Genomic DNA, 275821 nt, shown 5'->3' on the forward strand with positions numbered 1-275821 from the left:
TCGACTCGGCAGATAGTGAGATGTTTCCTGATGGGCTTCCCGCTGACATTGGTCTGTTTCAGAAGGCTTCCTCTTGGGACTTTCTCCATTGCCACTGATTCTTCTTCAGTCGCTGGTGTAATGGTACCAATGTTGTGGCTAAATTCAAATGAAGCTTTCATAATAATCGCCATTGAGGTGGGATTCAAGCTCGCTGACATGTTTGAACAAACAAACAAAGAACAAAGAAATGTACAGCACAGGAACAGGCCCTTCGGCCCTCCAAGCCCGTGCCGACCATACTGCCCGACTAAACTACAATCTTCTACACTTCCTGGGTCCGTATCCTTCTATTCCCATCCTATTCATATATTTGTCAAGATGCCCCTTAAATGTCCCTATCGTCCCTGCTTCCACTACCTCCTCCGGTAGCGAGTTCCAGGTACCCACTACCCTCTGCGTAAAAAAACTTGCCTCGTACATCTACTCTAAACCTTGCCCCTCTCACCTTAAACCTATGCCCCCTAGTAATTGACCCCTCTACCCTGGGGAAAAGCCTCTGACTATCCACTCTGTCTATGCCCCTCATAATTTTGTATACCTCTATCAGGTCGCCCCTCAACCTCCTTCGTTCCAGTGAGAACAAACCGAGTTTATTCAACCGCTCCTCATAGCTTATGCCCTCCATACCAGGCAACATTCTGGTAAATCTCTTCTGCACCCTCTCTAAAGCCTCCACATCCTTCTGGTAGTGTGGCGACCAGAATTGAACACTATACTCCAAGTGTGGCCTAACTAAGGTTCTATACAGCTGCAACATGACTTGCCAATTCTTATACTCAATGCCCCGGCCAATGAAGGCAAGCATGCCGTATGCCTTCTTGACTACCTTCTCCACCTGTGTTGCCCCTTTCAATGACCTGTGGACCTGTACTCCTAGATCTCTTTGACTTTCAATACTCTTGAGGGTTCTACCATTCACTGTATATTCCCTACCTGCATTAGACCTTCCAAAATGCATTACCTCACATTTGTCCGGATTAAACTCCATCTGCCATCTCTCCGCCCAAGTCTCCAGACAATCTAAATCCTGCTGTATCCTCAGACAGTCCTCATCGCTATCCGCAATTCCACCAACCTTTGTGTCGTCTGCAAACTTACTAATCAGACCAGTTACATTTTCCTCCAAATCATTTATATATACTACAAAGAGCAAAGGTCCCAGCACTGATCCCTGTGGAACACCACTGGTCACAGCCCTCCAATTAGAAAAGCATCCCTCCATTGCTACCCTCTGCCTTCTATGGCCTAGCCAGTTCTGTATCCACCTTGCCAGTTCACCCCTGATCCCGTGTGACTTCACCTTTTGTACTAGTCTACCATGAGGGACCTTGTCAAAGGCCTTACTGAAGTCCATATAGACAACATCTACTGCCCTACCTGCATCAATCATCTTAGTGACCTCCTCGAAAAACTCTATCAAGTTAGTGAGACACGACCTCCCCTTCACAAAACCGTGCTGCCTCTCACTAATACGTCCATTTGCTTCCAAATGGGAGTAGATCCTGTCTCTAAGAATTCTCTCCAGTAATTTCCCTACCACTGACGTAAGGCTCACCGGCCTGTAGTTCCCGGGATTATCCTTGCTACCCTTCTTAAACAGAGGAACAACATTGGCTATTCTCCAGTCCTCCGGGACATCCCCTGAAGACAGCGAGGATCCAAAGATTTCTGTCAAGGCCTCAGCAATTTCCTCTCCAGCCTCCTTCAGTATTCTGGGGTAGATCCCATCAGGCCCTGGGGACTTATCTACCTTAATATTTTTTAAGACACCCAACACCTCGTCTTTTTGGATCACAATGTGACCCAGGCTACCTACACCCCCTTCTCCAGACTCAACATCTACCAATTCCTTCTCTTTGGTGAATACTGATGCAAAGTATTCATTTAGTACCTCGCCCATTTCCTCTGGCTCCACACATAGATTCCCTTGCCTATCCTTCAATGGGCCAACCCTTTCCCTGGCTACCCTCTTGCTTTTTATGTACGTGTAAAAAGCCTTGGGATTTTCCTTAACCCTATTTGCTAATGACTTTTTGTGACCCCTTCTAGCCCTCCTGACTCCTTGCTTAAGTTCCTTCCTACTTTCCTTATATGCCACACAGGCTTCGTCTGTTCCCAGCCTTTTAGCCCTGACAAATGCCTCCTTTTTCTTTTTGACGAGGCCTACAATATCACTCGTCATCCAAGGTTCCCGAAAATTGCCGTATTTATCTTTCTTCCTCACAGGAACATGCCGGGCCTGTATTCCTTTCAACTGACACTTGAAAGCCTCCCACATGTCAGATGTTGATTTGCCCTCAAACATCCGCCCCCAATCTATGTTCTTCAGTTCCCGCCTAATATTGTTATAATTAGCCTTCCCCCAATTTAGCACATTCATCCTCGGACCACTCTTATCCTTGTCCACCAGTACTTTAAAACTTACTGAATTGTGGTCACTGTTACCGAAATGCTCCCCTACTGAAACATCTACCACCTGGCCGGGCTCATTCCCCAATACCAGGTCCAGTACCGCCCCTTCCCTAGTTGGACTGTTTACATATTGTTTTAAGAAGCCCTCCTGGATGCTCCTTACAAACTCCGCCCCGTCTAAGCCCCTGGCACTAAGTGAGTCCCAGTCAATATTGGGCGCAGGGACAACCCGTATCGCCTCGATCTGTTCTTCCAGGGTATTCAAATCTGTTACATCAACGTTAAATACAAGCTATGTCACTTGAGGCCTGGAAAGTACACTTTTCCTGTTTGAGACAGACCCCCACATCCCAAAATCGCTTTAATACTTCCTCTAGGCTGGTCCCGAGTTCTCCTGGAGTGGTGCTGGTGACTAACACGTCATCAAAGTAGACCACCATCGTGGAAATTCCTGGGAGGTTTTCCATCATGTGGTAGGCTTGTATACTGAAAGATGCCCTTGTGGATTTTTATTGTGGCAAACTTCGGAGACTCTTCATCCAAATATAATTACAAGGTAGGTGTGACTAAGATTCAATTTTGAGTAGTTGAGGTTCCCGGCAGTGTATGTCCTCGATTCGTGGAATCAGATTCCAATCAGCTTGGACAGTCTGATTTATGTTCAGTTTATAGTCCCCACAAATCCTTAGCGAACAAATCAGGCTTAAGGACAGGGTGCCGCCCACTCCTAAAACTGAATGGGTTTGATTACACCCAGCTCTTCCAATCTCTTTAGCTCGGCTTCACCCTTCTGATGCAGAGCGCATGCCATTGATCTGAAGAACTTGTAGTAGTTGTTGAAGTTAACCGAAGGTTTAAGACATGGCAGGAGATCTCAGACCCGTGTCACGCTCCTCGTGTGCGATGTGGGAGCTCAGGGACACGTCCACTGTCCCTGGCTCCTTCACATGCAAGAAGTGTGTCCAGTTGCAGCTCCTGTTAGACCGCTTGACGGCTCTGGAGCTGCTGATGGACTCACTTTGGAGCGTCCGCGATGCTGAGGACGTCGTGGATAACACGTTTAGCGAGTTGGTCACACCGCAGGTGAAAGGTACGGAGGGAGATAGAAAATGGGTGACCAAAAGACAGAGCAAGAGTAGGAAGGTGGTGCAGGTGTCCTCTGCGGTCATCTCCCTGCAAAACAGATATACCGCTTCGGATACTGTTGGGGGAGATGGCTCACCAGGGGAAGGCAGCAGCAGCCAGGTTCATGGCACCGTGGCTGGCTCTGCTGCGCAGCTGGGCAGGAAGAAGAATGGCAGGGCTATAGTGATAGGGGACTCAATCATAAGGGGAATAGACAGGCAGTTCTGCAGACGCAATCGAGACTCCAGGATGGTATATTGCCTCCCTGGTGCAAGGGTCAAGGATTTGTCGGAGCGGCTGCAGGACATTCTGGGGGGGGGGGGGGGGGGGGGCGGTGAACAGCCAGCTGTCGTGGTGCACATAGGCACCAACAATATAGGTTAAAAATGGGACGAGGTCCTACAAGCTGAATTCAGGGATTAAGTCAGAGTAGAGGATAGATAGGATGAATGTGTGGCTCGAGAGATGGTGCAAGAGGGAGGGATTCAAATTCCTGGGGCATTGGAACCGGTTCTGGGGGAGGTGGAACCAGCACAAACCGGACGGTCAGCACCTGGGCAGGACTGGAACCGATGTCCTGGGGGGGGGGGGGGGGGGTGTTTGCTATAGCTGTTGGGGAGAGTTTAAACTAATGTGGCAGGGGGATGGGAACCGATGCAGGAAGTTGGAAGGTAGTAAAACATGGACAGAAACAAAAGGCAGTAAGGGGGAAAGTGTAAGGCAGAGAAGCCATAGTCAAAAATCAAAAAGGGTGACAGTACAAGGTACAGTGACTGAGGGGAGCTCAGTGAATAGGACCAGGAATACTAAAAGGAATAAAACGGGAAGTAAAAACATTAATGGTAAGCGACGCGGCAGGTTGTTACATGAAGATATCGTTTCAACAAGGAAAATTAGGAGAAAAGTTAAGAGGAAATATAACTTAGGAGAGGTTACTGATCGAGGTGTTAAGATTCAGAACTGAGGTAAAAAAACCAACATAAGTGTACTTTACCTGAATGCTCGTAGTATTCGGAATAAGGTAAATGAGTTGATGGCGCAAATCATCGTGAATGACTATGATTTAGTGGCCATTACTGAAACATGGTTAAAGGATGGTCACGACTGGAAGTTAAATATCCGAGGGTATCAAACTATTCGGAAGGACGGAGTGGATGGTAAGAGAGGTGGTGTAGCTCTGTTATTTAAGGATGACATCCGGGCAACAGTAAGGGATGACATCGGTGCTATGAAGGATAAGGTTGAATCGATTTGGGTGGAAATCAGGAATAGTAAGGCGAAAAAGTCACTGATAGGAGTAATCTATAGGCCACCAAATAGTAACATTATGGTGAGGCAGGCAATAAACAAAGAAATAACGGATGCATGTAGAAATGGTACAGCAGTTATCATGGGGGATTTTAATCTACATTTCGATTGGTTTAACCAGGTCGGTCAAGGCAGCCTTGAGGAGGAGTCTATAGAATGTATCCGCGATAGTTTCCTAGAACAGTATGTAATGGAACCTACGAGGGAACAAGCGGTCCTAGATCTGGTCCTGTGTAATGAGACAGGATTGATTCAGGATCTCATAGTTAGGGATCCTCTCGGAAGGAGCGATCACAATATGGTGGAATTTAAAATACAGATGGAGGGTGAGAAGGTAAAATCAAACACTAGTGTTTAGTGCTTAAACAAAGGAGATTACAATGGGATGAGAGAAGAACTAGCTAAGGTAGACAGGGAGCAAAGACTTTATGGTGAAACAGTTGAGGAACAGTGGAAAACCTTCCAAGCGATTTTTCACACTGCTCAGCAAAGGTTTATACCAACAAAAAGGACGGTAGAAGGAGGATAAATCGACCGTGGATATCTAAGGAAATAAGGGAGAGTATCAAATTGAAGGAAAAAGCCTACAAAGTAGCAAAGATTAGTGGGAGACTAGAGGACTGGGAAATCTTTAGGGGGCAACAGAAAGCTACTAAAAAAGCTATAAAGAAGAGTAAGATAGATTATGAGAGTAAACTAAGATGAGTGGTAAAGCAAAAAGTGCAGAGGATACTGGAAGTCTGCAGAGGGATGATTTGGATAGGCTAAGTGAATGGGCTAGGGTCTGGCAGATGGAATACAATGTTGACAAATAACAGCAAAAGGGATTATTATTTAAATGATAACATATTAAAACATGCTGCTGTGCAGAGAGACCTGGGTGTGCTAGTGCATGAGTCGCAAAAAGTTGGTTTACAGGTGCAACAGGTGATTAAGAAGGCAAATGGAATTTTGTCCTTCATTGCTAGAGGGATGGAGTTTAAGACTAGGGAGGTTATGCTGCAATTGCATAAGGTGTTAGTGAGGCCACACCTGGAGTAGTGTGTTCAGTTTTGGTCTCCTTACTTGAGAAAGGACGTACTGGCACTGGAGGGTGTGCAGAGGAGATTCACTAGGTTAATCCCAGAGCTGAAGGGGTTGGATTACGAGGAGCGGTTGAGCAGACTGGGACTGTACTTGTTGGAATTTAGAAGGATGAGGGGGGATCTTATAGAAACATATAAGATTATGAAGGGAATAGATAGGATAGATGCGGGCAGGTTGTTTCCACTGGCGGGTGAAAGCAGAGCTAGGGGGCATAGCCTCAAAATAAGGGGAAGTAGATTTAGGACTGAGTTTAGGAGGAACTTCTTCACCCAAAGGGTTGTGAATCTATGGAATTCCTTGCCCAGTGAAGCAGTAGAGGCTCCTTCATTAAATGTTTTTAAGATCAAGATAGATAGTTTTTTGAAGAATAAAGGGATTAAGGGTTATGGTGTTCGGGCCGGAAAGTGGAGCTGAGTCCACAAAAGATCAGCCATGATCTCATTGAATGGCGGAGCAGGCTCGAGGGGACAGATGGCCGACTCCTGCTCCTAGTTCTTATGTTCTTATCAAATCTGGATTGACAGATTTGGGCTTTTTCTCCTTTCCAGCCCAGTTCCTTGTGAAAGACATCTTCATTCCTCTTCAGGATATCCTGGGGGATGCCACTGCATATTTTGAAGATTTCTAGCCAATTGAGCCTAGTCTTCTGTCACCGTTCTCTTCCCATCAGACTGGGTCCTTCCACAACAACCAAAGGCCGATGGGCTTCAAACCCTTTGTAGGTCTCTTGTGGTTCCAATGATCTTCACAATTTCCAGGTGCACTGGAAAACGCGGCTATCGTACTCTTCAAGCTTAAAGACTGAGTTCCTGCTCAATAATAGTGAAAAGTCTCCTCCCCCACGATGGTCACTGAAGTGCCGGTGTCAACTCCATTTTAATGGGTTTGCCATTCACCTGGAAAATTTTAATCCGAGCCTTCTTATTCAATTGGACTGCATTCAGCCGATACATTGCATGCTCTACTTCAGAGCTCTTCCCCACTATGTCCAATGGCATGTTGGTCTGCTGCTGTTGTTGTTTTTCTTTGCATTGGCGCACTTTGCCTTGCACAGCAACCTGTTTGAATGTGTCGCCTTCAGTTGCATCAGAAGGAAACAAACTCCTGAACACGATAGGTCTCCTGGGGGTGGTCTGGTCTCCGGAGAGTGGTCTCCTGGGGGTGGTCACCCCGTAACGATAGCAGTCCACCTCTGCGCAACAGATCACCAAGTGTGCTCCCAAACTCTCAATGCTCAGCAAGCTGGTTCCAGGGCTGAGGTCCTTCTTTGCAAAGTAAAACTTATAGCGCTGGAGGATAATCGAAGGCCTTGGGTTAAAATGTTCTTTGACCAATTTCACTATCTGTTCAAAGGTCTTTGAGTCAGGTGCCTCTGTGGATGTGAGGTTCCGAATCAAATTATCTATCTGGGGCCCGCAAACAGTCAGGAGTGTCACCTCCAGCTCATCCTCACCCGTGATCGCGTTTACAGTAAAACATAGCGGAGCAATTCGATGTACTGACTCCAATACTCAGCGCCCTTGGTCAAATGGGTCTAGCTTCCCAATGATCGGCATTTCCAATCACGGCTTCAACAATTCCCACACTTGCTGGAGCTTCTCTACTTTCTCCCCCCTCAATTCACAACATCCGTCAAGTTTCCATCAAATTATTTTTCCTCGTCGCCAATGCAGTGGTTCGAGACAAGACACCGGAGGCTTCCAGTAGTTACAAGGAGTTTGCTGATGAAAGGTGAAGGCAGTTAGATAACAGGCAGCGGACACAATATAACACGTCTTTACCACTTTGGCTCCGGGGTCCGCACTGCCCCGGGGTCCTGTTCCCAGGTCTTCCCCCCCCCAAACTCCCTATTGCCCAGGGTTTCTGCTCTCCTGCGTGATTGGCCCCAAGCTGGTCATGTGGTCCGTGGAGCCCATCCCCTTAAAGTGCCACCACAGTGTGCAGCCGAGGTGGGGACAGCAGATTTCCTTCCTTAAAAGAGAATTAGTGAACTAGATAAGACTTTTACTGAACAGAAAGCTTTAATTCCAGATTTTAAAAAATGAACTTAGATTTTCAAACAGTGGAATTTGAACTCTTATTCTCTGGATTTCCAATAAATACTAGTCAATAAATAACCCAGTAAATTAACCACAACTTTAGCATAGTCCAAATAAATACTCTATATCAACAAAATCCAACCTCATCAGACCTCGCCCAGACCTCCAGCTTGTCTTTTTCTAACAGGCGAGGTTATAACACCAGGTTACTGCAGTGTGCAGCTATGTAGATAAATTGATGTCACATGAATAGTATTAGTTTAGTGCAATAAACAGTCAAGATACTATATGATTCTGATTAAACTTAGTGAATTTTAGTTTCCGCACCATGTGACTCTTGACAGGACATTGCATTTTAGGATTTGACAGAATAAATCTAACTATGGGCGAGCTCATCATAGACAAAATGGCTGAAGAAGTCCCTGTTGTAAATTACTGCAGGTGTTTGGAGCCTTAAAGGTTGAACGGGAAGCTCACATCTGTTATCAGTAAAAAGACTAGTAGGAACTCACAGGTGCAAGGGAGGGGAGTATAACAGATGTTTCCTACATTCGTTTAGCTCATCGGCTTTAAGAAGAAGCTTTTACCTTGAACTTTGTACAGAGTTGGACTTTGTGACAGTATGTGATTAGTTGTATTGGTGTAATTCTTCAGATTATTAAAGTCAACACTATATTAACTAATGCATAAGGAGACTTTTTAAACAATCACATTTTAAACAGTGTCTTTCGCTATGCACTTATATTCTATAGTTACTCTGCATACAACTGCAACTTGCATTGTAACTTAAAATAAAAGCAAATTACTGCGGATGCTGGAATCTGAAACAAAAACAGAAATACTGGACAATCTCAGCAAGTCTGACAGCATCTGTGGAAAGCGAAGGAGCTAACGGTTCGAGTTTGGATGTCCAGCAGGTCTGACAGCGTCTGTGGAGAGCGAAGGGAGCTAACGGTTCCAGTTTGGATGTGCAGCAGGTCTGACAGCGTCTGTGGAGAGCGAAGGGAGCTAACGGTTCGAGTCTGGATGACTCTTTGTCAAAACTAGAGAACACTTTCCTATTTCCACTTCTCTCTAATTTTGACAGTCACCCAGACTCGAAACGTTCGCTCCCTTCTCTCTCCACAGACGCTGTCAGACCTGCTGAGATGGTCCAGTATTTTCTGTTTTTGCTGCTTTGTAACTTTCTGCATTAGATACACAAGTTGTCAGCAACTTTACCACTTCATTCTTTGTTCTAACATTGAAGGGAGGGCAGCACGGTGGTTAGCACTGCTGCCTCACGCCACCGAGGTCCCGGGTTCGATCCTGGCCCCGGGTCACTGTCCGTGTGAAGTTTGCACATTCTCCCCGCGTCTGCGTGGGCCTCACCCCCACAACCCAAAAAGATGTGCAGGGTAGGTGGACTGGCCATATCTTTTTATTAAAACAGTAAAAAATATATACAAGGCCAAACGGTACAAACACTAATTTTGTGTTGGAGAAACAGGGTACCCCCTCCCCTCAGCACCAATGTACGGGAAGGGGTTTAGGATACTGATTATAGGGCAGCACGGTGGCGCAGTGGGTTAGCCCTGCTGCCTCACGGCGCCGAGGTCCCAGGTTCTTTCCGGGTCACTGTCTGTGTGGAGTTTGCACATTCTCCCCGTGTCTGCGTGGGTTTCGCCCCCACAATCCAAAGATGTGCAGGATAGGTGGATTGAACACGCTAAATTGTCCCTTAATTGGAGAAAAATGTATTGGGTAATCTAAATTTATTTTAAAAAAAGGATACTCTGATTATTAAAACAGTTCACAACACAGTTGTACAAAACAAGAACGGTCCAAGCACCAAACTTTGCCAAGGGGAAAACTCATTGACGTGACTCTAGTCGAAGCCCCAAGACCTACAGAGTAAAAGGCAGTGACTCTAAAACCGTCATTGGTAAGGATTTGATTTAATGAGGAGCTTGCACTAATTAAGCAAATCCCAAGACACTGAAGGTGACATCCATAAGGATCAGACTTCCTCCCCATCTTAAACAAATAGGCAAGGAAGATGCCATAAAACTTCCTCTGATCTTAGCCAGAGGTTACAGAACAAACGGGGAATTGGGTCGCACAAGTAACTGACAACTTGAGGGTCAGTCAGGCGACTGGGAAATTATATCAACAGATAACCACACCCCCCCCCCCCCCCCCCGACAAACCAATTAGAAACTGATCGCGCCCTGTGCCCGCCTAGACCATTCACAGATTGATCACGCACCCCTTATGCCAAGAATTAGCCTCACCTCATTCAGGCCAATCAGAAAAAATAAGATTATTGATAATGCTGTGGGTTGTGGCTTGAAGGGGTTCAGGAATTTTCAGTGAGAAAGGCACACACCATGTTAGAAAGTGAAGTTTACAGATACTGCTATCCACACTGAAACAGAAGACCATCGGCATTACGGAGAGAATGGAGGACGAGTGTCACCCTGTGTCGAACTGGAAAGGAGCAGCTGTAGTACCCCCGTCAATGTGCTGCCCTGTTTTATTAAGTATTCATTCAGATCGTAAAATAAAGTTTCCAGTTACTCCCCCGCATTGTCTCCCATTGCCTGTTCTGGTTTTAATCTCAAGTGAACGAAATTGAGTTTGAATTCAAATAATAAAGACCAATTTAAATTGGCCACATGGTATTCTTTAAAAGGAGGCACTAGAGTCAGAATTGTACAGCTCAGGAGGCCATTCAGCCCATCACGTCGGTAATGGTCCTTGGAATAAATGATCAAATTCAACCCACTCTTCCCCCATAGTCCCACAAAAATGCTTCCTTTTTTAGTGTTTATTCCCTTTAAAATGGCGCAATCGAATCGGTCGCCATCACCTTTCAGGGAGCATGTTCGAGATCAGGACAGCTCACTGTGACAATCAAACTCTGCATCTCCGCTCTGCTTCATTACTAGTACCTTCAATTGTTCTCCTCTGGTCACGGACTACCAGCTGAAACTATTTCTCCCTATTTCTCTTCCCGATCAACAGCCCTCACCGAATAAAAGAACAGAACCACATATTTCCATTTTGTTTTGATGATTTTATCAAATTAAATAATATTCTTTCTGTGTGTCCACAAAAACAATGTACATTTATATGGTGTCTCGAATGCAATAGGAGGCTGGACACAGCCAGAGTGACCTAGCCCACCCACCCTCAGTCACTAGCCTTCCAGCAGGTCCGGCAACTCCCCAACTCCAGGGCAGCACGGTGGCGTAGTGGTTAGCATTGCTGCCTCGCGGCGCTGAGGTCCCAGGTTCGATCCCGGCTCTGAGTCACTGTCACGTGTGGAGTTTGCACATTCTCCCCGTGTTTGCGTGGGTTTCGCCCCCACAACCCAAAGATGTGCAGGGGAGGTGGATTGGCCACGCTGAATTGCCCCTTAATTGGAAAAAATGAATTGGGTACTCTAAATTTATGTGAAAAAAAACTCCCCAACTCCTCCTGGAATCAAATAATAACTTCCAAGACATTTCTGGAAGCAAAACAGGAGAAAATCACGGAGTGGAATTTCAAGCAACTGTTTTCTTCATTTTTAATACTGCTATTTATTATGTTCCATACATATTACACAGATCAGGCCATTCGGCCCAACCAGTTCATGCTCGTGTTTTTGGTCTACCCGAGCCTCTTTTCTTCACTCGTTTAAATCATTGGAACCCTGAATTCTCTTCTTGCATTGGGGTCCCTTTAAATATATCTGGGCTATTCGCATTGTGAATTCCACATTCTCACCCACTCTCGGCTGAAGTGGTTTCTTCTGGATTCCTGATGTGAATTCTTGGGTGATTATCTTGTAGCAACTCCCTCCAGTTAGCTCTTCCCACAAGAGGAAACATTCTCTCTGTATCCACTCTTATCAAAACCTTTCAGAATGTGAAATAACTATCCCATCTCAGCCTTCTGGTTTTTAAAAAAAAAAAGACATCCAACTGTCATTCCGTCTCTGCGTGGGTTTCCTCCGGGTGCATCAGTTTCCTCCCACAGTCAAAAGATAGCAGCACAGTAGCACAGTGGTTATCACAGTTGCTTCACAGCTCCAGGGTCCCAGGTTCGATTCCTGGTTTGGGTCACTGTCTGTGCGGAGTCTGCACGTTTTCCCTGTGTCTGCGTGGGTTTCTTCCGGGTGCTCCGGTTTCCTCACATGGTCCAAGGGGCTGGTTTAGCACAGGGCTAAATCACTGGCTTTGAAAGCAGACCAAGGCAGGCCAGCAGCACGGTTCAATTCCCATACCAGCCTCCTCGAACAGGCGCCGGAATGTGGCGACTAGGGGCTTTTCACAGTAACTTCATTGAAGCCTACTTGTGGCAATAAGCGATTTTCATTCATTCAAACAGTGCAGGTTAGGTGGGTTGGCCATGATAAATTACCCTTAGTATCCAAAAAGGTTAGGTGAGGTTACGGGGATAAGTTGGAAGTGTGGGCTTAAATGGGGTGCTCTTTCCGAGGGCCGGTGCAGACTCGATGGGTCGAATAGCCTCCTTCTGCACTGTAAATTCTTTTTTTTTTTTTAAATTTAAAATACCCAATTCATTTTTCCAATTAAGGGGCAATTTAACGAGGCCAATCCACCTACCCTGCACATTTTTGGGTTGTGGGGGCGAAACCCACGCAAACACGGGGAGAATGTGCAAACTCCACACGGACAATGACCAGAGCCGGGATCGAACCTGGGACCTCAATGCCCTGAAGCCACAGTGCTAACCACTGCACCGTAGATTCTGTGTGCAGGTTAGGTGTATTGGCTGTGCTAAATTGCCCCTTAAGTGTCCAAAAAAGGTTGGGTGGGGTTACTGGGTTACGGGGATAGGGTGGAGAGGTGTGGGCTCTTTCCAAGGGCTGGTGCAGACCTGATGGGCCGAATGGCCTCCTTCTGCTCTGCAAATTCTATGATTCTATGATATTTGTACCCACACATTTTCATAGAATTTACAGTGCAGAAGGAGGCCATTCGGCCCATCGAGTCTGCACCGGCCCCTGGAAAGAGCACCCCACCCAAGGTCAACACCTCCACCCTATGCCCATAACCCAGTAACCCCACCCAACACTAAGGGCAATTTTGGACACTAAGGGCAATTTATCATGGCCAATCCACCTAACCTGCACATCTTTGGACTGTGGGAGTAAACCGGAGCACCCGGAGGAAACCCACGCACACACGGGGAGGATGTGCAGACTCTGCACAGACAGTGACCCAAGCCGGAATCGAACCTGGGACCCTGGAGCTGTGAAGCAATTGTGCTATCCACAATGCTACCGTGCTGCCCTGGCATCACCCTTGTCAATTTTCTCAGCACCCTCCGCACTGACTCCACATCCTTATTTTTAAAGTTTAGAGTACCCAATAATTTATTTTCCAATTAAGGGGCAGTTTAGCGTGGCCAGTCCACCTAACCTGCACATCTTTGGGTTGTGGGGGCGAAACCCACGCAAACATGGGGAGAATGTGCAAACTCCACACAGACAGTGAACCAGAGCCGGGATCGAACCTGGGACCTCGGCGCCGTGAGATAGCAGTGCTAACCACTGTGCCACCGTGCCGCCCTGACTCCACATCCTTTTTGTAATAAGGTGAGGAGAACTGCAGGTCACGCTGTGTTTGGTCTAAGCCAGGAATTATTGAAAGGCTTTCAAAAATGGCCCATTGGAACAATAGGTGGGAGATTGTCTGGCACCAGGGGCGAGGGCCATCAAGCTAGCTGGGCGGGCTAGCTTACGGAAGCATAGTGGAAGGTGAGCAGATGTTAGGCTTATCAAAGGGGATGATTTATTTTGCGCTGTTACATAGGGGGGGGGGGGGAATGTTCTGCTGACGAGGGAGGGACTTTTGCTGAGGGACAGAGAGGTCGGGGCGGAGGCTGCCTGGGGGCAGGCCGGTGGAAGCGTGGGGCGCGCTGGCGAATGGCCCAAGAGAGGGGATGGCTGATCGACGAAGGGGGGGGGAGGAGCAATGGGCCCCCCAACCAGACTGATCACCTGGAATGTAAGAGGGCTCAGTGGGCCGGTCAAGAGGGCACGCGTGTTTGCGCATTTGAGGGGACTGAAGGCAGACGTGGTAATGCTGCAGGAGATGCACCTTAGAGTAGCTGACCAGGTTAGATTGCGAGGAAAGGTTGGGTCAGGCAGGTTTTTCCACTCGGGACTGGACTCGAAGACCAGAGGGGTCGCGATCCTGATCAACAAGCGAGTGGTGTTTGAGGCAGGAAGAATAGTCTTGGATGTGGGAGGCCGGTACATTACGGTCAGTGGGAAATTGGAGGTAGTGCAGGTGGTAAATGTGAATGTGCCAAATTGGGACGATGTGGAGTTTATAAAGAGAATGCTGGGGAAGATAGCGGACTTGGATTCGCATAAACGGGTCATGGGAGGGGTCTTCAACACAGTGTTTGACCCTGGTTTAGACCGGTCAAGCTCAAAAACGGGCAGGGTGCCAGTAATGGTTAAGGAGCTATAAGGGTTCATGGAGCAGGTGAGGGGGGTGGACCCATGGAGATTTGGGCAGCCGAGAGTCAAGGAGTTCTCCTTCTACTCACACGTGCATAAAGTGTACTCCCGGATCGATTTCTTTACTCTGAACAGGGCTCTGAGGGGGGTGGTGGACACGGGGTACTCAGCGATCACAATCACAGACCATGCCCCGCACTGGGTTGACTTACAGGTTAATAAAGACAGTAACCAGCACCCGCACTGGAGGTTAGACCGTGGGGCTTTGAGCGGACGAGGTGCGCGGGCGGTTGAGAAAATGTATTCAGAACCACCTGCAGGTCAACGACACGGGGGAAATTTCAGCAGCGGTGGTCTGGGAGGCATTGAAGGCGGTGGTCAGAGGGGAGCTGATCTCGATACGGGCTCACAGGGAGAAGGTAGGCAGGACAGAGACGTAGACTTGTAAAGGAGATACTACAGATCGATGAGGTATGCGGAGACCCCAGAGGCAGGGCTTTTAAGGGAACGGCTGAGGCTACAGGCGGAGTTCGGCTTGTTAACCACAGGGAGGGCGGGAGAGCAGCTGAGAAAGGCGAGGGGGCGATTTATGAGTATGGCGAGAAGGCCAGCAGAATGCTTGCACAGCAGCTTAGAAAGAGGGAGGCAGCCAGGGAGATAGGGAAAGTAAAGGATGGAGACTGGAACCTGGTGGGAGACTCAGCAGGGGCGAATAAGGCGTTTAGGGATTTTTACAGTAGGCTGCATGGGTTGGAACCCCCACCGGGGCCAGAGGGGTTGAGGCACTTCCTAGGGGGGCCGAATTTCCCGAAGGTGGATGGGGAGCTGGTAGAAGGGCTGGGGGCCCCGATCGGGATGGAGGAGATAGCGGAGGGGCTGAAGGCCATGCAGTCGGGTAAAACCCCGGGGCCGGATAGGTACCCAGTGGAGTTTTATAAAATGTTTGTTGGGATATTGGGCCGCTGTTGATGAGGACATTTAATGAGGTAAGGGAGAGAGGGGTGCTTCCCCCGACGTTGTCACAGGACACGATCTCGCTGATTCTGAAGCTGGATAAGGATCCGGAGCTGTGTGGGTCCTACAGGACGATATCGCTGTTGAATGTGGATGCCAAACTGTCGGCCAAAATTTGGTCCTCTAGGATTGAAGACTGTGTTCCGGACATGATTGGGGAGGACCAGATGGGGTTCGTTAAGGGAAGGCAGTTGGTGTCCAATGTAAGAAGGTTTCTAAATGCGATCATGATGCCCCCAGAAGGTAGGGAGGTGGAGGTAGTGGCCGCAATGGACGCATAGAAGGCTTTTGATTGAGTAGAATGGGATTATCTGTGGGAGGTACTGGGACAGTTCGGATTTGGGCGGGGCTTTATTGACTGGGTCAGGTTACTGTATCAGGCTCCCGTGGCGAGCGTACGGACGAAATCGGACTATTTTAGGTTGCATCGGGGAACGAGACAGGGATGCCCCCTCTCCCCACTGTTGTCCGCGCTGGCTATAGAGCCACTGGCAATTGCGCTGAGAGCCTCAAGGGGCTGGTCCTGGGTGGAGTGGAACACAAGAGTCTCACTTTCCGCAGACGTCCTGCTTCTGGATGTATCGGACCCAATAGAGGGGATGGGTGAAATTATGAAGATTCTGGGGGAATCTGGCCGGTTTTCGCGGTACAAACTAAATATGGGGAAAAGCGGGATGTTTGCGATCCAGGCGAGGGGACATGAGGCAACTGGGGGAACTGCCGTTCAGAGTGGTAGGGGGAAGTTTTAGGTATCTAGGCATCCAAGTGGCGCAGGAATGGGAACGGTTGCACAAGCTTAATCTGGCCTGTCTGGTGGACCAAATGAAGGACGATTTTCGGAGGTGGGACGCGCTCCCGCTGTCACTAGCTGGGAGGGTCCAGACGGTGAAGATGACGGTCCTTCCAAGATTCCTGTTTGTGTTCCAGTGTCTCCCCATCTTTATTGCGTGAACCTTTTTTAAAACAGGTTAACAAAGTTATCACGGGCTTTGTATGGGCGGACAAAACCCCGCGAGTAAAAAAGGGGATGATTGAGCGGAGCCGGGGAGAGGGCGGGCTGGCGCTGCCAAACATCAGTAACTATTACTGGCCGGCAAATATAGCCATGATCAGGAAGTGGGCGTTTTGTTGGGGGGGGGGGGGGGGGGGGGGGTCGGCATGGAGCGTATGGAGGTGGCTTCATGTAAGGGCACCAGCTTAGGGGCGTTGATAATGGCACCTCTCCCGTTCCCGCCGGCACAGTACTCCACCAGCCCCGTGGTGGGGGCGGCCCAGAGAATCTGGGGGCAATGGAGGAAACATGTGGGAGCTGAGGGAGCATCGGTCTGGTCTCCAATCTGTAACAACCATCGGTTTGCCCCGGGAAGGACGGACGGATGGGGACTTCGGAGATGGCAGAGAGTAGGAATTGAGAGGATGGGGGATATGAAATGAAAATCGCTTTTTGTCACGAGTAGGCTTCAATGAAGTTACTGTGAAAAGCCCCTAGTCGCCACATTCCGGCGCCTGTTTGGGGAGGCTGGTACGGGATATGTTTATAGAAGGGAGCTTTCCTAGCTTGAGGGAGCTGGAGGAGAAATTTGGATTGGCGAGGGGAAACAAATTTAGGTATCTGCAGGTGTGGGACTTCCTACGTAGGCAGGTCTCAACCTTCCCGCTCCTACCACCAAGGGAGATTCAGGATAGGGTAGTTTCCAGAGTGTGGGTGGGAGAAGGGAAGGTCTCCGACATCTATAAGAAGCTCATGGGGTCAGAGGACACGCAGACTGAGGAGCTGAAGCACAAGTGGGAGGAGTTGGGGGGAGAGATAGAGGATGGTCTCTGGGTGGAGGCGTTGAGTAGAGTCAACACGTCCACAACATGTGCCAGGCTCAGCCTGATACAGTTCAAGGTTGTTCACCGGGTTCACATGACAGTGGCCCGGATGAGCAGGTTCTTTGGGGTAGAAGATAGGTGCGCAAGGTGTGCGGGGGGCCAGCAAAATATGTCCATATGTTTTGGACATGCCCAAAGCTCAGGGGATTCTGGCAGGGGACGTCATGTCTACGGTATTAAAAACAAGGGTGACAATGAGTCCAGAGGTTGCGATTTTCAGGGTGTCGGAAGATCTGGGAATCCAGGAGGAGAACAAAGAACTAAGAAAATTACAGCACAGGAACAGGCCCTTCGGCCCGCCCAGCCTGCGCCGACCCAGATCCTTTATCTAAACCTGTCACCTATTTTCCAAGGATCTACTTCCCTCTGTCCCCCGCCCGTTCATATATCTGTCTAGATGCATCTTGACAGAAAGAGGCAGACGTTCTGGCCTTTGCTTCCCCGGTAGCCCGGAGATGGATACCATTAGCTTGGAGGGACTCAAAGCCCCCGAAGTCGGAGACCTGGCTATCGGACATGGCTAGCTTTCTCTGTTTGGAGAAAATCAAGTTCGCCTTGCGAGGGTCAATGTTAGGGTTCACCTGGAGGTGGCAACCGTTCGTCGACTTCTTCGCGGAAAATTAATCGTCAGCAGAAGGGGGGGGGGGGTAGTTTAGTTTAGAGTAGGGGGCTAATAAAGGTGGGACCTGTAAGGGAGGAAGCAGGCTTTTTGCACTATGTTTATAGACTTACGTACGTTGTTTATTTTGTCATTGTAAAACCAAAAATACCTCAATAAAATGTTTATTAAAAAATTTTTTTTTTTTTTTTTTTTTTAAATGGCCCATTGGGTAACAAAGAGTTTGGCACCATTTGTAACTGTGAGAAGGTGTGGGGCCCATGACAATCGGTGACCCAATGGCAGGAGATTAGGGGCAGGGCATTAGGATCCGGAGGTCATTAGTCAGAAAGACAAGTGCCCAGTCTGGAGTCAGGAGCGGTTTGCCACAGAGTATGACAGCAGCTGCCGTAGGGGAGGCCTGGCTAGCCGAAACTCGGCTGTTTTGGAAAGGTTGTTATTTCCCTCGGTAGCTCCTTCACTATCAACAGCTGCGGATTTAGTCACAACAGTGACAGCATGTACCCCAGGCACATTAACAATATCTCTCACTCTACTTTGAAGTACACAACATTGCAGCAAGCATTTAGAAAACATGGTTTGCCTCTTGTTGGGAGATTAACAGTCTCTCCTCTCTGTTCCAATCAGACACCCTGTGCAGAACAGTCTCCGATATGAAGCAATGTTACAGTAAGTGTGAGGTGAGGCAGGACAAACAAGGCGAGGGAACACGTGATAAACGGCAGGACCCTGGGAAGCAGCGAGATTCAGAGGGACCTGGGGGGCATGTACACCCGTCCCTTAAGGCAGCAGAGCCGGTGGATACAGTGGTTAAGGCAGATGATATATTTGCCTTTATTAGCAGAGACATAGAGTTTAAGAGCAGGGAGGTTATGCTGGAACAAAGAACAAAGAACAAAGAAATGTACAGCACAGGAACAGGCCCTTCGGCCCTCCAAGCCCGCGCCGACCATACTGCCCGACTAAACTACAATCTTCTACACTTCCTGGGTCCGTATCCTTCTATTCCCATCCTATTCATATATTTGTCAAGATGCCCCTTAAATGTCCCTATCGTCCCTGCTTCCACTACCTCCTCCGGTAGCGAGTTCCAGGCACCCACTACCCTCTGCGTAAAAAACTTGCCTCGTACATCTACTCTAAACCTTGCCCCTCTCACCTTAAACCTATGCCCCCTAGTAATTGACCCCTCTACCCTGGGGAAAAGCCTCTGACTATCCACTCTGTCTATGCCCCTCATAATTTTGTAGACCTCTATCAGGTCGCCCCTCAACCTCCTTCGTTCCAGAGAGAACAAACCGAGTTTATTCAATCGCTCCTCATAGCTTATGCCCTCCATACCAGGCAACATTCTGGTAAATCTCTTCTGCACCCTCTCTAAAGCCTCCACATCCTTCTGGTAGTGTGGCGACCAGAATTGAACACTATACTCCAAGTGTGGCCTAACTAAGGTTCTATACAGCTGCAACATGACTTGCCAATTCTTATACTCAATGCCCCGTCCAATGAAGGCAAATAATAATCGCTTATTGTCACAAGTAGGCTTCAATGAAGTTACTGTGAAAAGCCCCTAGTCGCCACATTCCGGCGCCTGTTCGGGAAGGCTGGTACGGGAATTGAACCCGCGCTGCTGGCCTTGTTCTGTATTACAAGCCAGCTGTTTAGCCCACTGTGCTAAACCAGCCCCTTCATAATTGTGTAAAACGTTGGTTAGGCCACAGCGAGAATATAATAATAATCATTATTATTATTAATGTCACAAGTGGCCTTAAATTCAACCACAATGAAGTTACTGTGAAAATCCCCATGTCATCGGAGGGAGAATTCAGAATTTTCAATTCACCTAATTGTGCGCAGTTCTGGAATCCACATTACAGGAGGGGTGTGATAGCCACTGGAAAGGGGGCAGAGGAGATTTACCAGGATGGTGCCTGGGCTGGAGAGTTTCAGCTATGAAGAGAGATTGGTTAGACTGGGATTGTTTTCCTTGGAGCAGAGGAGACTGAGGGGGGACAGGATTGAGATGTGTAAAATTATGAATTAAAATAGAGAGAGTAGACAGGAATAAACTGTTCTCCTTGGTGGGTGGGTCATAAATTTAAGGTGAGGGGCAGGAGGGTTAGAGGGGATGTGCGGAGAAACCTTTTCACCCAGAGGGGGGTGGGAGTCTGGAACTCGCTGCCGGAGAGGGTGGTGGAGGCAGAGAGCCTCAGAACGTTTCAGAAGTATTTAGACGGGCGCTTGCGATCCCAGGGCAGACACGGCTGTGGGCCCCAAGTGCTGGGAAATGGTTAGGTGGTCGTTTCTGACCGGCACAGACTCGATGGGCCGAAGGACCTTTTCTGTGCTGTATGATTCTCTGACTCTGGCACCTCGAAGGACAAGGGCAGCAGAACCATGGGAACACCACCGCCTGCAAGTTTCGGTCCAGGGCGGCATGGTGGCACAGTGGTTAGCACTGCTACCTCACAGCACCGAGGTCCCGGATTCGATCCCGGCCCGGGTCACTGTCCGTGTAGAGTTTGCACTTTCTCCCCGTGTCTGCGTGGGTCTCACCCCCACATGTGCAGATAGCTACGCTAAATTGCTCCTTAATTGGAAAAATTATAGCAAATTTTAAAAAAGTTTCCATCCAATCTGCTTATTTTCCAGACCCAAATTTTTTAAATGTAAATTGAGAGTGCCCAATTCATTTTGTTTTCCAATTAAGGGGCAATTTAGTGTGGCCAATCCACCTACCCTGCACTGGGTTATGGGGGTGAGACACACACAGACACGGGGAGAATGCGCAAACTCCACACGGACAGTGACCCAGAGCTGGGATTCAAACCCAGGTCCTCGGTGCTGTGAGGCAGCAGTGCTAACCATTGCGCCAGCGTGCCGCCCCTACCAGACCCGGAAATATATTGCCGTTCCTTCGCTGTCGCTGGGTCAAAATCCTGGAAATCCCTCCCTAACAGCATGTGGGTGTACCTACATGGACTGCAGCGATTCAAGAAGGCAGCTCACCATCACCTTCCCAGAGGCAGTGATTTCGGATTTTGCTGGCAACATTCACATCCTGTGAATGGAATTTTAAAAAGTTGGGTAGGTTCATGATCTAATGACTCTCCTCACCCATAATCCTGCTCATCTCCTGGTATGCATAAAGCTCAGTCTGGAGGCTGAACTGCAGAGTAAACAGGAGAGCCCATCGCTATTGTGTGGGCTGTGAGTGCCACCTACTGGACCAGAAATTAGTGCTAGTTTCTTCGAGTTCCACCCCAATAACAGAATCAAGAACAGCTTGGAATAGATTTAATAGCAGCCTCGGTCCGCTGCTGGTGCAAATTGGTGTCTGTTTGGATATTTTGTTTCCCAATTTCTCAAATGTGCAGTTAATAGCCTCTAATAACCTCCTACCCAATCCACACAGATAGATCGAATCCAGTGTTTTTCAAAATTCTTTTTTGCTGGGGACCCACTTTTATCAACCGGACATCATGAAGGACCCACGCGGGCCGACCTTCACAACCCATTTCTGCTTACCGTTAGAACATAGAACAGTACAGAACAAGCCCTTCAGCCCTCGATGTTGTGCCGAGCATTGTCCGAAACCAAGATCAAGCTATCCCACTCCCTGTCATTCTGGTGTGCTCCATGTGCCTATCCGATAACCGCTTGAAAGTTCCTAAAGTGTCCGACTCCACTATCACAGCAGGCCCATTCCACACCCTAACCACTCCCTGAGTAAAGAACCTACCTCGGACATCCCTCCTATATCACCCCGAGTCGTATAGTTATGCCCCCTTGTAACAGCTACATCCACCCGAGGAAATAATCTCTGAACGTCCATTCTATCTATCCCCCTCATCATCTTATAAACCTCTATTAAGTCGCCTCTCATCCTCCGCTCCAAAGAGAAAAGCCCCAGCTCCCTCAACCTTTCCTCATAAGACCTATCCTGCAAACCAGGCAGCATCCTGGTAAATCTCCTTTGCACCCTTTCCAATGTTTCCACATCCTTCCTATAATGAGGTGACCAGAACTGCACACAATACTCAAAATGTGGTCTCACCAAGGTCATGTACAGTTGCAGCATAACCCCGCAGCTCTTAAACTCAAGCCCCCTGTTAATAAACGCTAACACACTACAAGCCTTCTTCATGGCTCTATCCACTTGAGTGGCAACCTTCAGAGATCTGTGGACATGAGCCCCAAGATCTCTCTCTGTTCCTCCACATTCCTCAGAACCCTGCCGTTGACCCTGTAATCCGCATTCAAATTTTTTTCTACCAAAATGAATCCCCTCGCACTTATTAGGGTTAAACTCCATCTGCCATTTTTCTGCCCAGCTCTGCATCCTATTAATGTCTCTTTGCAGCCTACAACAGCTTCAACCTCATCCACTACTCCACCAATCTTGGTGTCATCAGCAAATGTACTGACCCACCCTTCAGTCCCCTCCTCCAAGTCATTGATAAAAATCACAAATAGCAGAGGACCCAGCACTGATCCCTGTGGTACACCGCTGATAACTGGTCTCCAGTCTGAAAATTTTACATCCACCACCACCCTCTGTCTTCTATGTGATAGCTAGTTACTTATCCAATTGGCCAAATTTCCCTCTATCCCACACCTCCTTACGTTTTTTATAAGCCGACCACGGGGAACCTTATCAAACGCCTTCCTAAAATTCATGTATACGACATCAACTGCTCTACACCTTCATCTACACACTTAGTTATCTCCTCAAAGAATTCAATCAAATTTGTGAGGCAAGACCTACCCTTCACAAATCAGTGTTGACTAGCCTGGATTAAGCTGCATCTTTCCAAATGGTCATAAATCCTACCCTACAGGACCTTTTCCATTAACTTACCGACCACTGAAGTAAGACTAACTTTAATGTGACAGGTGAGCCTGTTTGGTCCTCATGATCTCACTTGCTTCGACATTCAATGTTACATTTCTGCGAAGGATTTCAGCTGACTATTTAAGATCTCACTGCATCCTTTGAAAAAAATCAAAGAGGTTTGCCCACAAACGCGCCATGCTTGGTCTTCAAATTCCTTCGCAGTTTTGAGGGTTTTAATCTTTCACTTGTCAGTACTTCCCTGCCTATAATCAAAGATCCCTCCCACCCGGCTTATTCACTCTTCCAACTTCTTCCAGCGGGCAGGAGATACAGAAGTTTGAGAACACGCACGAACAGACTCAAAAACAGCTTCTTCCCCAGTCACCAGACTCCTAAATGACCCTCTTATGGACTGATTTCATTAACACTACACCCTGTATGCTTCATCCGACGCCAGTGCTTATGTAGTTACATTGTATATGTTGTGTTGCCCTATTATGTATTTTCTTTTATTCCCTTTTCTTCTCACGTACTTAATGATCTGTTGAGCTGCTCGCAGAAAAATACTTTTCACTGTACCTCGGTACACGTGACAATAAACAAATCCAATCCAATCACACATGGTCTTTGCATCGGCATAATTAATAAATCAGCAGGGTAACAGAGTGATTAGCACTGTTGCTTCACAGCTCCAGGGTCCCAGGTTCGATTCCCGGCTTGGGTCACTGTCTGTGCGGAGTCTGCGCGTTCTCCCCGTGTCTGCGTGGGTTCCCTCCGGGTGCTCCGGTTTCCTCCCACAAGCCCCGAAAGACGTGCTGTTGGGTGAATTGGACATTCTGAATTCTCCGTGTACCCGGACAGGCGCCGGAATGTGGCAGCTAGGGGCTTTTCACAGTAACTTCATTGCAGTGTTTAAAAAAAAAAATTTTTTTTAGAGTACCCAATTCATTTTTTTCCAATTAAGGGGCAATTTAGCGTGGCCAATCCACCTACCCTGCACATCTTTGGGTTGTGGGGGCGAAACCCACGCAGACACGGGGAGAATGTGCAAACTCCACACGGACAGTGACCCAGAGCCGGGTCGGCGCCGTGAGGCAGCAGTGCTTCCAATGCGCCTCCATGCTGCCCTTCATTGCACTGTTAATGTAAGTCTACTTGTGACAATAAAGATATATATTTTTTAAAGTCATAGCAGCGAAAACAGCGCGGGAGGAGAGAACCGGGAGATTTTAAAAGCGCGGGAGGAGAGAGCCCGGACAGCGAAAACAGCGCGAGCGGAGGGAGAGCCGGGACAGCGAAAACAGCGCGGGAGGAGAGAGCCGGGAGATTTAAAAAGCACGGGAGGAGTGAGCCGGGACAGCGAAAACAGCGCGGGGGGAGAGAGAGCCGGGACAGCGAAAACAGCGCGGGAGGAGAGAGCCGGGAGATTTAAAAAGCACGGGAGGAGTGAGCCCGAACAGCGAAAAATGCGTGGGAGGAGAGAGCCCGGAAAGCGAAAACAGCGCGAGCGGAGAGAGCCGGGAGATTTTAAAAGCGCGGGAGGAGAGCCCGGACAGCGAAAACAGCGCGGGAGGAGAGAGCCGGGAGATTTAAAAAGCGCGGGAGGAGAGAGCCGGGACAGCAAAAACAGCGCGGGAGGAGAGAGCCGGGAGATTTTAAAAGCGCGGGAGGAGAGAGCCGGGACACAGCTGGGAGAGGTGAGTGCACAAAAGGTGTGGCAGGAGTGCCTTTAGACACGGAGTGCTGATTGGAACAGAGTGCATCTGAGTTTAGGTGAGTGACTGAGTTTGGGTGACTGGCTGTGTTTTTGTTAGTGTTCGGGTTTATCCTTGAGGTTCTATAAAACATTTTTTAAAAATTATTTAAATTAATTAACTAGTTGAATATGGCTAGACAGGTGATGTGCTGTTGCTGTATGATGATGGAACTGGTGGATCCCATTGAGACCGTCAGTGACCACATCTGCAGCAAGTGTTGGCTGCTCGAGGAACTTCGGCTCAGAATTGATGAGCTGGAGACCGAGCTGCACATACTGCGGCACATCAGGGAGGGGGAACATTACCTGGACGCTTTGTTTCAGGAGGCAGTCACACCCGGTAGAATAAGTACTGTTAATTCGGACAGTGGTCAGGGACAGAGTGGTGTGACTGCAAGGGAGGCAGGTAGGGGGATCCTGAGTTTAGGAGTTGAGGAGCCTCAGCCCTTGACCTTGTCCAACAGGTATGAGGTACTTGCTCCCTGTGTGGATGAGGAAGAGGGCTGTAGGGAGGATGCGTTGACTGACCACTGCACCGTGGTACAGGAAGCCATTCAAGAGGGGGGAGCAAAAAGACAAGTGGTAGTTGTAGGGGATTCTATAATTAGGGGGATTGATGGCATCCTTTGTAAGCCAGATCGAGAGTCCCGCATGGTATGTTGCCTGCCTGGTGCCAGGGTGAGGGACATCTCTGATCGGCTTGAAAGGATTTGAGAGGGAGGGGGAGGATCCAGTTGTTGTGGTCCACGTTGGGACTAACAACATAGGTAAGACTAGGAAAGAGGACCTGTTTGGGGATTATCAAACACTAGGGACTAAATTAAAGAACAGGTCCTCCAGGGTTATAATCTCTGGATTACTACCCGAGCCACGTGCCAATTGGCATAGGGTTGAGAAAATTAGGGAAGTTAACACGTGGCTAAAGGAGTGGTGCGGGAAAGAGGGATTCCATTTCATGGGGCATTGGCATCAGTACTGGGGCAGGAGAGACCTGTACCGTTGGGACGGTCTTCACCTGAACCATTCTGGGACCAGTGTTCTAGCGAATAGGATAAATAGGTTGGTCACAAGGACTTTAAACTCGCAAGTTGGGGGGCAGGGAAGTGTAAAGCTATGGACAGTATAATGATTAATGGAGATCAAGGCAGCAGGTTACGTGACAGGTTATTATGTAGAGATATGGGTTCAAAGACAAGGAAAATTAGGAGAAAGGGCAAGAGGAAAAATAAATTGTGAAAAGTTACTGATCAAGGTGTTAGGATTCATAACAAAGACATAAAAAACAGTATAAGTGTACTTTACCTGAATGCTCGTAGTATACAAAATAAGGTAAATGAGTTGATGGTGCAAATCATCGTGAATGACTATGATTTAGTGGCCATTACTGAAACATGGTTAAAATATGGTCACGACTGGGAGTTAAATATCCAAGGGTATCAGACGATACAAAAGGATAGAATGGACGGTCAGGGCGGTAGTGTAGCTTTGTCGTTTAAGGATGGCATCCGGGCAATAGTAAGGGATGATATTGGTGCTATGGAGGACAAGGTTGAATCAATTTGGGTGGAAATCAGGAATAGTAAGGCGAAAAGGTCACTGATAGGAGTAGTCGAAAGGCCACCAAATAGTAACAGGATGGTAGGGCAGGCAATAAGCAAAGAAATAACGGATGCATGTAGAAATGGTACAGCGGTTATCATGGGAGATTTTAATCTGCATATCGATTGGTTTAACCAGGTTGGTAAAGGCAGCCTTGAGGAGGAGTTTATAGAATGTGCCCAGGGTAATTTCCTGGAACAGTATGTAATGGAACCTACAAGGGAACAAGCGGTCCTAGATCTGGTCCTGTGTAATGAGGCAGGATTGATTAATGATCTCATAGTTCGGGATCCTCTTGGAAGGAGCGACCACAATATGGTGGAATTTAAAATACAGTTGGGGGATGACAAGGTAAAATCAAACACTAGTGTTTTGTGCTTAAACAAAGGCGATTACAATGGGAAGAGAGAAGAACTAGCTAAGGTAGACTGGGAGCAAAGACTTCATGGTGAAGCAGTTGAGGAACAGTGGAGAACCTTCCGAGCGATCTTTCACAGTGTTCAGAAAAGGTTCATACCGACAAAAAAGAAAGACGGTAGAAAGGGGAAAAATCGACCGTGGATATCTAAGGAGGTGAGGGAGAGTATCAAATTGAAGGAAAAAACATACAAAGTGGCAAAACTTAGTGGGAGACTAGAGGACTGGGAAGTCTTTAGGGGACAACAGAAAGCTACTAAAAAAGCCATAAAGAAGAGTAAGGTAGACTATGAAAGTAAACTGGCTGAGAATATAAAAGCAGATAGTAAAAGCTTCTACAAATATATAAGACAAAAAAGAGTGGCTAAGGTAAATATTGGTCCTTTGGAAGATGAGAAGGGAGATTTAATAACAGGAGACGGGGAAATGGCTGAGGAGCTGAACAGGTTTTTTGGGTCAGTCTTCACAGTGGAGGACACAAATAACATGCCAGTGACTGATGGAAATAAAGATATGATAGGTGAGGACCTTGAGATGATTGTAATCACTAAGGAGGCAGTATTGGGCAAGCTAATGGGGCTAAAGGTAGACAAGTCTCCTGGCCCTGATGGGATGCATCCCAGAGTGTTAAAAGAGATGGCTAGGGAAATTGTAAACGCACTAGTGATAATTTATCAAAATTCACTTATCTCTGGGGTGGTCCCAGATGATTGGAAAGTAGCAAACGTGACACCACTGTTTAAAAAAGGAGGTCGGCAGAAAGCGGGTAATTATAGGCCGGTAAGCTTAACTTCGGTTGTAGGGAAAATGCTGGAATCTATCATTAAGGAGGAAATAGCGGGGCACCTGGAGGGAAATTGTCCCATTGGGCAGATGCAGCATGGGTTCACAAAGGGTAGGTTGTGTCTGACTAATTTGGTAGAATTTTTTGAGGACGTTACCAGTGCAGTAGATAACGGGGAGCCAATGGATGTGGTATATCTGGATTTCCAGAAAGCTTTGGACAAGGTGCCACACAAAAGGTTGCTGCATAAACTAAAGATGCATGCCATTGAGGGTAAAGTGGTAGCATGGGTAGAGGATTGGTTAACTAACAGAAAGCAGAGAGTGGGGATAAATGGGTGTTTCTCTGGTTGGCAACCTGTAACTAGTGGGGTCCCTCAAGGATCAGTGTTGGGCCCGCAGTTGTTCACAATTTACATAGACGATTTGGAGTTGGGGACCAAGTGCAATGTGTCAAAGTTTGCAGACGACACTAAGATGAGTGGCAAAGCAAAAAGGGCAGAGGATACCGGAAGTCTGCAGAAGGATTTGGATAGGTTAGGTGAATGGGCTAGGGTCTAGCAGATGGAACTCAATGTTGCCAAGTGTGAGGCTATCCATTTTGGGAGGAATAACAGCAGAATGGATTATTTAAACGGTAAGATGTTAAAACATGCTGCTGTGCAGAGGGACCTGGGTGTGCTGGTGCATGAGTCGCAAAAAGTTGGTGTGCAGGTGCAACAGGTGATTAAGAAGGCTAATCAAGTTTTGTCTTTCATTGCTAGAGGGATGGAGTTCAAGACTAGTGAGGTTATGCTGCAATTGTATAAGGTGTTGGTGAGGCCACATCTGGAGTATTGTGTTCAGTTTTGGTCTCCTTACCTGAGAAAGGACATATTGGCACTGGAGGGAGTGCAGAGGAGATTCACTAGGTTGATCCCAGAGTTGAGGGGATTAGATTATGACGAGAGGTTGAGTAGACTGGGACTGTACTCATTGGAGTTTCGAAGGATGAGGGGGGATCTTATTAAAACATATAAAATTATGAAGGGAATAGATAGGATAGATGCAGGCAGGTTGTTTCCACTGGTCGGGGAAAGCAGAACTAGGCGGCATAGCCTCAAAATAAGGGGAAGTAGATTTAGGACGGAGTGTAGGAGGAACTTCTTCACCCAAAGGGTTGTGGATATCTGGAATTCCTTGCCCAGTGAAGCAGTTGAGGCTCCTTCTTTAAACGTTTTAAAGAAAAAGATAGATACCTTTCTAAAGAATAAAGGGATTCGGGGATATGGTGTACAGGCCGTAGAGTGGAGATGAGTCCACAAAGATCAGCCATGACCTCATTAAATGGCGGAGCAGGCTCGAGGGGCCAGGTGGCCTACTCCTGTTCCTAGTTCTTATGTTCAACAAATCATCTTTATGCTGCTTTATTCCTGATTTCAGCTTCTTCTTAATGGGTTGTTCATCAGAGACGTCAGGAGGAGATGGTACTGGGACAGCGCCCCATCCAGAGCGCCATAGGTAGCAGTGCTAACCACTGCACTACGTGCCGGCTCCTCTCTCCGTGTCCTTCACAGGCCCCAAGCTCCAACAGTCCCACTGGCGGGAATATCGCTCCCACCTCCTCCTATTGGTCAGCGGGACAATTAGACGTTGGATGCGACGTTAGGAAAGCTAATCACCCATCGGATAATTTGAGTGCCAATCGGGTGGAGCAAGACAAAATGCTGCGGCTGCTGGCACACACGGCTGGTGGGCGCTTCCCCCGCGATCGGGAACTCCCCAACCGATCGCTCCGCGACGCTCCCGACAGGTGCCCGCAACACACTGCAGGTTGAGTACGTGAGTTTGAAATACCTGATCTAATCTTTAAGTTTCATCCCTATTATTTGGGGTTTCTGCAGCGCTTGTCAATCACCCTTATCCATGTCACCAATCACCCATTTTTCATTGAATCCTATTGTAATAACCCACACAAGGCCCGCAGGGTTAGCCAGATTAATCTCCCAGCGGGACGCATGGAATAGGAGCTACCTCACGAGTTGGCTAGGGCTCACAATCTATTGAAAGGCCGGCCCAGACTGGGACCGACATGTTGGTTGTCCCAAAGGGACTTATACGGTGTGTGTATTTACTACCTTAGGGTAGATTCTTATGAGTAAACCAGTGTTCACCCTACTGTTCAGCATCCTGGGTCTTTATACCCACTACGTTTAAAACATTTACACCGTATCATTTTATCTCAGGCTCTTCATTTCAGTGTTAATGTAAGCCTACTTGTGACAATAAAAAGATTCTTCCAGCCAGTCCAATCTCCAGTCCATGCCTCTCTCTCTGTAAAGGGGACCATATCATTTCAATTACTTTTTGGCCACTTTCTTTGATGCTCCCACAATCTTCACTGACCCCCTGATGTACTGGCTCCTGATGTTGTCCTTCTTCATCAACCCACACATCCTGCTTGGCACCCACATCTCATCAGTATGCAGTAGTTGTTCCTCACTGACTGTGACCACATTTCTCCACAGGAAAACGGCCGGACTCACCAGGGAGATTCCCTCAGGTTCAGCGATGCTTTCCCATCACACAACGCAACAGTAAATCAAATCCTCCGCCCACCAACTCCACACAGGCAAATCTAATACACCCCCCCCCCCCCACTCCACACGGGTAAATCTAATACCACCCCCCCCCCCAGTCCACACGGGCAAGTCTAATCCTCCTCCCCTCACTTTTCCCTTTTTATCTCTCCCCCTCCCAGTGACGAATAGTTCCTCAAACATTGTCATGAACACCTCCACTGGGTCGCGAAGGCCTCCGCTGACCCCCCTCAACTCAAATCTAATCTTTTGCCAATCGGAGATCGCCCAGCCCCCCCAGCCACCGGCGTATCCGACCTCCAGTTGAGCCACATCCTATGTAGGGCAGAGAAGAGAAAGTTACAACATCGGCCCCCTTCACCTCTGGCAGCTCCAGCACTTCCGATACTCTAAAGATCGCCACCATTGGGTCGTACTGACCAGCACCCCCGCTATCTTAGATAGCGTCCCAATCATCGCCTCCCAGTATCGCTGCATCTTCTCCCAGCCCCAGAACATACGCGCATGATTCGGCGATCCCGCTCATACTTCGCAATCATCGGTCACCCCCTGGAAGAACCCACTCATCCTCGCTCGGGTCATATTGTACCCTGTGCACCACCTTAAATTGGATGAAGCTCATCCCCTCACGCAGGAGGAGTTTAACTCGGGTAAATCTAATGCTCCCTATCCACTGACAGTGGAAATCCAACAGTGTCATAGGGTGATTATATTCAGCCCGGAGTCAGTGTTTATCATAGAATTTACAGTGCAGAAGGAGGCCATTCGGCCCATCGAGTCTGCACCGGCTCTTGGAAAGAGCACCCTACCCAAGGTCAACACCGCCACCCTATCCCCATAACCCAGTAACCCCACCCAACACTAAGGGCAATTTATCATGGCCAATCCACCTAACCTGCACATCTTTGGACTGTGGGAGGAAACCGGAGCACCCGGAGGAAACCCACGCAGACATGGGGAGGATGTGCAGACTCCGCACAGACAGTGACCCAAGCCGGAATCGAACCTGGGACCCTGGAGCTGTGAAGCAATTGTGCTATCCACAAGGCTACCACAAGGTTTACTCGGTGTACAGTAAGACACTCAGTCCCATTCCTCTACTCTATCCCTGGGGTTCTGCAAGTTTATTTCCTTAGTCCAATTTCCTTCAGTTTCGACGACTCAGGGGCAGAATTCAGAATGTCCAATTCACCTAACGGCTCGTCTTTTGGGACTTGTGGGAGGAAACCCACGCAGACACGGGGAGGATGTGCAGTCTCTACACAGACAGTGACCCAAGCCGGGAATCGAACCGGGGACCCTGGCGCTGTGAAGCAACAGTGCTAACCAGTGTGCTACCGTGCCGCCCCCTTTGCTCCAAGAAAAATCCCAGCTCCTCTGGCCTAATCTTGCAGCTGAAATTCCCCCATCCCGATCAATCTCCTCTGCACCCTCACATCCTTCCTAGTGGGGGAAACAATTGAAAGAAATATTATAGTTGTGACCTTGTGTGCTTCCCCAACTGTTCACATGTCAGTCACCCGTGACCTCAACCCAGTCCACAGGGGCAAATCATATGCCCCCACTTAAGCAACCAAGGCAAATCTGTTATTAAAGACCCGCTGCAGTACCACTCTTCCAACACCAGAGTGCTCCAATGAGCAATGCAAACACAAGGAACAATGGACCTTTAATTTGCACCATGATCGGTGTCTCAGAACATTTCCTGTAGGTTTGGCTCAGTACAGCTCCGTGGACTATTCTAGAGTATCCAATTACTTTTTTTCAATTAAGAGGCAATTTTAGCGTGGTCAATCCACCTACCCTGCACATGCGAGACCCACGCAGACACTGTGCCCACACAGGTCGGCACGGTAGCACAATAATTAGCACTGTTGCTTCACAGCTCCAGGGTCCCAGGTTTGATTCCGGCCTCAGGTGACTGTGCGGAGTCTGCACGTTCTCCCAGTGTCTGCGTGGGTTTCCTCCCACAGTCCAAAGATGTGCAGATTAGGTGGATTGGCCACGCTAAATTGCCCTTAGCGCCTAAAAAGGTTAGGTGGGATCAGTAGGGCTAGGGTGGAGGTATGGGTTTCAGTAGGGCTCTCTTTCCAAGGCAGGTGCAGACTCAAGACACGGGAAGAATGTGCAAACTCCACAGTGACCCGGGGGCAGGATCGCTTACAAGTTCATGTGTAACATAATTATAATACTCGTAATATAAAAGTATATTTAACCACTTCTATGAAAAGTAGATAAAGAATGCTGTGCATTTTATCATTACTTTCTCAGAGTTACAAAGCCCAGAGCTAGAGTGTGGGCAAGGGCACACCCCTAATCCAGCCCCTTGCCTGCTCCAAAAAATAATTCAAAGTTCTTATAAATGGAATATCTGGCTCTCATTACATATCTCTTTTGTAAAACAATATTGGTTTGGCCAGCCCCCACCTTCAGACAAAGGAATCCGGCCCTTTGGATCGTTAAGAGTTTCACACTCCTGCTCTAAATTAAGAGTGGAGTAAGCAAACGTGGAGATTTCAAATAAGAACTAGGAGCACGAGTCGGCCACCATTCAATGAGATCATGGCTGATCTTTTGTGGACTCAGCTCCACTTTCCCGCCCGAACACCATAACCCTTTATTGCTTTATTCTTCAAACAACTACCCATCTTTATCTTGAAAACAATGAAGGCGCCTCTACTGCTTCACTGGGCAGGGAATTCTAAAGATTCACAACCCTTTGGGTGAAGTTCCTCCTGAGCTCAGTCCTAAATCTACTTCACCTTATTTTGAGGCTATGCCCCCTAGATTTGCTTTCACCCGCCAGTGGAAACAACCTCCCACATCTATCCTATCTATTCCCTTCATAATTTTATATGTTTCTATAAGATCCCCCCTCATCCTTCTAAATTCCAATGAGTACAATCCCAGTCTACTCAACCTCTCCTCGTAATCCAACCCCTTTAGCTCTGGGATTAACCTAGTGATTCTCCTCTGCACACCCTCCAGCGCCAGTACTTCCTTTCTCAGGTAAGGAGACCAAAACTGAACACAATACTCCAGGTGTGGCCTCACTAACACCTTATACAATTGCAGCATAACCTCCCTAGTCTTAAACTCCATGCTCTAGCAATGAAGGACAAAACTCCATTCGCCTTCTTAATCACCTGTAAACCAAGTTTTTGCGACTCATGCACTAGCACACCCAGGTGTCTCTGCACAGCAGCATGTTGTAATATTTTATCATTTAGATAATAATCCCTTTGGATGTCCTAGTGATGACCTGTCAAGCTTCACATGCTAATTACTCCTTGCCCCCTGCTAGCGTTCACCGGCAATGATTTAGTGAGACCCATTGCAATAGTGACTAAAGAGTTTGGTATAGCCTTTCGAAAGGCACTGCACTGGGTCCCTTCCACCCTTTAATACACATTTCCAATTGCGACCATCTCATTCCTTTTTTACAATCACTCGTAGTTTTAATAACTCTAAACATTTCTTCAAACCCCAGCCCATGATAAATTCAGTCTATTTCCCTCCAGTAGACCACCAGCCTTTCAATATCCTCAAAATCTTGTAATTTTCAAGTTTCCACCTTTCCCTTACCCTTGTCTGTTCAAGTTACACAACTTATTTTCAAGCCTTTTTTCATAATTAGAAACTTTAATTCTTGCCTTCATCCACGCTCGTTATGTTCAGATTTGACTATTCCTTTTTTAAAATAAATTTAGAGTACCTAATTATTTTTTCCAATTAAGGGGCAATTTAGCGTGACCAATCCACCTACCCTGCACATCTTTGGGTTGTGGGGGTGAAACCCACGCAGACATGGGGAGAATATGCAAACTCCACACGGACAGTGACCCAGGGCCGGGATTCGAACTCGGGTCCGTCCTCAGCGCCATAGGCAGCAATGCTAAGCACTGTACCACCGTGCTGCCCTAGATTTGACTATTCCTACTCTCTCCAGCAGCCTCCAGAAACTTTCTCGCTGCCCATCTCAACTCGCACCTGACATCAAATCCCATTCATTTTTCAAATCCTTCACCCTCATTTTCAAATCCCTCCATAATCTTGCCCCTCCCTGCCTCTGTAACCTCCTCTCTCCCCCCCCCCCCCCCCCCCTACCCACAACCTTCCCAGATCTCTGCGCTCCTTTGATTTACGCCTCTTGCGGATTTCTGATTTCCAACATTGGCAGCCGGACCGTCAGAAGCCGCAGCCTGAAATTTCCTCCCTCGGCCGTTTCCTCCTCCTCTAAGTCTGAACCCATGGTCACCTAACCTTGCATCTAACGTGGCTCAATATCAAATTGTGTCTGCTTGCACTCCTGTGACTTATTACATTAAAGGTACCATATTATAATAATCTTTATTACCGTCACGAGTAGGCTTACATTAACACTGCAATGAAGTTACTGTGAAAAGCCCCTAGTTGCCACACTCCGGCGCCTGTTCGGGTACACAGAGGGAGAATTCAGAATGTCCAATTTACCTAACAGCACGTCTTTCGGGATTTGTGGGAGGAAACCGGAGCAACGGAGGAAACCCACGCAGACACGGGGAGAACGTGCAGACTCTGCAGGCAGTGACCCAAGCCGGGAATCGAACCCGGGTCCCTGGAGCTGTGAAGCAACAGTGATAACCACTGTGCTACCGTGTACATTAAAATAGTTCCTGCTGACAAATACATGAATAGGATGGGAATAGAGGGACACGGACCCCGGAAGTGTGGAAGATTTTGGTTTAGACGGGTAGCATGGTCGGCGCAGGCTTGGGAGGGCTGAAGGGCCTGTTCCTCTGCTGTATTTTCCTTTGTGCAGTTATACTATAATACATTGAAAGGATACATAGATAGATGTCTGGTATTTCTAATCTTAAATTTCAAACATTAGAATGGGTTTAAAGTATTTGGCTATTATTTCTTCAACTTCCAGTTAAGGTACCACGAAATAGGGGGGGCGTGGGGAAAAGCTAACTGAAACCTATTTCAGACTCTCACGATGCTCATACCTGAGGTTTTGCTCCATGGGGGTCCCTTGTTCACAATCTTCTGCCTTGCTCTCAGGAAGATTATGAAGCTCTGTGCCAGTTTTAGCCAAGTGTGATCACAACTGTTCCACTTACCCACAGCATTACCTAAAATGAAAATTCACAGAACACCTTTACCACAGACAGTATCGGCATGTTCACATTATTAGCCCAAATTCACCCTGGTCAGACTAAGGTCCCGTGATCTGGTCACAAAGCGGGGTTTATAAATTGGCTTTTGACAGCACGCACCTTGATCTCCGTATTTTCCAAATCGGATTTGGCTGAACGGAACCAGAATTTATTCTTTCATAGCCATCAGGTCCGGGAATTGAGAATTCAGAGTGTCACTAACCAGGACAACGTCTGGTAAAGTAAGAGACAAAATGACATACAAACAAATAATTCTTGCAGTTAATTTCTCACCAGTTCTATAACAGACCACGCTCTCCTCCAGCCCCTGCCGTGCTGTACAAACACCCAGCGACCCACATACAGCCAATTGCCACTTATTAACTGTGTAGCCAGGCAGAAAGCACATACATTCCCCAACCCCTTGAATCGTCTAGTGAATCAGAGTCAGTGGGTGGTTTGCACTAGGAGTGGTGCTGTGAAGAAACACCGACTATCGTCAATCTCAATTTAATCAGAGCAAAACCTCAGTCACCTTCCAGTCTGAATCAAGAGTTCCTTTTAACTGTCCTTCCTGCATTGAGATGTGGGGAACCCGGACAGTCAAAACAAATCATTGTGGTTGTTCTTGTTCAGAGACACTTTGGCTGAAGGATTGCACACACCAAAAAAACTGCAACCCTTCCTCCTTCAGCAGGCACTAAAATAAATGGTAGAACTCCAGATAGTTTCACCTACTCCACAACTTGTTAATCTCACCAGGCTTTTTTCTGATCGGTTACCAGGTGAAATGGGAAATAAGTGTCACAAATGCTGGAAACACCAGCGTCTGTGGAGAGAGACAGAGCAAACGCTGCAGGTCGATAGACTTGCGTCAACCTGCTGAGTATTTCAGCATTTTCGGTTTCTATTTCAGATTTGCAGCACTTTGCTTTTATATTCGAGTTAAAAAGTGTTACCTTGTTATCCTGTTGATTGACAAACGGAAAAATCGTTGTTACAGATTCGCAAGCAATGGGAATGCTTAACCCAAGCTGAGGATGTGTGAAGAACACTTCCAATCATACCTCCATAGGGATAGATCAATATGCATCAGGGGGACAGAGTAATAAACATTAACAGTATGCAAGTTTCAAAGGAAGCAGCACATTTAATATTGATGGTGGCTGAGTCCACAATGAAGTGATTCTGGGTGCGTGGATGGAGGTTTGACTGACATCCCATTAATCCCAATCTATTTATTCCAGTTACTTCTTAGACAGAGAGAGTCAGACAAGACTTAGGCAAATGGTTGCTGCCAAGGTTGGAAGACAAGTCAGGTCCCCAGCCAGTGCACACGCGGCACACTGGTGCACCAGGAAGGCTCCACAAGTGTGCCACAAAAACGTTAAAGTAAACAAAGTACATCCAATCTTCGTTTTCAGCTCCGCGGTCGACATCTCCAAGTCCCGGTGAACCTCGGGCCTACTCCGCATGCGCCAGCTGGGAAGGGGCCATACACGTGCAGTTCGGATTCGGAACCTGATGTATAAAAATGGACGGCAAGGTGCTGCCTCACGGTGCCGAGGACCCGGGTTCGATCCCGGCCCCGGGTCACTGTCTGTGTGGAGTTTGCACATTCTCCCAGTGTTTGCGTGGGTCTCACCCCCACAACCCAAAGATGTGCAGGGTAGGTGGATTTGCTAAATTGCCCCTTAATTGAAAAAAAAAAAAGAATTGGGTACTCTAAATTTATTTTTAAAAAGTAACCGATGTATAAAATCCGAACTGCGCACGTGTTGCCAGCGCATGCACCGTTCCCAACATAAAATATTCCAAACTGTGCACAGGCAGCCCTTCCCTGGCTGACATGCACAGGTGATCCTGGGTTCTTTGGGAATTGGAGATGGCGACCGCAGAGTTGACGGCAAAGGCCCCGTGCTCTTGCGCAAAAACACAAAAAGGGTGCAAAAACCTGGGAGACGCGACGGAGGCAGGGAGAGGTTGGAAAAGAAACAGGAGAAGACAGGGAGACGTAAAACCAAACGGAAGAAGACACCAATAGAGGGGAGAGAGGCTCCAATATTGAATTTGGCAATGATCAGGTTCTCATTGTAAACTAATGAAACCTATTACATTTTTAAAGAGATGGAAGGCTTTAGCGAGAGGGCCTTTCAGATGGAGAAACTAGGTGAGCCTATAAATATTTTATAATTAAAGGTGTGTCAGGACGTAAAAACGTTTGAGAACCACTGACTTAAGTGACGGGCTCTCGAGTCTAAACTTCTGCCGTGTGTACATAGATGATTCAGGCTCAGGAAGCACAGTCCCAACATTTGCTAACAACACAATAAAGGTAGAGAGTTTGCGGAGGAGGCTTGCACATCAGCGGCGATTCAGTGGCATGGGCAGACAGGTAAATACAGTATAACAAGACCAACAGCATTTTGGGTTTAATAAATAGGGAAACACAAGAATAAAAATATATATTTATACAAAATACAAGATTGGTCGCACTCAATCAGCAGATAGTTACAAGTTGTGTGCAGCTTTGGATAGGACAATGAAGTTATAAAGCAAATAGGTTCACCAGGATGACACAATGGCCATGGAGAGAGAAAGACACGACATTGGAGCAGAGAAATGGCAAAGTCAGAGATTCAATCAAGGTGTTTAAATTACCAAGGGCTTCGATAAAACGAGTCAGGAAAATACCATTTGCTTAATTTGAATAGAGTATGAAACCTAAACCTTTTAGGTGTAGTGTTTTATGGATCCAAAAGTATCAAAACATTTTAGCAGATGCAATGCATTACCGGGATCGAAAACACAGATGCAAAGGTCAAACTTGTGCCTATGGGGATCTAAATGCAGTGGCCACATTTGAATCTCCCTCTGGCCAATATCTTTTTTTATAAATTTAGAGTACCCAATTCATTTTTTTCCACCCAATTTATTATTTAATTTATAGAGTGCCCTCTTTTTTCCCCCCCAATTAAGGGGCAATTTAGCGTGGCCAATCCACCTACCCTGCACATCTTTGGGTTGTGAGGGTCAGACCCACGCAGACACGGAGAGAATGTGCAAACTCCACACGGACAGTGACCCCAGGCCAGGATCGAACCCAGGTCCCCAGTGCCGTGAGGCAGCAGTGCTAACCACGGCGCCACAGTGCCGCTCCTCCCTCTGGCTAATTTCTAGTTGAATGGTTTCTATATAAGAATTAAACAAAGGATCGGAGAGGAGACGTGCAGGTTTGAAAGCTTCCTACAATGTTCAATTAGATCATTGCTGCTGATCTACCTTTGCACACTATTCCTCCTCAAATCCCTTAATATCCAAAAACGTAACAATCTCTATCTTGAATATGCTCAACACCAACTCTCCAAGGTCAATGGAGACCCTGCAGATAGTTATCGTCTCCATTCCGCGTTTGGGGGGGGGGGGCTATTTATATCGCTGTCTTCATGACTCCTAATTATTATTTTTTTTAAAGTTAATTTTAGAGTACCCAATTCATTTTTTCCAATTAAGGAGCAATTTAGCGTGTCCAATCCACCTACCCTGCACATCTTTATGTTGTGGGGGCAAAACTCACACAAACACAGGGAGAACGTGCAAACTCCACACGGCCAGTGACCCAGAACCGGGATCGAACCCGGGTCCTCAGCGCCGTGAGGCAGTAGTGCTAACCCACTGCGCCACCGTGCCACCCTCATGACTCCCAATTTGAATGCAAGCTTCACTGCCAGCACATGGATGAGAGAAAGCCCAACAGTATCGAGACAGGAGACTTGGGAATGAGGTGGAGGCAAGGCTGCAAACAGGAGGGAGTTTAATTGCAGTACTGCAGCCATGGAGAAGCAGACAGCAGATGTGTTGAGATGAGAAAAAAGAACAATATACTATTGGGGCATTAGACAGACAGAAGCACCAACAACGGTCTTGTCAGATGCTTGTAAACAGGTTTAAATGGCATACTGCAAATACAAAGTTTTATTTCAAGAGTCTAAAAAGTGGACAACCTGAACAGTTAATTTAAAAAAAAGCCCCAACCCAGGCACGGAATAAACATCCACAAACATACATGAAAAATGTTTTATTTTTTCATACAAGCACTAACTGCTTTTTAAACGCAGAACTGTACAGATTCCTGACAAAGTATTTTCCAATACAATATCTTATGCACAGGTTAGAACAAAATACATGATGTACAACATTTTTGATTTCTTTCGCCTTTCTTTTTTTTCCTCAAAATTGTACAAGGTCTCTAAATGAAAGCTCTCTTCCAAGAACAATTGTGTGTTCAGACTGGTGAGCCCAACACTGGGTTACTGAAGGTCAATCAGCAGCACGGGGAAAGAGAACTCCACTCTCACACAGGATGTACACGTCCTGGTTACTGCAGGTCCCTGTCCTCCAAGTATCTGTACTCAAACGTGAAGCCTTCTTTCTTTCTCTGGCCCCATTTCTCATAGTCAAAGTAAATGTATGTTCCCTGTTGGGTCAGAAAAAAAGCCTAGTAAGATGTAAACATCTGTACAGGGAAGTTTACAGAGAAAGCAGTTTCAGATATATCTTAGTTTGTTTCAAAATCTAATTCATGGTCTCCAATGAGTGAAGAGGTTGCCTCTCTCCCATCAATGTTGTGAGAGGTTGGGTGTCCGGGGGGGGGGTTTAGCTCAGTTGGCTGGATGACTGGTTTGTGATGCAGAGCAAGGCCAGCAGTGCGGGTTCAAGTCCCCGACCGGCTGATGTTTTAATGAAGGCCTGAGGTGTGGTGATCCTGAGGTTAAATCACCACCAGTCAGCTCTCCTCCCCCACAGGAAAGCAGCCTGGGGTCATCTGGGACTGTGGCAACATCAGGGAACGGCATTCAAGCAAGTGCCCATTTCATTGAGGTCATTGGAAACAAACCGGCGACAGTACAAGGTACAGTGACTGAGGGGAGCTCAGTGAATAGGACCAGGAATACTAAAAGGAATAAAACGGGAAGTGAAAACATTAATGGTAAGCGACGCGGCAGGTTGTTACATGAAGATGTGGGTTCGACGACAAGGAAAATTAGGAGAAAGGTTAAGAGGAGATATAACTTAGGAGAGGTTACTGATCGAGGTGTTAAGATTCAAAACGGAGGTAAAAAAGCCAACACAAGTGTACTTTACCTGAACGCTCGTAGTATTCGGAATAAGGTAAATGAGTTGATGGCGCAAATCATTGTGAATGACTATGATTTAGTGGCCATTACTGAAACATGGTTAAAGGATGGTCACGACTGGGAGTTAAATATCCGAGGGTATCAAACTATTCGCAAGGACAGAGTGGATGGTAAGAGAGGTGGTGTAACTCTGTTATTTAAGGATAACATCCGGGCAATAGTAAGGGATGACATCCGTGCTATGGAGGATAAGGTTGAATCCATTTGGGTGGAAATCAGGAATAGTAAGGCAAAAAAGTCACTGATAGGAGTAGTCTATAGGCCACCAAATAGCAACATTGTGGTGAGGCAGGCAATAAACAAAGAAATAACGGATGCATGTAGAAATGGTACAGCAGTTAGCATGGGGGATTTTAATCTACATGTCGATTGGTTTAACCAGGTCGGTCAAGGCAGCCTTGAGGAGGAGTTTATAGAATGTATCCGCGATAGTTTCCTAGCACAGTATGTAATGGAACCTACGAGGGAACAAGCGGTCCTAGATCTTGTCCTGTGTAATGAGACAGGATTGATTCACAATCTCATAGTTAGGGATCCTCTTGGAAGGAGCGATCACACTATGGTGGAATTTAAAATACAGATGGAGGGTGAGGGGGTAAAATCAAGCACTAGTGTTTTGTGCTTAAACAAAGGAGATTACAATGGGATGAGAGAAGAACTAGCTAAGGTAGACTGGGATCAAAGACTTTATGGTGAAACAGTTGAGGAACAGTGGGGAACCTTCCAAGCAATTTTTCACAGTGCTCAGCAAAGGTTTATACCAACAAAAAGGAAGGACGGTAGAAGGAGGGAAAATCGACCATGGATATCTAAGGAAATAAGGCAGAGCATCAAATTGAAGGAAAAAGCACACAAAGTGGCAAAGATTAGTGGGAGACTAGAGGACTGGGAAATCTTCAGGGGGCAACAGAAAGCTACTAAAAAAGCTATAAAGAGTAAGATAGATGAGAGTAAACTTGCTCAGAATATAAAAACAGAAAGTAAAAGTTTCTACAAATATATAAAACAAAAAAGAGTCGCTAAGGTAAATATTGGTCCTTTAGAGGATGAGAAGGGAGATTTAATAATGGGAGATGAGGAAATGGCTGAGGAACTGGACAGGTTTTTTGGGTCGGTCTTCACAGTGGAAGACACAAATAACATGCCAGTGACTGATAGAAATGAGGCTATGACAGGTGAGAACCTGGAGAGGATTGTTATCACTAAGGAGGTAGTGATGGGCAAGCTAATGGGGCTAAAGGTAGACAAGTTGCCTGGCCCTGATGGAATGCATCCCAGAGTGCTAAAAGAGATGGCTAGGGAAATTGCAAATGCACTAGTGATAATTTACCAAAATTCACTAGACTCTGGGGTGGTCCCGGCGGATTGGAAATTAGCAAACGTGACACCATGGTTTTAAAAAGGAGGTAGGCAGAAAGCGGGTAATTATAGGCCAGTGAGCTTAACTTCGGTACTAGGGAAGATGCTGGAATCTATCAAGGAAGAAATAGCGAGGCATCTGGATGGAGATTGTCCCATTGGGCAGACGCAGCATGGGTTCATAAAGGGCAGGTCATGCCCAACTAATTTAGTGGAATTTTGTGAGGACATTACCAGTGCGGTAGATAACGGGGAGCCAATGGATGTGGTATATCTGGATTTCCAGCAAGCCTTTGACAAGGTGCCACACAAAAGGTTGCTGCATAAGATAAAGATGCATGGCATTAAGGAGAAAATGGTAGCATGGATAGAGGATTGGTTAATTAATAGAAAGCAAAGAGTGTGGATTAATGGGTGTTTCTCTGGTTGGCAATCAGTAGCTAGTGGTGTCCCTCAGGGATCAGTGTTGGGCCCACAATTGTTCACAATTTACATATATGATTTGGAGTTGGGGACCAACGGCAATGTGTCCAAGTTTGCAGACGACACGAAGATGAGTGGTAAAGCAAAAAGTGCAGAGGATACCGGAAGTCTGCAGAGGGATTTGGATAGGCTAAGTGAATGGGCTAGGGTCTGGCAGATGGAATACAACGTTGACAAATGTGAGGTTATCCATTTTTGGTAGGAATAACAGCAAAAGGGATTATTTAAATGATAAAATATTAAAACATGCTGCTGTGCAGAGAGACCTGGGTGTGCTAGTGTATGAGTCGCAAAAAGTTGGTTTACAGGTGCAACAGGTGATTAAGAAGGCGAATGGAATTTTGTCCTTCATTGCTAGAGGGATGGAGTTTAAGACTAGGGAGGTTATGCTGCAATTGTATAAGGTGTTAGTGAGGCCACACCTGGAGTATTGTGTTCAGTTTTGGTCTCCTTACTTGAGAAAGGACGTACTGGCACTGGAGTGTATGCAGTGGAGATTCACTAGGTTAATCCCAGAGCTGAAGGGGTTGGATTACGAGGAGAGGTTGAGTAGACTGGGACTGTACTCATTGGAATTTAGAAGGATGAGGGGGGATCTTATAGAAACATAAGATTATGAAGGGAATAGATAGAATAGATGCGGGCAGGTTGTTTCCACTGGCAGGTGAAAGCAGAACTAGGGGTCATAGTCTCAAAATAAGGGGAAGTAGATTTAGGACTGAGGTTAGGAGGAACTTCTTCACCCAAAGGGTTGTGAATCTATGGAATTCCTTGCCCAGTGAAGCAGTAGAGGCTCCTTCATTAAATGTTTTTAAGATAAAGATAGATAGTTTTTTGAAGAATAAAGGGATTAAGGGTTATGGTGTTCAGGCCGGAAAGTGGAGCTGAGTCCACAAAAGATCAGCCATGATCTCATTGAATGGCGGAGCAGGCTCGAAGGGCCAGATGGCCGACTCCTGCTCCTAGTTCTTATGTAAACCCAACACTATCATTTCACCTCACCCACGATAGAACCACAGAAGCCCCCACCCCCGCCACTTGGTCGGTGGTTTAACACATTCTTTGCATAATTAACCCACAATGTTAAGGGCTGGCAGCCTCTCATTATACTGTGAAAATGTTAACTTCAGCCCGATGAATCTAAAAAGAAGTCTCTGTAAAGTGGGAACAGGAGAGATGCAGGCGGAGGACTGGAACGGAGAGCTCAATACCAAATCATATTACGCTCAAAGGCTTTATGGTAATGAGAAATTCAAAATGTGATTATGACGTTCAGATGGGGGGAAAGAAGTTGAAGAGAAAGCACAGCAAGCTGTCACAGCTGAACCACATTCCTGTTATAGCCCCAAAGGCACACAATTTGTCTTTGTTGGTCAGATTGACTGACTACACAAAGATCCTACCCTCAAACTCTTTGTAAATTCTTTTTTTTTTTTCATTATAAATTTAGAGGACACAATTATTTTTTTTTCTCATTAAGGGGCAATTTAGTGCAGTCAATCCACCTATCCTGCACGTCTTTTGGGCTGTGGGAGTGAGACCCACGCAGACACAGGGAGAATGTGCAAACTCCACACAGACAGTGACCCAGAGACGGGATCGAACCTGGGTCCTCGGCGCCATGAAATGAAATGAAAATCGCTTATTGTCACAAGTAGGCTTCAATGAAGTTACTGTGAAAAGCCCCTAGTCGCCACATTCCAGCGCCTGTTCGGGGAGACTGGTGCGGGAATTGAACCGTGCTGCTGGCCTGCCTTGGTCTGCTTTAAAAGCCAGCGATTTAGCCCTGTGAGCTAAACCAGTGCTAACCACTGTGCCACCGTGCTGACCTTACTTAGTAAATTCTTGCTATGAGGCGCCAGTCCTCCGACTGAAGGTTTCACAAGGACCAACACCAGTAAGGGAAATAGCACAGAAGTGTAAGCCCCGAGTAGAATCATATGATGGTTCAGCACAGGAGCTGGGCATTCAGCCCATTATCCCCCTCAGTGTCTGATCCATCAGGATAAGACCCACTGACCAGCTCTTTTCCCAAAGCTCTGTAAATGTTTCAACTTCTCGTATTTATCCAATTCCCTTTGTCAAACGTAGCCCTTTAATCTGCTTCCAACAACTTATCATGGCCATATATTCCAGATCATGGCAACTCACTGCTCGAATGTGAATTTCCCTCACCTCTCCGCCCGGTTCTATTGGCGGAGATCCGCGCCCTCTGGTTACTGCCCATTCGGATTGTAGAAATATAAACTTCCTCAGTGACCCATCCAAATTGCTCGATTTTGAACCCATCTATTCCATCTCCCCATAACCTTCTTTGCTGCAAGGTGAATAACCGCAGCTACTCGAACCTCCCCATACAAGTCAATGAGCAAAAGGTGAAATATTCGGGATCATTAAAAGTACAATTTTCAGAGAGAAACCAGCCATTTCCTTTCAAAGATTTGTTTTGAGACCAAATGATTTGAAACACTTCAGTCTTTTCCCTGAGACTCTTCTCCCCCTCCTCCTCCCCCCAACCCCACAGAAAGGATCATTGGCTGCTTTTAGGAAAGAACCCAGGGCAGATCCATACCTGTTCATATTCATCGGTGATGGTTTTTGGCTCTTCATGTCTCTGAAACCACATCATGTATTTGGTGTGGAATCTCCAGGATTGTTTCTTCAAAGCTTTAGCAGCTAAATACTGGGACTTGGTCCCCTAGGTAAAAGAAATGAAAAGGTGGCTGAAAACAGGGTTGCATCAGTTCATAAAATGGTGCAGCACAGGAGGCCATTCAGCCCTTCATTGCCGTGCTACTAATCCAATCGTCCCACTTGCCCCTCACTCCACGCAGCCCTGCAATTTTCTGGTTTTACCCCCTGCACCTGGGCCCCCTGCACTTGGACACCTGTGCCCCTTGGGGCTTCATCGCCACCTATCACTGGAAATAGTTTCTCCCCACCTCAAATGCATCATCGTCATTTTAAACATGTCTATTAAGTCTCCCTTTAATGCTCCTAAGGGAACATTGCCAGCTTCTCTAGTTGTTAGCTCCCCGGGTCTACCTTTTGAAACATTTTAAAACAATTTTCCCATTTCCTGCCTCCCCTCTTATAGGTACCGATTCCGTCTGGGCAACAATGGCAGCAAACGAGCAAATGGAGGAGGATTTCAAAAGATGGGACATGTTACCGCTCTCGCTGGCGGGTAGAGTGCAGTCGGTCAAAATGGTGGTCCTTCCGAGGTTTCTGTTTGTGTTTCAGTGCCTTCCCATCGTGATCACTAAGGCCTTTTTTTAAAGAGAGTAGGCAGGAGTATTATGGGGTTTGTGTGGGCGAATAAGACCCCGAGAGTCAGGAGAGTGTTCCTGGAACGCAGTAGGGACCGAGGAGGGTTGGCGCTGCCAAACCTGGGGAGCTACTACTGGGCAGCAAATGTGGCGATGATCTGCAAGTGGGTTATGGAGGAAGAGGGGACGGCATGGAAGAGGATGGAGACGGCGTCCTGTAAAGGAACGAGCCTGGGGGCGTTGGTGACGGCACCGCTGCCGCTCTCGCCGACAAAATATACCACGAGCCCGGTGGTGGCGGCAACGCTAAGGATCTGGGGCCAGTGGAGACGGCAATGGGAGCATCGGTGTGGTTCCCGATCAGGGGTAACCACCGGTTTGTCCCGGGGAAGATGGACGGGGGGTTCCAGAGCTGGCATCGGGCGGGGATTGGAAGAATGGGGGCCTGTTCATCGACGGGACGTTTGCGAGCCTAGGGGCACTGGAGGAGAAGTTTGAGTTACCCCCGGGAAATACCTTTAGATATATGCAGGTGAGGGCTTTTGAGAGGCGACAGGTGAATTCCCGTTGCTCCCGGCACAATAAGTTCAAGATAGGGTGATCTCAGGTGTATGGGTCGGGGAGGGCAAGGTGTCGGAAATACACCAGGAGTTGAAAGAAGAGGGGGAAGCGCTGGTAGAAGAGTTGAAGGGTAAATGGGAGGAGGAGCTGGGGGAGGAGATCGAGGAAGGTCTGTGGGCTGATGCCCTAGGTAGGGTTAATTCCTCCTCCTCGTGTGCCAGGCTCAGCCTGATACAGTTTAAAGGTGGTCCACAGAGCGCACTTGCCGGGGGCGAGGTTGAGTAGGTTCTTTGGGGTAGAGGACAGATGTGGAAGGTGCTCCGGGAGCCCGGCGAACCATGTCCATATGTTTTGGTCATGCCTGGCACTGGAGGGGTTCTGGAGAGGAGTGGCGGGAGCAATATCTCAGGTGGTGAAAGTCCGGGTCAAGCCAAGCTGGGGGCTTGCAATATTTGGAGTAGTGGACGAACCGGGAGTGCAGGAGGCGAAAGAGGCCGGCATTCTGGCCTCTGCGTCCCTAGTAGCCCGGCGAAGGATATTGCTAAGGTGGAAGTAGGCGAAGCCCCCCAGCCTGGAGGCCTGGATAAATGATATGGCTAGGTTCATAAAGTTGGAGAGGATTAAGTTCGCCTTGAGAGGGTCTGCGCAGGGGTTCTACAAGCGGTGGCAACCGTTCCTAGACTATCTCGCGGAGCGTTAGAGGAAGGTCGGTAGCAGCAGCAGCAACCTTGGGGGGAGGGGGGGTGGACGTCCTGGGAGGGGGGGACTGCCTGGGAGGGTGGATGAGCAAGAGATAACATGAAGGGTTGGGGAAACTGGCACGTACGGGTGAGGGCCAGTAAAGCGGTGTAAATATATCATTTTGTTACGGGGGGGGGTTATTGTTTGTAAGGGAGAAAAATTATGTTAAAAAAACTTAATAAATATATATTTTTTAAAACAATGGCAGCACGGTAGCACAGTAGTTAGCATAGTTGCTTCACAGCGCCAGGGTCCCAGGTTTGATTCCCGGCTTGGATGACTGTGCGGAGTCTGCACGTTCTCCCCGTGTGTGCATGTGTTTCCTCCGGGTGCTCCGGTTTCCTCCCACAGTCCAAAGATGTGATTAGGTGGATTGGCCTTGATAAATTGCCCTTAGTGTCCAAAAAGGTGGGGTGTGGTGGGGTGACTGAGATACGGGGATAGGGTGGAAGTGTGGGCTTGGGTAGGGTGCTCTTTCCAAGGGACGGTGCAGACTTGATGGGCCGAATGGCCTCCTTCTTCACTGTAAATTCTATGAAAATTCCATACCTCAGCTGACTGTCCTTAGATTATTTATCCAGTAAAGGACATCGTTTTAGCAGATAGTCTTCAGCTGACCTCTACAACCTCTACTGACTATTCTCAGTGGAATTCGAAAGAGTCCCCAGCTGAAGTCCAGCTAATGCCCCTCCCAACACCTACAGTACCAACTGCAAGACATCAGCATCCGTCTTAACAGCTGAACCTGGATCATTCATGCTCGGTAAGGTACACAGTCATCAGGAAGCCCATCTTTATCCATTACAAGAACAAAAATAATTCTGGATAACATCTGAAAAATTGCTTTTCATTAAATCTTTCCTAATTGGCGACGCAAACCTGGAACACAGAAATTCTATAAAACTGACTTCCAACAATGCAGAAGGAGGCTAGCCGGCCTATCGAGTCTACACCGACCATTTAACAACATTTCCATTTCAACAATTAAAAGTTTTTTTCAGAAAAAATATTAAAAATGGATAATCTCCTTCCTCTTTATATGGAGCTTCCAAATATATTTTTTAAAATGTGCGTCGCATCTGCGTGGGTTTCCTCCCACAAGTCCTGAAAGGCGTGCTGTTAGGTGAATTGGACATTCGGAATTCTCCCTCAGTGTACCCGAACAGGCGCCGGAATGTGGCGACTAAGGGATTTTCACAGTAACTTCATTGCAGTAAGCCTACTTGTGATACTAATAGAGAGATTATTATTAGTGCAACAACTTGAGCGGTATAGCCCAGGTGCTATCCCGGTTAACTTGGCTGATTCTTGGCTTTGCAGTGGGGCTGACACACTTGGCCACAGCCACTGGATTAGTGGCTGGGGGGGGGGGGGAAATGCAGCTCCTCACTATCCACCGGAACGTGAATGCGTACAAATGCTAAGTCAGGGGAATGAACTCAGCTGTGGTGCCTCCAAGGTTGAATGGCTTGTCAATGCTCTGGTGTTTAGTGCTGAGAAGTGTATCTTTCTATATTTCTGTGTTTAGTATATATTCTGTGCATATAAGGGTAAAGCTGTGCGCACCTGTCCAGGGTTAATCAGAGAGGTTGCTGGAGTCAGATTGTGGAACCTAAGTGGTGAAAGATTAACAGTGCTATCCTTTTGCATTTTGTAATGAGATCCTTATGGTGGGTCTTAACTAACAGTAAATAAAGTAGATTTGGAGTTTGCATTTGGGGATAAGTTTTGAAACGGATGTGTTGCTGCTGCATTTCAAAGGAGTCTTACAGGTGACAAAAAGTTGTGCTTTACAGGAGATTAGTGAGCAAATAGGGCAGGTGTTTTAAGTGTTATTGATCTGAAATAAGGAGGTAAAATAGCACATGATTGATTTTTAATAGTTGGGTACCTCGGATATTTGAAGACAACACAGAGGACCAGGATGAAAGGGGTGAAAAGGGTGTTTATGAAAACAGGGTTTCAGGTGTAGGGCGTGCATGTGCGCGTGTCGGTTCCAGTGAAAGCCATTTCCTGTGTTCTGGAATGTGCTGGGAAGCCTTTTGAACAGAAGAAAGCGACTCCGTGTTGGGCCAGGAGAATATTTGCCCCGAGAAACAATGGGCTGGATTCACCGCTGTCGGGATTCTGCGCTTGGCCGGCAGACCGGGGATTTCCTGGCGGCATGGGGCTGCTCACAATGGGAAACCCCATTGGCTGGCTGGCGAGACGGAGAATCATGGGAACACGCCGCACCCCAGGTCTGGCGCGGAGGGACGGAGAATCCCGCCCAATGATTTTGAATCTCCTGGAAAAGCCACATCAGTGCAGAGATGCTTTCACGATTAGTGTACTTGGACTTCTGTTTAAAATAAAAGCAATTTCTCTGTCTTATGTAATATTTCCTGTATTTCATGGTCAAGAATCTATAAGGACTGCTGCCCAAAAAATAGTTTTGTGTTATCTTCGGCAAAGCATTTTGGGGGTGATTTTGTTAAGATTATTTTGAAGTGTGTATCTTTTATCTTGTGTTTAGGTTTTTAAAAATTTAAATTCTTCAGATTTTAACAGTTATCACTGGAGCCCTGTGCTCAGCACTTTTCCCTCTCCTTCTGACAATACAATTTTTATTTTTTTATTTTTTATTAATTTAGAGTACCTAATTATTTTTTCCAATTAAGGGGCAATTTAGCGTGGCCAATCCACCTACCCTGCACATCTTTGGGTTGTGGAGGTGAGACCCACGCAGACACGGGGAGAATGTGCAAACTCCACACGGACAGTGACCCAGGACTCGAACCCGGGTCCTCAGTGCCGTGAGGCAGCAGTGCTAACCACTGTGCCACCGTGCTGCCCCAATTTTTTATTTTTATAAAACATCTGATGAGATGGTTTTCAACCCGAGATTTGGATGGGTAAGCATTATCAGGTGCAGTTGAAGCATTATCAGGAGAGTGAAAGGGCATGGAGGGGCCTCGGGTGACTTGTGTGTGGAGTTTGCATGCTCTGTGTCAGCGTGGCTTTCCTCTGGTTTCCTTCCACAGTCCAAAGATGTGCAGGTTTGGTGGATTGGCCATACTAAATTGCCCTTTAGTGTCCAACAGGTTAGGTGGGGTTACTGGTTCACGGGGATGGGGTAGGGTGGAGGCGTGGGCTTAAGTAGGGCCTTCTATTCAAGGGCAGGTGCAGACTCGATGGGCCAAATGGCCTGCGTCTGCATTGTAGGGATTCTATGATTCTATGCGGGTGGTGTACAGGACAGTCACACCCGATATAATTATTCTCAACAAAGTGTCTTCAGGATTAAGGTTGGAGAAAGTTTTTAAAAATCAAGCTTTTAAAAGTCTTCCAATTCAAGCTCAAGCGTCACAAGCTTTTGGTGCAGAGACCTTGTACCACGGATCATGCTCTAATATCACAAAGGCATGAAAAGGTACCATCATAAAACTCTGCTTCCTGCTGTTACTGGTACGTTTGTGCAAAACAGCTTTGTGTTTACCTGCAGAACAAAGTGCACTAATTCACTGCACTGGAGTCATGGGGCTATGTAACACCAAGACTTCAGCATACGCACACCAGATGTTTGCAGCTGAAAAACATTAACCTTTAGCACCTTTTGCTAATTTACAGCGCACAGTTTAAATTAGGAGGACCACAAAGAACACTTGAGGCATTGAGATGAGGAATTCCTCCTGGCAGTTTGCCAATGTCTGGAATGCAACACATGGGAGCAGGGCAATGGGATACAGATTCTATTTTAAAAATAAATTTAGAGTGCCCAATTCATTTTTTGCAATCAAGGGACAATTTAGCGTGGCCAATCCACCTACCCTGCACATCTTTGGGTTGTGGGGGCGAAACCCACGCAAACACGGGGAGAATGTGCAAACTCCACACAGACAGTGACCCAGAGCCGGGATCGAACCTGGGACCTCGGTGCCATTGTGCTGCCGTGGGACACAGATTCAATATCAGAGTTCTCAATCTCAGAGACTAGGCCGTACCTTTATTCCTCTATAATAATTATCGTTATTGCCACAAGTAGGCTTACACTAACACTGCAATGAAGTTACTGTGAAAAACCCCTATTCCGGTGCCTGCTCGGGTACATGGAGGGAGATTTCAGAATGTCCAATTCACCTAACAGCACGCCTTGTCGGGACTTGTGGGAGGAAGCCGGAGCACCCGGAGGAAACCCACGCAGAAACAGGGAGAACATGCAGACTCCGCACAGACAGTGACCCAAGCTGGGAATTGAACCTGGGACCCTGGCGCTGTGAAGCAACAGCGCTAACCACTGTGCTACCGTGCCGCCTGATCTCGCATCTCAAAGGAGGGTCCTCGTTGTGAGATTCATGGGTTACAGGGTCCATTGAGCCCCACAAATGCCCAATCTCCATGTGTCAGACTGGGTAGAGAGTGCTGGCAGGATGGCCCTGGACTGACCAAACAAATGGACTTTAATCAGGTAGATTTAAGGACCTAGGCCAGGGAAGAGGCCAAAGGGTCAGTGTAAAAGCTCTGGCAATAATCTCCCATCCCTTTTGGAGGATATAAAAGAGATGGATGAGTTGTGGACATGTGAAATTACCAATACTTACAATCACTGCAGCGCAGGAGGCCATTCGGCCCATCGAGTCTGCACCAACCCTCTGAAAGAGCACCCTATCCCTGTAACCCCACCCAACCTTTTGAACAGTAAGGGGCAATTTATCATGGTCAATCCACCTAACCTGCACATCGTTGGACTTTGGACTGTGGGAGGAAACCGGAGCACCCGGAGGAAACCCACGCAGACACGGGAGAACGCGCACACTCCGCACAGACAGTGACCCGAGGCCAGAATCGAACCCGGGACCCTGATGCTGTGAGGCAGCAGTGCTAAACACCGTGCCACCGTAAATGGGATCTGGTTCGTCAACTTAGCCTGGAATTCCATTGAGTCAAGTCAATGGGCCCAATTACTGTTTACCCAATCACAGACTTATTGCATGGTGGAAAACCTGAACAATTGCTGTTCGATCACTTGTTACAACACAGTCAGACCAATACCCACCTCTAGGTAGTAAAAGATGAAGAAAAGGGTTTCAGTTGACAATCGCTGGTAGAACTCGAGTGTATCTGAATGGACTGGGGGGACCTGATGGTGATAAGGCGGTGTGGGACATGGATTACGTGGGAGGTAGTGTCTGTGGGGAAAAATTGAAAAATTACAATGCTTTTACTGTGGCAATTCTGGACTTGATTTATTACATTTCCACTGTTTAAAATATTGTATTGGGCAGGAAAAAAAAATCAATGCATTTCGAATAACATCATCAACCTAATAATCTAACTTAGCATGACATTGTCAGAATCCTGGGATCATGGCCAAATCTAATTAATGTTTCACAATGTGAAACACACCATGCCTTTCTGTACCCAGCTCTGGTTGTGGGTATACACAAAGACCAGCAATTGCAGCGTGAAGATACTAACTGGAACCTCAGTGTTCAGTACAGGCAAAAGCCAACTAAACCACGAGATTTCTCCACCACCTCAGAATCACACTCTCTTCCTACGTCATACTCATACCTAAACATGCACATGAACAAAATAACTTCACCACGGAAACTCGGGAGAATTACTTCCAAATCAGCATCGCCATCAATCTCGAGAGCAACTGAAATTCCACAACAAACCCAACCAACCCTACACAGACACATCTATTGCAGCACATCCTCACCCCAGCTAACCAAGGTCTCTGAAAATGGGAATCCCTTAGACGCCTGCACCAGAGACCAATTTTGCCAATGGTTTCCATTTATCTATATCAACACGGCCACACCTGGCCTGGTTAGACCAGCAGGCAAGGCTGTTCACTGGGATATTCAGTCACCTTTCCTTGTGTATTGTTCCGGTATTAATTCTATAAATCACTTGCTGAACAGAAAGGTGCTTTTCAAAAACACAAAGCTACATCATGAAAGGTTTGGATTTACAGGCTCTGCAGAACAGTCACTGGAAAAAGAATTTCAGATATCCAAAGTGTCTATTTCTCAAGTTATCTACTCCAACTTTACTATAATACCAGGAAACTATAGTAACATCCCTGCAAAACATATAAAAATGGATGTTGTTACCAGGGTCTATGGTTAAAAGTGCAGGATATTCGCCATTCAAAAAAAGTACTGCTTCAATTAACCCCGAAACCCATCACAACAGCTGACATCCGGCTGACAAACTCGTCTTACTGCTTATTCCCAGCTCAAACCACTACTGACCGTATCCTCTCAGAGTCTGATGGATGAGGCATGTGAAGCCAGGCGGATTCCACCATGTGCAGCTGGTATTCTTGGTCCTTAGAAAGATGTACTGGGCTCAGTGGGCACACGCCCAGCATCGGCTGAAGGTGAACCTCTGTTGTTTGTGGAACGTTAGACGTCATTGAGTTGCTCTGTGACGATGGGGTGCTGAAGAGATCTGGGGGGAAAACCCCACCACTTTTAACACAGATTTTATATAGAACAGATTTTAACCATTTAAAATCTGCATAGTATCTTCACCCTTCCCCTAATGGATGCACCATTGGTCAGGAATCAGTCTGATCACGAGCTATCAGATATATACAAACAACTTCAAACAAGTTGCACCATCATAAACCAACTAGTATCTTTATATAATAAAAAAACTTTAAAAGTATCAAATGCATTCGCTGATATCCAAGCGGTCAGCAAGAAAATTGTTTTTCACCTGCTCCCTACCTTGGGGGATCCCAGCTTCTAAACAAACTGCTTTTGAAATGACTGCCAGGAGATGCAAAATGTGGCCTGGACCTCCATCTATCACCTTGTGAAGTGTCAATCCTGTGGACTGTGCCGCAGGTAATGACACAGAGACTAGGAAAGCCATCGTGACTTGCCCATTGCACAATTAATACTGTGGTTATATTTTCCACCAGTGTTCAAATTATTGAAAATTTGGGGGTTCCAGGTATTACTTACAAACATTTTAATATTTGCCTTTTAGCAAAATGCATCTTTGGGGATGTTCCAATTAGAAATTGATCGCAGCAGACTTCTGACCAAGAGCAGGCCATCCTGAGCTGCAGCGCGGTTTTGTTGCCGACAAGAGTTCCATCCTTTTAATTGCAGTTCCCTGCAATCCTATCAGCTCAGATCAATACAGGCTGCCCTGGTCCACAGTGCAGCTGACAGTTAATTGCTAGGTTGCAGACTAGGGTAACCAAACACTGGTCTGAATACAGCAAGGATTTCTCAGCTATTTCTGTCCCTTATTTAGACCATGCAGGGTTATAATGGATCCTCTGGCACCTTCGCTTTGCTGCGGATTACAGACAGATGTTACTCCAGCCAATAACATTGTTACTCCAGATGATCCTGTCCAACATACAGCCAGCAACATTGTTACTCCAGACTGCTCCTGTCTAACTAGTCAGTAACATTGTTACTCCAGATGTTACACCAGGCAGCTCCTGTCTAACCTACAGCAGTAACTGCCTCTGTGGATGCTTTGCACAAACACCGCATGTTCTTTAGTTTTCTCCACTCACTCGTTCCTCTCTTTCCCCCACCCTCTCAAATATTTTGACCCTAAATGGGTATATACACAGTCTGTAGGTCCTCACCTGACACCCATGAAGGACCAGTTGACCAGATTAGGGTTAGAACGCTGGCCAATGTTTACTCCCTGCCCCATGCTTCAGCCCTCATGCCGGAGGCCAATTATTGCACCCCCCCACCCCTGGGCACAGCCAACTAACCTTTCCCATTCCCTATCCCTAGACATAGTCAACAAACCTCCCCCCATTCTCTGTCCGTGGGTACAGCCAACTAAATTCTGGATTATCTAACATATTTTAAAATTTAGAGTACCCAATTATTTTTTTCCAATTAAGGGGCAATTTAGCGTGGCCAATCCACCTACCCTGCACATCTTTGGGTTGTGGGGGTGAGACCTACACAGACATGGGGAGAATGTGCAAACTCCACACGGACAGTGACCCGGGGCCGGGATCAAATCCAGGTCCTAGTTCCCGTGAGACAGCAGTGCTAACCACTGTGCCACCTGGATTGTCTAATTTGAGATGAAAACCTTTAATAACCAGCTAAGAATGACAGATGTTTGCTACCGCCTTCAGGGAACTGCTAATAGGCAGCTACTCACCTCTCTCGTTCAAATGCAAAGACTGAACCTGTTCTTCCAATCCTGCACTCACAGCTGCGCGTTCTGCCATGCTTTTTAAGGAGCTCAGTGTTTCTGGAGCCTGCTGTATGCACAGAAATAAATGATGTTAAAGCACCAAGGACAAAAACGGCAAACTTTTCAAAATGCCTCACATAATTAATTGTGATTTTTAAAGTGAATTTCTAAATACAGTATCATCCAGCAAACAGCAATTTAAATAAACCAATCAATTGAAGGAATTATCAGCTGGTCACCTTACGCTTCAAGCAGTGTCATGGGGTCCTTTACGGCCAATGACCATTTAAACGACAGCACCTCCAACAATGCAGAACCCTCTCCGTACTGCACTGGAATGCCAGCCTAGACTTGGCACTCACCCCACCCAGTGGATCTTTTACCTACAACCTGTCCACTCTGGTGAAAATGCTACCAGCTTAGAGAAGTTAAGTTTTAGTACATCTTTAGATGCGTGCCTGACAAAAGTAGCACTGTCACAGCCAAATGCCATTGAAATTTGGCAGCCCCAGCTCATGGGGCACTTTGCTGGGAATGCTGACAGGAAAGGAGGGCAGAGAATGAAGCGAGCAAGATCAGAACGAGAACTAGGAAAGCTAAACGGGGCAGGGGTTACGGAGTGGAAAGAGGGCCAAGTTAAAATATACATTCAAACAAAACAAACGTACAATTGTGGCAGAAAAAACCCTCATGAAACAAACCATTCGGAAGAGTAAGCCTTTGGTGCAGCAGGCGCGCTGCTCGTTATTGGGAGAACACCCCCAATCGGAAATAGGTGCGAATTGGGCATGAAATGGGAGTTTACCTTCAAACTGCAACCCTCGTGGACACACAGATTGTGACCTAACACACCGTAACATTCTAATCAACAGTCCTTACCCTTTCAAACAAAAACCACTGTCAGGAATTTTTTTATTTACAGCTCTCTCCGAAACGGTCAAGTAAACATGTAAAACTACTTTGTTTGAAAGCTCGGCTGTGATAATGAGAATGGTAACTCCACCCAGCTTGAGAAGATCCTCCGTCAGAGGGTTTATACCAGCAACAAAATACAACGGTGACATGGTGCTGCACTCCTGGTCAGTGCTCAGACAGATGTGTGGCTCAACAGCTACGGAAACTAACTTTGAGAGCCCAGAAACTTTTGTTTCTCCTTTAACCTGACTAAAAGAGAAAAGAATCCAACACGCAAAAGGGAGAAACAACGCTCATTGTGCAAATTGGTATGAAAAGAAGCCCAAAAGCAGGGGTTCCTGATGTTGAATTGGAGTGATGTACTTTGATGCTGCACCACTAACTACAGCAACCATAACAATCGTCTGGCAGATTCAGGGACTACAGTTTACAGGAGAATGGGTAGAATTATGCAGAAAGTCTGCACTTCTGTAGTCAGAAATATAATTAATCTAAAGATATATTTACACTCAATTTACTGGTATACCATGAAATAATTACTGAACAAAGTGATATTTTTTTTTGCAAAACATTTTCAGTAATTCAGCACAATCATGTGGACACTGAAAATTACACAAAGTCCAGCTCATGTCACTTGTCAAACTTCAAGTGAATGCGATAAAATCCTTCCTTTTGGTTGTTCTTATATATGTAGTACTTTATTATAAGCTTTGTCACAAGTAGGCTGACATTAACACTGCAATGAAGTTACTGTGAAAAGCCCCTAGTCGCCACATTCCGGCGCCTGTCCGGGTACACAGAGGGAGAATTCAGAATATCCAAATTACCCAACAGCACGTCTTTCGGGATTTGAGAGAGGAAACCGGAGCGCCTGGAGAAAACCCACGCAGACATGGGGAGAACGTGCAGACTCTGCACAGACAGTGACCCAAGCCAGGAATCGAACCTGGAGCTGTAAAGCAACAGTGCTAACCACTGTGCTGCCCATTTCTAGAAAGCGAATCCGTGGAAAGCAATGGGTCCTGACGGGAGTCACTGGTCGTGCACGCAGATCCTGTTCTGGACCAACTGCCAGGTGTGTTCGCGGACATCTTGATCCTCTCCATACTCCGTTCCGAGGTTCCCACCTGCTTCAAGAAGACCACTATCATACTCGTATACTTGGGTATACAGATGAAATTCCTCTCTGGATACATCTGTCAATGTCTAACAGTCATCATTAATGGGTGATAGGAGGTTGTGCTGTGAATCGATCCAAGGTTCTCAACATTCAAATATTCAGTGCCAGGCTGGCTGGGTAGCTGGAGAGAGATTCTTATTGGACTGGGTTTATTTCCAGCACTTCTAAAGGTTTTAGTAATGACATTCGAGCATTCTGTGTATCAACATACACTCAGCCAGTTTAAAAACAAATCGTTCACAGAATGCAAGCATGGTTGGCACGGTGAGTGCTTTTTGCCAATCCCCAACTGCCCTGGAGAAGGCAGCAGTAACACACCTTTCAGAACCACTGCAGTTCACATGGTATTCAGGGGAATGTTCCCAGCGATGAGGAACATCAGTTACAAAGAAAGAATGACGAGGAGGCGGAGATTAGCCACAAGAGGCTACCAGACTTGCTGAGCTTTCCTGTTTTTACTCAAAATCATAAGGGAACTGGACAGAGTAGATAGAAAGAGACCGCTCTGATTGGCAAAGATCAAGAACGAAGGGGCAAAGGTTTCAGGTAATTGACAGAAGACAAAATGGTGACGTGAGGAAAATCACAGCAAGTGGTTGGGATCGGGAATGCGCTGCCTGAATGTGGGGTGGTGTCAGGGTCAACAGAGGCTATTATTTGGGAACTGGAGCATTATCTGAAAAGGTGGAAGTTTGCAGGGCTACAGGAAAAGGCAGAGAGGGGCACTACATAAATTGTTCCCTCAGAGGACCGACATGACAGGCCAAATGGCTGCCGCCTGTGCTGTAACCATTCTATGATTCTATAGTGTAGGTACATGCACAGTGATGTTAGGGAGGGAGCTCCGGGATTTTGGCCCATCAACAATGGAGAAACGGCAATATACGCAAGTCTGGATGGTGTGTGGTTTGAACAGGTAGTGGTGTTCCCATGCATCTCCTGCTCTTGGCCCTTTTAGGGTGGTACGGTAACAGGTTTGGAAGGAGTTGTCAAAGGAAACTTGGGGAGTTGCTTTTAAAAAAATAAATTTAGAGCACCCAATTAAGGAGCAATTTATCGTGGACAATCCACCTACCCTGCACATCTTTGGGTTGTCAAACCTCAAGTGAATGTGATAAAATCCTTCTTGATGGTTGTTCTTATATATGTAGTACCCACGCAGACATGGGGAGAATGTGCAAACTCCACATAGACAATGACCCAGGGCCTGGATTGAACCCGGGTCCTCGCCACTGTGGGGGCTGTAAATTGGTGGAGAAGGCGTGTAACTGAAGAGAACCATTTTGAAATCAATGCGACGTGGGCTGAAGCCAGTGTTCCACCAGCAAGTGCAGTGATCTGAAAGTGGGACTCAGTGCAGGCGGAGAAGAAAGAATGTGGGAGGTGAACAAGGAGAGCACCTGGGCCAGGTGAGCAAGGTGTGGACGAGATGAGGAAGGGAATGCAGGGAGTCAAAGGATACATTAAAATAACATTTTTCACAAAGAAAAAGACCAAATGGAATCAAATTGACCTACAATGTTAAATTGCATCCAAACAAAAATTCTCCCTTGTAGCAACAACTACAATTTTCCTTCTGTATTTGTTGGAACTGCAGACAGAATAATTCTGATGCAGGTGGCTGGAAAGTTGAATCTTCAGTTGTACCCTAAGTAGCCCAAGACAAGAGCAGCAGACCAAAGCTTCACTTCCATACCAAACACCTAGGTTTCCGGCAGTTTCCACCGGGCTTCTGCAGCAGGCCACGTGTCTGGCCAAACGGACAACTCTCTGTACCAGTGGCCACCGCACCTTCACTGGCCTGCAGGCAGCATGCACGAGCAGCAAATCAACTTCATTTTGCCCCAGGGCCACTCCAGTGACCTGAAAGTTGGGTTATGAATTTGTCACGGAACTAAGCCAAGAGCATACAAAACCATGGCACCCCAGCTCTAAAGCATCAACTCTGACATATTCTAACTTTACACATGTTTTTAGTGTTCCAACCTTAATTGAAAGTTGTTAAAAAAAACAGACCTAGGAGGGCAACACAGTAGCACAAGTGGATAGCACTTTGGCTTCAGAGTGCCAGGGTCCCAGGTCCCGCTGGGTCACTGTCTGTGTGGACTCTGCACGTTCTCCCAGTGTCTGCGTGGGTTTCCTCCGGGTGCTCCGGTTTCCTTCCACAGTCCAAAGACATGCAGGTTAGGTGGATTGGCCATTCTAATTTGCCTTTAGTATCCAAAACGGTTAGGAGCGGTTATTGGGTTACGGGGATAGGGTGGAAGTGAGGGCTTAAGTGGGTTGGTGCTGACTCGGTGGGCAGAATGCCTCCTTCTGCACTGTATGTTCTATGTATATTTTATTCATTTAGCCAAACCCGAATGAGAGTCTCTCGCCGATGGTGTGCTGTGACCTATGGCAATGGTGATTTTTCATTGGAGACCCAAATTCAAATTTCTTCCAGAGAAGATATATATTAGCCCTTTTAAATGCTCATTCCAAGTCGCGAGTGATCCATGGAACAAGCAGTCTCAAACCCACACCCCAGGTGATGAAGCTCCAATGTAATCCTGAATCAGAATTAGGCTCTCTCAGAAACAACATTTAAGAGGGCAACCCCTAAAATGGAGACATCTTGACCCACTCCAGTCTGCCCCATGTGCAAGCTTTCTTGATTTCCAAATCCAATTACACCATTAAGACAAGACTGTTCCAACGACATAGGTAGGAAAAGGGACAGGGATGTAAGGCAGGAATTCAGGGAGCTAGGGTGGAAACTTAGATCTAGGACAAACAGTTATTATCTCTGGGTTGTTACCCGTGCCACGTGATAGCGAGACGAGGAATAGGGAGAGAGAGAGAGGAGTTGAACACGTGGCTACAGGGATGGTGCAGGAGGGAGGGTTTCAGATTTCTGGATAATTGGGGCTCATTCTGGGGTCGGTGGGACCTCTACAAACGGGATGGTCTGCACCTGGACCAGAGGGGTACCAATATTCTGGGGGGGGGAAAATTTGCTAATGCTCTTCGGGAGGGTTTAAACTAGTTCAGCAGGGGCTTGGGAACCTGAATTGTAGCTCCAGTATACAGGAGGTTGAGAGTAGTGAGGTCATGAGTAGGGTTTCAAAGTTGCAGGAGTGTATCGGCAGGCAGGAAGGTGGTTTAAAGTGTGTCTTCTTCAATGCCAGGAGCATCCGGAATAAGGTGGGTGAACTTGCAGCATGGGTTGGTACCTGGGACTTCGATAGTGTGGCCATTTCGGAGACATGGATAGAGCAGGGACAGGAATGGTTGTTGCAGGTGCCAGGATTTAGATATTTCAGTAAGCTCAGGGAAGGTGGTAAAAGAGGGGGAGGGGGGGCATTGTTAGTCAAGGTTAGTATTACGGTGGCAGAAAGGACGTTTGATGAAGACTCGTCTACTGAGGTAGTATGGGCTGAGGTTAGAAACAGGAAAGGAGAGGTTACCCTGTTAAGGGTGTTCTATAGGCCTCCGAAAAGTGCCAGAGATGTAGAGGAGAGGAATGCAAAGATGATTCTGGATAGGAGCGAAAGCAACAGGGTAGTTGTTATGGGGGACTTTAACTTTCCAAATATTGACTGGAAGCGCTATAGTTAGAGTACATTAGATGGGTCCATTTTTGTCCAATGTGTGCAGGAGGGTTTCCTGACACAGTATGTAGATAGGCCAACGAGAGGAGAGGCCATATTGGATTTGGTACTGGGTAATGAACCAGGACAGGTGTTAGATTTGGAGGTAGGTGAGCACTTTGGTGATAGTGACCACAATTCGATTACGTTTACTTTAGTGATGGAAAGGGATAGGTATACACCGCAGGGCAAGAGTTATATCTGGGGGAAAGGCAATTATGATGCGACGAGGCAAGACTTAGGATACATCGGATGGAGAGGAAAACTGTAGGGGATGGGCACAATGGAAATGTGGAGCTTGTTCAAGGAACAGCTACTGTGTGTCCTTGATAAGTATGTACCTGTCAGGCAGGGAGGAAGTGGTCGAGTGAGGGAACCGTGGTTTACTAAAGCAGTCGAAACAATTGTCAAGAGGAAGGAGACTTATGTAAAGATGAGACATGAAGGTTCAGTTAGGGCGCTCGAGAGTTACAAGTTAGCTAGGAAGGACCTAAAGAGAGAGCTAAGAAGAGCCAGGAGGGGACATGAGAAGTCTTTGGCAGGTAGGATCAAGGATAACCCTAAAGCTTTCTATAGCTATGTCAGGAATAAAAGAATGACTAGGATAAGATAGGGCCAGTCAAGGACAGTAGTGGGAAGTTGTGTGTGGAGTCCGAGGAGATAGGAGAGGTGCAAAATGAATATTTTTCGTCAGTATTCACACAGGAAAAAGACAATGTTGTCGAGGTGAATACTGAGATTCAGGCTACTAGACTAGAAGGGCTTGAGGGTCACAAGGAGGTGTTAGCAATTCTGGAAAGTGTGAAAATAGATAAGTCCTTTGGGCCGGATGGGATTTATCCTAGGATTCTCTGGGAAGCTAGGGAGGAGATTGCTGAGCCTTTGGCCTTGATCTTTAAGTCATCTTTGTCTACAGGAATAGCGCCAGAAGACTGGAGGATAGCAAATGTTGTCCCCTTGTTCAAGAAGGGGAGTAGAGACAACCCCGGTAACTATAGACCAGTGAGCCTTACTTCTGTTGTGGGAAAAATCTTGGAAAGGTTTATAAGAGATAGGATGTATAATCATCTGGAAAGGAATAATTTGATTAGAGACAGTAAACACGGTTTTGTGAAGGGTAGGCCGTGTCTCACAAACCTTAGAGTTCTTTGAGAAGGTGACCAAACAGGTGGATGAGGGTAAAGCAGTTGATGTGGCGTATATGGATTTCAGTAAAGCGTTTGATAAGGTTCCCCATGGTAGGCTACTGCAGAAAATACGGAGGCATGGGATTCAGGGTGATTTAGCAGTTTGGATCAGAAATTGGCTAGCTGGAAGACGACAAAGGGTGGTGGTTGATGGGAACGGTTCAGACTGGAGTCCAGTTACTAGTGGTGTACCACAAGGATCTGTTTTGGGGCCACTGCTGTTTGTCATTTTTATAAATGACCTGGAGGAGGGCATAGAAGGATGGGTGAGTAAATTTGCAAATGACACTAAAGTCCGAGGAGTTGCGGACAGTGCGGAAGGATGTTACAAGTTAGAGTACATAGATAAGCTGCAGCACTGGGCTGAGGTGGCAAATGGAGTTTAATGCAGAAAAGTGTGAGGTGATTCATTTTGGAAGGAATAACAGGAAGACTGAGTACTGGGCTAATGGTAAGATTCTTGGCAGTGTGGATGAGCAGAGAGATCTCGGTGTCCATGTACATAGATCCCTGAAAGTTGCCACCCAGGTTGAGAGGGTTGTTAAGAAGGCATACGGTGTGTTAGCTTTTATTGGTAGAGGGATTAAGTTTAGGAGCCATGAGGTCATGTTGCAGCTATACAACACTGTGGTGCGGCCGCATTTGGAGTATTGCGTGCAATTCTGGTCGCCGCATCATAGGAAGGATGTGGAAGCATTGGAAAGGGTGCAGAGGAGATTTACCAGAATGTTGCCTGGTATGGAGGAAAGATCTTATGAGGAAAGGCTGAGGGACTTGAGGCTGTTTTTGTTAGAGAGAAGAAGGTTAAGAGGTGACTTAATTGAGGCATACAAGATGATCAGAGGATTGGATAGAGTGGACAGTGAGAACCTTTTTCCTCGGATGGTGATGTCTAGCACGAGGGGACATAGCTTTAAATTGAGGGGAGATAGATATAAGACAGATGTCAGAGGTAGGTTCTTTACTCAGAGAGTAGTAAGGGCGTGGAATGCCCTGCCTGCAACAGTAGTGGACTGCCAACACTAAGGACATTCAAATGGTCATTGGATAGACATATGGACGATAAGGGAATAGTGTAGATGGGCTTTAGAGTGGTTTCACAGGTCGGCGCAACAGAGGGCCGAAGGGCCTGTACTGCGCTGTAATGTTCTATATAATAGTGCTGGGTCAGGATGATATATTCCCTAGGTTCTGGAACAGTTCCACTGGATTGGAAAAAGGCGAATGTCACACCACAGTGCAGGTGAAGAGGAGGAAGTAGCAGGAAACTGCAGGCCAAGTTAATTCACATCTCTCATTGGAAAACTGCCAGAATCAGTTATTACAGAGGTGTTTTTAAAAATCGCAACAATCTGGTGACGTCAACATGGTTTTGTGAAAGAGAAATTGTGTTTGACAAATCTATTAGAGTTCTTGGAGGATGTAACATGCAGGTGGGTAAAAGGGAACCCGCAGATGGTCTGAGAAGTCATATAGACTCGAATGAAATGTTAACTCTCTCCACAGATGCTGCCAGATCTGAAGTTATCCAACATTTTCTGTTTTTACACCAGTAGATGTAGTGTTTTTAGATTTCCGAAAGGAATTTAAACAAGCTACATAACCCACTATATCCCTTTGCAGACTAAGTACACAAATCTCAGAAAGCTAGCATGCAGGTACAAGATAATAGCTGGGGGTGGGGGGGGAATGAATGTTTCTTCTCCTGGGGGATCTAGAACAAGGGGTTTCCCATTTTAGACAGAGATGAGGAGCAGTATCTTCACTCAGAGAGTCATTAGTCTGTGGAATTCTCTACCAAAGAGCTGCGAAGGCTAGGTCACTGAATGCGTTCAAGGCTGGCTTTCCAAACATGCGATAGGCTGAGCTAATTGATCCTACAACCAATGGATCAGATCAGTCCAACCACATCCAGTTGTGAATGATGTAGGACAGTTACGCCACTAACAGGAGATGGCAGCCCACAAATATCCTCTGATGGAGGATCCCAGTACATCAGTGCAAAAGATAAGCTGAAACACCTACAACCATTTTCAGCCACAGGTGTCAAGTTGTTGATTCATTTTTGACGCCTCCAGGAGGTCTCCAGCATCACAAGTGCCGGTCTTCAGCCAATTACATTCACGCCATCTGAAACCAAGAAATGGCTGAAGGCATCGGCTACTGCAAAGGCTTTGGACCCCGACAATATTCCAGCAATAATACTGAATACTTGTGTTTCAGAGCTAGCTGTGCCCCTAGCCAAGCTGTTCCAGTATAGCTACAGCACTGGCACCTGCTCAGCAAGGTGGGCAATTGCCCCGGTGTGTGCTGTACACAAAAAACAGGACCAATCCAACCCAGCCAATACTACCCCATCAGTCTACACTCTATTATCTCCAAAGTGATGGAAGGTGGCACCGATAGCATTCTCATGCAGCAATAACCTGCTCACTGACACAGTTTGGCTTCTGCCAGGACATCTCAACTCCCGACCTCATTGCAGCCTTGGTCCAAACATGGATGAAAGAGCCAAACTCAAATGGAGGGAGTGTGACTGCCCTGGATATCAAGGCAACATTTGACCAGGGAAACTGAAATCAACCCAAATCCCGCGTGTGTGTGTGTGTGTGTGTGTGTGTGTGTGTGTGTGTGTGTGTGTGAGTGAGTGAGTGAGAGAGAGAGGAGAGAAGAGAGACAGCCGGGCCTGCGAGGGACACCCCCATTAAGACATCCGGGCCCGAGAAAAGGGAAGAGTAGCTAACGTGAATGTTGGTCCCTCGGAAGATGAGACCAGGGAATTAATAGTGGGGAGCACCCCATGTTTGCGTGGGTTTCGCCCCCACAACCCAAAGATGTGCAGGGTAGGTGGATTGGCCACGATAAATTGCCCCTTAATTGGAAAAAATGAATCGGGTACTCTAAATTTCTATTCAAAAAAAATAGGGGGGAGCACAGACGACAGAGGCACTAAATCAATATTTTGCCTCAGTTTTCATGGAGGCGGATTGTAGTACCATTCCAATAATAACAAATAACGCAGAAGTAATAGAAAAGGAGTAACTTTGAGAACAATCAAGAGGAACTTAGAGAACAATCAAGAGGGGGATAAAGGTACTAAAACTATTGGGACTGAGGGTGGACAAGTCCCTAGGGCTTCATGGCCTACATCTCAGTCTTAAAGGAAGTGGCAACGGAGATAGTGGATCCATTGGTTATAATATTCCAAAATTCCCTGGATGTGGGAAAGGTTCCAGTGGATTGGGAAAATGTGCAACACCCTTATTCAAAAAGGGAGGGAGGCAGAAAGTGGGTCCCAGTTAGTTTAACATGTCATTGGGAATAACTGGACATTTAGAAAGCCAAAATGCAATCCATCAGAGTCAGCATGGTTTTATGAAGGGTAAATTGTACTTGACTAATTTGTTAAGAGTTCTTTGAAGATTTAACAAGCAAAGTGGATAATAGGGATCATTTGATGAAGCATATCTGGACTTCCAGAAGACATTTGATAAGGTGCCGCACAAGTTTAATACACAAGGCAAGAACACACGGGATTACGGGTAATTTATTATGTTTGATAGGAGATGGGGTAATCAACTAAAGGCACAGAGAGTCGGGATAAATGGGTCTTTTTCTGGCAAGATGTAACTAGTGGGGTGCGACAGGGTTCAGTCTTCAGGCTCCAATATTCCAATACATGTTAATGAGTTTGACATAGGAATAGAAGGTACTATAGCCAAATTTGCAGATGATACTAAAATATGTGGGATAGTAAGTTGCAATGAGGAAATAAGAAACTTACAAATGGATATAGATTAGATTAGGTGAGTAGGTCAAAATTTGGCAGGTGGAGTTTAAAGTGGTAAGTGTGGGGTTATCCATTTTGGTCAGAAAAATGGGGACAAACTTCAGAGTGCTTCAGTGCAAAGGGATTTGGGTGTCCTCTTGCATCAAATTGCAAAAAACTAGCGTGTGGGTAATAAAGGCAAATGGAATTTTGGCCTTTATAGCTAAAGGAGTAGGGAAGTGACTCTGCAATTGTACAAGGCATTGGTGAGACCGCACCTGGAGCACGTGCACAGTTTTGGTCCCCTTATTTGAGGGGGGATGTAGTGGCATTAGAGGCAGTTCACAGGTGGTTCACTAGTTTGATTCCATCGATGAAGGGTTTGTCTTGTGAAGAGAAATTGAGTAGTTTAGGCCTATACTCTCTTGAGTTAAGAAGAACGAGAGGAGATCCGTAGACGTAGAGCGGATGCTTCCTCTTGTGGGGCAATCTAGAACGAGAGGAAAGGGGTTAGGGGTGGCAGATTTAAAACAAATGGGAAATAATTTCTCTCAAAGGGTCATGTATCTGTGGAATTCACTACCGCAGAGTGGGGTGGATGCTGGGACATTGGGTAAATTTGAGGAGATGGACAAATTTTTAATTCATTGTTGGTTGAAATGTTACGGAGAACGTGCAGGAAGTGGAATGGAGGCCAAACGGGAGATCAGCCATGATCGTACTGAATGGCGGACTGGAGAGGCTGCATTGCCAATTCCTGCTTCTGGTTTTTTAATGTTATGTTCTAAAAAAGGCAGATTTTTGGTTGACAAGGAAGTCAAGAGCTTTGGAGGACAGGGAGGAAAGTGGAGTTGAGGCCACAATCAGATCAGCCTTGATGATAAGATTAGTGGAAGTTTAGTGGAGCAGACTCAATCGGCTGAATGGGCAACTCCTACTCATTACGATCTTATGAACAGTGCAAAGCCAGCGTAGGGATGGAACAGCCTCTTGTGGGGTTGGGGGGCATGGAGAGCACAATAGGAGAATAAATTCAGTGATGTTCAGGACACTGGCTGCCACTTCCACACATCATTAACTACATGGCAATGCTTTCCCTCACAATGTGGTCCCAAGTGAAGGCCTTTCTCAGTCAGCACTCTGGTAACCAGCAGGTATCTTAAACTGTGCAGCATTTCAGTGAAACAAGCCAATGTGGAATCTCTCCACCTGGTCCATCTTCTCTCACTCCGTACATACCTTTAAATCCTGAGAGACAAACGGTAAGGGTCCATTCATCATGGCTGGTGTTGGTTTAAGATCAGAGAAGTTGGAAGCTTGAGTGTTAACTTGACTGGCTGCAAGAACAGGGATGATGTTCGTTGTGCTGGCTACAGATACACTGACTGCCTCCTTCCTGCACAACAGACAGATAATGCAATCAAAAGACTTTGATAAGACACAAAAGTATTAATTGGTCTTCATCTTATTGAGCTAGATGAATCCTGGATAGTTTTACACCATTTATTTTAGCGACAGAGGCAGTCATGAATTCAACAGCAAAGCTAAAAGCAGTGACTCGTGGACAACTATGCAGGTTTTTGTAAGTTTGCTCTCGGTATGCAGTCAGTTCTACATTTACTATACCACCCTAACAACTGAGCTACTTACTAGATTAGTTTAGAAATAATCAGACAGTGCACATGGTGACCAGGAGGGGTAAGTGTGGGTTTTCTGAAGCAGTTGCGTTAACAATTTGGTAACTCAAGTTACTAGATGCATTCAGTTTGGATTTCACAACTTGGTAGGATTGAACCAGTCACCTCACAAGCCTGATCCTTTGGGCCTCAAAATTTCCAACACTTATTTTCTTTGGTCATTTTTTTTGTTGCGGGCTGGCATAATTGGACAGGGATGTGGGGAAGAGGAAGACTGAGAATAGTATCACGGTGTCACTGCCATTTTCCACAGCATCACTGCCAGATCGTACAGAGCAAGCTTGTGCTGCACTACTCACACATTATTCTGTAAGGGAGTTGTGCCAGTTGGTTGGCTGTTTGTACTGGAAGGAAGACTGTAGCTGTTCTGATGTTCCACGCTGTTCTCAGCAACCACTGCACTATAACCTGAAAAGAACAAGGTTCAATTCAACATAAAGCAAGACTCCCAGCACGTGTAACATCCCAGACAGTGTATACATTCAGAAAATGCTGGAAATACTAGATTCAGCCACATCCGTCTGAGGGAGAACTGCATTCGAAAGGTCACAGACTTAAAGATTCTCTCTCTCGCTCTCCCCACCCCCCCAAAGATTGGTCTGATCTGCTGAATATTTCCAGTATCCTATCCATAGTATTGTGCCTTTAGCATTTATTCAGGAATAGGCTCAGTATTCAGCAGCACTCCAAGACAGTAAATAGTCTTTTTTTTAAAAAAAATTTAGAGTTCCCAATTCACCTAACCTGCACATCTCTAGGTTGTGCGGGTGAGACCCAAGCAGACAGAGGGAGAATGTTCAAACTCCACACGGACAGTGACCCAGGGCCAGGATTGAACCTGGGTCCTCAGCACTATGGGCAGCCCATCAAGATACAACAGTCAGCAATAAGTGCATCATTCACATTTTTACAGCAAAATAGGACTCTGTACAGTTCAGCAGCAACTCCTGAAGCTTTAACATGAGCTGTGGGATGTGTGTTACCACAGTTACGGCGAACAACTTGCTGTTAAGAGGAGTTTGAAGTGACAAATGCTGCAGAAAGAACCGGCCTTTTTCTTATTGTGCCTTCCATGATTGTTGGAAATTCAAAGCGCTTTACAGCCAATTAAGTACTTTTGAACTGTAGTCACTTTTGTACGATATGCAGCAGCCAATATGCACACAGCAAGCCTCCACAAACAGCAAGGTAAATTATAATATAATAACTCGCTTATTGTCACAAGTAGGCTTCAATGAAGTTACTGTGAAAAGCCCCTAGTCGCCACATGCCGGTGCCTGTTCAGAGAGGCTGGTTCGGGGAGGCCGGTACGGGAATTGAACCAGTGCTGCTGGCCTTGTTCTGCAATACAAGCCAGCTGTTTAGCCCACTGAGCTAAACCAGCCCCTAACAATAATAATGTTTATTTTTGTCACAAGCAGGCTTACATTAACACTGCAATGAAGTTACTGTGAAGAGCCCCTAGTCGCCACATTCCGGCACCTGTTTGGGTACACAAGAGGGAGAATTCAGAATGTCCAATTCACCTGTGTGAGGAAACCGGAGCACCTGGAGGAAACCCACACAGGGAGAATGTGCAGACTCCGCACGGACAGTGGCCCAAGCCAGGAATCGAACCCCAGACCCTGAGGCTGTGAAGCAACAGTGCTAACCACTGTGCTACTGTGCTGTCTGTTGTAATCACTAAGTGAGCTGGTGACCGTTGCCCCAATTACGGTGGATGAGACGATTCTAAATGGATTTAATGTGGGATCCTTAAAGTTGGGACACAGAAAAATCAGACCAGGTTACATCCCAGAGGGGAACAACCCACTGCTTGGACAGTCCCAAACAATTTTACACCACAGATACTCTAGAGGTAACAGTGAAGATATATACTCATCATATTAACATCAGCAGCCAGAGTGGGCACTATTACTTACTTGCAGTTCCATTTTGCTGCTTGCTGGTGGGAATGGGCACAGCATTGGCAGGTCGCGACTGGAATGAGCTGGTGGTGTTGATTGTGGTGGTTCCTGCTGCCACAGCTGCTGCATAGGCAGAAACGGAATTTGTTCCCTGTGTCCTGGAAAATAGAAAAACAGTTTATTCCTCAAGTGGTCCCAGGGCTCTTGACTCCCATCTACCTAGCTCATTCCAATTTGTATAATCAATTCCCTGTTATCTGGCTAAAAGTGCCTTTCATCAGTTTAACTGTTGCCTCTCTGGTTCCAGGGCCTTAGTGAATAAATGCAGCCTCAATTGTTTTCTCAAAAATATTCTTGCAATATTCAGAAAAATATTCTGGCCGTAGTCGATTTTTACAAGGTCTGCTCTCAAGTCATCACCTATCATCAAAAAGGCAGTCATTCTGCTCGTCATAGCTGCTTCACGACATCATGGTTAATCTCCAGCTAATGACCCTGAATTTTAAAAAAATATATTTAACACCTTCACTCTCTCTTCCCCCCCCCCCCCCCCCCCCCCCCCACACAACATCTGACAGTTGCTAACTCCCTGAAATAGCAGGTTAAAGTCCAACAGGTTTGTTTCGATGTCACTAGCTTTCGGAGCGCTGCTCCTTCCTCAGGTGAATGAAGGGGTATGTTCCAGAAACACATATAGACAAATTCAAAGATGCCAAACAATGCTAGGAATGCGAGCATTAGCAGGTGATTAAATCTTTACAGATCCAGAGATAGGGTAACCCCAGGTTAAAGAGGTGTGAATTGTGTCAAGCCAGGACAGTTGGTAGGATTTCGCAGGCCAGATGGTGGGGGATGAATGTAATGTGACATGAATCCCAGGTCCCGGTTGAGGCCGCACTCATGTGTGCGGAACTTGGCTATAAGTTTCTGCTCGGCGATTCTGCGTTGTCGCGGGTCCTGAAGGCCGCCTTGGAGAACGCTTACCCGGAGATCAGAGGCTGAATGCCCTTGACTGCTGAAGTGTTCCCCGACTGGAAGGGAACATTCCTGCCTGGTGATTGTTGCGCGATGTCCGTTCATTCGTTGTCGCAGCGTCTGCATGGTCTCGCCAATGTACCACGCTTCGGGGCATCCTTTCCTGCAGCGTATGAGGTAGACAACGTTGGCCGAGTCGCACGAGTATGTACCGCGTACCTTGGCCAAGGTCATCCCCACACCCCACTACTTGCCTTCAAACAACCACGCAACCTCAAACGAACCATTGTTTGCAGCAAACTACCCAGTCTTCAGAACAGTGACCACGACACCACACAACCCTGTCATGGCAATCTCTGCAAGACGTGCCAGATCATCGACATGGATACCACTATTACACGTGAGAACACCACCCACCAGGTACGCGGTACATACTCGTGCGACTCGGCCAACGTTGTCTACCTCATACGCTGCAGGAAAGGATGCCCCGAAGCGTGGTACATTGGCGAGACCATGCAGACGCTGCGACAACGAATGAACGGACATCGCGCAACAATCACCAGGCAGGAATGTTCCCTTCCAGTCGGGGAACACTTCAGCAGTCAAGGGCATTCAGCCTCTGATCTCCAGGTAAGCGTTCTCCAAGGCGGCCTTCAGGACCCGCGACAACGCAGAATCGCCGAGCAGAAACTTATAGCCAAGTTCCGCACACGAGTGCGGCCTCAACCGGGACCTGGGATTCATGTCACATTACATTCATCCCCCACCATCTGGCCTGCGAAATCCTACCAACTGTCCTGGCTTGATACAATTCACACCTCTTTAACCTGGGGTTACCCCATCTCTGGATCTGTAAAGATTTAATCACCTGCTAATGCTCGCATTCCTAGCATTGTTTGGCATCTTTCAATTTGTCTATATATGTGTTTCTGGAACAGACCTCTTCATTCACCTGAGGAAGGAGCAGCGCTCCGAAAGCTAGTGACATCGAAACAAACCTGTTGGACTTTAACCTGGTGTTGTAAGACTTCGTACTGTGCTCACCCCAGTCCAACGCCGGCATCTCCACATCATCCCTGAAATAGGAAATACATGGCAGCCACCTCAGGTAGAACCCTTCTGCCGACCCTCTCATGATATACTTGACAATCACTTAGCCACGCCGTAGCACTTGGTGGCATGACTTCCATCCAAACAGAACGAGACAAAGCCAAGGGTGTCTGCCTTCGCCCGCTTCATTATAAGGTACTTCGAGAGGTTGGCCATCAGATATCAACTCCATACTGCCTCAATCCACTGCAATTCGCACACCGCCACAAACAGTCCACAGCAGACGCCATCTCCCAGGCCCCACACATCTCTTGACAACAAGGACTCCTACGTCAGACTCCTTTCCACTGACCACAGCCTGGTATGGCAACTGCTTGACCCAAGACCATAAGAAACTACGAGTCGTGAACACAGCCCAGTCCATCATGCGAACCCATCTCCCATCCACTGACTGTCTACACCTCCCGCTGCCTTGGGAAAGTGGACAGCATAATCAAAGACCCCTCGCACCCGGGTTAGTCACTCTTCCAACTTTCTTCCATCAGGCAGTAGATACACTAAACAGATTCAAAAACAGCTTCTGCCCCGCTGTTACCAAAGCCCTGAAAGGCCCGCTTAAGGGCTGAACTGATCTCTCAATGCATTTTCTCTACTGCTGTAGCACCACACTCTGTATGCTTCACCCGATGTCTGTCTGTGTATCTACCCCGTGTGTATCTACCCCGTGTGTATCTACCCCGTGTGTATCTACCCCGTGTGTATCTACCCCGTGTGTATCTACCCCGTGTGTATCTACCCCGTGTGTATCTACCCCGTGTGTATCTACCCCGTGTGTATCTACCCCGTGTGTATCTACCCCGTGTGTATCTACCCCGTGTGTATCTACCCCGTGTGTATCTACCCCGTGTGTATCTACCCCGTGTGTATCTACCCCGTGTGTATCTACCCCGTGTGTATCTACCCCGTGTGTATCTACCCCGTGTGTATCTACCCCGTGTGTATCTACCCCGTGTGTATCTACCCCGTGTGTATCTACCCCGTGTGTATCTACCCCGTGTGTATCTACCCCGTGTGTATCTACCCCGTGTGTATCTACCCCGTGTGTATCTACCCCGTGTGTATCTACCCCGTGTGTATCTACCCCGTGTGTATCTACCCCGTGTGTATCTACCCCGTGTGTATCTACCCCGTGTGTATCTACCCCGTGTGTATCTACCCCGTGTGTATCTACCCCGTGTGTATCTACCCCGTGTGTATCTACCCCGTGTGTATCTACCCCGTGTGTATCTACCCCGTGTGTATCTACCCCGTGTGTATCTACCCCGTGTGTATCTACCCCGTGTGTATCTACCCCGTGTGTATCTACCCCGTGTGTATCTACCCCGTGTGTATCTACCCCGTGTGTATCTACCCCGTGTGTATCTACCCCGTGTGTATCTACCCCGTGTGTATCTACCCCGTGTGTATCTACCCCGTGTGTATCTACCCCGTGTGTATCTACCCCGTGTGTATCTACCCCGTGTGTATCTACCCCGTGTGTATCTACCCCGTGTGTATCTACCCCGTGTGTATCTACCCCGTGTGTATCTACCCCGTGTGTATCTACCCCGTGTGTATCTACCCCGTGTGTATCTACCCCGTGTGTATCTACCCCGTGTGTATCTACCCCGTGTGTATCTACCCCGTGTGTATCTACCCCGTGTGTATCTACCCCGTGTGTATCTACCCCGTGTGTATCTACCCCGTGTGTATCTACCCCGTGTGTATCTACCCCGTGTGTATCTACCCCGTGTGTATCTACCCCGTGTGTATCTACCCCGTGTGTATCTACCCCGTGTGTATCTACCCCGTGTGTATCTACCCCGTGTGTATCTACCCCGTGTGTATCTACCCCGTGTGTATCTACCCCGTGTGTATCTACCCCGTGTGTATCTACCCCGTGTGTATCTACCCCGTGTGTATCTACCCCGTGTGTATCTACCCCGTGTGTATCTACCCCGTGTGTATCTACCCCGTGTGTATCTACCCCGTGTGTATCTACCCCGTGTGTATCTACCCCGTGTGTATCTACCCCGTGTGTATCTACCCCGTGTGTATCTACCCCGTGTGTATCTACCCCGTGTGTATCTACCCCGTGTGTATCTACCCCGTGTGTATCTACCCCGTGTGTATCGTTTTTTTTCATGTATGGGACGATCTGCCTGGACTGTACACAGAACAATACTTTTCACTGTACCTCGGTACATATGACAATAAATTTAAATTGCGAAACAGCACAGCCATGGCCTTGTTGAAAGCTGCACGCCTCCTCATCAGCCCTGCTCCAACATCTTGGTAACTTTCCATCCCATCTGCAATCACAATGATTCTTTTCCCACTATGTCCTGGAAGCAATGGAATCGGACGATAATCACACGGGGTGGCTCATCCACAGAGGGCCCAATGACCCGTGGGCTTGATCCAACTCAGGAGGGTCTACCATTCCCCCTCCCCCACCATCTTCCAAAACAACTATGACATGTCCTTTGTCTGGCTTGGGCCCTCCATGCCCACTAGCAACCCGACCATCCTAGAGTTCTGCCTCTAACCGATTTTCCAGGTCCTCCATCTTAGCCCTTAAACTTTTATTGTCGGCCGCTATCTCCACCTCAGGGAGGTGACCTGATCACTCCTTAGACAGAGCAACCGCCACCTTTCAGATCCGCATCCTGCACCTTCACCACCTCAGCCAAGAACGCTCAAATCGAGGATATCATTGTCTCAATAGCTTTCGCATGGTCTCCCGAGACCTCCTGCCATTTTTTCTTTAGTTCCCCTGCTAAGATCTGTCAGTGGAATGGCCCCTGATACCGCAGCAACCTCTGCCATTTTGTCCCCAACCAAGGCTCACGAATCTTCCATTTTCGACACTAATTCTCTCTTCTTCTGATGGCTGGTCTTTATCAATGGGTATCACCTTCGATCATAGAATTTACAGTGCAGAAAGAGGCCATTTGGCCCATCGAGTCTGCACCGGCTCATGGAAAGAGCACTCGACTTAAGCCCACGCCTCCACCCTATCCCCGTAACCCCACCTAACCTTCTTTGGACACTGAAGGCAATTCAGAATGTCCAATCCACCTAACCTGCCCATCTTTGGACTGTGGGAAGAAACCGGAGCACCCGGAGGAAACCCACGCAGACATGGGGAAAACGTGCAGACTCCGCACAGACAGTGACCAAAGCTGGGAGTCGAACCTGGGACCCTGGAGCTGTGAAGCAACTGTGCTAACCACTGTGCTACCCCCTTGATGTGTGATACTTACATAGAACATTACATAGAACATTACAGCGCAGTACAGGCCCTTCGGCCCTCGATGTTGCGCCGAACTGTGAAACCACTCTAAAGCCCATAGAGAGGATGAATACGTGGCTCGAGAGATGGTGCAAGAGGGAGGGATTTAAATTCCTGGGACATTGGAACCGGTTCTGGGGGAGGTGGGACCAGTACAAACCAGACGGTCTGCACCTGGGCAGGACTGGAACCGATGTCCTAGGGGGACTAATGTGGCAGGGGGATGGGAACCGATGCAGGAAGTTGGAAGGTAGTAAAACAGGGACAGAAACAAAAGGCAGTAAGGGGGAAAGTGTAAGGCAGAGAAGCCATAGTCAAAAATCAAAAAGGGCGACAGTACAAGGTACAGTGACTGAGGGGAGCTCAGTGAATAGGACCAGGAATACTAAAAGAAATAAAACGGGAAGTGAAAACATTAATGGTAAGCGACGCGGCAGGTTGTTACAGGAAGATATGGGTTCGACGACAAGGAAAATTATGAGAAAGGTTAAGAGGAAATATAACTTAGGAGAGGTTACTGATCGAGGTGTTAAGATTCAGAACAGGACTTCCGGGTGCGGCGATGACCAGCTGAGTCGCACGTTTCGGCAGCTCCCGGTGAAACGGACTTTTGGGCTCTTGATAGGAGCCCCAACGGCAATTTTGACAGCTAAAAACACTGTGCGGTAAACCAGAAGGGAATCCCCCCTGGATACGGATGAAAAAAGGAGAAAGTGGCCGGATTGCAGTGGATCCTTTAGAACAGCGGCAAGGAAGGCAAGCAAAAACCAAGATGGCGTCGGAAGGTGGCAGTTTAAAATGGGGCCCTGAACAACGAGAGTTCTTGAAATGCTGTGTGGAAGAGCTCAAAAAGGAAATGAAGAGCGAGCTGTTGGCCCCGATACTACAGGCGATCGAAGGGCTAAAGGAGGAACAAAAGACCCAGGAGCGGGAGCTTCGGGTCGTGAAGGCAAAGGCAGCCGAGAATGAGGACGACATACAGGGACTGGTGGTGAAGACGGAGACGCATGAGGCACATCAGAAACGATGTGTGGAAAGGTTGGAGGCACTGGAGAACAACGCAAGGAGGAACAACCTGAGGATTCTTGGTCTTCCTGAAGGTGCGGAGGGAGCGGACGTCGGGGCATATGTGAGCACGATGCTGCACTCGTTAATGGGAGCGGAGGCCCCGGCGGTCCGTTGGAGGTGGAGGGAGCATACCGAGTGATGGCGCGAGGACCGAGAGCAGGAGAAATTCCCAGAGCCATAGTGGTGAGATTCCTCCGTTTTAAGGATAGAGAAATGGTCCTTAGATGGGCAAAGAAAACTCGGAGCAGTAAATGGGAGAACGCGGTGATCCGCGTTTATCAAGACTGGAGTGTGGAGGTGGCGAGAAGGAGGGCGAGCTTTAATCGGGCCAAGGCGGTGCTTCATAAAAAGATGATAAAATTTGGAATGCTGCAACCGACAAGACTGTGGGTCACATATCGAGGGAGGCACCACTACTTTGAGACGGCGGATGAAGCGTGGACTTTTATTGTGGAAGAAAAACTGGAATGAGCGGGTTATTAAAAAGAACGTTTGAACAAAGTGGTGGGGCGAATGTGGGGGGGTTAAAAAGGGGGGAAAGAGGAGTTTTATGTACTAATCCTGCGATGTGGTAACTTTTCTCTCTTCCACAGGTGGTGATGGGGGGAGGAGGGGAGGTGGAGGAGATGGGGCGTTGGCCATTGGGGGCGGGGCCAAGGGAGAAGCGCGGGCTTGGTTCCCGCGCTATGATAATCATGGCGGGAATAGAGAAGCAGGAAGGAGGGGGCGTCGCACGGTGCGAGCCGAGGTCACGGGGGAAGCCGAGGTCGGCCAGAGTTTGCTGACTTCTGGGAGCAACATGGGGGGAGTAATTACGCTAGCGGGGGATCTAGTGGGGGGGCGTGGGAGGGGGGAATTACTGGGTTGCTGCTGCTGGGGAGAGGGGGGAGCTGGTATGGGAGGGGATGGGCGGGGGGGCACCGCCTGGGGGAGATACAGCTGCGTGGGAACCGGGTGAGGAGCTGGAAAAAGGGGATGGCTAATCGACAAGGGGGGGGGGGGGGGGGGTAGGAAGCCCCCCAACCCGGCTGATCACGTGGAACGTGAGAGTCCTGAACAGGCCGATAAAGAGGGCACGGGTACTCGCACACCTTAAGAAACTTAAGGCAGATGTGGTTATGTTACAGGAAACGCACCTGAAACTGATAGACCAGGTTAGGCTACGCAAAGGATGGGTGGGGCAGGTGTTCCATTCGGGGCTGGATGCGAAAAACAGGGGGGTGGCTATATTAGTGGGGAAGCGGGTAATGTTCGAGGCAAAGACTATAGTGGCGGATAACGGGGGCAGATACGTGATGGTGAGTGGCAAACTACAGGGGGAGACGGTGGTTTTGGTAAACGTATATGCCCCGAACTGGGATGATGCCAATTTTATGAGGCGGATGCTAGGACGCATTCCGGACCGAGAGATGGGAAAGCTGATAATGGGGGGAGATTTTAATACGGTGTTGGAACCAGGGCTGGATAGGTCGAAGTCCAGGACTGGAAGGAGGCCGGCAGCAGCCAAGGTACTTAAAGATTTTATGGAGCCGATGGGAGGTGTAGACCCGTGGAGATTTAGCAGACCTAGGAGTAAGGAGTTCTCGTTTTTCTCCTATGTCCATAAAGTCTACTCGCGAATAGACTTTTTTGTGCTGGGAAGGGCGTTGATCCCGAAGGTGAGGGGAACGGAGTATACGGCTATAGCCATTTCGGATCACGCTCCACACTGGGTAGACTTGGAGATAGGGGAGGAAATAAGAGGGCGCCCACCCTGGAGAATGGACATGGGACTAATGGCAGATGAGGGGGTGTGTCTAAGGGTGAGGGGGTGCATTGAAAAGTACTTGGAACGCAATGATAATGGGGAGGTCCAGGCGGGAGTGGTCTGGGAGGCGTTGAAGGCGGTGGTTAGAGGGGAGCTGATATCAATAAGGGCACATAAAGGGAAGCAGGAGAGTAAGGAACGGGAGCGGTTGCTGCAAGAACTTTTGAGGGTGGACAGGCAATATGCGGAAGCACCGGAGGAGGGACTGTACAAGGAAAGGCAAAGGCTACATGTAGAATTTGACTTGCTGACTACGGGCACTGCAGAGGCACAATGGAGGAAGGCACAGGGTGTACAGTACGAATATGGGGAGAAGGCGAGCAGGTTGCTGGCCCACCAATTGAGGAAGAGGGGAGCAGCGAGGGAAATAGGGGGAGTGAGGGATGAGGAAGGAGAGATGGAGCGGGGAGCGGAGAGAGTGAATGGAGTGTTCAAGACATTTTATAAAAAATTATATGAAGCTCAACTATGTCAGAAGCAACGATATTGCTTCTCTTAAAGAAGGTAGCGGGTCCTATAGACCTATTTCCCTCCTAAATGTAGATGCCAAGATCCTGGCCAAGGTAATGGCAATGAGAATAGAGGAATGTGCCCCGGGGGTGGTCCACGAGGACCAAACTGGGTTTGTGAAGGGGAGACAGCTGAACACGAATATACGGAGGCTGTTAGGGGTAATGATGATGGCCCCACCAGAGGGGGAAACGGAGATAGTAGTGGCGATGGATGCCGAGAAAGCATTTGATAGAGTGGAGTGGGATTATTTGTGGGAGGTGTTGAGGAGATTTGGTTTTGGAGAGGGGTATGTTAGATGGGTGCAGCTGTTGTATAGGGCCCCGATGGCGAGCGTGGTCACGAATGGACGGGGATCTGCATATTTTCGGCTCCATAGAGGGACAAGGCAGGGATGCCCTCTGTCCCCATTATTGTTTGCACTGGCGATTGAGCCCCTGGCGATAGCGTTGAGGGGTTCCAAGAAGTGGAAGGGAGTACTTAGAGGAGGAGAAGAACACCGGGTATCTTTGTATGCGGACGATTTGCTACTATACGTGGCAGACCCGGCGGAGGGGATGCCAGAAATAATGCGGATACTTGGGGAGTTTGGGGATTTTTCAGGGTATAAATTGAACATGGGGAAAAGTGAGTTGTTTGTGGTGCATCCAGGGGAGCAGAGTAGAGAAATAGAGGACCTACCGTTGAGGAAGGTAACAAGGGACTTTCGTTACCTGGGGATCCAGATAGCCAAGAATTGGGGCACATTGCATCGGTTAAATTTAGCGCGGTTGGTGGAACAAATGGAGGAGGATTTCAAGAGATGGGATATGGTATCCCTGTCACTGGAAGGGAGGGTGCAGGCGGTTAAGATGGTGGTCCTCCCGAGATTCCTCTTTGTGTTTCAGTGCCTCCCGGTGGTGATCACGAAGGCTTTTTTTTTTTTTTATAAAGGATTGAAAAGAGCATCATGGGTTGTGTGTGGGCCGGGAAGACCCCGAGAGTGAGGAAGGGATTCTTACAGCGTAGCAGGGATAGGGGGGGGCTGGCACTACCGAGCCTAAGTGAGTATTATTGGGCCGCTAATATTTCAATGGTGAGTAAGTGGATGGGAGGAGGAGGAGGGAGCGACGTGGAAGAGATTAGAGGGCATCCTGTAGGGGGACTAGCCTACAGGCTATGGTGACAGCCCCATTGCCGTTCTCACCGAGGAACTACACCACAAGGTGGTGGCTACACTGAACATTTGGGGACAGTGGAGACGGCATAAGGGAAAGACTGGAGCCTTGGGGGGGGTCCCCGATAAGAAACAACCATAGGTTTGCCCCGGGGGGAATGGATGGGGGATATGGAATGTGGCAAAGAGCAGGAATAACGCAACTGAAAGATCTGTTTGTGGATGGGAAGTTCGCGAGTCTGGGAGCGCTGACCGAGAAATATGGGTTGCCCCAAGGGAATGCATTCAGGTATATGCAACTGAGGGCTTTTGCGAGGCAACAGGTGAGGGAATTCCCGCAGCTCCCGACACAAGAGGTGCAGGACAGAGTGATCTCAAAGGCTTGGGTGGGGGATGGTAAGGTGTCAGATATATATAGGGAAATGAGGGACGAAGGGGAGACTATGGTAGATGAACTAAAAGGGAAATGGGAAGAAGAGCTGGGGGAGGAGATCGAGGAGGGGCTGTGGGCAGATGCCCTAAGCAGGGTAAACGCGTCATCGTGTGCCAGGCTAAGCCTGATTCAGTTTAAGGTATTACACAGGGCGCATATGACTGGAGCACGGCTCAGTAAATTTTTTGGGGTGGAGGATAGGTGTGCGAGGTGCTCGAGAAGCCCAGCGAATCATACCCATATGTTTTGGTCATGCCCGGCACTACAGGGGTTTTGGATGGGGGTGACAAAGGTGCTTTCAAAAGTAGTGGGGGTCCGGGTCGAACCAAGCTGGGGGTTGGCTATATTTGGGGTTGCACAAGAGCCGGGAGTGCAGGAGGCGAGAGAGGCCGATGTTTTGGCCTTTGCGTCCCTAGTAGCCCGGCGCAGGATATTGTTAATGTGGAAAGAAGCCAAGCCCCCGGGGGTGGAGACCTGGATAAATGACATGGCAGGGTTTATAAAGCTAGAGCGGATTAAGTTCGTTCTAAGGGGGTCGGCTCAAGGGTTCACCAGGCGGTGGCAACCGTTCGTCGAATACCTCGCAGAAAGATAGATGGAATGGAAAAAAGAAGGCAGCAGCAGCAGCCCAGGATCGGGAGAGGAGGAGGAACCAGAAGGACTCTCAGGTTTGTTAATATATACTGTATAATATGTATAGGTCGTTGCGACAGATAATTATATATTGGACTGTTAAATTATATTTTTGGAGAGTGTTACTTGTGATAAGGCAGTCGCCAATTAGGGTTAGTTTTCATTTTTGTTATTTATTATTTATTCATTTTCTGTTTATAAAATAGGTCATTGTTATTTGTGTTGTTATAATATTGTGTAAAGGATGCACAATGTACTGTGTTGGTTGACCAAAAATTTTCAATAAAATATTTATAAAAAAAAAGATTCAGAACAGAGGTAAAAAAGCCAACATAAGTGTACTTTACCTGAATGCTCGTAGTATTCGGAATAAGGTAAATGAGTTGATGGTGCAAATCATCGTGAATGACTATGATTTAGTGGCCATTACTGAAACATGGTTAAAGGATGGTCACGACTGGGAGTTAAATATCCAAGGGTATCAAACCTTTCGGAAGGACAGAGTGGATGGTAAGGGAGGTGGTGTAGCTCTGTTATTTAAGGACGACATCCGGGCAACAGTAAGGGATGACATCGGTACTATGGAGGATAAGGTTGAATCCATTTGGGTGGAAATCAGGAATAGTAAGGCGAAAAAGTCACTGATAGGAGTAATCTATAGGCCACCAAATAGTAACATTATGGTGGGGCAGGCAATAAACAAAGAAATAACAGATGCATGTAGAAATGGTACAGCAGTTATCATGGGGGATTTTAATCTACATGTCGATTGGTTTAACCAGGTTGGTCAAGGCAGCCTTGAGGAGGAGTTTATAGAATGTATCCGCGATAGTTTCATAGAACAGTATGTAATGGAACCTACGAGGGAACAAGCGGTCCTAGATCTGGTCCTGTGTAATGAGACAGGATTGATTCAGGATCTCATAGTTAGGGATCCTCTCGGAAGGAGCGATCACAATATGGTGGAATTTAAAATATAGATGGAGGGTGAGAAGGTAAAATCAAGCACTAGAGTTTTGTGCTTAAACAAAGGAGATTACAATGGGATGAGAGAAGAACTAGCTAAGGTAGACTGGGAGCAAAGACTTTATAGTGAAACAGTTGAGAAACAGTGGAGAACCTTCCAAGTGATTTTTCACAGTGCTCAGCAAAGGTTTATACCAACAAAAAGGAAGGACGGTAAAAAGAGGGAAAATCGACCGTGGCTATCTAAGGAAATAAGGGAGAGTATCAAATTGAAGGAAAAAACATACAAAGTAGCAAAGATCAGTGGGAGACTAGAGGACTGGGAAATCTTTAGGGGGCAACAGAAAGCTACTAAAAAAGCTATAAAGAAGAGTAAGATAGATTATGAGAGTAAACTTGCTCAGAATATAAAAACAGATAGTAAAAGTTTCAACAAATACATAAAACAAGAGTGGCTAAGGTAAATATTGGTCCTTTAGAGGATGAGAAGGGAGATTTAGTAATGGGAGATGAGGAAATGGCTGAGGAACTGAACAGGTTTTTTGGGGTCGGTCTTCAGTGGAAGACACAAATCACATGCCAGTGACTGATGGAAATGAGGCTATGACAGGTGAGGACCTTGAGAGGATTGTTATCACCAAGGAGGTAGTGATGGGCAAGCTAATGGGGCTAATGTAGGCAAGTCTCCTGGACCTGATGGAATGCATCCCAGAGTGCTAAAAGAGATGGCTAGGGAAATTCCAATGCACTAGTGATAATTTACCAAAATTCACTAGACTCTGGGGTGGTCCCGGCGGATTGGAAATTAGCAAACGTGACACCACTGTTTAAAAAAGGAGGTAGGCAGAAAGCGGGTAATTATAGGCCAGTGAGCTTAACTTCGGTGGTAGGGAAGATGCTGGAATCTATCAAGGAAGAAATAGCGAGGCATCTGGATGGAAATTGTCCCATTGGACAGACGCAGCATGGGTTCATAAAGGGCAGGTCGTGCCTAACTAATTTAGTGGAATTTTTTGAGGACATTAACAGTGCGGTAGATAACGGGGAGCCAATGGATGTGGTATATCTGGATTTCCAGAAAGCCTTTGACAAGGTGCCACACAAAAGATTGTTGCATAAGATAAAGATGCATGGCATTAAGGGGAAAGTAGTAGCATGGGTAGAGGATTGGTTAATTAATAGAAAGCAAAGAGTGGGGATTAATGGGTGTTTCTCTGGATGGCAATCAGTAGCTAGTGGTGTCCCTCAGGGATCAGTGTTGGGCCCACAACTGTTCACAATTTACATAGATGATTTGGAGTTGGGGGACCAAGGGCAATGTGTCCAAGTTTGCAGACGACACTAAGATAAGTGGTAAAGCACAAAGTGCAGGGGATACTGGAAGTCTGCAGAGGGATTTGGATAGGCTAAGTGAATGGGCTAGGGTCTGGCGGATGGAATACAATGTTGACAAATGTGAGGTTATCCATTTTGGTAGGAATAACAGCAAAAGGGATTATTATTCAAATGATAAAATATTAAAACATGCTGCTGTGCAGAGAGACCTGGGTGTGCTAGTGCATGAGTTGCAAAAAGTTGGTTTTCAGGTGCAACAGGTGATTAAGAAGGCAAATGGAATTTTGTCCTTCATTGCTAGAGGGATCGAGTTTAAGACTAGGGAGGTTCTGCTGCAATTGTATAAGGTGTTAGTGAGGCCACACCTGGAGTATTGTGTTCAGTTTTGGTCTCCTTACTTGAGAAAGGACGTACTGGCACTGGAGGGTGTGCAGAGGAGATTCACTAGGTTAATCCCAGAGCTGAAGGGGTTGGATTACGAGGAGAGGTTGAGTAGACTGGGACTGTACTCGTTGGAATTTAGAAGGATGAAGGGGGATCTTATAGAAACATATAAGATTATGAAGGGAATAGATAGGATAGATGCGGGCAGGTCGTTTCCACTGGCGGGTGAAAGCAGAACTAGGGGGCATAGCCTCAAAATAAGGGGAAGTAGATTTAGGACTGAGTTTAGGAGGAACTTCTTCACCCAAAGGGTTGTGAATCTATGGAATTCCTTGCCCAGTGAAGCAGTAGAGGCTCCTTCATTAAATGTTTTTAAGATAAAGATAGATAGTTTTTTGAAGAATAAAGGGATTAAGGGTTATGGTGTTCGGGCCAAAAAGTGGAGCTGAGTCCACAAAAGATCAGCCATGATCTCATTGAATGGTGGAGCAGGCTCGAGGGGCCAGATGGCCTACTCCTGCTCCTAGTTCTTATGTTCTTATCACCATCCGAGGAAAAAGGCTCTCACTGTCCACCCTATCCAATCCTCTGATCATCTTGCAATCCATCAATATCCATAAACGTCAGACCAAATCTTCTTCAAATGCCGCCACTAGAAGTCCTCGACCGTGAATTTTTAACCCTTCTTGCAACAAAAACCTTCCTTCACCAATACCAGCCCCTCTAACACACACGCCAGTTCAACATTTGGTTCAGAACTTTCCAGATTTCCATCACCTTAGGTGCAAGGTGCTTTCTGACAGAACCCAAATATCCTGGTCCTAATTTTAAGGCTGTTTGCCTCCTTATTCTGGCTGGTTTTGGTAGCCTTTGCTCCCAGCTCAGCCCACACTGCCAGAATAAAATTAATTTCAATGTTTCAACAATGATAATACAGACTCTGAAACCTCGTGGCATAAATTTTAGTACCTGGCCCTCAGGTTGCATCGTCAATCTTTCAGGAAATAAAAACGCCACCACAATATTGTTGCAATACCAAACATTTAACCCCTTCGGACCAGCTTACTTAAACACCTCCAGAAACCAACCTATATTGTCTGATTGGAATCAGAGTGTGAATTACTTTTAGTGAAAAATTAACGTAATCATCAACACCTCATACAAGGGAGGCCCACAAGCTTGGGACATTAGGGAAAAACTGTAGTTACACAAGAACACATGTGGAGCATCATTTTGGAGCAGAGTTCAAACATTCTCAAAGACAAACAATGTGAATGGGCATTCGGTCCCCCTAATCAATCCAAAGGACACCATACAGGAGATACAGAAGATACACCAGCAGGCAGGAGATACAGATGTCTGAGAACACGCACGAACAGACTCAAAAACAGCTTCTTCCCCGCTGTCACCAGACTCCTAGCTGACCTCATTAGCACTACATCCTGTATGCTTCACCCAATGCCAGTGCTTATGTAGTTACATTGTATACCCCGTGTTGCCCTATTATGTATTTTCTTTTCTTCCCATGTACTTAAATGATCTGTTGAGCTGCTCGCAGAAAAATACTTTTCACTGTGCCTCGGTACACGTGACAATAAACAAATTCAATCCAATACCAAACAGCCATCTTATTCTCATCTCTTAAGTTTCTGATCATCCCCAAGAAGGATTAGCAGCAGAAACTATTTTTACAAGTTCATTCTTTTCTCCTTCTACAAGAAGTATGCTCACATTTCATTCACCAGAGAAGAGAGCGTGGGCTGGCAGGTTTTCTGTAAACACTCCTCCATACTGGTCCAATGAAGGCAAGTGGAAAGATCATGGGGTGACCACGCCCTCTGGGACACCATGTATAAATCCAGCGTCAAGTCAAAACACTCCCCAAGTGAGCTCCCCATGAACAGACCAAGAGCTCCCTTTCAATCAACCTGACCTTCAAAATGTACTCCTAATGCACGATCGAGAATCTTCCCCATCTCAGATGCCTTATCATCGAAGTGCCAAGTTAATGCTGACCACTGGTAGGCTCTGTTCTAAAGCCCAATTATACCCAAAATGATGGCCGGGATTAGATAGTGGATTCATTTCCACCACCAGGTGCATTAAATGCTTAAGCTCATTTTACTTAAGAACAGAGACAGGAAGCGGAAATGGGTGCAATCATTAATCTGGCCTGGATTCAGAACCGGTTTTACCAGAGAATTTAAAGGTTCAAACCACACTCCAGGATCCGGCCATAATCTTGGCTGGTTGAGGGAATCCTGCATTGTCAGCATTCTTCATCCTTTAGGCCTCATCACATCTCTAAAAGAACTCTACACATTTCAAGCTCCTTTGAAGTGCAGTTCTGTAATGTTATATAGTAGATGCAGCAACTACTTTACTTGGCAAGGTCCCACAAACAGATAAGTGGCCACTTACTCTATATTTGGTTGTGTTGTATGAAGGAGGAAAGCTGACTAGAGTACCAGGAGAAAAATGCTATTGTATCTTTAATGACAACCAAGCCCCCAGACTAGCCAGGATCACGGTTAAAATTTTCACCTGAAGGATGACACCTCTGACAACACAGGGCTCCGCCACTGAATGTCAGCTTAGAACACTATCCATTGACCCAAACCGAACTAAAATCACCATGAACCCAGCCCTGTGTACACTTACAACAATGAAGCATAGATTCTCCAACGGACATAGATTAATTTTACTGATACGGTATCCTTTGTATGCTTACTAGGGTTAAAGTATGAGGCATTTTATAACACTGAAATACTAAGGATGCCAGAAACAGGGTTGAATTGATTTCTAAAGGCTGGGGCAGGATTGCCTGTACTTACAGTGAATAACTCTTGCTGGATTGTAGCAGCTTGTTTCCGCCATTGCTGGATCCATTCGAGGGCAGGGTCGGCGTTTTTGTGCTGTTCAACCCCTGCGCACTCTGGGAAATAGAAATGGATGGAGGGAGATTGTTACCATGGTGAGTCTTGCTGCCTAGAACCTTTGCAGGGGACTGAGGGTGGAAAAGAGAGAGCAGAGAAGTGGTGTGAATATGGGGCAAGTGGGAAGAGAGGACACAGAAGTCTTGTTCTCAATCCTTATTGCAGACCTTTCCCCCATTGTTCTTTCCTTTCCCATTTCCCCTAGCTCTGTACATGCTTAAAAAGGTATTAACCTCTCACCTCCCAGTTCTGCTGAAAGATCACTGACCGAAAACGTTAATTCTCTCCCATCCTGCCTAACCAGCCGAGTGGTTCCAGCATTTTCTGTTTTGATTTCAAATTCCACCATCCGCAATATTTTTAAACCAGGCTTAATTCCACCATGAGAAAACTGGGAAATAGTGACATTCACAGTGTTGTCCATTCCACGTCACAACAGTACAAACATGCCACGGTCCAACAGTCATTGCAGGCTCAGAGCAGCGGGGAATTTAAGCCCGCATCCAAGAGGGGAACGCTCAGATTTTCCAATCCAAAATTCGCCACAAATGCTGAGCATTAACCAGCCCATTGACAGCACATGAGAAGTGAATGCTTTCTCAGGGGCAGAAGGGGTATTAAAAACAAGCTGCCCCAGGATTGGTGACCTATAGCCCCAGCATATATTTAAGAAGCTGCTACAAGAAGAGGCACAGTCCCCATCCTGAACCCGCAAATGAAGTGGTTGACAAAGTTAAGACGACAACAGTTACCATCAACTCTGGCCCACTAATACCATAATTCTTTTTTGGGGGGGGGGATATGGAGTAATCATACTGTGACAAATTTAATCTACAACAAAGTTTGTTCCCCCCCAAAGTTTCAGCTTATACACATTGCACAAGATGGAACCTTTGTGTTTAACATAACACAATCTTTATAACAAACTGTGCAATCTACTCCCTTGAAAGGCAAACTGACCAAGCTCATTTCGCTGTCTGACCTACTCCGCTTCCGTTCATCTTCGTGATTTTCCTGCAAATAAAGCATTATAAAGTCAACACTGAAGGCATTGGTAAGAATTTCAACATCACAATGATTGCATGGGTTAATGTACCCCCTTTCGACAAACTAAGCTACACAGAGCAGGAAACCTCAAAATTCAATTCATATTCTCTCCTGACTTATCTCAGAAACGGTAGCGGTAGGCATTGGATAATAGACTTCATTGTCATTGGGTGGGCTGGGGCAAGCTTCCATGTTGGGAGATAAGAGCAGGTTTGTCTGCGATCGACTCTCAATGACCAAACATGCAATGACCAGATGCATGGGGTAGCAATTTAGGTGCGGCTCAGGTAGAATGTTGCCTGCAGGAGGACATCCCAATAAAGTGCCAGCTACAGAGAACTGGGGAAAACACTGCTCTAAATGTAGTATCACAATTCAAATTGAAATGAAATAATGGGGCATGCATTATTACATTGCAAAGGGCAGTTTACACATAACAATTAAGTACAAGGCCGATTACTTCACATCACCAGGTTAGCTGAAATGAAACAGAATGTAAGTGCCCCCACCACGAGTTAGTGGAGAGGTCTGATGATGCAGGTAGTGATCTGATCACTGTACCCGAGCACGGCCAGCTTGAGCATTTAGACCCATTCCCTACATGTACACAATCTCTTTCTGGTTTGGGCAGGTGTCAGTGCATTTGTTAACATGTTTTCTTTTGAAGATGTACCCCTTTTGTTTGAATGTCCAAAATATATCATAAAGCATCATTACTCACCACAGATTGGTTGGCTGGACTGAGCGGTACAGGAGAACTTGATGTCGTAGAGGTGGGAGTGCTGTTACACGGGTTAAAAAGCTCATCTTCCACATTGCTGTTACTGTTACTTGCTGGTGATGTTGCCATTATTGATGTTTGTGCTGGAAAAATGGAGTTGGGTTAAAACCAGATGGTATAATTGGTCAGGCTCATGGCCATCCACAAAGAGGCATATTAATCCTACTGAAGCACAGTACCACTAGAGACTTTATTACTGAATAAGGGGAGTTGAATGGAGTGGTTGACTGGGCATGTTAACAGCTTGGGGACATCAATCATGTTGTAGTTAACACAATTGTTCATTGGTAATATGGTCAGTAAGAAAGGGTAATCGATGAGCTCCAGGGCTCATACTCAATTAAGGAAGCTATTCTCTATAAACCCTGGCAGCTGTTTAGAACTAATTTTCACTGGGAAGTTGAAAGTTCCTATCTGCAAATGAGCACAGTTATAATAGTCTTAATAATGGGTGGAGGACTAAAGTTGAGATGTTAAAGAAGAGAGGAACTTCTAAAACTACCAAATCCTGTGATTTGGTGGATAGTTTAGCTTTTTTATGAGAAGTTATTGAATGCAGAGCTGTGACTGGCTGTCACCAGCCATTGTTACTCAGCACAGCTGAGTACTGCTTACAATCAGGACAAATAATTAGAGCAAATGGTTTGGTTTTAGAGGGTCTAAATTAATGTTGGGTTTAGAGCAAATTTCAAATAGTAATTTATCCCAGGAGCTAAGGGTGTGTGGCCACCAGCCAGCTAACAATGCTGTGTCTTCCACTCTCTTATCAAGACTAATATAACTGTGCTCATTTGTTAACAGGTACCTTCAGCTTCCCAGTGAAAATTAGTTCTAAACAGCTGCTAGGGTTTATAGAGACTAGCTTCCTTAATTGAGTATGAACCCTAGAACTCAATCGATTACCCTTTCTTCCTGACCATATTACCAATGAACAATTGTGTTAACTACAACACGATTGATGTCCCCAAGCTGTTAACATGTCCAGTCAACCGCTCCATTCAACTCCCCTCATTCAGTAATAAACTCCAGTTAATCAGAGACCATACATTTCCCAACAGCATAATCTATTTACTCTTCATCTGCCTAGTTGTTCCATCTATTAATCCATTTAATTTCTATTCCTATGCTCCCTTTTCCAACAGCTTTATTTCTTGGGGTAATGGCCAAGACCACATTCCAGCCGTACCATTTTACTTATTTTTAAGTTAACAATTATCATCCACTGCAATGTGATGGGCTGCCAGCCGATAGCTGTGTCCAGAGTCACACAATGCAGATAGAGAACAGCTTCTTTTGAGCATGAACCCTGGAACTCACCGCTTACCCTTTCTTATTCATCCTAAACTATTTGTTCCCAGCTCCGCCGACAACAAGGAATGTTTTCTGGTCATTTTACATGGTACAAAGAATATACCACAGCTCTTTTGAACAACAAAAAAAGTTTCTCTGAGGGAGGGAATTGCAGCACAGACAGTTCCAAATTGAGGAAGTGGAGTGGAAACTCCTCTGGCTCCAGATCGTCCAAGAAAGAAAATGATTTAATGCACACACACGTACTGCTGCTTTACCCAGCATAGGTTGCCTCCCATTGGTTAGTTTAAAGTAGCTTTGCCATTGGTTCTGGGCAAGCCACCTGACCCACAGCATAATGAAAATACTCTTACCTATCTCCTCAAGATCAAGATCATCGTATAAAAACTCATTTTCTTTAAAGTCTGGGTCCTGAGAGGAATCAACATAGTATTCGACATCATCTTTGATCTTCTTGATCTGGTCCACTTCTATCGTGCTGTTGTCTAACATGCGCAGCAGAGTTTCCAGCATTTTAATGTGGTACCTGTGCCTCTCGATGTGTTGCTTCAGTTCTTCTAACCGGTCTTGTTTCTGCAGAAAGATTGCCACAAGTTTGATAAAAGAGCTTAGCAGGGTTTCGCCCCCACAACCCAAAGATGTGCAGGGTAGGTGGATTGGCCACGCTAAACTGCCCCTTAATTGGAAAAAATGAATTGGGTACTCAAAATGTTTTTACATTTTTTAAAAAGAGCTAAGCAATCAGTTCAGATTCAGATCAGACTTGGAAAAGGCTTCAATTATTATTTCAAGACTACTACATGTTTACACATTTTACAGCTGTAATGAGATAGAATGCAAAATACAATTAGTTCATGGATTATGATCAATATTATGTAAACAAATTGTTACTTCACTTTCCATGTCCTTTCAGCCAATGTGATTGCTTCTGGAGTGCTGTTATTGTGGTTTTATAGGCAGATGTAGCAGCTAATTTGTACAAAGCAAGGTCCCACAAACAGAAGTGAGATGAATGATCAGTTAATCACTTTTGGGGTGTTAGTTGAAGGACGAATTCTGGAAGAAATCCCTGCTCTTCAAGAAAGGAGCTGTAGGGTATTTTATGTGAATAGGTGGTGTTCACTCAGTTCGATGTCTCATCCAGAGTGCGGCACATTTGACACTCCAGCACTCCCTGGCTACTGCCCTATAGTGTTAGCCTAGATTATGTGCTCAAGGCCCGCAGCAGGGCTTCAAACCACAACCTTCTTACTCAAAGGTTAGGCTGCACTATCTATGCCAAGCTGTCAGATCCTCAAATCCATGCCATAATTCTGCTTCACTGGGAGTTTCTGACATGGATCCCTGGGCGAGGTCCTACCCACCTCAGCAAATGATCCTCTGTTGCTTGGCTGCCAGGCAGAAAAGTCATGATACACCTTCTTAAACTGGTGTTTGACATACCAAACAGTATGTACAGCAATCACAATGCTCACCTAAAAGCCGTTTAAAACACATTCACTAAAAGTACTGAAGTAAACAAATCTTATAAAGAAAGCTTTATGGTTCTTTTAACAGTAGTCTTGGTGATTGCATTGACTAATATTATCAACAACTGCATTTATACAGAGCCTTTAGCTTGGAAAAACATCTGTGCTTTAGAGACAATAACAGATAAAAAAGGACACCAAGAAACCTGCATATGCAGCACCTTCAGAAAAACAAATAGCATAGCTACAGAGAAAGGACAGGGACTAGCTGAATTGCTTTTACAGAGAGTCAACACACACACAACAGGCTGAATGGTCTCTTTCTGTGAAGTTATGACTTTACGAAACAAAGGAGGAGATATTAGGAGGGTGACAAAATGCTTCATTAAAGAGGATGGCATTAAAGGGAGAGGGAGAGATATGGGAGGTGAAAGAGTTTCAGCAAGGATGTCCAGAACACCGGACCTAGAAGAATGATGGCATGGTCAGTAATGGACGGAAGGGAGTAACACATAAAAAGCCAAAATGAAAGAAAGAGAAAAGCTGGAGGAGGGGCAGGAGGGACATATTGTCAGGAGATAGGGGTTTGGGAATAAAGGTATTTAGACATAAGGATGAGAATTTTAAAAATGAAGCATTGGGCAGTTAGCAGGGTGCGAAGAGTGAGCAGGACTGGGTACAGGTATGGTTTGGGCAGTCAAGCTTTGGGTTATCTAGTTTACTGAGGGTGAAGAATGGGAGGCCGGTATTGGAATAACCAAGTCTGGAGATGATATGGGCCTTCAGTGGCAGATGGGCAGTGGAGGTCAGTAATCTTTATGATGGACAGTACATGAGGTCAGAAGCTCAGCTTCGAGGTGAATATATGCTGAGATTGTAAACGATCTGGTTCAGTCCAGGACAATGGTCAGAAAGAAGGGTTGAAGTCAACAGTGAAGAGGCAGAATTTGCGGCGAGGGGCCAAAGATAGTGGCTTCAGTCTCCTTGGTGCTTAACCAAAGAAATGTGAGACTATTAACAATAAATTATTGTGGCAACTGTGACTTGCTGAATAAACAGGAAATCCCCATAGTTGACAACATGACCACGGTTAACAAGGTGAAGAATACACCAGTTGAGAAATGAATATGCAGGAAGTCTGGTGTAGGTTCAACATTCTCACAAGTGGTTCTACTGCAGCAGGAACACAAGATTGTATTCACAGGGTCCTACAGTAACAGGCAGGTATGGTCAGGACTATACCTATGGGCTGAGTATTAAAGCATTAAAGCCGTGAATTCTTTGAGAAGGTGACCAAGCATGTGGATGAAGGTAAAGCAGTGGATGTAGTGTACATGGATTTTAGTAAGGCATTTGATAAAGTTCCCCATGGTAGGCTTCTGCACAAAGTAAGGAGGCATGGGATAGTGGGAAATTTGGCCAGTTGGATAACGAACTGGCTAACCGATAGAAGTCAGAGAGTGGTGGTGGATGGCAAATATTCAGCCTGGATCCCAGTTACCAGTGGTGTACCGCAGGGATCAGTTCTGGGTCCTCTGCTGTTTGTGATTTTCATTAATGACTTGGATGAGGGAGTTGAAGGGTGGGTCAGTAAATTTGCAGACGATACGAAGATTGGTGAAGTTGTGGATAGTAAGGAGGGCTGTTGTCGGCTGCAAAGAGACATAGATAGGATGCAGAGCTGGGCTGAGAAGTGGCAGATGGAGTTTAACCCTGAAAAGTGTGAGGTTGTCCATTTTGGAAGGACAAATATGAATGCGGAATACAGGGTTAACGGTAGAGTTCTTGGCATTGTGGAGGAGCAGAGAGACCTTGGGGTCTATGTTCATACATCTTTGAAAGTTGCCACTCAAGTGGATAGAGCTGTGAAGAAGGCCTATGGTGTGCTCGCGTTCATTAACAGAGGGATTGAATTTAAGAGCCGTGAGGTGATGATGCAGCTGTACAAAACTTTGGTAAGGCCACATTTGGAGTACTGTGTACAGTTCTGGTCGCCTCATTTTAGGAAGGATGTGGAAGCTCTGGAAAAGGTGCAAAGAAGATTTACCAGGATGTTGCCTGGAATGGAGAGTAGGTCTTACGAGGAAAGGTTGAGGGTGCTAGGCCTTTTCTCATTAGAGCGGAGAAGGATGAGGGGCGACTTGATAGAGGTTTATAAGATGATCAGGGGAATAGATAGAGTAGACAGTCAGAGACTTTTTCCCCAGGTGGAACACACCATTACAAGGGGACATAAATTTAAGGTGAAAGGTGGAAGATATAGGAGGGATATCAGAGGTAGGTTCTTTACCCAGAGAGTAGTGGGGGCATGGAATGCACTGCCTGTGGAACTAGTTGAGTCGGAAACATTAGGGACCTTCAAGCAGCTGTTGGATAGGTACATGGATTACGGGAAAATGATATAGTGTAGATTTATTTGTTCTTAAGGGCAGCGCGGGTAGCATTGTGGATAGCACAATTGCTTCACAGATCCATGGTCCCAGGTTCGATTCCGGCTTGGGTCATTGTCTGTGCGGAGTCTGCACGTCCTCCCCGTGTCTGCGTGGGTTTCCTCCGGGTGCTCCGGTTTCCTCCCACAGTCCAAAGATGTGCGGGTTAGGTGAATTGGCCAATGATAAATTGCCCTTAATGTCCAAATTGCCCTTGGTGTTGGGTGGAGGTGTTGAGTTTGGGTAGGGTGCTCTTTCCAAGAGTTGGTGCAGACTCAAAGGGCCGAATGGCCTCCTTCTGCACTGTAGATTCAATGATAATCTATGATTAATCTAGGACAAAGGTTCGGCACAACATCGTGGGCCGAAGGGCCTGTTCTGTGCTGTATTTTCTATGTTCTATTTTCTATTTAATTCCTACCTCTTTTTCACCTTTCTTTTTCCTCGTCACCGCTGACAAAGTTTCCATTTCACTTTCAAAAAGATCGACCTGGGAACAGCAACATGATTACCTTCACTGATCTGCATGGCATAGCACGAGACTCAAAAATAAATCAACTGCGATTACTAGGTTAAAAAAGAAATTGACAGTAAAATTAGCCAAGCTGACTCACCTGCATATTTAACGTGTCTATCGTATTCTGAAATGGAAGACAGATAATGAAAAAAGAGATTTGCACGATTAATTAGAATCCTTTTCTAAATGTCAAAATTTAACCAATTTTGCTCAAGACTGATTGTCATCAAAAAGCCCTTGTTAGAGGATGGTGAAGCATGGCAGAGGCGAGAGGGGCAGATCATGCTGTCAATTTGCCACTTGCCCATCAGTCAGTAGGGACATAACACATTCACAACAAACCACTAACCCCACATCCCAATACCCCAGCTAGTCACGGAATCAGTGAATTGCAGGCCAACAACTCTCAGGCTGCCCTCTTTAATACCAAGTTTGAGAGTTTATCTCAAGTCTGATATTTCTTTTGATATATATTGTTTTAACAATTCCAAGTTTTGGAAATTTTTATAATCACAGTAATGACACGGACAATTTAACTGAGACTGTTGTAGTGTAGATGGAGTTCCTGATAGGCCAGGTTTCGGATCCCCAAAATATTCCACAACAGTTTCAGGCAACTGAATACATCCAAAATCTCCCCCCTGGCCTCTGATTGATCAGCCAACATCACATCTTTTTCATGCATGCTCACTGCTGGTCACTGTCCTCTGCAACCCCACTTGGGGGGGGGGGGGGGGGGGGGGGGGGGGGGCCAGGTGTGGCTGATTCCGGTGAGTAAAGCCAAAAGGCTTTCTGAGTGACAGCAGCAAAGGAACTGCTCCGAGGCTGACAATGCAGCTGCAATGCCAGGGTCTGCAATGAGGCCAACCTGCACAGAAAAAAGCAACAACTTGCATTTACGCACCAGCATTAACGTGGTGAAGCGCCCCAGACAAGTGGGAGGCAACATAGTGAGGCTGAAATATCTTGCGCAGGAAAATATATTAATAAAAAAAACAAGGATAAACAAAACTGAAATGCAAAAACTAACAGTGAAAAAACAAAGGAAGCAACCTCACAAAACACAAACAAAAAATAAGTTATAAAATTGTAAAGAGAAAAAGGGGAGAGTCTTGCAGCGTTCCCGACAAGGTGGGAGTTCATGCCTTGCCGTGTACTCTCCTCTTTCCGCCTACAATGTGGCGAGTTCTGGGAGCAACAGCAGGCATTCTCGAACTGGCCTGAGTTGTGTCAGCACTGGCCCTCTGAAAAGCATTTGGACTATATTGCCATCACTCACCGTTAGCCACTGGCAAATTTCTTCCTTTTCCTTCTGTGCAGGATCCACCTTCGTCGCTGATCCCAACCCTTCTTTAGAATAGGCTTTGGTCTTTGTTTCTCTCTCCACTATCTTGAACCTTTCCATTTGCTTTATAGAAAAGATTTAAATACTTGAACCTCAAATTTAGATTTAAAAATTGCGCTATGCATTCTCTATCACTGGCCCTGCTCATTTGCCTCTTTGACCCAAAGCAACCCCAGACTCCTCTGTGGCTGCCTGACAGAGCTACAATTGTAGTGAGGTGACACGTTTTCTTTCCCTCACTTGATAATCACAAAACACAGGAAAGTTGACCAACAACTGAGGCCAGCAGATTAGAGTGTGAGGAAGACACAGCACTCAAATCTGACATCCTTGGATAACGCAGGCCATTCAGGCTGTGCCAGTACAGGACTAAAACCCTGGGCGCATATATATATATCAAGTCAAACATGTCATTTCCTTCAATAAAAAGCAAGCATTAAAATACATGCAGAAATGAAAGAATTTTCAGTGCTTTAGACCATTAAAGTTCAGCATGTGACCATGTCTATGCAGTCAGTACTCAGCACCCAAGTGTTCCTGGGTATTTTTCACACTTTATGAGACCTAAAACAGAACTACAGTCTCCCTGTTTCAGTTTCCATCTTGACTTCTGGAAATTTACATTGTCTTTTATTTATGTTTTTAAATTTAGAGTACCCAATTATTTTTTTTTCCAATTAAGGGGCAATTTAACGTGGCCAATCCACCTACCGTGCACCTCTTTTGGGTTGTGGGGGCGAAACCCACGCAAACACGGGGAGAATGTGCAAACTCTACACAGACAGTGACCCAGAGCCGGGATCGAACCTGGGACCTCGGCGCCGTGAGGCAGCAGTGCTAACCACTGCGCCACCATGCTGCCCCAACACTGTCTTTTATTAATGCATCTTTCTCTTTGTACTTTATATGGAAGTGCAGGAACAAGTCTGTGTGACTTTGCAGAGAACATAGGGAGAATGTGGGCTTTGAACAGAATGAAGTACGTTAAATAAGATAGTGGACAATATGGAAGAAATGTAGCTCTGTATTACTGATAATGAGGCAATCGCACAACATGATCCAATATCACAGAAAACAGTGGAACTAAATGGGAGGTATTCTTATGCAACAGATGAAAAGCGAGGACAGAATTTACGAAGTCCAGAGCAGAGTGGAAACAGCCAAGTTTCTGGTTGTTGCTATGCTAATTTGAATAATTAGTGCACGCATACTAACTTTAGTACCTGTGTTAAAACTGTGCAGAGAGGAACTTGGTCAAAGTCAACCTACACTTATTGTCTGATGTATTCAAGAATCAGAGAAAAGACGTGGTGGAAATGCCCTGACCACTGCAGGTGGAGTAATGACTTGCTATTGTGCAGAACACATGATGTCAGCATGGTACAGAATGGTGACAGAAGGTCACCACACATGATGTGATAAGATAAAAAAGGCATACTGTACAGTATAGCACTGGCACTGTGAGTGTGCAGGGTGATGCAAACAGCCATTGCACAGTACAACATTGGCGCTGTGAGGGTGCAGGGCAGTACAGGCATTGTACAGTATAGCACTGGCACTGTGAGAGTGCAGGGCAGTACAGACATTATACAGTACAGCACTGGCACTGTGAGTGTGCAGGGAAGTACAGGCATTGTACAGTATAGCACTGGCACTGAGAGTGTGCAAGGCAGTACAGACATTATACAGTACAGCATTGGCACTGTGAGTGTGCAGGGCAGTACAGGCATTGTACAGTACAGCACTGGCACTGAGAGTGTGCAGGGCAGTACAGACATTATACAGTACAGCACTGGCACTGTGAGTGTGCAGGGCAGTACAGGCATTGTACAGTACAGCACTGGCACTGTGAGGGTGCAGGGCAGTACAAGCATTGTACAGTATAGCACTGGCACTGTGAGAGTGCAGGGCAGTACAGGCATTGTACAGTACAGCACTGGCACTGTGAGGGTGCAGGGCAGTACAGGCATTGTACAGTATAGCACTGGCACTGTGAGGGTGCAGGGCAGTACAGACATTATACAGCACATCACTGGCACTGAGAAATTGCAGGGTGATACAAACAGACATTGTACAGTGCAGCACTGGCACTGTGAGAGTGCAGGGCAGTACAGACATTATACAGTCCAGCACTGGCACTGTGAGAGTGCAGGGTGATACAAACATTGTACAGTACAGCACTGGCACTGTGAGGGTGTAGGGCAGTACAAACATTGTACAGTACAGCACTGGCACTGAGAAATTGCAGGGTGATATAAACAGACATTGTACAGTCCAGCACTGGCACTGTGAGGATGCAGGGCAGTACAGGCATTGTACTGTACAGCACTGGCACTGTGAGGGCGCAGGTGGTACAGGCATTGTACTGTACACCACTGGCACTGTGAGGTACAGGGCAGTAAATAGGTATTATACAGTATAGTACTGGCAATGTGAGGTACAGGGCCGTAAAATAGGTATTATACAGTATAGTACTGGCACTGTGAGGTACAGGGCAGTAAATAGGTATTATACAGTACAGCACTGGCACTGTGAGGGTGCAGGGCAGTACAGGTATTATTTTTTTAGAAAATAAATTTGGAGTACCCAATTATGTTTTTTTCCAAGAAAGGAGCAATTTAGCGTGGCCAATCCACCTAACCTGCACATCTTTGGGGTGTGAGGGTGAAATCCACGCAGATATGGGGAGAATGTGCAAACTCCACACAGACAGTGACCCGGGGCCGGGATTCGAACCCGGGTCCTCAGCGCCGTGAGGCAGCAGTGCAAACCACTGCATCACCGTGCCGTCCGTACAGGTATTATACAGTACAGCATTGGCACTGAGAAATTGCAGGGTGATACAAACAGACATTATACAGAACAGCACTGGCACTGAGGGTGCAGGGCAGTACAGGTATTATACAGTATGGCACTGGCACTGTGAGAGTGCAGGGCAGTACAGACATTGTACAGACCAGCACCGGCACTGTGAGAGTGCAGGGTGATACAAACATTATACAGTACAGCACTGGCACTGAGGGTGCAGGGCAGTACAGACATTATACAGTACAGCACTGGCACTGAGCGTGCAGGGCAGTACAGGTATTATATAGTATGGCACTGGCACTGTGAGGGTGCAGGGCAGTACAAATATTATACAGTACAGCACTGGCACTGTGAGGGAGCAGGGTGATACAAACATTGTACAGTACAGCACTGGCACTGAGGGTGCAGGGCAGTACAGGTATTATATAGTATGGCACTGGCACTGTGAGGGTGCAGGGCAGTACAGACATTATACAGCACATCACTGGCGCTGTGAGAGTGCAGGGTGATACAAACAGACATTGTACAGTACAGCACTGGCACTGTGAGGGTGCAGAGCAGTACAGGTATTATACAGTATGGCACTGGCACTGTGAGGGTGCAGGGTGATACAAACAGACATTGTACAGACCAGCACTGGCACTGTGAGGGTGGAGGGCAGTACAGACATTGTACAGTACAGCACTGGCACTGAGGGTGCAGGGCAGTACAGGTATTATACAGTATGGCACTGGCACTGTGAGTGTGCAGGGTGATACAAACAGACATTGTACAGTACGGCACTGGCACTGTGAGAGTGCAGGGTGATACAAACAGACATTGTACAGTACAGCACTGGCACTGTGAGGATGCAGGGCAGTACAGACATTATACAGTACAGCACTGGCACTGTGAGTGTGCAGGGCAGTACAGACATTATACAGTACAGCACTGGCACTGTGAGTGTGCAGGGCAGTACAGACATTATACAGTACAGCACTGGCACTGTGAGGGTGCAGGGCAGTACAGGCATTGTACAGTACAGCACTGGCACTGTGAGGGTGCAGGGTGATACAAACATTGTACAGTACAGCACTGGCACTGTGAGGGTGCAGGGCAGTACAGGTATTATACAGTATGGCACTGGCACTGTGAGGGTGCAGGGTGATACAAACATTGTACAGTACAGCACTGGCACTGTGAGGGTGTAGGGCAGTACAGACATTGTACAGTATGGCACTGGCACTGAGGGTGCAGGGTGATACAAACATACATTGTACAGTACAGCACTGGCACTGTGAGGGTGCAGGGCAGTACAGACGTTATACAGTACAGCACTGGCACTGTGAGTGTGCAGGGCAGTACAGACATTATACAGTACAGCACTGGCACTGGAGTGCAGGGCAGTACAGACATTATACAGCACATCACTGGCACTGTGAGGGTGCAGGGCAGTACATGCATTATACAGCACATCACTGGCACTGTGAGGGTGCAGGGTGATACAAACATTGTACAGTACAGCACTGGCACTGTGAGAGTGCAGGGCAGTACAGACATTATACAGCACATCACTGGCACTGTGAGGGTGCAGGGCAGTACATGCATTATACAGCACATCACTGGCATTGTGAGGGTGCAGGGTGATACAAACATTGTACAGTACAGCACTGGCACTGTGAGAGTGCAGGGCCGTACAGACATTATACAGCACATCACTGGCACTGTGAGGGTACATTACCGTTTCAATGAGTTTTCGATTTTCTTGTAACTGCCTCTTGTCTTTGATTTCGTTGGAGGCCACCCATGTCTTTATTTGGTCTCGCAACCTCTGCAGACGAAACAGAACACAATACAACAAATGTAAATCATCAGCAGGAAGACAGAATGACATATAACCTGTTGTTTTTGTATTGGAACCAATACTTACAACAGATTGATCCTGGGCTTGCTCAGGAAATGGGAAGTCCATAGAGGCACCGCCTCAGAATTTTACAGAAAAATCAGATGGAACTGGTTCTATGGCTGGGGATTCCTGGGATGACACTTCTGTACTGGCATCACTTCTTAGAAGTTTCCTTATTTGTATTTTTGTTTGAATGCCAATAATTCCCTCTACATGCTATTTTTAGCAAACGTATTAACAGGTTCACAAGTATTTCTGCTACGCTGTTTCAATATTGCCAGAATCTCAATTGTTTTTAATGAAGACTCTGGAATGCAGCACAAATATACATCTCCTCTGGTAGAGTTAGACTTTACAGATAGATGTTTTAAAAGTAAGATTTAATGAATCAGAACTATTTCTGTGATGTCATATTCCTTTCCACCCTGCGTACAGCACCAACTATCAGAACCAAAGTTTCAAACGGATTCAAACTTGAAAAAAATTGTCTCCAACTTTACATTTTATTCTACTTTCGATGCAGGGGAAAGTTATACCAACAGCTGAAATTGGATTAGTGATTCTGTTTGAACTATAAATTACTTGTTCACTATGTTACCGATGAAAAGTTATCCAGTCATTATCTGACCTGTTTATTAAATCCATCTCCAAATCAATTCTAACTCCTCGGAATATTGAGACCTGTCACCCAGTTGCTTCAAGAGGGTGAGTGAGCGAGGTCTGCAAGTCTGCATGGGCAGCAAAGCACATCAGCCTCTGATACACATGACGACAATATGTCTGTGAGAGAATGACAGAACGGTAAGAGACTTCTGTTGTGTCACAATTCAGTACTTCTCTCAACCGGCAAATGATTCATACTCTCACCAGAAGCCTGAATCTTTGCTACACTCTAACCCCGGAATCCCCTTTGTGATGCTATGTCCCATTGCTGAGCCCTCCCTGCTCAACACTTACTCTGTTTTCATCATTAATGTCATGGCTGATGAGCGTAAAGGCACGTTTGAGAGAAAAACAGGATGACAACGCTACAAAATGAAATGTATTTCTCATTGAACTGCGACCATTTAACTGCGGCAGCTTGTCACTTCCATTTTTGTTGGGATCCTGATGTGTCTAAAACAGCTGCTGCACTAATCTGGACACTTTGCCGTAATTATATTATGTGAAGTGTGAAAATGATTGTGAAAGCAGCAATCTCTCAGCTGCAGCATAACTTAACATTCTCAACAGAAAGGTTGGAAGTGAAGGGGGGAGAGGTGCGAATTACTGCCCATGGCATCTAGGCAGCGAATGACTGAGTTTGGCATCAAAGAGCCCTGGCAAAATTGAAGTCAGTGGAAATCAGGGGACAAACTCTCCACTTCAGTCATACCTGACACAAAAAGAAGATCCCCATATCCTTCTGAAATCCGAGTACAGACCCAGAGTCCTCAACCGTTCCTCATACGACAAGCTCTTCATTCCAGGGATCACACAAAGTTCAATACCATGAGCAATTTCAGGTACTGAATCAGTCCGTGTCCATATGCAGCAAGGCCTGGGCATCATTCAGGCTTGGACAATAAGTGGCAAGTAACAACTGTCCAGCAATGATCATTTCCAACAAGTGAGAACCGAACCATCTCCCCATGACATTCAATTGCATTGCCATTGCTGAATCCCCCACTATCACATTCTGGGGGCTCACCATTGATCAGAAACTGAACTGCAACAGCAATATAAATACAATGACAATAAGACTAGATAAGAGAATGGGGATTCTAAGCCAAATAAATCACCCGCTGACTTTCCAAAGTTCATAAGACTCAAGTCAGGAGAATATTCTCCACTGGCCTGGATATGTGCAGCTTCGACAATACTCAAGAAGCTCAACACCATAAAGAAGAAATCAGCCTACCCGATCAGCATTTCCTCCACCATCTTTGCACAGTGGCAGCAGTGTGCACAACATAAAAGATGCACTGCAGGCCCGAGTCAGAGGTGAGGGGACTGGGCCTGTAAAAGGAGCTGCGACAGAGGAGGCAGGGCCGGGCAGGCGGAAAGCGCGGGCTTTTTCCCGCGTTGAAGGCTGGAGGGGGCGGGGCCGGGGAAGCGCAAAGTTTTTTCCACGCTTGGGATGGAACGGGGAGGCAAAGAGCCTGCTGGTGGGTAATGGAGGGGGAGGGGAAGTCCCACAATGGGAGGAGTCAAAGGAGAGGCGGGAGAGGCCGGGGTCAGCAGGAGTCAGCTGACTGCGGGAGTGCAATGGGGGAGCAATGCAGCTAGGAGGGGTCCTAGCTGGGGGGCGAGGGGGAACTGGGTTGCTGCTGGTATGGTCAAGGGGGAGCTGGAGCGAGTAGAGGGGGTTGGGACGGGGGTCTGCCGCCGTGGGGGCCGGGCGTGGGGCGTGGGCGCGTGGCTGGCCGAGGAGGGGTGGCCGATGAGGGGTTATGACTAGTCGGTGGGGGAGGGGGGCGGGTAGCCCCCTGATCCGACTGATAACCTGCAATGGAAGGGGGCTGAACGGGCGGTTAAGCGGGCGCGGGTGTTCGCACACCTGAAGGGGCTGAAGGCGGATGTGGTCATGCTCCAGGAGACACACCTGAAGGTGGCAGACCAGGTAAGATTGAGGAAGGGGTGGGTAGGCCAGGTGTTCCATTCGGGGCTGGATGCCAAAAATCGGGGGTGGCGATCTTGGTGGGAAAGAGGGTGGCTTTCGAGGCGTCGAGCATTGTGACAGACAATGGCGGCAGGTACGTATTGGTAAGTGGTAAGCTGCAAGGGGAAAGGGTGGTGCTGATCAACGTGTACGCCCCGAACTGGGACGATGCGGGTTTAATGCGGCGCATGTTGGGTCGGATCCCGGACTTGGTGGGGGGCCTGATAACGGGAGGTATGCGCAGGTGCCGGTGGAGGGACTGTTGAGGGAGAGGCGTAGCCTTCAGGCCGAATTCGACCTGTTGACCACCAGAAAGGCGGAGGTGGAGTGGAGGAAGGGCCCAGGGGGCGATTTATGAATATGGGGAAAAGGCAAGTCGGATGCTGGCACATCAGCTTCGGAAGAGGGATGCAGCTAGGGAGGTTGGGGTATTAAGGATACCGGGGTGGGGGGGGGGTTTGGCATCAATGGGGTCTTCAGGCAGTTTTGTGAGGAACTGTATCCGTCCGAGCCCCCACTGGAGGAGGGAGGGTTGGGCCGCTTTTTGGACCAATTGAAGTTCCCGAAGGTGGAGGAGGGACTGGCGGCGGGATTAGGGGCCCCGATTGGGTTGGAGGAGCTGGCCAAAGGGATAGGGAGCATGCAGGCGGGAAGGCACGGGGCCGGACGGTTTCCCGGTCGAATTTTACACAAAATATGTGGACCTGTTTGGGCCCATTGCTGGTTAGGACCTTCAATGAGGCAACGGAGGGGGGGGGGGGGCGTTGCCCCCGACGATGTCCCGGGCACTGATCTCCTTGATCCTGAAGTCGGACAAGGATCCCCTGCAGTGTGGGTCTTACAGGCCGATCTCATTGTTAAATGTAGATGCCAAGGTGCTGGCGAAGGTCTTAGCCACGAGAATTGAGGATTGTGTGCCGCAGGTCATCCACGAAGACCAGACGGGGTTTGTGAAGGGGAGGCAGTTGAACGCGAACGAGCGGAGGCTCCTGAACGTTATTATGATGCCGGCAAGGGAGGGAGAGGCGGAGATAGTGGCGGCGATGGACGCTGAGAAAGCCTTCGAAAGGGTAGAGTGGGGGTACTTGTGGGAGGTGCTGAAGAGGTTCGGGTTTGGGGAGGGGTTTGTCAGGTGGGTTAGGCTGTTGTACGAGGTCCCGATGGCGAGTGTGGCCACGAACAAGAGGAGGTCTGAGTACTTTCGGTTGCACCGAGGGACGAGGCAGGGGTGTCCCCTGTCCCCCCTGCTCTTCACGCTGGCGATTGAACCCCTGGCTATGGCACTGAGGAAGTCGAGGAACTGGAGGGGGCTGGTGCGGGGTGGGGAGGAGCATAGGGTGTAGCTTTATGCGGACGACCTGCTGCTATATGTGGCGGACCCGGTGGGGGGAATGCCGGAGGTAATGCGGATCCTCAGGGAGTTCGGGGATTTCGCAGGGTACAAGCTCAACATGGGGAAGAGCGAGTTGTTCGTGGTTCACCCAGGGGACCAGGAGAGGGGGATTGGCGAGCTCCCACTAAAAAGGACGGAGAGGAGCTTCAGGTATTTGGGGGGTCCAGGTGGCCAGGAGCTGGGGGGCCCTGCATAGGCTTAATTTCACGAGGCTGGTGGAGCAAATGGAGGAGGAGTTTAAGAGGTGGGACGCATTGCCGCTGTCCCTGGCGGGGAGGGTATAGTCAGTCAAGATGACAGTGCTCCCAAGGTTTTGTTCCTGTTCCAGTGCCTCCCCATTCTTATCCCGAAGGCCTTCTTTAGGCGGGTGAACAGGAGCATAACGGGGTTTGTGTGGGCGTGAGGGACTCCGAGGGGGAGAAGGGTGTTCCTGGAGCGGAGTAGGGATGGGGGGGGGGTGGGGGAGGGGGGGGCTGGCGCTGCCCAACCTCTGTGGGTACTACTCGGCCGCCAATGCGGCGATGGCGCGCAAGTGGATGATGGAGGGGGAGGGGGCTGCATGGAAGAGGCTGGAGACGGCGTCCTGTGTGGGTACGAGTCTGGAGGCGCTGGCAACGGCGCCGCTGCCGCTCCCTCCAAGGAGGTATACCACGAGCCCGGTGGTGGCTGCTGCCCTCAAAATATGGGGGCAATGGAGGCGGCACAGGGGGTAAGTGGGGGCCTCAGTGTGGACCCCAATACGAGGGAACCACCGGTTTGTCCCAGGGAGAATAGATGGAGGGTTTTCGGGGTGGAACAGGGCAGGGATAAGAAGGTTGGGGGACTTGTTTGTGGATGGGAAGTTCACAAGCCTGGGTGAGCTGGAGGAGAAGTACGTGCTCCCCCGGGAAACACCTTTAGGTATCGACAGGTAAGGGTGTTTGCCAGGCGGCAAGTGTTGGAATTCCCGCTGCTGCCGCCACTCACGGTACAGGACAGGGTGCTCTCGGGGGCGTGGGTTGGAGAGGGGAAGATCTTGGCAACATACCAGATGATACAGGAGGAGGAGGAGGTGCAGAAAGGTAAGTGGGAAGAGGAGTTGGGGGAGGGAGATCGAGGAGGGGATGTGGGCAGATGCCTAGGGAGGGTGAATTCTTCCTCTTCATGCGCGAGGCTCAGCCTCATACAGTTTAAGGTGCTGCACAGGGCACACATAACCGGGACAAGGATGAGCCGGTTTTTTGGGGGTGAGGAAGGTGTGTTAGGTGCTCAGGGAGCCCAGCAAACCACACCCATATGTTCTGGCATGCCCAGCGCTGGAGGAATTTTGGAAGGGCGTAGCGAGGACGGTGTCGAGGGTGGTAGGATCCGGGGTCAAACCGGGCTGGGGGCTCGCAATATTTGGGGTTGCAGAGGACCCGGGAGCGCAGGAGGCGAAAGAGGCCGGTATTCTGGCCTTTGTGTCCCTGGTAGCCCGGCGAAGGATTCTTCTTCACTGGAAGGATGTGAGGCCCCCAAGCGTGGAATCCTGGAACAATGATATGGTGGGGTTTATTAACTTGGAGAGGGTGACATTTGCCTTAAGGGATCGGTGCAAGGGTTCTTCAGGCGGTGGCAACCGTTCTTGGACTTCCTGGCTGAACGGTAGACAATGGTCAGCAGTAACAGCAACCGGGGGGGGGGGGGGGGGGGGGGGGGGGGGGGGGGGTTCTATTTTATTTTTCTATACTGTGGGATCTGAGTGGGTGTATATATTTGCTATGTGTTTCGGCGGGTGTTAATTTATTATTTATGTATAGGGGGAGGGGGGCACTGGGTTGTTTTGTTTTGTGTTTAATTTTATTGGGTTCCTTCTACATTTTGTTGTTGATATTTTGTGAAAAATTTAATAAAATTTTTTTTAAAAAAATAAATAAAAGATGCACTGCAATAGCTCACCAAAGCTCCTTTGACAGTACCTTCCAAACCCAGCTAGAAGGACAAGGGCAGCAGACACACGGGAACACCACCACCTGCAGGTTCTCCTCCAAGCCATACATAACCCTGACTTGGAAATATATCGCCGTTCCTTCTGAGTCACAAGATCAAAATCTTGGAACTCTCTCCCTAACAGCACCAAGGGAGTAACTGCACAAGATGTAGTAACAGACCACTCACTGTCATGTAGGTCAACTCGGGATGGGAATGGAATGGGATGGGAATTGGTTGGGAATAGAATGGGATGGGGTGGGAATGGGATGGGATGGGAATGGAATGGGATGGGAATAGAATGGGATGGGAATGGAATGGGATGGGGATGGAATGGGAATGGGATGGGAATGGAATGGGATGGAAATGGGATGGGAATAGAATGGGAATCGAATGGGATGGGAATGGGATGGGAATGGGAATAGAATGGGAATGGGATGGAATGGAATGGGAGGGGAATGGAATGGGGTGGGAATGGGAATGGGATGGAATGGGAATGGGGTGGGAATGGGATGGGATGGGGATGGGAATGGGATGGGAATGGGAACGGGATGGGAATGGGATGGGATGGGATGGGAATGGAATGGGAATGGAATGGAATGGGATGGGAATGGGATGCCAGCAACATCGACATGCCATAAATAATTTTGTTTAAATTGTGGGGGAAACAATCTTTTCACCAACACACAAGCTCGTTCTGAAGATATCAGTTGAGTAAATGTACAATCCATCTCGTGATCGCTGAACCATGGTGTGCTGAACCAGATCATGTGGCCGCGACAGAGACCAGCCTGCATATTACCTCAGGTCCTGGATCAGCTTGTCAGCAAAATAAAAGCCTCCACCTCGGGGCTCTTTCTCTCACCTGTAGTTTCTTAATTTCCTTCTTCAGGTCAGCTTCATATTTTTCCTTCTGATTGGCGTTTGCTGCGCTGTGTACCTGTTTACAAGGAGATGCTGTTAAAAAGGGCCTTGCTGTCATTGCTCACCAAATCCATAGCTTTCGCTCAGGGTTTATGTTTGTTCTAGGAGCTGGAAGAGCTGAATCACAATGACAATCCAGGTCAAGCCATCAAGACTCGGCTCCGAGATCATCTCTCTTCACGAGAAAAACGTGGCATTGGTCAAATCAGTTTTCTGTATTTTAGTCTGCGCGCTGCCATTAAACATCAGGAAAAACCTTAACAATGGTATTTTAAAAATTGAGGTTGCAATTATTCCTGACTATTTTAGTTATAGCTAATGTCCCTTTTAACTAACATTTAGCTCAAAGCTTTCCATAGGGCTTCTTCCACTTCACACGGTGACTTCCTTTAACTGGCACTAAGCTGTCCAGATTGGCAGTCTGGGAGCTTCACTCCACTGATGCTAGCCAGGAATCTTGGCCTGTCAGCAGCTAAGTACTGACTTTGCTGATTATTTCACTGACACACAGTATAAATTGATAATATTCTCTGTACCCAGTAGCTGAATTTGGATTATTTTACTGCCCGCAATATTAGAAAGAACATTTCTTCTCGTATCCACACGCAATAGTCCCCTATTGCTCCCTTCCAGTTATGACACTGAATACAATCCAATAAATGGCATCCCAACAGTTATAATCCCAGGTGCAGCTTCGCAACCGGGGCTGTCCATCACTATCACTTCCTGCCTTTAGTCTCGAATGTGTGGAGGTTTTCCTGTCCATGTACAGGACAGGTAAGGACAGTCTTCGCCCCACACCAGGAGGAACATCATCTGCAGCTGGAAGGACATAAACCTGGAAGCCTTAAAATGGTGAGTATTTGGGAAATTAAGCGAAAAATAATCATGAATAGTAAAATTAGGAAATTATACAAGAAAGTTTTAACAAGGGGAAAGAACCTCAGAATACTTGATACAGTAACATAAAGCTAATAGTCACTGGTAATGAGTGACACCTTAAAATCAGTGAGTTCTACCAGCTCATCAGTACTCCTGTAGGAACATGACATAAACATTCATACGGTAGTTTCAAGAGAAGATTAAGCGACTACAAACAAAATGGCATTTTAACAATGCCAACTAATCTTTCTGCCCTCAGATCTCATAATCTCACCGTCATTGGGTAAGGTCCCACACCGTAATGTCAAGCCCAGGAGGCAGAGAGAAAAAGGGGTGAAGCAATGGGAAAGAATGAATATGGTAGAGATTTAAGAGAAAGAGAGAAAGGAAGAGAAAAGGGAGACACAGAGATCAAGAAAACCTGGACTCGCCAATAACAGTGCCCTTGTCCCTCTAAGCGTAATATTTGATCATCATGGGGCAACTTCAAAATCTAACAAGAGGTGAAGTACACACTACAGGCCTGGGATTGTCACCAGGGATTCTGGTCATTTGTCTTGAATCAAATTAACCGTGGCTAAAAACGACATCAGCTTTTGAGATGTATATACAGTTAAATTCCCTTTTTTCAGCCACAGAAGAGGTTCCTCCAAGAGTGGTGGCCCTTCACTATTCTGGGTTTTGAACTCAATTTAGTTTCTTTCATAAAATATCTCACAGGTGCAATTTTAATTCCTTATGTTTTGCAACAAACAAAAAAAGATAAAATTAATGTTACAGGAAAGATCAGGAAATGCGGCTCATTTGTGCAAGTAGCTAATTGTCAAAATCAAATATCTATTTCATTTCAAAATTCATGATCTTTCATGAAGCAGTAATTGAGAAACCGACAAAGGTGGGATGTTGATGGGCAGCGGTGACTGGATGGACGGAAGCAATTGGGATTGCAAGAACCAATTTTGACAACTATTTCTGCTAAGAGAGATGTCACAGTACACAAGGAGATGAAATGACTGCAGCGTGAGATGTAAAACCTTTAATGATAGTTTGTTCCCAGTTTAAAATAGGAAGGCATGGAAACGCTCACAGCTAAATAGAGAGCAAGTGCATCAGCCTGTGAATAACTTAGAGGAACCTGATCTCAACCTGGGAGCAGCCAGCTTCAACCAACTCTACCTTTTGCCAGATGTCTTCGAAGGTTTCTACACCCTCACTGACTTTCTTCAGACAGCGGTCAATTTCCCCTGCAGGACAGCAAATTGAAGGGGTTAATAGTTCTCTTGAATTACAGAGTTCACTTGTGAGTTAGTGATGGCCAATTATTTTCAATTAACTTTAAAACCGATGGGGAAACATCGCCAATTAAATCCTATTTGGATAAACCAGGTGCACACAGCAACATTATCAGCGGGCCCTTACTCTTTTTAAAATATATATTTTTATTCAAGTTTTATAATTTTTACAGATAACGCAACAAACTTTCAAAATACAAACTGGTACAGTCCAGAACAATTATTTCTGCAAACATAAGAGAAAGAAGGATAATCTCAAAACAATGGTCCTTAAGAACTGGTGCCTCAAAGTGCACAACTGGTCAAATGGAGGTGGGGTTCTTTCTAACCCAGTCCCTTATGAACCTAAGACAAGAGGCTGATTGGTACATTTTAATATTCGGCACCCCCCAATCCCCCCTTAGAACCAGGAAGCTGCAACTTGGCCAACTTCAAACAAGGCTTCTTTTTATTCCATATGAATGATCTGATCACTCCATTGATCTCTTTTAAGACCTTGGCAGGCAATAATATTTGCAACATTTGTAAAGCATACAGAAACCTAAGCAACACATTCATCTTAATCAATGCAATCCTACCCAGCCACGATATCTGCAAGAAGGACCAACGTGTCAGGTCCCACCTAATAGACGCAATCAACTGAGGAAAATGGTCCCATACAGTTGCTTAAAGAAAGGGGTATTTGCAACATCCAGATATGTAAATTCCGAAGGGGACCACCTGAATGGAAGTTAGCAAAGGGGGGGAACGGATCTACCTTTCAACCTGAGGCATAGCCTCAGGATTGGTAAAATTAATCTTGTAACTGGAGAAAATGCTAAATCTATCTATCACATCAATAATAGCAGGAACCAAGATGTCTGGCTTCAATACAAACAGCAACACATTGTCAATGTAAAGCGCGATCTTATTCTGCTCTGCTCTCCTTTCCCCCCCCCACCCCTCCTCCCCCCCACCCCCTCCCCCCCACCCCCTCCCCCCTCCTCCCCCCACCCCCCCCCACCACCTCCCCCCCTCCTCCCCCCACCCCCTACACACCCCTCCTCCCCTCCCCCCCTCCCCCCCACCCCCTCCCCCCACCCCTCCACCCCCTCCTCCCCCCTCCTCCCCTCCCCCCCACCCCTCCCTCCCCCACCCCCCCCCCCACCACCCCTCCTTCCCCCCCCCCTCCATCCCTCCACCCCTCCCCTCCTCCCCCCTCCGCCCCTCCTCCCCCCCTTCCACCTCCCTCCTCCTCCCCCCCTCCACCCCTCCCCCCTCCACCCCTCCCTGCCGTACCTGGTTGGAGCTCCCTAACAGCCACAGTCACCCCCCTTTAGAGACGGGAGCATTTCGGACCAACCGTTGACCCTCTGAGACTGCAGCAAGATTGTGGGGAGAAAATAATCGCTCCATACATGTCAGCATAAAAATCTCGAAATGCCTATTCATGTGTGCAGCTTTAATTAATCTATTACCCCTGGAATCACACACAGAGGGTCAGCCCTAGAATCACCCCTCTTCTTAGTCAAGGAGTATAGTAAATACTTGGCTTGTTCCCAAACTCTTACAATTTTTACTTTACAAACTTCCTGCTGGGTCAGCAAGGAATCAAGCTGCATTAATCTCCCTCAACAACTGCTGGTCGGGTTCCTCCCGTACTCCTCTTTGCTTCAGCCAACATAACTTCCAACCAGCGCTGACTTCCCAGCACTCTGCACCATTCGTTAATTGTATAGGAAATACCCAACCCTTTAGCAGAAACCGTACAAATCTCCCCAAAATGGAGGGGGTCACATCAGAAAGGGAGTTTACTGAGTAAAAAAAGCTCAAACACCTTCTTAAAATACACAGTGACGGGTTTATCCTTGAACAAGGATGTGTCCGAAATGCCTTGACTTAGATCATGAGCGGGAGGCCTTCGACTAAACTCTTGAGGAAACGGTCAGAGATCACAATGCTACCTGTAGAGCAGGAGGATACCAAATGTAGGATTGCTCAAAGTATGAAGAAATAGTCAATTCAAGTACAACACTGATGAGGAGCCATGAAGAATGTGAATTCTTTATCTCGAGGATGTCATGTTCTCCACATGTCCTAAGTACCCCACCTCCTCACAAACTGTCACCAACGACGTTGCCTGACGGGTGAAGGGATTTCAGGCTACTGGGAGCTTATCCACCGAGGGGTTTAAGTGACAATTAAAGTCCCACCCACAAAAGAATTAGCTGAAGCCAACTCCGCATGAAGACTTTGGTAACACACTCTGGGGAGTGATTTGGTGGGCCATAAGCATTCATTATCAAAACAGATTCTCCACATACAAGACCCGTAACAATCACGTATCTACCCACCTCCCCTTACTGTTCACACAATTCTCCACCTTGATTGATCAGAATTGCGACTGCACTACTACCTGTCGAGAACGGGGCGAAGAAAAGCCGGCCTCACCTGGTCCCGCTTTAAGTGCTTGTTGTCATTCAGATCAGTCTCATGTAACAAGGTTATATCCACTTTCTCCTTTTTAACGAAGGACAGGATCTTTTTCCTTTGATAGGATGATGAATTCCCCACACATTCCAGGAGCATAGTTTTAAATTAGCTACAGCCATTGCACTTTACAAAGGCCAAGGCACTAGTCAGATTATCTAAAGATTTCCCTGAGTTGTTGGATATGCTGGGTCGAGAACCCGTTGAGGATCAGGTCGCCATATTGAGAAGACAGCTCCGCCCCCCGTGGCACCGAACGCTCCCTTTTATTGCCAGGTTTTTGGATTCTTCAACATTTTTTCTCCAATATTCATCCAAAAATCTTCTCGGGACGTACTATGGAGCATTAACTCCTGGATTAGGCAAGCATGTGCCGCGCAAACAGGATAAAAGAAGGATTAAAAAATGAGTAGCGCTAGCACCCATGGAAGAGCTACTATTCCCACGCCCATGTCACCTGACCCCCCTCCCCCACTCATTTTAATTAAGGATGTAGATGTAGAAGATGGACTTTATTAATAATAATAATAATAATCGCTTATTGTCACAAGTAGACTTCAATGAAGTTACTGTGAAAAGCCCCTAGTCGCCACATTCCAGCGCCTGTTCGGGGAGGCTGGTACGGGAACTGAACCCGCGCTGCTGGCCTTGTTTGCATTACAAGCCAGCTGTTTAGCCCACTGTGCTAACACAGCCCCTAAGCCTTTCTGGAGGTTTTTTTTTAACAAACAATTTTATTGAGGTATTTTTGGCATTGCAAACAATTACAGATAACAGAAATATGCAAATATCAATATAAAACCAATACTTCAATCAAACCATACTGCACATGCCCGCTCCTCTCACATAGACACTACCCGCCTATTTATCCCTCCTACTCTACTCTAATCTCCCCCCCCCCCCCCCCCCTGACATTCACTCTCCCGCGAAGAGGTCGATGAATGGTTGCCACCTTCGGGCGAACCCCAGTACAGATCCCCTCAAGGCAAACTTAATTTTTTCCATACCCAGAAAACTTGACATGTCCGAAAGCCATAGTTCGGTCTTCGGGGGTTTTGAGTCGCTCCATGACAGCAGTATCCGCCGCCGGGCTATTAGGGAAGCAAAGGCCAGAACATCTGCCTCTTTCTCCCCCTGGACTCCCTGGTCTTCCGAAACCCTGAAAATTGCCACCCCTGGACTAATCACCACCCTTGTTTTCAGCACCTGGGACATGACCCCCGCAAATCCCTCCCAGTACCACCTAAGCTTAGGACATGCCCAAAACATGTGAACGTGGTTCGCTGGTCCTCCCGCGCATCTAGCGCACTTGCCCTGTACCCCAAAGAATTTGCTCATCCGAGCTACCGTCATGTGGGCCCGGTGAACGACCTTAAATTGAATCAGGCCGAGCCTGGCACATGTTGCGGTTGAGTTTACCCTACTTAGGGCTTCCACCCACAGCCCGTCCTCCATCTCCCCGCCAGCCTTTCTGGAGGTTTATAGGCACATAGTCCAGCGCACCCCCAGGCAATGTGCTAGAATATCAGATATCACTCTTGCACACAAAATGCCTCTCTTTATTGGGACCCTGTACTTTCCTCACAGCTCCCTTCTCTCAAATCCCTCACATTCCCATTTAGTCCCTGCTCAGAGTCCCTGCACCCTCCCCCCGTCCCCTCAGAATCCCACACCCCCTCTCAGACTGCAATGTCCATATTTGAGAATCAGGATTTGGTGTCCGGGGTACTTTTCCTCATATTGTATAGCGTGTATTTGCAGAGAGAGATCCATACACCTGGTAAACACAGGAGATTACCGCTGAGGCTTTCAACCCTGAATAAAAACCAGGCAGCACATTAGCTACAGGTTTCGTTGGAGTACAGTATATCCCACTGGTAAAAAAAACGCCACATCACTGACTAGTAACAAATGTGGAATTTGTAATCTAGGTGTGCAAATATTAAGACATTGTCTGCTATTAAGAATCAGCGTTGGTATTTCTTAAAACCAGTGTAAATTTATTTGTCAATTACTGCTGCTGGTTCTTTAATTAAAGGGAGCTGGTGAATGGGCTGGGGAAGGGCTGCAAATGGATCACATGCAGCAAGAATTCCAGGGGGATTACATTGTGGGATCAAGGAACAGACACACAGCAATTATCTTCTAACACAGTGTTCTTCAAAGTCGCGGGCGGGTGTCGGGAGGGTCGCGGAGCCGTCCTTCACGGCGCTCCCGATCGCGCAAATCCTCGCGCAGCAGCCGGCTTTTTATAACAGCGGCCTTTAAAATGGCCACGAACATGTAAAAAGAATTTGGCCGCATTGCGCATGCGCGCACGATCATCAGCGTGCATGCGAAGTGCGGCCGCTATTTTTTTAAACGGTCGCAGCTTTTTGTTTTACAAGTTCGGGATTTTTAAATTCATTTTATTCATTTAATTTTTATTTTTTTCATTTATTTTATTCATTTTTTTTTTACAAGTTCGGGGGGGTTGTATTTGATAACATTTTACAGGAAAAAAATGCAGATGGAGACTCCATACTTTCCGACACCGGAAAGCTTCACCTTCATCCAACAGGTTCCATTGGAGGAGCGAGTACGAGGGCCAAAGGGACCCAAAACCATTTCCTCCATTTTTATCAGCAGCAAACAAGGTAAGAGAAAATGGTGGATCGCTCAGGTCGGCCGGCGTGGGTCGCGAAGGTTGGCCAGCGTGGGTCGCGAAGGTCGGCCGGGTTGGGTCCCGATGGTCGGCCGGGTTGGGTCCCGAAGATTGGCCGATTGGTAAAAATGGGTCCCCGGAAAAAAAGTTTGAAGAACAGTGTTCTAACACTGCCTGCGCTTTCTAAAGCTGGAGAGTGAACTAATTAGGATGTGTGAAGGTCCCAGACCAAATCAGAGAGCAATAAACTGCCCCATTCTTCAACCAATTCAGCAACCACTTATCACAGCTTCTGCACAGTCGGATATGCAAGCATCACACATCAAATTTCAGATCAGGAAGACAGAAACCAGAACGACTACACCGAGAATGTTACCCTCCCCCCCACCATTTAACAAAACAAAACCTTAACCCGCAGACTGATCCCTTACCTTGTAATTTCCTTTTATCAGCCATGACTGAACGACCAGTCAGTGCCTTAAAACCATGCTCCAGTGCGCTGTAACACAGAAATAATTTGTAGTCAGTGACTTTAGAGAATATCGGCAAAAATAAGCATCAGTATTAAATACAAATGAACATATTGTAACACAGATAATACAGCCCAACACACTGTATTAGACAGCAAATCTTTCAGACTGTAATATAGACACCACAGCTCGACAAACTGGAACGCAAACACAGTCAACACACTAACACAGACACGATCTGATACTCTGTAACACAGACATTACAGCCCCACACACTAACACAAACACAACCCAAAATACTGCAATACAGGTATTGCAGCCTGGCCCACTGTAACACTGGCACAGCCTGACTCATGTAACACAGACAGCCCAATTCGCTGTAACACAGATATTACAGCCTGGCACACTGTAACACAGGCATTACAGCCTGATACACTGCAACACAGACACAGCGCGACTCGCTAGAATAGACAATACAAACTGACACACGGTAACAGACAATACAGGCTGACACCCCTGTACTATATACATTACAGCCCCATGCCGTGTAATACAGATGTTACAGCCTCACACCCAGTAATACAGATGTTACAGCCCCACACCATGTAACACAGACACAACCCAACATACTGCAACACAAACATAGCTTAACATATTACACAATCTGACACTAAAATGAATATTACTGCCCGACACACTGCAACAGAGGCATTACAGCCCGACACACTGTAACACAGGCATTACAGCCCGGCACACTGTAACACTGGCACAGCCTGACTCATGTAACACAGACAGCCCAATTCGCTGTAACACAGATATTACAGCCTGGCACACTGTAACACAGGCATTACAGCCTGATACACTGCAACACAGACACAGCGCGACTCGCTAGAATAGACAATACAAACTGACACACGGTAACAGACAATACAGACTGACACCCCTGTACTATATACATTACAGCCCCATGCCCTGTAATACAGATGTTACAGCCTCACACCCAGTAATACAGATGTTACAGCCCCACACCATGTAACACAGACACAACCCAACATACTGCAACACAAACATAGCTTAACATATTACACAATCTGACACTAAAATGAATATTACTGCCCGACACACTGCAACAGAGGCATTACAGCCCGACACACTGTAACACAGGCATTACAGCCCGGCACACTGTAACACAAGCATTACAGCCCGACACACGGTAACACAGGCATTACAGCCTGACACACTGGAACACAGGCATTACAGCCCGGCACACTGTAACACAAGCATTACAGCCCGACACACGGTAACACAGGCATTACAGCCTGACACACTGTAACACAAGCATTACAGCCCGGCACACTGTAACACAAGCATTACAGCCCGACACACGGTAACACAGGCATTACAGCCCGACACACTGTAACACACACATTACAGTCTGACATACTGTAACACAGGCAATAATAATAATCTTTATTGTCACAAGAAGGCTTACATTAACACTGCAATGAAGTTACTGTGAAAAGCCCCTAGTTGCCACACTCCGGCGCCTGTTCGGGTACACAGAGGGAGAATTCAGAATGTCCAAATTACCTAACAGCACTTCTTTTGGGACTTGTGGGAGGAAACCGGAGCACCCGGAGGAAACCCACGCAGACACGGGGAGAACGTGCAGACTCCGCACAGACAGTGACCCAAGCCAGAAATCGAACCTGGGACCTTGGCGCTGTGAAGCCATAGTGCTAACCACTATGCTACCGTGCTGCCTGACATACTGTAGCACAGGCATTACAGCCGGAAGCACTAAACCAGACATTACAGCCTGAAATACTAACCCAGACGTTACAGCCTGACCCACTGTAACACAGGCATTACAGTCCGTCTCACTGTAACATACGCATTACAGCCCGACACACTGCAACACAGGTATTACAGCCTTAACCACTAACCCAGACATTACAGCCTGACACACTGTAATACAGGTATTGCAGCCTGACACACTATAATATGAACATTAGAGCCCTACACACTGTAACACAGACATTACATCCCAATACACTGTAACATGAACATTACAGCCCCACACACTGTAACACAGATAATGCAGTCTGACATACTGCAACACAGACAATGCAGCCTGACACACTGTAACACAGACAATGCAGTCTGACACACTGTAACACAGATAATGCAGTCTGACACACTGTAACACAATGCAGTCTGACACACTGTAACACAGACAATGCAGTCTGACACACTGTAACACAGACAATGCAGCCTGCCACACTGTAACACAGACAATGCAGTCTGACACATTGTAACACAGACAATGCAGTCTTGACACACTGTAACACAGACAATGCAGTCTGACACACTGTAACACAGACAATGCAGCCTGACACACTGTAACACAATGCAGTCTGACACACTGTAACACAGACAATGCAGTCTGACATACTGCAACACAGACAATGCAGCCTGCCACACTGTAACACAGACAATGCAGTCTGACACACTGTAACACAGACAATGCAGTCTGACATACTGCAACACAGACAATGCAGCCTGCCACACTGTAACACAGACAATGCAGTCTGACACATTGTAACACAGACAATGCAGTCTTGACACACTGTAACACAGACAATGCAGCCTGACACACTGTAACACAGACAATGCAGTCTGACACACTGTAACACAGACAATGCAGTCTGACACACTGTAACACAGACAATGCAGTCTGACACACTGTAACACAGACAATGCAGTCTGACACACTGTAACACAGACAATGCAGTCTGACACACTGTAACACAGACAATGCAGTCTGACACACTGTAACACAGACAATGCAGCCTGACACACTGTAACACAGACAATGCAGCCTGACACACTGTAACACAGACAATGCAGTCTGACACACTGTAACACAGACAATGCAGCCTGACACACTGTAACACAGACAATGCAGCCTGACACACTGTAACACAATGCAGCCTGACACACTGTAACACAGACAATGCAGCCTGACACACTGTAACACAGACAATGCAGCCCGACACACTGTAACACAGACAATGCAGTCTGACACACTGTAACACAGACAATGCAGCCTGCCACACTGTAACACAATGCAGCCTGACACACTGTAACACAGACAATGCAGCCTGCCACACTGTAACACAGACAATGCAGCCTGACACACTGTAACACAGACAATGCAGTCTGACACACTGTAACACAGACAATGCAGCCTGACACACTGTAACACAATGCAGTCTGACACACTGTAACACAGACAATGCAGCCTGACACACTGTAACACAATGCAGTCTGACACACTGTAACACAGACAATGCAGCCTGACACACTGTAACACAGACAATGCAGCCTGCCACACTGTAACACAGACAATGCAGTCTGACACACTGTAACACAGACAATGCAGTCTGACACACTGTAACACAGACAATGCAGCCTGACACACTGTAACACAATGCAGTCTGACACACTGTAACACAGGCAATGCAGTCTGACACACTGTAACACAGGCAATGCAGCCTGACACACTGTAACACAATGCAGTCTGACACACTGTAACACAGGCAATGCAGCCTGACACACTGTAACACAATGCAGTCTGACACACTGTAACACAGACAATGCAGCCTGACACACTGTAACACAGACAATGCAGCCTGACACACTGTAACACAATGCAGTCTGACACACTGTAACACAGACAATGCAGTCTGACACACTGTAACACAGACAATGCAGTCTGACACACTGTAACACAGACAATGCAGCCTGACACACTGTAACACAGACAATGCAGCCTGACACACTGTAACACAATGCAGTCTGACACACTGTAACACAGACAATGCAGCCTGCCACACTGTAACTGAGACAATGCAGCCTGACACACTGTAACACAGACAATGCAGTCTGACACAATGTAACACAGACAATGCAGCCTGACACACTGTAACACAATGCAGTCTGACACACTGTAACACAGACAATGCAGTCTGACACACTGTAACACAGACAATGCAGTCTGACACACTGTAACACAGACAATGCAGCCTGACACACTGTAACACAGACAATGCAGTCTGACACACTGTAACACAGACAATGCAGTCTGACACACTGTAACACAATGCAGTCTGACACACTGTAACACAGACAATGCAGTCTGACACACTGTAACACAGACAATGCAGCCTGACACACTGTAACACAATGCAGTCTGACACACTGTAACACAGACAATGCAGTCTGACACACTGTAACACAGACAATGCAGTCTGACACACTGTAACACAGACAATGCAGCCTGACACACTGTAACACAGACAATGCAGCCTGACACACTGTAACACAGACAATGCAGTCTGACACACTGTAACACAGGCAATGCAGCCTGACACACTGTAACACAGACAATGCAGCCTGACACACTGTAACACAGGCAATGCAGCCTGACACACTGTAACACAGACAATGCAGTCTGACACACTGTAACACAGACAATGCAGCCTGACACACTGTAACACAGACAATGCAGCCTGACACACTGTAACACAGACAATGCAGTCTGACACACTGTAACACAGGCAATGCAGCCTGACACACTGTAACACAGACAATGCAGCCTGCCACACTGTAACACAGACAATGCAGTCTGACACACTGTAACACAGACAATGCAGTCTGACACACTGTAACACAGACAATGCAGTCTGACACACTGTAACACAGACAATGCAGTCTGACACACTGTAACACAGACAATGCAGTCTGACACACTGTAACACAGACAATGCAGTCTGACACACTGTAACACAATGCAGCCTGACACACTGTAACACAGACAATGCAGTCTGACACACTGTAACACAGGCAATGCAGCCTGACACACTGTAACACAATGCAGTCTGACACACTGTAACACAGGCAATGCAGTCTGACACACTGTAACACAGGCAATGCAGCCTGACACACTGTAACACAATGCAGTCTGACACACTGTAACACAGGCAATGCAGCCTGACACACTGTAACACAATGCAGTCTGACACACTGTAACACAGACAATGCAGTCTGACACACTGTAACACAGGCAATGCAGCCCGACACACTGTAACACAGACAATGCAGTCTGACACACTGTAACACAGACAATGCAGTCTGACACACTGTAACACAGGCAATGCAGTCTGACACACTGTAACACAGACAATGCAGTCTGACACACTGTAACACAGACAATGCAGCCCGACACACTGTAACACAATGCAGTCTGACACACTGTAACACAGACAATGCAGCCTGACACACTGTAACACAATGCAGTCTGACACACTGTAACACAGACAATGCAGCCTGACACACTGTAACACAGACAATGCAGCCTGACACACTGTAACACAGACAATGCAGTCTGACACACTGTAACACAGGCAATGCAGTCTGACACACTGTAACACAGACAATGCAGTCTGACACACTGTAACACAGACAATGCAGCCTGACACACTGTAACACAGACAATGCAGCCCGACACACTGTAACACAGACAATGCAGTCTGACACACTGTAACACAGACAATGCAGTCTGACACACTGTAACACAGACAATGCAGTCTGACACACTGTAACACAATGCAGTCTGACACACTGTAACACAGACAATGCAGTCTGACACACTGTAACACAGACAATGCAGCCTGACACACTGTAACACAGACAATGCAGCCTGACACACTGTAACACAGACAATGCAGTCTGACACACTGTAACACAGACAATGCAGCCTGACACACTGTAACACAGACAATGCAGCCCGACACACTGTAACACAGACAATGCAGCCTGACACACTGTAACACAATGCAGTCTGACACACTGTAACACAGACAATGCAGTCTGACACACTGTAACACAGACAATGCAGCCTGACACACTGTAACACAGACAATGCAGCCCGACACACTGTAACACAGACAATGCAGCCCGACACACTGTAACACAGACAATGCAGCCCGACACACTGTAACACAGACAATGCAGTCTGACACACTGTAACACAGACAATGCAGTCTGACACACTGTAACACAGACAATGCAGCCTGACACACTGTAACACAGACAATGCAGTCTGACACACTGTAACACAGACAATGCAGTCTGACACACTGTAACACAGACAATGCAGCCTGACACACTGTAACACAGACAATGCAGTCTGACACACTGTAACACAGACAATGCAGCCTGACACACTGTAACACAGACAATGCAGTCTGACACACTGTAACACAGACAATGCAGCCTGACACACTGTAACACAGACAATGCAGCCTGACACACTGTAACACAGACAATGCAGCCCGACACACTGTAACACAGACAATGCAGCCTGACACACTGTAACACAGACAATGCAGTCTGACACACTGTAACACAGACAATGCAGCCCGACACACTGTAACACAGACAATGCAGTCTGACACACTGTAACACAATGCAGTCTGACACACTGTAACACAGACAATGCAGCCCGACACACTGTAACACAGACAATGCAGCCTGACACACTGTAACACAGACAATGCAGTCTGACACACTGTAACACAATGCAGCCCGACACACTGTAACACAGACAATGCAGCCCGACACACTGTAACACAATGCAGTCTGACACACTGTAACACAATGCAGTCTGACACACTGTAACACAGACAATGCAGCCTGACACACTGTAACACAATGCAGTCTGACACACTGTAACACAGACAATGCAGCCCGACACACTGTAACACAGACAATGCAGCCTGACACACTGTAACACAGACAATGCAGCCTGACACACTGTAACACAATGCAGTCTGACACACTGTAACACAGACAATGCAGCCTGACACACTGTAACACAGACAATGCAGCCTGACACACTGTAACACAGACAATGCAGTCTGACACACTGTAACACAATGCAGCCCGACACACTGTAACACAGACAATGCAGCCTGACACACTGTAACACAGACAATGCAGTCTGACACACTGTAACACAATGCAGTCTGACACACTGTAACACAGACAATGCAGTCTGACACACTGTAACACAGACAATGCAGCCTGACACACTGTAACACAGACAATGCAGCCTGACACACTGTAACACAGACAATGCAGCCTGACACACTGTAACACAGACAATGCAGCCTGACACACTGTAACACAGACAATGCAGCCTGACACACTGTAACACAGACAATGCAGCCTGACACACTGTAACACAGACAATGCAGCCTGACACACTGTAACACAATGCAGTCTGACACACTGTAACACAGACAATGCAGTCTGACACACTGTAACACAGACAATGCAGCCTGACACACTGTAACACAGACAATGCAGCCTGACACACTGTAACACAGACAATGCAGCCCGACACACTGTAACACAGACAATGCAGCCTGACACACTGTAACACAGACAATGCAGCCTGACACACTGTAACACAGACAATGCAGTCTGACACACTGTAACACAGACAATGCAGTCTGACACACTGTAACACAGACAATGCAGTCTGACACACTGTAACACAGGCAATGCAGTCTGACACACTGTAACACAGACAATGCAGCCCGACACACTGTAACACAGGCAATGCAGCCTGACACACTGTAACACAATGCAGCCTGACACACTGTAACACAATGCAGCCCGACACACTGTAACACAGACAATGCAGCCTGACACACTGTAACACAGACAATGCAGCCTGACACACTGTAACACAATGCAGTCTGACACACTGTAACACAGACAATGCAGTCTGACACACTGTAACACAATGCAGCCTGACACACTGTAACACAGACAATGCAGCCTGACACACTGTAACACAATGCAGCCTGACACACTGTAACACAGACAATGCAGCCTGACACACTGTAACACAATGCAGCCCGACACACTGTAACACAGACAATGCAGCCTGACACACTGTAACACAGACAATGCAGCCTGACACACTGTAACACAATGCAGTCTGACACACTGTAACACAGACAATGCAGTCTGACACACTGTAACACAATGCAGCCTGACACACTGTAACACAGACAATGCAGCCTGACACACTGTAACACAATGCAGCCTGACACACTGTAACACAATGCAGCCTGACACACTGTAACACAATGCAGCCCGACACACTGTAACACAGACAATGCAGCCTGACACACTGTAACACAATGCAGTCTGACACACTGTAACACAATGCAGCCTGACACACTGTAACACAATGCAGCCCGACACACTGTAACACAGACAATGCAGCCTGACACACTGTAACACAGACAATGCAGCCTGACACACTGTAACACAATGCAGTCTGACACACTGTAACACAGACAATGCAGTCTGACACACTGTAACACAGACAATGCAGCCTGACACACTGTAACACAGACAATGCAGCCTGACACACTGTAACACAGACAATGCAGCCTGACACACTGTAACACAGACAATGCAGTCTGACACACTGTAACACAGACAATGCAGCCTGACACACTGTAACACAATGCAGTCTGACACACTGTAACACAGACAATGCAGTCTGACACACTGTAACACAGACAATGCAGCCTGACACACTGTAACACAGACAATGCAGTCTGACACACTGTAACACAGACAATGCAGTCTGACACACTGTAACACAGACAATGCAGTCTGACACACTGTAACACAGACAATGCAGTCTGACACACTGTAACACAGACAATGCAGCCTGACACACTGTAACACAATGCAGTCTGACACACTGTAACACAGACAATGCAGTCTGACACACTGTAACACAGACAATGCAGCCCGACACACTGTAACACAGACAATGCAGCCTGACACACTGTAACACAGACAATGCAGCCTGACACACTGTAACACAATGCAGTCTGACACACTGTAACACAGACAATGCAGTCTGACACACTGTAACACAGACAATGCAGTCTGACACACTGTAACACAGACAATGCAGCCTGACACACTGTAACACAATGCAGTCTGACACACTGTAACACAGACAATGCAGTCTGACACACTGTAACACAGACAATGCAGCCCGACACACTGTAACACAGACAATGCAGCCTGACACACTGTAACACAGACAATGCAGCCTGACACACTGTAACACAATGCAGTCTGACACACTGTAACACAGACAATGCAGTCTGACACACTGTAACACAGACAATGCAGTCTGACACACTGTAACACAGACAATGCAGCCTGACACACTGTAACACAGACAATGCAGCCTGACACACTGTAACACAGACAATGCAGCCTGACACACTGTAACACAGACAATGCAGCCTGACCCACTGTAACACAGACAATGCAGCCTGACACACTGTAACACAGACAATGCAGTCTGACACACTGTAACACAGACAATGCAGTCTGACACACTGTAACACAGACAATGCAGCCTGACACACTGTAACACAGACAATGCAGCCTGACACACTGTAACACAGACAATGCAGCCTGACATACTGTAACACAGACAATGCAGTCTGACACACTGTAACACAGACAATGCAGCCTGACACACTGTAACACAGACAATGCAGTCTGACACACTGTAACACAGACAATGCAGTCTGACACACTGTAACACAATGCAGTCTGACACACTGTAACACAATGCAGCCCGACACACTGTAACACAGACAATGCAGTCTGACACACTGTAACACAATGCAGCCTGACACACTGTAACACAGACAATGCAGCCTGACACACTGTAACACAGACAATGCAGCCTGACACACTGTAACACAGACAATGCAGCCTGACACACTGTAACACAGACAATGCAGCCTGACACACTGTAACACAGACAATGCAGTCTGACACACTTTAACACAGACAATGCAGCCTGACACACTGTAACACAGACAATGCAGCCTGACACACTGTAACACAGACAATGCAGCCCGACACACTGTAACACAGACAATGCAGCCTGACACACTGTAACACAATGCAGTCTGACACACTGTAACACAGACAATGCAGCCTGACACACTGTAACACAGACAATGCAGTCTGACACACTGTAACACAATGCAGTCTGACACACTGTAACACAATGCAGCCCGACACACTGTAACACAGACAATGCAGCCTGACACACTGTAACACAGACAATGCAGTCTGACACACTGTAACACAATGCAGTCTGACACACTGTAACACAATGCAGCCTGACACACTGTAACACAGACAATGCAGCCTGCCACACTGTAACACAGACAATGCAGTCTGACACACTGTAACACAGACAATGCAGTCTGACACACTGTAACACAGACAATGCAGCCTGACACACTGTAACACAGACAATGCAGCCTGACACACTGTAACACAGACAATGCAGCCTGACACACTGTAACACAGACAATGCAGCCTGACACACTGTAACACAGACAATGCAGCCTGACACACTGTAACACAGACAATGCAGCCTGACACACTGTAACACAGACAATGCAGCCTGACACACTGTAACACAGACAATGCAGCCTGACACACTGTTACACAGACAATGCAGCCTGACACACTGTAACACAGACAATGCAGCCTGACACACTGTAACACAGACAATGCAGTCTGACACACTGTAACACAGACAATGCAGCCCGACACACTGTAACACAGACAATGCAGCCTGACACACTGTAACACAGACAATGCAGTCTGACACACTGTAACACAGACAATGCAGCCTGACACACTGTAACACAGACAATGCAGTCTGACACACTGTAACACAGACAATGCAGCCTGACACACTGTAACACAGACAATGCAGCCCGACACACTGTAACACAGACAATGCAGCCTGACACACTGTAACACAGAGAATGCAGCCCGACACACTGTAACACAGACAATGCAGCCCGACACACTGTAACACAGACAATGCAGCCTGACACACTGTAACACAGACAATGCAGTCTGACACACTGTAACACAGACAATGCAGTCTGACACACTGTAACACAATGCAGTCTGACACACTGTAACACAGACAATGCAGCCTGACACACTGTAACACAGACAATGCAGCCTGACACACTGTAACACAGACAATGCAGCCTGACACACTGTAACACAATGCAGTCTGACACACTGTAACACAGGCAATGCAGCCTGACACACTGTAACACAATGCAGTCTGACACACTGTAACACAGACAATGCAGCCTGACACACTGTAACACAATGCAGTCTGACACACTGTAACACAGACAATGCAGTCTGACACACTGTAACACAGACAATGCAGTCTGACACACTGTAACACAGGCAATGCAGCCTGACACACTGTAACACAGACAATGCAGCCTGACACACTGTAACACAATGCAGTCTGACACACTGTAACACAGGCAATGCAGCCTGCCACACTGTAACACAATGCAGTCTGACACACTGTAACACAGACAATGCAGCCTGACACACTGTAACACAGACAATGCAGCCTGACACACTGTAACACAATGCAGTCTGACACACTGTAACACAGGCAATGCAGCCTGCCACACTGTAACACAATGCAGCCTGCCACACTGTAACACAATGCAGTCTGACACACTGTAACACAGACAATGCAGTCTGACACACTGTAACACAGACAATGCAGTCTGACACACTGTAACACAGACAATGCAGTCTGACACACTGTAACACAATGCAGCCTGACACACTGTAACACAGACAATGCAGTCTGACACACTGTAACACATACCTTACAGCCCCATACATTGTAACACACACTATAGCCAGACATATGGCAACACAGACACAACAGCAGGGGGCGCAATGTAACAGGCAGAACACTGCAATCTGACATACAACATAGACACATTACTTAAAAAAATTATATAGCAATTCATCTCCTTTCCGAGAAACATCTTCAATTGCTGCAGATCACTTTAAAACAGTAACTTTGCCAGGGAAGCCAATACTGTAGCAGTCTGCAAATCAGACACATTCCACAGAAACAATCATGCTCATTGAGGGGAGGATATTGGTCCCATGAGCAGAGAGATTACAACTAGGCAAATAGACTACAGACAGAAGAACTGAGCGAAAGTCAAATACACTAGAATAGAGAAAAGATTTTATACATTTAGTACTGATGCACTAATCAGATGCTCTAGAACATTGCTATCTATACCGTAAGGCTGTGTACAAGTTGACTTGGAACTGTAATAAATGTTTGAATCATCAAGCAGAGGTGGGGTGTCAACCAGTAGCTGGAAGGAACGAAAAACAGAAGGCGGCAGATACACATGGGCATTCTCCGCTATCTCCTGGGGTCTGGTAATCAATCCAGAGATTCAAGTGGCATCATAAACCTGTGATATGATGCAAGCTGAGCCTCCTCAATTGATTTCCCACTTTTACAATGGCTCCAATCTGAATCCTGCAAATGAGTGCGAGTCTTTACCCACTGCCAAATGGCTAATATTTTTGATAATGTTCATTTCCTCACGCCTTCAGCTAGATTTGCACAGTAAAGGCGGAGTTAAATCTCCATTGTGTGGTTCAACCTAAAGTTGCACATCATCACAATAGATGCTGCAGTATTCCCAGGATATGTTGACTAGTTACTGGGTTCTATCGTATTTGTTCTGCCCGTGGGTTTCCTCCGGGTGCTCCGGTTCCTCCCACAAATCCCAAAAGATGTGTTTGTCAGATGAATTGGACATGGACGGCATGGTAGCACAGTGGTTAGCACTGTTGCTTCACAGTGCCAGGGTCCCAGGTTTGATTCCCGGCTTGGGTCATTGTCGGTGCGGAGTCTGGACGTTCTCCCCGTGTGTGTGGGTTTCCTCCGGGTGCTCCGGTTTCCTCCCAAAAGTCCCGAAAGGCATGCTTGTTAGATGAATTGGACTTTCTGAATCTCCCTGTGTACCCGAGCAGACGCCGAAGTGTGGTGACTAGGGGCTTTTCACAGTAACTTCATTACAGTGTGAATGTAAGCCTACTTGTGGCACTAATAAAGATTATCATAGTTATAGCAATGAAAAAGGCCATTCAGCCCATCATGTCTGGCTCTCTGCAGGAGCAACCCACCTCCCCCAACGCTCCTGCCTTGCTCTGTAGCCCTATTTTTTGTTCTCTTCAGACAATTGTCAAAATCTTTTAAAGGCCTAAATGCCACAACTGAATCTGCCTCCACCACTCTCAGAATGTGCATTCCAGATACTAGCCATATATTCTACATATATTATAACCAGATGTTGTAACATAGAAAGAGGTTACAATTAGAGACATGTAGGCAATCAACCCCACAGCCATTGTTCCTTTCAAATGACTACTTGATCCCAATGAGCAAATTCTGGGTAACTATATTTTTGTTTTGGGTTGCACACACTTTTTTCCCCTTAGCGGAATAGTGGGAGGATTCCCCGGCTGATTATCAACCTGATGAACCAGGTTATGACCCTCCTTCCATGGCCAACAAGTCTTAGCATGGTACTTTAACCCAGAGTTTCCAGACCAGAGGTAGCCACAAGACTTCCGTGGTAATTATAATTAGCTCATGCAGGAACCCTTCTCATTGTTTAAAGAAAAACTGGCTACATAACTCTGTTCCGGGCACCACACTGTCAGAAGGGTGTCAAGGTCTTGGAGATGGCGCAGAAGAGATTTACTACAATGGTACATGGGATTAGGGACTTCACTTATACAGGGAGACTGCAGTAACTCGGGTTATTCTCCTTAGAACTGAGGAGTTCAAAACCATGAAAGTTTCTAATGGAGTAATTAAAGTGCAACTGCCTTCAGTGGTCGAAGAGACAGTAGTGAGGGTTACAGACTTAAGGAGATTGACGAGGAACCAAAGGTGACATGAGGAAACATTTTTGTTCGATGAGTTCTTACACACTGAAACACAGTGTCTAAAAGGAGAGTGAAAGCAGACTCGAGAGTAACAATCAAAACAGAATTGAATAAGTACTTAAGAGAAAGTATGACAGGGTTGTGGGGAAAGAGCAGGGGTGTATGGTTCATTGGATAGCTCTATCAGAGAGCCAACTGAGGCCATGATGGACCAAATGGCCTATGTTATTCAATGAATCTGATCTACTCCCATGTGATCTTTCCCATTGACTCTCCAGACACATAGTGGTCACTCATTCATACATCGCCTAGCTTGTCTATCCACTAACCTTCTAGCTGTCAATAAGATACCTGAGAAAAGTTAGACATTAGCACATCAAAGGACAGAACAACATAATAATAATCGCTTGTCATAAGTAGGCTTCAATGAAGTTACTGTGAAAATCCCCCCGTCGCCCCATTCCAGCTCCTGTTCGGGTACACAGAGGGAGAATTCAGAATTCTCAGCCGGTATGGGAATTGAACCCACACTGCTGGCCTTGTCCTGCATCACAAACCAGCTGCCTAGCCCACTGAGCTAAACCAGCTCCTGTTGTTTTAACAGATACCAGCATTAGTTGTTTTACCAGATAAAGAAAGAAGATGCCTTTATATAATAGCTTTTATCATGTCCTCTGCACATTCTAAACTTTTGAAGTGTAACCACTGTTGTTCTACAGGCAAAAGTGGCAGTCAGAATCCCATAAACACAAACTAGATGCATGACCAGATAATTAGCTTTGCTGATGATAAAAAACTAGGTGGGAAGGTAAATTGTGAGGAGGACACAGAGAGGTTGCAAAGGGACATAGACAGGTTAAGTGAGTGGGCAGCAAGATGCAGATGGATTAGAACAGAGAGAAGTGTGAATTTACTCACTTTTTTCAAAAAATAAAAGAGCTGAATATTTTTTTTTAAGTGAGAAACTTGTTAGGAGCTGATATTCAAAGAAACTTTGAGTGTGTTGGTACAAGGAACACAAAAGTTTTATAATTTTTTTTAAAATTTAGAGTGCCCAATTCATTTTTTCCAATTAAGGGGCAATTTAGTGTGGCCAATCCACCTACCCTGCACATCTTTGTGGCGAAACCCACACAAACACAGCGAGAACACAAAGTTAACATACAGGTGCAGCAAGCAATTAGGAGAGCAAATGACACACTGGCCTTCATTGCAAGGGGAGTGGAGAACAAGAATAAAGAATTCTTGCCAGAGTTGTACATGATTTTGGTGAGACCAAATCTGGAAGACTGTGTGCAGTTTTAGTCTCCACATTTTAGAAAAGATACTTACACTGGAGGTGGTACAGCGAAGGTTCACTCGATTAGCCCCTGGGGTGAGGGTCTTGCACCATGATGAGAAGCTGAGTAAACTGAGTTTATATTCTCTGGAGTTTAGAAGAATAAGAGGCAATCTCATTGAAAGCTACAAGACTCTGAAGGGGTTTGATAGGTGGACGATGAGAGATTGTCTCTCCTGGTCGGGGAATCGTAAACACGGGAGAACAGTCTCAGGATAAAGGGGCTTATCATTTAGGACTGAGATGAGGAGAAATGATTTCACTCGAAGGGTTGTGAATCTTTGGGATTCTGTACCCCAGAGGGCTGTGGATGCTCCATCGGTGAATATATTTAAGCCTGAGATAGACAGATATTCAGTCTCTCGGGGAATCAAGGGATAAGGGGAACGGGCAGAGAAGTGGAATTAAAGCCCAAATCATATTGAATGCCCGGAGAGTGAACTAATTAGGCTACATGTAGGCCAAATACTGAAACAATTCCTCTGTTCTTATTCGTATCGTACCATAGGATCAATTACAGTCACTGTGCAGAAATGAACTCAGATTCAACAACTCATCTGAAAGGTGAACTCAATGGAGGTCTGAGTGAAAAATCATCGAAGTGAGCTAACCCGACACCAAGGCTGTCGGAGACTGATCACAACTACAGGAGTTTCACTGCAGAAGATCCTCAGTGAAGCTTCCATGGCACAGCTTTTTAAAGCTGCTTCATCAATGACCATTGCTTACCCAAGGTCTGTATGGGGTTATTAGCTGACGGTTCCATTCACAACTTCTCCAGTAATGAAGCAGCCCATGCTGGCTTGCACCAGGACCTGGATAACATCATCAGCGAATACTGGAACTCACTATGTAATCACTATTATGGGAGCACTATCTTTATCCATCATATCCCAAGAACAGGCAACAGCACATTAAAATACCGTCTGCAGCACCATGGCAAACTACAAAAACACTGTCTCCATTTCTCCTCCTGTAACAGCATTGTGAGTGTACCAACACCACATGCAATGGTTCAAGAAGGCAGTTCAACACCATCTACACAAGAGCAATTAGAGATGGGCAATAGCCAGCGACACCCACCTCCCATGAAATAATGTTTTAAATCCTGTAAAGTGGTGTACCTGTAACAGGCTACACACTGTGCTCGTCTGTAATGAATGCTTCTCCAATTAGCTCAACATTTATCTTGGTTCTCGACTGATTATGTAATATGGCAGAGGTTTACATTTTCCCCAAGCACCTAAATGTAGAAACTGTAGGTTGCATTCACAGTCGACAGTTCAAAAACAGGAAGTTTTCAAATTAACAGGAAGTTCGGTGGCGTCTAATTTTCCACAGCTCAATGATAATTTTATCTGCCTCACGCCCAGCTTGAACAGCTGGCATTTCTGCCTTTTTTACTTTTTACAAATACACTGAAGGTACATACATGTCTCCAGTTGACATACAAAGCCTCATAGTCTGTCATTGGTCCTCAGACCAGTATAATAACTTAAATTTATACAGCGTTGAAAAATATTCTAAAAATATTCTGCATTCTGTGACATCAGATCAGTACGTAACCACATTGTACATACACAACCCCTGACTTCCCCGCAAGCTTTATTTAGACACTTCCAACGTTAGTATATTTTTTCTCTATTAATTTATGGGGTGTGGGCGTCACTGTTGTGCATTTCATGCCTTGAACTCAATGGCTTACATTTCAGAGGGGTGCACTGCCGTTAAGAGTCAACCACAATGCTGTGGATCTGGTGTCACATGTAAGCATGGCAGATTTACTTCCCTTAAAGGACATTAGTACAAGAATCGTTTCATGATCATCGTTAATTTCAATTCCAGTTTGTTATTTCACCATCTGCCATGGTGAACTTGAAGCCGTGTCCCCGGAGCATTACTCGGGGTCTCTGGATTACCATTCCATTGATAATACCAATGTCACCACATCCCTGGAGTAATCCTCTCCTGGATTACTCCCAGGAATCTGCCCACGACCAAATCGGGAATACAAATTTTGAGAGATCCTTGGTTACAGGTCTTAAATTCCATAAAATATAACATTTCTGTGTTCTTTGTCCATCCTAAAACTATCTTAAAGAGGCTGTATATAAATGTATTAACCCAGATTTGCAGATGAAACAATGTTGGGTGGGAGGATGAGCTGTGAGGAGGATGTAGCGAGGCTTTAGCGGGATTTGGACAGGCTGAGTGAGTGGGCACATGCATGGCAGATGCAGTATAATGTGGATGAATGTGAGGGTATCCGCTTTGGTCGCAAAATTAGGAAGGCAGATTATTATTTGAATGGGTGTAAATTGAGAGAGCAAGACCTTGGTGTCCCTGTGCATCAGTCGCTGAAAGTAAGCGCGCAGGTACAGCAGGCAGTAAAGAAGGGAAATGGTATGTTGGCCTTCATAGCGAGAGGATTTGAGTGTAGGAATAGGGATGTTTTTCTGCTATTGTACAGGGCATTGGTGAGGCCACACCTGGAGTATTGTGGGCAGTTTTGGTGTCCTTATCTGAGGAAGGATGTTCTTGCTATGGAGGGAGGGCAGCGAAGGTTTACCAGGCTGATTCCTGGGATGGCGGGACTGTCTAATGAGGAGAGACTAAATCGGTTAGGATTATATTCATTGGAGTTTAGAAGAGTGAAGGGGGAATCTCAGAGAAACTTACAAAATTATAACAGGGTTATACAGGGTAGATTCAGAAAGAATGTTCCCGATGGTGGGGAACTAGGGGCCATAGTTTGAGTTTATGGGGTAAACCTTTTAGGACCGAGGTGAGGAGAAATTTCTTCACCAAGAGAGTGGTGAATCTGTGGAGTTCACAACCACATAAATCAGTTGAGGCCAAAACTGTCATAATATACACCAGTATATCATGGTGCAGACACACACACTGATGGACACACAGTGGGGCCAATCAACACACACAACACCGCAGCCAATCACCAGTTAGAGCACACGCATTATAAAGACAGGGGGCATCAGAGTTTCCGCTCATTCGAGCTGCAGCTTCCTAGTAGGACAGAGCTCACAGCCCGCAGCACAGACATTCACCATGTGCTGAGTGCATCGACTGGTTAGGACAAGGCAAAGGTCTTTAGTTAAAGCTAATATCGTGTTAACCCACAGTGAGAGTATATTAAACAGTTAATGACTCAATAAAATAGTGTTGCACTATTTCAAGTGTTGGTAACCTGTATGTGTTCCACAGATCCAGAGCGCCCAAAACAACAAAAACGTTGTGTAATTTCAAGAAGGAATTAAATATAGCTCTTAGCTATGATCATAATGAATGGCGGAGCAGGCTGAAAGGGCATGCTTCTGCTTCTATGTTCTATGTATGTTTCTATGAGTCACATGCACTGTGGATGAAGGGGAACCAGTGGATGAGATTCTCAGAAGGCGTTTACTATGGTGCCACATCAAATGTGTAAAATAAAAGCTCATGGTGTAGGGGTAACATATTGACATGGATTGAAGATTTGCTAGTTAACAGGAAACAGAGTTGGCATAAATGGGACTTTCACTGGTGGGCAGGAGTCATGTGCCACAGGGATGTGTGCTGGACGTCAACTTTTTATAATGTATATAAATGACTTGGATGAAGGGACCAAAGGTATGGTTACTCAATTTGCCAGTGACACATAGATAGAAAGATAGAAACATGGAAAATGGAAGCAGGAGGAGGCCATTCAGCCCATTGAGTCTGCTCTGCCATTTATTATCATGGCAGATCATCAAATTCAAAACCCAGATCCCGCCTTCTTCCCCATATCCCTTGATCCCGTTATATCCCTTGGTCCCATTAAGGTAGGTAGAAATGTAAATTGTAACGAGGGCGTAAGGATGCTACAAAGGGACATAGATGGGTTACGCAATTGGGCAAAAATCTGGCAGATTGAGTATAATATGGGCAAATGTGAAATTGTCCATTTTGGCAGGAAGGATAAAAAAGCTTACTGTCTAAATGAGAGATTCCAGAGCTCTGAAGTGCAGAGAGCTCTGAGTGTCCTTGTGCATGAATCACAAATGGCTAGTGTACAAGGCTAGTTCACAGCGCCAGGGAACCTGGGTTCGATTCCCAGCTTGTGTCACTGTCTGTGCGGAGTCTGCACGCTCTCTCCGTGTCTGTGTGGGTTTCCTCCGGGTGCTCCGGTTTCCTCCCACAAGTCCCGAAAGACGTGCTGTTAAGTGAATTGGACATTCTGAATTCTCCCTCTGAGTATCCGAACAAGTGCCGGAGTGTGGCGACTGGGGAACTTTCACAGTAACTTCATTGCAGTGTTAATGTAAGCCTACATGTGACACTAATAAAGATTATTATTAGAGCAAGTAATTTGGAAAGCTCATAGAATTTTATTCTTTATTGTGAGGGGAATCGATTACAAAAGTAGGGAGTTGATGCTTCAGATGTACACAGCATTGGTGAGACCACATTTGGAATACTATGTATAGTATTGGCCATCTTATTTAAGGTAAGATGTTAAAACATGAGAAGCAATTCAGAGAAGGTTTACTAGACTAATACCAGGAATGGGCAGGTTGTCTAATGAGTAAGGGTTGAAGAAGTTAGGTTTGTAGAAGTTAGGTTTGTATCCACTAGAGATTAGAAGAGTAAGAGGCAACTGGATGAGGAGAGAATGTTTCCTCTTGCCAGAGAATCTAAAACTAGAGGTCACCGTTTAAAAAGGGGCCATTCATTTATAATAATACAATAGTCTTTTTATTGTCACATGTAGGCTTACATTAACACTGCAATTAAGTCATTTATGACAGAGTTGAGGAGAATTTTTTTCTCCGAGCGTGGTATCTCTGGAACACTTCCTCAAAAGGCAGTGGAAGTAGAATCTTTGAATATTTTTAAGACAGAGCTGGATATATTCTTGATTAACAAGGGGGTGAAAGGTTATCGGGGCCAGGCAGGAATGTGGGACTGAGTAACAACAGATTAGCCATGATCTTATTGAATAGCAGAGCACGGCCAAGTGACCTCTCTCCTGCTCTGAATTCTTATGTTTGTATGTTCATCATTGTATTCGAGTTAACACATTCTCATTACCAGACCTTCCCCATCAATGGAATATGGTTCAGTACATATACACTCACTTTGTGAGACATGTACTATTAGTGATTGGATACACCACATAGAATCATGGAATCAGCCATGATCGTGATGAATGGCAGAGCAGGCTCGAAGGGCCAAAAGGCCTTTTCCTGCTGCTATCTTCTATGTATCTTTGTATGAGTCTATTCAGCTCATCACGTCTCTGCCAGCTCTTTGAAAGAGCCATCCATTTAGTCCCATTTCCCTCCTCTTTCCCCACAGCTCTACAAGCCTTTCCCTTCAAGTATTTATCCAATTCTATTTTAACTGTTTCTACTGAATCTGCTTTACCACCCTTTTCGACAGCACAATGCAGATCAAAATCTGCTTTCTCTAGTGGTTGATATCCTGCCAGTGGAAAGTTTCTCCTTATTTCCTCTTATCAAAAAAAATCATGATTTTGAACACTTCTATCACATAAATCTCTTAACTTTCTCTGCTTGAAGGAGAACCCAGTTTCTGCACATAAAGGAAGCCCCTGGCACACTGTTCTAGTAAATCTTCCCTGCACCCTCTCTAAGGCTTTGCAAAGTATGGTTCCCATAATAGGACACAATACTCCAGCTGAAGCTGAACTAATGATTTGTAAAGATTTCGCATACCTCCTGCGCTTATACTCCATGCCTCTATGAGCAAAACAGAAGTTCCGTACGCTTTTTTTAAAAAAAAAACCAACCTTCCCAAATCTGTGTTGCTAACTCAGGTCTCTCTGTTCCTGCTTCCCCCTTTAAAACTAATATTCATTTCAATGGCATCTATCATAGGATCCATACAGTGCAGGAGACCATTCAGCCCACTGATTCTGCACCGATCCTCCAAATGTGCACTCTACCAAGGGCCAGTCCCCCACCCGATCCCCGTAACCCCACTTAACCTTTGGACACAAAGGTGTATTTTCTGTACATCTTTGGGCCGTGGGAGGAAACAGGGTCACCAAGAGGAAATTCACACAGACACGGGGAGAATGTGCAAACTCCACACAGTCACCATGGCTGGATCAAACCTGGGATGCTGGTGCTGTGAGGCAGCAGTGCTAAACACTGTGCCACCATGCCGCCCAACCATTCTTCCAACCAACATGTATCACCTCACACATATCTGTGTTCAACTTCATCTGACCTATGTCTATCTATTTCACCCATCTATCCAAGTCCTCCTAAAAACATTTAAACCGACCTCATTGTTTACTATGTTGTTGAGTCTCTTTGTCATCTACTTACTTTGAAATGATGCCCTACAAACCAAAGCCAAGGGATGTATCAAAAAGAGCGGTGGCTCCTGGAAAAATTACAATACAGTCCCACCGCGCATGAGGATAATGTTTCTGCAAAACTCTGCAAACGGTGAAATCATGAAGAACAAATACATTTTATAATGATGGTCAATTAGATAGGTTCCAGACAACCGAAAATTTTACATGTATAAAAGGATCAAAGACAATAAAAACTAAGCTTTCAATAAATTTAAAGAGAAATTACAGGAGAAATTGTTCAGGAAAAGATATGAGACATCTTCAAGGAACCTGGTTAGACAGGAACCATCAATGAATCCGGTTAGAGAGGTACCATCGTCAAGGAATCCGGTTTATACAGGAACCATCGTCAATGAATCCGGTTAGACAGAAACCATCGTCAATGAATCCGGTTAGACAGGAACCATCGTCAATGAATCCAGTTACACAGGAACCATCGTCAATGAATCCGGTTACACAGGAACCATCGTCAATGAATCCGGTTAGACAGGACCATCGTCAATGAATCCGGTTAGAGAGGAACCATCGTCAAGGAATCCGGTTTATACAAGAACCATCGTCAATGAATCCGGTTACCCAGGAACCATCGTCAAGGAATCTGGTTAGATAGGAACCATCGTCAATGAATCCGGTTACACAGGAACCATTGTCAATGAATCCGGTTACACAGGAACCATCGTCAAGGAGTCTGGTTAGACAGAAACCATCGTCAAGGAATCCGGTTTATACAGGAACCATCGTCAATGAATCCGGTTAGACAGGAACCATCGTCAATGAATCCGGTAAGACAGGAACCATCGTCAATGAATCCGGTTACACAGGAACCATCATCAAGGAATCTGGTTAGACAGGAACCACCAATGAATCCGGTTAGAGAGGAACCTTCGTCAATGAATCCGGTTACACAGGAACCATCATCAAGGAATCTGGTTAGACAGGAACCATCAATGAATCCTGTTAGAGAGGAACCATCGTCAATGAATCCGGTTACACAGGAACCATCAATGAATCCGGTTAGAGAGGAACCATCGTCAATGAATCCGGTTACACAGGAACCATCAATAAATCCGGTTAGACAGGAACCATCGTCAATGAATCCGGTTAGACAGGAACCATCAATGAATCCGGTTAGAGAGGTTCCATCGTCAAGGAATCCGGTTTATACAGGAACCATCGTCAATGAATCCAGTTAGACAGGAACCATCGTCAATGAATGCAGTTAGGCAGGAACCATCAATAAATCTAGTTAGGGCACACCGTTATGAATCTGGTTAATTACAGGTGATATTTTGAATCTACAAAAACATATCACATCATCACAGAAACCTGCCTATAGGCGCGGTACTCCACCAGCCCCGTGGTGGTGGCGGCCTTGAGAGTCTGGGGGCAATGGAGGACATATGTGAGAGCAGAGGGAGCATCGGTCTGGTCCCCAATCTGCAATAATCACCGGTTTGCCCTGGAGAGCGGGATTGAGAGCATGGGGGACTTGTTTATAGAGGGAGATTTCCAAATATGAGGGTGGTGGAGGAGAAGTTTGCATTGGCGGGGGGGAAACAAATTTTGATATCTGCAGGTGTGAGACTTTCTGCGTAGACAGGTACCAACCTTCCCACTCCTGCCGCTAAGGGGGAATCAGGACAGGGTAGTTTCCAGAGGATTGACAGGTGAGGGGAGCGTTTCTGACATTTAGAAGAAACTTATGGGATCAGAGGAGACGCAGACTGAGGAGCTGAAGCGAAAGTGGGAGGAGGAGCTGGGGGAGAGATCGAGGAGGGTCTCTGGGCGGATGTGTTGAGTAGAGTCAACGCGACCGCAACATGTGCCAGACTCAGCCTGATTCAATTCAAGGTCATTCATCGGGCTATCATGACAGTGGCCCAGATCAGTAGATTCTTTGGGGTGGAAGATAGGTGCGCAAAATGTGCGGGAAGACCAGCGAACCATGTCTGGACATGTCCGAAGCTTAGGGGATTCTGGCAGGGGTTTGCAGATGTCATGTCCAAGGTATTAAAAACAAGGGTGGCACTGAGTCCAGAGGTGGCGATTTTCGGTGTGTCGCAGGATCCGGGAATGCAGGAGGAGAAAGAGGCAGACGTTCTGGCCTTTGCTTCCCTGGTAGCCCGGAGGCGGATATTACGAGCATTGAGGGACTCAACACCCCCAAAGTCAGAGCCCTGGCTATCGGACATGGCTAGCTTTCTCTGTCTAGAGAAGATTAAGTTTGCCTTGAGAGGGTCACCGTTAGGGTTCGCCCGGAGGTGGCAACCATTCATCGACTTCTTAGCGGAGAATTAATCGTCAGCAGAGGAGGGTGGGGGGTTAGGTTAGCATAGATTAGGGGGTTAATTAATGGTGGGACCTGTTGGGGAGTGAAGTGGTATTTGCACAATGTTTATATTTTCATGTACATTGTTTATATTGCTGCTGTTACAATGCCAAAAAATACCTCAATAAAATGTTTATTAAAAAAAAAAACCCTGCTTATAAAGTTCCCCATATCATTGAATCAAAGAATCCCTACAGTGCAGAAGGTGCCAGCCAATTATCTGTGTTTGCACATATGACACACAATATCTGCACATGATGCACAAAACAGGTGCAGGTTCAAACTTTCGGTGTACCCCCAAGATTATCTCGTGAGCTACTGCGCTTCGGTTTTCTAACACCACTGGGCTACAGGATTTTTGCACTTGGTGGGAGTAACCAGCTGTTTTTGGCGGACAACCTCGTGGAAGGCGTGAGGATTAGAGATGCAGAAACAGAGCAATCACTATCAAATTTAGCAGTGCAGAAATCAATCAATGAAACCTAATATAAGGTCAAATCCTGCCTGGGTCCTCCACAGGGAGACTGGAAATAATCATAATCATTCATGTTGAGTTGCGCAAAAAGAGATTTAAATTGCAACAGCTTCCTGCAAGCTTCCTGAGTGTTGTACGGCAATGGAGATACTGAATCGCTTTTCACACAAGCTCAATGTCATGAAATTAAATGATGTCTATTGGGTGCATTATCATGGAATCATAGAATGGTTACACAAGTTTCTCTGAATAATAAGATAGACATCTCGAGTAGATTTATATGAAATGTTACAGTCAACTAGCCACGAATAAACAGGATGAAACCTGCTGAATCTTGGAGGGAGGTGGTGATGGGCAGATCATTTATCAAGTGTTTTGTGATTCAATAATAATCTTTATTAGTGTCACAAGTAGGTTTACATTTACACTGCAATGAAGTTACTGTGAAAATCCCGTCGTTGCACACTACGGTGCCTGTTCGGGTACACCGAGGTAGGATTTCAGAATGTCCAATTCACCTAACAAGTACGTCTTTTGGGACCTGTGGGAGGAAACCGGATCATCCGAAGGAAACCCACACAGACATGGGGAGAACGTGCAAACTCTGCACAGACAGTGACCCAAGCCGGGAATAGAACCTGGGTCCCTGACGCCATGAAGCAACAGTGCTAACCACTGTGCTACCTTGCCGCCCTGTATTTGTATTTGATTGTATATGATTTGTATTTAACAGTGAAAATTAAAAAGTAATGTACTCTCCTCGTCAGCCTTTACTACCATGTAATAAAATCAATGTACTACAGACGCTGGAATCTGAAACAGGAAATACTGGGAAAACTCAGCAGGTTTGGCAGCATCTGTGGAGAGAGAAAATAGAGTTAATGTTTCAAGCCCATTTAACTCTTCTACTTACTACTGTGTGGCTGTTTTATCGTTTATTTGGGACTGCAGAGTCAACACATGAGGCACTGCTTCACTCGCTCTTGTCTACCCAACAGCAGAGACCTGCTGCTCAACCTGGGTCAGCAGTCGCCACACAAACATGGTAGGTATTCACCTCCAGGAAGTCATGAGGATTATTTCTGGGACATTGAACACAACACAGCTCGAGTGGCTTCATGTGCTGGCACACATTGAACCTCCTGGCATCCGCAGGGAAAATACCTTCCTCAAAGAACACCAGTGACTGAGAGCGAGCAAAGCAATGACCCAGGATCTTAAACAGAACCCACACATTTGTCCAAAATCCCATAGTGCCTACTGAAACACACTCCACACTGTACAAATGACAGCCCCACCTCTGGGCAGCACACCTTCCTCTTGACTCACCAGCCACAACCTTGTAACTAGGGAAGGGGCGGTACTGGACCTGGTATTGGGGAATGAGCCCGGCCAGGTGGTAGATGTTTCAGTAGGGGAGCATTTCGGTAACAGTGACCACAATTCAGTAAGTTTTAAAGTACTGGTGGACAAGGATAAGAGTGGTCCTAGGATGAATGTGCTAAATTGGGGGAAGGCTAATTATAACAATATTAGGCGGGAACTGAAGAACATAGATTGGGGGCGGATGTTTGAGGGCAAATCAACATCTGACATGTGGGAGGCTTTCAAGTGTCAGTTGAAAGGAATTCAGGACCGGCATGTTCCTGTGAGGAAGAAGGATAAATACGGCAATTTTCGGGAACCATGGATGACGAGAGATATTGTAGGCCTCGTCAAAAAGAAAAAGGAGGCATTTGTCAGGGCTAAAAGGCTGGGAACAGACGAAGCCTGCGTGGAATATAAGGAAAGTAGGAAGGAACTTAAGCAAGGAGTCAGGAGGGCTAGAAGGGGTCACGAAAAGTCATTGGCAAATAGGGTTAAGGAAAATCCCAAGGCTTTTTACACGTACATAAAAAGCAAGAGGGTAGCCAGGGAAAGGGTTGGCCCACTGAAGGATAGGCAAGGGAATCTATGTGTGGAGCCAGAGGAAATGGGCGAGGTACTAAATGAATACTTTGCATCAGTATTCACCAAAGAGAAGAAATTGGTAGATGTTGAGTCTGGAGAAGGGTGTGTAGATGGCCTGGGTCACATTGAGATCCAAAAAGACGAGGTGTTGGGTGTCTTAAAAAATATTAAGGTAGATAAGTCCCCAGGGCCTGATGGAATCTACCCCAGAATATTGAAGGAGGCTGGAGAGGAAATTGCTGAGGCCTTGACAGAAATCTTTGGATCCTCGCTGTCTTCCGGGGATGTCCCGGAGGACTGGAGAATAGCCAATGTTGTTCCTCTGTTTAAAAAGGGTAGCAAGGATAATCCCGGGAACTACAGGCCGGTGAGCCTTACTTCAGTGGTAGGGAAATTACTGGAGAGAATTCTTCGAGACAGGATCTACTCCCATTTGGAAGCAAATGGACGTATTAGTGAGAGGCAGCACGGTTTTGTGAAGGGGAGGCCGTGTCTCACTAACTTGATAGAGTTTTTCGAGGAGGTCACTAAGATGATTGATGCAGGTAGGGCAGTGGATGTTGTCTATATGGACTTCAGTAAGGCCTTTGACAAGGTCCCTCATGGCCGACTAGTACAAAAGGTGAAGTCACACGGGATCAGGGGTGAGCTGGCAAGGTGGATACAGAACTGGCTAGGCCATAGAAGGCAGAGAGTAGCAATGGAAGGATGCTTTTCTCATTGGAGGGCTGTGACCAGTGGTGTTCCACAGGGATCAGTGCTGGGACCTTTGCTCTTTGTAGTATATATAAATGATTTGGAGGAAAATGTAACTGGTCTGATTAGTAAGTTTGCAGACGACACAAAGGTTGGTGGAATTGCGGATAGCGATGAGGACTGTCGGAGGATACAGCAGGATTTAGATTGTTTGCAGACTTGGGCAGAGAGATGGCAGATGGAGTTTAATCCGGACAAATGTGAGGTAATGCATTTTGGAAGGTTTAATGCAGGCAGGGAATATACAGTGAATGGAAGAACCCTCAAGAGTATTGAAAGTCAAAGAGATCTAGGAGTACAGGTACACAGGTCATTGAAAGGGGCAACACAGGTGGAGAAGGTAGTCAAGAAGGCATACGGCATGCTTGCCTTCATTGGCCGGGGCACTGAGTATAAGAATTGGCAAGTCATGTTGCAGCTGTATAGAACCTTAGTTAGGCCACACTTGGAGTATAGTGTTCAATTCTGGTCGCCACACTACCAGAAGGATGTGGAGGCTTTAGAGAGGGTGCAGAAGAGATTTACCAGAATGTTGCCTGGTATGGAGGGCATTAGCTATGAGGAGCGGTTGAATAAACTCGGTTTGTTCTCACTGGAACGAAGGAGGTTGAGGGGAGACCTGATAGAGGTATACAAAATTATGAGGGGCATAGACAGAGTGGATAGTCAGAGGCTCTTCCCCAGGGTAGAGGGGTCAATTACTAGGGGGCATAGGTTTAAGGTGAGAGGGGCAAGGTTTAGAGTAGATGTACAAGGCAAGTTTTTTACGCAGAGGGTAGTGGGTGCCTGGAACTCGCTACCAGAGGTGGTGGTGGAAGCAGGGACGATAGTGACATTTAAGGGGCATCTTGACAAATACATGAATAGGATGGGAATAGAGGGATACGGACCCAGGAAGAGTAGAAGATTGTAGTTTAGTCGGGCAGCATGGTCGGCACGGGCTTGGAGGGCCGAAGGGCCTGTTCCTGTGCTGTACATTTCTTTGTTCTTTGTTCTTTGAGATGAATGGTCTTATTCCAGTTTTCAACCTTCCACAGAAAATCTGGACAACCCTTAGTCATTGAGGAGAGAAGGATGTGGAACAGGAGGTACAGCTCAAACTGAGATTGTGGGCATCCAAGTCAGACCAATGGCCATGTACTGGACTTCTATGCTGAGATCTCCATTGATAGAACATAGAACATTACAACGCAGTACAGGCCCTTCGGCCCTCGATGTTGCGCCGACCTGTGAAACCACTCTAAAGTCCATCTACACTATTCCCTTATCGTCCATATGTCTATCCAGTGACCATTTGAATGCCCTTAGTGTTGGCGAGTCCACTACTGTTACAGGCAGGGCATTCCACGCCCTTACTACTCTCTGAGTAAAGAACCTACCTCTGACATCTATCTTATATCTATCTCCCCTCAATTTAAAGCTATGTCCCCTCGTGCTAGACATCACCATCCAAGGAAAAAGGCTCTCACTGTCCACCCTATCCAATCCTCTGATCATCTTGTATGCCTCAATTAAGTCACCTCTTAACCTTCTTCTCTCTAATGAAAACAGCCTCAAGTCCCTCAGCCTTTCCTCATAAGATCTTCCCTCCATACCAGGCAACATTCTGGTAAATCTCCTCTGCACCCTTTCCGATGCTTCCACATCCTTCCTATGATGCGGCGACCAGAACTGCACGCAATACTCCAAATACTTACAGCTGCAACATGACCTCATGGCTCCGAAACTCAATCCCTCTACCAATAAAAGCTAACACACCGTACGCCTTCTGAACAACCCTCTCAACCTGGGTGGCAACTTTCAGGGATCTATGAACATGGACACCGAGATCTTTCTGCTCATCCACACTGCCAAGAATCTTACCATTAGCCCAGTACTCTGTCTTCCTGTTATTCCTTCCAAAATGAATCACCTCACACTTTTCTGCATTAAACTCCATTTGCCACCTCTCAGCCCAGCGCTGCAGCTTATCTATGTCCCTCTGTAATTTGTAACATCCTTCCGCACTGTCCACAACTCCACCGACTTTAGTGTCATCTGCAAATTTACTCACCCAGCCTTCTACGCCCTCCTCAAGGTAATTTATAAAAATGACAAACAGCAGTGGCCCCAAAACAGATCCTTGTGGTACACCACTAGTAACTGAACTCCAGTCTGAACATTACCCATCAACCACCACCCTTTGTCTTCTTCCAGCTAGCCAATTTCTGATCCAAACTGCTAAATCACCCTGAATCCCATGCCTCTGTATTTTCTGCAGTAGCCTACCGTGGGGAACCTTATCAAACACTTTACTGAAATCCATATACACCACATCACCTGCTTTACCCTCATCCACCTGTTTGGTCACCTTCTCAAAGAACTCAATAAGGTTTGTGAGGCACGACCTACCCTTCACAAAACCGTGTTGACTATCTCTAATCAAATTATTCCTTTCCAGATGATTATACATCCTATCTCTTAAAAACCTTTCCACGACTTTGCCCACAACAGAAGTAAGGCTCACTGGTCTATAGTTACCAGGGTTATCTCTACTCCCCTTCTTGAACAAGGGGACAACATTTGCTATCCTCCAGTCTTCTGGCACTATTCCTCGAGACAAAGATGACTTAAAGATCAAAGGCAAAGGCTCAGCAATCTCCTCCCTAGCTTCCCAGAGAATCCTAGGATAAATCCCATCCGGCCCAGGGGACTTATCTATTTTCACACTTTCCAGAATTGCTAACACCTCCTCCTTATGAACCTCAAGCCCTTCTAGTCTAGTAGCCTGAATCTCAGTATTATTCTCGACAACATTGTCTTTTTCCTGTGTGAATATTGACAAAAAATATTCGTTTAGCACCTCTCCTATCTCCTTGGACTCCAAGCACAACTTCCCACTACTGTCCTTGACTGGCCCTACTCTTACCCGAGTCATTTGTTTATTCCTGACATATCTATAGAAAGCTTTAGGGTTATCCTTGATCCTACCTGCCAAAGACTTCTCATATCCCCGCCTGGCTCTTCTTAGCTCTCTCTTTAGGTCCTTCCTAGCTAACTTGTAACTCTTGAGCGCCCTAACTGAACCTTCATGTCTCACCTTTACATAAGCCTCCTTCTTCCTCTTGACAATTGTTTTGACTGCTTTAGTAACCACGGGTCCCTTGCTCGACCACTTCCTCCCTGCCTGACAGGTACATACTTATCAAGCTCCACATTTCCATTGTGCCCATCCCCTACAGTTTTCCTCTCCATCTGATGCATCCCAAGTCTTGCCTCATCGCATCATAATTGCCTTTCCCCCAGATTTAACTCTTGCCCTGCGGTATATACCTATCCCTTTCCATCACTAAAGTAAACATAATCGAATTGTGGTCACTATCACCAAAGTGCTCACCTACCTCCAAATCTAACACCTGTCCTGGTTCATTACCCAGTACCAAATCCAATATGGCCTCGCCTCTCGTTGGCCTATCTACATACTGTGTCAGGAAACCTTCCTGCACACACTGGACAAAAACGGACCCATCTAATGTACTCGAACTATAGCATTTCCAGTCAATATTTGGAAAGTTAAAGTCCCCCATAACAACTACCCTGTTGCTTTTGTTCCTATCCAGAATCATCTTTGCATTCCTCTCCTCTACATCTCTGGCACTTTTCGGAGGCCTATAGAAAACCCCTAACAGGGTGACCTCTCCTTTCCTGGTTCTAACCTCAGCCCAAACTACCTCAGTAGACGAGTCCTCATCAAATGTCCTTTCTGCCACCGTAATACTGTCCTTGACTAACAATGCCACCCTTCCCCTCTTTTACCACCTTCCCTGAGCTTACTGAAATATCTGAACGCCGGCACCTGCAACAACCATTCCTGTCCCTGCTCTATCCATGTCTCCGAAATGGCCACAACATCGAAGTCCCAGGTACCAACCCATGCCGCAAGTTCACCCACCTTATTCCGGATGCTCCTGGCATTGAAAAAGACACACTTTAAACCACCTTCCTGCCTGCCGGTACACTCCTGCAACTTTGAAACCTTACTCATGACCTCACTACTCTCAACCTCCTGTATACTGGAGCTACAATTCAGGTTCCCAAGCCCCTGCTGAACTAGATGGTGCCATCATAAGCATTCACAATGCATAAACTGGAAAAGGTTGAATGGATTGATTTTTTTTTAAATTTAGAGTACCCAATTATTTATTTATTTTTTCCAATTAAGGGGCAATTTAGCGTGGCCAATCCACCTACCATGCAGATCTTTCGGTTGTGGGGGTGAAACCCACGCAGACACGGGGAGAATGTGCAAACTCCACACGGACAGTAACCCAGGGCCGGGGATTCGAACCCGGTTCCTCAGCGCCGCAGTCCCAGTGCTAACCACTGCGCCACATGCCGCCCCAAGTTGAATGGATTGTTCACCTCGGCATCAAACTATAACGGCTTCCCCAGCCATATGAATAAAAAGAGTCAGCATTCTGTATTATCCCATCCCATTCTGCTCTTCTGGCATTCCCAAAGATGTCCTGCCCATTCCTTCCTATCATCTCACTACAGCAGGTTCCAAATTAATCTTCTGCTGACTTCAGTTCACTTTTCCTCCCCTCCAAGGTGGCTCCATAGAAGTTGTTTTAAATGACCACAAGCTGGGACAGGACATTTAAATATGTCCTTACATCTTGTTAAAATAAATTTAGAGTACCCAATTCTTTTTTTTCCAATTAAGGGGCAATTTAGCGTGGCCAATCCACCTACCTTGCACATCTTTGGGTTGTGGGGGTGAGACCCACGCAGACACGGGGAGAATGTGCAAACTCCACACGGGCAGTGACCTGGGGGCGAGATCGAATCCAGGTCCTCAGCAGCGCTAACCACTGCGCCACCGTTCTTATTTCTTTTCTAATTCAGTGGGCAAACGGCGGGATGGCAGTAATACAGAGGCCCAGGCTAATGCTCTGGGTACATGGGTTCAAAACCCACCACAGCAGCTGGTGGAAATTAAATAAAATAATTTTTTAAAATCGGGAATTTAAAGTTAGTCGAACCGATGGTGACCATCGATTGCCGCAAAAGCACATTTGATTTGTTTAAGACCATGACCATAAGACATAGGAGCGGAAGTAAGGCCATTCGGCCCATCGAGTCCACTCCACCATTCAATCATGGCTGATTTCAACTCCATTTACCCGCTCTTTCTCCATAGCCCTTAATTCCTCGAGAAATCAAGAATTGATCAACTTTTGTCTTAAAGACACTCAACGTCCCGGCCTCCACCGCCCTCTGTGGCAATGAATTCCACAGACCCACCACTCTCTGGCTGAAGAAATTTCTCCTCATCTCTGTTCTAAAGTGACTCCCTGTTATTCTAAGGCTGTGCCCCCGGGTCCTAGTCTCCCCTGCTAATGGAAACAACTTCCCGACGTCCACCCTATCTCAGCCATTCATTATCTTGTAAGTTTCTATTAGATCTCCCCTCAACCTCCTAAACTCAAATGAATATAATCCCAGGATCTTCAGACGTTCATCGTATGTTAGGCCTACCATTCCTGGGATCATCCGTGTGAATCTCCGCTGGACCCGCTCCAGTGCCAGTATGTCCTTCCTGAGGTGTGGGGCCCAAAATTGCTCACAGTAATCTAAATGGGGCCTAACTAGTGCTTTATAAAGCTTCAGAAGTGCATCCCTGCTTTTATAGTCCAAGCCTCTTGAGATAAATGACAACATTGCATTTGCTTTCTTAATTACGGAGTCAACCTGCAAGTTGTGCCCTTTAGGAATTGAAATCTACCATCCTTATCCGGCTTGTCCTGCATGTGACACAAGACCCACGCTAATGTGGTTGAGTCTGAAGTGCCCTCTGAAATGGTCCAGCAAGCCACTCAGTTCAAGGGCAATTAGGAATGAGCGCCAAACGTTGGCCCAGAAAGTGAAGCCCACAATCCATGAACAAATTAGAAAAATGCAAACATGGAGAATTAGACCCTGGATTTGAATGGGTCTGTGACATGCAGACATCCACTGCACGGGAAACATTCTCAATACAATAACTGAGCCTGTAATGTTGTATTGGAAGCTCAGACAAATAATCTGACTTTTAAAAATATGTTAACCCGTCCATTGTAAAGGCAGAATGCTGCAAGGGTGCACTGATATTCCACAAAAATGACCAACAACAATTTGTTTCAGGCTTAAAGCAACAATTTACATTGCCGATTTATTCCCTGGTATTTGATGTCATTGCATTTCCTTTGCTTGATTGAAGCACAGCAAGAATTGGTCAATTATTAAATCAAGATTGTTAACCTGCTATAATTCCAAAATGTATGGCAGCAAGTTAACATAACTTACATCGGCATGTGTGACATGGTACACATGGGTGAACGAGCGCGAGGAGAGCGGCAGAGACACAGAGTAAAGGAGCACGAGGAGAGCGGCAGAGACACAGGGTAAAGGAGCACGAGGAGTGGTGGAGACACAGGGTGAAACAGCGCACGGAGAGCGGCAGAGACACAAGATGAAAGAGCACGAGGAGAGTGGCAGAGACACAGGGTGAAAGAGCACGAGGAGAGCGGCAGAGACACAGGGTAAAAGGGCACGAGGAGAGCGGCAGAGACACAGTGTAAAAGAGCACGAGGAGAGCGGCGGAGACACAGGGTGAAAGAGCACCAGGAGAGCGCAGAGACACAGGGTAAAAGAGCACGAGGAGAGCGGCAGAGACACAGGGTAAAAGAGCACGAGGAGAGCAGCAGAGACACAGGGTGAAAGAGCGCGAGGAGAGCGGCAGAGACACAGGGTAAAAGAGTACGAGGAGAGTGGCAGAGACACAGGGTGAAAGAGCACGAGGAGAGTGGCAGAGACACAGGGGAAAAGCGCACGAGGAGAGTGACGGAGACACAGGGTGAAAGAGCGCGAGGAGAGCGGCACAGACACAGGGTAAAAGAGCGAGAGGAGAGCGGCAGAGACACAAAGTAAAGGAGCACGAGGAGAGTGGCGGAGACACAGGGTGAAAGAATGCGAGAAGAGCGGCAGAGACACAGGGTAAAAGAGCGTGAGGAGAGCGGCAGAGACACAGTGAAAGAGCACGAGGAGAGCGGCAGAGACACAGGGTAAAAGAGCGTGAGGAAAGTGGCAGAGACACAGGGTAAAAGAGCATGAGGAAAGTGGCAGAGACACAGAGTAAAAGAGCGTGAGGAGAGTGGCAGAGACACAGTGAAAGAGCACAAGGAGAGCGGCAGAGACACTGGGTAAAAGAGCATGAGGAGAGAGGCAGAGACACAGTGAAAGAGCACGAGGCGAGCGGCAGAGACACAGGGTGAAAGAGCGTGAGGAGAGCAGCAGAGACACAGGGTGAAAGTGCACGAGGAGGGTGGCAAAGACACAGGGTTAAAGAGCACGAGGAGAGCGGCAGAGACACAGGGTGAAAGAGCACGAGGAGGGTGGCAGAGACACAGGGTGAAAGTGCACGAGGAGAGTGGCAGAGACACAGGGTGAAAGAGCACGAGGAGAGCGGCAGAGACACAGGGTGAAAGTGCACGAGGAGGTTGGCAGAGACACAGGGTGAAAGAGTGCGAGGAGAGCAGCAGAGACACAGGGTGAAAGTGCACGTGGAGGGTGGCAGAGACACAGGGTGAAAGAGCGCGATGAGAGCGGCAGAGACACAGGGTAAAAGAGCACGAGGAGAGCAGCAGAGACACAGGGTGAAAGAGCGCGAGGAGAGCGGCAGAGACACAGGGTGAAAGAGCACGAGGAGAGTGGCAGAGACACAGGGTGAAAGTGCACGAGGAGAGTGGCAGAGACACAGGGTGAAAGAGCGCGAGGAGAGCGGCAGAGACACAGGGTGAAAGAGCACGAGGAGAGTGGCAGAGACACAGGGTGAAAGTGCACGAGGAGGGTGGCAGAGACACAGGATGAAAGAGCGCGAGGAGAGCGGCAGAGACAGAGTGTAAAAGAGTACGAGGAGAGTGGCAGAGACACAGGGTGAAAGAGCACAAAGGGAGCGGCAGAAACACAGGGTGAAAGAGCATGAGGAGAGCGGCAGAGACACAGAGTAAGGGAGCACAAAGAGAGCGGCAGAGACACAGGGTGAATGCGAGGAGAGCAGCGGAGACACAGGGTGAAAGTGCACGAGGAGGGTGGCAGAGACACAGGGTAAAAGAGCACGAGGAGAGCGGCAGAGACACAGGGTAAAAGAGCGTGAGGAGAGTGGCAGAGACACAGGGTGAAAGAGCGCGAGGAGAGCGGCAGAGACACAGGGTAAAAGAGAACGAGGGGAGCGGCAGAGACACAGGGTAAAGGAGCACGAGGAGAGTGGCGGAGACACAGGGTGAAAGAGCACGAGGAGAGCGGCAGACACACGGTGAACTCGAGGGGAACAGCAAAGACACAGGGTGACAGAACGCGAGGAGAGCGGCAGAGACACAGGGTAAAAGAGCAAGAGGGGAGCGGCAGAGACACAGGGTAAAGGAGCACGAGGAGAGTGCCGGAGACACGGTGAAAGAGCGCGAGGGGAGCGGCAGAGACACAGGGTAAAGGAGCATGAGGAGAGCGGCAGAGACACAGGGGAAAAGAGCGCGAGGAGAGCGGCAGAGACACAGAGTAAAGGAGCACGAGGAGAGCGGCAGACACAGAGTAAAGGAGCACGAGGAGAGCTGCAGAGACACAGGGTGAAAGAGCGCGAGGGGAGCGGCAGAGACACAGAGTAAAGGAGCACGAGGAGAGCGGCAGAGACACAGGGTAAAAGAGCGTGAGGAGAGTGGCAGAGACACAGGGTGAAAGAGCGTGAGGAGAGCGGCAGAGACACAGTGAAAGAGCACGAGGAGAGCGGCAGAGACACAGGGTAAAAGAGCGTGAGGAGAGTGGCAGAGACACAGTGAAAGAGCACGAGGAGAGCGGCAGAGACACAGGGTAAAAGAGCACGAGGAGAGCGGCAGAGACACAGGGTAAAAGAGCACGAGGAGAGCGGCAGAGACACAGGGTAAAAGAGCACGAGGAGAGCGGCAGAGACACAGTGAAAGAGCGCGAGGAGAGTGGCAGAGACATAGGGTAAAAGAGCGTGAGGAGAGCAGCAGAGACACAGGGTGAAAGTGCACGATGAGGGTGGCAGAGACACAGGGTGAAAGAGTGCGAGGAGAGCAGCAGAGACACAGGGTTAAAGAGCACGAGGACAGCGCTGAGACACAGGGTAAGAGCACGAGGGGAGCGGCAGAGACACAGGGTGAAAGAGCATGAGGAGAGCGGCAGAGACACAGAGTAAGGGAGCACAAAGAGAGCGGCAGAAACACAGGGTGAATGTGCACGAGGAGGGTGGCAGAGACACAGGGTGAAAGAGCACGAGGAGAGCGCAGATACACAGGGTAAAAGAGCGCGAGGAGAGCAGCAGAGACACAGGGTAAAGGAGCACGAGGAGAGTGGCAGAGACACAGGGTGAAAGAGCACGAGGAGAGCGCAGAGACACAGGGTAAAAGAGCACGAGGGGAGCGGCAGAGACACAGGGTAAAGGAGCACGAGGAGAGTGGTGGAGACACAGGGTGAAAGAGCACGAGGAGAGCGGCAGACACACAGGGTAAAAGAGCGCGAGGAGAGCGGCAGAGACACAGGGTAAAGGAGCACGAGGAGAGTGGCAGAGACACAGGGTGAAAGAGCACGAGGAGAGCGCAGAGACACAGGGTGAAAGAGCACAAAGGGAGCGGCAGAGACACAGGGTGAAAGAGCACAAGGAGAGCAGCAGAGACACAGGGTGAAAGAGCACGAGGAGAGCGCAGAGAAACAGGGTAAAAGAGCGCGAGGAGAGCAGCAGAGACACAGGGTAAAGGAGCACGAGGAGAGTGGCAGAGACACAGGGTGAAAGAGCACGAGGAGAGCGCAGAGACACAGGGTGAAAGAGCACAAAGGGAGCGGCAGAGACACAGGGTGAAAGAGCACGAGGAGAGCAGCAGAGACACAGGGTGAAAGAGCACGAGGAGAGCGCAGAGACACAGGGTAAAAGAGCGCGAGGAGAGCAGCAGAGACACAGGGTAAAGGAGCACGAGGAGAGTGGCAGAGACACAGGGTGAAAGAGCACGAGGAGAGCGGCAGAGACACAGGGTGAAAGAGCACGAGGAGAGCGCAGAGACACAGGGTAAAAGAGCACGAGGGGAGCGGCAGAGACACAGGGTAAAGGAGCACGAGGAGAGTGGCGGAGACACAGGGTGAAAGAGCACAAGGAGAGCGGCAGACACACAGGGTGAAAGAGCACGAGGAGAGCGGCAGAGACACAGGGTAAAGGAGCACGAGGAGAGTGGCAGAGACACAGGGTGAAAGAGCACGAGGAGAGAACAGAGACACAGGGTGAAAGTGCACGAGGAGGGTGGCAGAGACACGGTGAAAGAGCGCGAGGAGAGCGGCACAGACAGAGTGTAAAAGAGTACGAGGAGAGTGGCAGAGACACAGGGTGAAAGAGCACAAAAGGAGCGGCAGAAACACAGGGTGAAAGAGCATGAGGAGAGCGCAGAGACACAGGGTAAAAGAGCACGAGGGGAGCGGCAGAGACACAGGGTGAAAGAGCATGAGGAGAGCGGCAGAGACACAGAGTAAGGGAGCACAAAGAGAGCGGCAGAGACACAGGGTGAATGCGAGGAGAGCAGCAGAGACACAGGGTGAATGTGCACGAGGAGGGTGGCAGAGACACAGGGTGAAAGAGCACGAGGAGAGCAGCAGAGACACAGGGTGAAAGAGCACGAGGAGAGCGCAGAGACACAGGGTAAAAGAGCGCGAGGAGAGCAGCAGAGACACAGGGTAAAGGAGCACGAGGAGAGTGGCAGAGACACAGGGTGAAAGAGCACGAGGAGAGCGGCAGAGACACAGGGTGAAAGAGCACGAGGAGAGCGCAGAGACACAGGGTAAAAGAGCACGAGGGGAGCGGCAGAGACACAGGGTAAAGGAGCACGAGGAGAGTGGCGGAGACACAGGGTGAAAGAGCACAAGGAGAGCGGCAGACACACAGGGTGAAAGAGCACGAGGAGAGCGGCAGAGACACAGGGTAAAGGAGCACGAGGAGAGTGGCAGAGACACAGGGTGAAAGAGCACGAGGAGAGAACAGAGACACAGGGTGAAAGTGCACGAGGAGGGTGGCAGAGACACGGTGAAAGAGCGCGAGGAGAGCGGCAGAGACAGAGTGTAAAAGAGTACGAGGAGAGTGGCAGAGACACAGGGTGAAAGAGCACAAAAGGAGCGGCAGAAACACAGGGTGAAAGAGCATGAGGAGAGCGCAGAGACACAGGGTAAAGGAGCACGAGGAGAGTGGCGGAGACACAGGGTGAAAGAGCACGAGGAGAGCGGCAGACACACGGTGAACTTGAGGGGAACAGCAAAGACACAGGGTGACAGAACGCGAGGAGAGTGGCAGAGACACAGGGTAAAAGAGCACGAGGAGAGCGGCAGAGACACAGGGGAAAAGAGCACAAGGAGAGCGGCAGAGACACAGAGTAAAGGAGCACAAGGAGAGCTGCAGAGACACAGGGTAAAAGAGCGCGAGGAAAGCGGCAGAGACACAGGGTAAAGGAGCACGAGGAGAGTGGCAGAGACACAGGGTGAAAGAGCACGAGGAGAGCACAGAGACACAGGGTAAAAGAGCGCGAGGAGAGCGGCAGAAACACAGGGTAAAGGAGCACGAGGAGAGTGGCAGAGACACAGGGTGAAAGAGCACGAGGAGAGAACAGAGACACAGGGTAAAAGAGCACGAGGGGAGCGGCAGAGACACAGGGTGAAAGAGCACGAGGAGAGCGGCAGAGACACAGGGTGAAAGAGCACGAGGAGAGCGCAGAGACACAGGGTGAAAGAGCACGAGGAGAACGGCAGACACACGGTGAACTTGAGGGGAACAGCAAAGACACAGGGTGACAGGACGCGAGGAGAGCGGCAGAGACACAGGGTAAAAGAGCACGAGGAGAGCGGCAGAGACACAGGGGAAAAGAGCACAAGGAGAGCGGCAGAGACACAGGGTAAAGGAGCACAAGGAGAGCTGCAGAGACACAGGGGAAAAGAGCGTGAGGAGAGCGGCAGAGACACAGAGTAAAGGAGCACGAGGAGAGCTGCAGAGACACAAGGTGAAAGAGCGCGAGGTGAGCGGCAGAGACACAGGGTGAAGGAGCACGAGGGGAGCGGCAGAGACACAGGGTGAAAGAGCACGAGGAGAGCGGCAGAGACACAGGGGAAAAGAGCACGAGGAGAGTGGCGGAGACATAGAGCGAAAGAGCGCGCGGGGATCGGCAGAGACAGAGAGTGAAAGAGCTAAAGGGGAGTGGCAGACACAGGGTGAAAAGAGCGCGAGGAGTGGCAGAGAAACAGATTGAAAGAGCGCGAGTGGCAGAGACACGGCATGGGATGACGTTAGGATTCAGAGAGTGACGCAGGGCAAAAAACAGTCGATTGATCTGGGGAGAGGCAAGCAGGGGCGAGAGGTGCGACTTCGACCACTCCAAGCACCAGCACCGAGCAAGGAATCGCAAAGACAATTGCATCACCTGCGCCACAACCGGAACCAACGACTGCTGGACTGACCACCGACTCCTCCTCTCTGCCATCTCCATCACCCTGGCTCCAAACCGACACAGGCAGAAGAAACTCTGCCACAAGAGACTCAATGTCGCTGAACTCAAACACCTCAAGAAGAGCGAGCTACTCAGCCAGCACCTCACAGCTAACCTGGCAATGAGCCGGAGCCGCAGAACGTCCACCTGCAAGGGGAGGCCCGGTCTCTCGACCAGGAAACACCAAGACTGGTTCGACAGGAACGATCAGGAAATCCAGGATCTACTTGACCGCGAGCGCAAAGCATTCTTGAACTGGCAGCTCCATCAAAACTCGAGTGAGAGGGAACAAGTCTACAGGCCACTGAATGCCGAAGTGTAACAAAGAAACCGCAACCTAAAGAACAGATGGTGGGTGGAAAGGGCGCAGGAAACTCAACAACTCGCCGACAAGCACCATGTGTGCGGATTCTTCAGCACAATCAAAAGCATCTACAGTCCGGGTACCCAGGGGCCCACCCACCGAGAGCCAAAAGCAGAGAGGCGCTCATCAGAGACAGTCACTGCCTGCTGGAGAGAGCACAGCAAGGACCTCCTCAACCAAGACACAGCCTTCGACATAAGCGTCCTCGACAACCATCCCGCGACACGCTACCCACCACCATCGCAGCGGAATCCCAGCTCACCGTGAGGTCGAAAAGGCCACCCGACAGCTGAAAAACCACCAGGCCTCTGGTGCAGGTGGAGTCCGCACAGAAGTACTAACTACGGCAGAGATGCACTCTTGACCAAAATCCACAACTTCATCACCCTTGTCTGGAAGGGAGAGAGCAAATGCCGGATGATCTGAGATGCCTTAATTGTGACCATTATCAAGAGAGACAGGTCCGAGGGCAGAAATTATAGAGAGATTTCCCTAGTCTTTCCCATGAGAAAGGTCATCACGAGAATCCTCCTCAACCACCTCCTCCCAGTGGCTTCCACCCATCAAGAGGCTCAATGGACATGATCTTTAGCCAACGGAACCATCACAGGCCCAATATGTCTGCAAACTGGAGTCAATCAGAGCTGTGTCATTGCACTTCTCCATCTTTCTCACAGCAACACTCCACCCCGTCACTCTGAAGCTCCCTGCAGGAGTAATGCTAACATACCGGACAAGCGGGAAACTGTTGAACCCCCGACACCTGAGACCAGGCCAGAACTGAGACCAACCCAACCTCTGTCCCCCGACCATCACGATCCACGGTGGGCCCTTGGACAATGTGGATTATTTCCCATACCTCGCGAGCCTCCTCTCGGTGCGAGCAGACATTGACAACGAAATCCAACATCGACTCCAGTGCGCCAGTGCAGTCTTCGGACACCTGAGGAGCAGAGTATTTGAAGATCGAGATGTCAAACCCAGCACCAAGCTCATGGTCTACAGAGCAGCCGTGGTCCCTGCCCTCCTGTATGCATCAGAAAGATGGACAATGTACAGCAGACACCTCAAATCTTTGGAGGGATATCACCAACGCTGCCTCCGCAAAATCCTGCAATTCCCACTGGCAGGTGTATCAATGTGAGCGTCCTCTCCCAGGCCAATATCCCCAGAATTGAGGCACTGGTCATGCTCGACCAGCTGCGATGGGCGAACCACAGTGCCCGCATGCCCGACACAACACTCCCAAAACAAGTGCTCTACTCCGAGCTCCACAATGGCAAGCGATCACTGGGAGGGCAGAGGAGTCACTACAAGGACACTCTGAAAGCCTCCCTAAATAAATGCAACATCCCCACTGACACGTAGGAAGCTCTTGCCTTAGAACGCACAAACTGGAGAAGAAGAATCCGCGAAGGTGCCAATCACCTCGAGTGTCACAGGGTGGAGTACGTGGAGGCCAAGCGTAAACAGCAGAAAGGGAGCACAGAATGCACAGCGTCCCACCCACCTCATCAAGCACCCCCTGCCAAACCTGTGGCAGAGTATGCGGATCCAGGTTCGGAGTATCCAGCCACTGCAAAACCCACCTCCCCGGAGCGGAAGCGAGTCACCCTCCACCCTGAGGGACTGCCCGGGAGAAGAGACGGCAAAAATTGTTCAATTATTAAAACAAGATTGTTTTTTTTTTTTTAAATAATTTTTATTAAAGGTTTTCATAAAATATCAATAACAAAATGAGAAAGAAAAAAGAACCCAACAGGGTTAAGTACAAAACACAATCTAAAAAAGCAACCCCCCTTCCCCCCTCCCTGTACCTAAATAATAAATTAACATTAACACCCCGACTTAACACAACCGGTGTATACACCCCCTCAGACCCTCCAGTGTAAATAACATAAACAAAAATAAAGTAAACCCCCCCACCCCCCCCCCCCCCCCCGCCCCCCGAGCTGCTGCTGCCATTGACCAATGTCTATCGTTCTGCCAGAAAGTCTAAGAACGGTTGCCAACGCCTAAAGAACCCTTGTACCGACCGTCTCAAGGTGAATTTCACCCTCTCCAATTTAATGAACCCTGCCATATCGCTGATCCAGGATTCCACGCTTGGGGGCCTCGCATCTTTCCACTGAAGGAGAATCCTTCGCCGGGCTACCAGGGACGCAAAGGCCAGAATTCCGGCCTCTTTCGCCTCCTGCACTCCCGGCTCCTCTGCCGCCCCAAATATTGCGAGCCCCCAGCCCGGTCTGACCCTGGATCCTACCACCCTCGACACCGTCCTCGCTAGGCCCTTCCAAAATTCCTCCAGCGCTGGGCATGCCCAGAACATATGGGTGATTTGCTGGGCTCCCTGAGCACGTAACACACCTGTCCTCACCCCCAAAGTGTCCCGGTCATGTGTGCCCTGTGCAGCACCTTAAACTGTATGAGGCTGAGCCTCGCGCACGAAGAGGAAGAATTCACCCTCCCTAGGGCATCTGCCCACGTCCCCTCTTCGATCTCCTTTCCCAACTCCTCCTCCCACTTACCTTTCAACTCCACCACCGAGGCCTCCTCCTCCTCCTGCATCACCTGGTAAGTGTCCGAGATCTTCCCCTCTCCCACCCACCCCTCCGAGAGCACCCTGTCCTGTACTGTGCGTGGTAGCAGCCGCGGGAATTCCACCACCTGCCGTCTGGCAAACGCCCTTACCTGTAAGTACCTGAAGGTGTTCCCCGGGGGGGAGCCCGTACTTGTCCTCCAGCTCACCCAAGCTCGCGAACTTCCCGCCATAAACAGGTCCCCCAACTTTCGTATCTCTGCCCTGTGCCACCCCGCAAACCCTCCACCTGTTCTTCCTGGGGCGAACCGAGGCCCCAACTTCACCCCTATGCCGCCTCCACTGCCCCCAAATTTTGAGGGCCGCCACCACCACCGGGCTCGTGGTATACCTCCTTCGAGGGAGCGGCAGCGGCACCGTTGCCAGCGCCCCCAGATTCGTACCCACACAGGACGCCGTCTCCAGCCTCTTCCATGCAGCCCCCTCCCCATCCATCACCCACTTGCGCACCATCGTCGCATTGGCGGCCCAGTAGTACTCACAGAGGTTGGGCAGCGCCAGCCCCCCCCCGCTATCTCTACTCCGCTCCAGGAACACCCTTCTCACCCTCGGAGTCCCTTGCGCCCACACAAACCCCATTATACTCATGTTAAGCCGCCTGAAAAAAGCCTTCAGGATAAACACGGGGAGGCACTGGAACAGGAACAAAAACCTTGGGAGCACCGTCATTTTGATTGACTGCACCCTACCCGCCAAGGACAGCGGCAATGCGTCCCACCTCTTGAACTCCTCCTCCATTTGATCCACCAGCCTTGTAAAGTTAAGCCAATGCAGGGCCCCCCAGCTCCTGGCCACCTGGACCCCCAAATATCTGAAGCTCCTCTCCGCCCTTTTTAATGGGAGCTCGCCAATCCCCCTCACCTGGTCCCCTAGAACAAAGAACAAAGAACAAAGAAATGTACAGCACAGGGACAGGCCCTTCGGCCCTCCAAGCCCGTGCCGACCATGCTGCCCGACTAAACTACAATCTTCTACACTTCCTGGGTCCGCATCCCTCTATTCCCATCCTATTCATGTATTTGTCAAGATGCCCCTTAAATGTCACTATCGTCCCTGCTTCCACCACCTCCTCCGGTAGCGAGTTCCAGGCACCCACTACCCTCTGCGTAAAAAACTTGCCTCGTATATCTACTCTAAACCTTGCCCCTCTCACCTTAAACCTATGCCCCCTAGTAATTGACCCCTCTACCCTGGGGAAAAGCCTCTGACTATCCACTCTGTCTATGCCCCTCATAATTTTGTATACCTCTATCAGGTCTCCCCTCAACCTCCTTCGTTCCAGTGAGAACAAACCGAGTTTATTCAACCGCTCCTCATAGCTAATGCCCTCCATACCAGGCAACATTCTGGTAAATCTCTTCTGCACCCTCTCTAAAGCCTCCACATCCTTCTGGTAGTGTGGCGACCAGAATTGAACACTATACTCCAAGTGTGGCCTAACTAAGGTTCTATACAGCTGCAACATGACTTGCCAATTCTTATACTCAATGCCCCGGCCAATGAAGGCAAGCATGCCGTATGCCTTCTTGACTACCTTCTCCACCTGTGTTGCCCCTTTCAATGACCTGTGGACCTGTACTCCTAGATCTCTTTGACTTTCAATACTCTTGAGGGTTCTACCATTCACTGTATATTCCCTACCTGCATTAGACCTTCCAAAATGAATGACCTCACATTTGTCCGGATTAAACTCCATCTGCCATCTCTCTGCCCAAGTCTCCAAACAATCTAAATCCTGCTGTATCCTCCGACAGTCCTCATCACTATCCGCAATTCCACCAACCGTCTGCAAACTTACTAATCAGACCAGTTAATCATTTATATATACTACAAAGAGCAAAGGTCCCAGCACTGATCCCTGTGGAACACCACTGGTCACAGCCCTCCAATGAGAAAAGCATCCTTCCATTGCTACTCTCTGCCTTCTATGGCCTAGCCAGTTCTGTATCCACCTTGCCAGCTCACCCCTGATCCCGTGTGACTTCACCTTTTGTACTAGTCTACCATGAGGGACCTTGTCAAAGGCCTTACTGAAGTCTATATAGACAACATCCACTGCCCTACCTGCATCAATCATCTTAGTGACCTCCTCGAAAAACTCTATCAAGTTAGTGAGACACGACCTTCCCTTCACAAAACCGTGCTGCCTCTCACTAATACGTCCATTTGCTTCCAAATGGGAGTAGATCCTGTCTCGAAGAATTCTCTCCAGTAATTTCCCTACCACTGAAGTAAGGCTCACCGGCCTGTAGTTCCCGGGATTATCCTTGCTACCCTTCTTAAACAGAGGAACAACATTGGCTGAACTACGAACAGCTCGCTCTTCCCCATATTGAGCTTGTACCCCGAAAAGTCCCCGAATTCCCTAAGGATCCTCATTACCTCTGGCATTCCCCCCACCGGGTCCGCCACATACAGCAGCAGGTCGTCCACATAAAGCGGCACCCTATGCTCCTCCCCACCCCGCACCAACCCCCTCCAGTTCCTCGACTCTCTCAGTGCTATAGCCAGGGGTTCAATCGCCAGTGCGAAGAGCAGGGGGGACAGGGGACACCCCTGTCTCGTCCCTCGGTGCAACCGGAAGTACTCGGACCTCCTCCTATTTGTGGCCACACTCGCCATCGGGAACTCATACAACAGCCTAACCCACCTGACAAACCCCTCCCCAAATCCAAACCTCTTCAGCACCTCCCACAGGTATCCCCACTCTACCCTATCGAAGGCTTTCTCAGCGTCCATCGCCACCACTATCTCCGCCTCCCCCTCCCTCGCCGGCATCATGATAACGTTTAAAAGCCTCCGCACATTCTCGTTCAACTGCCTCCCCTTCACAAACCCCGTCTGGTCTTCATGGATGATCTGCGGCACACAATCCTCAATCCTCGTGGCTAAGGCCTTCACCAGCACCTTGGCATCTACATTTAGCAAGGAAATCAGTCTGTAAGACCCACATTGCAGGGGATCCTTGTCCCGCTTCAGGGTCAAGGAGATCAGTGCCCGGGACATCGTCGGGGTAAAGCCCCCCCCCTCCCTTGCCTCATTAAAGGTCCTAACTAACAGCGGGCCCAACAGGTCCATATATTTTTTATAGAACTCAACCGGGAAACCATCCGGCCCCGGTGCCTTCCCCCCCTGCATGCTTCCTATCCCTTTTATCAGCTCCTCCAGCCCAATCGGGGCCCCAAGTCCCGCCACCAGTCCCTCTTCCACGTTTGGAAACCTCAATTGGTTCAGGAAACGGCCCATCCCTCCCTCCTCCCGTGGGGGCTCGGATCGGTACAATTCCTCGTAGAAGTCCCTGAAGACCCCATTGATGCCAACCCCACTCCGCACCACGCTCCCTCCCCTGTCCTTAACTCCCCCGATCTCCCTAGCTGCGTCCCGCATCCGAAGCTGATGCGCCAGCATCCGGCCTGCCTTTTCCCCATACTCGTAGACCGCCCCCTGGGCCTTCCTCCACTGCACCTCCGCCTTCCTGGTGGTCACCAGGTCGAATTCGGCCTGGAGGCTGCGCCTCTTCCTCAACAATCCTTCCTCAGGCTCTTCCACATACCTCCTGTCTACCCTCACCATCTCCCCCACCAGCCTCTCCCTCCCCCCCCCGCTCCTTGTGGGCCCTAATGGAGATCAGCTCTCCCCTCACCACCACCTTCAGTGTCTCCCATACCATCCCCACTCGGACCTCCCCGTTGTCGTTGGTCTCCAAGTACCTCTCTATACTTCCTCGGACCCGCTCGCTCACCTCCTCGTCTGCCAACAGCCCCACCTCCAAGCGCCACAGCGGGCGCTGGTCCCTCTCCTGCCCCATCTCCAAGTCCACCCAATGCGGGGCGTGGTCCTCTACTCTCGCTATCAGCGCCCTACTCAAAATGAAAAAGTCGATTCAAGAATAAGCCTTATGGACATGTGAGAAGAATGAAAATTCCCTAGCCCCCGGCCTTGCAAATCTCCAAGAGTCCACCCCTCCCATTTGGTCTATAAATCCCCTCAACACTCTAGCCGCCGCCGGCTTCCTACCCGTCCTAGACCTGGAGCGATCAAGTGCCGGATCCAACACAGTGTTAAAAGTCTCCCCCCATTATCAGGCCCTAAAACAAGATTGTTAACCTGCTATAATTCCAAAACGTATGGCAGCAAGTTAACATAACTTACGTCAGCATGTGTGACATGGTACATACACACTCCAACTACAAGTCTGCACTTTCACTTCCTCTGTTAACAAAGCAGTCTGACCTGTGGTCTGGGTGTGAAACCCGCCCGGTTGATGGATGGATTTCGGCGGCAGCGGTGCGCAGGGGCCTTCTTGGAGGTGAGTAGTGAATTTAAAAGCACTTACCTTTGCAGGAGCAGCCCTTTGGATTTCGGCGGCAGCGGTGCGCAGGGGCCTTCTGGGAGGTGAGTAGTTAGTTTAAAAGCACTTACCTTTGCAGGAGCAGCCCTTTGGATTTCGGCGGCAGCGGTGCGCAGGGGCCTTCTTGGAGGTGAGTAGTGAATTTAAAAGCACTTACCTTTGCAGGAGCAGCCCTTTGGATTTCGGCGGCAGCGGTGCGCAGGGGCCTTCTGGGAGGTGAGTAGTTAGTTTAAAAGCACTTACCTTTGCAGGAGCAGCCCTTTGGATTTCGGCGGCAGCGGTGCGCAGGGGCCTTCTTGGAGGTGAGTAGTGAATTTAAAAGCACTTACCTTTGCAGGAGCAGCCCTTTGGATTTCGGCGGCAGCGGTGCGCAGGGGCCTTCTGGGAGGTGAGTAGTTAGTTTAAAAGCACTTACCTTTACAGGAGCAGCCCTTTGGATTTCGGCGGCAGCGGTGCGCAGGGGCCTTCTTGGAGGTGAGTAGTGAATTTAAAAGCACTTACCTTTGCAGGAGCAGCCCTTTGGATTTCGGCGGCAGCGGTGCGCAGGGGCCTTCTGGGAGGTGAGTAGTTAGTTTAAAAGCACTTACCTTTGCAGGAGCAGCCCTTTGGATTTCGGCGGCAGCGGTGCGCAGGGGCCTTCTTGGAGGTGAGTAGTGAATTTAAAAGCACTTACCTTTGCAGGAGCAGCCCTTTGGATTTCGGCGGCAGCGGTGCGCAGGGGCCTTCTGGGAGGTGAGTAGTTAGTTTAAAAGCACTTACCTTTGCAGGAGCAGCCCTTTGGATTTCGGCGGCAGCGGTGCGCAGGGGCCTTCTTGGAGGTGAGTAGTGAATTTAAAAGCACTTACCTTTGCAGGAGCAGCCCTTTGGATTTCGGCGGCAGCGGTGCGCAGGGGCCTTCTGGGAGGTGAGTAGTTAGTTTAAAAGCACTTACCTTTGCAGGAGCAGCCCTTTGGATTTCGGCGGCAGCGGTGCGCAGGGGCCTTCTTGGAGGTGAGTAGTGAATTTAAAAGCACTTACCTTTGCAGGAGCAGCCCTTTGGATTTCGGCGGCAGCGGTGCGCAGGGGCCTTCTGGGAGGTGAGTAGTTAGTTTAAAAGCACTTACCTTTACAGGAGCAGCCCTTTGGATTTCGGCGGGAACCGGAAGTTCGACCTCTGGCAAGTGCCCCCCCGCCCCCCCCCCCCCAACAAATTCTGGTGGAGAGGAAACCCGAGACACTACACGTGTAGTGTCTCCCACCCGCCCTCCTCCTCTAACCTAATAATAAGACCCATTGGTGTAAGGTAAGTGCCATATTATATTATTATATTATTAGCATTGTGCAGGTCAAGGATTGGAGGTGGAGGAGCAGTCTCTGTCAGCGAGGGAACCTGAGAACATCTCAGAAGGTAAGCAAGTGATTTTTACTTTTATACCTGTTTTTCAAATTGTGTGTGTCGGGGGGAAACTGAAGTGACATCACAGAAAAGCTGTGACCTGAGTGGCTGGTTGGGATTCTAACCTAAATTTTGAGTATTTGGGATCTAATTAAACATAATAACTTAATTATAATTTAGAGGATATCTAAGCCAGAGATCGGAGAATATTATAGTTAGCTATCGCATTTCTATTAGAAATCTAGTGCTAGGAAACAGATAGTTGACAGTAACTTTGAAATTTAAAAAAAGTATTAAAAAAAAAAAAGACAAATTTTAATTTTAATTAATTGACGCAATGTCAGTTAGAGGGGTGCTGTGCTCTGACTGTGAGATGTGGCAAGTCCGGGAGGCTTCCAGTGTCCCGGATGGCTTCATCTGCAGAAAGTGCACCCAACTGCAGCTCCTCACAGACCGCATGGTTCGGTTGGAGCAGCAATTGGATGCACTTAGGAGCATGCAGGTGGCGGAAAGCGTCATAGATCGCAGTTATGTAAGTGTGGTCACACCCAAGGTGCAGGCAGAGAAATGGGTGACCACCAGAAAGGGCAGGCAGTCAGTGCAGGAATCCCCTGTGGTTGTCCCCCTCTCGAACAGATATACCCCTTTGGATACTGTCGGGGGGGATAGCCTATCAGGGGAAAACAGCAGCAGCCAGAGCAGTGGCACCACGGCTGGCTCTGATGTTCAGAAGGGAGGGTCAAAGCGCAGAAGAGTAATAGTTATAGGGGACTCTATAGTCAGGGGCACAGATAGGCGCTTCTGTGGACGTGAAAGAGACTCCAGGATGGTATGTTGCCTCCCTGGTGCCAGGGTCCAGGATGTCTCCGAACGGGTAGAGGGAATCCTGAAGGGGGAGGGCAAACAGGCAGAGGTCGTTGTACATATTGGTACTAACGACATAGGCAGGAAGGGGCATGAGGTCCTGCAGCAGGAGTTCAGGGAGCTAGGCAGAAAGTTAAAAGACAGGACCTCGAGGGTTGTAATCTCGGGATTACTCCCTGTGCCACGTGCCAGTGAGGCTAGAAATAGGAAGATAGAGCAGACAAACACGTGGCTAAACAGCTGGTGTAGGAGGGAGGGTTTCTGTTATCTGGACCACTGGGAGCTCTTCCGGGGCAGGTGTGACCTGTATAAGATGGACGGGTTGCATCTAAACCGGAGAGGCATAAATATCCTGGCCGCGAGGTTTGCTAGTGTCACACGGGAGGGTTTAAACTAGTATGGCAGGGGGGTGGGCACGGGAGCAATAGGTCAGAAGGTGAGAGCATTGAGGGAGAACTAGGGAATAGGGACAGTGTGGCTCTGAGGCAGCGCAGACTGGGAGAAGTTGCTGAACACAGCGGGTCTGGTGGCCTGAAGTGCATATGTTTTAATGCAAGGAGCATTACGGGTAAGGCAGATGAACTTAGAGCTTGGATTACTACTTGGAACTATGATGTTGTTGCCATTACAGAGACCTGGTTGAGGGAAGGGCAGGATTGGCAGCTAAACGTTCCAGGATTTAGATGTTTCAGGCGGGATAGAGGGGGATGTAAAAGGGGAGGCGGAGTTGCGCTACTTGTTCAGGAGAGTATCACAGCTATACAGCGAGAGGACACCTCAGAGGGCAGTGAGGCTATATGGGTAGAGATCAGGAATAAGAAGGGTGCAGTCACAATGTTGGGGGTATACTACAGGCCTCCCAACAGCCAGCGGGAGATAGAGGAGCAGATAGGTAGACAGATTTTGGAAAAGAGTAAAAACAACAGGGTTGTGGTGATGGGAGACTTCAACTTCCCCAATATTGACTGGGACTCACTTAGTGCCAGGGGCTTAGACGGGGCAGAGTTTGTAAGGAGCATCCAGGAGGGCTTCTTAAAACAATATGTAAACAGTCCAACTAGGGAAGGGGCGGTACTGGACCTGGTATTGGGGAATGAGCCCGGCCAGGTGGTAGATGTTTCAGTAGGGGAGCATTTCGGTAACAGTGACCACAATTCAGTAAGTTTTAAAGTACTGGTGGACAAGGATAAGAGTGGTCCGAGGATGAATGTGCTAAATTGGGGGAAGGCTAATTATAACAATATTAGGCGGGAACTGAAGAACATAGATTGGGGGCGGATGTTTGAGGGCAAATCAACATCTGACATGTGGGAGGCTTTCAAGTGTCAGTTGAAAGGAATACAGGACAGGCATGTTCCTGTGAGGAAGAAAGATAAATACGGCAATTTTCGGGAACCTTGGATGACGAGTGATATTGTAGGCCTCGTCAAAAAGAAAAAGGAGGCATTTGTCAGGGCTAAAAGGCTGGGAACAGACGAAGCCTGTGTGGCATATAAGGAAAGTAGGAAGGAACTTAAGCAAGGAGTCAGGAGGGCTAGAAGGGGTCATGAAAAGGCATTGGCAAATAGGGTTAAGGAAAATCCCAAGGCTTTTTACACTTACATAAAAAGTAAGAGGGTAGCCAGGGAAAGGGTTGGCCCACTGAAGGATAGGCAAGGGAATCTATGTGTGGAGCCAGAGGAAATGGGCGAGGTACTAAATGAATACTTTGCATCAATATTCACCAAAGAGAAGGAATTGGTAGATGTTGAGTCTGGAGAAGGGGGTGTAGATAGCCTGGGTCACATTGTGATCCAAAAAGACGAGGTGTTGGGTGTCTTAAAAAATATTAAGGTAGATAAGTCCCCAGGGCCGGATGGGATCTACCCCAGAATACTGAAGGAGGCTGGAGAGGAAATTGCTGAGGCCTTGACAGAAATCTTTGGATCCTCGCTGTCTTCAGGGGATGTCCCGGAGGACTGGAGAATAGCCAATGTTGTTCCTCTGTTTAAGAAGGGTGGCAGGGATAATCCCGGGAACTACAGGCCGGTGAGCCTTACTTCAGTGGTAGGGAAATTACTGGAGAGAATTCTTCGAGACAGGATCTACTCCCATTTGGAAGCAAATGGACGTATTAGTGAGAGGCAGCACGGTTTTGTGAAGGGGAGGTCGTGTCTCACTAACTTGATAGAGTTTTTCGAGGAGGTCACTAAGATGATTGATGCAGGTAGGGCAGTAGATGTTGTCTATATGGACTTCAGTAAGGCCTTTGACAAGGTCCCTCATGGTAGACTGGTACAAAAGGTGAAGTCACACGGGATCAGGGGTGAACTGGCAAGGTGGATACAGAACTGGCTAGGCCATAGAAGGCAGAGGGTAGCAATGGAGGGATGCTTTTCTAATTGGAGGGCTGTGACCAGTGGTGTTCCACAGGGATCAGTGCTGGGACCTTTGCTCTTTGTAGTATATATAAATGATTTGGAGGAAAATGTAACTGGTCTGATTAGTAAGTTTGCAGACGACACAAAGGTTGGTGGAATTGCGGATAGCGATGAGGACTGTCTGAGGATACAGCAGGATTTAGATTGTCTGGAGACTTGGGCGGAGAGATGGCAGATGGAGTTTAACCTGGACAAATGTGAGGTAATGCATTTTGGAAGGGCTAATGCAGGTAGGGAATATACAGTGAATGGTAGAACCCTCAAGAGTATTGAAAGTCAAAGAGATCTAGGAGTACAGGTCCACAGATCACTGAAAGGGGCTACACAGGTGGAGAAGGTAGTCAAGAAGGCATACGGCATGCTTGCCTTCATTGGCCGGGGCATTGAGTATAAGAATTGGCAAGTCATGTTGCAGCTGTATAGAACCTTAGTTAGGCCACACTTGGAGTATAGTGTTCAATTCTGGTCGCCACACTACCAGAAGGATGTGGAGGCTTTAGAGAGGGTGCAGAAGAGATTTACCAGAATGTTGCCTGGTATGGAGGGCATAAGCTATGAGGAGCGATTGAATAAACTCGGTTTGTTCTCACTGGAACGAAGGAGGTTGAGGGGCGACCTGATAGAGGTATACAAAATTATGAGGGGCATAGACAGAGTGGATAGTCAGAGGCTTTTCCCCAGGGTAGAGGGGTCAATTACTAGGGGGCATAGGTTTAAGGTGAGAGGGGCAAAGTTTAGAGTAGATGTACGAGGCAAGTTTTTTACGCAGAGGGTAGTGGGTGCCTGGAACTCACTACCGGAGGAGGTAGTGGAGGCAGGGACGATAGGGACATTTAAGGGGCATCTTGACAAATATATGAATAGGATGGGAATAGAAGGATACGGACCCAGGAAGTGTAGAAGATTGTAGTTTAGTCGGGCAGTATGGTCGGCACGGGCTTGGAGGGCCGAAGGGCCTGTTCCTGTGCTGTACATTTCTTTGTTCTTTGTTGTTCAAGCCCACTGTGTAATTGAAAGTAAGATTGTGCAAAACCTTTCCCATTGCATTGCACACGGGTTTTAGTAAACACTGCTTGCTCTAATGTTAAAGCATGTATGTAAGTTCACCAAAATGTGCTGCAAACTGCATCAACAGAATATTCTCTATGGCTGGGGGAGGAGAAATGCCAGCAAATGAGACAGTTAATTTCATCAACACTCATGCTGACTGTCTGAAATTTCTAGATCTGGCACTGCCCATGATGGGTGAACGAGCTTTAGCTCAGTGAGGAGTCACTGACTATGCCTGCAGTTGGAGCAGAAATCTCAGTCTGCATTTACATGCCACTTTTGTTTTTTTGCAATCTCCAAAACACCTGTAGAGGCCCCACACCATACAGATGGAAAGAGAGTTATTCAGCTGCACATCTGTAATCTTCATCGTGAGCCTATATTTATGGCTGCCTTTGCACTGTTATCTGTTTTGCAATCATCAGCTTTTCTTATGGGTTATATGAATTATCTTAATTAGGCTAGCGTGGAATCCAGTTAAACAGATCAGCAGAATTCAGTTAAACACAGCAATGTTAGAGAGTCTGGTCATACATGTATGGTTGCACACCCACTAACATCAGCATCTGATTAAGTACACGTTGTAGCTGGGATCCAGTTACACACATCATATAATAATTGAATGTTACAACACAGGAAAAGGCCTTTGTTCGTGAAGTAGGTGCCAGTCTTTTCCTCAAAACAAACCATCCCGTCTAAATCTCCTTTAGAAAAACGGCATTAATTCACTTCAAAAATACTGGACTCTGAACAGGTTTGCAGCAAACAGGGCTCCAAATCACCATCTGCACATTTTCTTTCAGATCTCCTTTAATTCCTCATTGATGATGGCCACTAAAATCCGACTAAACACACAGCAATGTCTCTGCGACCTGGCCCATTTGCACCTCAGTTTCCTCATTTCAACCTCCCTCGCTCTCCCAAACCTGGTCTGGTTCTGTGGCTGCTGCCAAGCACCCAGTAACTAATCAGTCTCCCCTGTTTCCCAGAGTTGTCCAACTATTTAACCATGGAAACAACGCACGAATAACCCATCCCTGTCCTCACCCACCTATGTAGAAAATCTTAATATCGTTGCACTCTCTGTGATGGCTATTTGAAATGTTCTGTAATGTTCTTTTAGATATTTTATGAACAAAGTAGATTTTTGCAACAAAAAAGTATATTCTCCAAGTCTTCACAATAATGTTGGCCATTTGAACGATTTCCAATTGAAAGGGCAAATGGTAAAAAATTGCTGAATGTTTATGTAGCAAGCTTGGCTTATGCAATCTTTCTCCCAGACAAAGCAGCTGCTCCATTGCTCAAGGCGATTCTCTGCATTGTGCTGATTACAGAGCTCGCATGTGCAAAAGCAAACATCTATTTCAAAGTGAATGCTTCACGAGTGCGATGCACCAACAATGCTCTTTCTATTGGTCTCCCATCAACAAAACAGCCGCCTGTTGGAAGTCAGACTGAACTGCAGTTTTTCACAGATTGGCTATGCCTCTATTGCACAGCAGGGTTGTGAGAGTTCATGGCTCCACCTTAGCTCCAGAGGAAGCCTTTCTGTTAACAAATGCAACTTCCAGGATTCTTCCTGTCTGCAACTTCTGACAACAAAGACTTATGATCTGCAGAAAAAGCAGAAAAATGGGTCTACCCATGAGCAGACTCTCTCCCCACAAACCGACCCCTCCTCCCCATAACCACAACATGGGGAGGCGATACACAGTAGAATTGTCAGTGGACTAGCAATCCCAGGGTAATGCTCTGGTAATGTTGGTTTCAATCCCAACACGGCAGGTGGTTCAATAAGAAAAATCTGAAATTAAAAGTCTAATGATGACCATTGTCGATTGTTTTAAAACCCATCTGGTTCACTAATGTCCTTTAGGGAAGGAACTCTGCCGTCCTTACCCGGTCTGGCCTACATGTGACTCCAGACCCACAGCAATGTGTTTCACTCTTAAACACCCTCTGAAGCGCTGAGCAAACTACTCAGTTCCATCAAACCACTAAAAAGTCTCAAAGGAATGAAACCATGACTGACAGTGTGCGAGTGCAGTATACCTGGATTGACAGCGTACGTGTGTGTTGAACACCTGGACTGACAGTGTGTGAGTTGTATACCTGGATTGACAGCATTCGTATGTACTGAACACCTGGGCTGACAGTGGTATACCACTGACAGTTTGTGAGTGGGGTATATCTGGATTGACAGCGTACGTGTATGTGGAACACCCGGACTAACAGTAAATGAGTGTCTACCTGGATTGACAGCATACATGTGTGTTGAACACCTGAACTAACAGTGAATGAGTGTATACCTGGATTGACAGCATACGTGTGTGTTGAACACCTGGACTAACAGTGCGTGAGTGATATACCTGGATTGACAGCGTACCTGCGTGTTGGACACCTGGACTAACAGTGCGTACTCACGTCCCCGTCCCCACACTGAGATCCACTTGCCCTGGAGTTTCCTGCTTCCTGTTCAGCTGTGTTACAATGAACAGTGTTTAGAATAAACTGATAAAACATACAAAACAACTTTTAGTCTCAGTGAAAATGATTCCTTGTCAATATTAAAACATTTTTAAAACAGTCAAACATATAAGCGGGGGTGTGGAAAAATAGTTACACACATATGGTAAATCCAGGTATAACAATAATACTACCATGCACACGCACACCGCATGCACACGCACACAGCACGCACAAACTGTCAATTCAAGTATACCACACACAAACTCAATGCACACGCACTCAAAGTGCACACACAAAGATACGGTCAATTAAGGTATAATACATAGTCAATCCAGGTATACCACAGGCAACACACACATACATTCTACATATGCACTGATGCTATTAATCCTGGTATACCACACAGCACATTGTCAATTCACATATACCATACAAACATGCTGTCAGTGCCAAAATATCACAAAAGCTCTGCCAATCCTAGTGTATATTTCCCAGTCAAATCTGGTACATCACACACACTCATTCACACCCATTTGGTCCTGTTCACAATTACAGCAGATCGATTATGTTCCTAGATCCTGAGACTCATCAAATACTGATCAAAACATTTCCACTGAATCCCAAAAGAAACAAACAGTAAAAACTGGATTTTTAATGGATCAATCCTTTCCTATTCATTCAACCTGGATACAACACAACCCACTGAACAAAATCCCATTTCCCATTGTTTGGAATTGAAAGTATGGAATATTACTCAGCATTCAATCATTCTGAACTGGACAAGCATCACTATCCTGCACAGAGAATTGATGAAAAAGAAATAGAAATATAATTTTAAAATATTTCTGATTGTAGGGAAATTTTCCAATGAATTTTCAAGTGAAACAGAAATTTAACATTTGTATTTTTTAAAATTTAGAGTACCCAATTATTTTTTTCCAATTAAGGGGCAATTTAGTGTGGCCAATTCACTGACCCTGCACATCTTTGGGTTGTGGGGGCGAAACCCACGCTGACACGGGGAGAATGTGCAAACTCCACACGAATGGAACCCGGGTCCTCGGCGCCGTGAGGCAGCAGCGCTAACCACTGAGCCGCCGCACCGCTCTATGTTTCACATTTGTAAAGGGATTTCTCAGCAAGATTCCAATTATCTTTGGCCTCCCATTAAAGTGATCTGCAGAGTGAGTCAGAATGGGGTGGGCGCGAGTCACACGGATACGAGGTGGATGCGGGTCACACAGACACCGGGTGACATGGGTCACACAGACACCGGATGAAGCAGTTACACTGACACCAGGTCACGCGGGTTACATTGACACAGGGAGACAGGGACACCTGGTTACACGGACACCAGGTGACATGGGTTACACGGACACTGGGTGACACGGACAGCGGGTGACACGGACACCTGGTTACACGGACGCCGGGTGACACGGACACCTGGTTACACGGACGCCGGGTGACATGGACACCAGGTGACATGGGTTACACGGACGGCGGGTGACACGGACGGCGGGTGACACGGACGGCGGGTGACACGGACGGCGGGTGACACGGACGGCGGGTGACACGGACGGCGGGTGACACGGACGGCGGGTGACACGGACGGCGGGTGACACGGACGGCGGGTGACACAGGCACCAAGTGACACAGACACCGGGTGACACGAGTTAGAAGGACAGCGAGTGACACGGGTTATACATTCAGCGGGTGACACGGTTAGACGGACACCAGGTCACGCGGGTTACACAGACACCGGGTGACACGGGCACCGGGTGACACAGGCACCGGGTGACACAGGCACCGGGTGACACAGGCACCGGGTGACACAGACCGGGTGACACGGGCACCGGGTGACACAGGCACCGGGTGACACAGGCGCCGGGTGACACAGGCGCCGGGTGACACAGGCGCCGGTTGACACAGGCGCCGGTTGACACAGGCGCCGGTTGACACAGGCGCCGGTTGACACAGGCGCCGGTTGACACAGGCGCCGGGTGACACAGGCACCGGGTGCCACAGAGGCACCAGGTGACACAGACAACTGGGCACGCTGAGTTACCAGTGTCTCCACCACACAGGCACAGCGAGACACTGAACGACGTGAGTCACACGGACACTGCACGACATGGGTCACACGGACATCGCATGGCAAGTGTTGCATTGACACTGGGCAGGGCGGCCTCCATAGACACTGGGTGATGCGGGTCACATAGACACTGCATTATGAGGGTCACACAGACATTGCGTGACAAGCGTTGCATTGACACTGGGTGGCGCGGTTTACATACACACTGGGAGAAGCGGGTTACTTAAGACATTGGATGACGTGGGTCACAAGGACACTGGGTGACGTGGGTCACACGGACACTGGATGACTTGTTTTACACGGATACTGGGTGACGTGTTTTACACGGACACTGGGTGACGTGTTTTACACGGACACTGGGTGACGTGTTTAACATGGACACTGGGTGACGTGGGTCACACAGACACTGGGTGACGTGGGTCACACGGACACAGGGTGACGTGTTTAACATGGACACTGGGTGATGTGGGTCACATGGACACTGGGTGACTTGTTTTACACGGGTACTGGGTGACGTGTTTTACACGGACACTGGGTGACGTGTTTTACACGGACAATGGGTGACGTGTTTGACATGGACACTGGGTGACGTGGGTCACACGGACACTGGGTGACGTGGGTCACATGGACACTGGGTGTCGTGTTTTACACAGACACTGGGTGACGTGGGCCACATGGGCACTGGGTGTCGTGTTTTACACAGACACTGGGTGATGTGGGTCACATGGACACTGGGTGACGTGTTTTACACGGACACTGGGTGACGTGTTTTACACGGACACTGGGTGACGTGTTTTACACGGACACTGGGTGACGTGGGTCACATGGACACTGGGTGACGTGTTTTACACGGACAAGGGGTGACGTGTTTTACACGGACACGGGGTGACGTGTTTTACAGACACTGGGTGACGTGTTTTACACAGGCACTGGGTGACGTGGGTCACACGGACACTGGGTGACGTGGGTCACATGGACACAGGGTGACGTGTTTTACACGGACACTGTGTGACGTGTTTTACACGGACACTGGGTGACGTGTTTTACACGGACACTGGGTGACGTGGGTCACACGGACACTGGGTGACGTGTTTTACACGGTCACGGGGCGACGCGTTTTACACGAACACGGGGTGACGTTTAACACGGACACTGGGTGAAGTGGGTCACACGGACACGGGGTGACGTGTTTTACACGGACACTGGATGACGTGTTTTACACGGACACTGGGTGACGTGGGTCACACGGACACTGGGTGACGTAGGTCACACGGACACTGGGTAACGTGTTTTACACAGACACTGGGTGACGTGGGTCGCACAGACACTGGGTGACGTGGGTCACAGGGACACTGGGTGACGTGGGTCACACGGACACAGGGTGACGTGGGTCACACGGACACAGGGTGACGTGGGTCACACGGACACAGGGTGACGTGGGTCACACGGACACAGGGTGACGTGGGTCACACGGACACTGGATGACTTGTTTTACACGGATACTGGATGACGTGTTTGACACGGACACTGGGTGACGTGTTTTACACGGACACTGGGTGACGTGTTTAACATGGACACTGGGTGACGTGGGTCACACGGACACTGGGTGACGGGGGTCACATGGGCACTGGGTGACGTGGGTCACACGGACACTGGGTGACGTGTTTAACATGGACACTGGGTGACGTGGGTCACACGGAAACTGGGTGACGTGTTTTACACGGACAATGGGTGACGTGTTTCACATGGACAGTGGGTGACGTGGGTCACATGGACACTGGGTGACTTGTTTTACACGGATACTGGGTGACGTGTTTTACACGGACACTGGGTGACGTGTTTTACACGGACAATGGGTGATGTGTTTAACATGAACACTGGGTGACGTTGGTCACATGGACACTGGGTGTCGTGTTTTACACAGACACTGGGTGGCGTGTTTTACACGGACACTGTGTGACGTGTTTTACACGGATACTGGGTGACGTGTTTTACACGACACTGGGTGACGTGTTTTACACGGACAGTGGGTGACGTGGGTCACACGGACACTGGGTGACGTGTTTTACACGGTCACGGGGTGACGCGTTTTACGCGAACACGGGGTGACGTTTTACACGGACATGGGGTGACGAGTTTTACACGGACACTGGGTGACGTGGGTCACACTGACACTGGGTGACGTGTTTTACACGGATACTGGGTGACGTGTTTTACACGGACACTGGGTGACGTGTTTTACACAGACACTGGGTGACGTGGGTCACACGGACACTGGGTGACGTGGGTCACACGGACACTGGGTAACATGTTTTACACAGACACTGGGTGACGTGGGTCGCACAGACACTGGGTGACGTGGGTCACAGGGACACTGGGTGACGTGGGTCACACGGACATAGGGCGACGTGGGTCACACGGACACAGGGTGACGTGTTTAACATGGACACTGGGTGACGTGGGTCACACGGACACTGGATGACTTGTTTTACACGGATACTGGGTGACGTGTTTGACACGGACACTGGGTGACGTGTTTGACACGGACACTGGGTGACGTGTTTAACATGGACATTGGGTGACGTGGGTCACAGGGACACTGGGTGACGGGGGTCACACGGACACTGGGTGACGTGGGTCACACGGACACTGGGTGACGTGGGTCACACGGACACTGGGTGACGTGTTTAACATGGACACTGGGTGATGTGGGTCACATGGACACTGGGTGACGTGTTTTACACAGACACTAGGTGACGTGTTTCACATGGACACTGGGTGACGTGGGTCACATGGACACTGGGTGACTTGTTTTACACGGACACTGGGTGATGTGTTTAACATGGACACTGGGTGACGTGGGTCACATGGACACTGGGTGTCGTGTTTTACACAGGCACTGGGTGACGTGGGTCACATGGACACTGGGTGGCGTGTTTTACACAGACACTGGGTGACGTGGGTCACACGGACACTGGGTGACGTGGGTCACACGGACACTGGGTAACGCGTTTTACAGACACTGGGTGACGTGGGTCGCACAGACACTGGGTGACGTGGGTCACAGGGGCACTGGGTGACGTGGGTCACACGGACACAGGGCGACGTGGGTCACACGGGCACTGGGTGACGGGGGTCACACGGACATTGGGTGACGTGGGTCACACGGACACTGGGTGACGTGGGTCACACGGACACTGGGTGACGTGTTTTACATGGAAACTGGGTGATGTGGGTCACATGGACACTGGGTGACGTGTTTTACACAGACACTGGGTGACGTGTTTTACACGGACAATGGGTGACGTGTTTCACATGGACACTGGGTGACGTGGGTCACATGGACACTGGGTGACTTGTTTTACACGGACACTGGGTGATGTGTTTAACATGGACACTGGGTGACGTGGGTCACATGGACACTGGGTGTCGTGTTTTACACAGGCACTGGGTGACGTGGGTCACATGGACACTGGGTGGCGTGTTTTACACGGACACTGGGTGACGTGTTTTACACGGACACTGGGTGACGTGGGTCACATGGACGCTGGGTGACGTGTTTTACACGGACACGGGGTGACGTGTTTTACACGGACACGGGGTGACGTGTTTTACAGACACTGGGTGACGTGTTTTACACAGGCACTGGGTGACGTGGGTCACACGGACACTGGGTGACGTGTTTTAAACGGATACTGGGTGAAGTGTTTAACACGGACACTGGGTGACGTGTTTAATACGGACACTGGGTGACGTGGGTCACACGGACACTGTGTGACGTGTTTTACACGGACACTGGGTGACGTGTTTTGCACGGACACTGGGTGACGTGTTTTACATGGACACCGGGTGACGTGGGTCACACGGACACTGGGTGACGTGTTTTACACGGACACAGGGTGACGTGGGTCACACGGACACAGGTGACGTGGGTCACACGGACACTGGGTGACGTGTTTAACATGGACACTGGGTGACATGGGTCACACGGACACTGGATGACTTGTTTTACACGGATACTGGGTGACGTGTTTTACACGGACACTGGGTGACGTGGGTCACACGGACACTGGGTGACGTGGGTCACACGGACACTGGGTGACGTGGGTCACATGGACACTGGGTGTCGTGTTTTACACAGACACTGGGTGACGTGGGTCACATGGACACTGGGTGACGTGTTTTACACGGACACTGGGTGACGTGGGTCAAATGGACACTGGGTGACGTGTTTTACACGGACACAGGGTGACGTGGGTCACACGGACACAGGTGACGTGGGTCACACGGACACAGGTGACGTGGGTCACACGGACACTGGGTGACGTGTTTAACATGGACACTGGGTGACATGGGTCACACGGACACTGGATGACTTGTTTTACACGGATACTGGGTGACGTGTTTTACACGGACACTGGGTGACGTGTTTTACACGGAAACTGGGTGACGTGTTTAACATGGACACTGGGTGACGTGGGTCACACGGACACTGGGTGACGTGGGTCACACGGACACTGGGTGACGTGTTTAACATGGACACTGGGTGACGTGTTTTACACGGACACTGGGTGACGTGTTTTACACGGACAATGGGTGACGTGTTTCACATGGACACTGGGTGACGTGGGTCACATGGACACTGGGTGACTTGTTTTACACGGATACCGGGTGACGTGGGTCACATGGACACTGGGTGACGTGTTTTACACGGACACTGGGTGATGTGGGTCAAATGGACACTGGGTGACGTGTTTTACACGGACACGGGGTGACGTGTTTTACACGGACACGGGGTGACGTGTTTTACAGACACTGGGTGACGTGTTTTACACAGGCACTGGGTGACGTGGGTCACACGGACACTGGGTGACGTGTTTTACACGGATACTGGGTGACGTGTTTAACACGGACACTGGGTGACGTGTTTAACAAGGACACTGGGTGACGTGGGTCACACGGACACTGGGTGACGTGGGTCACATGGACACAGGGTGACGTGGGTCACACGGACACGGGGTGACGTGTTTTACACGGACACTGGGTGACGTGGGTCACACGGACACTGGGTGACGTTTTACACGGTCACGGGGTAACGCGTTTTACACGAACACGGGGTGACGTTTTACACGGACACGGGGTGACGTTTTACACGGACACGGGGTGACGTGGGTCACACGGACACTGGGTGACGTGTTTTACACCGATACTGGGTGACATGTTTTACACGGACACTGGGTGACGTGGGTCACACGGACACGGGGTGACGTGTTTTACACGGACACGGGATGACGTGTTTTACACGGACACTGGATGACGTGTTTTACACAGACACTGGGTGACGTGGGTCACACGGACACTGGGTGACGTGGGTCACACGGACACTGGGTAACGTGTTTTACACAGACACTGGGTGACGTGGGTCACACAGACACTGGGTGACGTGGGTCACAGGGACACTGGGTGACGTGGGTCACAGGGACACTGGGTGACGTGGGTCACACGGACACAGGGTGACGTGGGTCACACGGACACTGGGTAACGTGTTTTACACAGACACTGGGTGACGTGGGTTACACGGACACTGGGTAACGTGTTTTACACAGACACTGAGTGACGTGTTTTACACAGACACTGGGTGACGTGGGTCACACAGACACTGGGTGACGTGGGTCACACAGACACTGGGTCACGTGGGTCACAGGGACACTGGGTGACGTGGGTCACACGGACACAGGTTGACGTGGGTCACACGGACACAGGGTGGCGTGGGTCACACGGACACTGGGTGACGTGGGTCACACGGACACAGGGTGACGTGGGTCACACGGACACTGGGTGACGTGGGTCACACGGACACAGGGTGACGTGGGTCACACGGACACTGGGTGACGTGGGTCACACGGACACTGGGTAACGTGTTTTACACAGACACTGGGTGACGTGGGTCACACAGACACTGGGTGACGTGGGTCACAGGGACACTGGGTGACGTGGGTCACACGGACACAGGGTGACGTGGGTCACACGGACACTGGGTGACGTGGGTCACACGGACACAGGGTGACGTGGGTCACACGGACACGGGGTGACGTGTTTTACACGGACACTGGGTGACGTGGGTCACATGGACGCTGGGTGACGTGTTTTACACGGACACGGGGTGACGTGTTTTACACGGACACGGGGTGACGTGTTTTACAGACACTGGGTGACGTGTTTTACACAGGCACTGGGTGACGTGGGTCACACGGACACTGGGTGACGTGTTTTAAACGGATACTGGGTGACGTGTTTAACACGGACATAGGGCGACGTGGGTCACACGGACACAGGGTGACGTGTTTAACATGGACACTGGGTGACGTGGGTCACACGGACACTGGGTGACGTGTTTTACACGGACACTGGGTGACGTGTTTTACATGGACACCGGGTGACGTGGGTCACACGGACACTGGGTGACGTGTTTTACACGGTCACGGGGTGACGCGTTTTACACGAACACGGGGTGACGTTTTACACGAGGTGACGTGTTTTACACGGACACAGGGTGACGTGGGTCACACGGACGCAGGTGACGTGGGTCACGCGGACACTGGGTGACGTGTTTAACATGGACACTGGGTGACATGGGTCACACGGACACTGGATGACTTGTTTTACACGGATACTGGGTGACGTGTTTTACACGGGCACTGGGTGACGTGGGTCACACGGACACTGGGTGACGTGGGTCACACGGACACTGGGTGACGTGGGTCACATGGACACTGGGTGTCGTGTTTTACACAGACACTGGGTGACGTGGGTCACATGGACACTGGGTGACGTGTTTTACACGGACACTGGGTGACGTGGGTCAAATGGACACTGGGTGACGTGTTTTACACGGACACAGGGTGACGTGGGTCACACGGACACTGGGTGACGTGTTTAACATGGACACTGGGTGACATGGGTCACACGGACACTGGAAGACTTGTTTTACACGGATACTGGGTGACGTGTTTTACACGGAAACTGGGTGACGTGTTTAACATGGACATTGGGTGACGTGGGTCACACGGACACTGGGTGACGTGGGTCACACGGACACTGGGTGACGTGGGTCACACGGACACTGGGTGACGTGTTTAACATAGACACTGGGTGACGTGTTTTACACGGACACTGGGTGACGTGTTTTACACGGACAATGGGTGACGTGTTTCACATGGACACTGGGTGACGTGGGTCACATGGACACTGGGTGACTTGTTTTACACGGATACCGGGTGACGTGTTTTACACGGACACTGGGTGACGTGTTTTACACGGACACTGGGTGACGTGGGTCACACGGACACTGGGTGACGTGGGTCACATGGACACTGGGTGTCGTGTTTTACACAGACACTGGGTGACGTGGGTCACATGGACACTGGGTGACGTGTTTTACACGGACACTGGGTGACGTGGGTCAAATGGACACTGGGTGACGTGTTTTACACGGACACGGGGTGACGTGTTTTACACGGACACGGGGTGACGTGTTTTACAGACATTGGGTGACGTGTTTTACACAGGCACTGGGTGACGTGGGTCACACGGACACTGGGTGACGTGTTTTACACGGATACTGGGTGACGTGTTTAACACGGACACTGGGTGACGTGTTTAACAAGGACACTGGGTGACGTGGGTCACACGGACACTGGGTGACGTGGGTCACATGGACACAGGGTGACGTGGGTCACACGGACACGGGGTGACGTGTTTTACACGGACACTGGGTGACGTGGGTCACACGGACACTGGGTGACGTGTTTTACACGGTCACGGGGTGACACATTTTACACGAACACGGGGTGACGTTTTACACGGACACGGGGTGACGTGGGTCACACGGACACTGGGTGACGTGTTTTACACGGATACTGGGTGACATGTTTTACACGGACACTGGGTGACGTGGGTCACACGGACACGGGGTGACGTGTTTTACACGGACACGGGGTGACGTGTTTTACATGGACACTGGATGACGTGTTTTACACAGACAGTGGGTGACGTGGGTCACACGGACACTGGGTGACGTGGGTCACACGGACACTGGGTAACGCGTTTTACACAGACACTGGGTGACGTGGGTCACAGGGACACTGGGTGACGTGGGTCACACGGACACTGGGTGACGTGGGTCACACGGACACAGGGTGACGTGGGTCACACGGACACTGGGTAACGTGTTTTACACGGACACGGGGTGACGTGTTTTACAGACATTGGGTGACGTGTTTTACACAGGCACTGGGTGACGTGGGTCACACGGACACTGGGTGACGTGTTTTACACGGATACTGGGTGACGTGTTTAACACGGACACTGGGTGACGTGTTTAACAAGGACACTGGGTGACGTGGGTCACACGGACACTGGGTGACGTGGGTCACATGGACACAGGGTGACGTGGGTCACACGGACACGGGGTGACGTGTTTTACACGGACACTGGGTGACGTGGGTCACACGGACACTGGGTGACGTGTTTTACACGGTCACGGGGTGACACGTTTTACACGAACACGGGGTGACGTTTTACACGGACACGGGGTGACGTGGGTCACACGGACACTGGGTGACGTGTTTTACACGGATACTGGGTGACATGTTTTACACGGACACTGGGTGACGTGGGTCACACGGACACGGGGTGACGTGTTTTACACGGACACGGGGTGACGTGTTTTACATGGACACTGGATGACGTGTTTTACACAGACAGTGGGTGACGCGGGTCACACGGACACTGGGTGACGTGGGTCACACGGACACTGGGTAACGCGTTTTACACAGACACTGGGTGACGTGGGTCACAGGGACACTGGGTGACGTGGGTCACACGGACACTGGGTGACGTGGGTCACACGGACACAGGGTGACGTGGGTCACACGGACACTGGGTAACGTGTTTTACACAGACACTGGGTGACGTGGGTCACACGGACACTGGGTAACGTGTTTTACACAGACACTGAGTGACGTGTTTTACACAGACACTGGGTGACGTGGGTCACACAGACACTGGGTGACGTGGGTCACACAGACACTGGGTGACGTGGGTCACAGGGACACTGGGTGACGTGGGTCACAGGGACACTGGGTGACGTGGGTCACAGGGACACTGGGTGATGTGGGTCACACGGACACAGGGTGACGTGGGTCACACGGACACTGGGTGACGTGGGTCACACGGACACAGGGTGACGTGGGTCACACGGACACTGGGTGACGTGGGTCACACGGACACTGGGTAACGTGTTTTACACAGACACTGGGTGACGTGGGTCACAGGGACACTGGGTGACGTGGGTCACACGGACACAGTGTGACGTGGGTCACACGGACACTGGGTGACATGGGTCACACGGACACAGGGTGACGTGGGTCACACGGACACGGGGTGGCGTGTTTTACACGGACACTGGGTGACGTGGGTCACACGGACACTGGGTGACGTGTTTTACACGGACACTGGGTGACGTGGGTCACACGGACACAGGGTGACGTGGGTCACACGGACACTGGGTGACGTGGGTCACACGGACACAGGGTGACGTGGGTCACACGGACACTGGGTGACGTGGGTCACACGGACACAGGGTGACGTGGGTCACACGGACACGGGGGACGTGTTTTACACGGACACTGGGTGACGTGCTTTACACGGACACTGGGTGACGTGGGTCACACGGACACTAGGTGACGTGTTTTACACGGACACTGGGTGACGTGGGTCACACGGACACTGGGTGACGTGTTTTACACGGACACTGGGTGACGTGGGTCACAAGGACACTGGGTGGCATGGGTTACGCTGACACCGTGTAACGCAGGTTACAGAGATGCTGAGTGACACTAGTTACAGACACTGGGTACGTCATCTGAACTTCCATTTTGGAGATTCTGGTGAATCGCAACCTGAATTGGGAACTATTTTCCCAACACTTCAATCTCTACCTCCAAGCAAACGGAATGATGCAATGGAAACCTCCTCTGTATCCTGGACGTTAAAGTCTGAAATAAATTTTCAACCACAGCCCTGGCTTCTCAAAATTCAGTACAAGTGTTTACTCATTCAGAGAGATCGCTATGTTGGTAGCTTGGGAAATAGGAATGGTACACTGACACAATATATACAAGCATCCTCGGACACTGACATAATAGAGGCAGGGTTCCTCAGACATATGCACAGAATCTCGGCTGATGCTCCAGTGAATTACAAGGGGAATACTGAAGATATATTAAATAGAGGACATCTTACTGGCCCAGCCATCTGTGGAGATGACAAAGATTCTACTATTTGTACAGCAGGGAGTTCTGCTATTGCCCTGGCCACCATTACCCTCTTTCATCATTGTCAAATCTCAACGCTGTTTGTGGGACCTGACTATTTCCTTCTTTTTGCCTTTTTAAAAATAAATTTAGAGTACCCAACACTTTCTTTCCAATTAAGGGGCAATTTAGCGTGGACAATCCACCTAACCCTGCACATCTTTTGGATTGCGGGGTGAGACCCACGCAGACACGGGGAGGACTGGCTGCTTTTTCCGTTGATATGAGTGACTGCACTGCAACACCAGAAGCGTTAACAGGTTCTGAAGGTCTGATAAACTGTGATGTTAACATCATGCTTTTTCCTTTGTTGGTTTGCTATGTCCATACTTCGGTTGATCTCCTGTGGTGCTGCACATACGGTGCCAAGACCAAGAGGACTGCTGTTAGAAGGCAGGTGGATCAAAACGATTGCAGGTCTGCGTGGGTCTTACCCCCACAACCCAAAGATGTGCAGGATAGGCAGATTGGCCGCGCTAAATTGCCCCTTAATTGGATTTTTTTTGCATGCAGGTATTTGCAAGTTTGCTCCCTTTCCAACTTCTTAAACAGCTTGGCCCGCAATGTTTGAATCGTTGTAACCTGGTTTCTGTCCCTGCCCTAATCAAAGTCACACATGACACCCATAGTGAATTTGATGCACAACCCGTCATGACCTTGCTGCAACATTCAACCACACCAACCATGTCCTCCATGGTCCAGCTCAGTGGGGCTGCCTTCACTTGATCCCATTCTCTTCAATCCTGATAACCTCTTCCGCCTTTCGATCACCCCAACGCTCAACTATTCCAATCTTCTCCTGGCCCACCTCCAATCCTGAACCTTCCGTTAACTTCAGTTCATCAAAATCTCTGCTGCTTGTACCTTATTCCACACCAAGTCCCGCTTACACATCACCTCTGCTCGCCGATAATGGCAGTCAGTCTCCCAAAGTTTAGAAATTCTCACCCTTGTATCTTCCTTAGCCCTGCCCCTTCCTATCTTTGTAATCTCCGGAACTCATTGTCGCCTGTCACTGTCCTGAAGTGGTTTAAGGTCACACACTGTGACTCGCTGTCAACACCCCCCCCCCCCCACCCCCGTAAAGCCCAGCTTTTTCATGAAGTTTTTGCACACTGTTCCTAATATCTATCCCCTTTGTTTTGCTGTACACCTGATTTAGCACACTTGTGGAACATGAATGCAAACGGTTAAGGTAGAAGCGCAGGAATACTGGCTGCCACATTTCACTGCGATATAATCCAATTCACAAATCTTCACTGTAAGCCACTTCCTCTCTGTGTCCTCACTGTGTTGAAGTGAAGACTCTGTTTCTGTCTATTCCTATCCTGTCAGGGTGGTATAAAGTTAGACTTCCAAGCATCAAAGATTCATTTTACAAATTCTTAGTTTGATCAAAATTAACGTCTTTTTGTGTTTCAATATTTATCAAATTGAATTGTTAAAATTTTAATAAAATTTAGGACAGGAAAGTGAAGTTAACATGATGAATGTTTTAGTCATGAACTTCCTGCTTCCAAGGGGCAAAGAGTATCTATATACTAGAGGCACACACACACGCAATCACTACCGACAACAGAAATATTAACCTGCAAATTTGAGGGACCAGAAACATTTAAGTGTAATGTGTTTGTAAAGTAATTAAACAGGGGTCCCTGTATATAATGCATTTTGAAAGAAAGGCGTGCCTTTATACAGCACCTCTGGATGTCTCAAAGTGCTTTACAGCTCATTAAGTACTTTCTTTTTAAAAAAATGTTTTTATTCAAGGTTTTTCAATAATTTTTTCAAAACACTCCAAAAAGGAAAATAATACAAAGAAAACAGGGCAATATGCCAACAAAACAAAACTTAACCCTCCAAACGCAGGCTCCCTTACAAAAAGAAAAATAAATCAGCCCCCCACCCCCCCGGGTTGCTGCTGCTGAACTCCACCTAACGTTCCGTGAGAAAGTCAAGGAACGGTTGCCACCGCCCAGAGAATCCCAGCAAGGACCCTCACAAAGCAAACTTTATCTTCTCCCACCTAAGAAACCCCGCCATGTCGTTGACCCAAGTCTCTACGCTTGGGGGCTTTGCGTCCCTCCACATTAACAAGAGCCTTCTCCGGGCTGCCAAGGAGGCAAAGGCCAGAACTCCGGCCTCTTTCGACTCCTGCACTCCCGGATCGTCCGATACCCCAAATATCGCTACTCCCACAGCTCGGTTTTACCCGAGTATCCAAGACCTTGGACATAGCCTTTGCGAAGCCCTTCCAAAATTCCGTAAGCGCCGGGCATGTCCAGAACATATGGGCGTGGTTTGCTGGGCTCCCCTCACACCTCACACACTTGTCCTCTACCCCAAACTCATCCTCGCCCCTGTCATATGCGCCCTGTGCACCACTTTAAACTGGATCAGGCTGAGCCTGGCGCAAGATGAGGAGGAATTGACCCTGCCCAGGGCGTCAGCCCACAGGCCCTCATCCAGCTCCTCCTCCCACTTGCCCTTCAGCTCCTCCACCGAGGCTTCCTCCGCCTCCTGCAGCTCCTGGTATATCTCACCCTCCCCAACCCACACGCCCGAAACCACCCTGTCCTGTATCCTCCGGGCAGGCAGCAGCAGGAATTCCCCTTCCTGTTTTCTCACGAACGCCCGAATTTGCATATACCTAAAGGCATTTCCCGGAGGTAACCCAAATTTTTCCTCCAGCGCCCTCAGACTGGCAAAAGTCCCATCGATGAATAAATCCCCCATCCTTTTAATTCCAACCTGGTGCCAGCTTAGGAACCCACCATATATCCTACCTGGAACGAACTATGGTTGTCCCGTATCGGAGCCCAGACTGAGGCCTCTACCTCCCCCCCCCATGCCGTCTCCATTCCCCCCCAAATCCTCAATGTCGCTTCCACCACCGGGCTCGTGGTATACCGCGTCGGCGGAAGCGGCAACGGTGCCGTCACCAGTGCCCCCAAACTAGTATCCATACAGGACAGTGCCTCCAACCGTTTCCACGCCGCCCCCTCTCCCCCCATTACCCATTTCCGAATCATCGACACATTCGCTGCCCAGTAATAGCTGCCCAGGTTCGGCAGTGCCAACCCCCCCCCCCCCCTCGATTGCTCTCCAAGAACAGTCTCTTAACCCTCGGGGTCTTATTTGCCCACACAAATCCCATAATGCTCCTGTTTACCCGCTTAAAGAAGGCCTTGGGGATGAGAATGGGCAGGTACTGAAAGACAAACAGGAACCTAGGGAGGACCGTCATCTTAACGGACTGCGCCCTACCCGCCAGGGAGAGTGGCAACATGTCCCACCTCCTGAAGTCCTCCTCCATCTGGTCCACCAGCCATGCCAGATTGAGCTTATGCAAGACCCCCCAACTCTTGGCCACCTGGATACCCAAACACCGAAAACTCCTCTCCACCATCTTGAGTGGTAGCTCCTCCAACGTCTTTTCCTGGCCCCTCGCATGCACCACAAACAGCTCGCTCTTCCCCACGTTGAGCTTATATCCCGAGAAGTCTCCAAACTCCCTAAGGGTCTGCTTGACCTCCCCCATCCCCTCCACCAGATCCGCAATGTACAGCAGCACGTCATCCGCATATAGTGAGACACGATGCTCCTGCCCCCTCCTAAACCAACCCCCTCCAGTTTCTGGACTCCCTCAACGCCTTGGCCAGTGGCTCAATCGCCAGGGCAAAGAGCAGGGGGGACAAGGGGCACCCCTGCCTCGTTCCACAGTACAACCTAAAATACCCTGACCGCAGCCAGTTTGTCGATATACTCGCCACCGGGGCCTGGTACTGCAATTTAACCCACCCTATGAACTCCTCCCCGAACCCAAATCTGCCTAACACCTCCCACAGGTACTCCCACTCCATCTGGCCAAAGGCCTTCTCTGCGTCCATTGCTGCTACCACTTCTGCACCCCCCCCCCCACTCCGAGGGCATCATAATCACATTCAGGAGCCTCCGCACGTTCGTGTTCAGCTGCCTGCCCTTCACAAACCCCGTCTGGTCCTCATGTATCACTCCCGGGACACAATCCTCAATCCTAGTGGCCAAGATTTTTGCCAACAGCTTGGCATCCCCATTGAGGAGCGAAATCGGCCTATAAGAGCCACACTGCAGCGGGTCCTTATCCCGCTTGAGGATAAGCGAGAGCAAAGCCTGCGACATCGTCGAGGGAAGGATTCCCTTTTCCTTCGCCTCATTAAAGGTTCTCAGCAACAACGGGCCCAACAGCTCCGAGAACTTCTTGTAGAACTCAACCGGGAACCCATCCGGCCCCGGGGCCTTGCCCACCTGCATACTCCTCAACCCCTTAACTAGCTCCTCCATCTCGATCGGGGCCACCAAACCCTCTACCCGCCCTTCCTCCACCCTTGGGAACCTCAGTTCGTCCAGGAACTACCGCATCCCCTCCCCCCCCCCTCCGGGGGTCCTGACTTGTACAACTTACCATAAAAGTCCCTAAAGACCTTGTTTATTTTAGTTGGACTCCACACCGTGTTCCCCCCTCTATCTCTGACTCCCCCAATCTCCCTAGCCGCCTCCCTCCTCCGCAGCTGATGCGCCAACATCCGACTCGCCTTCTCCTCATACTCATACACGCTCCCTGTATCCTGCTCCACTGGGCCTCAGCCTTCCCCGTGGCCAGCAAGTCCCCCCTCTTTGGGGAATTCCGCGTATCTCCTATCCGCCCTCAGTATCTCCCTCACCAATCTCTCCCTCTCCATCCTCTCCCTCTTCTCCCTGTGAGCCCTGATTGAAATTAGCTCCCCCTGACCACTGCCTTCAGCGCCTCCCAGACCACACTCACCGACACCTCCCCATTATCATTGGCCTCCACATATCTTTGGATGCACCGCCGAACCCGCCCAAAACCTCCTCGTCCGCCAGCAGTCCCACATCCATTCGTCATAAAGGGCACTGGCCCATCTCCTGCCCCAACTCCAGCTCCACCCAGTGCGGGGCCTGATCCGAAATCGCAATGGCCGAATACTCCGCCCCCCCCCCCCCCCCCCCCCCACTCTCGGGATCAGTGCCCTGCTTACCACAAAAAAGTCTATTCGCGAGTAGGCCTTGTGCACATGGGAGAAGAAGGAGAACTCCCTCGCCCTTGGCCTGGCAAACCTCCACGGATCCACTCCCCCCATCTGATCCATAAACCCCCTCAGAACCTTGGCCGCAGCTGGCCTCTCACCCGACCTCGACCTAGACTGATCTAGTGCCGGGTCCAGTACCGTATTGAAGTCCCCCCCCCCATTATCAGATTACCTGCCTCCAGATCCGGGATCTGACTCAACATCCGCATCATGAACCCTGCATCGTCCCAGTTTGGGGCACCAGCACCACCCGGGCCCCCTGCAGCCTGCCACTCACCATCACATATCGACCCCCCTTATCTGCCACAATACCCACCGCCTCAAATGCCACCCGCGTACTCACCAGGATTGCGTCCCCCTCCCTGTTTTTCACGTCCAGCCCAGAGTGAAAAAGCTGCCCCACCCATCCCTTGCTCAGCCTGGTCTGATCCGCGATCTTCAGGTGCGTCTCCTGTAACATGGCTATGTCTGTCTTTAGCCCCTTTAAGTGCGCAAACACCCGGGCCCTCTTGACTGGTCCATTCAAGCCTCTCACGTTCCACGTGACCAGCCGGATTGGGGGACCACCCGCCTCCCGCCTCCCCCCGCCGACTAGCCATCTCCTTTTTTAGGCCAGCCATGTGCCCGCGCCTCCCGCACTATCCCCCCCCCCACCCAGGCGGAGGCTCCCCACCCCAACTCTCCCTCTTACCTTCAGCTCCCCCTCAGTCAGCATTGCAGCAACCCAGTTCTCCCCCCTGCTAACCCTCCCCCGGCCAAGCCACTGCTTAACCCTCCCCCCATTGCACTCCCGTAAGTCAGCTGACTCCTGCTAACCCCGGCCGCTCCCGCCCGTCTCCGATCCCCCTATTGGATTCCCTCTCAAAGTCTCCAGCCCTCCCCCCACTAAAGTGAGGTGGCCAAAGCCGCCCCCCCCCCCCTATAAACCGATGTGGACACCAAGCCAGTACCGCAGCCCGCCTCGGGCCCCGCCCGCACCTTTTCGCCGGAAAAAGCCCACGCTCCCTGCCTGTGCCGACCCCGTCCCCTGTGGCACAGCTCCTTCCACCTGCAGCCTCACCCCAATCCCCGAAGGCCCAGGGCTACAGGCTCATACAACCCCAAGAAAATGGGGGGAACAGCCCCCCCCCCCCCCAAACAAGCTCATATAAAGAAAACGGTTCGCGCCCTCCCACTCCCCAGCATCCAGTGGATAGTCAGAGGCTTTTCCCCAGGGTAGAGGGGTCAATTACTAGGGGGCATAGGTTTAAGGTGAGAGGGGCAAGGTTTAGAGTAGATGTACGAGGCAAGTTTTTTACGCAGAGGGTAATGGGTGCCTGGAACTCGCTACCGGAGGAGGTGGTGGAAGCAGGGACGATAGTGACATTTAAGTGGCATCTTGACAAATACATGAATAGGATGGGAATAGAGGGATACGGACCCAGGAAGTGTAGAAGATTGTAGTTTAGTCGGGCAGCATGGTCGGCACGGGCTTGGAGGGCAGAAGGGCCTGTTCCTGTGCTGTACGTTTCTTTGTTCTTTGTTATCCCCCATAACATGCTACAAACCATGAATTTGAGTCCAACTTCTAATTTTTGATAAAGGTCCACGCCTCATCCGGCGTATCAAAATAGTGGTGACGATCCTGATACATGACCCACAGCCGCGCCGGCTGGAACAGCCCGAACTTCACCCCCTTTCCGTGGAGAACCGCCTTGGCCCGGTTGAACCCTGCCCGCTTCTTGGCCAGCTCTGCACTCCAGTCCTGATAGATGCGGATTTCGGCGTTCTCCCACCTACTGCTCCACTCCTTCTTCGCCCATCGCAGGACACACTCCCTGTCGGTGAAGCGGTGGAACCTCACCACCACGGCCCTCGGCGGCTCATTCGCCCTCGGCCTCCTCGCCAGGACTCTGTGCGCCCTATCCAGCACCAGGGGCCTCGGGAAGGCTCCCGCGCCCATCAGCGTACTCAGCATCGTAGCCACATACGCCCCAGCATCCGACCCCTCCACGCCCTCAGGGAGACCCAGAATCCGCAGGTTCTTCCTCCTCGACCTATTCTCCAGGTCCTTAAACTTCTGCTGCCATTTTTTATGCAGCACCTCGTGCGCTTCCACTTTGACAGCCAGGCCCAGGATCTCATCCTCATTATCAGAGGCCTTCTGCTGCACCTCCTTTATCGCCAAACCCTGCACCTTCTGGGTCTCCACCAGCCTTTCAATCGACGCCTTCATAGGGGCCAACATCTCCGCCAAGCAGCTTCTCAAAAACTCCTGCTGCTCCCGAGACCACTGGGCCCATGCTGCCTGGTCCCCACCCGCCGCCATCTTGCTTTTTCGCGCCCGTTCTCCTCTCTTCTCTAGTGCCACTTTTTTGACCACTCCGCACCTGGTCCACTCCATACGGTGCTGGGGAACCTCACTGCTTCTTTCCCACACCGGGAATCGTCATCCAAGTGCCGCTGGAGCTCCTTAAAAGGGCCCAAGAGTCCGTTCTCGGCGGGCGCTGCCAACCGTGCGACATACCCAGGCATAGCCGCAACCAGAAGTCAAGTAAGTACTTTTGAAATAGAGTCACTGTTGTAATTTAGAAAGTGCAGCAGCCAAATTCAAAATAGCAAGATCCCATAAACAACAATGTGATATAGCCCAAAAGATCACATCTGGAGCACTGTGTACAATATCGGTCTCTTTATTTAAGGAAAGATGTAAATGTGTTAGAATCAGTTCAGAGAATGTTTCCTGGACTAATACCAGGAATGGGCGTGTTGTCTACTGAAGAAAGGTTGAACAGGTTAGGCCTGTATCCGCTGGAGGAAGAGTAAGCGGCAACTTGATTGTAACATATCAGATCCTGAGGGGTATTGACAGAGCGTTTCCCATTGTGGGAGAATCTAGAACTAGGGGGGTCACTGTTTAAAAGTAAGCGGTCTCTCATATGAGACAGAAATGAGTATTTTTTATTTCAGAGGGTGGTGAGTCTCTGGAACTCTCTTCTTCAAAGGGCAGTGGAAGCAGAGTCTTTGAATATTTTTACAGCAGATCTGGATAGATTCTTGGTAAGTAGGGAATTGATAAGTTATCAGGGTAGGCAGGATGTAGTATTGAGGTTACTATCAAATCAGCCATGATCTTATTGAATGGCGGAGCAGGCTCGAGGGGCCGAGTGGCCAAAACTTCTCCTTGTTTGTATGTTCAATATTTTTGTGATGTTGATTGAGGAATAAATATTGAGGATGACACTGGGGGAAATTCCCCTGGTCTTCTTCCAAATAGTAACATGGGATCTGGCGGGATCAACTCAAACAGTTCAACATTTCATCTGAAAGAGTCAATGCTGAGAATTGTAGATTGTAAACAGGTCTCTGGGTGCAATGTTTTTGGGGAATATGGTGGAGTGGAAGCTACTCCCTAATCCATCCTTCACATTCTGTGCATGGTAAGTGGGCTGTCTCTAAGGCACACTGGTGCTGTAAAATAACCAGTCATTTTAAAGTGGCAATATGGCGCCTGAACAATGAGCTTGCCTGCTGATGGTGTAAGAATGAGCCACGGTGAGCCAATATCTCCAGATATAACTGTCTCACTTTCCAATTCATCATCAAAATCTTCCCAGCAGAGACAAAAGAGCCACTTCATCCATTTAGGGTTGAAGTGAAGGAATTTTCAAAGAATTCAGCATATTTCCTTTGTTCAGTCAATAGAAAATATCCCCACAGCAGTCAGTACATTTCAGTGGAACTGAGAACTTCCCTGAGAAGTAGCTAGTGTGACACACAATCCCTCTGGCATCTCTCAAACAGTACTCGTTTTCTGACGGTGCCCATATACAGTAGGATTCAGGTGAAACTTCTGCTCAAATTTATTCAGGGGCAAAATATCCCACAGTACCCAACCTCCCCAGGATGCTCAATAGTTGCAACGGCTCCTTCAGTGACTCAAATACTCACACAGCAGTAAATGTAATTCCCATGAGGCACTGGCTATGAAAAACTTTCAGTCTCACGCACTTGACCATCAGTCTTTCCATTTTTACTTTCTCCTTCACTTCTAATCTGTCTTTCATTTTCCCCATTTTTCAGGTCACTACTTTTCATCTTCTTCATTCTCACCTCCCATCTTTTCCTTCTAACTTTCCTAAAATTGGTGTTTGGAATGCAGCCGTTGCTGACTAGACCAGCTACACCAGCATTTATTGCTCATCATTAATTGCCCTTGAGAAGGTGATGAGCTGCCTTCCTGAAGCGCTGCAGTCCAAGTGGCGTAGATACACCCACAGTGCTGTTCGGGAGACCGAGGGTTTTGACTCAACAACAATAAAGAAACGGTGATAATAGTTCCAAATCAGGATGGTATGTGGCTTGGAGGAGAACTTGCAAGCGGCGGTGTTCCCATCCTGCTGCCTTTATCCTTCTAGATGGTAGAGATCACAGGTTTGGAAGGTGCCGTTGAAGGAGCCCTGGCAAACTGATGCAGTGCAGCGTGGACGGCACAGACTATCGCCAACACGCCGGTGGTGAAAGGAGTGAATGTTTAAGGTGTTGGATGGAGTGGCAATTGTCAAATCCCCTCAGTAAATGCGTCATCTCGAATCACCAAACGTCACTTCTCATCACAGCTCCCAACACAGGCCACCATCAATTCAAAGATGGCGCCTACTCAGGGTCATGAGCTTCTACCATGGGTCCTCATAGATCTGAACGGACTGATTCTCCAGCCACAGACCTTGGGCACAAGGGGCAGGATGTCCATGAGGTTGAGATCGAGAGTGCAGGATTTGCCCCTTCCTGCCATATTGTTACGGCATACTTGATAGACAGGTTCCAACACCATTAAGTAAATGGTCGCAAGCTCCTCTCAGTGATTAATGTCAATGCTTCAAGGAGGGCTTCAGAGGGTCCTCCCCCTGGAATGTTGGTCATTTGAGAGCTAAGAGAACAGGATCGAGAGAGGGAGACAATTTTTGGCCATCCAGCACTGTGTCCAGTCCATCAAAGTTGATAATGTAGGAGTTTGCCCGAATGCTTGTGGAGCTTGCTTTAAGAAGAACATTAACATTTGTTCAACGATCCAACCATTGACTCTGGAGAATGCAACAGAGGCACTGGTGATGGAATTTCTCTAGAACTATTGGCCAATCTTACCTTTTTTGAGAGAGGTGGCTGCCATGGTGCTCAACATATTCCAGAGTCTCTCCTTAAACCCATATGGGAGTTGGAATGTTTGGCTGACCAGGTGTGGATTGACATATGAGTTTTGTTTTGGCAACATTCAAGAACAGGTCAGGTTTCTTATAAGATCAAGAATGGCATGTAAATCCACCAAGAGTGGGCACCGACATTGCAGTCATCCAGAAATGATCAATCACAAGCATCTATGATGGTCAGTTTAGTTCAGGCATGGCGGCGACCAAAATTAAAGAGTTTTCCTTCTAGATGTTATTTAATTCTGACATAAGGGAGCAGCTATGACGAGGTGGACAGCCATGTTTGGTCATTGCAAATAGGATGGAGGCAATCACACAGCCTTGTCTGACGCCAGTCTGGATTTTGAAGACGTCTGTTTCCGATCTCCGACTGAAGACAATTGCAGTCATATCATCATGAAGCAATTTCAGAATTGGGACCATGTTTCTTGAACATCCAAACGTTTGCAGCACAATCCACAAAGCCTCATGATTTACACGGTCAAAATCTTTGGTCAGGGTGATGAATTTTCCTGGTGTTGTTCTCGACATTTTTCATGGATACCACCGGATACCATGAGTAAATACATCTCGAGCTTCCTTATTGTTCGAGTAAACAAAGTTCCTTTTCACAGATACAGAAAACAGTCACCTTACCAAATACCTCGAGGTGAACACTGCTCACTTTATGGATATTATCAGTATCACTCAGCTACCACGCCAGATAGAAAGATTGATTTTGTTTATATAGTCCTTCAAGAAGTTCATCAGGAGCCAATGAAATTCTATTGTTTTGATGGCACTCACTATTGTAACATAGGAAAAGCAGCAGCCAAACTACGCACAGCAAGCTCCCATAAACCATGTTGAAATAAATGAACAGTTGATTTGTAAATTTTAGATCTTTGAACTGTACCATGGAATCTTTTACAGTGTGTGAGTAAACCACTGCTCTTATTGCGATATCCTCAAATAATCACAGGTCCATTCACTGGACTGTTTATGTTTATTTCAGTTCCTAACAACCCTGCATCTTTACCCCCTTGTTCCCCTGAAAAGAGGCCTGCATTTTTCTGAAAGCAGAAACACTGAAGGGCAGTCACTTTGGACCTTACTCGAGAAAATTATTTGACAACTGAGACATCGGTGTCTCTCATCTCAACTGAAGCACATCCAAAAAACAAAGTGAGATTGATGCTAAGAGGTTCACAATGTCAACTAGATTACCAGCCAAGAAATGTAATGCCACAGGTTAGCACTCTCTGTCCCAACCCCCCCATCAGCAAGATATCTGCAGGAACTATGACTGCTCTGAATACCCTTTCTCATTACTTTACCACACAAGTTACCTTTTGTATATACCTTTGTATATCTACTAGTACAAAATTAAACTGGTGCCAGTTTCTGTGGTCAGGGTCAGCTCCCCCCTTCCCCCAGGCTGTGATCCTAAATAATCAAATCCATAATGAAATTTGCTTCTTACAGATGCCGCAGAACTAACCACTGACTGCCAAAATATTAGAAAACCCTGAGCAAAACAGCAATTTTACTTCACAACAGCCTTGGTGCTAAGATAATGGTAAAAGTTGTCGCACAGAAGCAGAGGTTCATCTTTGAACATCATGAGGCTCTACCCTGTGAGTGTTACAGGGGCAGCACGCATTCTGTGTACTGAAAAACAAAGAGTAGGAATGAAGAATAAGCAGGACTGAGTAACACAGTTCACTGTCGCTGATCGGGGCCTGTCTTCTGCAGTTGGGCCATTAGTAAACTTTCATGTGTGTACATTTCAATTTTGCTGAACGAAATCATGTTGAGGGAGAAAAATTCAGACTCCAAATCACAGGATAAACAATCAGAATGTGTATTCCTGTTCCACGCTCCTCGCTACATTTGGCGAGAAGGGGCATGCTTCCGAATCACTGGCTGAAGGTGGTAATTGCTATGTAACACTACCTCATTGATGGTTTGCCAATGCACAGAATGGATTTTGTCAGCTTTGGTATCTCTTGCAGTAACTGCATTCTGGAATGTGTCTAATTTTACGTTAAATATTTTGAGATCTCGCCAGACAACAAGATGCGATACGAATGCCCAAACTGCCAGCGTTTCTCTGTTTTTATTGTTACCGGCTTCACTCAAACAAGCAGCACGAGTGCAGAAACTTAACAAAGACCTTTAGACTGCCACTGGGAAGCCCATGCACTCTCGACCTCCCCAGTTCCTATCCCTCGCCCCGAGGGTCTGTCCCTCGCTGGGATCAAGCGAAACAACGTTCCCCAGCTACCCGCCGCTGCGACTCGGCCCCACGGACCCCACGGGCTGAGAAATGGCCAAGATTGGCTTGTTTCCTCGAAGGGCCGAGCCCCTTCCTTTGTCCGTGTGTTTATCCAACACGGATTCCTGTCATTACCGTATGGCCACGGAGACGGAGGCGAGACGGTGACAGTGGGACCCCCATCGCCGTTGCCCATGGTAACAATAACCCCCCAATTGGAAGGCACCGTTACCAAGGCGACAGCAGATTGGCATACGGGGCAAAGCTTGGTGCCCACACTCAGGATCCACAATCAGGGGGCTTTTTAGTCAAATCCAGGCTTCAGGTCCAAGGTTTGGTCTTTCTGCCCCTCCCCAGCCCTCACCACCTCCCCAGACCGGGACCAGGCCTCAAAGCCTCGGCCTTTCCTACTGCCTCAGCCCGAAAGCGCAGTCTGGGTCGCACACAGCAGCAACCCAGAGGCCAATCAGCCCGGCCGGGCCACAACGGCACAGTCAGGGTGCAGAGAATGTCGGAGTCGCGGAACGAAGAGGCCCCGGGAGGCGGTGGCGGGACTTACCGAGCGAGAGAAGCCGGATCCGGGGCCACGGCTGAGACACGGTCACAAAATGGCGGCGAGTCGGCAGAGTGTAGCAAAGCGCGCCACCAGCGGCCACCCCGGGAACTGCAGCCTGACTCAGCCCCGCCACCAGCGGCCACTCCGGGAACTGCAGCAGGACTCAGCCCCGCCACCAGCGGCCACTCCGGGAACTGCAGCCTGACTCAGTCCCGCCACCAGCGGCCACTCCGGGAACTGCAGCCGGACTCAGCCCCGCCACCAGCGGCCACTCCGGGAACTGCAGCCGGACTCAGCCCCGCCCTGCTCAGCCCCGCCACCACCCCAGGAACTGCAGCCTGACTCAGTCCCGCCACCAGTGGTCACCCCAGAAACTGCTGTCGTGCTCCGTACCGCCACCAGGGCCACCCTGGGAACTGCAGCCGTGCTCAGTACTGCCACCAGCGGCCACCCCTGAAACTACAGCCAGGCTCAAACCCGCCACCAGCGGCCACCCCGGGAACTACAGCCCTGCTCAGCCCCGCCACCACCCCAGGAACTGCAGCCTGACTCAGTCCCGCCACCAGTGGTCACCCCAGAAACTGCTGTCGTGCTCCGTACCGCCACCAGCGGCCACCCTGGGAACTGTAGCCGTGCTCAGTACTGCCACCAGCGGCCACCCCGGAAACTGCAGCCAGGCTCAGCCCCGCCACCAGTGGCCACCCCGGGAACTGCAGCCCGACTCAGCCCCGCCTCCAGCGGCCACCCCGGGAACTGCAACCGGACTCAGTCCCGCCGCCAGCGGCCACCCCGGGAATGGCAGCCCCGCCACCAGCGGCCATTCCGGGAACTGCAGGCGGGCTCAGGCCCACCACTAGCGGCCACCCCGAGAATTGCAGCCGCGCCACCAGCGGCCACCCTGGGAACTGCAGCCCCGCCACCAGCGGCCACCCTGGGAACTGCAGCCGGGCTGAGCCCCGCCACTAGCGGCCATCCCGGGAACTCCTGTCGTGCTCAGTACTGTCACCAGCGGTCACCCCGGAAACTGCAGCCAGGCTCAGCCCCGCCACCAGCGGCCACCCGGGAACTGCAACCGGACTCAGCCCCGCCGCCAGCGGCAACCCCGGGAACTGCAGCCAGGCTCAGCCACGCCACCAGCCGTCACCCCGGGAACTGCAGCCCCGCCACCAGCGGCCACCCTGGGAACTGCAGCCCCGCCACCAGCGGCCACCCCGGGAACTGCAGCCGGACTCAGACCGTCCACCAGTGGTCACCCCGGGAACTGCTCTCGTGCTCAGTACCGCCACCAGCGGCCACCCCGGAAACTGCAGCCAGACTCAGCCCCGCCACCAGCGGCCACCCCGGAAACTGCAGCCAGGCTCAGCCCCGCCACCAGCGGCCACCCCGGAAACTGCAGCCAGGCTCAGCCCCGCCACCAGCGGCCACCCCGGAAATTGCAGCCCAGACCAGGGGCCACCCCGGCAACTGCAGCCCCGCCGCCAGCGGCCACCCCGGGAACTGCAGCCCGGCTCAGTAACGCCTCCAGCGGCCACCAGAGGAACTGTACTCATTGGAATTTAGAAGGATGGGGGGGGGGGATCTCATAGAAACATGTAAAATTCTGAAGGGACTATAGGATAGAAGCAGGGAGGGTGTTTCCACTGGCGGGTGAAACTAGAACCAGGGGACAGGGAGAGCAGATTTAGGACTGAGTTGAGGAGGAACTTATTCACCGCAGAGCATCCTATCGACTGCATCACAGCCTGGTATGGCAACTGCTCAGCCCAAGACGGCGAGAAACTTCAGAGAGTCGTGAGCACCGCCCAGTCCATCACACGAACCCGCCTCCCATCCATTAACTCCATCTGCACCTCCCGCTGCGTCTCCACACATCTTCTCTGAGTAACACTGCACTCGGTGGACTGGATTCTCCGCCGTGCCACATTTCTGTTACTGCTCACCGGCGGGATTCTCCGTTAGGCCAGCCGATCAATGGGATTTCCCATTGTGGGGCAGGCCCAAGCCGTCGGGAAACCTCCGGGCTGCCGTCAAAACGGAGCATCCCGCCGGCAGAGAATCCGGCCCCGTGTGCTGACCCGCTATCTGTGTCCATGTATTTACTTTGTGTATTTTATGTTTGGCCTATTATGTATTTTCTTTCCATGTGCGGAATGAACTGTCTGAGCTTCACGCAGAACAATACTTTTCACTGTACACATGTCAATAAACAAATACAAACCCAAAGGGTTGGGAATCTGTGGAATTCCCAGTGAAGCAGTTGAGGCGACCTCGCTGGATGTTTCTAAGGAACATTTAAAAGGATTATGGGTTGTGGTGAGCGGGCGGGTAAGTGGAGCTGAGTCCACAAAAAGATCAGCCATGATCTTATTTAATGGTGGAGCAGATTCGAGGGGCCAGATGATCGATTCCTGCTCTAGTTTTTATGTTCTCCCAGTCACTAGTGCACACTGTTACACTCATTAGTGTCAGTCACCAGTGTCACACTGTTACACTTATTACTGAGCATTCACTTGAGGAAGGAGCAGCGCTCCGAAAGCTAGTGACATCGAAACAAACCTGTTGGACTTTAACCTGGTGTTGTAAGACTTCTTACTGACACTTATTACTGTCACACTCACTAGTCTCACAATCACTAGTCTCACATTTGCTTTAGTATTGAATGAGTTACACCGTCACACTGGTGTGACACCCACAATAGTGTCACTCCCAATGGTATGAAGATCCCGGTTGTGAGGGAATATGTGAACCTAATTTCTGATCTTTTTCACAGTAATGGAGTGATAGTGTTTAGCACTGCTGCCTCACAGTGCCAGTTTGAATCCAGTATTGGGCGACTGTATGGAATTTGCACGTTCTCCCCGTGTCTGCGTGGGTTTCCTCCGGGTGCTCCGGTTTCATCCCACAGTCCAAAGAGGTGCAGGTTAGTTTTGGAGTGATTACAATAGTGCGGGGGAGTGGGCCTAGGTGCTCTTTCTAAGGGCCGGTGCAGAATTGATGGGCCGAATGTTCTCCTTCTGTACTGTGGTGATTCTATGGACAATCACCAGCAGCAGCAGGACTCTCCCGACGACAGAGCCATTTCCTCACCGGCAAGGTGCAGTTTCTCACTGTTCACTCACTCCAGACTGACAACTGGCAAATCAAACAGAGAGAGATACACTTCGTCAAGTTCTCAGTTTGAATCACCTAATCGCTCAATCTTGACAAGGTTCAGATCCCTGTTCCCAGGAACCAGTCACTAAAACACATGATAAACCATCACTGATGACATTGACACTGAGGGCCCCCCCCCCCCCCCCACCACCACAGCTCCGGATTTCACATCAGCTTCCAATAAACTGACCCAGAGTCCGGAAGACAATTCACCAAAACAATTCCTTAAACTTGAGCAGGAGGCGGGTCAGATAGCAGCCAATCAGACATCTAACAAACAGCAAGAGTGTGTGGGACAGACAGATTGCCAAAGCAGATTAACTGTGGAGAGTATAGAAGGGGGGGATTGAGCATCATTCGGACACTCTCCAGGTTCAAGCGCGAGGCTGAAATACCAGGTCGCTAATCGTCAGCATCCTCCTGATGCAAGTAAAGGTGACAGTCCCGCTGACCCTCTGACAGTGCAGCACTCCCTCAGTACTGACCCTCTGACAGTGCAGCACTCCCTCAGTACTGACCCTCTGACAGTGCAGCACTCCCTCAGTACTGACCCTCTGACAGTGCGGCACTCCCTCATTACTGACTCTCTAACAGTGCCGCACTCCCTCAGTACTGACCCTCTGACAGTGCCGCACTCCCTCAGTACTGACCCTCTGACAGTGCGGCACTCCCTCAGTACTGACCCTCTGACAGTGCGGCACTCCCTCAGTACTGACCCTCTGACAGTGCGGCACTCCCTCAGTACTGACCCTCTGACAGTGCAGCACTCCCTCAGTACTGACCCTCTGACAGTGCAGCACTCCCTCAGTACTGACCCTCTGACAGTGCAGCACTCCCTCAGTACTGACCCTCTGACAGTGCGGCACTCCCTCAGTACTGACCCTCTGACAGTGCAGCACTCCCTCAGTACTGACCCTCTGACAGTGCGGCACTCCCTCAGTACCGGCCCTCTGACAGTGCAGCACTCCCTCAGTACTGACCCTCTGACAGTGCAGCACTCCCTCAGTACTGACCCTCTGACAGTGCAGCACTCCCTCAGTACTGACCCTCTGACAGTGCAGCACTCCCTCAGTACTGACCCTCTGACAGTGCAGCACTCCCTCAGTACTGACCCTCTGACAGTGCAGCACTCCCTCAGTACTGACCCTCTGACAGTGCAGCACTCCCTCAGTACTGACCCTCTGACAGTGCGGCACTCCCTCAGTACTGACCCTCTGACAGTGCGGCACTACCTCAGTACTGACCCTCTGACAGTGCGGCCTCCCTCAGTACTGACCCTCTGACAGTGCAGCACTCCCTCAGTACTGACCCTCGTACAGTGCAGTACTCCCTCAGTACTGACCCTCTGACAGTGCAGCACTCCCTCAGTATTGACCCTCTGACAGTGCGGCACTCCCTCAGTACTGACCCTCGTACAGTGCAGTACTCCCTCAGTACTGACCCTCTGACAGTGCGGCACTCCCTCAGTATTGACCCTCTGGCAGTACGGCACTCCCTCAGTACTGACCCTCTGACAGTGCGGCACTCCCTCAGTACTGACCCTCTGACAGTGCAGCACTCCCTCAGTACTGACATTCTGACAGTGCGGCACTCCCTCAGTACTGATCCTCTGACAGTGCAGCACTCCCTCAGTACTGACCCTCTGACAGTGCGGCACTCCCTCAGTATTGACCCTCTGGCAGTACGGCACTCCCTCAGTACTGACCCTCTGACAGTGCGGCACTCCCTCAGTACTGACCCTCTGACAGTGCAGCACTCCCTCAGTACTGACCTTCTGACAGTGCGGCACTCCCTCAGTACTGATCCTCTGACAGTGCAGCACTCCCTCAGTACTGACCCTCTGACAGTGCAGCGCCTCCGTCCCCTCTCCCTCCCTCCCATTTCCCTCTCCCTCCCTCTCCTCTCCCTCCCTCTCCTCTCCCTCCACCCCTTCCTCTCCACTCCCTCCCTCCTCTCTCGCCTCCCCTCCCTCCCTCTCACCGTCTCCCCCTCTATTCTCCCTCCCTCTCTCCCCCTCTCCCTCTCTCCCCTCCCTCGCCTCCCCCTCCTCTCCCCACCCCATCCAGTGAGGGTTTTAGCAGTAACCCTGTCCCTTGCCTGCCTGTCCACCGGGAGTTTAATTGAGATCATCAGAAATCTGAGTCAATTAGGGAACATGTGCCGCTGAGCTGCCGGATGGTGAGATTAGCAGAATCCGATTACTGAAATACAGCCTCGAGGCCCCCAGGTAACTGGGAATAGGATGAGCAAGGATTTAGCTCCTATTTCGAGGTAAATCTGAAGCAATGGGCTGGGGGATGAGATCTGCACATCTTCAATCTTGTCTCTTACGGAATCAGAAATTATTCCCAGACAAGGTTACTCCTCTGATTTGAGGTTATCTTCACTCTGAAGCTTTTTAAACTTCCTCTGAGCGGATATATCCAGAGACGAGACAGAATCTAAAGTAAAAGTGGGTGAGGTTAGAAGAAGATCCGCACAGAGATTCGCTCAGAGATCCTCTCAGAGATCCTCTCAGAGATCCTCTGAGATCCGCACAGAGATTCGCTCAGAGATCCTCTCAGAGATCCTCTGAGATCCGCACAGAGATTCGCTCAGAGATCCTCTCAGAGAACCGCACAGAGATCCGCACAGAGATTCGCTCAGAGATCCGCTCAGAGATCTGCACAGAGATCCGCTCAGAGATCCTCTCAGAGATCCTCTCAGAGATCAACTCAGAGATCTGCACAGAGATCCGCTAAGAGATCCTCTCAGAGATCCGCTCAGAGATCTGCACAGAGATCCGCTCAGAGATCCTCTCAGAGATCTGCAGAGATCTGCACAGAGATCCTCTCAGAGATCCGCTCAGAGATCCTCTCAGAGATCCGCAGAGATCTGCTCAGTGAGCCGCACAGAGTTCCGCTCAGAGATGTGCACGGAGATCCTCTCAGAGATCCGCTCAGAGATCCTCTCATAGATCCGCAGAGATCCACTCAGAGATCCGCTCAGACATCCTCTCAGAGATCCGCACAGAGATCCGCTCAGAGATTCTCTCAGAGATCCACAGAGATCCGCTCAGAGATCCGCACCGAGATCCGCTCAGAGATCCTCTCAGAGATCCTCTCAGAGATCCGCACAGAGATACGCACAGAGATACGCACAGAGATCCGCTAAGAGATCCTCTCAGAGATCCGCTCAGAGATCTGCACAGAGATCTGCTCAGAGATCCTCTCAGAGATCCGCACAGAGATCCGCACAGAGATCCGCACAGAGATCCGCTCAGAGATCCGCAGAGATCCGCACAGAGATCCGCACAGAGATCCGCTCAGAGATCCGCACAGAGATCCGCAGAGATCCGCACAGAGATCCGCACAGAGATCCGCACAGAGATCCGCACAGAGATCCGCACAGAGATCCGCAGAGATCCGCACAGAGATCCGCTCAGAGATCCGCACAGAGATCCGCTCAGAGATCCGCTCAGAGATCCGCACAGAGATCCGCACAGAGATCCGCAGAGATCCGCTCAGAGATCCGCACAGAGATCCACAGAGATCCGCACAGAGATCCGCACAGAGATCCGCTCAGAGATCCGCACAGAGATCCGCACAGAGATCCGCAGAGATCCGCACAGAGATCCGCACAGAGATCCGCTCAGAGATCCGCACAGAGATACGCACAGAGATCCGCACAGAGATCCGCTCAGAGATCCGCACAGAGATCCGCACAGAGATCCGCACAGAGATCCGCACAGAGATCCTCTCAGAGATCCTCTCAGAGAATCGCTCAGAGATCCGCACAGAGATCCGCACAGAGATCCGCACAGAGATCCGCACAGAGATCCGCTCAGAGATCCGCACAGAGATCCGCACAGAGATCCGCACAGAGATCCGCACAGAGATCCTCTCAGAGATCCTCTCAGAGAATCGCTCAGAGATCCGCTCAGAGATCCGCACAGAGATCCGCACAGAGATCCGCACAGAGATCCGCACAGAGATCCGCTCAGAGATCCGCACAGAGATCCGCAGAGATCCGCACAGAGATCCGCACAGAGATCCGCTCAGAGATCCGCACAGAGATCCGCTCAGAGATCCGCACAGAGATCCGCACAGAGATCCGCAGAGATCCGCACAGAGATCCGCACAGAGATCCGCTCAGAGATCCGCACAGAGATACGCACAGAGATCCGCACAGAGATCCGCTCAGAGATCCGCACAGAGATCCGCACAGAGATCCGCACAGAGATCCGCACAGAGATCCTCTCAGAGATCCTCTCAGAGAATCGCTCAGAGATCCGCACAGAGATCCGCACAGAGATCCGCACAGAGATCCGCACAGAGATCCGCTCAGAGATCCGCACAGAGATCCGCACAGAGATCCGCACAGAGATCCGCACAGAGATCCTCTCAGAGAATCGCTCAGAGATCCGCTCAGAGATCCGCACAGAGATCCGCACAGAGATCCGCACAGAGATCCGCACAGAGATCCGCACAGAGATCCGCACAGAGATCCGCACAGAGATCCGCACAGAGATCCTCTCAGAGATCCTCTCAGAGAATCGCTCAGAGATCCGCACAGAGATCCGCACAGAGATCCGCACAGAGATCCGCACAGAGATCCGCTCAGAGATCCGCACAGAGATCCGCACAGAGATCCGCACAGAGATCCGCACAGAGATCCGCTCAGAGATCCGCACAGAGATCCGCACAGAGATCCGCACAGAGATCCGCACAGAGAATCGCTCAGAGATCTGCTCAGAGATCCGCACAGAGATCCGCACAGAGATCCGCACAGAGATCCGCACAGAGATCCGCACAGAGATCCGCACAGAGATCCGCACAGAGATCCGCACAGAGATCCGCACAGAGATCCGCACAGAGATCCGCACAGAGATCCGCACAGAGATCCGCACAGAGATCCGCACAGAGATCCGCACAGAGATCCTCTCAGAGATCCTCTCAGAGAATCGCTCAGAGATCCGCACAGAGATCCGCACAGAGATCCGCAGAGATCCGCACAGAGATCCGCACAGAGATCCGCACAGAGATCCTCTCAGAGATCCTCTCAGAGAATCGCTCAGAGATCCGCACAGAGATCCGCACAGAGATCCGCAGAGATCCGCACAGAGATCCGCACAGAGATCCGCACAGAGATCCGCACAGAGATCCTCTCAGAGATCCGCACAGAGATCCGCACAGAGATCCGCACAGAGATCCGCACAGAGATCCGCTCAGAGATCCGCAGAGATCCGCACAGAGATCCGCACAGAGATCCGCACAGAGATCCGCTCAGAGATCCGCACAGAGATCCGCACAGAGATCCGCACAGAGATCCGCACAGAGATCCGCACAGAGATCCGCACAGAGATCCGCACAGAGATCCGCACAGAGATCCGCACAGAGATCCGCTCAGAGATCCGCACAGAGATCCGCACAGAGATCCGCACAGAGATCCGCACAGAGATCCGCACAGAGATCCGCACAGAGATCCGCAGAGATCCGCACAGAGATCCGCACAGAGATACGCACAGAGATCCGCACAGAGATCCGCACAGAGATCCGCACAGAGATCCGCACAGAGATCCACAGAGATCCGCACAGAGAACCGCACAGAGATCCGCACAGAGATCCACAGAGATCCGCACAGAGATACGCACAGAGATCCACAGAGATCCGCACAGAGATCCGCACAGAGATCCACAGAGATCCGCACAGAGATCCGCACAGAGATACGCACAGAGATCCGCACAGAGATCCGCACAGAGATCCGCACAGAGATCCGCACAGAGATCCGCACAGAGATCCGCAGAGATCCGCACAGAGAACCGCACAGAGATCCGCACAGAGATCCGCACAGAGATCCGCACAGAGATCCGCACAGAGATCCGCACAGAGATCCGCACAGAGATCCGCACAGAGATCCGCACAGAGATCCGCACAGAGATCCGCTCAGAGATCCGCACAGAGATCCGCACAGAGAACCGCACAGAGATCCGCACAGAGATCCACAGAGATCCGCACAGAGATCCGCACAGAGATCCGCACAGAGATCCGCACAGAGATCCGCTCAGAGATCCGCACAGAGATCCGCTCAGAGATCCGCAGAGATCCGCACAGAGATCCGCACTGAGATCCGCACAGAGATCCGCACAGAGATCCGCACAGAGATCCGCACAGAGATCCGCTCAGAGATCCGCAGAGATCCGCACAGAGATCCGCACAGAGATCCGCACAGAGATCCGCACAGAGATCCGCACAGAGATCCGCTCAGAGATCCGCACAGAGATCCGCACAGAGATCCGCTCAGAGATCCGCAGAGATCCGCACAGAGATCCGCACAGAGATCCGCTCAGAGATCCGCACAGAGATCCGCACAGAGATGTCAACGGAAATTCAATAATGTGAAAAAAAGACCTTGGATCGGATTCTCCGGTCGCCGACACCAAAACCACATTTGGCCATCGGCTGGAGAATCAAACTAACTGATCAAATTGGGGATGGTGCCGCTTTTGCGACGCTCTGCCCCCTCCACGCCGTGCCATGTATCGACGGGCTCAGGACGTTGCCTGATGCCCCGCCCCCGACCGGCCGAGTTCCCGACAGCGTGGGCCACGTGTAGTCCCATCCTGTTGGGAACTCGGCGTGGCAGCTGTGGTTACAGTCCAGCACCACCACAGTCGGGCGAGGGCCGATCCGCGGGCAGGGGGAGACTTTTTTAGTGGCTGGGAGCACTGCGGGGAGGTGGTCCAGGGCGCGCGAGCCAGCTGAATGGGGGTCTATGTTGCGGGCCAGGTCCGCGAGCGGCTGCCACCGTGCCGCCGGCGCGGCCACGGACCCGGCAATTCTCTGGGTCATATCGGCAGCTGGAGCTGGGTGTTCTACGTTGCCGGCATGCTAGCCCCCAGCAAGATGGGGAATCAGTGGCCGTTTGCAGCAATTTTGTCTGGCGTGAGGGACGTAGCCCCAGATTCAGAGAATCCAGGCCCAGGATTCAGAATCAAACCAATCAGCTGCAGTTTTCCAGGGAATTCAGGAACTCCCCAGATTACCAAAGGGATATGAAGGTGTTTCCATGGAGGATCTGCTCAGGAACCTGGACAGAATAAATGCCTTTGTGATCTATTTGATTAAACCAACATTTCCTAATCCACAATTAAACTCTTAGCTCATCCCCTGTGAGTTATTAGTCCGGATTGAAGGGAAATATCTGCCTGTTTGAGGAATATCTGTGTACAACATTTTTCAAAAATCTGATTTTTTATTCTCAAACATAACAAAGGGGCAAGGGAAATGAGAGTGTTAGATAGCCAACACCAATGAATGAGCCCTCTGTGTACTGAGTTTAAAAGATTTAATCACCTATTATCGGTGTTATGGTAGCCCTGTGGGATTGGGGAAGAACTTCCCTATTGAGGGGGCAAGAAGTCATCCAATGGGTAACATAAAACCAGCTGCTCACTCCAGGCCAGTGTTCTAGTTTGGACTTGTTCTGTGAGAACCACAGTTGTGGCCTTGTCTGTTAGGTAAATAAAATGGTTTGGTGTTGGCAGACTGGCCTTGGTGAGATTATTACATTTGTGACCAAGAGTAAAGAAGTTTTTTTTTCTCAACCAACCTTCATTGTCGACCCAGCGGCTTCACCGGTTAGAAAAGAAAAAGACAATAATAACCTTTATTATTGTCACAAGTAGGCTGACATTAACACTGCGATGGAGTTACTGTGAAAAGCCCCTAGTCGCCACACTCCGGCGCCTGTTCGGGTACACAGAGGGAGAATTCAGAATGTCCAATTCACCTAACAGCACGTCTTTCGGGACTTGTGGGAGGAAACCGGAGCACCCGGAGGAAACCCACGCACACACGGGGAGAACGTGCAGACTCCGCTCAGACAGTGACCCGAGCGGGGAATCGAACCCGGGACCCAGGAGCTGTGAGCAACAGTACTAACCACTGTGCTACTGAAAAGCAGAACGTAATCTTACTGACAACATGCAGCCCCTATATTCAGTGTGATAAAAGCCTGACCTATCCCGATGCCCCTGACTTGAAGGCTTTTAACGAGTTAGTAGACTTGGTTAAAAAACCACAAAGATCCAAAACCCTCTGTTATACTCCAGAGATCCCGCTTTAACACAGCAGGGAGAATCCCAGCGGAAACTGTCACCGACTGTTTGGCTAGAAATGAAAATTGGCAGAAAATTGTGAATTCAGACTATCCCTGAGTGAAATGTTGCGAGACAGGTTGGTATGCGGAATAAATAACTTGACTATCCAAAAATAATTATTGACAGAACCCAACCTGGATTTTTAAAAAGCCGTTGAAATAGCTCTGCTAACCACCGCGTCACCCTGCCGCCTTCTTTAGAGACTTTGCTGCCGTCCGCAAACAAGTTAACGCCTGGACATAAAAAGATCCAACTCCATCTAAACTAAAGTATGTGGGGGTGGGGGGGTTGAACTGCAGGGAATTGTTTGTGCCATACTTTCCATAAGTATTGAAAGGGAGGAGGTTGTTTGAAATTAGGCCCTAGGAGCCCGGGCCCCAAAATGGCGGGAAAAACGGTGCATTTGATGAAGGCTGAGACACTGAATTCATATGAGGAAAGATTCCAATTAATCTCATAGCAAATCAGACCCCAGAGGACCTAAAGGTTACAACATTTCTCAGCTCAGTAGCGTGTAAACATTTATGCTGCTACAAAATTTAGTCGACCCAGAATAACCAGGCCAAGTCGTACATTGATTTAATGAAAATCTTAGAGGGGCGTTCCTCACCTAGACTCCCAGTCATTGATTTCAGAAAGGTTTCAGTTTCACCGCCATAGTCGGGAAGGTGGCAGCATTTTACAATTCGTAGCGACTTTAAGAAAGTTAGTAAAATATTGTGAATTTGGTGCAACATTTGATGATACTCTTCGTGATAGGTTGGTTTGTGGAGTCCGCAGTGAAGCTATTCAGAGGAAGCTGCTTGCTAGAAGTGATTTAACTCTGCGGAAGTTGCCACATCTGTGGAGCTAACAACAAGAGAAGCTTCACAGATAGGGGTTGGAGTGAAGACACACAAAATGGAAACCACTAAGAACAAGGCTGCAGCCATGTCACCAAGGTACACAGGTTGTACATTCAGCGGGGTATACTGGAGTAAAACAAACACATGCAACAACTGTGGCAAAAAGGGCCATATTGCCAAGGCTTGTTGAGCTCGGAAAACCTCTTCAACACCAAGAATGTGCGAGGAAAAAACACACATCAAAACAGACGAGTCGTGTCTATAAATTAGTGGACAAAGTTTAACATTACTCAAAAGACAACTTAACGGAGCTACTGCAGGAGTTGAAGCTAGGCTCTTTCAATGAGGGGTGATTAACAATGCTTTTGGGTATATCCAAAACCCAAAGGTCATGAAATTAAAATGGAAGTGGATATGGGCACAGCTGAATCGTTAAAAGCTGAGATTATTTACCATCAAAAGCCGAAGCATCTGCCTTTAAAATCTTCAAATGTGATCCTAAGGAGGTAAACTGAGGAGGTTGTCCCATTAAAAGGATGCATTATGGTGAAAGTAGAAGAAAATGGGAAGATGGTCAAGTTGCCTCTTCACGTGGTCTGTGGAAATTTTCCTGCTCTATTTGGCGGAGCATGATTAACAAAGATTAGGCTTAACTGGGAACCAGTCAATCAATTAGTGGCGTCAAAGAGCAACTTGCAACAACGTCTCATGAGTTATGAGAAGGTGTTCAAAGATTCATTAGGCTCTATGACTGGGGTCGAAGTACACCTAAAAATCAAGCCAGACAGGACACACAAATGCCTCAAAGCTAGAACCGTACCATACGAGTATATTGGAGTTGACATTAGGGTTGGGGTTGATGTTGGAGTCGGCTGACACCCACCTGGATAATAATCGTCAGACGATTCCTTCTACTCAATATAGGAAATTGGTTATCTTCGGTTGTAACTGATGGCAGGTAGGTTCGATGTGGACTGAACTCGATGCAGGAAAGCCAGAAACAGACGTCTAACACTGGGGAAGATCCAACACTGTTTCATTCAATGATAGAACTGATATACATATTCAGCTGTGGGTCGAAACTATACTGAACTGACTGGAGACCTTTTAGTAGCCTGCCCAGACTTACTAGCTACCGCATGGTGTTTGCACTTGCTAGCTCGTGGACTCTGACTGTCTCAGTGGCTGGGTCACGAGAGAGCGGGAAACCTAGTGCCCCCTGGCTTTATAGTGGTAGTGTCCTGTCTGGTGATTGGCTGCACTGTGTTGTGTGCTTACTGGTCATCCTATGTGTCAATCACTGCCTGTCTGCATCTCATTATATACATGAGTGGATATTATGACATCTCCCCCCCTTTTTTATTAGATAAATAAATACTAAGGTGTGCGTGCATATATATATACCTGACTATATACAAAAGGTATCTAAATGAACGTATATACATAGGAAGGTGTCGATAGTGCAGATACATGGCAAACAAAACAATATTTACAGAGGTTAAATCGATGAAGTCACAAAATGTACAAAGGTTCAGTCTACAGATTCAGTCTTTGTGGTGGGCGACAAATTCTTGTCGATCGCTGCAGAGGTGAATCAGGAGCCGCCAGCACGTGGATAGGCGGGATCGCTGCCATCGCAGTGGTCACATGGGCCGGCAGGATTGCTGGTAGATCGGTGGTCTCGTGGCAGGGTACGTCTGGAGGAAGCATCGTAGGCGGCGGGCCACTTCGGTCAGGTAGCGGGCGTGGAACTCTTCGCAGTGCCCGTCTGTTGCGCCGTAGCAGGGAGCCATCAGCCATGCGGACAAGGAACAATCTTGTGGCCACTTGTTTGATCACAACAGCTGTGGCTGACCAGCCGCCCTCAGGCAACTGGACACGAACATGATCAGTTGGGGCCAGCTCGGGTAGATCCGTGGCATGAGCATCGCATGTGGCCTTCTGTTGGGCCAATGACTGCTGCATTTTCTGTAAGACTATGAGGTGGTTAAGGTCTGGAACATTTATTGGTAGAGGGATTGAGTTTTGGAGCCATGAGGTCATGTTGCAGCTGTACAAAACTCTGGTGCGGCCGCATTTGGAGTATTGCGTACTATTCTGGTCACCGCATTATAGGAAGGATGTGGAAGTATTGGAACTAGAATGTCTTTTTCCTCAGATGGTGATGTCTAGCACGAGGGGACATAGCTTTAAATTGAGGGGAGATAGATATAAGACGGGTGTCAGAGGTAGGTTCTTTACTCAGAGAGTAGTAAGGGCATGGAATGCCCTGCCTGCAACAGTAGTGGACTCGCCAACACTAAGGGCATTCAAATGGTCATTGGATAGACATATGGACGATAAGGGAATAGTGTAGATGGGCTTTAGAGTGGTTTCACAGGTCGGTGCAACATCGAGGGCCGAAGGGCCTGTACTGCGCTGTAATGTTCCATGTTCTATGGATGGCTGGAACTGTGGTCCTCAGAGTGCGATTCATGAGCATCTGCGCTGGAGACAACCCAGTGGACAGTGGGGTTGCCCTGTATGCCAGCATCGCCAGGTTGAAGTCGGAGCCTGAGTCTGCAGCTTTGCACAGCAACCGCTTTACAATATGGACCCCTTTCTCGGCCTTCCCGTTTGACTGCGGGTAGTGGGGACTGGAGGTTACGTGATGGAAGTTGTAGGACTGTGCAAAATCAGACCATTCCTGGCTGTAAAAGCAAGGACCGTTGTCGCTCATTACCGTGAGTGGAATCCCATGCCTGGCGAACGTTTCTTGATTACCGCCTTCGACGTGAGGTCGGACAGTTTCACCACTTCTGGGTAACTGGAGAAGTAGTCGACCAGGAGTACGTCGTCACACCCCTTGGCGTGGAAAAGGTCTACACCTACTTTGGACCACGGAGAGGTCACGATCTCGTGCTGTTGTAGCGTTTCCTTGGGTTGAGCTGGTTGAAACTTCTGACAGGTAGGGCAGTTGAGGACTGTGTCGGCAATGTCCTGGCTGATGCCCGGCCAATAGACCACCTCCCGAGCTCTGCGTCGGCATTTCTCAACCCCAAGGTGCCCCTCATGGAGTTGGCCCAGTACCATAGCCCGCGTGCTCTGAGGAATTACGATCCTGTCGAGTTTCAGAAGGATTCCCTCCACCACCGTCAGGTCGTCTTTTACGTTATAGAACTGGGGACATTGTCCCTTCTGCCAGCCATGGGTAAGGTGCTGCATCACACGCTGCAGCAGAGGATCCTTGGCCGTCTCCTCACAAATTTGGACCACCCGTTCGTCAGAGGCCGGGAGGTTGGTGGCAAACAACTGCACTTGCGCTTCTATGTGGCAGATGAAGTCACTTTGTTCACACGGTGTGGTAATGGACCTGGATAGGGCATCTGCAACGATTAGCTCTTTACCTGGCGTGTAGACAAGTTCGAAGTCGTAGCTTAAGAAGAATTCGCTGTAACCGAGGTGTCATGTCATTTAAATCCTTCTGGATTATATGGACCCGAGGCCTGTGGTCCGTTTCTACCATGAATTTTGGCAGGCCGCAAACGTAGTCGTGAAACTTGACTATCCCTGTCAGGAGGCCCAGACACTCCTTCTCAATCTGAGCGTACCGTTGCTCAGTGGGCGTCATGGCCCTGGAGGCATACGCCGCTGGAGCCCAGGACGAGGAGTCATCTCGCTGGAGGAGCACCGCCCCAATGCCGTCCTGGCTTGCATCAGTCGATATCTTGGTTTCCTTGGTTGGGTCGAAGAACGCTAGAACCGGGGCTGTGGTGAGCTTTGCTTTCAGCTCGCGCCATTCCTCTTCATGCGTGGGCAGCCACTGGAATTCCGTCGACTTTTTAAAAAAAAAAAATTTAGAGTACCCAATTCTATTTTTCCAATTAAGGGGCAATTTAGTGTGACCAATTCATTGACTCTGCACATCTTTTTGGACTGTGGGGATGAGACCCATGCAGACACGGGAATAATGTGCAAACTCCACATGGACAGTGACCCAGGGCCGGGATCGAACCCAGGTCCTCAGTGCCGTGAGGCAGGAGTGCTAACCACTGTGCCACCATGCTGCCCAATTCCGCCGACATCTTGACGAGATGGCGGAGGGCCGTGGTGTGGGATGCCATATTGGGAATGAATTTCCCGAGGAAGCTAACCAGCACGAGGAAGCGGAGGACCGCCTTCTTGTCCTCCGGGGTCTTCATGGCGTTGATCGCCGAGATCTTGTTGGCATCTGGCCACACGCCCTGCTGCGAGATGTGGTCACCCAGGAACTTAATATCCGGTTGACCAAATAAGCACTTGGCCCTGTTGAGCTGGAGACCATGTTCATGAATTCTCTGGAATACCTTCTTGAGGTGAGCGATGTGTTCCTGGGGTGTTCTGGACCAGATAATTACGTCGTCAACGTATACTCGCACCCCCCCCGATGCCCTCAATCATCTGCTCCATGATGCGGTGAAATACTTTGGAGGCAGATATGATCCCAAAAGGCATCCGGTTCTAGCAGTAGCGACCGAACGGGGTGTTGAACGTGCACAGCTTGCGACTGGACGCGTCCAGCTGTATTTGCCAAATACCCTTGGAGGCGTCCAGCTTAGTAAAGAATTTGGCATGAGCCATCTCACTGGTCAACTCTTCACGTTTTGGTATCGGGTAATGCTCCCGCATGATGTTGCGGTTTAGATCCTTAGGGTCAATGCAAATGCGAAGCTCCCGACGGGTTCTTTACGCAGACCATGGAGCTGACCCAGTCTCTTGGCTCTGTGACCTTCAATATGATGCCCTGGTCTTGGAGGTCCTGTAATTGCTTCTTCAGACGATCCTTGAGGGGTGCCGGCACCCGGCATGGTGCATGAATTACAGGGGTGGCGTTCGGCTTGAGCAGGATTTTATATCGGTATGGGAGTGTGCCCATTCCATCGAATACGCTGTGGTACTGCGTGATAATATCACGGCTTGCAAGTTTCCATCAGGCGAGGCCGTCGCCGGTGATGATGACATGGTGTGGACTCGCTGAACCAGGTTCAGGAGCTTGCAGGCTCGAGCACCGAGCAGGGACGCTCCGTCAGGCCCGACGATTTCAAACCGCAGTGTTGCCTTGATGGCCTTGTTGGATACCCCTAGTTGACAGGAGCCACTGGCAGCTATGGCATTGCATTGTAGTCAAGGAGCTGGCAGGCCGGTGGAAGAATGCTTGGTCTGGCGCAGATGGTGTTGAGGTCGGATTTTGAGATGAGGTTCGCTGATGCGCCGGTGTCCAGTTTAAATCGGATGCGAGCCTTGTTAACTGTGAGGACAGTACACCACTCGTCGTCGGGATCCACACTGAGGATCGAGAGGCGTTTCGCCGTTGTGGTGGAAGGCAGCGCATGTATAGTTATGATGCCCACCCGGTATGGGGACTTGAGGCACTCAGCATCAGGGTCCGTTGGGCTGTCGGGATCGGAATCTGGCATGCCTTGTTGTATTGAGCAGACACTTCTGCGCCGCAGCTGGGATCGCTGGCTGCTGAGCGGTGGAGCATATCTGCAAAGGGCTGCGTAGTGGCCAAGCTTGCCACACTGGAGGCACCGGCGTCCTTTTGCCGGACATTGCCGCTTTAAATGGGCGGAGCCACAATTCGGACTCGTCATGATGCCGACGTCAGCGCATTCCGTGCGCCATCGCACATGCGCAGTGTGGTCGGTCGACGTACGCACCTGCGCAGTCAGGTTGTCGGGCTCGTCGACCACTCGGTCATGGCGCGCATGCGCAGGGACCCGGGAAAAGCGTGCAAAACGGACACTCTCCTTGAGAGTTACAAGTTAGCTTGTTTATGAGTTAATGGACCTTTGATGTGGGCGACACTGGAACTCCCCTCCGTGTTAGCCCCCTGGTGTGAGTCTATATTCCTTCTGAAATGTCTGCTCATTGGAGACAGGCGGTACAGGGTTGTCACAGAGTCAGCACCCAGAGTCAACACCCAGTCAGCACCAAGAGTCAACACCCAGAGTCAACACCCAGAGTCAGCACCCAGTCAGTACCAAGAGTCAGCACCTAGAGTCAGCACCCAGAGTCAGCACCCAGAGTCAGCACCGAGTCAGCACCCAGAGACAGCACCCAGAGTCAACACCCAGAGTCAGCACCCAGAGTCAGCACCCAGTCAGTACCAAGAGTCAGCACCCAGAGTCAGCACCCAGAGTCAACACCCAGAGTCAGCACCCAGAGTCAGCACCCAGAGTCAGCACCGAGTCAGCACCCAGAGTCAGCACCCAGAGTCAGTACCCAGAGTCAGCACCCAGAGTCTCCACCTAGAGTCACCACCCAGAGTCAGCACCCAGAGTCATCACCCAGAGTCAGCACCCAGAGTCAGCACCCAGAGTCTGCACCCAGAGTCACCACCCAGAGTCTGCACCCAGAGTCATCACCCAGAGTCAGCACGCAGCCTTTCTCCTTGTGGAGAAATAGGAAGGGAAAAAACTTCCGGTCTGCTGTGTTACTGGCACCAGGCAACGTGCAGGCTTTTTAACACGGCGGAATCCAACAGAAGTGACAGTTAACCCTTGCCCGCAGTATGGACAGCTCTCCTCTTGGTGCCCCAAACTCACTGAGATCGCGTTCAGAAGGTGTTTAGTGATGATCATGAGTGAGCTTTTAGATGGAGCCCACCTCTTTCACCAACAGCTCTGCTGAGGAAGAGAGGCCACAAATCACAGTGATAGGAATAGTCAAACTCTCCCGCTGTCTTTGCCAACAATCCAATACATTTTCCTTAAAAGTAGTTTTTAAATATCTTGTTTTGTTCTGTTGCATTATATTTTAGTATTAATATTAATTTGAAAGTTGGACTCTGGGTAGCTGGTTTATTCTCTTACAATCTGCACCATTCCGAAGTTAGTGTGCCTGCTCACTAACCGGCCTATCGAGCTGCGTGATAAAATATAGTCACTACGGTGACAGAATGGCTGTAGCTCCACTCTTGTACCAATGCTCCAAGATCCCAGTCTGAATTTCTCCCTCAGCTATTTTAAGCTGAGGTAAACTGAATTAACATCAACATTAAAATAACACAGGGAAGAGTTTGGGCAGAGTGTTGGAAGCAGAATAACGTCGGGCATTATTTCCACCCTCTCGCCTTCAAACTGGGATGGATAGCGCAGGATTCAAACTTCTGCCATCAATAGAACATACAGTACAGCAGGAGGCCATTCGGCCCATCGAGTCTGCACCGACCCACTTAAGCCCTCACTTCCACCCTATCCCAATAACCCCTCCTAACCTTTTTGGACACTAAGGGCAATTTATCATGGCCAATCCACCTAACCTGCACGTCTTTGGACTGTGGGAGGAAACCGGAGCGCCCGGAGGAAACCCACGCAGACACGGGGAGAACGTGCAGACTCCCCACAGACAGTGACCCAAGACGGGAATCGAACCTGGAACCCTGGCGCTGTGAAGCTACAGTGGTACCATGCTGCCCTGTGCTACCAAGCTGCCCCCACGGGCAACCCACGTTCTATTTAAAGGCCATCTCTTTTAAGATAATGAAAGTAACGATTAATAGACTCATTAATCTGCGCTAGTAGTGGGCCGACATTTGCATGGCCTTGGCCGGATTTCTCCGGCCCCGGGATTTTCAGGGGGGTTTCCCAGCGCTGTGGGGTGGCTTCAGTGGGAAATCCCATTGACAAGCGGCGGGAGCAGAGAATCCCGCTGCCAGTGAACGGCCCGGCAAAATTCCCCGTTCTTGCTAGCTGCAGTAGCGGGACAGAATCGCAACAGAGAATGCCGGCCATTATCTCGCCTGTTATTTTAACACAGGTGTGAACCAACCCCTGACTGAAAAAACAACTTCACCCAATCACTTTGTGTACTGAGGTCAGAGTTCATACTTTATTAAAATAAGATTTTTTTTTAATGTAATTGCGCTGCTGGGTTATGTTGAACTTTGCTGGTTTGTGAGTTTTAGACACTGATTCATTCTCAATCTCCTGCAGATTTTGAGATGATATCCCTGGAATGGAAGGGCTCGGCACAGGTACGTGTGGATTTGTTCCTAACCACTCACTCTAAAGCACTGGGGCGGGATCTTCTGTCAAAATGGGCGTGGCACACCACCACCAGCATTCTCCGGCTCGGCAGCCGGCCAATGGCGTTTCCCATTGTGGGCACCCCCACACTGGCGGAGAATCCGCGGGCGTCAGCGTGCTGCCGGCGAAATGGGGGATCCCACCGGCGGAGAATTCAGCCCGTGAACCTTAATCTAAACTCACACTTGCTCTCTGACTACAGAATAGAGACATAGAGCGGGATTCTCTATCCTGGGAAACCTGGATTTGTGAATCGGGCGTTGGGGCAAAATCGGGATCGATGCTGGATCAAGGTGATATTCTGACCCCCCCCCGGAATGGTGATCCACACCACATACCAGCGGGAGGCTGTAAATAAATGCAAATCGCTCTGAATGACCCATTTGCATCCATTTAACGGACCCAGCGCTCCTATTCTCCGGCCCTCCCTCATTCTCCAGTCCCCACAGCCAGGTGTCACGTGGGCGCAGCTCACTGGTGGTCTCTACCAGCGTGGCCATTGCGGGTTGGACCTGCTGGTGGGACAAGGGGGTGGGCCAAGGGGGTTGCCCCCCCCCTCCGCCACCCAAGGAGTTACCCCTTGGCCCACTGCGAGGTCCACCACGCCATGCCAGGACCATGCGGGTAGAGACCATCCAAGCACAACTGAGGGCCAGCAGCCCCACAGTGCACTGCCTGCCACCCCCCACCCCCCCAGGGGGCCCTGTGAAGGGAGATGAATGGATCAGAGCTGCAGATGGTTTGTAGAAGCTGTCAATCACAGACCACTACCAGAAAGCTATGAATGGCTTGCAGCGAATGGATCTGTCGAGGAATCGACATGTGGAGCTTCAGGGTAAGTGTTATAGTTGCAATTCCGCGGACTGCCCGTCTGGACTGCTCTACAGCATCAAGACAGGGGTTTCATTTCTGGGGGGGTCCCTTTAAGCAGGGGTCCCCGGGGGAATCCCCCATTACAGGGGTTCCTGTGGGGGGTCTCTTTGGTCAAGGGTCTGAGGGAGGGGGTGGTCCCCCTATTACTAAGGTCCCTGGAGGAGGGTTCTGCTATTACAGGGGATCCCGGGGGGGGGGGGGGGGATCCGCTATTACATGGGCCTGTGGTCAAGGAGTCCCTGTGGGGGTCCCCTATTACAAGGGTCCCTGGAGGAGGGTTCTGCTATTACAGGGGACCCTGGGGGGGTCCTGCTATTACAGGGGGCTGTGGTCAAGGAGTCCCTGTGGGGGTCCCCTATTACAAGGGTCCCTGCGGGGGTCACACTATTAAAGGGGACCCGGAGAGGATCTGGTCAGGGCACCCCCATACTTGGGAGTGGGGGGACACCCAGGTATTTCGGGAGTAGGGGGACACCCAGGTATTTTGGGGATGGGGCGTTGGTGTGCAGTGTTGGGGGGGGGGGGGCAGCGATTCGGGGCTGATTTGTGGTGCGGGGCGGGGAGAGGGGGTGAGCACCGCGGGACGTCGCAATCAGGTCGCCGCTGAAAATGGCAGCCCCTAACAGGATTCCCCCAGAATCCCGCATATTCCACACCATGCACAAATTTACATGGCGAGGAAAACAAAATTGTTTGCTGGTTTGCACTCCCAGGGGAATCGTAAACCGGTTACAATTCTCCTTTGGTGGGAGAAGTCTCCCAAACAGAGAATCCTGCCCATAATGAAGCCCTTCGGACCATCGTTTCTCCGGCCATCTAGCACCGATCTATCCCAATCCCATTTTCCAGCTCTTAGTCCATGGCCTTGTGCTATGAAACGTGTTTACTTACACTCGTACAATTTTTTATTCATTTTGGGGATGTGTGCTGGTTAGGCCCAGCGTTTATTGCCCATCCCCGGTTGCCCTTCAGAAGGTGGGGGCGAGTTGCCTTCTTGAACCGCTGCAGTCTTTGAGGTATAGGTACACCCACTGTGCTGTTAGGGAGTTTCAGGATGTTGCCCCAGTGACAATGAACGCATGGCGATATATTTCCAAGTCAGGATGGTGGTTGACTTGGAGGGGAACCTCCAGGTTCAGTGACCACTTGGGCAAGGATTCAGGAAGGGTCAGTGCGTCAGGAAATGAACAAAATGAAAATTGATGTAGAAAACAATCTTGATACAGGGACAAAGCACGGTGGTGTGGTGGTTAGCACTGCTGCCTCACGGTGCCGCGGTCCCGGGTTCGATCCCAGCCCTGGGTCACTGTCCGTGAGGAGTTTGCATATTCTCCCCGTGTCCACGTGGGTGCAGGGTAGGTGGATTGGCCAGGCTAAATTGCCTCTTAATTGGTAAAAAAAAACCAATTGGGTAATTTAAATTTTTTTTAAAATCTTGATCTAAGAATGTTGAATTCTCTCTCTTTCTCACAGATATTACTGTGATCTGCCCTTGGGAGGCATTTAGTCACTTGGAGCTCCATGAATTGGCTCAGTATGGTATTGTCTGACACTGGGAGCTGCCAACTGGGCGGCAGTGGTCCATGTTTGAGCTGGGAAGCAACATGGGCTGGGTTACCGTTAGAAGCCACTGTGAGCAACACTCAACCCCATCAGCCTGAACATTAATGTAGCCATCAGTTTGCAGACAATGATGGCGAGGAGCAGTGTACAGTCTATAATCTAAATATATTTATGCTTATCCGGCATCCAGTTGTATCTCAAGTTCTACTTTTGAAATGAAATGAAATGAAATGAAAATAGCTTATTGTCACAAGTAGGCTTCAAATGAAGTGACTGTGAAAAGCCCCTAGTCGCCACATTCCGGCGCCTGTTCGGGGAGGCTGTTACGGGAATCGAACTGTGCTGCTGGCCTGCCTTGGTCTGCTTTCAAAGCCAGCGATTTAGCCCTGTGCTAAACAGCCCCTTTTTAACTAGTGCGAAAACATTAATCTGTGCATTGTTATTTCTATGTAATCTGTAAAACTCTGTCAGTCTGGATCAAGTGGGAGAGGTGCGTGGAAGGATTTTAATTGGCCCTGTCAGAGTTGACTTGACTTGGTTACCACGGCTAAATCAGAATGTGCATCAAAACCTTGAGAATTTTGGATAATGTTTTAAGTTTAATTTGTGGTTCGCTTTTTGTTTTGGGCAGTATCCCTTTAAGGGGCTGCCCCTTTAATCTGCCCCTCAGTTTATTTGATTTAGTTTAATTGATTAATGGAGTTATTCAAAATAGGAATATCTGGAGATTGCTATTTAAATTTACTGACGTCTAGAGAACGGGCTTTTGTTTTCTGCTCTCTTTGAACTGGTTAATAGTCGGGCGAGGAAACTGTACATTGGATGATATTCCCATGGTGTTTGTGGCTTTGCCTAAATCTTGAGACAGTTTGAAGTTGCTCTGCTGTAGCTGTGCTTGCCTCGTGGCTCATCACAGCGATACAAACTGCCCCATTGTGTCTGTTTCTCACCAGCAGAACAGAAGATTAAACACGCAGATGCCAGCTGATATAATATTTATCGTAACAGAATAAAGTGGAAAAGCTTCCCAAAGTGGCTGTTACTGAGCTTGCAACTGTCCCATCTTTACCCACTCAATCTTCTTCTTGATGCCGTAGGAGTCGAGTGTCAGATCAGCATGTCGCCGTTTCAGCACCTCCAGCCTTTGGCGCAGTCGATCGCTGGTGTCCACATTCTCCTCAAAGTCACGAAGCAGCACCTTGTTACACAGGAGGCCACATTTTTCCTTCAGTTTGAAGTTGGCTGTCCGGACTCTGTCCCGTGCCTGTTTGGTTTTGGTCAGGATTTCCCGTTTCTATAACAACCACAGATTTAAGGCTGATTATAGACCAGGGCACGTCATAAAACAAAAAAAAAAATCAGCTTAAGAATGTAAAAAGAAAATAAGATCTGCACCCAATTTTACTGGGTCAAATCCGGGCTCAAACCTGCTCAGAATGCAGCATCGTTTTCCCCATTACACTGACTACACACGTCAGTGACCCGGGGGTGGGAAAGGCCGAATCTTTTCCTTTTTATTAAAGTTGGATGTGACTGATACTGCCACTAGCCCACTGATTTTACAACAGGTGTTAACATGTGGAAGTCAAAAGGATTAAAACCTCCTGAAAAACACCTCTGTGATGTGTTAACTTAATGTTATTAAACTAACACAACTCTTCCTTGAGGGGCAGGGTGGCATGGAGGCGCAGTGGTTAGCACTGCTGTCTCAGGACACCAAGGTCCCAGGTTCGATCCCGGCCCTGGGTCACTGTCCGTGTGGAGTTTGCACATTCTCCCCGTGTCTGCGTGGGTTTCACCCCCACAACCCAAAGATGTGCAGGGGAGGTGGATTGGCCACGCTAAATTGCCCCTTAATTGGAAAAAATGAATTGGGTACTCTAAATTTATTAAAAATAAATCCTCTCACCCTGATGGCCCACCCTGGCCCTCCCCACCCTCATACCTGTGCCACAACAGCCTCAAGGTCCATCAGCTGGGTTTTCTTCTCCACATTCTCCGCTTCCACATACTCCAGCTTCTCTTTAATATGGGTCATCACCCCAATGGTGACTGCAACCTTCTTCCGCATCTTTGTGACTTCCTGTAAGACCAATGTCAGATCTGAACACTGGGCATTGTTCTGATATTCCATTTAAAAGCAGAACTCTACCTAAAGTGTTTGTCTCACGATGTGACACTTACAGATTTGAACTGCTTACACCCAAATGTTTCCATGCCTCGTTTAGTGTTCCATTGTTCACCCTTTTCCTCGAGCTCTGGGGAAGGTACTGGTTCTCACTGGGTTGGACAAGTGACAGGACACGGTTTTACCAGCAGAGGGTAATGCTGGTTTATTCTTATCCATTGAAATCAGTTACTTTGATCAGTATTAGGGAACAGTGAGAATGTAGGTATTGGGGCAGTGGCACAGAATGGGGAGGGGGGGGGGGGCACTGTAGTAACGATGGCAAGTGGGGGGATTGATGTGTGCAGAGTGTAGGTATTTGGGTCTATAGGAGAATATAGGTACCAGGGAGCAGATAGAAAAGCTCCAATCTTCCCAAGAGCATCTTCAGCTGATAGCACAGCGCGTGCATTGTCTGTGATAAGTAGCAGACAGTAAACTCGTGAGGCTGCAGTGCAGGTCTGAATTGCAGTGGAATTGTAACATCCTTGCATCAAGGTATTTCGTGTGTGTTTTGATTTCTGTTTACTCTTTACACACAGGTGTGGTAGGCAGTGGCACAGAGGTATTGTTACTGGACTACTAACCCAGAGACCCAGGGTAATGCCCTGCCGTCCTGGGTTCAAATCCCACCAGGGCAGATGGTGAAATGTGAGTTGAGTACAAACCAGCCATGGAACCATTGTCGGAAGTCGTAAAGAAACATCTGTTCCCTAATGTCCTTTCGGGAAGGAAATCTGCCGTCCTTACTGTTAAGTAATGGGTTAAGAGACATTGCAATTAGTTGTCTCATTTATGTTAAGTATCCATTAATTGACACTGATATGTAAAGGGGCTTCAGGTGGCCTCTGTCAGGTGCTATGTTGTTAAGAGTTTTGTGCAGAGGCTGTGGAAGTGAAATAAATGGTGTTTGGTGAAAAGGAACAAGAACTTTAGACTCTTAATTTCACAACAACTAAAACATCTAACAATGGTAGCAGAGGATGGTTGCTGTGCAAATGTGAAAGGTTGAAAGATACAACTTTTGCAGATGAAACCAAGGAGTGAGTGAGAAAAGAAAAAAAAAGATGCATGGCTGAACCCAGGATAAAGATGGCTGGATATGACTATCCTCCATTATTTTCTGAAAGGGAATCGTACCAATGGAGAAGTGCAGTAGTTATGTGGACTAAGGTAACTGCTTTGGGAAAGAGAAAACAAGGTATGGTATTGGCTCTTTCTCTACCATATGGCAGTAAAATCCGAACAAAGTGCTTTCTGAGCTGGAATTGGAAGAGTTAGACTCAGAAGAAGGTCTGGAGACTTTATTACATTATATGGATAAGATTTATAAGAAAGGTGACTTGTTAAGTGCGTATGAAGCATGGTCGGATTTTGATAAGTTCCGGAAAATGGAGGATATCTCCATGGAAGACGATATAATGGAATTTGGCAGACTATATAAAAGCTGCAGAAACCCAATCTGGAATTTCCACAGTCTGTGTTGGCCTTTAAATTACTTGACTGTGCTAGAGTGAGCAACATGGATAGGCTCCTGGTTTTGACAGGAGTTCAGTTTACTGATAAGGATACCTTATTCGAACAGATGACAAAAGCTTTACAAAAGTTTCTCGGGAAACATTCGATTCCAATGGCTCTGATGACCCAAATAGGTCAGCCTGCAATAAGGCAGAATATGGAAGGTACACTAGTAACAGGATGGCGAAATCGTATGGCTACGAACAGGGCTCAAGACTATAGATGGAGACCGAGACAATTAAATTATGAAGACAGAAACCCAGTTGGAACCTACAATAGGAAGATGAACCCCAGAAATGCACGGGGCATGATAAATCGATGTTTTCGATGTGACTCTCAATACCATTATGCTTTCAACTGTCCGACTCGTTATGATAGAGTGTTTGAAGTAACACATGACACGGAAGAGTCAGAAGAGGAAAAAGATAGTGACCAGAAAGAAGGCATTGTCCTATTGACAAGCAGTTTTACGCCGGTAATGAGGGTGTTGGTTGCAGAATCCTTCAACTGTGCTGTATTGGACAGTGGCTGCACATCTACTGTGTCTGGAATTGACTGGTTAAAATGTTACCTGGACTCTTTGCATGCTGAAAATCGTAACAAGGTTAAGGAATTTGAAAGTTCCACAAGTTTCAGGTTTGGAGATGATAATATTCTGAAGTCGCTGAAAAGAGTGGTGATCCCTTGCAATATTGCCAGAGTGAATCATTTCATTAGTACGGATGTTGTATCAAGTGAGATACCTTTGCTTCTGAGCAGACCGTCGATGAAGAAAGCACACATGAAACTGAATATGGAACAGGATATAGACCATAGAACATTACAGCGCAGTACAGGCCCTTCGGCCCTCGATGTTGCGCCGACCTGTGAAACCACTCTAAAGCCCATCTAAACTATTCCCTTATTGTCCATATGTCTATCCAATGACCATTTGAATGTCCTTAGTGTTGGCGAGTCCACTACTGTTGCAGGCAGGGCATTCCACGCCCTTACTACTCTCTGAGTAAAGAACCAACCTCTGACATCTGTCTTATATCTATCTCCCCTCAATTTAAAGGTATGTCCCCTCGTGCTAGACATCACCATCCGTGGAAAAAGGCTCTCACTGTCCACTCTATCCAATCCTCTGATCATCTTGTATGCCTCAATTAAGTCACCTCTTAACCTTCTTCTCTCTAACAAAAACAGCCTCCAGTCCCTCAGCCTTTCCTCATAAGATCTTCCCTCCATACCAGGCAACATTCTGGTAAATCTCCTCTGCACCCTTTCCAATGCTTCCACATCCTTCCTATAATGCGGCGACCAGAATTGCACGCAATACTCCAAATGCGGCCGCACCAGAGTGTTGTATAGCTGCACCATGACCTCATGGCTCCTAAACTCAATCCCTCTACCAATAAAAGCTAACACACCGTATGCCTTCTTAACAACCCTCTCAACCTGGGTAGCAACTTTCAGGGATCTATGTACATGGACACCGAGATCTCTCTGCTCATCCACACTGCCAAGAATCTTACCATTAGCCCAGTACTCTGTCTTCCTGTTATTCCTTCCAAAATGAATCACCTCACACTTTTCTGCATTAAACTCCATTTGCCACCTCTCAGCCCAGCGCTGCAGCTTATCTATGTCCCTCTGTAACTTGTAACATCCTTCCGCACTGTCCACAACTCCACCGACTTTAGTGTCATCTGCAAATTTACTCACCCATCCTTCTACACCATCCTCCAGGTCATTTATAAAAATGACAAACAGCAGTGGCCCCAAAACAGATCCTTGTGGTACACCACTAGAAACTGGACTCCAGTCTGAACATTTCCCATCAACCACCACCCTTTGTCTTCTTCCAGCTAGCCAATTTCTGATCCAAACTGCTAAATCACCCTGAACCCCATGCCTCCGTATTTTCTGCAGTAGCCTACCATGGGGAACCTTATCAAACGCTTTACTGAAATCCATATAGACCACATCAACTGCTTTACCCTCATCCACCTGTTTGGTCACCTTCTCAAAGAGGTCTATAAGGTTTGTGAGGCACGACCTACCCTTCACAAAACCGTGTTGACTATCTCTAATCAAATTATTCCTTTCCAGATGATTATACATCCTATCTCTTATAAACCTTTCCAAGATTTTCCCCACAACAGAAGTAAGGCTCACTGGTCTATAGTTACCGGGGTTATCTCTATTCCCCTTCTTGAACAAGGGGACAATGTTTGCTATCCTCCAGTCTTCTGGCACTGTTCCTGTAGACAAAGATAACTTAAAGATCAAGGCCAAAGGCAAAGCAATCTCCTCCCTAGCTTCCCAGAGAATCCTAGGATAAATCCCATCCGGCCCAGGTGACTTATCTATTTTCACACTTTCCAGAATTGCTAACACCTCCTCCTTATGAACTTCAAGCCCTTCTAGTCTAGTAGCCTGAATCTCAGTATTCTCCTCGACAACATTGTCTTTTTCCTGTGTGAATACTGACAAAAAATATTAATTTCGCACCTCTCCTATCTCCTCGGACTCCAAGTAAGGCAACAGTTTTTGGAAAGACGGTGGACTTACAATTTACACAGTCGGGACACTATTATATTCCATTACTGACGAATAATTTTTCAAGTAGAGTGGTTAAGGATGTGTTAATGGCAGTTGAAAATGGGACTTTAGCTGATAAAAAGCTTGTGGTATTAAAACTGCATAGGCAATTTGCACATCCGTCTCCTCAGAGGCTGAAAAATGTATTAAAGGATGCAGGGGTAAGGGATGACGACTATACTCAACTAATAGAACAGGTTAGTGACCGCTGTGAAGTTTGTAGGAAGTACAGAAGGACACCAGCACGACCGATAGTAACCCTACCTTTGGCCAGGGATTTTAATGACATTGTGGCCATGGACCTTAAGATCTGGGATAAAGCAAATAATATATTTATTTTGCATTTTGTAGATGTAGCAACCAGATTTAGTCAATCAACGATTGTACGAAGTAAAGAAAAGAGAGTAATTCTGGATCAAATCGTGGAAAAATGGATAGGGACAGGAATGGGTCCACCGGCAAAATTCCTTACGGACAATGGGGGAGAATTTGCTAATGATGAGTTTAGGGATATGTGTGAAAACATGAATATCAGAGTTATGAATGCGGCTGCAGAAAGCCCATTTAGTAATGGTGTCTGTGAAAGAAATCATGTTGTCATCGATCACATGCTTCGGAAAATTTTGGCAGATCGACAAAATTGCAGGCTAAATTCAGCTTTAGCATGGGCAAAGAATTCATTGCAGATGGTTGGGGGCTATAGTCCTTATCAATTAGTGTTTGGTAGAAATCCTAAAATTCCGTCCATTTTGGATGACCAGCCTCCAGCTTGGGAGGGGACTACAATTAGCTCTGGTTTTGCTGAACATTCAAATGCATTACATAGCAGTAGAAAAGCTTTTTTGGAAGCAGAAGTCTCTGAAAGAATTCGCAGAGCTTTAAGACATAACGTACGGCCATCAGATGCCGGTTTTCGGCAAGGAGGCATGGTATACTATAAGAGAGACAATTCTAATGAATGGAAAGGCCCAGGGAAGATCATAGGCATAGATGGCAAAACAATTATTTTGCAACATGGTAATCAAATACGGAGGCATGGGATTCAGGGTGATTTAGCAGTTTGGATCAGAAATTGGCTAGCTGGAAGAAGACAAAGGGTGGTGGTTGATGGGAAATGTTCAGACTGGAGTCCAGTTACTAGTGGTGTACCACAAGGATCTGTTTTGGGGCCACTGCTGTTTGTCATTTTTATAAATGACCTGGAGGAGGGCGTAGAAGGATGGGTGAGTACATTTGCAGATGACACTAAAGTCAGTGGAGTTGTGGACAGTGCGGAAGGATGTTACAAGTTACAGAGGGACATAGATAAGCTGCAGCGCTGGGCTGAGAGGTGGCAAATGGAGTTTACTGCAGAAAAGTGTGAGGTGATTCATTTTGGAAGGAATAACAGGAAGACTGAGTACTGGGCTAATGGTAAGATTCTTGGCAGTGTGGATGAGCAGAGAGATCTCGGTGTCCATGTACATAGATCCCTGAAAGTTGCCACCCAGGTTGAGAGGGTTGTTAAGAAGGCGTACGGTGTGTTAGCTTTTATTGGTAGAGGGATTGAGTTTAGGAGCCCTGAGGTCATGTTGCAGCTTTACAACACTCTGGTGCGGCCGCATTTGGAGTATTGCGTGCAATTCTGGTCGCCGCATTATAGGAAGGATGTGGAAGCATTGGAAAGGGTGCAGAGGAGATTTACCAGAATGTTGCCTGGTATGGAGGGAAGATCTTATGAGGAAAGGCTGAGGGACTGGAGGCTGTTTTCATTAGAGAGAAGGTTAAGAGGTGACTTAATTGAGGCATACAAGATGATCAGAGGATTGGATAGGGTGGACAGTGAGAGCCTTTTTCCTCGGATGGTGATGTCTAGCACGAGGGGACATACCTTTAAATTGAGGGGAGATAGATATAGGACAGATGTCAGAGGTAGGTTCTTTACTCAGAGAGTAGTAAGGGCGTGGAATGCCCTGCCTGCAACAGTAGTGGACTCGCCAACACTAAGGACATTCAAATGGTCATTGGATAAACATATGGTTGATAAGTGTAGAAGCCATCCTGCCGACTACGCCAAAATGAAGGAAGCTTTATAATTTATAGGGATCTTAACCTGTCGAACTACGCCAAGTTTGGGGGAAGCTTAGTTGATGAATCAAGTCCTGGCGCAATACAACAAGTTATAAGATTTGTACTATTTGTAGACTGTGTTAAGTTGTTCGATTCCTTGTATTATTCGACTGTGTATAGTTGAAGGAATTTATATCATCTCTGCTATTCGGTTATCAGTAGCACTTTGCGAATACTGGAACTCAGCAGAAATTTGCAGTATAAACTCCTCAGGTGCCAAAAAGAATTGTTTTATTTGTAGTCGCTTGATTACAATTTGAAAGTCATTTAAAAGGCAATTCGTAGACAATTCGAAGCTTTCATAGAATTACAGACATTATCTTTCTTTGCTTAGGCAGACAGCTCGAAAGTAACTTTTTAAAAGGTCAAAGTCTGGCAATGAAACATGAAAAGAGAGAGAAAGCTAATCTTCAGCTAAACTCAAACTCAAAGTCAAAAGTGGACTAACATCACTGACACAGACTGTTAGGCTGACAGAACCCCCAAAAGACATCTCTAAAATGGAGACTATAAAGGACAAAACTGACTAAACTAAACACTAAAACCAAACCTAACCTAAAATGGCCGGGAGAAACTTTTCAGTTATACACTTTCATATCTGTCTTAAGTCGTCTAATTACACCCCAATATAATCCTAATTGGTTTGGGTTAGACTCAAACACATTTGATTTGATGGCAAGCCGTCCATCTTCAATGTGCAACATCAGCTTTTCTGACCTAGCTGTTATCTGCATTGTGAACAATGGTGCCTTCATGTTGCTGTGTATTCAATCCCTTGACCTTGACAATTAGCACAAGACAGTGTCAAATTATCTTGCAACTGTGCTTTTTTAATGTCACACTGTCTTTGAAAATATGCATTTGCCAGAACAACGGACTTCAGTAAAAGTGAATTATGCTGTATAAATGGGTATTAAAACTGGGGCTCAACATTTATGCTTAAACAGCTATCTTTTACCTATACTAGTTGTATTCGAAATACCTGGCTTCTACAATAAGGGAATAGTGTAGATGGGCTTTAGAGTGGTTTCACAGGTCGGCGCAACATCGAGGGCCGAAGGGCCTGTACTGCGCTGTAATGTTCTATGTTCTATGTTCAAACTGTTAGGGTACATTCATCAAGGATAATGGGTACAGATTATAAATTTTCAAATTTAGACTAAGCAGACAGACATGACGAGGAACCAGAGTCATCTGGTACACATGTGTTACTGAAATATGAGGACCAATTAACTGATATAAACAGGGTTTCTGTGGAGTAACACAACACTTCTGGTGAATTAGAACAGGCCATTTTTCCGAAAGGGCAACTGCCAAAAGTTGGTACAAAAGTGACATACTTGCCTGAAGGATCTAGTCAATGGAAGGATGCAACTGTTATTAGTAGAGCAGGGAAGGCCACTGGAAAGTATAAACATTGGTTGAATGTACAGCATTCAGGGGAAGGAGTCAAGACAATGGATTGGGAAAACGAAGTTCAAAAATGGAGGGCACAGAAACGCAGTGCCAGTTCAGATAGTACATCGGATAGTGAACAGGTCCACAGGAAAAGGTCGAGAACTATTGAAAGGACATCCCACAGCAGAAGAGAAAGATCAAGCAGTAGCAGTACAGAACGAGATACCAGGCGGGAGAGGGGACGTAGTTTGTCAAGATCTCAGAACATGAGTAAGACTACGAATACTAATAGGAGTAGAAGCCCACATGCACGTGAGATTTTGGTGGCTTCAAATAAATTAGATGAAAAAGTTATTAAAGAAGCTAAACAGCAAGAATTGCATAGTTGGACTGAATTTGGGGTATACACGGAAGTACCGGATCGGGGACAAAGAGCTCTATCTCACAGATGGATTTGCACGGAAAAGGTTCTTCCGGATGGAACTTATAAGGCAAAGGCCAGGCTTGTGGCAAGGGGATTTGAAGAAAACTTAGAAGATCAGGGTTTAAGGGTAGATTCACCTACAGCAGGAAAGATTATTTTAAAGATCTTCTTGGCTCTATTAGCCACAAAGGCATGGGAATGCAAATCTATAGATATAAAAGCTGCCTTTTTGCAGGGGCATCAGCTCCAGAGAGACATTTTTCTCCGTCCTCCTAAAGAAGCAGCTAACGCAGAAGGGGTACTCTGGAAGTTGAACAAATGTGTATATGGATTAAATGATGCATCTAGATTCTGGTATTTTTCGGTACGGTCAGTTTTGTTAAAGTTAGGCTGTTGCCAGTTGAAAGCAGATCCTGCAATGTTTTACTGGCACTATAAAGGAAATCTTTCTGGCATTTTTATGATGCATGTCGATGATTTTTTGTGGGGTGGGACTAGTGATTTTGAAGCTGTTGTAATCTCTGGTTTGAGGAAAGAATTCAGGGTTGGAAGTCAGGCTTCCGGTGCATTTAAATATATTGGACTGGAAATTGGACAGACTAAGTTAGATTATCATCATAGATTATCATAGAATTTACAGTGCAGAAGGAGGCCATTCGGCCCATCGAGTCTGCACCGGCTCTTGGAAAGAGCACCCTACCCAAGGCCAACACCTCCACCCTATCCCCATAACCCAGTAACCCCACCCAACACTAAGGGCAATTTTGGACACTAAGGGCAATTTATCATGGCCAATCCACCTAACCTGCACATCTTTGGACTGTGAGAGGAAACCGGAGCACCCGGAGGAAACCCACAAACCTGGGACCTGGAGCTGTGAAGCATTTGTGCTATCCACAATGCTACCGTGCTGCCCCAATAATATAATAATCACTTATTGTCACAAGTAGGTCTCAATAAAGTTACTGTGAAAAGCCCCTAGTTGCCACATTCCAGCGCCTGTTCGGGGAGGCCGGTACGGGAATTGAACCCGCGCTGCTGGCATTGTTCTGCATTACAAGCCAGCTGTTTAACCCACTGTGCTAAACCAGCCTAGTTAGGGGCAACTTTACGTCAGCAATCTTATTTGGAAAGCATCACCCAATAGCAATTAGTCGTGGCCGAATTTCACAAAAAGACGCAATAGAATTTACAGTGCAGAAGGAGGCCATTCAGCCCATCGAGTCTGCACCTGCTCTTGGAAAGAGCACCCTACCCAAGGCTAACACCTCCACCCTATCCCCATAACCCAGTAACCCCACCCAACACTAAGGGCAATTTTGGACACTAAGGGCAATTTATCATGGCCAATCCACCTAACCTGCACATCTTTGGACTGTGGGAGGAAACCGGAGCACCCAGAGGAAACCCACAAACCTGGGACCTGGAGCTGTGAAGCAATTGTGCTATCCACAATGCTACCGTGCTGCCCCAATAATATAATAATCACTTATTGTCACAAGTAGGTCTCAATAAAGTTACTGTGAAAAGCCCCTAGTTGCCACATTCCAGCGCCTGTTCGGGGAGGCCGGTACGGGAATTGAACCCGCGCTGCTGGCATTGTTCTGCATTACAAGCCAGCTGTTTAATCCACTGTGCTAAACCAGCCTAGTTAGGGGCAACCTTACGTCAGCAATCTTATTTGGAAAGCATCACCCAATAGCAATTAGTCGTGGCCGAATTTCACAAAAAGACGCAATAGAATTTACAGTGCAGAAGGAGGCCATTCAGCGCATCGAGTCTGCACCGGCTCTTGGAAAGAGCACCCTACCCAAGGTCAACACCTCCACCCTATCCCCATAACTCAGTAACCCCACCCAACACTAAGGGCAATTTTGGACACTAAGGGCAATTTATCATGGCCAATCCACCTAACCAATGGTTTCAAAGATAGAAAAAGAGCAACTGCGAAGTTTAATTGGGCAACTGAGCTGGTTAGGTAGACAGACTAGACCGGACATGAGTTTTGATGTCTTAGAGTTGAGTACAAAAATGAACGATCCCAAAGTGGAAGACATAATAAGAGCAAATAAAGCGTTGGCCAAACTAAAAATGCAGGAGTGTGTTTTGAAGTTCCCGGTTTTAGGTGACCGTAAGCACTTGAAACTCATAGTTTATAGTGATGCGTCCTATGCAAATTTATGTGATGGGGTTTCAAGCGCAGGAGGTTTTATAATTTTCCTTTTGGGGAACAATGGTAAATGTTGCCCACTTGTGTGGGAAACAAAGAAAATAAGGAGGGTGGTAAAAAGCACTTTGGCTGCTGAGACGTTAAGCCTTGTAGAGGCGGTGGATATGGTCTTTTATATAAGTATGATATTGACAGAAATTTGGGGATTAGGGGATTTGGGCAATATACCTATTGACTGTCATATTGACAATAAATCCCTGTGGGAAAATGTGCACTCTACAAAAAGTGTCAATGAAAAGAGGTTACAGATAGACATCGCAAGTTTGAAGCAGATGTTGGACAGAGGGGAAATAACAAAAATTAAATAGGTCGACAGGAGCTATCAACTGTCAGACTGTTTTATGAAAAGAGGGGCGAGTTCACAGAAACTTTTGGATATTGTTAATGAAGGGCGCTTGTTTCTGTGACTGTTTTCTTTTTCTTTCTCGTCCAAACAAAAAAAAAGGGGGGGGGAAATCACGTGTGTGTTTTTGAGTTTCTTGAAATTTTGTTTTCACCTAATTCTTTTTTTTCTCCAAGGAAGGGGAGACTGTTAAGTAATGGGTTAAGAGACATTGCAATTAGTTGTCTCATTTATGTGTTAAGTATCCATTAATTGACACTGATATGTAAAGGGACTTCAGGTGACCTCTGTCAGGTGGTGTGTTGTTAAGAGTTTTGTGCAGAGGCTGTGGAAGTGAAATAAATGGCATTTGGTGAAAAGGAACAAGAACTTTAGACTCTTCATATCACAGCAACCTACCCGGTCTGGCCTACATGTGACTCGAGACCCACAGCAATGTGGTTGACTCTTAATTGCTCTCAGGGGTGAGCAATAAATGCTGACCCAGCAACGCCCACATCCCACAAACAAATAAACAAAACATGGAGTATCAGACTGTTCCACACTCCATTTGAAGAAGTTAAATACAGTCTATAAATAGGTATTGAACCATAAACAGTCCAAATTAGGTCCTGTATGTAATTAATATAGGTTTCCCCCATCCCAGGCTCAGCTCCATTGGATTTTGGTGGGTTGCATGCAGGCTTCTAATTTCCTGTCCTCCTGGCAACTACCTGAAGGAAATGTAGTGTCTGGACTGCAGTATCTCTTTTCCATGCTAGGAACTGGCCTTTACACTAGGTAGTACTGTCAAACATTTATTTTACATGATGCAAGATTAGCCCCTGTTGCTAAAAGAACATGGTGTTGAAAAACGTGGACCTTTTATTTCCCCGTCCTGCTTTCTCACCAGTTTGACTGGAAATAAACCATGGTATTGCCACCTTGGGGAACAGACAAAGGGAACAAGGCTGAAAGGAGCATTTCACCATTAATCCAATATCTACATGTCTTTAAAATATTGAAATACTCCCTTGTGACCTGTTTCCTCTGTCTGGGCCTAAACAGGTTAACTCTTCCAGCCTGGCACCTCCTTTACATGTGAGCTTGAACAGTGAATGTGGATGGACTGTTTGATGGTGGGAGGAAATTCACAGTCGAATCCAATCCATCCATAAACACATATAGTCCAGTTGGTATCAATGTACAGGGAACAGTATCGATGGACTGGAACCAGTATCAATGGACAGGGGCTAATATCAATGGGCAGGGGCTAGCATCAATGGGCAGGGGCTAGTATCGATGGGCAGGGGCTAGTATCGATGGCCAGGGGCTAGTATCGGTGGGCAGGGGCTAGTATCGATGGGCAGGGGCTAGTATCGATGGACAGGGGCTAGTATCGATGGACAGGGCTAGTATCAATGGGCAGGGGCTAGTATCGATGGGCAGGGGACAGCATTGATGGACAGGGACAGTATGGATGGACGACGACAGTATTGATGGACAGGGACAACATAGATGGAAAGTGGACAGTGTCAATGGAGAGGGGATAGTATCGATGGACAGGGGCTAGTATCGGTGGGCAGGGGCTAGTATCGATGGGCAGGGGCTAGTATCGATGGACAGGGGCTAGTATCGATGGACAGGGGCTAGTATCAATGGGCAGGGGCTAGTATCGATGGGCAGGGGACAGCATTGATGGACAGGGACAGTATGGATGGACGACGACAGTATTGATGGACAGGGACAACATAGATGGAAAGTGGACAGTGTCAATGGAGAGGGGATAGTATCGATGGACAGGGGATAGTATCGATGGACAGTGGACGGTATTGATGGGCGGGAACAGTTTTGCTGGAGAGGGACAATTTCGATGAAAAAGTATCAATAGACAGTGGACAGTATCAATGAACAGGGGACAGTATCGATGAACTGGGGACAGTATTATGAACAGGGGACAGTGTCGATGAACAGGGGATAGTATCGCTGAACAGGGGACAGTATCGATGGGCTGTAGACAGTACCAATGGACAGGGGACAGTATCAATGAACAGGGGATAGTATCGATGAACTGGGGACAGTATCGATGAACAGGGGACAGTGTCAATGAACAGGGGATAGTATCGCTGAACAGGGGACAGTATCGATGGGCAGTAGACAGTATCAATGAACAGGGGACAGTATCAATGGACAGTATCGACCGACAGGAGATAGTATTGATGGACAGGGGACAGTATTGATGGTTAGGAGACAGTATCGATGGACAGGAGACAGTATCGATGGGCAGGATACAGTATCGATGGACAGGAGACAGTATCGATGGATAGGGGACTGTATCAATGGACAGTGGACAGTCTCGATGGACAGGAAACAGTGTTGATGGATAGGGGACAATATTGATGGACAGGAGACAGTATTGATGGATAGGGGACAGTATAGATGGACAGTGGACAATATCGATGGACAGGAAACAGTATTGATGGATAGGGGACAGTATCGATGGACAGTGGACAATATCGATGGACAGGAGACTGTATTGATGGATATGGGACAGTATCGATGGACAATGGACAGTATCGATGGACATTGGACAGTATCGATGGACAGGAGACAGTATTGATGGATAGGGGACAGTATCGATGGACAGTGGACAGTATCGATGGATTGAGGACAGTATCAATGGACAATGGATAGTATCAATGGACGGGGACAGTATCAATGGACAGGGGACGGTATCAATGGACAATGGACAGTATGGATGGACAGGGGACTGTATTGATGGACAGGGGACAGTATGGATGGACAGGGGACGGTATTGATGGACAGGGGACAGTATCATTGAACAGGGAACAGTATCAATGGACAGGAGACAGTATCGATGGACAGGGGACAGTATCGATAGACTGGGGACAGTATCGATGGACAGGGGACAGTATGGATGGACAGGGGACTGTATTGAAGGACAGGGGACAGTATCGATGGACAGTGGACAGTATCATTGAACAGGGAACAGTATTGATGGTCAGTGGACAGTATCGATGGACAGGGGATAGTATCGCTGGACAGGAAAGAGTATCAATGGACAGGGGACAGTATAAATGAACAGGAGACAGTATAAATGGACAGGAGACAGTATCGATGGACAGTGGACAGTATCGATGGACAGTGGACAGTATTGATGTACAGGAGACAGTATTGATGGTCAGTGGACAGTATCAATGAACAGGGGACAGGATCGATAGACAGGGGACAGTACTGATGGACAGGGGACAGTATTGATGAACAGGAGACAGTATTGATGAACAGGAGACAGTATCAATGGACAGGGGACAGTATCAATGAACAGGAGACAGTATCAATGGACAGGGGACAGTATCGATGGACAGGAGACAGTATCAATGGACAGGAGACAGTATTGATGGACAGGGGATAGTATCAATGAACAGGAAACAGTATTGATGGACAGGGGACAGTATTGATGGACAGGGGACAGTATCAATGAACAGGAGACAGTATCAATGGACAGGAGGCAGTATTGATGGATAGGGGACAGTATCATTGAACAGGGAACAGTATTGATGTCAGTGGACAGTATCGACGGACAGGGGACAGTATAGATGGACTGGGGACAGTATCGATGGACTAGGGACAGCATCAATGGATAGGGGACAGTTTTGATGGACAGGTGACAGTATAAATGGACAGGAGACAGCATTGATGGTTAGGGGCCTGTATCGATGGACAGTATCAATGGACAGGAGACAGTATTGATGGTCAGTGGACAGTATATATGGACAGGGGATAGTATCGCTGGACAGGGGACAGTATCGATGGACAGTGGACAGTATCGATGGACAGGAGACAGTATTGATGGACAGTATTGATGGACAATGGACAGTATTGATGGACAGGGGACAGTATCGATGGACAGGAGACAGTATCGATGGACGGGGACAGTATCGATGGACAGGGGACGGTATCGATGGACAAGGGACAGTATCGATGGACAGTGGACAGTATTGATGGTCAATGGATAGTATTGATGACAGGGGACAGTATCGATGGACGGGGACAGTATCGATAGACAGGGGATAGTATTGATGGACAGGGGACAGTATTGATGGACAATGGATAGTATTGATGGACAGGGCACAGTATCGATGGACGGGGACAGTATCAATAGACAGGGGACAGTATCAATGGACAGGGGACAGTATTGATGGACAATGGATAGTATTGATGGACAGGGCACAGTATCGATGGACGGGGACAGTATCAATAGACAGGGGACAGTATCGCTGGACAGAGGACAGTATGGATGGACAGGGGACAGTATCGATGGACAGGGGACAGTATCGATGGACAGGAGACAGTATTGATGGACAGGGGACAGTATGGATGGAGAGGGGACCGTTTCGATGGACGGGGACAGTATCGGTGGACGTGGATAGTATCGATAGACAGGGGACAGTATTGATGGACAGGGGACAGTATCGATGGACGGGGACAATATCGACGGACAGTGGATAGTATTTTTTTTTTAATAAATAATTTTTATTAAAGGTTTTCATAAAATATCAATAACAAAATGAGAAAGAAAAAAGCACCCAACAGGGTTAAGTACAAAACACAGTCTAAAAAAGCAACCCCCCAAACCCCTCTCCCCCGTACCTAAATAATAAATTAACATTAACACCCCGACTTAACACAACAGGTGTATACACCCCCTCAGACCCTCCAGTCTAAATAACATAAACAAAAATAAAGTAAACCACCCCCCCGCCCGAGCTGCTGCTGACATTGACCAATGTCTATCGTTCTGCCAGAAAGTCTAAGAACGTTTGCCACCGCCTAAAGAACCCTTGTACCGACCCTCTCAAGGCGAATTTCACCCTCTCCAATTTAATGAACCCTGCCATATCGCTGATCCAGGATTCCACGCTTGGGGGCCTCGCATCTTTCCACTGAAGGAGAATCCTTCGCCGGGCTACCAGGGACGCAAAGGCCAGAATTCCGGCCACTTTCGCCTCCTGCACTCCCGGCACCTCTGCCACCCCAAATTTTGCGAACACCCAGCCCGGTCTGACCCTGGATCCTACCACCCTCGACACCGTCCTCACTAGGCCCTCCAAAATTCCTCCAGCGCTGGGCATGCCCAGAACATATGGGTGTGATTTGCTGGGCTCCCTGAGCACCTAACACACCTGTCTTCACCCCCAAAGAACCGGCTCATCCTTGTCCCGGTCATGTGTGCCCTGTGCAGCACCTTAAACTGTATGAGGCTGAGCCTCACGCACGAAGAGGAAGAATTCACCCTCCCTAGGGCATCTGCCCACGTCCCCTCTTCGATCTCCTCTCCCAACTTCTCCTCCCACTTACCTTTCAACTCCACCACCGAGGCCTCCTCCCACCTGCATCACCTGGTAAGTTTCCGAGATCTTCCCCACTCCCACCCACCCCCCCGAGAGCACCTTGTCTTGTACTGTGTGTGGCAGTAGCCGCAGGAATTCCACCACCTGCCGTCTGGCAAACGCCCTGACCTGTAAGTACCTGTAGGTGTTCCCCGGGGGGGAGCCCGTACTTCTCCTCCAGCTCACCCAAGCTCGCGAACTTTCCGGCCACAAACAGGTCCCCCAACTTTCGTATCCCTGCCCTGTGCCACCTCGAAAACCCTCCACCTGTTCTTCCTGGGGCGAACCTTTGGTTCCCCCGTAATGGGGTCCACACCGAGGCCCCAACCTCCCCCCTATGCCGCCTCCACTGCCCCCAAATTTTGAGGGCCGCCACCACCACCGGGCTCGTGGTATACCTCCTTGGAGGGAGCGGCAGCGGCGCCGTTGCCAGCGCCCCCAAACTCGTACCCACACAGGACGCCGTCTCCAGCCTCTTCCATGCAGCCCCATCCCCATCCATCACCCACTTGCGCACCATCGTCGCATTGGCGGCCCAGTAGTACCCACAGAGGTTGGGCAGCGCCAGCCCCCCCTATCTCTACTCTGCTCCAGGAACACCCTTCTCACCCTTGGAGTCCCTCGAGCCCACACAAACCCCATTATACTCCTGTTAACCCGCCTGAAAAAAGCCTTCGGGACAAACATGGGGAGGCATTGGAACAGGAACAAAAACCTTGGGAGCACCGTCATTTTGATTGACTGCACCCTACCCGCCAAGGACAGCGGCAACGCGTCCCACCTCTTGAACTCCTCCTCCATTTGCTCCACCAGCCTTGTAAAGTTAAGTCTATGCAGGACCCCCCAGCTCCTGGCCACCTGGACCCCCAAATATCTGAAACTCCTCTCCGCCCTTTTTAGTGGGAGCTCGCCAATCCCCCTCTCCTGGTCCCCTAGCTGAACTACGAACAGCTCGCTCTTCCCCATATTGAGCTTGTACGACAATGGATAGTATTGATGGAAAGGGGACAGTATCGATGGACAGGGACAGTATCGATAGACAGGGGACAGTATCGATAGACAGGGGACAGTATGGATGGACAGGAACAGTATCGATGGACGGGGACAGTATCGATAGACAGTGGACTGTATTGATGGACAGGGGACAGTATCGATGAACAGGGACAGTATCGATAGACAGGGACAGTATCAATAGACAGTGATAGTACTGATGGACAAGGGAAAGTGTCCATCCAGCTCTTGGTGGACAGGAGAGATTATCATTCCTTTGTACCTCATTGCGTTCTTCAATTTTCTCACTGTAAGACTGGTTCTCGATTTTCAGCTGCTCATAGTCGATCAGGTTCAGTCCACCTGCTAGTTCCTCCTTCGCCTTGAGCTGATGTTCATAAAACTTCAGTTTATTCTTCATTTTAATAGTCAGAAATCGAATCTGCCTCATCTCTTTCTCTTTCTGCTCCTCAGTTATCTGAATGCGTTCCAACTCCTACACACAAGCACACACAAATGGGCTGTTTTCAGTTACCTTTTCTGGTTTAAGAATATTGTTGGGGAAGAATGAAAGCTTTACTCTGCATGCATTTTCTAAGCTGGGACTACTTGATTGTGACAATGATATCCACAATAGAAGTGCCTCGTTCCCCAGCAGTATTATATCTCACCTATTTTTTAAAATAAATTTAGTGTACCCCATTCATTTTTTCCAATTAAGGGGCAATTTAGTGTGACCAATCCACCTACCCTGCACATTTTTGGGTTGTGGGGGCGAAACCCACGCAAACACGGGGAGAATGTGCAAACTCCACACCGACAGTGACCCAGAGCCGGGATCGAACCTGGGACCTTGGTGTCGTGAGGCAGCAGTGCTAGCCACTGCGCCACCGTGCTGTCCATATATCTCACCTCTTGATCTTAATATTAACAAACAAAAAAGGATCTTGACACTGAGAACCCAATCAGATTTGGAGATCTAAAGAGTAAAATCCGAAACGTTCTGCAGGTTGTAGTGCCACAATAAGGTTGGGAATGAGTGGAAGAGTCTGAGGTATTTTATTCGACCTGATTCCATATCAGCCTCTGCCGGCTTGGGTCACTGTCTGTGCGGAGTCTGCATGTTCTCCCCGTGTCTGCGTGGGTTTCCTCCGGGTGCTCCGGTTTCATCCCACAAGTCCCGAAAGACGTGCTGTTAGGTAAATTGAACATTCTGAATTCTCCCTCAGTGTTCCCGAATAGGCGGCGGAGTGTGGCAACTAGGGGCTTTTCACAGTAATTTCATTGCAGTGTTAGTTTAAGCCTACTTGTGACACTAACAAATATTATTATTGTTGTAAGTGAATAACATTGGAAGGTAATTGGAGAGCTTCTAATTAGTCTGCAACTCCCATTTGAGATTGTAAAATTGGCTTTCAAAACGAAAATATTTCAGCTGCATTTGTCCCTTAACAATAAGTTAACTCTCTATCAAGTTAATGTCTGTCTAAGATCTAATAAGAGAGCTTCCACAATCTGCTACCCTTCACAGGAACTCAAATCTGTACAGGGCTTAGATCTGAAAACTGAGGTTCCAATATTATAGCTTTATTTCTGCTCCCTTTGAAAACAGTTTTCTTGCTGTCCTGGTCGACTCCTAATTTTAAAACAATGCCTCCCGAGTTCTGGGCTCACCCGCAAGAGGAAACATCCTTTCTATGTCCACCTTGTCAAGACCCTTCAGGATCGTATTGTTAGGAAGTTGGAACAAAATGAAAAGTAAAGAATTGGATTTAAAAGAAACTGATCGGGATTTAGCTGCACTGAGGACTTGTGAGATGCAGTTAGCCGAGTAGCAGCGTGAAACCGATACATTATTTAGCAAAGTGCAGACAAGCAGCCTAGGGATCGAGATCATAGCCACATCCAGTTCCAAAGCAGAGCTTTCCGATAGAAGCAAGCAGCGGTGCAGAAAAGAAAGCATCTGGAATCTGTCTGTGTCAAACTCCATAAATTCTACTCTAAACTTTTCGCTAAAAAAAGCTGTAGGTCCTGCCTGGTAACTATTTGCTGGATTTGGCTTATAGTATAAAACCTATATGATGTTGTTTTGGTGAAGGTGTATTATCAGGGTTTAGGAAAATAGATAGATTTAGATTGTGGGGTAATGTAAGCATACTGTCTGGGAAATATTATTGTAGTTAATTGCAAATGTTGTTCTTTACTGCTGTCTTTCTTGTGTATTTTAAAGTTTAATAAACATGTTGTTTCTTGGATAATTTACAACAGGACTGACCTCTTTCCTCACTGAGTTTCATCTATTTTCTCACATTTTTTTCCAAATTGCAAAAATAAATAATTAAGAACTGGCGTTCCAGGTTTACCTTTTTACCTTCTGGGATTTGGGGATGTCCTCGCATTGAACATCAGTGGGTTCACAACAATTGATATGTAAATTGGGTGGCACAGTGGTTAGCACAATCTCTTCACAGCTCCAGGGTCGCAGGTTCGATTCCCGGCTTGGGTCACTGTCTGTGCGGACTCTGCACGTTCTCCCCGTGTCTGCGTGGGTTTCCTCCGGGTGCTCCGGTTTCCTCCCACAGTCCAAAGATGTGCAGGTTAGGTGGATTGGCCGTGCTAAATTGTCCTTAGTGTCCAAAGGGGTTGGGTGGGGTTGCTGGGTTAGGGGTATGTAGTCTTAAGTAGGGTGCTCTTTCCAAGGGCCGGTGCAGACTCGATGCACCGAATGGCTTCCTTCTGCACTGTAAATTCTATGATTCTATATCTAATTAAGTCAACCTGATTCTTCTGAACTCTAGTAGGAACAAGCTCAGTCTGTCTAACCTATACTCATAAGACAACCTGCTCATTCCTGGTTTCAATCCAGTAACCTCCTCTGAACCACCTCCAAAGCATTTACATCCTTCATTAAATCAGGAGAGCAAAACTGCACACAATATTCAAGATGTGGATTCATCGATGCCCTGTATAACTGAAGCATCACATTCTTACTTTTATGTTCTAATCCTATCACAATAAAGGGTGTCATTCCATCAGCTATCTTGATTATATGCTAAATCATGCACTAGACTATCTAAATTCCTCTGTAGTCATTCTCCGTTTAAGTAACATTCTGCTTTTTTATTCTTCCTGCCAAAGTGAACAACTTCACACTTTCCCACGTTATATTCCACTGCCAGAGTTTTGTCCACTCACTCAATCTATCCCTATCTGTACAAGCTTATATCCTTAATGCAACATACTTTCCTACCTATGTTTGTGTCTGCTGCAAATGTACCTTCACTCCCCTCATCTAAATCACTGATGCAAATTGTAAACGGTTGAGCACAGACCCCTGCAGATCTCCACTCATCACATCCTGCCAATCAGATTCATTTATGCACATTTTCCGTTTTCTGCCAGCCAGCCAATCTTCTATCTATGTTATTAACCACACCATAAGTCTTTATTTTCCGCAATAACATTTGATGTGGCACCTTATCAAATGCCTTCTGGATATCCAAGTACAGTACGTCTACAGGCTCCCCTTTATCTACAGCACATATTATTTCTTCAAAGAACTCAAGCAAGTTGGTTAAATATGATCTTTTACAGAAACATGCTGATTCTTCCTGATTACCTTGAGTTTTTCTGTGTGCCCAGCTATAACCACTTCAATTATCAATTCTGGCACCTTACCCACAACAGACGTCAAGCTAATTAGTCCGTTTTCTGTCTCCCTCCCTTCCTCAATAGAGGGGTCATGTTTGCTACTTTCCAATCTGATGGAACCTTTCCAGAATCTCGGGAATTTCGGAAAATTAATATCAACGCATCTACTACCTCACTTGCTTCCTCTTTTAAGACCCTAGGATAAAGTCCATCTGAACCTGAAGACTTGTCAGCCCGCAGCTCCATTTGTTTTCTCAGTACCGCTTCCCTAATGATTGTAATTTCTCCAAGTTCCTCTCTCCCTTCCACCTCCCGATTTACAGCCACTACTGGAATGTTTTTTGCATTCAGTACCAGTGATGGGTACATAGCAATGATGGGCAACCTGGGCTAGTGAGTGGGATGCAGTGGGCACAAGATTGAAATTAGGCTTGTTCACTAATCATGGCCCCATGATTGGACTGGATTTGTTTATTGCCACGTGTACCGACGTACAGTGAAAAATATTTTTCTGCGGGCAGCTCAAACAGATCATTTGGTACATAAAAAGAAAATACATAATAGGGCAATACAAGGTACACAATGTAACTATATAGAAAAGAGAACGGTTGGTGATAGTGTTAGTCTGAGAATTAAATTTTAAGAGATTAGTACGGTTGTAGGAGATGTAAAAAGAGGATCTGTTTAGGAGAGCTCACAGAGTGTCGCCACGCTCCGGCGCCATCTTGAGTTGGCAATCGAGAGTTAAGATTAAATACATTTTATCCACACTGAATATTTCATAACGAGTTATAGAAAATGCTTAATCATTCATATATTCATAGATCTATCAACTTCAAATGGCAAAAGCAAAAGAAATATGTACACTTTGGACACAGAGGGAGCGTACAGCTCTCACGGTCAATGCTGTGAGCAATCAGAATGCACCTCACTTCACTCGTCCTCGTTTTATGTGTGAATTACTTCCATCATACCGGTAGGAAAAAAGCTATATGGATACTAATCAGTGGGATGTGGCAACCTCGCTCATGGGCATCGGGCAACAAAATGTCTTGTGGTCCACACTCAGAACCACAGGTTGGCCACCACTGCTCTACAGTGAAGACAGAAACAAAATAATTGTTAATTTCATCCGGCATTTCATTGTTTTCTATAGAGGGGCTGGTTTAGCTCAGTGGGCTAGACAGCTGGTTTGTGATGCAGAACAAGGCCAGCAGCGCAGGTTCAATTCCCGTACCAGCTGAGAATTCTGAATTCTCCCTCTGTGTACCCGAACTGGTGCCAGAATGTGGCGACTAGGGGCTTTTCACAGTAACTTCATTGCAGTGTTAATTTAAGCCTACTTGTGACAGTAAAGATTATTTAATTATTTATTATTTAACTCCTCATTCTCACTTTACACTCTTTTCCTTTTTACATATCCTGTCATGTGAGAGTACCTTTAAGACATGGATGTTTAAGCAATGTACCTTTAAGAAAACAGTGATGTCAGATAGTGGGTGGAGCTGGGCTTTAGATCAGCCATTTTGGAAGTTTCAGTTTGAAAAAGAGCTTGTGTGTGTCTGTGTGTGTTTCCAGAGAGCTGCAGTTTGGAGGAAAAGAGCTTGGGGAGTGTCTGTGTTTGCAGTGAGCTGGATCTCTGCCATGAAAGACTATCTCTGGATTATTTGGGTGATTTAAACTCATAATTGTAAAGCCTTTAACCTGATGTGATTCTGTTTAAAGGTGTTAAGTCTCTTGGAAGTTTGAAGGAACATTTTGAGGACTTATTTACTGTTGCAATATTTTCGGAGTTATCTTTGAAGTAAGGGGTGTTAAGAGATCCAATGTTTATTTAAGATGTTAAGTTGAGTTCATGGAATAAACAGTGTTTTGTGTTTAAAAACCCACGTGTCCATAATTGTTAATCCCGCCCCTAGGGAACAAGCCGTGTGCTAGGAAAAGCAATAAAAACATTAAAGGAAGAGGTTGGTTGAACTCCATGATATATTTTGGGGTTCTGAAAACGCCTCACCCATAACAATTCTCAATTACTCCCAGTAATGGTCAACCTACCAGTAGTGCTGCGTGTCGCCCTGGCCGTTTGTTTATTACAGTCTTTGCCACCGTTTTCTTCCTGGACATAAACATCCTCCATGCATATTCTGTCAACTGCTGTTTCTCCTCACACTCAGTAGTAAGATCATTGATCTGTTCAGTGTATAACTCGACCTCCTCCCTATATTTGGCCTGCAACTTAGCCAGAGAATCTGCGCCAAACAAACAAACTTCAGTCAGTGGCATCAATTCCAGCTTCTCTTTACTCCGGTCACCCCCTCTCCCTACCACACCCGAGGAGACCTCAAATGAAAACAGAAAGTGCTGGAAATAGTCATCAGGGCTAGGGGCAGCACAGTGGCGCAGTGGGTTAGCACTGCTGCCTCACGGCGCCGAGGTCCCAGGTTCGATCCCAGCTCTGGGTCACTGTCTGTGTGGAGTTTAAACATTCTCCCCGTGTTTGTGGAGCGAGAAATAAAGTTAATGTTTTGAGTTCAACATGGCTCTTCGGCAGTTCTTCTATTCTGAAATTCAACTCAAAACATTAACTCTGTTTCTTTGCACCTCTTCTGTCAACACTGGATTTAAACTTATTCCCAGAGTTGATAATGTTTCTTTCTCACATTGTCCTTTTCACACGCTAATCTTTTCCTTACCCATGAACCTCATGTATCGCTGTTCATAGTCAGAATGGGGTTTTTTAAACTCGGTTTTTGTTTCTTCGGTCTTCTTACGGTAATAGTCTGCCAGCTTGTTCTGTACTTGGTTATTATGGCTCCTCAAACTCTGCCGTTCCACAAATAACGCCTGGGCATCAACAGGATAAAGGAAAGGATTTTAATCAGCTTTGTATTTTACACCGGTGAATCTGTCTCTCAACCTCCTATTATTAAATTAGAATGGAATGTCATACATTGGATCTTTTAACTGATTCATTTACCCGGCTTCCTTTAATTTTCTCTTCCTCCTAGAACCTACAGGTTTTTAGAAACCAGAAGCAGAAGTAAATAAATTGAAAAAACGTCAAGAGAGTCGGGGCAAAGGTGAGTGCCGTGGCCATCACTAAGGAGAAGGTGCTGGGGAAGCTGAAAGGTCCGAAGGTGGATAAATCACCCGGACCTGATGGACTACACCCGTCAGTTCTGAAGGAGATAGCTGAGGAAATTGTGGAGGCATGAGTGATGATCTTTCAGGAATCACTGGAGGCAGGAAATGGCCCAGAGGACTGGAAAATGGCTAATGTAACACCCCTGTTTATGAAGGGAGGAAAAAAACATTTTCACCCAGCAAGTGGTTCAGGTTAGGAATGCTTTGCCTGGAAGTGTGGTGGAGGCAGGTTTAATTGAGGCAATCAAGAGAGAGTTAGATGATTATTTGAATAGAAACAATGTCCAGGCATATGGCAAAAAGGCTGGAGAATGGCACTAAGTCATGATGCTCTTTGGGAGACTATCGCAGACAGGATGGGCCGAATGGCCTCCTTCTGCGTCATGACAATTCTGTGATTCTGTGAAAAAGTGTGACTAACCCAAACTGCTCTTTGATGTAGATTTGATTGGTCAAATGACCCCTTTCTGTGCTATACTTTTCTATGATTCTATGACCTGAAATATGGACATACCCAATGGTGCAGCACACCCTCAATACTGTATTGGAAGGTCAACTTGGATCACGTGCTCAAATGTCTGGAGTGGGACTTGAACCCAATACTACTTGACTCACAATACAGCAGCTATCTTGTATACATACAATGAATGAGAATATGACTAAGAAATGAGAAGAGCGAAATAAATAATGTCGCAAACTAACTGTGGGAGCAAAGTGCCAGGAGGCAAACAGAAAAATAGAGGAAGAGGATTAAAAAGGAAGGGATGGGCAGCATGGTGGCGCAGTGGGTTAGCACTGCTGCCTCACGGCACCGAGGTCCCAGGTTCGATCCCGGCTCTGAGTCACTGTCTGTGTGGAGTTTGCACATTCTCCCAGTGTTTGCGTGGGTCTCGCCCCCACAACCCAAAGATGTGCAGGCTAGGTCGATTGGCCACGCTAAATTATCCCTTAATTGGAAAAAATGAATTGGGTACTCTAAATTTTAAAAAAATAAAGAAAAAGGAAGGGATTTACTTGATATTTGTACTCCAGCTCCAATCGATTAAGAGATGCTTGTTCATCTTCAGCTACATCCTCTTTATTTCCATTGGTGGGTGACTCTAACAGATGATAAAAGACACCCTCTAAAATGATATCCTGGCTGTTGTAGCATTTGATCACAAATCTTCGTAATTCTAATGTATATTCCTTACATCACTTACATCAGTATCAGAAATATTTGTTTCAATTAAAAAAAATAAAGTCAGACTCTTTTCTGAAGGTCTCCTGCAGCAAATATGGATATAGAGGACACAAGTGACAAATTTACAAAGCTGAGCAAGACAGGCTCGTGGATTCTCCTGTTGCCGCATTTAGCTGCATCTGACTGCCTGGATGCAATAAATACTCCAGATTGCCCGGGGAGAATTCTGTGCCTGTAAAGGTGCTAGCGCAACTTCTGTATATTAATTTAAATGGAGGGAATCTCAGACAATCTCCAGGATGAGTGTATGCTTCTCCCTGCCTGACATTCCTGTGTGCGTCATACCCTGCAGTACACTAGGCAATGGACTCGGAAACTCCACTCTGATATTTTCTTATCGCTGAAATCACTCTCCCACTGCTTCTTCGATATCTAAATCTGGTGATAGATATTCCACCTAACAACTGGGTTAAGAAGCATTTTCAATCATTTGCCATAACAGATTTTTCTAAGTTATTATTCCTCAGTAAGTTGATAGTGGCCTTTTCTTTCGTTCTTCACAACTTCTATTGTGCCTCCAAATCAAAAGTCTATTCTTTCATCCAGGACCAAGATATTATCCTCCTGTCTGCATACAGTTAAGATAATGTACCTTCCATGGGTTATCGCGAGCTGCAACTTCTCTCTTTAACCTACTGCCACCCAATCATTGCTAACCTTACCATCCAACTGAAATGTAAGATATAACTTTACATTGGTAGAATTTCCTCTGAAACCCACTTTAGTGCTAATCATACCTTTTCTCTCTGGTGTCCCAGGTTCCAAGGTTGGTAGACCTTTTGCAAATTCCTCCTTTACAGGACCATCATCATGTGCTAAATCTTCACCAATTATAGTCAGTGGTTCCTCCTTCTCCCCTTCTGAAAAAGTGCTACTAGTGGGCAAAGGTGATGTGATCTTCTCTGTTCCATTTGTTTCTTCATGCTGTTAGTGATAGAAAAAGTTGAATTAAACAATATAAATAAATCTGATTGAGGTGGTAGCAGGGATGGAATGTGAACTGAAATATGCTTTTACAGAGTGTGGATTGGAGTGAATGTAAAATCTTTGTGTACTTAGCCCCTACTATACTCATTATACACACACAACTGTGTGGCAAAATTCAGCTCCAACTCCATCGACAAGTTTGCTGATGACACGACCGTAGTGGGTTGGATCTCATAGAACAGTACCGCACAGAACAGGCCCTTTGGCCCTCGATGTTGTGCCGAGCCTTGTCCGAAACCAAGATCAAGCTATCCCATTCCCTGTCAAGCAACATTTTTACACAGAGGGTAGTGGGTGCCTGGAACTCGCTGCCGGAGGAGGTGGTGGAAGCAGGGACGATAGTGACATTTAAGGGGCATCTTGACAAATACATGAATAGGATGGGAATAGAGGGATACGGACCCAGGAAGTGTAGAGGATTGTAGTTTAGTCGGGCAGCATGGTCGGCACGGGCTTGGAGGGCTGAAGGGCCTGTTCCTGTGCTGTACTTCTCTTTGTTTTTTGTTCAACGATGAGTCAGGCAGATAGAGAACCTAGTGGCATAGTACAATGACAACAATTTCTCCCTTAACGTCAGCAAAACTAAGGAGCCAGTCATCGACTTCAGGAAACAAAGCGACCTACACGCCCCTGTCTGTATTAATGGTGCCTAGGTGGAGATGGTTGACAGTTACAAATTCCTGGGTGTACACATCACCAACAGTCTGTCCTGGTCCACCTACGTCGACGCTACAAACAAGAAAGCACAACAACGCCTATATTTCCAAAGGAAACTAAGGAAATTCGGCATGTCCACATTGACTCTTACCAATTTTTACAGAGGCACATCGAAAGCATCCTATCTGGCTGCATCACAGCCTGATATGGCAACTGCTCGGCCCAAGACCGTAAGAAACTACAAAGAGTCATGAACACAGTCCAGTCCATCACACGAACCTGCCTCCCATCCATTGACTCCATCTACACCTCCCACTGCCTGGGGAAAGCAGGCAGCGTAATCAAAGACCCCTCCAATCCGTGTTATTCTCTGTTCCAATCTCTTCCATCGGGCAGAAGATACAAAAGTCTGAGAACACACAATAACAGATTCAAAAAGAGCTTCTTCCCCGCTGTTACCAGACTCCTGAATGGTCCTCTGATGAAGTGAACTGATCTCGCTACCCATCCTCTCTACTGTGTAGTACTACACTCCGTATGCTTCACCCAATGTCTGTGTATTTACATTGTGTATTTATCGTATGTCCTATGTTTTTCATGTATGGACTGTACACAGAACAATACTTTTCACTGTACCTCGGTACACATGAAAATAAATCTAAATCTAATCTAATCTTCTTCAATACAAAATATTAGCCAATCACCATCTAAAATAAATTCTTTAGAAAAGCTGGCCTGCATCTTTTATTAGTGTAGATTATACTATTTATACATGGCACACATGGAGCAGTCATACTCAATAACTGCTTCTTTGCTACTATTACAGTAAATTGTCTTGTTCCCAAGTTTCAGCATTTATGTTTACCTGGGTTTATGACCTGCTTAAATTTACAGATTACACAGGGCTCAATCAAACCCAAGATATTCATCAGCTCCTCTAAGGATTTAATGTTCAAATGTACCACACACTGTGATACAAGGAAACATTGATCAGAAAGGTACCAGATTTGATTGCCAGTCTATCGAGAAACTGGCGGTGTCCGCTGGAACTTTACTTTGTATGTTACAATTGACTTAAAGCACTAAGATTATCGAGGGAGAAGAATTAGCCACGTTTTCTACTCCTGACTCCTGCCAGAAAGATGTGTAAGTTGGATAAAACAAAATTCAGCTTGACTATGATGGCTCTGCAGGGTCAGAACCTGCCAGCTACACTACGCATGAAGTTGTTTAGACGATGTACTGAAAGGGTGGTGATGACTGTAGCAACATACGCCAGCAAAACAATGTGCATCAGGAAAGGAGCAAAACAAAAACAAAGCGCATTAAATTACTGCATGATTACATGGTGCCTACACGAGGCCATAAACCTCAATATAATGTCATTAGTCCTGAGCCCATCTAACTGCAGACTTCTTTTTTTAAAGAATTTACAGTGTCCAATTCATTTTTTCCAATTAAGGGGCAATTTAGCGTGGCCAATCCACCTACCCTGCACATCTTTGGGTTGTGGGGGTGAGACCCACGCAAACACAGGGAGAATGTGCAAACTCCACACGGACAGTGACCCAGAGCCGGGAACGAACCTGGGACCTCGACACCGTGAAACAGCAGTGCTAACCCACTGCGTCACCGTGCTGCCTGACTTCTACTTCTAATATTGATTTTTGGAGTTTACAGAATGATTAAACCTTGCCCATTTTGTTCATAAGGCATTCAAGGATATTAAACTTTACTACAGCAGTATATATGAACACTTTAGGGAATTAGGTGGATTGTTACCAGTGTGTTTGGATTGGTCAGGTGAGCTCTCAAATGGAAAAGTTAATTACTAACATAGCAATAATAATCTTAACTATGTAACCAGATTCAAATCTACAATTAAACAAATAGTCAGAATCATGGGACAGGATCTCCCAAAGCACCAGCAAAAATCCTGGACTCTCAAAGACTGACACTGAGCCAAAGAAGAAGACATCAGGTAGGGAGACTAAATGCTTGATCAAAAAGGTGGATTTTAAAAAGCATCTTACAGGAGGAGGACCAGGGATTCGCACAGAAGTTAGGAGAGGCAATTGCAGAACTTAAGGCCTAGACAGCTGAATACACATCCACCACTGCTGACCAAGGAGTGAATTGACTGAAGGAAGTGAGACATGCATTAGGAGTCAGTGTTGGGGAACGCAGACAGTTGTACAGCTGGAGAGGACTGTAGAGATAGGGAAGGATGAGGCCATGGAGCAATGTGAGCACAAGGATGAGAATTTTAAATATTGAGGCCTTGTGGGCCAGGATCAATATGGGCCAGTGATCACAGACATTTTTAAAATTCACTTAAGGGATGTGGGCACGCTGGTCAGGTCAACATTTTTTGCCCATCCCTAATTGCCCTTGGGAAGGTGGTGGTGAGCTGCCTTCTTGAACCGCTGCGGTCCCTAATGTGTAGGTACATCTATATTGCTGTTAGGGAGAGAGCTCCAGGATTTTGCCCCAGCGACAGTGAAGGAACGGCGATATATTTCCAAGTCAAGACGGTGAATGACTTGGAGGGGAACCTCCAGGTGGCGGGGTTCCCAGGAATAACAGGAAGACAGAGTACTGGGCTAATGGTAAAATTCATGGCAGTGTGGATGAGCAGAGAGATCTCGGTGTCCATGTACATAGATCCCTGAAAGTTGCCACCCAGGTTGAGAGGGTTGTTCAGAAGGCGTACGGTGTGTTAGCTTTTATTGGTAGAGGGATTGAGTTTCGGAGCCATGAGGTCATGTTGCAGCTGTACAAAACTCTGGTGTGGCCACATTTGGAGTATTGCGTGCAATTCTGGTCGCCGCATTATAGGAAGGATGTGGAAGCATTGGAAAGGGTGCAGAGGAGATTTACCAGAATGTTGCCTGGTACGGAGGGAAGATCTTATGAGGAAAGGCTGAGGGACTTGAGGCTGTTTTTGTTAGAGAGAAGAAGGTTAAGAGGTGACTTAATTGAGGCATACAAGATGATCAGAGGATTGGATAGGGTGGACAGTGAGAGCCTTTTTCCTCGGGTGGTGATGTCTAGCACGAGGGGACATAGCTTTAAATTGAGGGGAGATAGATATAAGACAGATGTCAGAGGTAGGTTCTTTACTCATGGAGTAGTAAGGGCGTGGAATGCCCTGCCTGCAACAGTAGTGGACTCGCCAACACTAAGGGTATTGAAATGGGTCACTGGATAGACATATGGACGATAAGGGAATAGTGTAGATGGGCTTTAGAGTGGTTTCACAGGTCGGTGCAACATCGAGGGCCGAAGGGCCTGTACTGCGCTGTAATGTTCTATGTTCTATGTTCTTGTCCTTCTAGAAAGTAGTGGTTGTGGGTTTGGAAGGTGCTGCCTAAAGGGCCTTTGTTGAACCGGATTTAATGCAAGTTAGAATACAAGGAGCAGTAGTTCAGATTTTTATGATGGATGTAGGCGAGGAGGTCAGCCAGGAGAAAATAAGAATAATAGTCTGGAGGTGATGAAAGTGTGAAAACAGTTCTGGTGCAAGGTCATTGACCTGAAACACCTTCTGCGCCTTGGGTATCTCTGGCGTGAACATATTCATGTGAACCAGACTGCTTACTTGAATATGCAAATCTGGATCCCACCTGCAATGGGCCTCACGAGATCTCGCGAGGCTTAATGAGGCCGAGGCCTCTGGCGAGATTTAACGGCCTTGTCGCATCCCGCTTCAGACACAGCGAGGCAGATAATCTCGTTAGAGACTAGCTCTGTTTCTCCCTCCACAGACACTGCCTGATCATAGATCATAGAATTTACAGCGCAGAAGGAGACCATTCGGCCCATCGAGTCTGCACTGGCCCTTAGAAAGAGCACGCTACTTAAGTCCAGGCGTACACCGTATCCCAGTAACCCCACCTAACCTCAAGGGGCATTTAGGGATGGACTGATTATTTCTAGAAATTTCTGTTTTCACTTTTAACAGAAGCATAGATGAGGTCGGAGGAGAGAGAATTTGTGGCAGGTGCTGGAGACAAGACCTTCGGTCTTCCCAATCTTTAATTGGGGGGAATTTTAGGTCTGTAGGCGTAACTTGCAGAAGATTGAAAAGTAAATTTGCATTAAACAGACTGAGGAGACTGGGGATACAAACAAGGCTTCTGCTGGCCGATGAGTATTATTATTTTTTATTTTATTTTAGAGTACCCAATTAATTTTTTCCAATTGAGGAGCAATTTAGCATGGCCAATCCACCTAGCTTGCACATTTTTGGGTTGTGGGGGCGAAACCCACGCAAACACGGGGAGAATGTGCAAACTCCACACGGACAGTGACCGAGAGCTGGGATCGAACCTGGGACCTCCGCGCCGTGAGGCTGCAGTGCTAACCCACTGCGTCACCGTCCCACCCTGCCGATGGGTATTATTAAAACGTGTTACACTGACATAGGTAGTTTCCATTAAAAACATGGATATAAGAATTAGTATGCAGATTATACATTATTTTGAATCACGATTTGAATCTTTTGTAAAATCAGGAGCAGATACTCACAACAATCTCTGTTGCAGTCACGTCTAACTCATCAGTTTTCTCTCCTTCAGGATTAAAAGACTCACAATTATTATTGTACCTTTACATTAATCAAATCAAGTCCAAACGCATGGAGAATGTAAGTGTTATGGAGAATTTAACCATTCAGTGTTGCACCATACTCCCCTTTGTTCCTCCTAACCTCCACCCTCTTCTTGTCACAATTTGTTAAAATTGAAAGCAAGGCTGACCATTCTCCTCCTAATCTAACACCTTTCCCTGCCTCAAATTCCTTCTTCCTCACTATAATCTACATGTTTAGAAGATTCAATCCTCATTATCCTTTAATTGCAGCTTCCTACTTTGTCTAATCTCGATTTGTTTGATCTTGTTGGTGGTCTACCCTCAGGGCCTTAGCCTTAACCTCAGCCTGGCAATTTAAAAAGATAATGAATGGGAATTTAAACTATCAGCTGTTCCTTCTGTAGAGAAAACAAGGTACTGTGCAATTATTCAGAAATATATTTTCAAATTCTCTTACCTTTCTCTTATTCCAAAGCTATCCTATACATTTCCTCTTCAAAATGATTCCTTCACTCTGATCATTATTACTATTCTGGAATCACTCCGTTTTACAGGAGCACATCAAAGTGGAAAAGATAAATGTAGTACACGTTGTAAATACATTCTTCATCCTTCTTCACACCAACATCCTGCCGGTTTAACAGCTGAGCTAAGAACTGACATCTTTCCAACAGGAGGCTACATACTCAGGGTCTTGAGTTACTGCGTTGCCTTGGGTAGATCGGTTTCTGAATGCTCTCTTTCATTCATACACACAAACATACCTTCATTGCTACTTGTCTCAATTTTGTCCTCCGATATATCCTCTGGTACGTCATCATTCATAGGTTCTTGAATTTCTTGGTACTCTCCATCACTCTCAGGAAATAGGTTTATTTCCTCCCTCTCATCACTGGGCACATCTTCGGCAGGGGCAGCTTCTTCAACAGCTTCAGGTTCATTCTCTCCTTCTGCTCTTTCTTCAGTAACCCCTGCAACGACATAGAGAAATAAAACAATTCCATCCTTTCCAGCAGAACTGAAAGGTACCAGGATGAGAGGTCACAACAACTCACGCCCGAATACACCTTTACTGGCCCAAGGTTTGTTCTGTGACGAATGTCAGTGCCTGTCCACAATCAGGCAGGATAATTAGTCTGGCCACTCTACCCCAGACACTTCACTTCAGCCCCTGGTACTCTATCTGCTAAAGTAGCAAAACTAACCCAAAGGATCCAGGCAAGTTTGTGACTGACACAAGTTTGAAGCTGTGACTCTTTTGAGTTGAGTGACCAACCACGGTGGTGGTTTCGCCCGAGTCTGTGAGATTGTTTAATACATGGTTTCACGGGCAGCACGGTGGCACAGTGGTTAGCATAGCTGCCTCATGGCTCCGAGGTCCCAGGTTCGATCCTGGCTCTAGGTCACTGTCTGTGTGGAGTTTGCACATTCTCCCCGTGTTTGCATGAGTTTCGCCCCCACAACCCAAAGATGTGCAGGTTAGGTGGATTGGCCATGCTAAAAAATTCCCTTTAATTGGAAAAAAATGAAGTGGGTACTCTAAAATTTATTTTAAAAAAGGAAATAATACATGGCTTTCCAATCCTTTTGAGCCGCAGAACCCCTCGTGACCTCCCAAGAGTATGCGGAACCCCAAATGTTCACATAATATCAAAATGTGCAGCACGGTAGCGCAGTGGTTAGCACTGTTGCTTCACAGAACCAGGGACCGGGTTCGATTCCCGGCTTGGGTCACTGTCTGTGCGGAGTCTGCACGTTCTCCCCGTGTCGGCGTGGGTTTCCTCCGGGTGCTCCGGTTTCCTCCCACAAGTCCCGAAAGACGTGCTGTTAGGTGAATTGGACATTCTGAATTCTCCCTCTGTGTACCCGAACATGTGCCGGAATGTGGCGACTAGGGGTTTTCACAGTAACTTCATTGCAGTGTTAATGTAAGCCTACTTGTGACAATAAAGATTATTGTTAATAATATCAGTGCTCCATTTTTTGCCGCAAAATAGATGCGAAATGTAAAAAATATTTTCTAGCTATATCCCAGCTATGTCCCAGACGACTGCTTTCCCCTTTGAGGAGGAGAGCTGACTGGGGATGATTTAACCTGAGGGTCACCCACACCTCAGGCGAGGGGCAAAGTTGAGAAGGAGGGGCCTTCAGGAATAACCTCAGCCGGTACAGGGATTGAACCCGCGCTCCTGGCCTCGCTCTGCATCACAAACCTTCCCTATATCTCCTGCCCTACCATGCACCATCTCGAACCTGCCCGATATCAAAGCATATATTAATCTGGTAATGATTTAAAAATTATTTGATTAAAAATATATCCTCATGACAGCGGAAACAGCGCGGGAGCAGAGAGAGCCGGGACAGTGAAAACAGCGCCGGAGGAGCTAGCCGGGAGATTTAAAAAGCGCGGGAGGAGAGAGCCGGGACAGCGAAAACAGCGCGGGAGCAGAGAGAGCCGGGACAGCGAAAACAGCGCCGGAGGAGAGAGCCGGAAGATTTAAAAAGCGCGGGAGGAGAGAGCTGGGACAGCGAAAACAGCGCGGGAGCAGAGAGAGCCGGGACAGCGAAAACAGCGCCGGAGGGGAGAGCCGGGAGATTTAAAAAGCACGGGAGGAGAGAGCCGGGACAGTGCTGGGAGAGTTGAGTGCACAAAAGGTGTGGCAGGAGTGCCTTTAGATTTGGAGTGCTGATTGGAACAGAGTGCATCTGAGTTTAGGTGAGTGACTGAGTTCGGGTGAGTGGTGAGAGAGGGCTGTGTTTTTGTTGGTGTTCGGGTTTATCCTTGAGGTTCTATAAAGAATTTTTTTTAAAAAAATATTTAAATTAATTAACTAGTTGAATATGGCTGGACAGGTGATGTGCTGTTGCTGTATGATGGTGGAACTGGTGGATCCCATTGAGTCCGTCAGTGACCACATCTGCAGCAAGTGTTGGCTGCTCAAGGAATTTTGGCTCAGAATTGATGAGCTGGAGACCGAGCTGCACACACTGCGGCACATCAGGGAGGGGGAACATTACCTGGAAGCTTTGTTTCAGGAGGCAGTCACACCCGGTAGAATAAGTTCTGTTAATTCGGACAGTGGTCAGGGACAGAGTGGTGTGACTGCAAGGGAGGCAGGTAGGGGAATCCTGAGTTTAGGAGTTGAGGAGCCTCAGCCCTTGACCTTGTCCAACAGGTATGAGGTACTTGCTCCCTGTGTGGATGAGGAAGAGGGCTGTAGGGAGGATGCGTTGACTGACCACTGCACCGTGGTATAGGAAGCCATTCAAGAGGGGGGAGCAAAAAGACAAGTGGTAGTTGTAGGGGATTCTATAATTAGGGGGATTGATGGCATCCTTTGTAAACCAGATCGAGAGTCCCGCATGGTATGTTGCCTGCCCGGTGCCAGGGTGAGGGACATCTCTGATCGGCTTGAAAGGATTTTGGAGAGGGAGGGGGAGGATCCAGTTGTTGTGGTCCACGTTGGGACTAACAACATAGGTAAGACTAGGAAAGAGGACCTGTTTGGGGATTATCAAACACTAGGGACTAAATTAAAGAGCAGGTCCTCCAGGGTTATAATCTCTGGATTACTACCCGAGCCACGTGCCAATTGGCATAGGGTTGAGAAAATGAGAGAAGTTAACACGTGGCTAAAGGAGTGGTGCGGGAAAGAGGGATTCCATTTCATGGGGCGTTGGCATCAGTACTGGGGCAGGAGAGACCTGTACCGTTGGGACGGCCTTCACCTGAACCATTCTGGGACCAGTGTTCTAGCGAATAGGATAAATAGGTTGGTCACAAGGACTTTAAACTAGCAGGTTGGGGGGAAGGGAAGTGTAAAGCTATGGACAGTATAATGGTTAATGGAGATCAAGGCAGCAGGTTACGTGACAGGTTATTATGTAGAGATATGGGTTCAAAGACAAGGAAAATTAGGAGAAAGGGTAGGAGGAAAAATAAATTGCGAAAAGTTACCGATCAAGGTGTTAGGAATCATAACAAAGACATAAAAAACAGCATAAGTGTACTTTACCTGAATGCTCGTAGCATACGAAATAAGGTAAATGAGTTGATGGCGCAAATCATCGTGAATGACTATGATTTAGTGGCCATTACTGAAACATGGTTAAAAGATGGTCACGACTGGGAGTTAAATATCCAAGGGTATCAGACTATACGAAAGGATAGAATGGACGGTAAGGGCGGTTTGTTGTTTAAGGGTGGCATCCGGGCAATAGTAAGGGATGATATTGGTGCTATGGAGGCTGAATCAATTTGGGTGGAAATCAGGAATAGTAAGGCGAAAAGGTCACTGATAGGAGTAGTCTATAGGCCACCAAATAGTAACAGGATGGTAGGGCAGGCAATAAGCAAAGAAATAACGGATGCATGTAGAAATGGTACAGCGGTTATCATGGGAGATTTTAATCTGCATATCGATTGGTTTAACCAGGTTGGTAAAGGCAGCCTTGAGGAGGAGTTTATAGAATGTGCCCGGGATAATTTCCTGGAACAGTATGTAATGGAACCTGCAAGGGAACAAGCAGTCCTAGATCTGGTCCTGTGTAATGAGGCAGGATTGATTAATGATCTCATAGCTCGGGGTCCTCTTGGAAGGAGCGACCATAATACGGTGGAATTTAAAATACAGTTGGAGGATGACAAGGTAAAATCAAACACTAGTGTTTTGTGCTTAAACAAAGGCGATTACAATGGGATGAGAGAAGAACTAGCTAAGGTAGACTGGGAGCAAAGACTTCACGGTGAAGCAGTTGAGGAACAGTGGAGAACCTTCCGAGCGATCTTTGACAGTGTTCAGAAAAGGTTCATACCGACTTCCGGGTGCGGCGATGACAAGCTGAGTCGCACGTTTCGGCAGCTCCCGGTGGAACGGACTTTTGGGCTCTTAATAAGAGCCCCAACGGCAATTTTAACGGCTAAAAGTACTGTGCGGTGAACCAGAAGGGAATCCCCCCTGGATACGGATGAAAAAAGGAGAGGAAGGTGGCCGGATTGCGGTGGATCCTTTAGAGCAGCGGCAAGGAAGGCAAGCAAAAACCAAGATGGCGTCGGAAGGTAGGAGTTTAATATGGGGCCCTGAACAACATGAGTTTTTGAAACGCTGCGTGGAAGAACTCAAAAAGGAATTGAAGAAGGAGCTGTTGGCCCCGATATTACAGGCGATCGAAGGGCTAAAGAAGGAGCAAAAGACCCAGGAGCGGGAGCTTCGGGTCGTGAAGGCAAAGGCTGCCGAGAATGAGGACGACATACAGGGCCTGGTGGTGAAGACGGAGATGCATGAGGCACACCATAAACGATGTGTGGAAAGGCTGGAGGCGCTGGAGAACAACACGAGGAGGAACAACTTAAGGATTCTTGGTCTTCCTGAAGGTGCGGAGGGAGCGGACGTCGGGGCATATGTGAGCACGATGCTGCACTCGTTAATGGGAGCGGAGGCCCCGGCGGGTCCGCTGGAGGTGGAGGGAGCATACCGAGTGATGGCGCGAGGACCGAGAGCAGGAGAAGTTCCTAGAGGCATAGTGGTGAGATTCCTCCGTTTTAAGGACAGAGAGATGGTCCTTAGATGGGCAAAGAAAACTCGGAGCAGTAAGTGGGAGAACGCGGTGATCCGCGTATACCAAGACTGGAGTGCGGAGGTGGCGAGAAGGAGGGCGAGCTTTAATCGGGCCAAGGCGGTGCTTCACAAAAAGAAGATAAAATTCGGAATGCTGCAGCCGGCAAGACTGTGGGTCACATATCAAGGGAGGCACCACTACTTTGAGACGGCGGATGAGGCGTGGACTTTTATCGTGGAAGAAAAATTGGAATGAGCGGGTTATTAAAAAAAAGAACGTTTGAAACAAAGTGGTGGGGCGAGTATGGGGGGCGAAGAGTGGGGCAAAAAGGGGGGAAAGAGGAGTTTTATGTTATTAATCCTGCGATGTGGTAACTTTTCTCTCTTCCACAGGTGGTGGGGGGAGGAAAGGAGGTGGAAGAGATGGGGCGTTGGCCATTGGGGGCGGGGCCAAGGGGGAAGCGCGGGCTCGGCTCCCGCGCTATGATAATCATGGCGGGAATAGGGAAGCAGGAAGGAGGGGGCGTCGCACGGTGCGAGCCGAGGTCACGGGGGGAAGCCGAGGTCGGCCAGAGTTTGCTGACTTCTGGGAGCAACATGGGGGGTGTAACTACGCTAGTGGGGGATCTAGCGGGGGGGGGGGGTGGGAGGGGGGAATTATTGGGCTGCTGCTGCTGGGGAGAGGGGGCAGCTGGTATGGGGTGGGATGGGCGGGGGGGCACCGCCTGGGGGGGACACAGCTGCGTGGGAACCGGGTGAGGAGCTGGAAAAAGGGGATGGCTAATCGACAAGGGGGGGGGGGGTAAAAAGCCCCCCAACCCGGCTGATCACGTGGAACGTGAGAGGGCTGAACGGGCCGATAAAGAGGGCACGGGTACTCGCACACCTTAAGAAACTTAAGGCAGACGTGGTAATGTTACAGGAAACGCACTTGAAACTGATAGACCAGGTGAGACGACGCAAAGGTTGGGTGGGGCAGGTGTTCCATTCTAGGCTAGATGCGAAAAACAGGGGGGTGGCTATATTAGTGGGGAAGCGGGTAATGTTTGAGGCAAAGACTATAGTGGCGGATAGCGGGGGCAGATACGTGATGGTGAGTGGCAAACTACAGGGGGAGACGGTGGTTTTGGTAAACGTATATGCCCCGAACTGGGATGATGCCAATTTTATGAGGGGTATGCTAGGACGCATCCCGGACCTAGAGGTGGGAAAGTTGGTAATGGGGGGAGATTTCAATACGGTGTTGGAACCAGGGCTGGACAGGTCGAGGTCCAGGACTGGAAGGAGGCCGGCAGCAGCCAAGGTGCTAAAAGATTTTATGGAGCAGATGGGAGGAGTAGACCCGTGGAGATTTAGCAGACCTAGGAGTAAGGAGTTTTCGTTTTTCTCCTATGTCCACAAAGTCTATTCGCGAATAGACTTTTTTGTTTTGGGAAGGGCGTTGATCCCGAAGGTGAGGGGAACGGAGTATACGGCTATAGCCATTTCGGATCACGCTCCACATTGGGTGGACTTGGAGATAGGGGAGGAAACAGAAGGGCGCCCACCCTGGAGAATGGACATGGGACTAATGGCAGATGAGGGGGTGTGTCTAAGGGTGAGGGGGTGCATTGAAAAGTACTTGGAACTCAATGATAATGGGGAGGTCCAGGTGGGAGTGGTCTGGGAGGCGCTGAAGGCAGTGGTTAGAGGGGAGCTGATATCAATCAGGGCACATAAAGGAAAGCAGGAGAGTAGGGAACGGGAGCGGTTGCTGCAAGAACTTCTGAGGGTGGACAGGCAATATGCGGAGGCACCGGAGGAGGGACTGTACAGGGAAAGGCAAAGGCTACACGTAGAATTTGACTTGCTGACAATGGGTACTGCAGAGGCACAGTGGAGGAAGGCACAGGGTGTACAGTACGAATATGGGGAGAAGGCGAGCAGGTTGCTGGCCCACCAATTGAGGAAGAGGGGAGCAGCGAGGGAAATAGGGGGAGTGAGGGATGAGGAAGGAGAGATGGAGCGGGGAGCGGAGAGAGTGAATGGAGTGTTCAAGACATTTTATAAAAAATTATACGAAGCTCAACCCCCGGATGGGTGGGAGAGAATGATGGGCTTTATGGACCGGCTGGAATTTCCCAAGGTGGAGGAGCAGGAAAGGGTGGGACTGGGAGCACAGATTGAAATAGAGGAAGTAGTGAAAGGAATTAGGAGCATGCAGGCGGGGAAGGCTCCGGGACCGGATGGATTCCCAGTTGAATTTTACAGGAAATATGTGGACTTGCTCGCCCCGCTACTGATAAGGACCTTTAATGAGGCAAAGGAAAGGGGACAGCTGCCCCCGACTATGTCTGAGGCAACGATATCGCTTCTCCTAAAGAAGGAAAAGGACCCGCTGCAATGTGGGTCCTATAGGCCTATTTCCCTCCTAAATGTAGACGCTAAGATTCTGGCCAAGGTAATGGCAATGAGGATAGAGGATTGTGTCCCGAGGGTGGTCCATGAGGACCAAACCGGGTTTGTGAAGGGGTGACAGCTGAATCCGAATATACGGAGGCTGCTAGGGGTAATGATGATGCCCCCACCAGAGGGGGAAGCGGAGATAGTGGTGGCGATGGATGCCGAGAAAGCATTTGATAGAGTGGAGTGGGATTATTTGTGGGAGGTGCTGAGGAGATTTGGTTTTGGAGATGAGTATGTTGGATGGGTGCAGCTGTTGTATAGGGCCCCAGTGGCGAGTGTGGTCACGAATGGACGGGGATCTGCATACTTTCGGCTCCATAGAGGGACAAGGCAGGGATGCCCTCTGTCCCCATTACTGTTTGCACTGGCGATTGAGCCCCTGGCAATAGCATTGAGGGGTTCCAAGAAGTGGAGGGGAATACTTAGAGGAGGAGAAGAACACCGGGTATCTCTGTATGCGGATGATTTGTTGTTATATGTAGCGGACCCGGCGGAGGGGATGCCAGAGATAATGCGGACACTTCGGGAGTTTGGAGAATTCTCAGGATATAAACTGAACATGGGGAAAAGTGAGTTGTTTGTGGTGCATCCAGGGGAGCAGAGCAGAGAAATAGAGGACATTCCGCTGAGGAAGGTAACAAGGGACTTTCGTTACTTGGGGATCCAGATAGCTAAGAATTGGGGTACATTGCATAGGTTAAATTTAACGCGATTGGTGGAACAAATGGAGGAGGACGTCAAGAGATGGGACATGGTATCCCTGTCACTGGCAGGGAGGGTGCAGGCGGTTAAAATGGTAGTCCTCCCGAGATTCATCTTTGTGTTTCAGTGCCTCCCGGTGGTGATCACGAAGGCTTTTTTCAAAAGGATCGAAAAGAGTATCATGAGTTTTGTGTGGGCTGGGAAGACCCCGAGAGTGAGGAAGGGATTCTTACAGCGTAGTAGGGATAGGGGGGTCTGGCACTACCGAGCCTAAGTGAGTACTACTGGGCCGCCAATATCTCAATGGTGAGTAAGTGGATGGGAGAAGAGGAGGGAGCGCGTGGAAGAGATTGGAGAGGGCGTCCTGTAGGGGGACTAGCCTACAAGCTATGGTGACGGCCCCATTGCCGTTCTCACCGAAGAAATACACCACAAGCCCGGTGGTGGTGGCGACTTTGAAAATTTGGGGACAGTGGAGACGGCATAGGGGAAAGACGGGAGCCTTGGTGGGGTCCCCGATAAGAAATAACCACAGGTTTGCCCCGGGGAGAATGGATGGGGGATTTGGAATATGGCAAAGAGCAGGAATAACGCAACTGCAAGATCTGTTTGTAGATGGGAAGTTCGCAAGTCTGGGAGCGCTGACCGAGAAATATGGGTTGCCCCAAGGGAATGCATTCCGATATATGCAACTGAGGGCTTTTGCGAGGCAGCAGGTGAGGGAATTCCCGCAGCTCCCGACGCATGAGGTGCAGGACAGAGTAATCTCAAAGACATGGGTGGGGGACGGTAAGGTGTCAGATATATATAGGGAAATGAGGGACGAGGGGGAGATTATGGTAGATGAGCTGAAAGGGAAATGGGAAGAAGAGCTGGGGGAGGAGATTGAGGAGGGGCTGTGGGCGGATGCCCTGAGTAGGGTAAACTCATCGTCCTCGTGAGCCAGGCTAAGCCTGATTCAATTTAAGGTGTTACACAGGGCGCATATGACTGGAGCACGGCTCAGTAAATTTTTTGGGGTAGAGGATAGGTGTGCGAGATGCTCGAGAAGCCCAGCGAATCACACCCACATGTTCTGGTCATGTTTGGCACTACAGGGGTTCTGGGTGGGGGTGACAAAGGTGCTTTCGAAAGTAGTGGGGGTCCAGGTCGAACCAAGCTGGGGGTTGGCTATATTTGGGGTTGCACAAGAGCCGGGAGTGCAGGAGGCGAGAGAGGCCGATGTTTTGGCCTTTGCGTCCCTAGTAACCCGGCGCAGGATACTGTTGATGTGGAAGGAAGCCAAGCCCCCGGGGGTGGAGACCTGGATAAATGACATGGCAGGGTTTATAAAGCTGGAACGGATTAAGTTCGTCCTAAGGGGATCGGCTCAAGGGTTCACCAGGCGGTGGCAACCGTTCGTCGAATATCTCACAGAAAGATAGAGGGAATGGAAAAGAAGGCAGCAGCAGCAGCCCCGGGGGGGGGGGGGGGGGGGAGGGAGGAACCAGAAGGAGTCTCAGGGCTATTAATATATATGTATAATATGTATAGGTCGTTGCTATAAATAATTGTATATTGGACTGTTAAATCATATTTTTGGAGAGTGTTTATCTGAGACAAGGCAGTTGCCATTTAGTTTTAGTTTTTGTTATATATTATTTGTTCTTTGTTTATAAAACAGGTCATTGTTATTTATACTGTTATATTATTGTGTGAAGGATACACAATGTACTGTGATGGTTGACCAAAAATTTTCAATAAAATATTTTTTTAAAAAAGAAAAGGTTCATACCGACAAAAAAGAAAGACGGTAGAAAGGGGAAAAATCGACCGTGGATATCTAAGGAAGTGAGGGAGAGTATCAAATTGAAGGAAAAAACACACAAAGTGGCAAAAATTAATGAGAGACTAGAGGACTGGGAAGTCTTTAGGGGACAACAGAAAGCTACTAAAAAAACCATAAAGAAGAGTAAGGTAGACTATGAAAGTAAACTGGCTCAGAACATAAAAGCAGATAGTAAAAGCTTCTACAAATATATAAGACAAAAAAGAGTGGCTAAGGTAAATATTGGTCCTTTGGAAGATGAGAAGGGAGATTTAATAATAGGAGACGGGGAAATGGCTGAGGAGCTGAACAGGTTTTTTGGGTCAGTCTTCACAGTGGAGGACACAAATAACATGCCAGTGACTGATGGAAATAAGGATATGATAGGTGAGGACCTTGAGATGATGGTAATCACTAAGGAGGCAGTATTGGGCAAGCTAATGGGGCTAAAGGTAGACAAGTCTCCTGGCCCTGATGGGATGCATCCCAGAGTGTTAAAAGAGATGGCTAGGGAAATTGTAAACGCACTAGTGATAATTTATCAAAATTCACTAGACTCTGGGGTGGTCCCAGAGGATTGGAAAGTAGCAAACGTGACACCACTGTTTAAAAAAGGAGGTCGGCAGAAAACGGGTAATTATAGGCCGGTAAGCTTATCTTCGGTTGTAGGGAAAATGCTGGAATCTATCATTAAGGAGGAAATAGCGGGGCACCTGGAGGGAAATTGTCCCATTGGGCAGACGCAGCATGGGTTCACAAAGGGTAGGTCTTTGTCTGACTAATTTGGTAGAATTTTTTGAGGACGTTACCAGTGCAGTAGATAACGGGGAGCCAATGGATGTGGTATATCTGGATTTCCAGAAAGCTTTTGACAAGGTGCCACACAAAAGGTTGCTGCATAAACTAAAGATGCATGGCATTGAGGGTAAAGTGGTAGCATGGGTAGAGGATTGGTTAACTAACAGAAAGCAGAGAGTGGGGATAAATGGGTGTTTCTCTGGTTGGCAACCTGTAACTAGTGGGGTCCCTCAAGGATCAGTGTTGGGCCCGCAATTGTTCACAATTTACATAGACGATTTGGAGTTGGGGACCAAGTGCAATGTGTCAAAGTTTGCAGACGACACTAAGATGAGTGGTAAAGCAAAAAGGGCAGAGGATACCGGAAGTCTGCAGAAGGATTTGGATAGGTTAGGTGAATGGGCTAGGGTCTGGCAGATGGAATTCAATGTTGCCAAGTGTGAGGCTATCCATTTTGGGAGGAATAACAGCAGAATGGATTATTATTTAAAAGGTAAGAAGTTAAAACATGCTGCTGTGCAGAGGGACCTGGGTGTGCTGGTGCACGAGTCGCAAAAAGTTGGTGTGCAGGTGCAACAGGTGATTAAGAAGGCTAATCGAGTTTTGTCTTTCATTGCTGGAGGGATGGAGTTCAAGACTAGGGAGGTTATGCTGCAATTGTATAGGGTGTTGGTGAGGCCGCATCTGGAGTATTGTGTTCAGTTTTGGTCTCCTTACCTGAGAAAGGACATGTTGGCACTGGGGGGAGTGCAGAGGAGATTCACCAGGTTGATCCCAGAGTTGAGGGGATTAGATTATGACGAGAGGTTGAGTAGACTGGGACTGTACTCATTGGAGTTTAGAAGGATGCGGGGGGATCTTATTGAGACATATAAAATTATGAAGGGAATAGATAGGATAGATGCGGGCAGGTTGTTTCCACTGGTCGGGGAAAGCAGAACTAGGGGTCATAGCCTCAAAATAAGGAGGTAGATTTAGGACGGAGTGTAGGAGGAACTTCTTCACCCAAAGGGTTGTGAATCTCTGGAATTCCTTGCCCAGTGAAGCAGTTGAGGCTCCTTCTTTAAACGTTTTTAAGAAAAAGATAGCTGCCTTTCTAAAGAATAAAGGGATTCGGGGATATGGTGTACGGGGCGGAGAGTGGAGCTGAGTCCACAAAGATCAGCCATGATCTCATTAAATGGCGGAGCAGGCTCGAGGGGCCAGATGGCCTACTCCTGTTCCTAGTTCTTATATTCTTATGGCAGACTGGTACAGAAGGTGAAATAACACGGGATCAGGGGTGAGCTGGTAAGGTGGATACAGAACTGGCTAGGTCATAGAAGAAGGGTAGCAGTGGAGTGGTGCTTTTCTGATTGGAGGGCTATGACTAGTGGCATTCCTCAGGGATCAGTGCTGTGGCCTTTGTAATATATATCTGCATGATTTGGAGGAAAATGTAACTGGTCTGATTAGTAAGTTTGCGGATAACACAAAGGTTGGTGGAATTGCAGACAGCGATGAGGACCATCAGAGGATACAGCAGGATGTAGATCGGTTGGCAACATGGGCGAAGAGATGGCAGATGGAGCTTAATCCGGACAAATGTGAGGTAATACATTTTGGAAGGTCTAATACAGATGGGAAATATACAGTAGATGGCAGAACCCTTAAGAGTATTGATAGGCGAAGGGCGGCATGTGGCACAGTGTTTAGCACTGGGACTGCGCCGCTGAGGAACCGGGTTCGAATCCCGGCCCTGGGTCACTATCTGTGTGGAGTTTGCACATTCTCCCGATGTCTGCATGGGTTTCACCCCCACAAATCAAAAGATATGCAGGTTAGGTGGATTGACTACGTTAAATTGCCCCTTAATTGGAAAAAAAATAAATTGGGAATTCTAAATATATTTTTTAAAAAGAGCAACTGACAGTCAGAGAGATCTAGGAGTACAGGTCCACAGGTCACTGAAAGTGGCAACGCAGGTGGAGAAGGTAGTCAAGAAGGCATACGACATGCTTGCCTTCATCGGCCGGGGCATTAAGTTTAAAAATTGGCAAGTCGTGTTGCATCTTTACAGAACCTTAGTTAGGTTGCACTCGCACTTAGAATATAGTGTTCAATTCTGGTCGCCACACTACCAGAAGGATTTGGAGGCTTTAGAGAGGGTACAGAAAAGATTTACCAAGATGTTGCCTGGTATGGAGGGCATTAGCTATGAGGAGAGGTTGGATAAACTTGATTTGTTCTCACTGGAAGGACGGAGGTTGAGGGGCGACCTGATAGACGTGTACAAGATTATGAGGGGCATAGACAGAGTGGATAGTCAGAAGCTTTTTCCCAGGGTGGAAGAGTCAATTACTAGGCGGCATAGGTTTAAGGTGCGAGGGGCATAGTTTAGAGGAGATGTGCGAGACAGGTTTTTTTTTACACAGAGAGTGGTGAGAGCCTGGAACCCGCTGCCGGAGGAGGTGGTGGAAGCAGATACGATAGTGACTTTTAAGGGGTTTTTTGCCAAATATATGAATAGGACGGGAATAGAGGGATATGGACCCTGGAAGGGTAAGGGGTTTTAGTTCAGACGAGCAGCATGGTTGGTGCAGGCTTTGAGGGGCGTAGGGTCTGTTCCTGTGCTGTACTTTACTTTGTAAGTCTTACCCTTTGTCATTTTTAATGGGAAGAATGATACTAGGAAGCTGATTCTAATATTGGACACATGCGTCTCTCACTCCCTCACACACACACACATTTCTGCATCACATTCACATACATGTTCCTGTATCTCTCTCTCACATTCACACACGCGCAGACATCTCTCTCTCTCACATGCACACCTCTCACCCCACGTCCCTCTTTCACACACACGCATACATTTCTCTCACATTCACACACATTCACCCGCACACATACAAACACACTCACCCTCAGATCCTCACACAAACTCTCATCCTCGCAACTCTCTCCAAGGTCCGATCCTCCTCGCCGCTCCTTTCCAAGGCTCGAACACCCGAATCTGCTCAGGTCATGATGCCCGAACCCCCTCTGCCTGTTCCTTTTCCGAGGCCTGAAAACTCCACTCCCTTACCCGAGATCCCGCTGCCCCCTATAGGCCATCCACAGCCTCTCCTCGCCGCTGCCACTGCTGCCCAATTTCTGGTCACTTATCCCCTTTCGAATGCTGCCTCACTCTGGCCTCACTTTGGTCTCACTGTTCTGCCCAGCACCTACGAGGTTGGAATAAATCAAATGGGGCCAATCAGATCACGGCCTCTCGGAGCACTGGATGCTGATGGGCTCCTATCAGCTTCCATGTCCACAAGAGGTCTCGCTCTGATTGTCCATTTGATTTCTCTAATTCTTTCCAAATCTTGAACCTTGGAACCAGCGTAGGATGCACCTGTTCACGGATTCCCCAGATGCCTGCCCTTTTTACAGCCATGTGTAGTCCATGGACCACGTCTATAAAGGTTGCTATTGGCTGCATCCCTTTTGCAATTATTGAAAAAACATTTTATTGCAGCATTGTTTGCACTTCAGCCCCATGCTGGTGATCTACGGGCACCCAGTGCAAAGAGGGGCAGGGAAGGAAGAGGACCTCCTCATGAACCTGCTCCTGGGCCTGGCTAAACTTGCCATCAACAGGTCCAAGCAGCGGGCGATCGAGAGGGCGTCCGACCCGACTGACTGCCTTCTACGTGGCTACATTCGCGGCCGGGTGTCCCCGGAGATGGTGTACACGTTGTCCATGGGCACCATCGAGACACTGCGTGCCCATTGGGGTTATCAACCACTTTAATCACATTTTGGTTTGATGTTTTAAGTCCCATTTGTGATTCGCTTTTTGTTTAAGGCAGTTTCCCTTTAAGGGACTGTCCCTTTAATTTGTGTCTCCATTTCTTTAATTCAGTTTACCTGGTTTTTACGTTGATCAACGTAGTTGGAACCAGCGTTTACCGGAATCTAGTGGCAGCCAGATTCATGAACCCCCTGCAGACCCTTCATGGACCCCTGGGGGGTCTGGGGACCCCAGTTTGGGAACCCCTTGTTTAATACACAGACCGGTTAATATGCAAATGACTTTCTTTCACCTTGTTCCTGTGCAATATTTTCAGTCTGTACTTGCCCCTCAGTGGGGGCAGTGGTAGTTGCCTGGTCTGGCAGAAGGCCAGCACCCTCTTCTCCCTCTTCAGCTTCTTCTTCGAGAACGGTATCTGAGAATAGAAATAAAAGAGATACTGGGTTTGCATCTTTTCACACTGAGGTTTAACAGGATGGCATTAATCAGGACTGGCCTTTTAACAGACCAAGCTGTTCTGCACGATGGAGAATGCTTAACAATTCATGACAGGTAGAAAGAATTTCTCTCACTCATGCCTTCCCAAAACGCTTCACAGCTGATCAATTTCTGATTCACCTGAGGAAGGAGCTGCACTCCGAAAGCTAGTGATTCGAAACAAACCTGTTGGACTTTAACCTGGTATTGTAAGACGTCTTACTGTGCTCACCCCAGTCCCAACGCCGGCATCTCCACATTATTGTAACATAGTTGCTGTTGTAAGGCAAGGATATTTGCAGGTACATATATTGAAAACTGTAAACTTTTATACAGTTCTGCAGTTTTGTGTAAAATTAGTCATGAACTGTAGCAGGATTATTCCATCCTGAATAACCACAGTAGCCGAATTGGGAGAGAATTATTATTTATCTGAAACCAGTGCCCACAGCCCAGAGAACTGAGGCAACAAAAGAACATGAGTTGTAATCCTGTTATGGTGGCACGGTGGTTAGCACTGCTGCCTCACAGCGCCAGGGACCCGGGTTCGCTTCTGGTCCTGGCGTGACTGTCCGAGTGGAGTTTGCATGTTCTCCCCATGTCTGCGTGGGTTTCCTCCCACAGTCTAAAGATTTGCAGGTTAGATGGGTTGGCCATGATCAATGTTACGGAGATAGGATGGGGTGTGGGCAGACCTTGGTAGGGTGCTCTTTCAGACACTGCAGATTCGATGGCCGAAAGGCCTCCTGCATTGTAGGGAAAATTAAATACATGAGACTTTAATGTAGAAGCTGCACGGTAGCAGTGGTTAGCACAGTTTATTCACAGCGCCAGGGCCCCAGGTTTGATTCCCGGTGTGGATTTCCTCCAGGTGCTCCAGTTTCCTCACACAGTCCCATGTGCAGGTTAGGTGGATTGACCATGCTAAATTGCACTGTAAATTCTATGATTCTGTGAGTATTTGGAAAATGTTGCATTTTTGGAGGGGTGCCCTGTTTGGAATGTAACAAACTGAGGTCCAGTCTGCTCAAATGCAAAGGACTCAAAAGCAATTTGTGAAAGGGCAGAACCTCTCCTGGTTTCCAACCTAACATATCTCCTGTAACAATCAGCAGCTTTGTTACATGGTCGGGAATGGCAGTGATTGAACGCACACCTTTGCTGCCTGACAAATGTTGTTACAGAGCTTGGAATTCTGGAGGCAATAACTGCCCTGTTCTCCTGGAAAGGGTCTGTGTAAATGGAAATCACTGGCCAAAGTTAAAACACCACCTTGTTTTATGGTCAGTTTTAAAAGAAATTGCACTGTTCATAAAGTTGTTACTTTATTACAATTGTTTCCTCCACATTTAATAAGACAGTACTTAAAATAAAAGTGTAGGTGGTATCCCAGGTTTTCTGCTCATCACCCACGAGGAGATCCCACGGTAGCACAGTGGTTAGCACCGTTGCTTCACAGTGCCAGGTGCCCAGGTTCGATTCCCCGCTTGGGTCACTGTCTGTGCAGAGTCAGCATGTCCTCCCCGTGTCTGCATGGGGGTTTCCTCCGGGTGCTCCGGTTTCCTCCCACAAGTCCCGAAAGATGAGCTGTTAGGTGAATTGGACATTCTGAATTCTCCCTCAGTGTACCCGAACAGGTGCTGGAATGTGGCGACTAGGGGCTTTTCACAGTAACTTCATTGCAGTGTTAATATAAGACTACTTGTGACAATAATAAAGATTATTATTATGAGATTAGGAGGAAGCCCTGAGAAAAGCACCACACTGGTTTTAAATTTAAATAAGTCAAAATACTGATTTACAAACTGAGAATCCACTGGAACATTTGTTGCAAATTAGGCTCTTATTAAAACTATCATTTAAAATCAGTAAGTATTGATCAAGCCTATTTATTATTAAAAACTATCTTTGTATAATAACACTCACCTTGCTTTAAGTGGGTGTGTTGCGTACTCGACAGTTGCTATTGGGAGGGAGAATGAACAAGAATCAAAAGTTTGGATCAACGATTGTATTGATTGAGACAGAGAAGACCGATCACTTCAGATTGGTTTAAAGCCAAGTATACAAAGGTGAAAGGTTAATGTCTAAACCGCTGCACTAGGCAGTGTCAACCTTCAAACGCTTTTGGCCGTGTTGACCTGAACAGTACCTCTTTGTTGAGGCTTCGCCATTCTCTGTGCTTTATGAATTAACCATTCTGGCTTAATTCCTGGCAACGCTTCACTTCCCACCCCCCTCCACATCGCTCTTAGAGCAATCACCATTGGAACTTCATGAGCTTTTGGCCATTTCTTTAAGGTCAGTTTATTTCACTCAAAACTTCATGGCAGGAAGTACTGTACACATTTCATTTCATTGATCATATCATCAGGGTGCCGCACTTATCAAATCCAGCGTAGGGTTTTCAAATCCACTATAACAGTAGGAGTTATTGTAGTATATGGGAAGAGCTTTGAGATATGATCAGGTGGCCTAAAAATGGCAATTTAATTTTCTGCCTTCAGCAAAGGTGTAATAAATATATATTAAAACCATTGAGTTTGTTCCAAGTGCATGTTTCCATTGTGCATAAACAACCAGAGTTACATTTCCAGATTTAAAGGTATTCAAATACTAAAGCTGTGTAATTAATGAGATGTAAACATTGGGAGATTACTCTCGGTAATAGAGAAACATGCTGAGTTATCTGGATTTTTCCTGCACTAGTGGGGGAAGGATTGCAGTTCGTCTCTGAGCTGGGCTGGAGGGTGAGACTCAGGCAACCTCTTGTGTAACCTCGCTCTCAGCCAGTTAGAGTCAGGGTCTCCCTGCTGACCCTGTCTTGATTCCCGGGATGGCAGGACTGAGGTATGAAGAGAGATTGAGTCAGTTAGGATTGTATTGATGAATGGTGGAGCAGATACAAAGAGCCGAATGGCCTCCTCCTGCTCCCATTTTCCACCAGTCCACACAGGGAATGGGATTTATCTGTCTCTGGGGGGCTGGGTGACTCTCTGCGTCTGGGTGTCGCTATCTGTCTGGGTCACTCTGTGGCTGGCTGACTCTCTGACTGGGTGTCTGTCTGGGTGTCGGTGTCTGTCTGGGTGACTTTCTGTCTGGGTGTCAGTGTCTGTCTGTCTGACTCTCTATCTGGGTGTCTGCCTGGGTGACTCTGTGTCTGGGTGACTCTCTGACTGGGTGTCTGTCTGGGTGACTCTCTGTCTGGGTGACTCTCTGTCTGGGTGACTTTCTGTCTGGGTGACTCTCTGTCTGGGTGTCAGTGTCTGTCTGGGTGACTTTGTGTCTGGGTGTCAGTGTCTGTCTAGCTGACTCTCTATCTGGGTGACTCTCTGTGTCGGTGTCTGTCTGGGTGACTCTGTCTGACTGGGTGTCTGTCTGAGTGACTCTCTGTGTCTGGGTGTCTGTCTGGTTGACTCTCTGTCTGGGTGTCGGTGTCTGTCTGGGTGACTCTCTATCTGGGTGTCTGTCTGAGTGACTCTGTGTGTCTGGGTGTCAGTGTCTGTCTGTCTGACTCTCTATCTGGGTGTCTGTCTGGGTGACTCTCTGTCTGAGTGTCGGTGTCTGTCTGGGTGACTCTGTGTCTGGGTGTCAGTGTCTGTCTGGGTGACTCTGTGTCTGGGTGTCAGTGTCTGTCTGGGTGACTATCTGGGTGTCAGTGTCTGTCTGGGTGACTCGCTATCTGGGTGTTTGTCTGGGTGACTCTGTGTCTGGGTGTCAGTGTCTGTCTGGGTGACTCTCTATCTGGGTGTCTGTCTGGGTGACTCTGTGTCTGGGTGTCAGTGTATGTCTGGGTGACTCTGTGTCTGGGTGTCAGTGTCTGTCTGGGTGATCTCTGTCTGGGTGTCAGTGTCTGTCTGGGTGACTCTCTGTCCGAGTGTCTGTCTGGGTGACTCTCTCTCTGGGTGTCGGTGTCTGTCTGGGTGACTCTGTGTCTCGGTCTCAGTGTCTTGTCTGGGTGACTCTCTGTCTGGGTGTCAGTGTCTGTCTGGGTGACTCTCTATCTGGGTGTCTGTCTGGGTGTCAGTCCGGGTGACTCTGTGTCTGGGTGTCAGTGTCTGTCTGGGTGACTATCTGGGTGTCAGTGTCTGTCTGGGTGACTGTCTATCTGGGTGTCTGTCTGGGTGACTCTCTGTCTGGGTGTCAGTGTCCGTGTGGGTGACTCTCTGTCCGAGTGTCTGTCTGGGTGACTCTCTCTCTGGGTGTCGGTGTCTGTCTGGGTGTCAGTGTCGGTCTGGGTGACTCTCTGTCCGAGTGTCTGTCTGGGTGACTCTCTCTCTGGGTGTCAGTGTCTGTCTGGGTGACTCTGTGTCTGGATGTCAGTGTCTGTCTGGGTGACTCTCTGTCCGAGTGTCTGTCTGGGTGACTCTCTCTCTGGGTGTCAGTGTCTGTCTGGGTGACTCTGTGTCTGGGTGTCAGTGTCTGTCTGGGTGACTCTCTGTCCGAGTGTCTGTCTGGGTGACTCTCTCTCTGGGTGTCAGTGTCTGTCTGGGTGACTCTCTGTCCGAGTGTCTGTCTGGGTGACTCTCTGTCCGAGTGTCTGTCTGGGTGACTCTCTCTCTGGGTGTCAGTGTCTGTCTGGGTGACTCTGTGTCTGGGTGTCTGTCTGGGTGTCAGTGTCTGTCTGGGTGACTCTCTGTCCGAGTGTCTGTCTGGGTGACTCTCTCTCTGGGTGTCTGTCTGGGTGACTCTGTCTCTGGGTGACTCTGTCTCTGGGTGTCAGTGTCTGTCTGGGTGACTCTCTGTCCAAGTGTCTGTCTGGGTGACTGTCTCTCTGGGTGTCTGTCTGGGTGACTCTCTCTCTGGGTGTCTGTCTGGGTGACTCTCTCTCTGGGTGTCTGTCTGGGTGACTCTCTCTCTCTGGGTGTCTGTCTGGGTGACTGTCTCTCTGGGTGTCAGTGTCTGTCTGGGTGACTCTGTGTCTGGGTGTCTGTCTGGGTGTCAGTGTCTGTCTGGGTGACTCTCTGTCCGAGTGTCTGTCTGGGTGACTCTCTCTCTGGGTGTCTGTCTGGGTGACTCTGTCTCTGGGTGACTCTGTCTCTGGGTGTCAGTGTCTGTCTGGGTGACTCTCTGTCCAAGTGTCTGTCTGGGTGACTGTCTCTCTGGGTGTCTGTCTGGGTGACTCTCTCTCTGGGTGTCTGTCTGGGTGACTCTCTCTCTGGGTGTCTGTCTGGGTGACTCTCTCTCTGGGTGTCTGTCTGGGTGACTCTCTCTCTGGGTGTCTGTCTGGGCTGCTCCAGCTATCGGCGGCCCAGCGCCGGCAGACCTTGGGCACGCCTCCAGTCCCGCCGAGCCCAATGTGCTGGCTGCCCGTCCTGTCAGTCACACTGTTGAGCCAATCGGACCAGCCGGAGGGCGTGGATGTCGGAACTGACAGGCGGATCGGCCAATAGGGGTGCGCGGTGGGCGGGAGATGCTGGGCGGCGGGCGGGCCCGGGCCGCGGCCGTCCCCCCCGCTGTCGGTGAAGCTGCGGGTTTGGGTAAACGGAGTGAATCCGAACGGAGACGGGCGAGCGGGCCTCTCCCCTCGTTACCGGAGCCGCTCGAGTTCCATCCGCAAGAATTACCGCGGTTACAAGGCCCAAAGCTCCCGCCCTTTACCTCCCTGAACTTCACCATGTTGAAGTCGCGGTTGCTATGGCGATATCAGCGTTTCTAACGTCACTATAGCCCCGCCCCTTCCTGCGCGCCTCACCATGGCCCCACCCATTCATACGTCACCGTGGCCACGCCCCTTCATTCACACGTCACCATGGCCCTGGCACCTGCTCCTTATATCATGCCTTTTTCTAGAACATTACAGCGCAGTACCGGCCCTTCGGCCCTCGATGTTGCGCTGACCTGTGAAACCACTCGAAAGTCCATCTACACTATTCCCTTATCGTCCATATGTCTATCCAATGACCATTTGAATGTGCTTAATGTTGGCGAGTCCACTACTGTTGCAGGCAGGGCATTCCACGCCCTTACTACTCTCTGAGTAAAGAACCTACCTCTGACATCTGTCCTACATCTATCTCCCCTCAATTTAAAGCTATGTCCCCTTGTGCTAGACATCACCATCCGAGGAAAAAGGCTCTCACTGTCCACTCTTATCCAATCCTCTGGATCATCTTGTATGCCTCAATTAAGTCACCTCTTAACCTTCTTCTCTCTAACGAAAACAGCCTCAAGTCCCTCAGCCTTGCCTCATAAGATCTTCCCTCCATACCAGGCAACATTCTGGTAAATCTCCTCTGCACCCTTTCCAATGCTTCCACATCCTTCCTATAATGCGGCGACCAGAATTGCACGCAATACTCCAAATGCGGCCGCACCAGTTTTGTACAGCTGCAACATGACCTCATGGCTCCGAAACTCAATCCCTCTACCAATAAAAGCTAACACACCGTACGCCTTCTTAACAACCCTCTCAACCTGGGTGGCGACTTTCAGGGATCTATGTACATGGACACCGAGATCTCTCTGCTCATCCACACTGCCATGAATCTTACCATTAGCCCAGTACTCTGTCTTCCTGTTATTCCTTCCAAAATGAATCACCTCACACTTTTCTGCATTAAACTCCATTTGCCACCTCTCAGCCCAGCGCTGCAGCTTATCTATGTCCCTCTGTAACTTGTAACATCCTTCCGCACTGTCCACAACTCCACCGACTTTAGTGTCATCTGCAAACTTACTCACCCATCCTTCTACACCCTCCTCCAAGTCATTTATAAAAATGACCCACGAGCCCGGTGTTGGCAGCAACGTTAAGGATCTGGGGCCAGTGGAGACGGCACAGGGGTGCAGTGGGAGCCTCGGTGTGGTCCCCGATCAGGGGTAACCACCGGTTTGTCCCGGGGAAGATGGACGGGGGGGTTCCAGGGCTGGCATCGGGCGGGGATTAGAAGAATGGGAGACCTGTTCATTGACGGGACATTTGCGACCCTAGGGGCACTGGAGGAGAAGTTTGAGTTACCCCCGGGAAATGCATTTAGATATATGCAGGTGAGGGCTTTTGTGAGGTGACAGGTCAGGGAATTCCCATTGCTCCCGGCACAAGAAATTCAAGACAGGGTGATCTCGGGTGTATGGGTCGGGGAGGGCAAGGTTTCGGCAATACACCAAGAGATGAAAGAAGAGGGGGAAGCGCTAGCAGAAGAGTTGAAGGGTAAATGGGAGGAGGAGCTAGGGGAGGAGATCGAGGAAGGTTTGTGGGCTGATGCCCTGGGTAGGGTTAATTCCTCCTACTCCTGTGCCAGGCTCAGCCTGATACAATTTAAGGTGGTTCACAGAGCGCACTTGACGGGGGCGAGGTTGAGTAGGTTCTTTGGGGTAGAGGACAGATGTGGAAGGTGTTCAGGGAGTCCGGCGAACCATGTCCATATGTTTTGGTCATGCCCGGCACTGGAGGGGTTCTGGAGAGGAGTGGCGGGAGCAATATCTCAGGTGGTGAAAGTCCGGGTCAAGCCAGGCTGGGGGCTAGCAATATTTGGAGTAGTGGACGAGCCGGGAGTGCAGGAGGCGAAAGAGGCCGGCATTCTGGCCTTTTGCGTCTATTCGCTGGGCCTAGTAGCCCGGCGAAGGATCTTGCTAATGTGGAAGGAGCGAAGTCCCCTAGCCTGGAGGCCTGGATAAACGACATGGCTGGGTTCATAAAGCTGGAGAGGATTAAGTTTGCCTTGAGAGGGTCTGCGCAGGGGTTCTACAGGCGGTGGCAACCGTTCCTAGACTATCTCGCGGAGCGTTAGAGGAAGTTCGGTCAGCAGCAGCAGCAACCCTGGGGGGGAATGGGGGATTGCTTGGGGGGATGGATGAGCAGGAGATAACATGAAGGGCAGGGGAAACTGGCACATGCAGGAGAGAGCCAGTGTATAAAGCTAGGTAAATATACCATTTTGCCAAGTATATATCTTGCTCAGTGCGATTTCATGTTATTTTGTTACGGGGCGGGGGGGGTTATTGTTTGTAAGGGGAAAAACTTGTGTTGGTAAAAAACTTTAATAAATATATTTTATAAATTTTTTAAAAAATAAAACAGATCCTTGTGGCCCCAAAACAGATCCTTGTGGTACACCACTAGTAACTGGACTCCAGTCTGAACATGCCCTGCCCCTCCCCAGGCCCCACCCACCACAGGTACAGGTAGCTTCTCAGTCCATTCTCTGCTCAATTTGAGCAGGACGCCATCAAACTGCTCTCGACTGCCCCAAACACACCCATACCCACCGTCACACCTTCCGAAGTGAGATTGCCCTTCCTGAGTAGCACTACACTCCTGTAAGCTTCACCCAATGCCTGTGTCAATGTATTTACATTGTGTATTTATGTTTGCCCCATGTATGTTTTTTCACGTATGGAACGATCTGTCTGTGCGCAGAACAATACTTTTGACTGTATCTCGGTACATGTGACAATAATGAGGGACTTGAGGCTGTTTTCATTAGAGAGAAGAAGGATAAGAGGTGACTTAATTGAGGCAGACAAGATGATCAGAGGATTGGATAGGGTGGACAGTGAGAGCCTTTTTCCTCGGATGGTGATGTCTAGCACGAGGGGACATAGCTTTAAATTGAGGGGAGATAGATATAGGACAGATGTCAGAGGTAGGTTCTTTACTCAGTGAGTAGTAAGGGCGTGGAATGCCCTGCCTGCAACAGTAGTGGACTCGCCAACACTAAGGACACTCAAATGGTCATTGGATAGACATATGGACGATAAGGGAATAGTGTAGATGGGCTTTAGAGTGGTTTCACAGGTCGGCGCAACATCGAGGGCCGAAGGGCCTGTACTGCACTGTAATGTTCTATGTTCTAATAAACCCAAATCGCGGGTAAGATGGCTCCTGGCTCACTGCCATTTACATGGCCCAATCATTGCTGGAAAATAGCCGCTCACCGTTTAAAATATTCCCATTCAAGTACAAAATATTCCAGGGAAAGCTACAAATGCAGCAAATTTGGTTTACCCTTCACTGGACTAGTTTTCCTCTGTTGCAATGTGCGGTTTAAGACATGGGAAGTTAGATAGGTCAGGTAATGCTGGATAACTCGAATGTTAGATTAGGTTCTGTAGTTATAATGGTCCAACAAAGCTAAAGATTAACTGGGTTGGAATATCCCAGTCTGACCCAGTAACCTGGCCAATATTAGAATCATAGAATTCCTAGTGCAGAAAGAGGCCATTTGGCCCATCAAGTCTGCACTGACCCTCTGAAAGGGCACCTCACCTCAGCCCACACACCCGTAACCCCACCTCACCTGCACATGGTTGGATACTAAGGGGCAATTTAGCATGGCCAATCCACCTAACGTACACATCTCTGGACTGTAGGAGGAAACCCACACAGACACGGGGAGAGAGTGCAAACCCCACACAGACAGTTGCCCCCGGCCGAAATTGGAGCAGGGTCTCTGACGCTGTGAGGCAGCAGTGCTA

General features: G+C 48.2%; 2 protein-coding genes across 11 annotated transcripts; both read right to left on the minus strand.

Moving 5' to 3' along the window:
- Nucleotides 1-39158: 39158 nt before the first annotated feature.
- LOC140404086 (CCR4-NOT transcription complex subunit 3-like) lies at nucleotides 39159-194894 on the minus strand. 9 transcript variants are annotated; one of them, XM_072492477.1, is made up of 22 exons: nucleotides 194791-194894; nucleotides 169148-169241; nucleotides 154959-155042; nucleotides 113977-114044; nucleotides 108317-108384; nucleotides 106200-106274; nucleotides 99189-99278; nucleotides 94595-94723; nucleotides 93413-93439; nucleotides 93220-93288; nucleotides 89254-89473; nucleotides 87530-87672; nucleotides 86722-86775; nucleotides 85660-85760; nucleotides 69190-69332; nucleotides 67567-67675; nucleotides 66810-66966; nucleotides 54852-54954; nucleotides 52949-53147; nucleotides 51742-51874; nucleotides 44708-44833; nucleotides 39159-39593 (listed from the first exon to the last, which is right to left on the minus strand). In XM_072492477.1, the coding sequence occupies exons 3-22, from the start codon at nucleotides 154988-154990 to the stop codon at nucleotides 39474-39476; spliced, it is 2166 nt and encodes a 721-aa protein (XP_072348578.1). In that variant the 5' UTR covers nucleotides 154991-155042; nucleotides 169148-169241; nucleotides 194791-194894; the 3' UTR covers nucleotides 39159-39473. The 9 variants fall into 9 exon arrangements, with proteins under 9 accessions (XP_072348578.1, XP_072348577.1, XP_072348575.1 ...); XM_072492476.1 differs by having other exon boundaries at nucleotides 39159-39572; nucleotides 54852-54951; nucleotides 85660-85832; XM_072492474.1 differs by having other exon boundaries at nucleotides 54852-54951; nucleotides 85660-85832.
- Nucleotides 194895-218389: 23495 nt separating this feature from the next.
- cfap184 (cilia and flagella associated protein 184) lies at nucleotides 218390-272062 on the minus strand. Of its 2 annotated transcripts, XM_072492481.1 has the most exons (12): nucleotides 272003-272062; nucleotides 268328-268364; nucleotides 266217-266339; nucleotides 251604-251810; nucleotides 250777-250820; nucleotides 245340-245526; nucleotides 244374-244459; nucleotides 242909-243059; nucleotides 242271-242464; nucleotides 236848-237060; nucleotides 219355-219492; nucleotides 218390-218703 (listed from the first exon to the last, which is right to left on the minus strand). In XM_072492481.1, the coding sequence occupies exons 1-12, from the start codon at nucleotides 272018-272020 to the stop codon at nucleotides 218449-218451; spliced, it is 1653 nt and encodes a 550-aa protein (XP_072348582.1). In that variant the 5' UTR covers nucleotides 272021-272062; the 3' UTR covers nucleotides 218390-218448. The 2 variants fall into 2 exon arrangements, with proteins under 2 accessions (XP_072348582.1, XP_072348583.1); XM_072492482.1 differs by lacking the exon at nucleotides 236848-237060.
- Between the last annotated feature and the right edge of the window lie 3759 nt (nucleotides 272063-275821).

The sequence above is a fragment of the Scyliorhinus torazame genome, chromosome 29 (genome assembly GCF_047496885.1).
Source record: "Scyliorhinus torazame isolate Kashiwa2021f chromosome 29, sScyTor2.1, whole genome shotgun sequence".
Taxonomy (NCBI): Eukaryota; Metazoa; Chordata; class Chondrichthyes; order Carcharhiniformes; family Scyliorhinidae; genus Scyliorhinus; species Scyliorhinus torazame.

Bases quoted from the DNA above. Each gene is read 5' to 3' on its own strand.
- cfap184 (XM_072492481.1), bottom strand. The intron at 266,340-268,327 runs GTGAGTGTTATT...TTCTATTCTCAG, and splicing joins ACACACCCACTTAAAGCAAG to ATACCGTTCTCGAAGAAGAA. The intron at 244,460-245,339 runs GTATGATTAGCA...ATCATCTGTTAG, and splicing joins TGGGACACCAGAGAGAAAAG to AGTCACCCACCAATGGAAAT.
- LOC140404086 (XM_072492471.1), bottom strand. From the start codon at position 154,990: ATGTCTGCTCGCACCGAGAGGAGGCTCGCGAG. The intron at 94,724-99,188 runs GTAATGTACCCT...TTTTCTATAAAG, and splicing joins ATCGAAAACTCATTGAAACG to CAAATGGAAAGGTTCAAGAT. The intron at 66,967-67,566 runs GTGAGTAGTGCA...TCTGTTGTGCAG, and splicing joins ACTCCCTTACAGAATAATGT to GAAGGAGGCAGTCAGTGTAT.